The sequence below is a fragment of the Arctopsyche grandis genome, chromosome 3, assembly GCF_051622035.1.
Source record: "Arctopsyche grandis isolate Sample6627 chromosome 3, ASM5162203v2, whole genome shotgun sequence".
Taxonomy (NCBI): Eukaryota; Metazoa; Arthropoda; class Insecta; order Trichoptera; family Hydropsychidae; genus Arctopsyche; species Arctopsyche grandis.
The window spans coordinates 13,643,713-13,874,159 of NC_135357.1; the positions used below are offsets into that span (position 1 = coordinate 13,643,713).

Genomic DNA, 230,447 nt, shown 5'->3' on the forward strand with positions numbered 1-230,447 from the left:
TCTTTTGAAACATTTTTAAACTTCATCACGCAATTTAATTCGAAAACACTGTATGTAATTTGAAGGGGTGCGCCCTTGTGAACTATCTTTATAGTATTACATATTAAATAATTAAATATTTGTTTATAATTGATTATTTCTAATCGTGTTGAAATACTCATTCAACTTCTAAATTTATTGAACCTGCCATTATTTTTTACTATATGTATCTACATATGTACGTAGTAACAATAGATGAAGTTTTGTGATCATGCGAAAATTCGAACTCGAGATTTTGACTGATTTGAACTCAGAATCGATCACTGATCACGTTTTATTGATCTAGAAAAAATGTATAATATGTGTATCTAATGTCTGTGTATTTTGGGTTTTTTTTTAACACCGTTAGTCCTATCGAGCTGAAACTTAGTATCGGTTACTGAAATTCTTATCAACACGACGTAATTTTTTTTCAAAATTTTAAGTTGACCGGAAATGGTACCTCCCCTTTATTTTTAAATTTTTGTATTCAATTATCTCCCAAACGGCTAATTAAAGCGGACTGAATTTTTTCTACATGCAATTTTTTCTACAATAGAAATTATAAAATTTATAACCTAATATTTTTATCTGAACCGAAACTGTACTTTTATTCCAGATAATCAAGGTTTTTCTCAGAAACCTTTTGGTTTATAGAACTGAAATCCATATCTAAGAGTATAAGATTAATACCGAGTTATGTAAAAATTTTGGTAAGCATCCGTCAACTGGAAGTGGCAGTTTACTCTTGTTCAATTTTTCTTGCACTATATTTTTGAAGCCATTAAAATTAAATTTTTCGTAAAATACGCACTAATTTTTTTTACTACATGTTTAAATGTTTAATTGCCAGTTTTTAAAAATCCCAATTATTTGAAATTTTATCAAATTTATATGAAATTATTTTCAAAACTACTTACTTTTACATTTTTAACGAATAAAATAAAAATTAAAATGTAATATTCAATTGTTTTATTTTCTCGACTGCCGGTTTCTTTTATTCTTTTTTTTAAGTTTTCTATTTATTCTATTGATTTCCCGTTTTGCCTTTTGGAATGACAATAATCGAATTGAAATAGTGATTTTGGTGATTAAATAAGATTTTCTGGCAATTTCAATATTTGAAACCATCTCAGTAATTAAGGCAGATATAATCAGCAAACCCTGACAGGAGACAATTGATTCGGGTTATACGTCATCGCGATCTTTCCAGAAGCTAAAGATATCCATTCTACATCCTAAGCATTTTTAAAATCAATTTATACTTCCTTTATCTTTGTACGTAGTAACAATAGATGAATTTGAATAAAGAATAGAATTATTTATGGTGAATCTTTTTAATTTTGATATTACATATCTACATTCGCTTTTACAACAATTATCTATTATATTTCTAGACAATTTGTGTAATTTGAAACTACATACACAGTTCGATGGCGTGATACAGGTCTATTATTTTCAACTACATAACACTTCCCTCGTCTTATTAAATTGATTATCTTAATTTTTCTAGCTTCTTTTCTTATCGATACGTTTATCTAGTCCACTTTCGGGCTTTCTTCGGTCGTAAATTCGTTAGAACGTATTCAAACGATATCAGACTTATACATAAGTGGATAAAATGTAGAATAATTTTGTATAGAAGTTTATTTTATATATAAATACAATGAATAATTTATTAATCGTGATTGACAACTATATTGACCCATTGATTATAGAAACGTTCACCGATTTTTTTTTATAGAAAGAATTCTACAAAATATTACTTCGGAAAAATTTACATGTCAAAGTAGTGGAATTATCTCTTTCGGAAAGCAATTTATTTCAGATTATTTAAAATTCCGATCAAGCAATAAATTTTGAAGTCACCCACTTTTGTTTGACAGACAACGATAATTTTCTTTTGATTTATTGAAATGATAAAATAATGGACCCATAAAATTTGTTTGCATGCTTTTGAAAGTTTGATCAATATTGCATGCATCGTGTCATTTCAATAAACATACCTGGTTTTATTGCAAGTTTTATAGTTTTATTTACATACTTTGAATTGGAAACGTATTGATTTTTATAAGAAATAATAAAAATATTTACTCGTTTTTTTTTAAATTATAGTATTATGGTGTGAATTAAAAAGATTAACGACCCAAGAACGCACACATGTAAAGAGGGATAGATCGTTTTACGATACTTGGCAATATAATAAAGTCTCAAAAAAAAGATCATAAGCAAAGATTGCAATTCACGAAAATACTGACGGGGTTTTTGAAAATAAAAAACACGACCGGGGTTAATAAATCACCGCAATTTTTGCCCTCCAACCCCTGTCGACTGTTCAACGCATTTCATTAACCGTACACAATTTATTAATATAGCAATTAAATTATTATATAATACTTAAATCGACAATTGAGAGAGAAAAGTTGATTATTTGCCATGAAAAATTTTACTGCGTATTGAATTTATTTATTTTTTATTTGCATATTTAAATTGAAAGAATATGTGTGCGAGTGATTTGAATAATATATGTATGTATAGTGATATATATGTATGTATAGTAATATATACGACATTGCACACACGTATTTTTATAATATGTAGATATTCTTCGAATGCCTTTCAGATAATAGTATATATGTACATATGGTTTATTATATTTTGTTCAAAATTAGAACTGACCAATTAGGACAGAGTTAAATATAGCAATGCGAAAATCACCATACACAATATAAAAATACGAAATTCTCACACAAAGCTAAATTGTAGTTGGAAATTTGTTCTAAATTGGTTACAAGGAACAAAAATGCCGACCGATCTCAAAACACTGCAAAATTTGATATCGATTTCGAATAAGTATAATTTTATACGTATTCAAATTTTCCCAGTTATTGTTCGAAAATTACGCCATTTCATATTCAACAGTTTTATATTACAGAATGGTCATTTTCTAAGTTGTATATATTTTTTGCTTTATTTACATATGCATATGTATACATACATATATACATAGGTACATATAAACGTATGGATGCTCACTATTATTACGTAGGGACTGAGAATATACACATGTATGTACATAATATAATGTTGTGACACACTTAAAATTCATGAATTTATTTTATCTCTGATACACCTGCTGTTAGATACTAAGCTATTATATGTTCATATATGTACATACATATGAATTGTCGTATTAAAAAAATATTACATTATTATAAAAACTTATCGTATTATTCTTTCTTTGATATTAATATTTAATAATTGACCGTAATATTCTTTCTATAAATATGAAACTTGGACATTTACCCAATGGCCTGTATTTAAATGGTCAGTTACTAATTTCCCTTTTGGGTCAGTAAATTAAACAAGCTGTCAATAATATGTATGTACATATGTACCTATGTATATATTAAAATGGCCAGTTAGTATTATAAATGGTCTGTATATTTATTGGAAAGGGTTAGTATTTAAATTGAATAGTCAGTAATTTAAAAGACGAATACTCATATGGAGAGTTCGATGATGTATCTCTAAGATAATCAGAAAACATGAAAACAGAAATCAAATCACTGTACGAATTGAACATTCCTATAAAAATATATTGTTAGAAAGGGGCTTGAAGTTAAAACAATTGGATTCAAATATCTAATTATTTAACAGCTTTAACCCTCCCTCACCGAAGTGGGAGTGCCCCAATTTTTACGTTTTTCGTAATAACTATGTGGTTTTCAAAGCTATACACCCTATATTTCTTGTATTTAGAAAAGGGGTACATCGTAAAAAATACATTAATACATTTCTAAGTACATAAGTATGATTTAAAGGCGGTAGCGATAAGTCATGTTTTTTACTGTTCGCTTGCATGATGTTGCTCTTGTTGATCGATGAATCAATACGAGAGAAAGAGACAGCTATATTTTTTCGTCGCTAAGCTATTGTTTTCGTCGCTTTTGGCGCGTGGCTATTGAGTCGTGCAGTCGCCTGTTGGCCTTACCTACGTGCGTTTGCATTTCTTTATTTTTTAATATAAAAATATTCAAAAACATGCTATAGGACGAAAAAAAATGTATGTTGATGTATAAAATGATTAATAAGATATATATTGAACCCATTTGTATTGAGAAAAGCTGTATTTTGATTTTAAAATACGGGGGTCTTACTCGACCCCGGTTCGGGACAATCGTTTGATCTCGACGCTCCGTCCTTCAAAGGTTAAAAAAACATGTACGGAAATACCAAAATTAGTCTTGATCAAGTAAAGCGGTGGTGTTTGGACAATACCGAGATAACAGAATCAGAGAATTCAGCATATGTCAATTCAGAGAATTCAGCATATGGTGTCTCACAATGTAAAATATTGTTTTTAATTGCTGCATAATTTTTGTTACTGACCACTTTTACAGATTTAGAAAAAAATTAGTTACTGACCCTTTTTTATTTAGTAACCGACCAAAAAATATGTCTTAACGAATAATACATACATATAACATTTAGTTCATATATTTTATAATTATTACAAATACATTTAAAAAAAATAATAACAAATTAATGACCACTGTGACCCGACAGGTAACCCCAATGCGTCACATCAGTCTTACAAAAAAAAAAAACAACAACAAATAATAAATAAATCTCATTCAAATAGACTCGTGTTGAATCTCATGAAACTGAACGGTTTATCATCATGACAAATAAACATATCCATATGCTCCACTATCGCGTTGAAACGATGTAATTTGGACGTTACTCGTAACTGAAAATTTAAGCTTCAATAAAATCGAAGGGTTGTCAGTACCTACCATTATATTCCAAAGAAGTATTTGGAAATGGCAACAATCCTTCTCGAAGAAAGCGAGTTGAAACCTAAGATACCCTGTAAATAAAGTGAAAAGCTGTGGGAAATATGTATATATATATATTTTATGTATGTATGTATGTACACACAGTTTTTTTAAATAAAATAACACGTCATTGTATTAATCCAAAAAAACAAAGTGGAAGTTGATGCGTCAATTGAATTGATACGGTGCGTTTTTGGAATTGATTTTTATATTTTTTGGTAAAAACGTAACGTTCTTGATAAAAATGAACTATAGAAAAACGAGGAAAAGAAGACAAAATCGAATGAATACACTTGGGTGGGATTATGACTATATACATATATATATATATATATATATATATATATATATATATATATATATATATATATATATATATATATATATATATATATATATATAAAGCAGTGAATGCGACAGAACGAGTGAAGTCTTCGAATGGGGTCAAAAATGATGCAACGAAGGTAATAAGTTGTTGATACATGAAAAAAGGTAAAAGTGTGAATGAAGACAATTCAAGAAACGATTTTTAAAGAAATTTCATTCATCAGTGGATGATGAGATGTTGAAAATGGTGATAATAACTACTCATATCGATATACTATACAAAGAATATTCAACCCACATGAGTATATTATAGCTTTATATGAACACTTTAAATTGATCAATTTTTTGTCGCATGACAAATAAAATATTGTATTTTATGCGGAGGTATGTACACAATGTGAAAATTGTATATCCATCTATGTATATACTATACTATAAGCATTTTTTTTAAATAAAAGAAAAAAATTAAACACACGCATACGTAAACGCCGCGTATATTCATAATTGAGTCTCGACGAATTTTCACGTAAGAAAAGTTCAAGAAAATCGTATGTAAAAATTAGCATTTGTTGCCGTCATCAAATTGTAAAAATGGATCAATAATTTTCCTTACAACCTCATTTGTTCCAACAATTTCCCTAAAAGCATGCTTGTGATTTTTCGGGGATCGACAACTGTTTTGTTTTTATTTTTATATTTTTTTTTATAAATTGAACACACCGAAGTAGATATTTTTAGGTGTTTGTTCGTCCATTGCTGTACGAAATTTTGAAATTCATGTACTCCAACTTAGAACGAAGACGGTTTTTAGATGGTTTATCGCTTAAAAGGATTGACGCAACAAATAACGTCAATTACAAACTTATTTATAGTTTAGAAGCTTTATCTATCTTTAAGGAGCACACTTTTTCTAGCTTCTGTCTTCCGCGAAATTCGTTTGTTAGTACCTAATGATTTGAAATCACAGATGTAAAGGATGGTTTTTTAAAGATATTTTTTTTGAATTGGCAACACTTTTTTTAACGACAGCCAATTTGAAAGTGGACAGCTGATTTGTGCTTAATTTTTTTTTGCAATTTTTCCATGAACAGACTTCGGAATAGACGCTAGAATAACGCTTGCGAATTCTGCAAATTTATTTCGAAAATCGTGATTCGGTTCGCAACTTACCATGCATCTCGTTCATTTTACGGTCATGAATTGGCCTCCAAGGTCTGATTGAACACCTTTGGATTATTTTCTGTCGGGATATGTGAAGTCGCTATTTTACGCCGATAAACCAGAGACGATGGACGATTTGGAAGCCTTCGCCGCGTTATTGCCGATATATGGCCCCAGCTGCTCGAAAAGTGGTCGAAAATTGGAATTTCAGATGTTTTATTCACCAAAGCCTCCATATGCTCAATATCATATTTAAACACTAATGACAAGTGTGATATTTTTTTTACATAAAGTCAATGTAATTGCTTTTATGTAAAAAGTTTCGTTGCTTAATTACTAGACGGTACAAACTACATATTTGTAAAAAACGAATTCATTAATCAAAATGATGTTTTTTACTTTATTTTGCTTTTACATTATAGGGTGTGTTTTATTAAATCTTACAGAAATCTAGACATGGATGCGGACCGAAAATTTAAAGCAACAGGAATGCTTTTGTTTTGTTTTGAAAATTTGTAGCCAAACTCTCAAAACAAGAACTCCAATATGGAAGTATTTTTTGCGTGAAGCATCGGTTTGCAAAGTTTGCAAAATGCAATTGAACGCTTTTGAAATATGAAAATATGCAATTGAACTGTTTTTTTACTTTATCTATGTACGTAGTAACAATAGATGAATAGCACCGCAATCCCGGTGCTAAAGTAACCTTCCGGGATTGGAAGTACTATTCAGTACCATGGCCATTACCCTGATTTTTATGTGTTTTATTTCATTTTAAAGTTCTATACCTCTACAAAAAGAAGCCTTTGTAATGTTAAGCGAAAAATTTCAGTAAGTAAAACTCTGTTCATGTATTAATAAAAAATCATTACTAATTGTAATGCAGATTTTTTTTCAACTGATAGCTTGAAACAGTGTAAAATATTTGGTCCTCCAGTTCGATGGTTAAGCGCGTGTCTCGAGGTCAATTTTTGGAAACCCATGCCCCCTACGCTACTACACTAGGCAATCAATCACGGCCAGGGGTGGTTATTTTGAGTAACAAAAGGGTAGAAACTGACCAGTGACGTCACGAGACCCCTGACCCTTAGCACGTGAGCCGAAGCGCGCCACCAATTAATAAAATCAGCCTCACACCAGCCACTTTCGAGCTCAAGAACACGTTCAAGTACTTCGCATTTTAAGCGTATGATATGAATATATATCTAGGCAGGATAATATGGTTCATCAATCTAATATTAAATGTCGGAATTATGTATTTCAAACTTGTTAACGTCAATCAAGAGCATTTCATTGTGAAGACAAAACGGTTCGATTTAGTTGTCATGTAAACGGGCTATCGTGCGTCAAATAATGCTTATGACACGTCGAAATACACAGATTGTTGAAATGTGTTCAGATTAGTTTTAATCGTAACCACTATTGTTTGGAGTTGTTCAAATGACGAATTTTCGTTGATTGTTTATACCACCATATGGCACAATGAGCGATATCTAAAATACGGAACAGCTGCAAGCATTCATATGAATGATTAAAAGTAATCTAGATATAATTTGGCATATTCTCAAAATTGATGTGTATTAATTATTTTTAGAAACACATATGTATACCTTAATGTTTATATGTAAATATATCGAAAAAAATAGTAATACCATAAAAATATCATTAAAGCTATTTTATATTTATACACATACATACATACATATACGTACATATATATGTTTGTATTTTTGTATTTGTACATACTAATATGCTACATACTCCTGACAAATTGCGTGTTTTTTATTCCTTTTTTTGTTATATGAAGTTGATTAAAGTTGATCATTTTTTTTCAGAAAGGCTCATATATAATATGCAATATTAAAAAAAATAATACAAAAAAAAATTAAAAAGTTTATTTTTTAGGTCACCTAAGACGATTGCGTGATTCACCCTGACAGGTGAAGCTTACAATTATGAGATCTTTCAAATGATATAAAATTTTTGTTAAAAAATTTCCTACTGCACGTGTTCAATCGATGAATATCAATCTTTTCGTATCACTGTCTTATTAAATCTTTGTCATTCATTAAAATGTTTGGTTATCTCCTTTATCTAACAATATATACTCGTCATAGATCAATCATTCTTTTATCATTTTTATTGTAGTCAGTGATTTAGTGTCGGTTCAACAGCATTATAGAGCGCTTGTGAGATAATAATAATCAATAAAAATACCATCTTTCGCTTAAGCATGGATAAAATAACTAATTCGTTAGTGTTATTAGTGTTGATTGCTGCGGAAATCTCTGCAACAATTTCAGGCAAGACTTTGTACATTTTTTTTAAATTTTTTGTTTATTTGTAATATAAAAAAAATGGGTTACATAGTACATAATATTTTACAGGATATAATGTTTATTCCATAGTTGCACATGTATTCCTTATCAGATAAGAGTAGCACTTGTGCCTGATAAGGGAGCTACGATTCTATTATAAATTATTAAAATCTATTATAATATTTTTTTGTATAAAAATTACACTAAAATTTTTCAGTGTAAGTTTTTTTTGAAAAATTGTTTAATTTTTTTTACTTGTTCTGTTTGGTTAACAATACAGCGCAATTCAGAGGGGAGATCATTATAGTTATTTATGGCTTGGAAAATATAATGGTTTTGCATTTGTGTTGTTTTAAAATTTGGTGTGATAAATTGGTTTCCATTTCTCATCAGTTTATAAAATTCTTGATATTCTCTGTTATTTTTTTCTTTACACATTTTTATAATGGAAGCTTGCTTAAATATATCATTGATATTTGGTACTGGAAATAGTTTAAAAAGCGATTTTGTCGAGAAAGTAGAGTTTTTTTAAGTATTACTTTTATAATATTTTTTTGCGAAACGTTTACTGAACATATATGTAATATTCATACGTATATTTTATTCACAAATCGTTGGGGCTGGTAACCAATTAATCATCATTAGATAACAAAGCAATTTAAAATATCAAAAGTTAAATACATTTAATATGATGGAAATGTTACAATATATTGTAACATATGTTCATATACATATACATAGATGTAGCTTTACTTAATAACGCTGATCAACAAAAAAAATAAGTTTTATCCACACTACGAATACGAATATGGTTCACTTTTGTTTATAAGATAAATCATTTATAGATTAAAAATACTGAGATTGAAAATCAATCCTCATAAAGGCGGTGAAATTAAAAATTTCTAAATAACGCATAATAGCACGGAAAAAGTGTAAATAACCTATGTATTATTGAAGTAAAAATATATATGAGAGATAATGAGAACCCATAATGCAAATTTTGGAATTTGAATGAACCCATAATGTAATTTTTTATAGATAAAATTATCTATAAAAAATGTATCAATACTTTTTTTCCTGAGCCACTGCTTCTGAGATATAAAGATTCAAGAAGTTGTAATTGTCATAATATGTACACGTACAACTTTTTGAATCGTTGTACCTCAGAAACGGTGGCTCTTAGGAAAAAAAGTATTGATACATTTTTTATAGCTAATTTTATGACCTACAATTTTTGTTTTAAGTAATTTTATGATAAAACTTACCGTTTTGCTGAAAATCGTGAAAAATCCATATTTTTGACCTTTGACTTCAAGTAAATTTTTTTCCAAGTATCAGAACGATGAGAAGTTTTAAAATGTCATTTATAATTATGTTCTGAACAATTTTACTCAATTTCAGCTTGTTATAAATGTATGTATCTTCATTTTTGGGCCTAATTTGACCGGACTATTATATTAGGTCTTTTTATTCAACAAAAAGGAAATTCATAAATAATAATGGTGTTTTTTTGCTTCTGTTTATCATTAAAATACTGATTGTTTTAAATTTAAATTTAAATCTTCGCTTAATAGCATTTTTTCAAAAAAAAAAAAACTCAGTTGTTTTGGTAGTTGAAATTTTAATTTATATATTTATTACAGGTTCATTAGAAAGTAATTCACATAAACAAGGTATTGATGCTACTTCTTGTATAGATGGACATTGCTCTTGTCCTAGTGGACAACAACTATATCATGACATTTGCATGGATGGTATGTAGATATTATGCATTATTTACAAAAATATACATATATATTTTCAAAGTTTTCAATAAACAAATATTAAATTTGCGAAGTTTGAGACGAGCTATGTTTAGTATGCGTTTGTGCATTACACGTGAAATAATAAAAAATGGGCAACACTAATGAATGGTCATGCCAAAACCTTTTTTCTTTACAAAAATCCATTAATATTCCAGTGCTTATTATTTGTTCACCTCGGAGTTTTGTAATTGTATGTAGTTTAGCCCTTTCGTGTTGCCCGTCTTTCAGTATGTGTGCGAGACGTCACGCAATTTTATTTAAGATATCTAAACATGAAAAATATTCGTTATAAATATACCTACAGTGCAAAATAAAAATGAGGCATTTAAAAATGGTATAAAATAATTTGACTAATTATATAAATATATCATTATTATTCAAACAAGCCTTTGAAATTATTTATTACGATGAACTACTTTGAAATTTGAGTTTCTTTGTTTAATTCTATGTATGTACATACACATACATATTTATGTATGAATGTACACATTTACATTCAATGCGTTTTCTACTTTTTATATTTGAAATGCTTTTAAATATAATAGAAACGACATTTAGACGTGTGGTTTATTCCAAAAATATTCAATACCCATTAGCATTATTAATTAATGTCGTAACTTATAATTCGATATCTTATCTGGGAATTTTAAATATACATATTAGACGACTATTTATTGAATCGAATTATTTCAATCGTTGAACAAAATGCACTTGATGGAAAAAGCGTTTTCCAAATATCATACTATTAAATAGTATTTTTCAAAATTTATGCACATTATTACAATTGTGTCAATAATTTTTATTTTTATTTCAGCATCACCGTATTTATTTTCTCCGTGTGAAATCGACATTCAATGTGAACGGCTATCGGGGTATCATTTTTGTGACAATGTGACAAGTAAATCGACAGTTTAATTTTAATTTTTTAAACATAATGCTTCATAATACTGATTATAGTATAGTATTCATAATGAGGAAGTCATTCTACTACATATGTATAGATAATTTCGTTTGTTAAAGAAACGTGCAAGTGTAAAGAAGGATATCGGTATTTGAATGGACGATGTTGGCCAAAGGCTGAATATGGCGAGCCTTGTATCACCAAGGAACAATGCTTTCATCCTCTGCAAACATTTTCAATGGATTGCATCGATGGCACCTGTCAATGTGCGAAAGACCACTACACTAGACAGAAAGGAGAGTGTCGAAAAATAGCAAGCAGTAAGTAACTTATTTACATACATACATATCTTTTAGTCAAAGCCGTCATTGGACTAGTCCCCTAAAATTTTAAAATATCAACAATTCAATTACAATAAATTCAAATCGTTGTCCATATTGATATTGTACACTCGGATTAGCGAAGTTCATAAATCGGATTCGGCCTAAACCTGAGGTAGTGGATTGTTACGGTATGGTCCACCGCGTCGTTCGCTTGCACGGACTTGCCGTCTTAATTCTGTTCCCTTCGTGGTGCTGGCGCAAATCATTACGTATGGGCGTGCCGTCAAAGACAAAACAATTTTTAATTTACTCGTCTCTTCAAGCATTTATGGAAGTTTCACTAAGAATATCCTGATTTGTGTCTATCATTAAATTATTCTAAACTATTTCGTGTGCTAAAATACGTACACACATTTACACAGAACTTTTTGAGTACAAATACGGCAAGGGACTCGGCTTGCGAAACGATTCCCTCAGAACAAATCAGTGCGGAAACAAATCAAATCATTTATACGATTAAGTTTTAAAGACAAACAAGATGTTTATCAATAAAAGTAGGCTACTTAGGATATTTCTGTTAGCACAAAAATCAAATATTATATTCATTATTTCAAGACAGACTATTATAATTCAAAAATTAAAATATTTTTTTCCCATACCTTTTCCCCTGTTTTAAAAGTCACGATACGCCACTGATTGCAGTGGAACAATTTATTTGCATAGATTAAAAGTGTATGTATGGCCATCAGCTATTTGAATATTAAAATGTTATTGATTTTATTATTTTTTTTCCAGAAAAAGACGACACTTGTGTGTTAAACAGCGACTGTAAAATCGAGGGTGCACCCAATGCTATATGCAACAATGTTACGATGTTGTGTACAGTAGACTCAAGAGTAACATTTGACCCTAAAATGTCAGAAATCAACAATTCGAATGTCAAATCTGACAAAAATGTGAAAAAAGTGTTTTTGGGTGCTTCGTGTACAAATAATGACGACTGTGCGAAAGAACATGGTGCAGCAGAATGTTCCCTTCAAAAACATTGCATATGTAAAATTGGATACTATCCTAATAAAGACAACACCTTGTGCTCTGCAGGTATTATATTAATTTTGAAAATATGTAAATTTATAATATAAATTTCCGATAAGTCGTCATTGGAAACCATAATGACTTTCATTGGATAATGAACATTTAATTCTGATTATGTACTGATTCATTTTTCTGCTTGAAGGTAATCTTTATTATATAACACTCCTGCTTCATTCCATACGTATTTAGTTGAATTGTGTAGCATTTCATATTATTTTTACTTTATCTATGTACGTGGTAACAGTATTCGAACTCGAGATTTTTGCTGATTCGAACTCCAAATGACTGATTACGTTTTCATGATCTAGAAAAAATGTGTGAGTGTGCCTGTGTGTCTGTGTGTCAGTGTATTTTGGGGATTTTATGAACACCGTTAGTCCTATCGAACTGAAACTTAGTATCAGTCACTAAAATTCTTATCGATACGACGTAATTTTTTTTTTTAATTTTTAAGTTGACCGGAAATGGTACCTCCCCTTATAGGTGTCCTCTTTTTTTTAAGTTATTGAATTTAATTATCTCCCACACCGCTAACCAAATCAGACTGAAATCTTTTTACATTAAATAGAAATAATAAATTTCATACCCTAATATTTTACCTCAGCCGGAAGTAGTACTTTTACTCTAAATAATCAAGGTTTTTGATGTTTTCCCAGGAATCTTTTGGTTTATTGAGCTGAAATTTCATATCTAGAAGTTTAAGCTTAATACCAAGTTAAATAAAAAATTTGGTGAGCACCCGTCAACCGGAAGTGGCAGTTTACTCGTGTTCGATTTTTCTTCCACTAATTTTATTAGGCCCCTTATAAACGAGTGCTCTTCAAAAAAAAGTATAATCCTTGCATTAATGCAATGAAAATTAAAAAAAAAACATAAAATTTTATAATGGATTTCTTCCTCTTAGAAAAATCAAAAATGTTGTGACCACACGATCTCTTCCATACCCCTGAACGTGTCAACTTGAAAATTTATATTTGTATCCTTTATGCACTAATTTAGAGTTCATAAGGTTTTGGCTAGAATGCGTAAACCAGAAGTAGTAATTTTTTTTAAAACAACATTCCATTATTTTATTTTGACCTTTTAAATTATTTTTATCTTCTTTATATTTGATGTGTATAATGTTTATAGTTATTCTAAGTAATAAAAACCGGAAGCAGAACTTTTTTCTTGTACAAGTTTCCATATATTTGTGCTCAATTGTATCGAAAATGCTATCATAGCTATTAGTATTTCATAATATGTGAATGTGTCTGTACGGTTCAATATCGAATTTTGTTTTGTAACCTTCTTATATTGTAGTGACCTTCGTTTGTGACCTTCTTATATAACTGGAAGTAGAACTTTTGTCTTGTGTAAGATTTCTTACATTTGCGCTCAATTTTTATCGAAAATGATCTAATAGCCTGTATGTGTGAACGTATTTGTATGTTTCGTTATCGAATTTTGTTTTTTATCCTACTTATATTCCTCAAATATAATACACAAATAAAGTCGTGGATTGGTCACTTCCGAATTATTTAATATGGGTTTGATATCATATATAATATATAAACAAACTTTATGTTTCAGAGCTTGGCCAAATTGTTCCATCTGATGGAAAAACTGTATGTGAGGGCAGATTGGCAATTATAGTCGACGGTGTCTGCGATTGTCCCAATGGATTCTTTTACGAAACCGATGCTAATAGGAATTGCAAGAAGCGTAAGTGCACATATCAGATAATTGAGTTATGATGGTGTTGACTGGTCCTATTGCAGTAAAAGAATATCATTTCCATCGTATTTTGATGGCTAGTTGAATTATATTTTATTTTTCAGCCGCTCGAAACTTCAAAGATGGCTGTGCTGACGATGACACCTGCTATACATTTGGTAAAGCAGGTCGTTGCACGCAAGCTGAAGGCTCTATTTTCAAGAATTGCGACTGCGACATCACTATTTCGCGCAAGGATGAACAAAATCAAATGTGTGCCCTGTTTGAAAAGCGTGCGAACCGTTCATTTACTAAAAAAAAAAATCCTCTCAAAATACTGGTCAATGATATGCGAATATTTTTTTAGTTATTGGAGATCAGTGCGTTCCCGAGGACGTTTGTCCAACTGAATCTAAATGCGTCAACAAGGTCTGCGAGTGCAATAAAGGTACCATTGCAGCACTGGAAAATTCTATTTGTTTGCAAACTGAGCTGGGTAAGAATAAGGTCCAAAATTCATCAATTCTTTCCTTAATTTATATTCTCTTCATACAATTGTAAATCAGCCAGAAGTATAGCTCGGTGGTTGCGTTTATGCTAACCACCGGTTTCGAGCCCTGGTTCAATCTCGGTTAAAAATAATTTATTCCGATTATTCAGATTTGGATATTTGTGACTCCAAGTTGATCGCTTCCTATCAGAGTTTGTCAATTTATCTGATTTCATTGATTAAACGGTTCCTCACCAAATTGGAAACCAAACCACCTATTATTTCTCACCACTGTTTGAATATGATTTCAAATTTATAATCTATAAATTTATGTATGTAAAAGTTTAAAAATCATATATGTATGTCGTTTGAGACAACCTGTAATGGCACCACTGCAGAAATATATGTATTCGCTGCCTGCGTTTTTCCGACAAATGGGAACAGGAACGGGGACGGGGACAGCAACAGAAACGGGAACGGTAACGGGAATGGGAACGGGAATTTCATGCGTTATTGTGGCATTGCAACGCCGGGTTCAGCTAGTTTATTAATAAAAAAATCACATTTTGAATTAAATGAATCCTTATTGCGTGAATTAATGTCTAATATGTGTTTCTCCAACTTTTATGATTAGAATTGAACATGGCGTGCTTGATAGACGATCAGTGTTCAACCAAAAATTCTAAATGCATACAAGAAAAGTGCTCCTGCCAAGAAAATTATTACCAAGACGGAAAAGAATGTAAAGAATCCATAGGATCTTCTTGCGGTTCAAATAATGATTGCAAGATATTAAATAGCGAATGTCAACTTGATAGTCATGACAGCAAAAAAGGCGGCACTTGTCAATGCATCAATGGATTTTTGAACGACGAAGATAAATTTTGTTTGCAACGTAAGTGAAATTTGGCTCTTTTATCATCTATAATACCAAAGTTAAAGCACTTTTTTAAAATATATATTTTTTTCATGTAAAATAATAGCGTCTTTACTCGGCGAAAGCTGTGATAAATCTGTACAATGTGGGAAACCTGTGGATGGAGAAATTACTACTGATTGTGTCAACGGTACATGCACTTGTGTTGATAAATATCACGAAGAAAATGAAGCTTGTTGGAAAAATACAGGTAGAAAAATACAAATAATCAAAAGTTTAATTTAGATTTTATTACTGAATAATATTAATCGACATACACAAAACATCGCCGCCATTTTGAATTTTCTGAACCGGCTACGAAAACATGGATTCTAATTCACGCAGCACGGAGTTTTAATAATAGAATATTAAAATATGCGATAATTTTAAGTCCTTAAGAAATTATTTAGATCGCATGGTGTTAAATTAAACTCAAAGTCCGAACGCGACGATCGGAATTTTTATTTGTTTATATTTCGGCTTGTATATATGTATATTATTACTACATATTATACTTAAATATAAAATATAATATCGCAATATGCAAAACAAATCTGGCCGATTCATAACGATAAAAAATCACGCAATTCTTTGTTTTTCGCAACGTTGACTAATTAATCATGTTGCGTTTATAAATAATAAAATGATATGAACGCATGGGACACATTTTTGAAAGTAACACAATTTGAGTTCGTGTCAATGCGTTTTGTTATATTATTTAAACAATAAAAAATTCAACCACTTATTAAAACGATCCATTAGACGCAATTGACGCTTTTTTGAATTGGACATTGGCACGATACGAGTAGATTTATTGCGATCGTGAAAATTTTATTTGTCAATTATAAATATGTATATTTCAAAGAGGGATTTATTTATGTATGTCTAAAAACATTGCCGTTTTGCCATAACTCAATAGGGGCTGTTAAGTAGTTCGAATTAAACTTTAGTACAGAAATGAAAAATGGTGCGCTGTATAAACTATCCCTGAAGGTGTTTTAATATAAAAAAGTTAGCCGTGACGAAAAGTAATAAGTGGAAAAAGTAAGTATTGAAAGATTGCATAAGTTCGTTATGTATGTACATGATGGGAAATGATTTTAACACTTCCATTACTGTGGTAAAAAAATCCGCTAGCCACTGTACTGGACTGCAAGCTTCCAGTTAAAAATGTGTGTTTTAGTTAAAATAATACCAAATCTACGGGTTTAATTATTGTAATTAGATATAAAAATTCTATCGTGTATTAAACGTCGAATAATATAAAATAAGAGCAATAAATGAAAATAAGAAGAGGTTATAAAAAATCAGCAGAGCCGTCATTCCAAGGCGGATATCATTCTTAAACTGACCGTTGAGCGCGGCGTGTACTGCATTCCCCCTCTCTATCTCTACACAAGAGTCTTCCCGCGAAAATTATTTCTGTTGATATTGATCAATGTTTTTATTTCGTAATGGCATAATTCGAATCATAGAAGATTTGAAGAGTAAATTATGAAGTAAATTCAATCAGTATATTTGGAAAAATTAAATTAAAAAAAGTCCTGGTCACTCGCTATCCATCACAGTGCGGCAAGTGTTAAGGCGAAATTCTAAAGTAACTCTGATGAGATTGTTTATATCATGTAGAATTAGCCAGATGAGACATTTATAAAAAAATATCTACAGCGTATTTTTATTTTAATATCATTAACAGTAAATGGGCATGAACTTACGCAATCATCTAATATCATATAAATATTTTTGAATAAATATCACTATAAATATTTTTGAATAAATATCACTATAAATATTTTTGAAATATAAAAGAAGTAAATTTTAGTAAAATGATTAAGAAGATTTTAAGATAATAACAACAAATTTAGTTTTTCAAGCAAACAAGAAAATTTCAATATCATATGATCTTTCGTACGTGTTGTTCACGGAAAACGGTCGTTTTTGTAATAAATAGTACTCGGCATTCAATGAGAGAAGGAACCTGCGGTGCTAATTATCGTCATTTACTCGGCATGCCAATAATCATGAATATAATCAGAACTTCGAAGACGAGGCATCAACAAGGAAAGTGTATGGTTCCAGCAAGTGTATGCCCATACAGCCAGAGCTACACTATCTTCAGTTCCCTAATCGGCTAATTTCGTCTGCTCCTTAGCCTGACCTTTCCATGTGTTATTATTTTTATTTATGAAGCTGTGAAAACTGAATAGAACTGAAGACCACAATACAAAATCAAATTTAACAAATGGAAACACTGGGAAGAGTGGAGGCGAATTTCCCAAAACGTCTCCAAACGTGTGTTCGTGAAAACGGTCATCATTTTTAAGATATTATTTTTTGCACATAAACATTTCAAAATACCATACTTTTACCTTTATTTTTATGTCAATAAAAAATTGATGAAGTACTGTTTAATTTATAACCATCCGTTTTCTGTGGACCATTCTGTATAATAGATTTCGGATTTTCCGACTTAACTTGACTGTTTATTATATATTAAATTTTCACCCATTCACCAACTCATTTCTATTCACTCGCATAATTTCGTGGAAAATTAATTGCATTTTTTTAAGATTAAAAATTTGGATGCAGTATAAATGATTTGTGATTTCAGGGCTGAAGGGGGTGTGTTCTAGAAATTCACAATGCTACTTGCCGGATGGAATGTCCAGTAGAGTGGAATGCAGAAATTCAATGTGCCAATGCAAGTTCGATTACTCTCCCCAATATATTCCGGACATGTGCAACGGTGAGTGAAATTTTATTTGATAATGTTTCGCGTATGGTTTTCGCGATTCGGTAGTATGTCAATTATGTGGTTTCGTCACGCTCGTACCGAGCACATGTCAACCGAACAAGTAGTTCAACTTCTTAAATGGAATTTTCGCGTGATCGACCGTTCCACATCTGAAGCAATTTTCACCGTAACAATATTCCTGATGAATTTGTGTATAGTATATAGTGGTAGCTATTATGAAAAATTTTGGTAAACGACATATGTCGGTGACCGGCTATTGTTGGTTGTTACGCCAGAAGTAACCCCCTTAGAATCGTGTAATGTTCGCTTGAAAAATGTCTGGTACGCAGGTAATGACTTTACCAAATTTCACCATTAGAGTATAGAAATAAGTTACTTTCAATCACTTTTTCGGGCGACACTTTGAAAGGACAAAGAGGGATTGAAATGTCAAAAAGATTACACGTGTATGTACATGAAATCACGTAAACATATATGTATGTATGTATATGAACATTAAATCGCATAAAAGCTAATATGAATAAATTATAAATATGATTTTGAAGTCGTACGTATTTTAGTAGCGTTTTTATGCTGTTTTTAACCCGTTTTTTTACGGGATATCATATGAAAAGTACATTCAGTCTTAGCTCAACTGTCGTTTGAGACTTCACGACTTGACTTACGTGTCTACTTGATTTTCCACTACACATTTACAACCCTTTATTACGTTTTAGTATGGAGAATATGTATAACACTGATGTTGAGTATGGAACAGAGAGTGAATACGAAATCGACAGCGAATTGGAGTCTGATAGCGATAGCGATAACGACGAAAATGTCGCTCCTTCTAATATTTCTCAAACCGTAATGTCTTCTGTTGTACCTTCAACTTCTTCAAACGGGTCAACCAGCCAGCCTTAAACATCAAGAACATGGTCGAATACAGCTATGCAGAGTCAGGAGATTCCTTTTAGGGGGAGGCCAGGGATTAAAGTTGCTATTCAGGGAAACGAACCCATAGATTTTTTAAATTTATTATTAGATCAGGAATTTTATAACCTCGTGATTGAATAAAGCAATTTATATGCAGTAGAAATATTAACTAGATCGAATTGTGATCATAGCACGCTGGAAAGATATCAGTTGACGAATTTAAAATTTGGCTAGGACTTTTGCTGCACATGGGGACCATACGATTGACTCGTCAAAGTGATTAGTGAAAATTGGGCATACATCTATTTCAGACAATGTTATTAAATTCTTATTACATGTATAATACGCACAATACCAAAAAAATTTCCAGAAGTTTTTTTTTTACGAAAATAATGAATAAATATAGGTACTGTATAGCGTGCTTTATGCAAGACAGGTAGACTGGCCTTGGTCTAGGCCAAGAACTGCCTAGACCTGGTGGAGGTCTAGGCCGAGAACTGCCTAGACCTCTACACTGTCAAAACATTAATTGTGAGACAGAGCTATTTTATAAAATATCAGCATAGCACGGATTCTAGCTCAGCATTGAAAGTGTTAAAGAGCTTTTACTGCTATCTAATATATAATTTCGAAAGAGACTTTGTATATACATATGTATGTATGTATATATGTAACCTTCTTAGGGAGCTTTGTAAACAAGTCAAAGTTTCCATGAGTACTTGGGGACGGGGGACGGGCCTTCGCCCCCGGGGCGCGCTGGGGGCGAAGGCCCGTTCCATTCAAATAAATTACTATTCAAATAAAAACTAATCAAATAAATTGTTTACTATGAGATTGGCCATTTTTATGTGGTTTATATTACAAATACCGAGCAAAGCCGGGTAAAAATACATAGTAGGATATAAAGAAAATCATACTGAACTGTGTAAGTGCGTAGATATGTTTTTTCAGAATTTCGGTACATTTCAATTCAATTGAATTATTTAAGTACAATTTCTATTTAGCTTTTAATTTAATCAGCAGCGTAGACTAGTGGTTAGCATATTATGCTTTCGAGCGGAGTGGTCACGGTACGATTCCCACCAGTAGCTGTTGGCCAGACCATGGTTTGTGACTCCAGATTTTCATTGAAATGGTACCTGTAAATTGGCATTTCCTTTCCAATTTCTCATGCAAATCTCAAGTTATTCAGCGACTTGAGGTTCGCCAAAAAGTTTTCTCCATAGATGTCACTGTGGATGATGTTTATATGAAGGCAAGTGTACGTGTTCGAATGCGGTGCATCCGCTCTAAAATCGCCAGAAAAATTGAACGACAGATTAACGGATGGCTGCTTTAAATGCAATTCTCGTCTTCTCGAATGATAGATTGCACATCAGATGACGGGTAACCTTTCGATGTGCACAGATGCAATTATTAAAATGGTAATTATTAAAATTGAGTTGGATCTTTCAGGCGAGTTTAATAAGGCAAGATTCGATAAGTTCCGAATCTTGCCTTATGAAATTCGCCAGAAAGATCCAACTCAATTTTAATAATTACCATTTTAATGGGACTAAAGGGACAAGTGTTCCGGTTTCCGAAACCGCGACGGTATATTAAAAAAGCAAATTATAAAATTTGCATTACTAAAAACTACTTTTTACTGTATATGTTTCAGTCCCAGTGTTCACTCTGGTTCATCTATGAACATACTAGTTTGTTCATACACGAACTATTGGTTTTAGTTTAGGTTCTAACAGTCAAAAACTATCTTCAAATAAACTCACCAAGTGTCGCATGAAACTTTTGGCTGTCAAAACTTTTGAGCTGTCAAAACCTTTGTGATTTCAAAACGCCAAGTATTTAAAAGGGAAATCCTATGGAAACCACATTACAACGAACAAAATGTACACTTGGATTGTGACTGTATACAATATATCACAGTTCGATCATTAAAAATGTACCATTTATTCTGGAGCCTTATTTCGTTGGTACAATTTAAATCAAAATGCGTGCTTAAAAACAAATTAAGTTAATTGCATAATCGTAAAAACGAATCCAGTCCACAATATTCGATGATATTAGCATAATTTAACTGCATGGAGCAAATTGAGTTGAGCTATTATGCATTTAAAAAATCTTTTATATTACATTACAAAAGGAATTGGAACAATTTTAAATTTCAAATAACATCTAATGAACGGCAACGCACGTATATAATTTGCTTTAATGTGTAAGCGAAATATTATACAATGTTTAACCTTTTATCGGGAACACGTGAAAAAATTAGCCTTATAAGTGTGTTAGTGTGTGTTTATAATATAAAAACAAGTGGTGTGTCCGGGGGGGGGGGGGTAGAGCGATTGGCTATTTGTCGTGATTTATGTGTAACCCATGACCTTTCATGTTCCGGCAGCGGATTCCTGCAGTGCAGCACGCCACACCAGCAACACTCACCTATTACATGTATAATACATACTTTGGGTATATATGGATGTGCATATATCGTGTATAACGCATTATACATTCAGATTAAGGCTGCCACCGTACATCCGCACCCCACTGTCTTGGGACTTATCGCATTCGTTTAACCCCTACGACGATAGTGTCGGAAATCGTAAACTTACCTCGTGCACCTCGACGAGTACGTTTCTTGTCTTATGGTATGATTCGCCTCTCTGTGAGGCTAAAATTCTAGAAATGGTTGCTTACTTTGTATAATCTATATAGGTGTATATCAAATACAAGGTGATTTTGCGATTTTGATGAGCCAATGTGGATTTTTTACTTTATCTATGTACGTAGTAACAATAGATGAAGTTTTGTGATCATGCGAAAATTCGAACTCGAGATTTTGACTGATTCGAACTCAGAATCGATCACTGATCACGTTTTCATGATCTAGAAAAAATGTGTGTGTGTGTGTGTGTGTGTCTGTGTGTGTGTATGTGTGTGTGTCTGTGTGGGTGTGTATTTTGGGGATATTTTTTTGCTTGTGATTTCTAGTGGAAGTTTTGGGGGATGTCTGATTAAAAGAATTGCAAATGTGTACATAGGTATGTATTTTTTAGATTAAAAATATCATATTTACTTAATAATTTTAATATTTGCTTATGAAAAATCCATATTTTCCCAAAAAAATTTCTCGCCCGTTAAGCAAGTTCTTTCGAAATTTTCACATCTATTGATAACGTTTTTATTAAAAACTAGCTGAACTCGGCATGTGTTGCAATGCCACAATAACGTATGCAATTCCCGTTTCCGTTCCCGTTTATGGGCGATTTTTTCACAGAAACCATCACGGGCATACACACAATAACTCCTGTAAGTTTCATCGCAATCGTTTGAATGTATACCATTATGACAGACAAACGCATATATGACAGACAAACAGACAGACGAACAGTATGTAAGTGTCACAAACTCACTTTTACGTAGTCATAAGAATACATTTATTTAAATAAGTTTTTTTTTCTATTCCTAAATGAGAAAATTAACTTTTTTAAATTCAAAATTGCAACTAGGAAAAGCCATGTATCTTATCTACCTATATACATGATTATTTTATATATATACTAGCTGTATTACCCGGCTTCGCTCAGTGTTTATAATATAAACCGCTTAAACATGACTAAGCTAATTTAATTAAAAAAAAAAAAAAATTAAAAATTAAAAAAAAATAAAAAAAAAAAATTAAAAAAAAAAAAAAAAAAATCAAAAAAAAATTTAAAAAAATCAAAAAAAAAAATCAAATTTTTTTTTTTGCCTTCTAGGGCTTCGCCCTCGGCACCCCCCTGAGCCTTTGCCTTCTAGGGCTTCGCCCCTCCACGCCCCATGAGCAATTGCCGTTTAGGGCTTCGCCCCCATGATCAGTTGCCTTTTAGGGCTTCGCCCCTCCGCGCCCCCATGATTCAAAGCCGTCTAGGGCTTCGCCCCCCTTAGTTAATGCCTTTTAGGGCTTCGCCCCCCGCGCCCCCAAGATTAATTGCCGTTTCGGGCTTCGCCCCCCTTAGTTAATGCCTTTTAGGGCTTCGCCCCTCCGCACCCCCATGATTAAATGCCGTCTAAGGCTTCGCCCCCATGATCAGTTGCCTTTTAGGGCTTCGCCCCTCCGCGCCCCCATGATTAATTGCCGTCTAGGGCTTCGCCCCCCTTAGTTAATGCCTATTAGGGCTTGCGCCCCATGAGGCTGGGCCCCCCGGGCCCCCTTCGGGGCCCCACGGGGCTGCGCCCCTTGTGGCGCCCCCTTTTGAGCCCCATGGGGCTGCGCCCCATGAGGCTGGGCCCCACGGGCCCCCTTCGGGGCCCCACGGGGCTGCGCCCCATGTGGCGCCCCCTTTTGAGCCCCATGGGGCTGCGCCCCATGAGGCTGGGCCCCCCCGGGGCCCCACGGGGCTGCGCCCCCTTTTGAGCCCCATGGGGCGCTGTGCCCCATGAGGCTGGGTCCCCCGGGCCCCCTTCGGGGCCCCACGGGGCTGCGTCCCTTGTGGCGCCCCCTTTTGAGCCCCATGGGGCTGCGCCCCATGAGGCTGGGCCCCCCGGGCCCCCTTCGGGGCCCCACGGGGCTGCGCCCCTTGTGGCGCCCCCTTTTGAGCCCCATGAGGCTGGGCGCCCCCTTTTGAGCCCCATGGGGCTGCGCCCCATGAGGCTGGGCCCCACGGGCCCCCTTCGGGGCCCCACGGGGCTGCGCCCCATGTGGCGCCCCCTTTTGAGCCCCATGGGGCTGCGCCCCATGAGGCTGGGCCCCCCCGGGGCCCCACGGGGCTGCGCCCCCTTTTGAGCCCCATGGGGCGCTGCGCCCCATGAGGCTGGGTCCCCCGGGCCCCCTTCGGGGCCCCACGGGGCTGCGTCCCTTGTGGCGCCCCCTTTTGAGCCCCATGGGGCTGCGCCCCATGAGGCTGGGCCCCCCGGGCCCCCTTCGGGGCCCCACGGGGCCCCACGGGGCTGCGCCCCTTGTGGCGCCCCCTTTTGAGCCCCATGAGGCTGGGCGCCCCCTTTTGAGCCCCATGGGGCTGCGCCCCATGAGGCTGGGCCCCACGGGGCTGCGCCCCTTGTGGCGCCCCTGGCGGGGCCCCATGAAGCTACTCGCCTTGCGCCCCCGCGGGGGTGAATCCATTGAAACGAAAAAAACAAATCGGCGCCCATGGATCGAAAAAAAAAAAATCGAATCACGTGTTCGATGACGTCACCGATCTACGGACGACGACGACGACGACGAAAACGACGAAAACGACGACAAAGGATACATACAAAGTCTCTTTCCAAATTATAGATTAGAGACTAGCTGTATTACCCGGCTTCGCTCAGTGTTTATAATATAAACCGCTTAAACATGACTAAGCTAATTTAATTAAAAAAAAAAAAAAAATTAAAAAATTAAAAAAAAAAAAATAAAAAAAAAAATTAAAAAAAAATAAAAAAAAAAATCAAAAAAAAAATAAAGAAAAAATCAAAAAAAAAATTTAAAAAAATCAAAAAAAAAAATCTTTTTTTTTTTTGCCTTCTAGGGCTTCGCCCTCGGCACCCCCCTGAGCCTTTGCCTTCTAGGGCTTCGCCCCTCCACGCTCCATGAGCAATTGCCGTTTAGGGCTTCGCCCCCATGATCAGTTGCCTTTTAGGGCTTCGCCCCTCCGCGCCCCCATGATTCAAAGCCGTCTAGGGCTTCGCCCCCCTTAGTTAATGCCTTTTAGGGCTTCGCCCCCCGCGCCCCCAAGATTAATTGCCGTTTCGGGCTTCGCCCCCCTTAGTTAATGCCTTTTAGGGCTTCGCCCCTCCGCACCCCCATGATTAAATGCCGTCTAGGGCTTCGCCCCCCCTAGTTAATGCCTTTTAGGGCTTCGCCCCTCCGCACCCCCATGATTAAATGCCGTCTAAGGCTTCGCCCCCATGATCAGTTGCCTTTTAGGGCTTCGCCCCTCCGCGCCCCCATGATTAATTGCCGTTTAGGGCTTCGCCCCCCTTAGTTAATGCCTTTTAGGGCTTCGCCCCTCCGCGCCCCCATGATTAAATGCCGTCTAAGGCTTCGCCCCCATGATCAGTTGCCTTTTAGGGCTTCGCCCCTCCGCGCCCCCATGATTAATTGCCGTCTAGGGCTTCGCCCCCCTTAGTTAATGCCTATTAGGGCTTGCGCCTTATGAGGCTGGGCCCCCCGGGCCCCCTTCGGGGCCCCACGGGGCTGCGCCCCTTGTGGCGCCCCCTTTTGAGCCCCATGGGGCTGCGCCCCATGAGGCTGGGCCCCCCGGGCCCCCTTCGGGGCCCCACGGGGCTGCGCCCCATGTGGCGCCCCCTTTTGAGCCCCATGGGGTTGCGCCCCATGAGGCTGGGCCCCCCCGGGGCCCCACGGGGCTGCGCCCCTTGTGGCGCCCCCTTTTGAGCCCCATGGGGCTGCGCCCCATGAGGCTGGGCCCCCCCGGGGCCCCACGGGGCTGCGCCCCTCGTGGCGCCCCCTTTTGAGCCCCATGGGGCTGCGCCCCATGAGGCTGGGCCCCACGGGGCTGCGCCCCTCGTGGCGCCCCTGGCGGGGCCCCATGAAACTACTCGCTTTGCGCCCCCGCGGGGGTGAATCCATTGAATCGAAAAAAACAAATCGGCGCCCATGGATCGAAAAAAAAAAAAAATCGAATCACGTGTTCGATGACGTCACCGATCTACGGACGACGACGACGACGACGAAGACGACGAAGACGACGACGACGACGACCAAGGATATTTACATACAAAGTCTCTTTCCAAATTATAGATTAGATATATATATATATATATATATATATATATATATATATATATATATATATATATATATATATATAACTCAAACGATGTATGTATGTAATTATATATGTACATATGTATGTATCCTATAGGCTCCTATAAGACTATGAATCTTCACTGAATTTGGCACGAGTATTCTTTGAAATCCGAAGAATCTATCCGCGTAATCAACTGTTTATATATGATGATCTGACGCTATCTTAAGAAAAAAAAGATTACCAGTAAAAAGAGTTATTTATTAAAAAAAATAAATAAAACCAACTGCGTTTTTCCGACAAATTATCATCACTGTAATTTAATTTGATTATTAAGTTTGTATTTTTTGAAACATTGCAAAACGACTAGATTTTTTTTGGTTTACATTTGTCTGTCATAATGTATTTTCAGAAATAAAATTAACTAAAGAAACTACCAAGATACACACGACTATTTGAGTTGTTAATATTATTGTTTAAATCACCCCCTTACGACCAATACTTACTAATCTCCTAATACTAGGTACGTTTGTCTGAAGTTCAAGCGACTTCAGACAATCGTACCTATTTATTTTACGATTCTTAAATACTATACAACGTGTAATCACTAATCAGTCTACAATCGCTTAAAGTCCTAAAGAGTACGAGCAGCGTCGAGTAAAAGCCGCTAGTATGTATGTATATAAAACAAAAAACAAACTTTGTGAATTTTGAAAAAAACAAACTTTCTGATTGGCTGTCGTCAAAAAAATATTTTTTTTCGATTCAAATAAATTTAAATAAAAAAAAAACAAATTAATGTTTACTATTAAATTAGCCATGTTTAAGCGATTTATATTACAAATACCGAGTGAACCGCTAGTAATTTATAAATAATAACTAGAAAAAATCTATATATTTGAAAATAAAAACAAGTTTTCCCTTTTTAGAAGTTGTTATAATATAAGTGTTGACAAACGTCATACGACGTATCGTAATTGCTTAATATGAAGATTTGGGTGCTACTTTAGTATGCGGTCTACCTTCACGTTTTTACTTTAATATGCGGTCTCACTGTCTCAGTTCTCGCGTGTGACACAGACTCAATAATACCGACCCTAACAACCTAATCTTAAATGAATAGGGCCAACCTTAACTTAACCTAACCTATCCTGGCCCTTAAATAAATAGTTGTTAGCTGCTAAGATATATTTTTTTTAAGTTTTATTTCATCAACTATTTATATGCCAGCAGCATATCTCGGTCGTTAAGCTTCTGCTTAGCGTTGAGAGGCGGCGGGTTCGATCCCTGGGTCCGAGCCTCGAATGAAAATGGATTTTTCAGAGTATGCTGTTGGTTAGACCTGGATTTGTGACTTCGGGTTGTTCGTTTCCTATCAGAGTTTGCCAATTTTCTCTGATTTCATTGTTTAAACTAAAAATCCCTTCTATACGATATGTCACCTATAATTTGTTATTAATTAATGTACAATAAATAAGTTTGTGTACAAATTAATAGATGTCTCATTGATTTACGAGTTTTACAGTGTCTCGTAATTCAGTGATTTATATAAAAAAATGCTGAATTGTAATTTGTAAATTTGAAATTGGCCAGGAAGGCGCATTGGGGTTTACCTGTAGGGCTTCCTGCTATATATGAAAAATAAAATAAAATTTAAAGGTCAGGATAGGTTAGGTTAAGTTAAAGTTGGCCCTATTCATTTAAGATTTAGTTAAGAAATATGTATTTTCTGACGATATTTTGATAGAAATGCTTCGACAACATTATGGGATGGCAGGAAAAAATAAAAATTGTAATAAACATTTCGTTACTACGATACAAATAAAAAAAATAGTCGACTGCGGTTCAAAGGTACATCGCATGCTAAGGTAGACCTCATACTAAAGTAGCACCGATCTTCGTTGGTTGATTTATTTTTATTAAGAAACATATTAGTCTTATTATATATCGAACAGTCATGATGGATATCATAAACGTAATGAAATCTATAAAATTCCAATGAATATGTAAATACAGTACATACACAGCTACAGCTTCAAATAACCATGCATCGATCGATCTTTCGGGACATGGCCGACGTCGAACCCTTCTGGGACCTCATCGTGTGTGCAAAAAAAGCAAAGGTTAAATTGCACGAGCGTGTATATGTGAATATGTATGTACTGGCTGAGGGCATCACGCAATTCGGTCATTAAAGGGCCTCCTTGAGGTCTAACCTAGAAAAAATCAATATATAAACGGATATTGCAAAGGTTACGATTGTTTACGGGGTACGTAACGCAACGTAACTCCTAATGGCCGCCCGTCTCGTTTCGCCATCATGTTTTCATCTGTTGAATGGCGGCGGCGAAAAGTGGTCAATTTGCACGTCGTTATCGATTCGAATCGTTACTCGACCAAATTAACGTGGTGATTCACCAAAAGCCTAATCTATTTATACACACAATTCGAAATAGCCAATGAGTTTAACGCCTCGGTATTGCTCTAGCACAAGGACATGCTATTTTCGACCAAATCCTTTTACTCGATGGGCAAACGTCATCTTGAATTATCGGAAAATGTTGTTACCTAATGGATGCGAAAAACATTATATACATATATACCTACAGACGTAATACATACACACATATAATACATATACATATAGATATAGTCTTCTATGTTAAATGTGTTTCATCTATTTTATGATATACTAGTTGTTTTACCCAGCTTCGCTCAGTATTTTTAATATAAACAGCTTAAAAATGGCGAATGTAATAGTAAATATGCATTTGTTTTTTTTTCTTAAATTTATTTGAATCGAAAAAAATATATATCGAATCGAATCGTCGTCATAGAAACTTTGATTTGTTTTTGATATTACCAACCAACATTACATACATAAGTCTCTTTCGAAATTATATACTAGACTAGTAAATAGCCCGATGAAATATCATCGCATGGGTATAAAATTATTATATACCCGTATAAAACAAAAAAAAAATCCGGAACCGGAACCTTTATTTTCGTAGACTCTCATAGATAGTTTTCAATTCTTTATTTGTAATAATTTTCAATTCTTAAAGTTAACGTTAACAAAATGTAATATTTTCCGATTATACACAAACGGTCAATGACCTCGTAACGTTGAATATTATTAGTACACATAACAAATTACGTGCATATACATATGATGTGTATTTACAACACGTATTCTGGGCGAGGATATGGCGTGCGGCGCGGGCTCGTGAGGACATTGCGTTTGGATCGGAGGGTCCGAGGTTCGATTCCTGGCGCCCGCGGTGAATGAAATCAATTTTTTTCTCGAATATCGTCAAAATATAAATAATTTAAATTATAATTTTAATTTAATTGAAAATAAACATATAAAAAAAATGGTTAAAAACCTCGCTAAATGAAATTATTAAAATAACGTATTTTTATATGGCGAGAAGGAATATTTCAATTAATGTTTAAAAAAAAAGGCGAAATGAAGAATTGGATTTAGCGTGATGTCCGTGACCATTAGCTCAATTTAGACCTTTATTCAGGCTATTTGGGTGATCGGTTCGAGTCGCGACAAAGTCGTCTCGTCAAAAAATGAATTTATCGATTTTTATCGATTCATTCATTATGTTCGGCGAGAGTTAGGACACACACACACACACACACCCACACACACACACACACACATACACACAGATTACCGTCTTTATGTATATATATGATATTAGATTTTATTAGTAGGAAAGACTGAAAATGTGTTTCCTAGACGGAAATTTAGCTGTTACTTATTTTCATTTTCGATTTATATTACTAAATAAACTGAAATAAAGAATATTTAATTTATATATTTAATTTATATTATTATTAATTTATATTATTTAATTTATATGTATTAAAAAGTACTAATTCCTAGTTTGAAATAAAATCATCGCTTGTTAAACGGCTAGGATATTACTAAAAAGACGGTTTTTCCGAACAAGTCAGAAAATCGATATTCTCAGATGTATATCTTCTTCGTTGAATTTTTTTCTATTTTTAATGTGTTTGTTGTGGTGAAATTTTAGCATCCTAGATAAACCACATTTTCAATCAATATATTTTGTTTGCCAATTGTGTATGTATAATCCTACTCGGTGATTTTTTATTAAAGGGGCACGAAAAGCAGAAAATCAATGTTTGTCTTTTTGTCTGTTCGTCTGTCTGTTTGTCTGTCATGTATGTATATGTTCCTATACCATTCAACCGATTGCGATGAAACTTACAGAATTTGTTGTGTATACTTCCTCTATTGTTACTACGTATGTACATAGATAAAGTAAAAGCAATCGAATAGTTTAATTTGAAAAAAAAAAATGATTAAAATGAATATGTATAACGATTGTGTCGGTTCATTAGCAGCGTCCAACGGAGTTCTACGTGATGTGTTTTAACGAAATTTTGCGTTCGATTTTTATTTTTCATATAGGCACATATGTATGTAGGTACTTTCATATAGGTATTTCACTTTTGTTTTTGCGATGGTTTGCACGAAAAGCGACCGCTTGATGTATGTATGCGAAGGTATATATGTATGTGCGATCCGCCTCCCTAATGAAACACGATTTCCATAAGCTTTATATGTAAATGAAGGCGGCCCCCGGCACGAAGGCATTTCGCGGTTTAAAGGTCAAACAAAAAAGTTTCCGATTCGATACGACAGGCGTTCGCAATGTGAATAAAAGCGACCCACCGTTTCATTAGACTAATAACGTAATCGCGCCAGATTTATTGGAGCTCAGGGCTCCAGCTCGGCCCTGCGCACCTATCGCCTGACGGCATCTAAATTTCATGGCGGAATGGCATGATCGTGCTTAATTCGTGGTTAAAATTCCATAACACGGGGTGAACAATCGCCTGAAAAAAATATAACGATCGATAGCACTGCTCCTTCAGAATCCGTCATTACGTGTGTAGTTCGAAGATCTTCATGTCTGCCAACATACTGTTCAAACATACATAATTCGTATTTCTTTGAAAACAAAACGAGATTTTTGAACACATATATGAGCCGTTATATTTAAAAGTGACGGTAGTTCAATTTTCAGTTCTAAAAACACTTTCCGATTGGCTTAATTCACAAATTAGTTATCACTTATTTTAATTCGATATGTGCAGAATCTCTGAAATGCAGTATAAACGTATTGCAGGCCATCAGTATAATTGTTAATATTGTTAAATGCAAAACATTATATTTAATGTTTTGCGAGATATTTTTCAAAATGAAGAAAAGTAGACTTATGCTACTTTCAATTATAACGGCTCATATACGTATGTTGCTCAGTATATTTGTAAAAAAACTTTAGATTAAAATTGCCGATATATTTTTAAAATATAAGTTGCCAAAAATTCTTTCATTCTCAGAAATTAAAAATGTTGCTCATGTAAAACTGAAATACAATAGGCATGTCGTCATTAAAAAGTTATTATTGGGTGGAAAAATTCTTTAAGTTCCTTCTGTTTAAAACTACTACGGATTGGAATTTACTTTTAGTATATCTAATTACTTATTTGTGTGACTTTTTTTCTTTATAATCTAAAAATACATATAAACTATACTACGTGTACAAAGTAATGAAAAAATAGGTTCCCGGAAAGATGCACTAAATTGCACTGAAAAGTAGCGCAGTATCGAGAAGTCCTAATTTTCAAAGGCGCTCAAAAATACGTTACGCAATAGAATTCAATAAAAAAAGTAACATAAATTCCCTTGGATAACATCCAAATACCCCCTAATTCTATTGCGTTAGTTCTCCTAGAGCATCTTTGAAAGTTTAGATGTCTCGAAAGTGCAACCATCTCGAGTGCATTTTTATAGTATATTGTTATTTTATATGTAAATAAATAATGAAATGATATTCAATGACAATTTTGTAATTTTGTCTGTTTTATTTTCAGGTGCAAATATACTACGTGGATTTCAGTTGAGCTTAATTTACAGTTTACTGTTAATCGTTAGCGTGGTGCAAAATTGATTCGACCCAAAATTATATATATTAAATAATTAGCGAAAACGAATAGTATTAAATACATAAACATTGTAAATAATAAAATAAGAATATTTATTGATAATAATCATTATATATTTTTGGATGCGCTTTTATGTACGTATAATAAAATGTATTTATATTATAGTATATTTTGAGTAAATAAAATTATTAAACACTATTTATTATATTTTACTCGTGTGTGTTTTATCATAAATTACTTCCAAAATGCATCATCTTCATCAGAATCCTTAGGTACCGATATGTGAGAATTATTGCTGATTTCTATACTAGTCGATAAGATTAATTCATTAGATGTTGGGGAACCGATAGATGACTGATGCTCTCCAAATTCAATATTATTTTGATCATTTCCTTGATCTTCTTTAAGATAATCAATTTTATCATCTAACTCTTTTTTGTCATCAAAATCACTTTTTAATTTTGAAATAGGCTCTTGAGTATTATCGATTAACATTCCACTCGGATCTTCATTCCTTGATAATCGATCCTGTTTGTCTGAGACATCATCTGATGGTCTGTTTATATTTTCAACGTGATTATCATTTAATAAATTGTGGTCATCTCCAATCGTAATATCTTTAATTCCTTGTAAAATTATTTTAGAATTATCGTGACTCGATCCTTGTTCAGTTTCTGATTTTATATTTTTATTTAAATCATTTACAATTTCATGACTACTGCTAGATTGACTATCATTCACATTTTCCAAATAATTTATTTTCTCTATTACATTATCTTGGAAATCTTTCTTGTTAATTAAAGGATTTAACTGAATGGAAGATAAGGTTTCAACATTATTCGTATCGAATGTATCAGATATTTTATTAAATTCCTCACTGTCTAACTTCCTTACTTCATCAATATTTTTGAAAATAGTCTCAGAATTATTTATATTATTTTCATTTGATAACACGTGCAACGAATCATTATGTTTTGGTGAAACAACATTTTGAATATTACTACTATCATTTTTAATATGGATTATTTCATCAGTAGCCTTAACACAATCACCATTACTGGTTGCTATGAATACAGTTAAATTTTCATTCGAATGATTCTCATGATTTCCTTCCTGAGATGAATATTTATTATTATCAATTTTAATCACTTGTATATTATTGTCGGTCCCACTTTGTGTTAAATCATTCAAAATAGGCGAGGATCGCTTATTATCATGCTTAAAAATATCTTCAATATCATTATTACATTTGTTTTTATAGCTATTGACAGAAAAAGTTTTATTTTTAATTAATTCTATGTTTGAATCAGTTTTAGTTGAAGATGAATTAATGTTTTTCAAATTTAATTTAGCCCATTTCCGAACATTTGTCTTAATTTTTGAATTTGTATCTATTGATTCATGTGTGGGTCGTGACAGATTTTTTTTGTCGATTTTATCACTGAGCACTGTATGAGTTTGAGTGCACGAATCCAAAGGTTCATTACAAATAACAGGCACTAAATCTTCATCCGAAATTTTAAGGTCATCATCCATATTGTTGCCAAGTGCATTTGTCTTGTTTAAAGTTAATTGCTGTCGATTTTTAGAACTAGATAAACATTGTGGGGCTTGAAATTGATATTTTCTTTTATAAATTTCTTCTTTGGCAGATAAATGATCACCTAATAATTTTGAAGAAAGGTGTTTATGCGAATATCTAGTTCTAGGTGTATCTAATGGGGCAAAATTGTTGATATCGTTCAAAGAGCCTTTTTTATTAGTGATAAATCGCTGCTTTAATATATTCGCAAAAGCTCTTGGATTTTTAGAATTATACATGTTAATATCTTTCGAAATGGCAATGTAATTTTGAAGTATATCCCTGTCAAAACTCATTAGATGACCTTGGGCTCTTTCGGTGTTTAGATGAGTACTATTCACATAATCCATTGAATAATGTGAGTCGAAAGATTGTTCTATAAAAAATCAATTTGCTTTTCAGGATTAAAAATCAAAATAAAAATAAATTCATATGGAAAAAAATGTTTAAAATTTTCATTGTACTACCTCTTGTTTGATATTTCTCTCTCGATATTCTAATATCCTTCAAATGCTTCAACAGCAAAGAAGATGAAGATGCTGACAATGTGGTTTTTTCCAAGTTTTCATTTTTATTTGTAATATTGGAAATTTTCAGTTTAGAATCATCAATTTGTCGAAGTTTAAATGCCTTGTACGACTTGTCCAATTCTTCTCCCTCGCGCTCCAATCTGAAAATAGCATACTCATATACATAGATAATTTCATTATGGTATTTAATAAACATACAAAAATGGTATATTGAATGACGTATACTTACAATTTTAACGTTTCCTTAATTTTTTCCAATCCTTTATCAGTAAATTTGTAATCTGTTTTTTTGGGTTTTTCTTTTCTTTCATATTTATCCTCATTATTCAAAAAGCTTCTAAAAATACAGACAGGTTTTCATTATTGTATATTAATATTATTGTTAAACTAAATTAAAAAAAAATGATTTCTAATATAAAACCTGGATTTTTTCAATGTTAGTCCCTCCTGCTCAAATGGTGATTTACAATTTGCGTCAATCACTTTTTCCAATTGCAACAACTGATTGGACAATTCTTGAGCCTCGATACGAGCTTCGCTCACTTCTTTGCACATAGACGCGTGTTTCTTCAACAACTCCTTGATGTGATTTTGTTGCTAATCAAATATAAATAATCGCTTAATACATAATTGGTGATCACATTTTCATTCATCTTTAGCATCTTTTTGTACGTACCTGTTGACTATGGGATTTGAGTGAAACATTTTCACTCTGCAAATTTTTAAGTAGGTTTTGTAAAGAAGTAACAATTTGGATTCGATTTGAAGACGACTCTTTTTTATTGTATTCTGCAAATTTTGTTTGAATTTCAAAACTACCATATTTACTTGGTAATTCACTTTCACTTGGCAACATTTCACTTGAATTGGTTTTGTCATTTTCTCCAGATGTTTGATCTGAATTCATATGCATCGATGACTGATTCAATAACGATTGCGCTGTTGGTGATTTTTGAATGTTTTTTCTGCACAGTGAACAAACTTTATTTTGAAAATTGGGCGATTTCAATTCAGTTTGGCATTCAACTGAAGATGTTGTAATTTTTATATTTATTGATTTTTCTATTTCCATTATTTTTTTGTCATCTGTTGAGTATACTCCTTCCGATGAAGTAATTAAATTGTTATCAATTTGACATGCCACTGCATTTGTTTGTACCATAAGAGTTTGAGTAACTTTATTTGTAAACTTTTTAATCTGAGAACCAAATCTCTTATTTTCTGGGTCGATTGATTCATTTATTCCTGAGATTTGGGAAGAAAAATCATTTTTTTCTTTAAATACGTTTTGAGTATTTAAAGAAAATAGCTTATGATCCAACATGTTCTCCTGAAAATAAATGTGATATTTTGTGCGTTATGATGTCTTTGAAACGTGATCTTTGCTGTAAGTTTAAAATGTTGTAATAAAGAAAATATTCACAACCTTCTTCCGTAGTCGAGAAGATTGGTGTTGAACTGCTTTAATAGCTGCCTCCAGGGATGCTTGCTGCAATTCCATCAAAACTGATGAATTCATAGTTTTACTTTGAGCTACACTTCTGAAAAACAACAACACTTTTCAAATTGCAAATTATGTGAATATTTCTTAAATAGAAATAATTTCAAAAAACCTATATTCATCGAAAAGTTTTTTTCTCTCAATTTCAAGATCTTTCTGTAAATTCCTTTCAATTTCTATTTCTTTTAAGCGTTCTTTTTCCTGCACCCTCTGAAATTCAACCTCAAATTCTTTTAATAAATTATTTTGATAATCAATTTCCCGTTGTCTTAATTTCTCTCTTTCTTTTTTAAGTTTAAACGTCATTTCAGTTTCAATGCTTTTTAAATGATTTATGTATTTTTTTCGTTCATTCTTCTTAATAATTTCCAGCTCTTGATCAAATGCTATTTGCATTTTTTGATGTAACTACATATTGCAACAATAAAAAAATCGATTTGAAGACAATTTCCATAGATAAAAATTCAAAACACCACAAATAAAAATATATACATATATATACCTCATGTGCTGTTTGATTTGACATTGTATTTTCTTTAAAATCAGTATAAAGGAGATTGATTTCATCTGTTGTTTGAGTTATTTTGGTTTGGTAAGGTTGCTTTTGCACATCATTGACACCTAGAAGGATACCATATTCAGATCAACATGTTCAAAAATATTTATTTTTTTATATATGTATAATCATTGATTGGATTACGAATATTATTTACCTTTAAAATGTTTTTCTTTGCTCATCTCATTTGCTAATGTTGACATTGACCGAATCAAACATATTATTAACGTATCTTTTGACTTTGGGGCATTGTAATGTTCAAATATTTCTTGAACTTCACGAAAATCTTTCGAAAATCCTTAAAAATATTTTTAAAACCCTATGCATCACAGTTTACAAAATTATATCTAAAATGGTATTAATATATGTATAATTACCAAGAGTTTCTAAAATATCACAAACGTCTTCATCTAAAAATTTAAAAACGGCATCTTTGCGATCATCACATTCTGGTTTTGCAAAATTATGAGGTATTTGCTCAGGTAATATTGAAAGGGTGGGATCTTCCATACTAAATATCGACAATGCATATTGATATCCCTTGTAAAGTAAATATACATTTAGTCAATAATAATGAAAATTGAAAATAGTATTATATCAATTTTACATTGAATAACCATAAAAATAATCAACCTGTTGCAATAAATATTCGGCTATTAGTAAATTAATCGCTTTATACTTGGGCGAAAGACTGCGTTTAGACTTCTGATTGCTGGAAACTATTTGACCTGGGAAATGCAAAATTTATAAACACTGTTTAACAATAGAAACTCGAAATATTTCAGGTTAGGAATTTATTTACCAATTTCTGAGGCTTTCAAAACATCAATCATCTGACGGCGTAAATGTGTCTTCATCTCCGAAAATATTCCTTTTTCTTCTAACCAAGTCCATAATTTTCTTTGAAACTCTTCCGGAGTCATATTTTCAATACTTTCACTATTATTTTCGATCATATTCACGAAATTTGTCATTTTCCCATTCAACTAGGCTTTATTATCCTTTCTACTTCATAAAACGACATTCACAAAAAGTTTTCGTGGCTTTACTAAGTTTTGTTATGTGGTTACTTAGCAACGGTAGCATTTATCGACTGAACATAACCATACATTTCACCGACCATTACTCACTCATAAATCCTTTTTATCCATACTGTAGTAAAATAATAATTTACACCTAACCAAATATTTTTCCGGTCTCCCCCACGAGACCGAAAGTGAAACGCCCGAAAACGCAAATATCGGAAGGCAAAGATCGAAAATCGAAAGATCTCAAGTCGAAAAATCAAAAAAATAGGGTGCATGGTAAACGGTACTATGTATATATAATATATGTATATGAGTGGCATGCGGTGAAATTATCTCTTTTTGTCATACAGCCTTGTTTAATGTGCGCGCGCAGAATACGGGAGGAAAAGCCTGTTCCTCTTGTATCCTGCTTGCGCAAATCAAGTGAGTATGTACGACGGGGGGACACCCTTTTTTTATCTTTCAATTTTCGATCTTTGCGTTTTCGGGCGTTTCACTTTCGGTCCCGTGAGGTAGACCCATATTTTTCATATTTAAATCTTAGTTATTAACCTAAAATAATAAATTTTCAAGAATTTGGAATACATGTATTCGAATACTCAATACATATATATTGTAATTTTTAATTACTATACTTTAGTGGTTAGTGTTTCACTATTTAATTGAGTCAATGATAAGTCAGATTTTTTTTATTATTTTGTACAGATAAAAACCCATTTCAGTAAATCATATAATATAAATAATAATAATAAAAGAAAACAGTATCATCATATAATTAACCTTAAATAATACTCTTATACTTGAAATATAACAAACTCGGATTGGTTCATTTTAAATAAAATTCATTAAGGTTAAAACTTATTTATTTGCACAAATATACAAAATACATGAGAAAAAATAAGGATTATATATATAAATTATATATTTACATACATATGAATGTTCATATGATTGTGTGAAGTGGGAGTGCATGTGGAGGGTTCTTATAGAAATGGGTTTTCTGGCACACCTCGTAAATCTGTCTATATCAGGACAATTTTACATTAACAATCGTAAACAAGCTGTTAACGTCAAAACTTCAAATCCACAAGGGTGCATTTTGTCTCCAATGCTGTTCAATATATTTTTTCCCTTAATGCAACGGGAAGTACATAATGAGAAGGCCGCTTGATGATTGGGGAGGGAGGAGCAAAAATTGGGGGTAAAAGCATATCTAATCTTAGATACGCTGATAATACCACTCTCATAGCCAACTCTGAAGAGGAAATAGCGGATCTGCACTGTCGTCTGCAACGTGATAGCAGAATACTAAGACTCGAGATGAACAAAGCGAAAACTAAAATTATGATGGTGGATCAGAATGCTCTATCTAATCTGAAAGTCGTACACGGATTAATTTACATCGGATTAACGTTATTGAACGACGGAGGGCGCGAGACTGAAATAAAACACCGGATAGGCATGGCGAAAAGTTCAATGTCGAAACTGAGCAAAATTTCCAAAGACCAGAGCATCACCGTGTCTACAAAAATGCGTCTGGTCTTCCCCGTATTCCTATATGGAAGGTGCGAGCTTGAGAAAGGTAGAGAATAAACACTTGAAATAATTACAATAAGAAATATGCATCGGCAGTGAGATGCTGGTGCTGGAGACGGATGCTTAGGATCCCCTGAACAGCGATAATAATCAATGCCACCATTCTGCAAGAGCTGGGGGTCAGCGATAGATTATCGTACATCTGTTTGAGGCGTGACCAGGATAAACGGAAAAAATTGGTTGTTCTGGGAAGCGTTGAGTAAAAACGGGGGAAGAGGAAGATCCCTAACGGTATGGAGTAACCAGGTCAGGGCTGCTACTAGGAAAACTGCAGTTTAGTAACTGCGAACTGCGGGATGTCGAGAGGACTGGAAGACCACAATGAGCCGCATTGTGGAAGCCAGAAGACAGTAAAGTCACAACTCTCAAGCATAAGGAAAGCGACAACAAAGAGACAAAAATATATATTCAATTTGACAGCTTCGCACTGAGCTCAAAGGTTCCATACTTTACCTAAAAAAAAATATTAATAACTTACTATTTTTATAAATTACAATATCTTCTGAAGTCGAATATGTATGTATGTACATGTCTCAGTCAAAATTGAATGTACTAAAAAATGTTGGATTTGACATAATACTCTTTTATCAATGCATTACTAAATACAAACGTGGTATTTTGTATTAGATGTTTAGTATCATATTAGTCGCAAAATAAAACAGAATTTGTGTACTAAAAAGCGTAAAAAATATTCAATATTTGAGATCAGATAAAAATAATACCTATGTAAGTTCATTCATACCTGCACAATTATTATTCAAATGTTAAATTCGGTAGATGTCGACGCATCTTTCTTATTGTAATTATCAGTCGTTATAAAATCTCTGAAAAAAAATTACCATATTACAATTCATATACATATGTATGTAGTATATATAAATTTAAAAATATTATTACGATGTATCTACTCCTGCTTTGTTCGATGACTCAACATGCTTAGTTTTCTCTTCTAAGCAAGTTTGTTGGTGTAAGTCATCGTTTTCTCCTATACTTTCTATAAAAACATTCTCACTGCATATTTCTTCTCTGAATCTCACAATTCTTTCTATATTATTCATTTTTCTGCATTTTACCTTAAGATCATCAGCTGGAGGACCGGAAATTTTTCTTTTTAATTTTAATTCTCTGCGGTAACTCACCACTGTTTGGGTTTCTGAATCAACTTTTGTCATTTGATTACCAAATTCATTTTCAGAGTTGCAATTTTCGTTTTTAATAGTTGACAACATATTTTTATCTTTAGTATTATACTCCGTTAATATATCCAATACTACTATATTAGATGTATTTGAGTTTGAATTATTTACAGGCTTTCCAAAAGAAATAGGAAAAAAGTATTTGTTGATAGTATTGTAATTTTTTGGGTTGAATTTCTTTTTAATAACAGATTTTTTATTTTTTACACACTCTAGTTCAGTGTTGGAAATTTGGAGTCTCTTGTGTTTGTAAGGATCTAATTCAAAAAAATATTTGTCTATTGCATTATTCAACTTTCGAGAATGTTTGGCAATTTCAAAGAGACGTTTATTACATATAAAATTATTTTCGCTTTTTATTGTGACATCTTCAATAGAAGTAGCACAGCTTTTTTGCGTTGCTGTTCTACTTACTAAACACAACTTATCCGTATTTATTTCTGTATATTTTTTGGCACCATCTAGATTCGATAAGGATGTGGCAAAACAATCATTCGAGGTCTCTTCGTTGTTTTCTTTTTTAATACATATTTCAGTATTAACATTTTCAATTTTAATAATCGCATTACCATTAGACGATAAATGGGATTGTTTGCATAAATCTTTAGTATTATTATGAGCATTGTTTTCTGAATGTATGTGTCTACCATTGTTAATTGAACAATGCTCAAAAATTTCAGAAATATGTTTTTCATCACTGTTGTTCAACTGATTTACATCAACTAATTTTTTGTCTGACGTTGATAGCACAATAGATTTCTTTTTAGCATCGAAAATGAATTGTTCATCAGAATTCGAATCATCCTTCATTGAAAAAATATTTTCTGGAACTAAAATTTATAAATATTAAAACCAAAAGAAAGCAATTATTTATCAGCATAAATCAAGTAAAAATATATTACTTTTAGTAAAAATTGATGGATTTTCAATAAAAGTATCATCAATTTTATCCAGTTCTTCAATGTCGGAATCATCTAAAACTTTAAGAAATATTTAATATTTTCTTTAACAGGTTATTAAATTGAATTAAAATGGAAAATATTTTTACCATTCACATCATCAGACTCATCAGTTGTTATAGATTCTTTTGTTGAATTTTTATATTTCAATGATTTAATAATGTCAGTGCATAAATCACATTCATAAAAATTGTTAGTAGTACCAACACATTCCCAATGAGTGGCATTTGACCCACAGCAATTACAAATAGCTATTTCCCATCTATAGATCAAATTATAAAATATAACGCACACATTTATAATGTAATCCAAACGTCAAAACTACACACTATATTTCTTTCCGACCTTTTAGACCCATGGTAAGTTCTTCCTTCTGGACAGAGACAAATTGGTATACTACAAGTGGAAGGTCTTTCTAATAATTCAGCAAATGCTCCATTTTCTAGCTCCCAAGATGCATCCCTAAAAAAATTTTAACTTAACATTTTGTCTGAAAAAAAATTCTCAAGAAAATTAAAGTAAGCATTTACCGAGATGGGATATGTATACCGAATTTGTATAAGGCATCAATGAATACAGTACTATTATTGCATAATGGACACTTCAGGAAATATTCTCCCACAGACTGGGCAAGTTTCTGTAATATAATTTCATGAATAAAAATATGTAATATATATATATATATATATATATATGTATATATATATATATATATATATATATATATATATGTATGTATATATATATATATATATATATATATATATATATATATATATATATATATATATATATATATATATATATATATATATATATATATATATATATATATATATGTATATATATAATATAATATCAATAAGTCCAACCTTCAAACAGTTGCGATGAAACCATTGATTTCCTTTGCAACACGGTGGCCAAAATGTATTAACCAAAGGATATGGTTCTACACTTTCATAACAAATGCTACATGCTGTATCTGAATCTAATGAATAAATATAAAAAGTAAATTTAATATAAACTTTTAAATAATAAATAAAAATAATTTTTAAATCCATATTTGTTTTCCTACGTGTAATTATTTTAGTAGTATCGTTACGTTTTTCGTAATGTTTACTAGTTTTATTTTGAATATTGACTCTTTCCAGAACAACAGTTGGTATTTTTCTCTGAGCAAGTATATATTTTGGAATATCTTGATTTACTCGATGGTTTAAACAAAATGACCTGAAAAAAAATTATATTAAGCATCAATTAAGTAAAATGATGAAATTGTATCTAGAAAAAAAAATCTTTAATATAAACTCACTGAAATGTTTTATAGAACAAAAACAATGCACCATTCCGTACACCACATGTCATATGATAAACTTTTCTACATGACCTATGGCAGCAAAACACAGTTGCTTCGTGTAAATTGCAATAAACGCAACGCTTTAAAAAACAAGTTTAAATTTGCATTATAAAAAAATGACGAAAATCGTCATTATATAAAGTAATAGTAATAGTGATACCTTTCTTTGGGCCGCTTTCAGTTCTCTCATAATATCAGTATATAAAAATCCAAAAACGCCATCTCTATCTTTGCCATTTTGAATCAAAGTTGTTGAAAAAAGCTGAAGTATATTTGAAAATTATTTTAAAATAATAATAATAAATTAAATATAATTGCATTAAAAATACGTATATGTGTATATTACAAGGCAAAAATAATGGCAGGTGATTGAACTTATCGTATATATAGGGCCATATTCCAGCTCATTGTCAACTGTTGAATGACAGAAACGGCACGGTAAAGACGAGTTTCGGCGCAAATAACCTTTTGCAGGCTTTCCCATATTATTTGACAATCTAAATAAAGATAGATAGACATAAATTAGATTCAGCACAATTTTTTTAATAATAAAAGACAATTGAACAAATTAAAATTTAATAAAAGCATGATTGTAAATAAATAACTGGCTATAAATAATAATAAGATTGGTGAAAGTCAAATAATAAAATATTTAAGAGGGCTGTACACCCGAAACCTTAATTTTGTTGCCGTTCCTTTCTTCGATATATATATATTGAGTGAATGTATATGTTGAGTGAATGCGACAATATATATCAATATATGTACATATATATTGAGTGAATGCGACAGTTGCGCTTCGACCAGATAAAATGTATTTGAAATTGACAAAATCGATGTTTCGTATTGTCCTATTTTCTCCTCCGAAACTGGACCAATTTTTAAAAAAAATTCATCATCGGTATGAGAAAGATATTTTCTGTGCAACTATGCGCGTATTTTTTTTTAAATCGACCGTTAAATAAGTACGCTGGACTCTTTTCGTGGGTGTAAAAAAGAGGCGATTTTATTGATGTTTGACGGCTCCTAGCTCCTATAAAAAATAACTAATCAAAAAAATAAAACGATAGATGCATCCCAATGGTGGATATCCATAGCATATTAAAAAATAATTTATCTAGTGCCATAATTGAGGAAGGGAGAAGTCTAATACGTTTGTATGGACAATGCACTGGTGTCCAGCCTAAGTAAAAAAAAAAACGCTTCAAATTTTAAATGAGAATTTAATCGGTTAAAAGATTTTGGTATGATATTAAGTCAGAAACTCACCCTTGGATCTAAATAAATGATGTTATTTAACTACAGTCAAAGGAATGTATATATGAGCATGCATTAATCAACACCAAGCAACATACCGTTCGGTGTATTTTGCAATCATATACATATGTATATTTATGACAATAATTATCAGATAACTTTAAAAAGGTAAATGTAATACAAGCTAGACATTAATTGTGGCCTATTCAAATTCAACATCTAAGGAAATATGATAGTTTTGTAACCTGAATCGAAGAGGCGAGGAACCCGAGAAAGCTGAGTAGACTAACCAAGCGGAGATTTGGCGGGAAACTGGCGCTTCTGTCACTTGACCACACTTCTGTATACCAACGTATTATTATTGACCATAGCCACTCTTACCGATAAATCTAGAAGAGAAAGATAATCGGGATGATAACTGATTGCAGTGAAAGAAAGGCACTGGCAATGTTCCTGGTGTAGTATCGTATTTACGGATCCATTCCGTTTTTTTACATACCTCCTTTGCATTTCATTTCTTTACTACAACAAGTTTATTTATGTTCTCGATTGGTGCAAGTTTTTTTTTTAAATATGACGCGGGCCCAGAGAAGTGTTATACAATAAAGTGCCCTAAGGCATCAAAAGTGTCGACAGTTGCGGTGTGGCTGTGGCCACACTCCGTTCGTGAAAAAAAGTCTATTAATTAAAAGCTGGCGCGTAGGCACGATGTTCTGACTCTTTCTCGCGCGCGGACACGCTTACGAGCGTGACAGAGACAACTATTATTACTAATTATAGTACTGTGAACGCGTTTGACACAGGGTATTTGTTCAAAAAGGCACTTCTATTGTATAACACTTCTCTGCGCGGGCCCTGGTTATTAGCATCGGATGGCAGACCTCTCTTATGAGACTTAATTGTAACGATTGTATTGGGCTTCTTGATATTGGCTAAGTCACGTTATCTCGTGGTCATCCCGTGGGTATAAGCAAGCACGACAATTGCATTTCATTATAATAAAAAAAAATAAAAGTTCTCTGATCACTATTTTACAAATGCATATTTAAAAAAATCATATTAGTGGTTCATAGGATTTGAAATTATGAATTTAGTGGTCCGTGAGGTACGAAAGGCTGCCAATCTCTGGTCTAGGAACGTTACTGCATTTTTCTCTCACACCAAGGACGGGTCCAGAGGGGGGCGATGGGAGCAATCACCCCCCCCTAAATTTCATTGCTGTTCGAAAATTATATATTGATTTAAAATATTTTTGTCGCGGTGTAAAAAATAGTTGTCTTTTTTTGTTAGCTGGACAGTCAATGCGCCAAACAGTTGTTATTTGTCAAGTGTCAGGTGCAACCTGGGTGATTCCCAGATTCTAGGAAGTAAAGGTCTGACCGCACTATGCGTCTGTGACACGACACGGAGGTGCGCGGCCAAATATTGTTTGTATTGAGATTATATGAGATAGAACGCACTACGCGTCACGCGACAGTTTTCACAGACAGTCACACGCCTTTTGTGATTCGGTGATTATTGGTCACAAAGTCACTAAAATCTCTATAACGGAACATCTGGCAGCCGAAAAGTCCATCATACTAACTAGAACTTGAGTACCAAATATTGCGTATTCGCGATTGTAATGACAAATTATCTTTGTGACCACCGCAATGTGACTAATAATCCAATTACCGCCTTTTGTATCAACTTTGCCGTGTCGTGTCGTTCTGCAGCAGGTCGTGGTCGCATAGTGCAGTCTAGCCTTAAGAGCGACATGGATGGAGACAAATTCTCAATAGTATTAAAAAAGTGAATCGATACATTGTTTTAAATATTAATTTCAATACAATATTCATTGGATTTGTCCTTGTCTCATACATATTTACCTTTTTGCGCACGAAGTTTTTATAACGGGGTACGATTAACTTCAAGAGCAGACATTAGTCATTGTGATAAATCCAGTGATTAATAATTTATTTGTTTGATTATTAAAAACAAAAACGTACAGAATTACAATATTTTTTCAAAACATCGACACCAAAAAAGTTTCTACATATTTATTTATCCATTATATATAAACCCCAACCATACATAGGTGCCACTACAGTTTGCCTGAGGTGATACTTACGATTAAAATTTTATAACTACATAAGTACCAATACCATCATTATTATTCAATAAGTATGAGTTGAAAACACTATAAAACAACTCTCGCCACTCAACTTTTCCACTGCAAAAATCGCTATAGCAGCTCCGTCATATGTAGATGTTTCTCTTCCCAATTCATCGAGCAAAACTTAATAGTTGGTTGCAGTGCGCCTCAATTCAACTAGGAAGTGTCGACTGTCTCGACATTACACCGTCATCATAATCGTCTTGCAAAAATGTTGATATATGTAATTGATGTGAATCAACAATTGTGAAACACTGAAGATTTTATTCAATCTATTGAATAAACCTTTCACTTTCACTTATTTTAATACGATACTATTAAATTATTTAAAAATTAAAATCTTTCATAATAATAATAATCGGCTAATCTAATTAAATAATGTAATGAAACTAGTTTTTAGATTCATTTATTTTATTACAAAAACATTGGTAACTTAATATTCCATACAATGGAACATTTCAATATTATTTAATTTCCACTGATATAAAAAAAAACTATATGTACCTACATATAACGATTCAGAACTAACACTGGCGTGATCACAATTTAATGTCATCTCCACATGGAGACTGCTCTGTGTAGAAATATGTATACTAAAAATAATATCCTGATCAATGATACAAATTAGATTTTTCTGTTGGACGCCAAAGGTCCATAATGCGGTCCTATATTCCTCTCTGCTCCCTTTTTTAATTTTAATATTTTCAGTAGAAATATATTTAAAAAATCTTGTTACTAAACAAATATTTTTACTATCGTAAAGGAAAGTTCTCTCTAATATCATGAAAACATAAATGACTTCCTTTCCCAGAAATGCCTTGTGAATAATTGAGATTGCTAATAAAACCTAAATTTGTGTATTTTTTACACATTTCCGAGTTTAAAATACATAGGACCACAATTATGGTCTAAAGTTGTCGACTATTTGAATTTCAAAGATAAAATACAGATTTAGTGAACATAAGCACAATTAAAATCAAGCGAATTACCATAGTTTTTTCCTATTCGGTGACTAACAAATTCATATAAAAATAAACACAAAAATTTTAAAAACTACCAGGGAAAATAGTTGATTTGTTCTTATCTATCATTCTAGGATATTGCTAATTATCTCGTCGACTTATTTGATCCTAAACTTATTCTAATACGTTCATTAAAAAAGAAGTTGAACCGAATATCGATTCTGAATAAATGGCTGCCCCTTAAAAATATAGTTAAATATTCAATAGAATATTTAAAATACAGAATCATATTTGATTTCATTAAAAAATATCACATATAATAGTTAGATCATAATACAAAACGATACATGCATATGGTGTACAACTGCATGAAGATCAATTTGGTTTAATTTGTTTCTTGGTCTTTGGTTTGCGTTTTCTTTTTTTGCGCATAGCTTAATGCTTGCTTGTCAAATTCTAATGGCATAATACCAAGATCACCGCTGTAACGATTTTTGGCAACTTGAAGATATTTTTTACCTTTGATTGCCGTCAATCTCTTGTCTTGAATAATTAATACATTATCTGCTTCTTGAGATGCTTTGGCACTTCCAAAAATTGAATTGGTTGATAAATCATCAACATCTCTTTCCTAAAATAATGAAGCAGCTGTTTGATTTACAACAAAATTTGCAATTCTTTCTTTAAATAAAATTGTATTTCTCACTTTTCTAGGATGCATGACTAGTGTTACATGGCAGTTTGTTTTGGTAGCAAACGTTCTGAATGCTGCTATGACAGCATCTTGTCTCCAAAAACGTTCAGAATGCTTGGAAGGTTCATCACCAATGCCCAACATAAACTGCACGTTATCAATTACAACATGGGCTATATCATGAACATAAGTTGCATGTTGAACGGCCTAAAACAAAAAAATACGTTTATATGCTAAGAGATCACGACATAATAATTTTAAATAGAAACTCAACACTACATTAGAATCTACATATACATGCCTCCATTACATCTTTAATAGATTGCTGACCATGAAACATAAGAAAATAAAAAGGAAGATTTTGAAACCAATCTGCATACCTGAAAAATAATAATTAAATAGCTTTCAATCAACTATTTAACTTTAAAAATATAATTAAAAATAATATCATACTCATCAAATTTGTCCAAATTTTCTTCTAATGGAAATCCAGCAAGTTGTTGTAACATTGTCCTTGCTAATCTTGCATTTCTTATTTCAAAACTTCCCCACAAAGTGTTTACCTAAAAATATTATATAAAATATAATTTTAGCTTTTTTTACTACATACACATGTACAATAATAGTATTAATGGTCCTACTCCTTGCAAAGCTAAATCTAAAGAATATTCGCTACAAAATGTAGTTTTCCCACATCCTGTTGGACCAGTTAAAACAGTTAATTCTCCTCGTCTGTGTCCACGAAGCAACCTATTTAAAGTAGGGTATCTTTTCCATTTTAAACCTTGAACCTTAAATGAATAACAAGTAACTATGTACTTTCTAAAATAATTTTATATTAATTTAAATAGCCTTTCTTATACTTTATCAATATTCTGTAAGTCGGAAAGTACATCTTCACGTAAATTTTTAAAAGTTATAATTGATTTATGCCACAGAGGATGAGCTGAAGAAATGATACTTTTAAGATCCATTTGTTGCCTTAAAGCTTCTCTAGCGGATGGTTGTACATCGGTAGCTCTTAAAATGGTACAAAATATTAAAGTTAAATCCAAGCTGGGATATATGTACATATGTATATTTAATACAAAATTTAACATAAAAAAAAGAAAATTAACCTGACAATCAAGCACCGTGCTTCCCCCAATTTTCGAGTAAGATTTCTCACATGTTCAATAGTGTCAACACCAATCCACAGTGTGAGTTTGGGCCATTTCTCCAAAGCTGGTAATACTTGCTGTGGTAAATTTCCGACCCCATATGGTAAACATATAGCACCACCTTAAATGATATTATTAATTTAATTATAAAAAATAAAACAAATTTATAATATATGTATTTCAAGTAAAAATGCATTAACCAGGTAATTTTTGTGAAGCTATTGACAATGCATCATTTATACTTGGTACAATAGTAACCGGGTGCTCTTTAGAAAATGGTCGACTTCCTTTTAAATAAAAAAGACCACCACAGTCATTGTGAGGTACCGTTATCTCACTCATTGATCCATTTTCAATCTTTTTATAACCTACTACTTGTGCTGAAGCATTTTGAAGAGGGAAGTATATAGTGTTATTATCTAACGATATTCTTACATCGGCCAGTAATTTGGAAGCGTCAGGAAAAACCTATAACATTTTCAAAATTTACATAAATAATGTATTAACGAAATCAATATTCAAATTAAAAAAAAAAATTACAGGAAAGTCGAATAGATTCAATATCTCATCCAATCTGTTATTTTCTATGTTAGACAATGGAACAGTTTCTTGAGTAAGGTCATGCCAAACTTTTATAAAACTTTCATTTATTTTTACTATACTTTCAGCAATATTTGTATTTATCCAATCCTTTGGATGTTTCATAACATGTTCCAAAGAACTCCATTGTCCTGAATTATCGCACGTCGTACAAAGAAAGAAACCTAATACAAAATATTGAAAATATTTATCATGATTTCAAATATACGTGCAATCTCGTGCATTGAGAACTATTTATATATGTACAATATTACCAGTGACTTTATTTATATAAGCAGATCCAATAGAAGGCTTTCCTAAACTTTTACATATTGGGCATTTTGTTAAAAGACAAGTAAAACCATCATCAACAGAGAAACCGTGCAATCTTAAGGATCGACGCATGTCAGATACAGATACTGAAGGCAAATCAACATTAACTGCATTGTGTATTTGTCGATAATTGAGGGAACGTTCGAAAACTGATGGACTATAAATTTTTTTTTGTTTATCATAAGAGAATTTATATCTCAAATATGATAGAGATTTTTTAGTCATTGACATCTATAATTTTGTACAAAATCAGTTTTTCACAATTTATACAAATAATATCATCTGAAATACAAAAAAAAAATGACTAAAATAATATATTCCATAAAATAAGTTTAGATAATTTTAATATGATTTACTCTAAGTCCAGCACATTGGATGATACACATAACCCCAAACAAAGACCCGCTCAAAATACTGTCATTCGGAATATTGCCATCTATCAAAATTCAACGTAATACTGCCAGTACAAAAATTATTGGTTTTATATATGTTTCATTGGCTACGTCCACACTACCGATATCTACACCCGATACACCCGATATTTAGGAATTTTTCCATAACCAGTTCCTAAATAACAACCACAGGTTGCAATATTCGATTAGGTAATTGGATTAGTAATTGGATTATTAGTCACATTGCGATCGCCCAAAAGACAATTTTTGCCATGAAAATCGCGAATACGGAATATTTGGCAATAGAGTTCTCGTTAGTATGACAGTTATCGTTAGTATGATGGACTTTTTGGCTTCCAGATGTTCCGTCATAGAGATTTTAGTGACTTTTGGTTCCTTTTAGTGTTCCGTTATAGAGATTTAGAGCGCTTTGTGACCAATAATCACCGAACTGTTTCATTCCAAAGCTATTCTCTTGGTTATTTGGCGGAAGGGCGATGATACTTCCTCCAATAAGAAATCGGAACTTTTATACATAATTTGTATATTATTGAAAGCATTATTTTCCTAAAGGAGAACAAATTCGGCATGAATAATTTCACAATTGTAAAGGGATTATTTCGCACTACTACCCAGTTCTGTAATCTCGTCAAATTACGAGATTACAGAACTGTACGAGCTAACTGGAGAGGAGCTGAAGGAGACCAGGTCGAGATGCACTCTCGTCGACGCTGGGCTGTGGTGACTGGCGAGGTCCCTTCCTCTCTGAAGACAGTCAGCTCGTACAGCTGACTTCCAGTTGTTTTCCTAATGGGCTAAAATAGCAGGAGTTCTGCTCAACTCCCTTCCAGGAGAGACTTAATCTGTACTTGTACTTGGTAGACTCGCGCGACCGGAAACTGACTGGGTCCGGGTAGTGGGGGTCGGTCAGAGAAATGTAATAATAATAGAAGGGCCCTTACGAATAAATAACTGTTGTTAATATTACGCTGTACGTCTCTATAAATACGCTACGTCTCTATAAATAGCCTTTAATTTTACGTTGCAACATTTTTGATATATTTCATGACTTCGTAAGTTTATAATATTTTCAATTACTAATATTTTTAATTAAAAAAATGTAACTTTTATTTTAAGTTGAAAAATTACGATGATTTCATTCAAAACTATGGATTGTTACCACACATACATTATTATTGAATTAATCTGTTGTACATTTAGAATTGGTCTTATTATTTAGTTAATTACGTGGTACGAAAATGGTGAATATTAAATATTAAATAAAAAACTAAACAGTTTGTTTATGTAAAAAGACATATTATTACTAGAGTACGGACCCAAAGCTCATTGTTCAATTGTTGTAAATGGTTTGTAAAAAAAGGTTCGGCAAACCTTTAACTATGCATTTACAACATTTGAACAATTAACGGTACGCTGGTTATCCGGGCTTTAATTATTACTTTTTATATCGCATCCCCCACTTTTCAAATTCTGGTTGCATCTCGGTATCTATCTATCCATGTTGATTAAATAGTATTTTGATTAAAAAAGTGTTACATAAAATAAATATATGCTAAATAATAAAAAGATTTATTGATTTAAACATTTTTAGTACATTTTGAAATTATTTTGTTAATAGGAAGTTTTACAAAAATAGATTACGCGACAAATTTACAAGTTTTATGCATTATAATGCGAAATAAAGTCAATCTCAGTTTTATAAATATCATATAATACTATGTACTTACTAATTTAAAATAAAAATTATACATTCATTGGAGAAATTACAAAAAAAGTAAGCAATTCATTAATATTCTGACTAATTTTTCAAAAAAAGCAACTAAATATTTTTATTTTCATAAATGTAATATTTTTCAAATTAGCTAATATACCACAATTCAGTATGCTTTAATAAAATCAACACTTAAAATACATATGTAATTGGTGGCGAGTACAATTTTAATTCATTTAACTCTTATATTGAATAGTGATATTAAATGTTTTTTGTTAAAAATATTTTATACTATTTTATGCAAATTTCAAACAATGGTGGAGATTTATTATTTTATAGTAAGAAATAAAGGTAAAAAAATCTCAATCTCAAGACTATGCAACGATTCTTCAAATTTTTTGTCGTAAAATTTGTGAAAGAATACAAAATTCAAAATATATTGTTGAATCAGAATAGTAACCTAATGATATCTATGTATGTATATGCATGTTGAATATTTAACTATTATAATGCTTTTACAGTAGTAGTATTAAATTTAATTCAAAACATCCCAAATAATTAGTGGCACATTGTAACTTTCATGTTCATTTCTTCATTTATACATACATACATACTTATAATTATTTGTTGTTTTTTTGTTAGTTTAAAATCTTAAAAAAATTGAATTTCAAAACTTGAAAAAAGTTAGCACTGTCATATATAATATTAAATAATAATCATCATACATGCAAACATACATACACAATAAAAGTGTTTAAATTTGTAACTAGTGCAATGTATAAAACATACTTAATTGTACTGATATGGTTTTACATATAATATACTATAAACAATCTCTTTTGAAATTTTGTTGTAGTTCTCGTGCTATTTCTGTCTAATAATATTTAAAAAAAGTAAAAATTGAAACTATTAAGTATAAACCAAATTCTGCTGTTGTTTTCAAATAAATATAATTAAATTAAAGTAATAGGAAAAATTTTCTTTTGACTTATCCACTAATTTAATACATAAACGTAAAAAAATTTAATGACTTAATTAACGACTAAAGTAACTTAAAATATTAATATAATTTTTAATTTTGGCATGTTCTTTCTTCAATTTGGACAGAATTATTTATAATTTCCTATCTACATAAGTATATTATGGATCAATTAACATCTTAAAAATTCCAGTTCTTACTGTAAAATATATATTTTTTTTGAATAAGGTGCGTTGTGTTTGCTTTGCTATGGAATTTCTCAATTCAATAGATTTAATTACACCCTGGGTACAATAATCTTTCAATGTTCTAAACAGTATTTAGATACATTTTAAAGATTTCTTTTTAATAACACAGCCAATTCACAAATATTTGAATATTAATGTTTTATAATTTTATGAAGAAATTATTTTCAATCCTTGAACAGGCTTACGTTGATAAAAATTTGATACATTTAAAAATATTATCACAAACTAAATACATGTTATATATTGCATACCAATATAATCTGCTATTTTTGACAAAACTTTCCTGAACTTGGAAAAGCAATGTGTGAAAATGCAAGAACTTGCAATAGACTGATTTTTCAATCAAGTGTTTATATAATCTATAGTAAGTGTGTTTAAACGTTTTAATAAAATATAATACAATTAAATTTCATTTTATTTGAGCAAATCATAATTTCACACAACCATATTTCTTACTGATGAAGAAATTTCACTTCTCGCTTAACACATTTTAATAAATAAACGAAAAATTTAACGTAAACGAATTAAAAACAATAAAATCAACAAATGAAAGCGTAAATTGTACATAGGTCAAAATTAAACTTGACGCAATATAAAAAGTTATTTTATAAATATTATATTACTATTTTCTATTCAACCTAGACACAACTATAAATATCACAAACGTATGTCAATTAAAGGAATTTTAAATTATGGTAATAATGAATAATGATAAATATTGAATAATAAATATTTAAAATAATAAAAAATGTGTTATAAATGTATCATTGCTATTTTTGTCTATTAAATATATCAATCTCACTAATTCCTGAAAGATTGGTCTGTTTTTTTAAATAGCCAATAACAAATGTCAATTAAAATTAAATTTACGCCCTCTAATTTTATTGTAAGAATCGTGAATTGGTAAATTTAAAACAAAAATATCATTTTAGTATCAATATTTTTGATTACACATGTCTCCCATCAATACAGTATAATGTATTTTTGAAACCATACATTTTATATACACATTTTTATTTAATTTACAACTGATGTATTTAAGGTCACTTGTTCTGAACAGGAGAGATGAAAGATTAAGATTAAAGTTGTCAGTTTTTAAATTAGCTGAAACTACATATGTAAGAAACAAGCATGATTATTCAAACAATTATAAGATAATAAAAAAAAATACGTAAAATATTGAGATATGTAAAAATGACCCTATATAGCAAATTAAATAAGTAGTTTTTAAATTTGATGCATTACTTAAAATAATACCATTTCAATAGAATAATAAAAATATTAATAATAATCATGGAAGTTTAATGTATGTATGTATCTAAAGTTCCAACATGAGGTATAAATTATGGAAAATACTTATCATACGGCAGAATAAGAAGAATTCCATGGAGTCTTTATATCCTAATTTTAGTCTAGCAAAACATTTATAAACGTACCTAAATATCTACTTCAAGTAAGTTAATAATAAAAAAATACTTCTATAAATGTAATAAATTAAACGAAAATCTATAATATAATATTTATGAAATTTAAAAAAATCTCTAAACTTGTTGTACCTTTATTTAGAAGAGAATCTTTGAACCCGATTTTGAATAATATATTTTGAATACATATGTATATATTGAATAGGAAAATACAGTCTTCTCAGATTTTCAGTACTTTTGCGAGAGTTATTCATTGTGTGAACCCGCTTCCGACAAGTACTTTAAGAGATCTCTTTCATTTTTACCCACCCAGGCAACATTGAGAGCAATAGTTTCCAAAGAACGATTTAGTGCTGGTCCTACGTCAATATCAGCGTAAAATTCAGATACCTGAAAATAAAAAATAATTCATTTTTGAATATAAAAGTGACGGTCATTCTTCATTCGAGCCATATTCCAATGTATAAACACCTCTTTGAAATCATCTGCAGTGGCCATGTGCTCAGCAACAGCTTCAAGTAATTCTGGGGGTGGTGGAGCCGGTCTTGTCCTGAGATGTCTCCACGCCAGGAGCCGTCCAGGTTGTCTTCTAGCTGTTGCTGCTAGTACCGTTTTCACATCAGCTGCTGGCACTAATCGACTGTCTAGGGTTGCTTGAAGATATCTAAATTACAAATTACCATTCAAACATGTTATCTCAAAGTAAAATATATTTATTTATTTATTAACTAAAACTTTTTTTGGACCGCGCTCGTCACACATAAAGATTAAATCCATCTCATTCGTTGTTTTGTGAGAGATTAGACGTCCGCAAATAAAAATACGAGAAATAAAATCAGCTCGGATTGAACCGATTCAGTAAAATATTAATTTAAACCTTCCACGAAAACAAGAAATAAACACGAACTTTCAGAAAAATATAAGTTACACATCTGTTTCTTAGATAAAATAAAGTAAGGCGGACCTTTTTAACAATTCGCTCCATGGGTCAAAAAAATTCCAAGAATTTTACCCAAGGCATACCATTCAAAAAACAAAATACATATACTTACTTCGAAATCATAAAACCTTTTTTTTCAAAGTAGCTTATTGCAGTGATTATTTTATTGGCCACTAAGCTACCCTTAACATAAGAAATAAACGTAGCATTCATAGATCCATAGTATTTCATTTATCATTAAATTCATTATATTTTCTAAATTCGGGGGGCGAGTGCCCCCCCATGCCCCCCCCAAATGACATCCCTGCTGGCTAGCAGAAACCAGTGGGATTGGAACCCGTGACCACTCTTCAAATCATTATATGCTAACCAATAGTCTATTAAATTGAATATGCACCAAACTATACCTATTGAGTAACCAATGATCTGGGGTTGTCGCCATAGCAGCCAATAGGGCTGCACGTTCTTCCGGATCTGCACTTCTTTTATATGCTTTCCAACATTTCATCCACGCGTCTTCAGCACCGTGCCGAACTCCAGCGCTGTATACAGCCTACATCGAACGAATCAAGTTATCATATCATGCTTATAAATTCATAATCAAATTAAAAATAATTTCTAGCCTGTCTTAAATCAGCAGCTATGGTGATGTTATTATCTACCCAATCGTCAAACATTTTTTTTGCTGCTTCAACAGCATCTGGTAGTTCAAACTCTACGGCAGCTTCAACTAACTCCCCTCCGACGGTACTATAAAACAAAATGAAGCTTTTGTTAAATCAACCAACGTGTTTTGTAAAATATTTAATTTAATACTCACCCTTGTTTTCCTTCGAGTGCCATTCTAGCAGCAGGTGCTACAAGCCTAGTAGCGAGATGACGCTTGAGAGGTGCTCCAGCAGCAGCACCTGCCAAAAGTGCAGTCCAACGCTGCAAATGTGCCAAAGCAGCACGCCATGGTGCCCGAGCTGGTTCCGCACTAGGACTTGATCCCAAATACTCACACAAACCCAAAACCATTGAGGCATTCAGCAAACCCGCCCTAGTAAATTTAATGTAAGAAACCGTTATTTTCAATACCTCTAGTGATTGTAATGAAACATACCTATATTTCGATTTTTTCAAACACTTACCGACTGAGTGTAAATGCATCATCCAATAAAGATGCTCTGTCTCCTGGAGATGTCAATCCCCCACTTGATAAAGCTTTTTTCAAAGCAATCCATCCAGTTTCAGGATAATTGGCTCTGTAAAGGCCACGTCCTCCAGCATTCAGCTTTAACCACTGTACGCCAGCCGGCACACGAAATTTCACTATAAACAAATACAAAATAATGTATCTATGTTTGTAAAAGTATACCTACACTTATTATTAAATATATCAACCTTCAGTCATGTTCATCCATATCAAGTGAGTTCCGTTTCCATATGGTGGATTACTTCCAGTCCCGTTCTTGTTCTTTCCACCTTTTTGAAGTTCAGCGGGTCTTTGAGTAGAATTTTGACTGATAGGACTTTGTTTTAAATTCTTTAAATCACTTTTCTTGCTATTCCCTCCATTTTTGATTGACTGAATAGTTGTGCTAATAATTGAATCTTCGCTCGAAGGAGATTCAGTAGTAGCGTTAGCATCTGTCACATTATCGACTGGTCCCAAAATGTAAGTTAGCGGAACATACCATCGATACTTGTATTTTGATTTTTCTTTCTTATGTGTATGTATGTGTTCTTTTGGTGGAGGACTAGGGGTGGTAGTAACCTTTTCATTTTCTGGTTTTTCTGACACTAAAAATTCAAAATAAATAACAAAATATTATAATTTAAAAATCTATAAAACTGGAAAAAAATCACTAACGTACCACTGTTTATATCACCAATAATTCCTCGAAGCTCGGTAGTATTTGAAAACACGTCTGTATCATTCGATTGATCAATCAAGCCTACCAATGATAACTCTAAAGCCAATAGAGATGTCTGTATACTTATATTAGTTTGTGGAAGATCGGCAATCAATAGGAACCTAAAATAAAATAAAATATTAGTAGAAATATAGATCAATACGCTATGTAAGCATTTATAAAAGCACACACCTCTCTTGTTTCACGGTGACAATATCTCCTTCTCTAGACATCGTTAATAATGGATACCCCGCTTGTTCAGTCCAACTTTCCATTACAACCTTTTAATGGCACAAATTCATTAGTAACTTATATGTGATATATGTAATTTGAGAGACACAGATTAATATTAACCTGAAGATCTGCTCTGGCTCTTCGTCCCAGCAATCTCCATAAATCTCTAGGATCAGCAGCAGATCGCGCATGCTGAGATAAAAAATCTCTCAATGCAATTCTAGCTCCACTACCAGCTGCTGCCCAAGCCATTCCAACTAGAGCAGCTCCCTATAATTAAATTATTTTATATTATAAAAATTAAACAATTTAACAACAAAAACTCCCAAGGAATAAGAAAAACCATATACTTTATGATATGACAGATCATCCTGGACAGCTTCGATATCTTCTGGATCTTGAACAATCATTGATACAGGATGTGCTGTTGGAAGCGCATCCAATCTAAAACGATGGCAAAAAATATTATATATTCTTTCTTAAATACGTAAAAGTTACTGCTCAAAAATGTACCTGAGAGCTGGTACAGTATGTTCTAATAAGAGAGCGTCGTCTTCGGACATCGAAGACGATTCTCTAGGTGCGTATTGAAGAAGTGCTACAAGACCTTCAGTAAGCCAACGTGAACCCCACCACTTCGGTGTGACCAAACCTCCAAGCCACTGATGAGCTAACAGTTTTTCAAGGTGTTTTTTATCTGGCAATAAACTTGAACCGATTCCGAGAAGACCCCAACCTTCTGCCGTATCTTCCAAATTGTCCATAATGACCATATCTGAGGTATAATTAATTTAATATTAATCGTAAAAACCTTTAATCACAAACTATTTTTCATGTTAATTCAATAAAATACGCACCCAACTTCGGCAATGGAAAAGTGAAATTTAAGAAATTCTCATAGCGATTTATGATATCAACGGCATTTTCCAAAATCGATCTAGAAATGTTATAATTAATATGACACATATTAATTAATTATAATTAAGACAATCAATTCAAAATAGTAAAGATAAAATAATATTACCTTGCTGAATCAGTGTGTCTTTTATCTGCGTAAACACTAACACTTGTACCTCTCGGTGCTAAAGCAGCCGATCTTGAAAATTCACACACAACCAATCCAACTAAATACGTGCTCATTTCTGGAGACTCTTGAAAATCATCTTGCAACTAAAATATACATCGCATTTTTTAATGCACACATGCAAGCAATTAAATGAAATAAAAATAATTTCAAAATAAAACCTACAAGTCGATGACCCAAGTAAAATCCAGCTTCTTCAGTAGCTGCGATGGGCATATTGGTCAAAGAAACGTGAAACCTTAAATATAAATACATCGATATTACTGATTGATTTCATTCATTCGACATTTTATAACTGAAATTATTCCTACCGATCTCTAACGATAGTTATTTTGAATTTTGCTTTCAACTGCGGCTCATCAAAACAAGGAAACGCTGATCTAGCATGAGTGAGTCCGAAGTTAGTTGCTGCAAGTTGTCTATAAATTTCGATTATTTATATAAATAAATTATTAAAACCAAATTTATATAACTACCAAATTTATAAAATGAACTAACTTTTTCTCTCCATCTGAATTCATATAATCGGCAATGAAAAATCCTTTTGATTTCTTAGCCAGTTTAGTGTTATAGCGCAGACTCAATGTGTAGTTCCCTCTTCTTCTGAACTTATCCTTTAAAAATATTATCAATCAAAAGAAGCTGAATTTATATCAAACATTAATAAGAAACAGTCAATGTTACCTTAATTTCGAAATATATTTGATCGGCTGGTTTGAATTCCAGAAACTTCACTATCTTCATAGCATGTCCTTTCGAACTGGTTACCATTTTATCAGTTATATTTAATTCTCGAGCATTCAAAACAATGAAATTCGTTTCTTTTTCTATGTGAAATTCTATTATAACTTCTCCTAAAATAATTTAAAGAGTCAGGATAAAACCCACACTAAGAATTGGGTAAGTTCTTCAAAAATCAATAAAACCCCTACCTTTCACTTCTTGTGTAGTAAGATTTGGATGCAGCCAAAGAGTGTATCGAATGGGTTCAGCAAATGTCGGCAACCTGGCGCCACCCCATGGATAATGCGTTCCACCTACTGCCAATCTTGGGGTAGGCGCAGGGGTAGTACGACTGACCCCTCTCTTCGTTCCTACTGGTGGCTCTCCAGCACACCCACACTCTGAAAATGGTAATGATACATTACACTAAAAAAACTCATGCGTTAATATTTATAATTAATCTTTATGTTTGGTACCTGCTTGAGGACCCGCATATGCTAATACTAAAGCAGCAGTCAGAAGCACCACAAGCACAGAACACGCTAGTAATAGAGCTCTCCTTTGAGAGCAGACAGCAACAGCTCTTCCGGTTCCTCCTCCAGTAGATCCACCGTAAGTGACTCGTTCACGTGCTAATCTAGAAGACTGTGAGTCTGGCCCTAAAATAGAAACGATTTTTAAGTATAATATTATGCATTACTTTTTATTTGAAACGGACCAACCCCTCTGTTTTCACTCTCGGATTAACGAAAATATGGGGGAGTGTTGATTTTTATCTTTAAATTTATGTTTGGAATTTGTTTTTAAAAGATTTTACAGAATCTGAAAGAAGATAATAAAAACCTGTCAGGAAGGCCACATCGTCAACATCTTGCTCGGACATGTTTCCAGTGTGCGACCTCCTCCAAGAGTTACCGTCCTTTACTCCACCACCTAATCATTAAAATAGGTATATTCATTTTTAAACATCACTTTTGTAATTAAAATATAAAATGTAACAAATCATTTCCGGTCAGCAGAAGATTATACTAAATAAAAAAAACATTAAAGCAGCTTGTATTAAATTAATAATTATAAAAAAAAATATTGACTTAATAAATTAAAATTAAAATCACATTCAATATGATTCGCTTCATGTATGAGCTTTCTATAACATGTATGTACATAATCATTTTAGGAAGTACGAGAATGTAGCTGGTGTAATTGTATAAAATTATATACAAATTTCAGAATTGACCAAATAGAGAAAATAAAATACTTCTCATTTTTTTTTTAAAACATTACATATTTCCTGTCAATTTTTTACCGGTATTAAAAACCCTCGTTTAAATCGTATTGGTAATATTACTAATTGATTCTGCAGCAGCCGGAAAAGCTTCACCATCTACATATGTATGTATGTATGTATGTATATTTTCCTAAATTGAACATTTTTTTGAATATAATACGTAACGATTCAAGCAACCACATACAACCCAACATAGAAAATCCTACTCACCCATTGGTTCTGGTTCTCTGAATATTTTATAATTCTTTTCATAATAATCCAGGATTGCTTATTTGCTTACAACGCCTAATTACAACACTAAGTTAATGAAAAACCTTATCGTACCGGCACACACGATCAATAATACGACCGGCCGATGATAAATTCAACACGGAACAGGGAAAACAGTACGAGTTTCATTCAAGATATCACAGAAAACGCTATCCGGACGAGCGGGGGTGGGGAGGGGAGCACTACTGCATCAAAACCCCTTTCAGCTGCGTCCGGCAGTTCCGACTTGCCAAACTTGGCATGGATCCTAGTATTGAGCAGTGATCCAAATATTGTCGGTGAACGTTTCGAGGAGGACGGACACGACTATTGTTGTTGTTGTCGGCGACTAGGAAGTGGGACACGCGAATGCCGCTCAGCCATGTTGGAGGGTGCGCGCGCATCCCATTTCCGGTTTCTCTACCCCCTCGATTCAGTGGGTGGGGGGAGGTAGGAGGATGGTGGAATCCTACCCTACGTGGGGTGCCGTAATACGATCTCGACGAGATGAATGCCGGACAACAACTCCGATATTACTGCTAATGTATAGCAAACACTCGAACGCGACATCCTTTTACCTCGAAAGAGTAGGGGCGGCAATATGAAATACCCATCTTCTTTCATAGGTATATGAATTTTCATATTTTTCTATCGCTTCTTTTATGTAGATTTATTCGCCATATTTTTGTGTAAGAATATAAAGCTGGACTTTATTCTTTAGATACATTTTTATAATAAAATAAAAATTAACCTGACACTTACTACTCCTCAAGAATAAGTCCAGAATTTGATTAGATTAGGTTAGGTTATACTGTACTAAATATTTCATTAAAAATTTTTTTGTAAAGGAATTGTGATATATGTATATATTACAGTCTAAGTGTTCACCCCGGTTCGTTCATGAACATACTAATTACTCTATCTACATATGTACGTAATAACAAAAGTTTTGTAATCATGCGAAAATTCGAACTTGAGATGTTGACTGATTCGAACTCTGAATCGATCACTGATCATTTTTTTAACACATGAACCATAGGTTTTAGTTTAAAAGTCAAAAGCTATCTTCAAATAGATTCCCACCAGGTGTCGCATTAAAATTTTAATGTCAAAAGTTTTGAGCTGACAGAACATCCAAGCATTTATATTAAAAATCCTTCGGATTTTGCATTACAACATTGGTGTAATTCCCATTTCCGCTAATTTTGAAAACATTTCAACCCAGGGTACGCATACACCGAAAGCAGAATGGAAGATGGAGCAAATCTTTGAGAATACTTATGAACTTATGCATATTAGTTTGTGCAAGGAAAAACTAGTTCATTTGTCAATTCGTTCTTTTGTGTACAGTATAATTAGCCAGATTGGTTATAAAATAGTATGTTCACGAACGAACTACATATATGTAAGTACACTTGGACTTAAACAGGTACATTTTTATAGCCAAAAAAAAATATTTAACCTGTCACTTCTCCCTCTCTCCAGATTAAATCCTAGGCTAGATTAGAGGTTACGTTAAGTTGTACTTTACCATACATTTCAATGGATGATTTTTTTGTAAAGGAGTTGCGAAATATACAACAAATTCTGAACCTAATGTGCCCACTAGAGAATGCAGAAAATGGTCAAGGGGGGCATTCAAATTAAAAAAAAATCAATACATAAAAAAATCTTCTTGAAACATCTTGATACATTGTAAGGATTTATAATATAAATAATCGTTCAATTATGTAAAATTAAAATAGAATGAACTAAAATATATTTATACAAATCAAAATCTGTTGTGAATAATGTATTTAAATGTGAAAAATCAAAGAAAAAGTGTGTGTGTATGAAATTAAATTCGTCCAAGGAGGAGGGGGGGCACAGCACCCATGGAATTATGAATGTGCCAAATAAAAAGAAAAATTAAAAAAGGGGATACCTTTAAAATGAAGTATCACTTCCCGTCGAAAAACTTTAATGATGTCAGTGCAAATATTTATTGAATCTTTTTTAGTTCAATATTATCCGAATTACAAACCAAAAACTTTTTTGAAAGAAATTGTTATCCATTCAATAATGAATGGATAACAAATTCATGACCAAACGATATACCAGGCATGGTATGCAATTTGTTCAAAAATTTTAACGAAAATAATACGTCATTTATCAGAAATCCATTCCTAAATCCAACGCCAACCAACAAAAAAAATGTCATTTCCGGCTGTCGGAAACTAAATAGAAAACCAACATCAATGATAGAAAGCTTTTATCAAAATTGTGCGTAAATACTGAATTTCTATGCAAACAAAAAATAATATAATAATACGTAATGCGTAATACCAATGGTAATGAAAAGTAAATTCAATGCTTAGAAAATAAATAAAGATAAAAATGTAGAATTTACTTTTACGAACAATAACCGATATAAACGTACGTTTCAATGATTGAATGGATATACCTAATCGATTCCATTTAATGTATTAAACTTGTGTACAGTAATCGATTTTTTTACTGTGGAGAGCACGCAAGCAAAACTATTACAATTCTACATACATATGTAAATAGTATTTGTTATGGGTATATGTATATATATCTGACCTTTTGCATTTCCATTATGATTGTTTTTAAACTTCCCCAGTGGCTCCATTTGGATGATTTCCAATAACTCCACACCAGGCGAACCTTTTGCTGCTATCTGTGGCATCTTCACCACTAGTCTACACACTTATATACAAATCACTGTTTTGGTTTGTGAAAGTGTTTGTGTGACATTCTGAAAAATCCTGCACTTTTCACTCATTCACAACTGACAACATTGTAAAAGTAACATATTATGCACAGATATATTTTATATTTTTTATTGAAAATCGAAAAATTCTACATACGTATGACTAAATTACATATACGTAGCATGTAGTATGTGGGTGTTTCAATGCTATTCATTAAATATCTGATAATATATGATGCCGAAAAAAATCTAAATCCGATGTAATAAGCAATAAATCTTCCTATCTCATACGTGTTTTCTCGACTCTCTAAATTTCGAAATTTCTCGTCTGCTTGAACAGGAGTTTATGCATTTATATTCAAAAATGTTTTATTTTGTACAGGTACGTAATATACAGGTACATAATATACAACTACGTAATATCCAGGGCTGTGGAGTCGAGTCGAACTAGTGGAGTCGGACATTTCAAGCGGAATCGGAGTCGTAAAAAAATCATCCGACTCCGTCTCCTTTTATCTTCAATTAATAGTATTACGTGTCAACTAGATTCTAGACTTCAATTTTAATTAAGTAAATCCACTAAAAATTTTAAATTTTATAGTTGCTTTATAAAAATCATGATGTAAATAAAATCGTTGAAGTGCATGTATTTTGATGTTTTGTGACCAAAACCGATTGTTTCCTCCGTCTCATACTATTTTTTTATTCTCATTTTTCCCATTGATTTATCTGTATATAAAATTCATACACATACACTGTGAATGTACTTACTATTTATTTATACCAATTTTATTACCAATAATTCAATAAATTGGGTTACGTGTCGATTTTTAGTGATTTTTTTAATTGCTTTAATTTTTTTTATATTTTGAAAATCTATTTTTTGTATAAACAATTTTATACGTTGGCAAGAAAAGTCGATCTTACTAAAATCGTTAAAGTTGGAGTCGGAGTTTGGAGTCGCAGTCGAATCATAAAATAAAGTCGAAGTCGGAGTCGGTAACTTTTGATTCGACTCCACAACCCTGGTAATATCTTTAATATACGAAAAATATTGTGATCATTTACAAATTTTTAAGCTTTAAAATATTAAACAAAACGTTTAAATGCCCATTCTTACTACATTTTTTAAAATAATTAATGCTTATCTCGTAAAATAATTAATCCTAATACCAATTTAGAAATTCTGAGAATCGTGAAAATGCAAACCGGTCGCACCGAAATAATCTCATATTTTTCTCGAAAAACTTTAAACTATTACAATTTTACAATTTTTGGTTGCAGTATTCATAAGTCGTAAATAACATTTAAGAAACTTTATAAAAATGCAATCTCTTATTCGAAAATTAGATGAAAAAAATCGTAATTAATTGAAAGAAGAATTGAAATTTATTTGAAATCAAATTTGGAAAACTTAAGCGAAAACTATTCATCAAACACCGAAAGTCCCCTTCAATAATTTCAAATACGACGTGTTATTCACAATTTTTGCCAAAATTAATTGAGCTTATTAAATCAAAATAACGTTTTTTTCGGTGTACATGCAATATATGTATGTATGTAAATACCCAAAACAATACTAAAACTAATTAAACATAAATAAGATGTTATTATTGACTGTCAATTACACATCCAAACACAGATCGATTGAATTCGTCACTCTCAGTGACTTATATGTATGTAGGTATATATCCAAATATATGTATATATCACTAGTTATTCCACACAATTATAAAAATATTATCACAATTTTAATTATGTTATGCATATAGATTTATCTACAGGTGTCTGCGTGAGCGAAACCACCTGCTACTATTTCATGCACGTGTCGTCGTGACTTGGCGAATATTACACGGAAATCCTCGTTCAATCCGATAAAAGTCAGACATGGAATAAATTGCGTTAGATTCGCGTGCAGAATATGTATAAACAATGTGTTGTATTATTAACGAGCGAGACGTACGAAACGAGACGCGGCAATGTTTTGGGTGCCGGCGTGAAGACTGTTGCTCCTGGATGCTCCTGCTCTCGGGGAGGGGTATAACACCCTAAAGCCGGGGGAGGGACGACGTGGCAAGGGTGACTAACGCATCGTCCAAATACAATTCAACTTTTATCGTTGCAAGAAAAAAACTAATTGAATTAGATACATGTAGTACAAATTCGATTGTTTGATTTTACTGTTTCCTAATGAATCGTCGTTTTTTTCCCGACAGATTGTATTTGTTCGTTTCAATTTGCAAACTGAGATTTATTCTTTTTATACGATTCTCGAAAAAATTTGGTATAGTTTCGGCATCGTAAATGCCATATATTTATATGAAATTAGATGTCATCGTGAAATTTTGAGAAACATTGTTCAGTGAAAGCGATCGATCGCGACTACTGTAGGGTGGAAACGGTGTGAGAATATGTGACAGTTGTTTGTAAGCCAAGGGTCGCTGTCTTTAATTGAGTAAAATACGCTTATAATTTTTTTAAGAATATAATTTATTCAAGATTTTATAATTGATTTTTACGCAGTAGATTCATACACAGTATATTTTAGCGTTGAAATACATAAGTTTACATATATGCAGGGCTTTTTTCCCATGTTACGCGGTGGAACGGCGTTCCGGCACCTTTTTTGGGCATTTTTTTTATGTTTCAAACGAATATTTTAAATAAGATATAGAATATTCAAGATATAAAATTATATATAAGATATAGTACAATTTTATTATAATTTTTTTTTAATAAAAAACTTGACAAGAAATGAGTTCCGGCACCTTTTTTTTCAAAAAAAGTCCTGCACATATGCAGGGCCGCCCAGAGGGTGGTGGAAGCTGGGGTTAAAGTTCCGGGGCCCGAACTACTTGGGGGGCCCCGAGTTGGGACGTTCGACTGATCGATATTGATATTTTATATTATTCTACATAAAAAATACATATATTTCTTTAATGCCAAATGTTTATTATTTTTCGATCCTTGCATTATTTTGTGTCCATGTGGAATCGCATTTAACATATATGTAGCTATTTTTTTTCTAATAGTTCTGATAGATTTATTAATAGATTAGTTTCGCATATTAAAAATATATCTATAAGATTTTATTTGTTAGTCATAGGTAAGCTTCAGCGCAACCCTGCGCACCATTGTTCATTTTTATGATGAACCTTTTTTTTTGCTATCTAGCTTTGTAGTTTGCCCTCTTTCCTGGAAAATAGCTTCAAAACTCCGATTTTTTGTTCCAAAAGCACGCTCCACCGCCGAAGACTAGTCATAGGGTATGGAACTATTTTTCCAGGGCTCGAGATTCTTCTCGGCGGCCCTGCATATATGTATGTACGTACATACATGGTGACCGGAAAAATGCACTCGAGATAGTTGCACTCTCGAGACATCCAAACTTTCAAAGACGCTAAACGACAACTAACGCAATAGAAATCTACAAAAAAGCGTCAAGGGGGTATTTATATGTTATCCGAGGGTACCTATTGGGTAAGTTGTTTTTGAGAGCCTTTGAAAATTAGGACTTCTCAAAACTGCGCTACTATTCAGTGCAATTTGGTGCATCTTTCCGGGAACCGTACATACATATGTGAGGATAGATACCTATTGGTAACACATAAAATCGTCACCTTATGAGAAATAATCCGAGATTATTTCTCGCAAAACCCAATATCGTTGAATAGAGAAATAATGACCTTATTTTCAAAGGCGCTTAAAAGAACTTACGCAATATATAGAACTCCACAAAAAATGGTTAGCACCCTATGGATAACAAACAAATACCTCTTAACGCTTTTTGTGGAATTCTATTGCGTTAGTTCTCCTTGAGCATCTTTTTCCTCGATCCTCGAGCAAGTTTGGATTTCTCGAGAGTGCAACTATGTATCTCTAGTGCATTTTTCCGGTCACCGTGATAATGATCAAATAAATGAACCTCTGTAAGTAAGCAAATCCAAAACGAAATAATAAACTAAGGTTAGTATTTCTATATAAACACAGTCGGTGAATCAACTTCAGTCCCCTAATTTTTATTGTAATCATCAACCATGCTTTTCAAAATAGTCCATTTAGGTACATAGATTCTTATTAGAATTGCGATACCTACGTATTTCACTACATGTGATTGAAATTGAAATGACCTGGCATCAGACGCCTTCTCTCCCCCATCCCACTGAGGGCCATGAGGTTTTATGAGGTGGTTTCGACGAGTGGGGTTGTGGGTGCGGTGGGCCAATCCCCTCGGTATAAATATGGTCGGTTGTTATGGCAACGATAGCAGAGACGAGCGGGGTGACTACAGAGAGGCAATGCAATTATTTTATATCGTTATCTGCGTATTTTCGTCTAGCACTCTTCAGTTGAAATGTAAATTTTGATTTTCTTCCCCGTAGTATTACATCGAAATATGAATAAGTCATCGTCACAATCATATACAATGTTATGTATTATTTTGGGATTGCAAAGCACGATTTGAAATTCAAAACGTAAATAAAAATTTGCATTACTACATGCAGTATAATTCGTATTATCGGGGTATTTTTCGGAAGATTTATTACAATTAAAAATAGTTATAGCTACCAATAGAATAATTCGTGAAAGTAGACGTGATTTTTTTTTATTTAGTTATATGAAAAATCATAAAATATTTTCGTTTAAGTAAATATTTAATATAAAAATTTTTAGAATTTTTGTTTATTAGTACAAAGTAGTGGGATATTAAATTAGTAGGTTATTACTTGTACATATATAATATATATATACATATATGTATGTATATATTGCAATCCGTCAAAGATATTTCGAATTTTTTGACTTAATTGAATTGAATTAAATTATATTTAATGATTTTAAAGTTTTAAAAGATTTAAATGATTATAACTAAAACTGTTCCGAGAGTATAAAATGAGTCGTCTATAAATTTCAGCTCTTTTTTATTAGCTTCTTTCTGTTAAGTCCAGTGACAATCCCGTCCCGTCAAAAAATTGTGATCTGATTTTGAATCAATTCCACTCAATGGCTACGTCCACACTACCGATATCTACACCCGATATTTACGAATTTTTCCATAACCAGTTCCTAAATAGCAACCACAGGCTGCAATATGGGAACTGGATATGGAAAATTCGAAAATATCGGGTGTAGATATCGGTAGTGTAAACGTAGCCAATGATGCACAGTCGATACGAATCGTGATTCTAGTATCGTCGATTTCAAAACAGCTAGGATAAACTACTGATTATATTGACACTTACCTATTACACTGTCAATACGGATCTTGATACGTGTGAAACTGTTAATAATGGTCACTTCAGGTTGCTTTGATATATCTTATTTTATCGTTCCTTCTTTCGTTGTTTCATTATATCGGTTCGGTGATTACTAGTAAAATGTGAACCGGTCACAGGACAACCGGTCGCTCTAGATCGATCACCCGTCACACTAAAACTGGTCACACCCTAAAATCGGTCACGAGAAAACTGGTTGACCGATTTTAGGGTGTGACCAGTTTTAGGGTGTGACCAGTTTTTGTGTGACCAGTTTTTGTGTGACGGGTGATTACGTGTGACCGATCTAGAGCGACCGGTTGTCCTGTGACTGGTTTACATATGACTAGTAGTCCGTTTACCCATTATATCATATACTTTTTATTATTCTTGTCTAAATTATGTCACATTTTAAATAACTCTCCCCCCCCCCCTTCTTGTGATCAATATCAGTTTGATATACTATTGTTGCGTAGGGGTGGGTGGAGGATCCAAGTAAAAGGCCAACAGTCGTTTCACAGCATTTATTGATGATTCAGGAGGTACACGTATTGCCAGTGTTCAGTCCAGAATGACCTGATATCGCCTACGTACCGCCTTATAAAGGGTAGATCTCTCAGGACGCCTAATCTGTTTACCTGTTGTATAGTCACGTATTCGGATATGTATTTCCACGACAATGGGTCGCCCCGTACCGATTCTGAGAAATAACTAATAAGGGTCATTGTTTAGCCTAAATGCACTTAGAGTCCAGATATAATCCTTGGAAGTAAGTGCCTGCATTTAGTTAATCCGATAACAGATATCCGTTGGTCTAAGTGCAATTCGCTCAATCCGCGGCGTACGTTACACTATTTTCAAAAAAAAAAATGTTGATTTTTAGTGGCATATTTATTAAAACCTGTTTTGTTTTGTTACTTTATTCGTTTATAATCATCGCATTATATATTCGATTTTCCTTCTTCCCCAAATTTTTTAGTGTTATTTAAAAAAAATTCCAATTGGATTTTGTGGATAGGTTTCTAGTTGGAAATCGACAATCTTATTTATGATGTGTGAAGTATCATGTGTGATGTATTTCATCTGATTAACGTAGATTGTGAACAGCTGAAATGAAAAGTAAAAGTAATAATAAAGAATTGTCTTGCGACAAAAGATTGTGGTTATATTATAATAATGTAAAAAGTATATGAAATGGCACGGAAACGAAATGGTTGGCAGTAGTGTGATCTGTAGCGGAAGATCGGTGTGTTGGTGTGTCGGTGTGTCGGTGTGTCGGTGTGCGTGGAGTGCGATTGTGTGCGATCGCCGATCGTCGATTGCCGATCGCCGATCGTCGATCGACGAGTTTGGTCGGCGGCGGTTCATCGCTCGTCTTCGCTATCGCCATCGTCATCTTCGGTTACATAAAGAGTGGTGTCGGTGTGGTGTGTTGTGAAGTCGAGTGGAGTGGAGTGGAGTGGAGTGGAGTGGAGGGGAGGGGAGGGGAGGGGAGGGGCGGGGTGGGGGAGCGAGGAGTCTGACGTCAGATGTGGCAGTGGTGTCGGTGTGGCTGAGGCCGAGGCCGAGGCTGACCGTAGTCGGGAGATGTGGGTGTGGGAGTCGCGGGTGTCGGAGTCGGAGTCGGAGCCGGAGTCGGAGTCGGAGTCGGAGTCGGAGTCGGCGTCGGAAGGTGTGTGAGTCGGAGTGAGGGGGTCGCCGCTCCCCGCTCCGCCGAAATGCGCGCCCCTTCCGCCATCCGACACCACCCCGCTGCCGCCGCCGCCGCCGCCCGCAACAACCCTCGCACCGTGACCTTCCGCGACGAGGCGACGCTCGTCACTGGATACTTGGAGCCTGACAACCCCTGGACGCACGGTGAGACTCTTCACTCACACCAACACACCAACACACCACACCAACACCAATGCTACCACCCGTCTGTCACCTACCACCACTTCTTTATCCTCGACACGACATAGGTCATGGTCGACAAACGTCAATTTTCAAACACAAATTAATCGATCACTCACTACACAGAACAATGACAAATTATTTTTCAAATTAAAACAAAAACACGTTTTAATTTTGCTTGAAATGTTTCTTTTGTTTTTTTTTCATAGATCAATTATGCTCGAAAATCTAGGCACACAAAAAAATATTGATATTGCTCAATAATGATATGATTCAAACCACCGAAACGTTCATATTTGAATTTTTCCCAATAGAAATGTATACAATGATGATATAAACAAATTGTTTAAAAAAATAAACATATCACATACAAAGTCATTCAAATGAATATCTAAGACGATATTCAATAACTATCTATGAGATATTGTCGCGCTCGAGTTACCCGTGTCCTATTAGATCGCAAAGATTGGCCGTAGAGTTTGACCCCAATTTACATTAACGGTATAGAAACGTGTGAGGAACAAAAATCTCATTGTCTCAACATCGAGTTGTTTATGAAACCTTTCAACCCGTATTTTCATTTCGCGTTCGGTCCATCTTTTGAAAGTCATCGTGGATAATTTAGCTAGCGCTCCATTGTTCTCGATAGTGCAATAATTTCCCATTCGACATTCGCTCACAAGAATATTCAAATCGGTATCGGCGCATTGAAATGCGGTAAACATTGTAGAAATTATACGCCTTTATTCTCGATCGTATGAGTCATGTGATAAATTTAAATTGTGATAATTGATACTCGAAACTCTCAAAGACCTATTGAATAAAGTGGGTCCTATTGAATATTACAACAAAATGAAAAATTATGAGTGTATATCTGAATTCTATATTTCTCTGAAAATTTGAGTTTTAAATCTTTTTTCATTGTGAATGAGAAATGAAACTTTAAGCAAATAAACTGAACATGGCGATTATTGACATTTCATGTTAACATACGTTTTCTTTTAAATTGTAATATCTTTTGACCTCCACGATAAATGTAGCTCAATTTATCTTCGATCATACAGAATGATTGCATCTCTGTTGTATTTATATTGTTAAAATACATTCTTTTGATTGTTCAATTTTACATGTGTAATTGTTTATTTTATAATTATTCTAACACGTGTAATTGCTTTGACCTTTAAATTATAATTATATAAGAATAAAAAGATGAAATCTATTTTGTTTTCAAGGTGCCTATATTATGTGTATTTATTTTTTACTTAAATATACATATTTTATGTATATATAACGAGGGCTGCCGAGAGGAATCCCGGGCCCTGGAAAAATGATTTTGAGCCCTATGATAAATAAAATATAAGATCTTAGAGATATATTTTTAATATGCGAAAAATCTATCAGAACTACTAGTATATGTTGATTGTTAATTTTTTTAAATAATTGGATAAGAAAGTATGATATAACAGGTACGATTTCACATGGACATAAAGAATACGCGGATTGAAAAATAATACACATTTAGTATTAAATAAATATATGTATGTAGAATAATATAAAATATCAATATCGGTCAGTCGATTGTCCTGATAAGGTGCCCCTCGAGTAGTCCAGGCCCTAGAACTTTACCCCAGCTTCCCCCCCCCCTCTCGTTGACCCTGTATATACATAGCTAGTATGAAAATATTTAATCATAGATTTTTACATACGTCGTAACATAATAAATTCTTAACAAAAAAAACTGAAAAGTATTCGGAGATTGATAACTTATACATACACACATATATATTTATATGCCTATATTATCTGTTGTGTCACTTCAGAATAAGCATTACCGAATGATAGGATTGCTCCCATTTGATTTTTCTCACGAAAGACGCCCAGCCGTCTGGCACGAATGTTTAATGACACATTTCTCACTTTGGCACTATGCAATTGAACGCGGGCCAAAATTTATGTTTACTTTACAATTGTGTGAAAATTCGACTATAGAACTACACGTATATTATCCATACGCCTATGAACATTGTGAATTACCAGTATTATGAATTTTTTCAGTGGAGGAGACTTCTGGTGAAGAATTAGTCCTTGGATATATACAATCATGCCGAAAACACAACACCGCTGCTATAGAGAGTGTCATGGACCAACTAAAAGTACGTGCATTATACACTAATGTTGAAACATCATTTGAACGAATCGTTCGAAGCGTCCTTACTGACATATTATGTTATTTTAATAACCAGGAAATGAAAGTTGTGAGCGCGTCATGCCGACAGGGAACCTTAACACTGGCCGGGTGTGCTTTGACACCAGTCGCTTGTGAAGCTTTGGAATCCATTCTCAAAAAAGTTCGCTTTCAAAGGATTGATCTACACGACTGCCAATTAAATGATGATGCCGCCGTTTGTTGCTTCTCTCATCCTTGACACATTATACGTACATTTAAAATGATAAAATTAATAAAAAATATATTTCAGGTGGCTCTTTTTGATATGGTTGAATATTATGAAAGCGCAACCGAATTGGATATTTCAGGAAATAAGGGTTTGGGCATACCAGCCTGGCAAGCATGCTCCAAAATGCTTCACAAGGTGAAAATATAATTTTGATATGAAAACATAATATGTATATGAATTGTAATTAAATCGTTGAATTTATGTTGATTGTTTAGTGTCAATGGCTAGAACAATTGGAAATAAGAGATACGTCACTAAGTGAGAGTTCGGTGCCGGTGCTAGGACGTGGATTGCGTCCTGCCTGCTCGCTACGTAGCTTACATCTTCAGAGGTCACGTCTTGCCGGTGCTCCCTTATTGTGTCTCGGTAATTATCAAGATTTTAATTGATTGATAGAAATTTATAGTTTGTGACTAATTTATGACTTTATTACTTAGCTGGTTTCTTGAAGCAAAACAAGTCAGTTCGTGAACTGCATATTGGAGACAACCATTTGGTAGCTTCTGACGCTAAACATCTTGGATCAATGCTAAAATCAAATTCCTCATTACAATTGCTCGATATTAGTAACAATGATATACAGGTAATAATTACATATATATTTAAAACATGTATGTATGTATATTGAAATTTATATACTATTACTGAGTATGTATGTAATATGTTTTTAGGATTCTGGCATAGAAGCCATTGCAGAAGCCTTAGCGGAACAGTCGTCTGCTCAATCTTCATCCAGCAGCTCAAGCAGTGACTCTCCCATGTCTTCACCTCAATCGAGCAGTTCTGGTTATTATTGAAATGAGTTTTCCTACTTATAATTGTGTGAATATGTAATGATGTCCATACTATTATTCCATGTAGGATCTGTTCTAGATCGAGGGCTAGCAGTATTAATTGTATGGAATAACAATCTCACAAGAAATAGTGGAAATCACTTCTGCAAAGCTTTGGTAAGTTGTGCAGTAAGTATGATATGTCTGTTCATAGGTGTTTAGCAGTTTTCATACAACGTTTATTTGTTATAGTCCCGGTGCCGATCGTTAGAAGTGCTTAATATTGGTCAAAATCCCTTATGCGGCGAAACTGTTAATAGATTTAGAAGTGCCCTTCAACAAAATCGCTCACTGCTCAGTCTCGGCATGCAGAGTACTAAATTAGGAGCTGAAGCCGCTATAGCTATAGCTGAAGTCATAGAAGATAACCCTGTGATACAAGTATATATATATATATATTTTATTATGTTCCTTTGTTTGAATTAATCTTTAATAGTATACTGTAATAACGGTTTGTATTCTTCAGAGAATTGATCTCAGAGACAACAAGTTGCAGATGGCAGGATTGCTAGCGTTAGCTACTGCACTTAAAAAGAACCATTCTGTTACAAGAATAGATCTTGATGATGCTCCTCCCTCACAGGTTTTATCTTATTCACCTTTAAATACATATAGTTTCAATTTGATACTCACTTTTGTCATACTTTTTTTATTTAGCCTAATAAAGAGCAACCTTTAGAAGAAACTCGTCTTGTATCAGAAATTAGATCATTGTGTAAGAGAAATGAATCCCAGTTAAATCCCTCTACATTGACTGCTGACGATGATGATTCTACTTCAATGCAGAGAAGACGCGCTGCTTCTTTTACGACTCGAAAAATAAGTTTGACATGTCAAACATTACAAACATTACCAGAACCAGTATTGTCACCACCAAAAACTTCAACTGGTCGCTTACGATCTCCATCGCCGAGCCCTATACCATCTCCAGCTAGCAGTCCTATACCTAGTCCTTCACATCGAAGTCGATTTCAAGTATCTCGAGTTAGTGATTCTTCACCTGGAAATTCACAAAGTCCAAGCCCGTCCACACCTCCAGGCCAGAGGTCGTTTTTCCCTGGAAATTCGCGCTTTCGAGTCGTAACAGTCCAAGAACCACCTTCAATATCAGTTCATGGTCCAGAAGAAAATGTGACTAAAGAAACGACACCTATGATTGATGAATCGAGTCAAACTGATAATGGAAAAATTGTAAAATGTCCAAATAGCAGATTTAGCATTGTAAGGAATGTTGAAATAGCACAACACAGAAATAAAAATGTCATAATAAACTACTCTTTAGGTTCTGAAAAACAACCAAAGACACAGTCCCAAGCTGTATCTACTGATTTAATTAAAAATGAAGACAGTTTGAAAATTTCGGATCAATGTGCAAATAAAATTGATACAGATTTTCAAGATTTGGATTCAATGAAAGACTTAGATGACGATAGGCACCAACAGAAAATTGATGTATTTTCTACCAGTGAAATACCATCTTTGAATAATAGCAATTCGAAGAAAACATTCAATGTCATAAAGAAAAATAAAAGTGAATCTAGTTTGGACAGTCCTGATTTGGAAGTCTCAAGACTTATGCAACCTCAAGGAAAAAATAATGCTTATGATAGTAGTTCCAGCTTGGATATATCAGGCAGCTCAATGGAATCTCTTAACACCTTAGAACTCAATATAGATACTGAAATTAGTATTGTTGATAAGCAACCGGCTTCAAAACAAGCCTTTTCTACAGAGTTTTCTTTAGATTCCGAAGAAAATGACGTTTTTGGTGAAGATAAAGCAATTCAAAAACGCGGTAACTTATCATCATCAAATGAAAGCAGTTTAGATTTAAGTGCACCAGTTGAAGTTTCCTCAGGAAACATATTCCATTTTTCAAACCAATCTTTCTTAAATTCTTCCGTCTCCTCAAACGAAAGTGTGTCTCCAAATATATTTGGAAAACATATGAAATTGCATGGATCTGTCACTAGTTTAGAAGCTAGTGTAAGCTCCCTAGATTCTTGTAAATCTATTGGAAATACCTTATTAAGTCCAGGTGCAAATGATGGTACTAAGAAATTTTTTTCAACTCAAGAAAACTGCCTCATCGATTCTGCAGATTCTGGTATATTTCAATCGGATAATTCACCAAAAACAACTAATGATTCGACGTCATCTAATGAAGGCACTCTTACAGACAACTCCAATTTATCCAAAATGATGCGATCGATCGGATCATCCTTAGAGATACAAGGAATAACTAGTTTCTCTGATAAATCTTGTAAAACTCCCAAAAGAACAGCAAGTCTATTGGATGTTCCGTCTTCAAGCTCAAAACAACGAACTAGAAAAATTTCGATTTGTTCACAGAAAAAGGAAAATGAAGAATTGCCACAGCAAAAAGCTCAATCGAGTCTTGAAAAGCTATTAAATATTTTTCAAAATCCAAGTAGTATATTTTCTAGAACTGTTGACAACAGTGAAAAGAAGATGGACACTCAAAGTACTCAAAGACGAGATTCACAAACTTCTTCCAATTTATCTGGTTCGTTTTGGCCATGGAACCTAGGCAGTACCAGCTCTTTGACTATCAAAAGCCAGGGTGCTGAAAAACCAAAGAACACTGAAAATATAGATAGTGAATATGAAAAAAATATTGGCAGAGTGACATCTTCCATTTCCGCAGAGTATACCGTCAAACTTATAGAGAAAAAGCAGCTACAAGATGATTCTTTGACTTCGGCAACAGCTATGGTTTCTAATATTCCAAAAAATAGTAATAATAATTTAACTTCAACTTCAGTTGACGATGAGAGCATTTGTAGATTAAGAAAGTATGAAGTATTACCCTGTGATAACTTAGATGAAATTGAATCAAAAGATGTGTCTGTTGAACATCCAAAAATTATATATGGCGATATTTGCAATACTGCTGATGTGAGGGCTAAAGAGTTGCAGTCTGGACTCAAAAATGACATGGATGCAGATATCTCAAAATGTGATAATAAAATGGTACAATCAAATATGGATGAAAAAATGAATGTGTTTACACAGAATGTTACCACATTTTCTTTCATTGATGAGGATAATATTACTAAGAATGCAGTACAAAATAATTTATTAGTATTAAGTGCTTACGATGTTGGTCTCAATCCTGACGGAGAAAACCTCAAGTCTCAGAGCGTTGATAGATGTGATATAATACTAGATGATGAATCAATCAAAAAGGAAACTACCGATTTCTTCTTTATCAAGTCGTCTAAAATAGACGACGCAATTTTACCCAGTAATGAAAATATTCAAGTTGAAGACTTGGAGATGGAGACAGAAACCATTACATTAAAATTTGATGGAGGTAGTGCACTGTTGCATGATATGAATCCAATTGTAAATATTGAAGATGCGGAGAATATATATCCAGACTGTAAAGATTCAACGCTAGTGGCCAATCTTCCTGCAGATCTGATTGCAGCTGAGTTTAAATTAATTAACATGGATCCGTTTGAATCAAAAATAATTGACAAAGAAACGAATAATCCCAATGAAGGAAATGGGGCGCAAAAATTCCAGGTATCTGAAATATCTATTGCTGTACCAAAATCCGCTACCGCTGACATCGAAGATGCAACCCCCGGTAGAATAAACATTGATGATGGTCCTTCATTGAAAAACCCTAGTTTAAAAATTGATGATAATATTTTGAATACGATAGTGTTAAGTACGAAGTCCGTTGAATCTTTAAACGAAGCTAACATCCTGTCAAAAGATTTTGATTTATTGCTCGCTTCTGATAAAGACATGCAAAGCACTGTAATCTCCACTGAAGATATTGAAAACATTAAAAATGACTTTTCGTCATCTGATAATTGCTTCAAACTAAATAAAAAATCGTTGGATTTTAGCGACAATCCTTCAGCTAGAATCGCACCGTCTATACTGAAGCAATCTATTGGTTTGGAAAATAAAACTTCGCCTAATGATAAACAATTGAGTCCCGAATCGGGACCGTCGATAGATAACCTGCCGAGTAGAATAATTAAACGAATTAAAGAAAATATTAGTCCTGAAAACACACTCACGTCCAGTATGAGCAACACGCAAGCTTTAGTCCAAGAGCTGGCTGAAAGACGGAAAAATGATGATTTATTTTGCAGAATTTCAGAAAAGCAATACAATAACGAATCTAACGTAGACCAGACTGAATCTTTGAAATCTGAATCAATCATCATATGTAGCGATAGTGATATCAAGGTGGAGCTAGATATAAGCGATGTCTCTAATGCAAATTTGTTTGATAACAACCAGTACTTTGTCGATAGTATGTCGAGCGAAAAATTAAACGTTTTAAATATTGGTATTGATGATACAAACATTGAAGTCGGAATCGATTTGATTAACAAAGATCATGAAATGAATGATACCAACACCGATTTTTCTAACAATAAAAATTTAGAAAATGAAAATCAATGTATGGTAGTTGAGTGTGAGTCTGCTTTTACAATTCCTGATAATTTTGAAGAGTTGCGTGATATTGATTATAAATTAATTCCTGAAATTTCCTGTGATATTGTTGATGACGTGAACCGAGTTTCATTTGAAAATATTGAAGACAATTATTCTGTACATTTAAATTCAGAAGATGAAAAGAAATACGAAGACAACCTTCAAGATAAAATAGACAATTTTGATATAACCGATCATCCCATAGAAGAAGGTAAAGATGTTCTCGACGTAATAAATTTATCAGAAATAAACACAAACGATACCATCAATGTTCCAGCAGAAGGTGATAATACAACTGAAATTTTAAAATCCGATGTTACTTTCGAAGTTAGTGCCTTAAAACAAAACAGTGGTTCTTGTGATGTACAAGATAATTTGGGAGATGAAATACTAGAGTCGTCAGAAATTAAAGTGATAAAAATGGAAGAGAAAGGATTTAAAGATAACAAAAGCGGTTTCAAACCAATTTCTATTTTGAAGAAGTCCAATGAAAGAAAACATTGTTCCTTACCTAGAGATATACCTGAACATAAAAAAATCGGTGACAGCGAATCGTGCCGTTCCGTTGAAAAGCATGCGCCGATTCGATGCGGCAGTCTTCCCGAGAGTATATCCGGATATAGTCCCAAAAGCATGTCCGACAACCTGGCCAACCGTGGCAAAATTGGTAAATCGAGGTCGCCCATCAACACCCTGGGAAAAATGGCACGCGACTCTTTATACGCGCTGAACATGAACGATGACGAGATAGCAGATCTGGCACACTCCAAACGTCAATCGCTAGAGAGTGTGCGGTCGCTAGGATCGGTATCCGAAGACGCCGGAGACACGTTCCCCCTCAGGAAGGTGTTCTCGTCGAGCGAGTCCAGAAGCCTAGGCCCTTGCACCTCGCAAGAGAGCCTCGCATCTCTGGCATCCATCTCGGAGATTGCGGCCGAGGCTGCAGACGCGTCCAAGCACGAAGACAAAGTTTAACAGACGAACTGTAAACATTTTCAATTTCTGTACTGATGTGATATTTACATAATATTTACGCCATTCTCTGTTTTAAGTCTTAAATATATTGTATATTATACATGTGTTAAATCTATATTTTGTCTGTCCGTGGAGGACGGGTGACAATAGTAAGACATACTTAAATTATAAATTTAAAGAGGATCGTGTGATAAATCGCTGATCAAATAATTTATTACAAATCGTCGTCTCCGCTAACGGGGCGGCACACAATTTATTTTTTGATATTTGAATTATATCTTCTTTCTATAGGTTAATATAATATACATAATATATACATATACGTATATATTTATAAATATATATGTATATGTATATATTAAATATATATATATAATATGATATGATATGAATAATATAAATGTGCATATTATGAAGGCGTGAAAGTGGGAGTGTATCTGTACTTACATTAGCTGCGTTTGCTTGTGCATGTGCATCTGCATCTGCATGTACATACGTTTACATGTATCCGTGTGTGTGAAAGGAATTATTAACATAGTTGTATTTATTATATATAGGCTTTGTTTATATTGTCTGAGGTTCGTATTGAATCTTATTAAACTTCGTAAGTTCGTATTAAAAACATACAAAAAATTATAAATTATATGTAAATAAAAATTTTCTCCAGATCGAACTTTTAATTTGGTTTTCATTTTTTGTTTTTTAATATGAAATGTATTTCAATACCTTTGCAGTTCGCAGACTATTGCTATTCTATGTGGAATCAATAAAGAAAAGACAATTAGGTAAACCTTTGTATTTTTATTTAAAAAAATGATACAAATTTACAGCAAAGTAAAAAGTTATTCAATAAATATTTCGATTGAATTCTATTTCTCGAATACGACTGTATGTTGTTTGTTATAATTCATCTGAGACGTTAAATGATTGTATAAAAGAAATTCTGCATCCTTGCGTGCAGGGCGATGAATGTCGCAATCGACTATGGTTAGGTAATGTAAAAATACAGATAAGATCAGCTATGTTATTGCAGATAAAATGTTTGGTTTAAAATTCGTTAGACGGCATACAAACATATGTACGTATTTCATTAACAACTAATTTTAAATAGCTGCAGACACCATGTTAAAAATAAAATATCGTTTAGTTGCTATTCTTATAAAATATACTATACAATATGATCAGGTAAACTTATGCTACACATTTCTTAAATTCTAGTTATATATATATAAGTAAAGATAATATAATACAAATATTTTTTAATAATAAAATTGCACATGATTACGGACCAAAGTGTCCTCAAATATGTTTTGTGAATCGAACAAAACTATTCTATATTAATGAGTTTTTACATACAACGAAACAACCGTATGCTAGAGAGCAGTCTGAACGGGTTGGTGGATTTATAGAACCGACGTAGGATATTTGGTGTGATGCTAGGTCGAGGTTTCAAACCACGTTTGCTCGAAGATGACCTGGAGATGTGAGGATGTTTCGATTGTATGTATGTATGTAATTATTATTCAACGAATTTTTTTTGCGTGTTTGAGAACGTTTGTACCGATTAAATTAAATATCTAACTCGAAGCGAAAGTTCGTTTGTACAAAAACTCTAATTTGAATTATCTTTTGAATATTGCTATAATTTTGTTAAATCGTTTTATAATATTTAAAAATCTTGTGCAGATTGCAACATTTCATATTAATTTGATATAAAAATAACAATTTACACATTTTTCTTCAATATAGAATTTTAAAATAACATCTAGACATTCTTAAATATCTAATAGTGGTTTTCAAAGAGATATTACCTAACCTATATTGCATTATAAAAAAATTATATTATGTACAAATATATACAAAAAAAGCAATATATTTATAAATGTATATAAGCTTTTCACAAATAGAAATATTATTTTCCACATGGTAAAAGCAATAGGAAATAATATTACATTAAAACAAATACTACTAAAGTATACATACGTACATATATACTCGTTATGATTTTTTTTTTAATATTTCATTTCATTTAGGAATAAAACTTTTTATTAGATCAATAATATATTAATTTGTTAAATTAAGTGTTATCGTTTTACACAGTAAAAAAAATTGATAACACATTGTAACGTGTCTTCACTAAAAACATAATTATGTAAAATATTGTTTGAAAAATTACATAAAAATATTATCCAGGCTTACATTTGCATTTTACATCTATTTTTACAAATACACAAATGAGTAGTACTGAATTTTCAACACACGCAGAATTTTAATGCGGAAAGAAGATATAAAACTAATACATATTAGAAAATAAAGATTCACTATGTATTAAAAAAGTTTTTATATTTAAATTTTGTTCTTTCGTGATTGTAGACTATTAGTAATTTTTATTTAAAAGAAAATCATAAATTTTCAGCGTATTAGCAGCTTTGCACTTAGTTTCTCTAAGAATTTTTAAAATGCATTTTATTGATGCAAGAATAAAAATGAGAAATAAATGCATTTAACAAAAAAATCATTGTTATAGAAAATAGAAATTAAAGCACATTGGTATGACTAGAAAAATTAAGTATCAGTGTCGTTCGTATGAATTAAATGGAAGTAGAGATTTGACGAGATGTCAATTTTGAACTGTATATAAAAATAAAGCTTTGTTTTTTTCATACAAATATTAATTCCAACGAAATTTCATACCAAGTATTCCAATTCATATTCACAAAACAAAACCAACTGAAACCGTAAATTGAGCGACCATGGTAAATTATTGTAATTGTCTCACTCTTCAAAAACAAAAATATTCTCCGTTGAATCACTTGATGCGTTGAAAAATAGAAACTCAAGTAGGTACCGAAGTTACACACGAATATACATACATTTAGCAATAGCGAAATAGTTATTGTAAAGCATATGTCCATTTTTATACAACAATCTTTATTGTTAGTAGTCTGTGTGCCATTCAACAAATTGTGGAGATGGAGTCAGGGCATCGACATCTCTCTGTCAGCAAGACACATAACACGAGAAGGCGCATTCCGCGGATCATTGATCGAAACTTTTACGTTGTTTAATCTTGATTCTGTCGAGATCATCATCTGATGTGCCATTACTGCTCAAGTGTCGCTCTACTATAAAAATACAACACAAAGTTATTTACTTTCCAATCGAAATACAAATACGGTATTTCAAATCGGTGATTAATTAGTACCAGAACGAGGACTTCTAGAATCTGGTAACAAAGATGCCGAAGCTCGAGGTACCAAAACTACAGCCCCATCGGCTGCCTGTTGCAAGGAATACTGCTGAGAAGACAGTGGATTGCCGTCTGCATCTCGCAAATGCTAAAACATAAGAAATAACGTGAAAATATTATCAAAATATCATATATGTATATATAATATCGCTATTCTGTGTGTCTGTGTATCTGTCTGAGATAACGCTCGCCGTACTATAATAGTCGTTTCGATTCGACATACATATCTACGTCACAGCTAAAACACATCCAATAAAACGTATATACGAATACAATAACAAAAGAAAAAAACTTCTATATATACTGATCGCTACTAATGTTTCCGCTTGGCAGAGAATTAACCGTCATCTATTGAAAATTTATTGAATTAATTAAGTTTATATGTAGGTAGGTAGGTAGTTTTTACCATTTTTTTTTTTCATATTAAACAATTAAAAATATATATTAAATTAAAGATATTTGAAAAAAAACGACCGCGTGGGGATCGAGCACATGACCAACGACACATTTCTTTTAATTTTTTTTTATTTAATAACTTAATATGCCAACACCCATGCGATGATATGTCATCGGGTACAACACTAGTGTACATATAATATTAGAAAAATCAATTCACCTGAAAAACGTGTCTGTAAAGAGCTGCAAAGTGTTCTTTAGCACGCTGTCGCTGTGCTAAAAGCATATGACGATCGCGTTGTAACCGTTGTTTACGGCAACGCACATCCCTAACTTCATCAGCCAAACAAGTAATCTGGTCCAGTTTGCGTTTGCGACAATTTTGAGCGGCAACCTTTACAAAACACCAAATATGAATATGACATTTAAGATAAATTTGTAAAAATGCATCTTCGAGTTGTATTTACCTTATTTTTACCACGCCGTCTAATGTCTCTAATCAACGAAAGCTGAGTTTCGCTCAAATCGTGCTTCGACAACCTTTCGTTGAATTCATCCATAGGCAAGTTGATGATATCGTGTACACTCAAGGGAATACCTAAAATTAAAAACAAACGCAAACGATGTTTATATTACAATTCGAACGGTGATAATAAACAAAAATCAAATATAAAAGTCCAGATCAACGTCATTACAAAATCACAAAACTATAAAAACCATAAGGTGTAATGTTGTAATAATGTTGAAGTTTTCCTTGAAATTGGAGAAAATTACCGAGAGCACGAGCCCTTTTATCATCTCTGGACATAGGGGCTTGAGTTCCGCAAGCTGCTAAGCCGGGAGTTTCCGAACCTTTTCTACCTTCAAAGCAAAATTTAACAAAAGATTTAATTATTTTTCAATGCAAAAAAAAATCAATTTTTAAGTGATTCGATCCACATAAGCCCCTATTATAAATTTAAACTAATTGCATTTTGGATAGTACCTCTTTTGTCTCGGGCCAACGGCCTGTGAGGGGGCTGCGGCGGAGCTGGTGGTAAGCTGTATGTGTGGTTGTGACGCAGACTCCCCGTCGCAGATCCGACTCCGATGCCTACACCACCTGCATTGAACTCCATTGTGCACGAGTATTTCATTTCTGTACCACAATTAGGAATTATTACAAACTGTTAGCAGCGTCACATAAACATTTGAAGAATAAACGCTTTTCAATTAACAAAAATTTAAACAAATTAATATTATTATCAAGTAAATAATATCACACGAAGCAACGAGAGTCTATCAGTTTATAATATGAATTCCTTTCTGAGAATAAAACAAGCTTATACCTGGCACCATGTGTCCAACGTCTGGAATATAAGCGGAGGCAGGCACTGACGGCTGTTCATATTCGAACTTAACATCTGTCATTTGATGATCATCGTGCCCACTGCCACGAAGACGACCCAGCGTAGTTTGCTCCTGAAATAATTTCAAGTATATAATAGTTAAAGTCTGCATGCTCATAATTCAATTATAAATATAATGATACATCAAATATGTTTACATACTTGGAAACAACGCTTTCCAAACATGTGATGCTTCTTTTGGGCAACGAGTGGCGGTTGACGGGATTCATTATCACAAGGTCTCAGTTTACTGAAATGAAATAATGATTTATTAAGTATTTTTATCAATATAATACTATTACATTGATACGTCGGTTGTTTTATATTAGGTCCACTGGAAAGTTCTGTCCGATAATGTCATCTCAAGGAACGCATTGTAACTAAAAACTTTTTTTTTACCATTGCATTTCTAGATATGTACATACATATGTATGAGCTCTCCTAAATTTACTTAAACAATGGTTTTATATTAAGTGAGATTCATTAGTATTAATAGTAGCGTCGCTAGGCCCTTGCGGGGAGTGTGGTCTGCACCAGGTGACACCAAATTTTGTATAAATGCAGCTATTTCTTTATATATACAGCTTTCTGTATTTATACAGCTACCGCAAAATCCGTCTGGTGCAGCTATATATAGCATCAAATGTGAGCATAATTGGCTTTTGTTCGAATTCCTGAGAAATCAGTGTATGTACTTAAAGGTAAGAAGGTTTACTGATTCAGTCAGACAGGGACGCAATCCAGAAACAACGTTTGAACTTAGCTTCTCTTTTGGCGTTTCTCTCTCCGAAGTCATAACAATTAACAAATATTAATAATTAATAAAAAATATTTTTTAGGTGACATCACCGCTAGCGACGCCACTGGCGTTAATATGTCTGTTGATAAAGTTCATTTGCAGCATTGCCTTCTGTATAGAAATTTGGTAAAAACACAATTTACGACAGAACATGCAAGAAATGGTTCGAAAAATTTGAACCAGGCAATTTCAACCTTATGACAATCCACGCTTTGATAGACTATTTTTTATTATTATTACGATGGACCTAATTTGTTGTATTAAACTTGTACATGTATAAATAAATCATATTCAAATAGTAGGTACGATGGTTTTACCAATTTGTTGAGGAACCGTCTCAACAATGAAATCAGATAAATTAGCAAACTTTGGTATGAAACGATCGACTTGGAGTCGCAAATATTCAAGTCTGACCAGCAGCAATACAGAAATATTCGGAACAAATTATTTTCAATCGAGGTCAACCCACGGGATCGAACCCAGCAACCTCTCGGTGGTTAGCATTACCGCAACCACGGCTGGCTAAATCTTTGATTGATGAAGACATTGAAGATCCTTTTTCGACAACACCGGAGTTTGCGGCAAAGCTCAACTCAACACAACTACACAACCATTTCAAAATATTAATACATACATTGAAAATGTATCATTTTCTTTAAATTCAAAAATAGACAGAACTTCCCAGTAGACAGAAAAACTACCACAAGTACATATTTTACGAATGTTAAGTCTTGTAAACCTGTGATAATCTTGCGCAGAATCACTTCCAGCGTCACACCATTCACTATCAGATAGTGAGGGCACACGTTCAGATCCCATCGACGAAACTGCACTGTCTGAGGATGCATCTATTCGTTCTGAAATAAAATAATACAATCATTATGTGTGACATTGCTATTGTCCTTTGTTTACTCCGTTGAATTTAACAAGAAGACTTACCAGCCCCCATAGATATGTGATGGCTGGTCATGGTGTGTGGTGGAGGAGGAGGGGGTTGAGGAATATGGGGCGGCAGAGGGCCTCCCCCGCTGGCTCCTCCACCCCCAGATTCCAGCATACGCATCGTGTACATGCCTTAAAATAAATGAACAGAATATTAATTACACTCTGATAATCGGAAATTACTAGTTATATCAATTATGTAATGATACTACATATAGTAAATTCAATTCGATTAATTTTTAACAGTTAATTACATATAACAATGAATGTTTCGGATTTGAAATAATACGATTGACTGATTTATTAATTCAGCGATAAAATTTCACGTCCCTGAACTACATAGTTTCATGTTTTAAGATATTCTAAATAACTTTTCCGTGCAAATACATATACAGCTACATATACTCCGATAAACTTGAAGATGTAGATATATGTATTAAATTGTTATCTAGAAAAAAAAATCATCACGCAAAGAAAATTATTATAAACGATCGAAAACGTTCGATCATTACGTCATCGATTTGATTTTTTATTGATTGATTTCGAATCGTTTTTATCAAAGTACTAAATATTACAAAGTTCAAGTATGTATATATGTATGTATTATACAGTACATACATATGTACATAGGGAAAATAATGTATAGAATGTTTTAAAATTTTCAACTTATTTTGAATCATCGTCATCATCATTACTACATACAGTTGCTCACGATCTACTGCTGGATGAAGGCCTCTCCAACACGCTTCCACTCGTCTCTGTTTTGCGCAACTCTCATCCATCTCACCTCACAGATTTTCCCAATTTCGTCTATCCATCTTCCATGCGGTCTTCCTTTTACCTTTTTGCATTCTCTCGGGTACCATTCAAGCATTTCTTTTGTCCACCTTTCGTCCATTCTTCTAGCCACGTGGCCCGCCCATTGCCATTTCAATCTCTTAACTCTATCCACTATATCCAATACCCTTGTCATACTTCTCACCCACGTGTTCCGCTTCCTGTCTTTCTTCGTTATGCGGAGCAGACAGCGTTCCATACTTCGATGAGTGCATTGGATTTTGTGGAGCATCTTGGCGTTCTATATCCAAGTTTCACATCCATACGTCATCACTGGCAAAACGCATTGATCGAAGATGTTTTTCTTCAGGCAGTGGCATTTTTTTTATTTAAAAACAACATTCATTCATACAAATGCACTCCATCTTAATTTCATACGTCTCTCTATTTCTTCTTCACTACCGGAAATGTCAATTATTTGACCAAAATATAAATAATTATTTACTACTTCTACTGGTTTACCATCTAATGAAATATATAATATAACACGTATTATATTGGGTATAAAAAAAATTAATATTACTTTTCGTACGGAAAAATGCGTACATTTTACATATTCGTATGGAAGATAGTAGAAAGCAGGCACGTAATAGCAGTCGTAAGGGCTGTCGGTAGTTAGATATTCGCTGTTTTGAAAGTGTATCATATTGTTATATCAATCAGTTCACGACTTTATTATGATATTGCTCGTCTTGAAAATTTGCGTATTCATTTATGTGAGTCGTTATCGTGCGAAAAAAATTCTGCTGTATCTTATCAAGTCGTACGTTATTATTATCCCCTACGAGAGCGAAACACACTGTTGATAACTCTCACCTCGTTGAAATGACTCGACACTTAAGGTCGATTCAGATGAAACGTGAAAACGACGATCATCGTGACGGGTGATTTCTTATTTATAGGCATATAAAAAAAATTTACGCGTAAACACAAAATGCAGACTCGTAGAAAAAAAATTCAATGTCACTGGTTCGAAAAGTCTATCGAGTCAAATCGGAGCTCTCTTCATGAGCGGTATTTGAAGCTTCCATATGCTGAATAGTGCTGAAGCGAGAACGTTCTGTTCTTCTTGACATTTCCTATTTTGACCATCATCGTGATGAGACACTGTGCCGGTGTCGCCGGTCGTATTCGGAAATATTTTGAACCCGTCGATGATACGAAACGCGAAAATAACACTTCCCAGATTCAAAAAACTATCTCGTTCGCTAATACGTTTGATTATTTTAAAGTGAATGTTCAATGAGCGTGTAAAAAAAGCACGGCGGCGTGAATGATCCAAACAATATGACCGGTAGGTATCTGTATCAAAATCAACTGGTATGAAAAGGCGAACAGTTCATTATGCTGTACTCTGAGATAAGACTTGGCGCATAAAGAAGTGTGTTCCAAATATAATATATGTAATTCATTTTAAAATATAAAATTTAAATTGATCTGCTTATATTATCCAGCAACAGCTCGGTCAACACAGCACGGAAAATACTAGTTATGTTCATACTATACAGCACCGCTCATTTTCGGCACGTGCATGCTTGTTTTGGACGATTGCAAGGCAAAATCGGCTTACATATACATACATACATTATGAAGTGCGACGATACGGCGCAATATTGCTTGCGTCGTATATTCGAGTCAATATTGTCACAATATTACGTTTCCAAAAATATTCATATGCAAATAGTCACACTTTCATTAGTACGAGTGCACGCGCCACTATGACGTCACTTGGTGCGTAAATATTTCCACAATGGCCGAAGAAAACCGGTTCTGCTTGATACGCTTCGGTGAAATGTACTGCTGAATATATTGTGTCGATTGCTGCTGTTTTGGTTCGTCACATACACATTACGGAACATATGAATGTGTCCATATATAATATACTAAGGAATAATTTTGGTACTGATGTTTATGTGCAGTTTCCGAACCTTAATTGTATTTATTCATACTAGCACAGCACGTACTAAATATTATTTGGTACATTTTGTATGGACACATTCATGTCTAACGTGGCGTAGACGTAACAGAAATAGCCGACAAATTCTACTCATACTATACATCAGTACATGTCACTGTAACGTATCAAACAAAATCTGGTTTTTTGACCACTGTGGAAATATTCACGCACGATGTGACGTCAGTGGCGAGTGCACGCGTACACATACATACATACATGCACGTATGAATATTTTCGGAAATTTCATATTGTGACGATACGACGCAAGCAATATTCCATCGTATTGTCTTGCTCTGTAATGTATGTATGTATGTATATGTAAGCCGATTTTGCCTCGAACTCGGTCGAAACTTATCTGAACGTGCCGGAAACGTGAGGTGCTGGATAGTATGAATAGAAACTATCGTTTACGTGAGCTGCTGTGCTGTGCTGTAGCCTTAAACTGCTGATTAGTATGAATATACCTAAATGTGTACGATTAGTGCACTTAACCTTTTATTATATGTACATACACTCAATTTTATAGAAAAACATTTATAAAATTATAATTGTACTATGCAGGTTAGATTCCCTTTGCAAAAAAAATGTATCGAATGAAACACTCCGTATATTCGGCGAAATTGTTATCTCATTAAGCGTTTCCACTGTATGTAGATAACAATTAAGAGGATAAAGCATTCAAAACTGTAGCGATACAAATTTAAAGTAAACAATGAGATCAAGTGACCTAGTTTAACGACAGAATGTGAATTTTACAAAACGGAAAAGTTACAATTCAAATAGTACCTTCATTCATAGCCATGTCCATCAATTGAAGATCCTCATCGTTGAGTATTTGCGAGAGAAAGCCATCAGACGTACCGTTTAATTCATTAGTAGTATTCTAAAATAAAATGGAATAATAATAATCATATTTATTATAAATGCGCGAATATCAAGTGTGGAATTGATCTGAAATAATACCTGATAATACATATGATCAGGTTGGTGCTCTTGTGGTGGATGTTCAGCTTTGTAGAAAGGCGGGGGACCACCACCAGAAGCGGTACATCCTGAAGTAGTGTGACTCACATTCATGGAGGCTGCAACAGCGGTGCTGATATTGGGAGTACCTAAAGTATAATTTGGTAATTAAAATCAAATAATGAACATTGCATATTGATTGATCACTCGAATTCTTATAAATGTTAACTGTGTATTCTTAGACCCGCAATATATAAGAAATGTCTTGAATACTTTTGATATTATATTAGATATAGTAATGTAAACAATTTATAGTGAATTTGTTTAAAATACCGTAAATATCAGGTGTTGCCGCAATTGTAGGCTTCTCTGCCGGTAGTGGCGCATAAGGAGGCCCCATATAAGCAGGTGAACCTTGAGAACAGTGTCTGAAAATATGATAAGAAAAATCAGATAACAATGTTTATTTACTTTTTATACATAAGTTTTAAGCTCTCATAATATTTTCAACGTATTATATTTGATATAATATAATTTTATAGCACTAAACTCAATTTCTATACACAACTAGTCAAATTTATATTTTTTAATGCATACTGAAAAATATTGGAAAAGGTTTTTTTTTTATCTCTAATGGTTTGCCGCTTGCCTTCTGGAGTGAAAATAATAGAAAGTGGAATGCATTACAATTTTTCTGGTGCCGATTTTGTACGGAATCGTCTTAAACTATTGTCAGATAAGAAACAAGGCTGTGGAGTCACTTCAAAATTTACCGACTCCAACTCCGACTTCGTCTTATGATTCGACTCCGACTCTTTAACGATTTTAGTAATATTGACTTTTCGTGCCAACGCATAAAATTGTTAGTAGATAATGAAAATAATAGCGATTTTCAAAATATAAAAATTAAAGCAATTAAAAAAATCATTAAAAATTGACATGTAACTAAATTTATAGAATTATTGGTAATGAAATAGGTATAATTAAAAATTTAATAAACAAAATGAGAATAAAATAAGCATGAGACGGAGGAGACAATCAGCTTTAGCCACGACACATCAAAATACATACGTGCGATTCAAAGATTTTATTTATAATGTAATGAAAGAAATGATTAAATTTCAATGAATTGTTTGATTTACTTCAATAAAATTGGAGACTCTAGTTGAGGCATAACGTAATATGCACTATTTATTAAATAAAATAATAAAAAGGAGTCAAGTCGATTGTTATTTTTACGAAATAATCCGACTCTGACTCCACAGCCCTGGATAATACCAACAAACTCCGACAAGAGACAATTTAAATGGATTTTATAACTATCCCGATCTTGCCAACAAAAGGAGACACTCATAATCATAAAGAAAATCGAATAAACTTGAACTTTTGATCCTTCAACTAGTAAACATTGCTTAATCAATGAGCTACATTGTGGTATACTAATTACATTTATGTGTACATTGAATGCTTAGAGATTAGGCTTCATAGGTGTTAAAATTAGTTTATTGAATTATTATTGAGATGAGATTCAACTAACCGGAACGTGGCAGAATAATAAATATAAAAAAGATGCGTCATCCGGAATAATCGCATCTGCTGTACATAGATATATAAAATTTTTCTTAGCGTTTATTTTGTAGGTGCATAATCAACGCCAATCACGTCGTTTCTAATAATTCCGAGTTGGATACTGACCCAAGTGTCGAATTGACATGATGCTGCGGATACAGGTGATGATGATGAGGGTCTGTAGGGCCGGTCAGGGGTGTAGCTCCGGGGGCCGCTGGGGCCGGGAGGGCCAGCAGGGTCGCCAGGTCTTGCCAACGCTGCTCCATCGACATGCTGCGCACCAAGTTCTGGGAAAACGAAACGGAAAATTACACATCGTGTCTCGAACATGTCAAGCGGTAGGTGATCGGGCACATGCGTGCTAATCATAATGAGCCTGTGATTACATAGTATTAGGCGATCGTATGCATATCCACGACCTTCTCCTCACTGTTATAAGCTACTGTTTAATATCTTCGCGTTCAATTGTGACCTTGGCCGCTGCGAAATCGTTAATAGATAAATACTGTCGCGCAGATACTTATTCTAGAAAATAGTATTCGTAGTGAACATGTGTACATATTATATTTCAGATTCAAAAAACTGACTTGAATATTTTTGAATAATACGGTAACGGTACCATTTCCAGTTGAGACCCAATCCCAAGCAGTTCTGTTACAATAACATACGAATGAAAGTATTAGTGAAAAATGATTTTCACAATATTAAATGCCAAATACTTCCAATTTACTGAAATGCAGCTAGTTTAGAGATGAAGCCCAGAAGAAGCTAAAGCGTAGATAGATTGAGTTCCGAACAGAGAATGATAGGTAACACTATCATTATGCAATTTAACAACAAGTAGAAACAAAATACTGTTGTTGATAATAATTGTTGTTCAAAAATTATTCATATTGGTTAATTGTTTCTTAAACCGAAAAAGTTCACTTAGAGTCTTGCGGCGAACTTAAATTACTTTCATTGTATCTTTTTTTATTGATATCTTGAAAAATCAATCACTCACCTGGTATTCATCAAAATCGAAAGGCACACATATGCCGCGTTGATCCAAGAACGTCATCGTGAATGATATCAATATACATCATTAAATGCGCCTATTCGATGTCGTCGATTTCATTTTGTCCAATTTAAACACTACTTGTACAAGATTGAAAAAAAAAATAGCAGTTACAGATATGGGTTTCGCGCTTACCCGCCCGTTCACGTCGCGCGTGACACCAAACTCAACACAAGGTTTGATATTAATAAAAAATCAAAAATTTGCCTTTCAATTCATATTAATATCCTTTAATATATACTAAAATATATTCAACAACAGTTATGGAGCTTTGAAGAGTCTCAGATGTGGGTCGTGTTAACAGCTGACGAAACTTTCTTCGTTATTATTGTTGATGTTTAGCTTTTACCGTACGTGCGCGAAATATCGGTATATGAGTACTCGGTAATTGGTCTATGCGATTTCCCCTAATGAATTGGGTATTATGAAAAAAAACTATATATATCTATGTATAAATACATATGTACATATACATATGTATATATAGATATGTGTGACTTGTTGACCCTAAAACGTTCACTGCGCACCGCCGCTGACCATCTGCTCTAATGACGACCCGAGAACGGTACGATATCTAACCCTATAAGGCACATCTACAGCATTACACCGAAATCTTCATGCATTCATGATTGCATTTATTAACGAAAATTATCCTTAAAATGGAGAGAGCATTATATAGTACACAATTAAACAAATTTAATATCTTATCGGCCTAGGAATGAGTAGAGGGAATGGTAATAAGACTGCTGTTTTGACGTAGAACTATTATTTGGTCTGGTGACTTACCCAGTATAGCGTCGAAGTTATACAAAAAATGTATGAAATTTTACATGCAGTCTCGCAAAATAAACGAAACTATTATCAATTAAAATGATTTTCAAAAAGCAAATGTATAAAACAACGACGAATAAACGAATCTTTATAAAACGCCAACTCTTGTATAATATTTTAATTTCAAAGTCCTAAAATAGTTCATACGCAGTTGTACATTAAAGCACAGTAAGCGAGTCAATTTCGGATTGGATTTTCATATTTACGCGGTCGTGTAAGTGTTGAGAGACGGCATTAGTGCGCGGAAGTGATTTACGCGAGTTCCGCACATGTAATAAGTTTTGCTTCCACAGGCCGACGGATAGATCGTTAAGAAGAGAGGCAGCACAGAAGTACAACACCTGTCATAGAAATCGGTGTGAAATCTAATTTCACCGAATTAATACGAAACCGCTACTAATGATCTTAATACAAATCGAATTGTGCGCGGAACACGCACGCTGCAACACTTTCATTTGCATCCACATACATACATATGCACGTACATACATACATATGTACGTGTACCCGATAGATATTACGCTAGTATTCGTGCAAAATGTTCCAAATAACCATAGGTAGACTTGATGAATAAAAGTTGCAATAAATTGTATTTAACTTTAATACTGTTGAAAGCTTTACTTTTACTCTACATTATCATATGACCGAGCGCACACCTATTAAACTAAATTGCACGATTAACGAGCGCTTCATTTACTAAATTAAAATGCGCCGTTGATCGTAAGGCGCTAACAGCTAACAAATTTTACAACGGTTACTGTATAAATACATTCAAATAATTAATAATGATTCTAAAACAACAATATACAACTAAAATCAATCAAATATTAAACTCATCAATTATTTTAATACCCAAGTACGAAAATCGATTCAATTGTTTTCTAATTAAATGTCCTGTCAGAACTTTTTATTTTGCTTGTCGTAAACTAATTACATGATTCCATATAAAATTTCTATTATATATTATTTCTACCCATTAATTATTATAATTCAACTTCTCACATGTAGGTAAATTTTCAGCTAATGCAAACTAACTAACTAACTGTGTAATATCTTTATGACATACATTCATATGTACATAAGTATATATGCATTTACTTTTATGTTTTATTAACATCTATTTATAGTCGACATAAACTTTCATTTCTGTAATCGCGATGGGACTTAACAAAACTTTCAAATGTGAGACTATCGAAGATATAATTAAACGATATATAATAAAAAAAATCAACTAACTCAACTTAATACAATGAAAGCTGTTGTTTTTTTTTAAATATATATATAATAATAAATTAGGAAATAGATTAGTCATCATCATCATATACAGCCATTTGTCGTCCACTGCTGGATGAAGGCTTCTCCAACACACTTCCATCCGTCTGTTTTTGGCAACTCTCATCCATCTCATCCTACATATTTTTTTCTAATTTCATCCACCTATGTATGTATCTCCCTTTTGGCTTTTCTCGGATTCCATTTTAGCACTTCTTTCGTCCGTTCTCACCATGCATTCCGTTTTCTATCTCTAAATAGATATGTATAAACTAATAAATAGATTTTCAGATTTAATTGAAAAATAATGATGTTATGTTTTGAATTCACTTAATTTTTCATAATAATCTTAAGTCCATTTTCAACGTGGTTTACAAAAGATTCTTAACTTTATAAAGACTCAACATATAATAAGATCAATAAAAATGATCAGTCGTACTCTTATGTACTTTCAAGTGACAAATATCAATTTGTAATACAACTTTGCAATTTCTGTCTCAACACACTGTATCTAACTATGTAAATACATACCGTGTATCAAAAATTGTACATAAATATGGTAAATACGTCAATTTGAGATAACTGTAACATATGAATATATTCCACAAATTCAATAAAACCTTAGTTACATTTAAAACCTATCATAAAAACTTTTATATATCATACGTATAAGACTAAAAACTGAACCACTTAAGCACTGAAAACTGAATCACTTAAAACAAATACGACAACAATAAACGAACGGATTTGAGATAATTTTTATAATACTAAAAAATGTCTATGGTCCCCGCAGTAGCGGGGCCCGCACAATACTGGCAACGAGGCCCCCAACACTTGCCAATCAGGTGTCGGAGATGAGCGGAGGGGGCCCGCTGAAGAAGCACAAACATTCGCCAATTGCTCAATTGACACTGGATAGATATACCTAACCTGTCCAATATCTCAAATTACACGACCCCCAACATTATACTAACAGCATAAAATCCCTTCAGAAACAGACATGTACATAATATGCCCATCCATCGATGCCACATATTATATGCACATAGTTAATGGTGAATCACGGTGACTGGTGAGTTCAAGTTTCCTTGCCCGAAATTTAATATATAATATGATATGATACGACGCTACCGGGTATCAAAAAACGCCTACGCACAGTTGCGAGGTCATCTCTGTTTTGATGCCGAAATTCGACAAACACTATCGACCACGTGGTCAATTATATATTATACTTATATATGTACGATACTTGTATAGATATATTTAATACGTATGGTTGTGTTGGAACGCGTCGCGGCACCGCAAAGGTTAACATTCTGATGAGCATCGACAAGACGATGCCGAGTGAAATCGTGCGTCAAATTGTCACTATTGTGGCTTAAACGGTTGATATTGTGAATTTATGAACGGCAAGGTCGTAAGTTCAAAATGCTATTTGCAAAAGACGTGTTAAGCTAATTACAATATTAATCATCGTTTGACGGCTATTGTATCAAATGCTATTGATCATCTGTCGATATTTATATGCCATATATTTACTTATAATAATTTAGTTCAAATGATTTCAAATTCGAATACCTAAATCTATTCTATGTGTGCATATGTGTGTTTCTGAAAGTTATCAATTTTTATTCAAGGGGTTGGTCAATTTGGTTGCTGGAGGACACAAAGGGCAAATGTATGAATAAAAGGAAAACCTTCTCCGTTTATTTATAAGAAAAATTCTACTCGATGATCGTATGTATGTATATATACTGAGTATCGTCGGATTTAGAGAATCTATAATTTAAATATTATGTATAAAATGTATTTTGAAGATTTATAAAATTTGTAAATATGCTTTTCAGCTTTTTCACTCCTATTATAATGTACATTAAAATAAAATAATACTAACAAAAAAAAATTCTAAAATAGAAAATGATCTGTAGATCAGTGCCTAACTATTAGATACATATAAGATGTATTTATTTATATTGGACGCTTGATGAATCTACGCCAAGCTTAGAGTATTAATTTTTGAACACATGAAATAGAAATTCTTATTACATTACGATTATGTAAATTTAAATGAATTAGCGATTTTAACCCCAACTATTATTTAGAAACGGTTTTATCAACATTTCCTAGGTACATATTTACTTAATTACATATATACTTGGTATATATTTACCTAAGAGCATAAGATTGAAAAAAAAAGATTTAATCTATGAAATCTAAAAATATGTCAAAAAACATTTTGAATTGAATCCGAACTTCGTATGAAAAATAATCTTCACTTCCCATTACCATTAATTTAAAAGGCCTTTACACTAGATATGTACAGATAACACCTCCGTTTCAACCTACCTGTCGGTCAAGCATTGTTGTAACAGAAGCCCTTCGTCAGACCAATTGTCCCTTCAACGTGCATTAACACTTCTTTCAACTTCAAAAAAAAATTTCGCATAAAATAAACAAGAGAAACAATAATGGATTTCGCAAACGATTTAACGCTCCAAATGGGTTTTGGGATTTCGATTTTAGTCAGATGAATATTCTCACGATAACGCAAAAAAAAAACCAACATATTATTAGAACGCGAAGTAATTGATAAATTTCGTTTAGAAATGATACAAATACTTAATTAATTGATTTCAACATACGTTTGGTGAAAGCTTGAAAGCAATTTGAAAATTGCACAACGGTCAAAATCGACTACAGAATACGTCAGCGTAAGAAGAATTTACCACCGGCAAATGTAATGTTCGATTCGACTTTGAATCAACGATACAATAAAGAGCCATTTAAAGAAATAGCAAGGTGGTTTCTCACAGGTACAAACATACATACCATTCGGTTGCACGGAGGCCCAACACTTAACAACCGTTCAATTCCCATGCGACATTGTTTCTCTTGTAACCTGTCAGAACAGAGATCATTTTTAATCGTCGCATTGTCCGTTCAACCTACCGACGAACAAAAAAAACTTCGAAAATACCAACAAAAAAACCGCCCTTTTGACTAATGGACGACAAATTATTAACGATGTGTGGATGGATGTGCGGGAAAGGACACAAAAGCTAGACCTGACCACCAGACGCCAAACCGCAAAGGGTTGACTACCGACGCTCGTAAACATCCACAGAATAAGAATTAACCTCAAAAGCGCCGCCTTGTCGTTGAGCAGAGCAGACGTGGTCATCTGAGATTTAAACGCATTTAAACGTTACGATTACTCTAATCCCGGAACCGGAAAAACTTGCCACTTTATTCCTGCATCAGACGCGCGTCGTGTTATTCAACATAAATTATAAAATCTGCGTGAGTGTGCGATTTCTGCCGACCGGTGAAATTGCTCAATTTGGATATTCCGATATTGGAAAACTTAGATTTTCATAAGAATGACTGGTTGATTTGTTTGATTTAATTGGTGGACGTGACGTTTTAAATTTCACTGATCTGCAGTGAAATGTACACAGGAAGAGACACAAGCATGGAACGTATCGAAGAAATCGTACCACTGTCAGTTTATGTAACGCACGTACTCGAAAGTGGATTTTTGATATTATGGATTTAAATTAAATAAAAAATTCGCATGGCTAATGTAAATTGGTGTATTGAAGTTTGCAATCCCTGGCTTCATGTCCTACTGTCGCCTCACCTGTGAGCCCTACGTCAATAGTAATTAATTGTTCGTAGCCCACGTTCCGCACGTACAATAGACTTTGATTAATGGTTTTAAAATGTCCATTCTATTTTTTTTTAATTTCTCCTTTTATATATTGTACCAAAGAAAACCAAAAATAAATGTTAAATGAAAAATAATCATCAACTTAAATCACATAAATCACAACGACAAATTAAAAAAAACACTAATTCTATTTAGTGTAGATAGTTGGATACAGATTGATTAAATAAAAATCGAATTAAAATGAACTAGCTTTCAGTAAAACTAATTAATTATTCGCAGCATAATATACATATAAAATATAAAATATATATGTAGGTATGAAATAAGTAAGAAATTTTTAATAAAATTCGTCGATTTTACATTTACTTATAAAATTAAGATAAGTGAAAGAGTATTTTTTTATTTCTCATTTTTTCAAAAAACAAAATATAGATCTATAAGTAATATATAATAGATTGCAATACTATTTATGAGTAAATAGCTACAATTATATAATTTTAGTTGAGCTATATTTTGGCGAGACGTACGAGCTGTATGCTACGTGATCAGTCAGTCACCCATGTTATGTACATAATACTATGTACATATACAGTCCGTCAAAAATAAAATTTGAAATTGCCGTGAACGAACTTTATTAGAGAAATCGTCATCACTATTTACATCGCGTCAATCCAAATGTCAATTGAATCTCAGCGGAACACACAGCGTGATGATACTCGCCCATAATGTATTTTTTATCATCAGTTTATAACGACGATCGATCATCGAGCGGCTCTTGTGATGTTGTCGCCGAGACAAGCAGACAGACATTGTTCGTAAAGATCAAAACATTAGATGAAAACGTGTGAGTTATGATTGCGGGTCACAAGGTGAGCGATCATTGACCAAAACGCACAAAAACAGACACGCGAAAAAGTCAAATTTTCACCGTTTCCACGACGCTGGTATCGCAGTGGGTTATATTGTGTTCAAATTGATCGGAATTAATCCAACCCGAGTGTCATTCTTGGCCATATTTGTCCTAAGTCAACACTTATCGATGTCAACGGGGGTAACCCCTCAAAAGAGATTGACAAGCGATGAAAAAAATACGTGATGCTATCTCTGGCGACGACAATGCTAACGAATTAACTACGAAAAAAAAAATTAATCCAATATTTGCTACGTTGGTGAATAATTTATGTGTGTGTGTGTGTGCGTGTGAAGTGTTACTGTGTCTGTTTGGTTTCAAGTGTGGATCTACCCCTCTTGAAAGAGACGGTAACGACCACTTGACATACCTGTTCTTCGGGAATTCAGTGAAATCTTGGATAAATATTGACAGTGTTTAGTGTTACCATGCGCTCGATCGGTATAATTCGGGACAAAATTTGAAATTTCGCGACATTACAGAAACTTTTTGATCAATTTTGATGAATGGAACATTAAATTTTTATTATTTCAGCGTATTATTGCTAATAAGTAACATTTGTATCAAGTATTTTCAAAGGAAAACTTCTTTAAGAGAACTATAGCAAATTGATGAACGCGTCACAAATCTTTGTAGTGCTGAAATATTGAACAAAACTATTGTAAAACGAAGGAAAATACGCCCGTGAATAACCCATTTCCTGAGAATTATGTATGTACCTACCTCAAAAACCTAACTTAATATATGATTTCTAAAGTTTCTAATTTATAGTAGGTATGTGGTGTCGATACAAGGTCGATTTATTTCAAAAGTTAAATAGATTAAAAAATAATTCTTAATAATTTGTAATTAAAATTAAATAATCCTAAAAATAATTTGACTAAATAATAAGTACATATACAAATAAAAAAAATGTTAATTTAAGTATAAAATATTTCTAAAACAAATTAGAACTATTTATAATATAAAATTAATAACATAAATCAATATCATATCGATAACACTATGGCAAAAAGTCAAACAAAAAAATGGACCGCAAAAAAAATAATTTAAATAACATACGAATTTAATTGCGTATTAAGTATTCTAATATTCAATTTAAATAATATTAAGGTCTCATTGAATCAAACCTAACATACTAGTATGTAAACATCACTACCACCTGGCCACTTGATATCGGACACTATTCATATTCTAACTCGGGGTTGTGTTACCCAGATCATATATGTACATAAATATTGATTATGATAAAATAGTTACACACCTGATGATGATACGCTGCTGCAAAATGATGATGAGCTGCATGCGCAGCGTGATGTTGCTGCTGCTGTTGAGGAGGGGGTGGTGGTGCCAACGCGTGGTGCTCCGGGGGGCCACCATGATGATGATGGGGGTGGTGGTGGTGGTGGTGGTGGTGAGGGTGAGGATGAGGGTGGTACCTTGGCGCCAACATCTCGCCCTCTGGCTGGCTCTCTTCCTTCTTCTTGGACGAAGCCTCTTCGCTCTTCACCTCACCCTGCGAAAATACATAGATTATTGAACTCTCACTGGAAAATTTATATGCATTGCAATACAAAAAGTAGTTATATACATAGGTATAAAATACCAAAGATTCGACCCCTGTGAGTAATATTCAAACAAACTAAACTTCAGAATCGGTTTAGTATAATATAAGGTACGTAAAAGCAAACTTATGAAAATAAAATACTAGTGTTATTGTTTTAAAAAGATTTGTTTATTTCACCGTTGTCAACACTGTTTTGGATTATTTGCTGTTAAATATTTGATTTAACAACAGTTTCAATTACCATAGACATTTTTGATATTTCATACTTTTTCCATTACTTTGACGCAATACTGTAAAACATTATGACTAAAGGGCGGCAGTCAGATTTCCGCCATAAAATAACAATAGACCTCTCCATTGTCCGACAAAGCAGAAGAGCAAAATAAAAAAGGTTGACAATGGTGAACCATTTTTTTAGCCGTCGAGCATCTTGTCCGGCGTTCTCTAATCATGACGATTATTTATTATTTTTATAAAGAGTATGCAGTATGCGAGAGTTTTTCATACCATAGTTGCCATTAATATGTATGAACATACTCTTACAGTCATTAAATTATAGCACAGATGTCAATTTTGGGGAAGGTTTGTGGAAGGTATGTATATGGTACAGTCCAAGAGTACATTTCGTTCATTCCTGAACATACTAGTGAGCCTATAACTTTCTTTAACTTTATGCAACTATTTTCTCAATCTTAATTATTTACAACCATCTAAAATCTTTGATTTTGGCGGCACTAACTATATATTCCGTTTATAGTTCAGCGTTTTTGATACCTTTAAAAATTATCGTCAATTATTTTCATTGCAATCGGAAACTTCCACAAAACAAATATTATTTTATAATTTAGTGATATGTCCTCAATTAAGCTCTTGCAAAATCTCTTTTTTTATATACAATATAATGTACATATAGGAATTTACTTCTGTCCTACGCGGCTATGTCAACGCGACATTGTCGTTGGCGACTTCGTCGGGGTGATGAACATACTAGTTAGTTCATACTCGAACGAATCTGGTCAATTATAGTGTACACAAAATAACAAATTGACAAATGAACTACCTATATATTGTTCATGCACAAACTATTAGGCATAATTTTGATTATTCTCAACCGTTTGGCCCATCCTCTATGTACATACGTATTCTTATCCAGGGTTGCAATATTAAAAAAAAATAGCGGAAACTGCAATTATACCAACGTTGTAATGTGGTTCCATAAGATTTCTCTTTTAAATACTTGACGTTATGACATCTCAAAGATTTGGACAGATAAACGTTTCATGCAACACCTAGTGAGTCTATTTGAAGATATGTAGCTTTGATTGTTAGCACTTAAACCAATATTTCGTGTATGAACAAACTAGTATGTTCATGAGCGAACCGGAGGTAACACTTGGACACATATACATATATGTTTAAAATGCATCCGAGCATGAAAAGGTAATAATCAACAATGATATAAATTTATAATGTACCTGCAGATCTGGAGAAGCATCGTCCAAGTCGATGAGTCTGAGAGTCTCCTCAAGATAATAATCGAACCCTTCTCCCTCGGGAAGCTCTCCAGATAGAACGTATTCACCTGAAAGGAAAACGAAAAAAAATCTTAATAAAACATATTGAAGTCGAGCATTGGCGGCGCGAAAAAACAATAATAAACAATCATAAATGAAAACAAGTTCGTGACGGATCGATAAAAACGAGTCTTATTACAACCGTGTCCACACGCAGCCAGCGATTTTTGTCAGCGTATTAGTGATATCACTTGCCGCGAGGAAATCTCGTTGTTCGGCCGTGTGTGGACAAGGCGTTACGGACGAAACAGTCTCACGGTTTAAATAACGCAAAAACAGCACTGTATAATAGAACACAAAAAACAATATCGATACTACAGTGAGATCCACCGAAAAAGATCCAGTTCATAAAAACACCATTTAGTTCATACAATAAAGAAAACGAGTTGTCTGATCGACGATCAAAACGGCGAAAAAATAAATAAATATACTCGTACATTATTCAGTAACTCGCGCCGTGCAAAGGTCCGACTGCGATCAAAAGTTGCATGAAGGTTCTGCTTAATTTACAATGGATTCGATATAAATAATATAAAAAAAGGCTTGGCATATCGAACGTCAAAGAAACGAAAGGCTCAAGGACTTCGAGTGTGACACCATTCTTCGCCCGTAATTGTTAACTGCAACATTGCGACGACAATAGTTTCGGACCGAATCCGTTCACTGATACCGAGCCATGTTTGAAATGCGTAAATATTCAATGTCGAATACCTGTAGGTATGCCCGATCAAGGTGCAAACGGTAAAAAGTCGAGATTGGAAATATTGAAAAAATTTAATAGAAATCCGTATACAAAAAGGGGTAGCCGTAGCGAAGCTCTTTCAACCATGTAATGCAACTTTCACACATAAGGAACAAGTCTAATAATAAATGAAAAATGATTCTTTTTATATGAAAAAATCATATTGACAACTTTGAAATACACATTATCAATTTCAATTGCAAACATTATGTTATTTATCAAAGTAAGCTTATACTTTTAAACAAAGACCTTCGTCTTACGTAGAAACAAGCAAATTCAACTTTTCTAAATACAGAAACACTTTTGATTATTTATATAATTATAACCATTCATTCATGATAGTGATTAAGAAAGTGCCACAAGGATGTTTTGTATTTGCGGCTAGTATGTCGGTTTACCGGTATACCAGCAATTGCAATACCGATATACCGGTAAATCGGTAAAATTTCGCTATCAGTAAATACCGGTAACTCAAAAAATTTACCGGTGTTTACCGTTAGCTATTTTTATCGCGAATTACATATACAGGCATATTATTGCATAAGATTACATTAAAAATCGATTGTGGATTAGGTTGTCTGCAATTTGTTTATTTTCTGTATTAAATGTGGCAATTTCAAATTGATAAGATCAATGGCAACACAGACTAACTAAATTGTAATAAATGCGATCAGACGCTTGTTTTCATTATGATCGAAACTTTCAAATGGGCCAAACTTTAAATAAATAAATATGATTGATTAAAAATTAAATAAAATAAAATTTATTTATTATTACGAATTTACTTGAATTCATTTATATGAAATTATTCACCTGCGATTTATTTTTAATTATTTACGATTCAATCTAGGTTAAAGTTTTTAGGAAAAGTAACCACATACAGTTATGTATCTAATCCACGAAAGTATTTTTTTTTTTCATTTACCAATAAATATCTACCGGTAATAGGAAAAATAATTTAACCCTTACCGGTTTATGAAATTCCCTACTTTTTTTTTATTATTTGATATTTTTACTTTTTCTGCATTTAATAAAATTCTATTTTTTTTACGATTATGTAGGTATAAATATATTTTTGTCGGTGTAATTTTTTTTTCTCATTTCTCTGTATATTTTCGACCATTGTGACGCATTAGAGACTCCTGTAATGCCACAATGGTCGAAATTTAAACTTAAATAAATAGTTTCAATAAAATTGGAATAAAAGCATTTGTTTCCAATTTTTATTTCAAATTATTATAAATATAAAAGTTTTATTTTTTTGAATTGATTTCTAAACCAGCTACAAACATTGCCAAAAGTGTTGGGTAGTGAAATAATCGGCATCTGTATTTTAAAAAATCAATTTTAATTATTAAAAATCTTAAAATCTTTTCACACAGATTTATTAATCAACCACCAAAAAAGCGTTGTAAGGTGGGAGGACAAGTAACGGATGTAATTTTTTAAACACACATCGAAGATATTCTAATCTGGAATCTTTTATGAATATATAAATCACATGTGGATCATTTTGATATTTTTGTACCTAACGTATTTCCAAATTTGAATTATTAATTTAAATAAAAAGCACACATATAACACTTAAGTGTGTAGTTTTTGATATTGATTTGTTTTTCTAGTCTACATGGCCTGCCGAAATATTGCAGAATAAATTTGCATCTGAGACGATAGGAATCCAAAATTTCGTAGCAACGATTATAAACCGACATTATCGACTTGAGAGCGATCGATACGTTACATTTACGACAACGTATTGTTAATTAGGGATATATTGTCGGATTGTGTCAGTGTTGACGCGACGCAGTGGTGTGTCGGCCATTGTTTCAGGTGTCGGCAACCGAGATGGGTGGGAGAGGAGGGGCGGCTTAATTGCATGGCGGCGGCCATCGCTGTTCAGCCTTGGACACGACCGCCGACCTCTGGTTCTCAACACTACGTACAAATATGCATCATATTATATGTATATAGGTATGTACGTATGCCTAACCAACGACGCAAACAGGATTTTGACACACAACGCACAACGGGACACCGCAGCCTTTCCATCCCGAGCGTATCAATGTCGACGCGAAACGTGGTTACAATCATCACAGGTGGTCATTGTCGATGATAAAAATCGAAAACATGCGTGCGATACATCGTACATGTGTGTATGTATCTATGTGCACGGAGGTGCAATCGAAAAAGACGGTGAAATTACATATTAAATACAAACGATATTACTACGTATGTATGTATCAGTAGCGTGTGTTGGAAATCTCCCTGTTTTTGACACACAAGCTTAGTTGTGTGTGCGCGACCAAGATGAAAGGGGAGTCGGTATGACGTCACCTAGTATCCTTGTATCCTGCTCGCGCACACGTAAGTAAGGCTGTGTGACAAAACAGGGAGATTTTTACAACTCACCACTTGTATGTATGTATGTGGGTATAGAATTGACGAATGAAGCATTTGATTTAAATAACTGGCTAGTCTATATTCCATTTAATTATTGTTTGCAGTAGGGACAAAAACGCGCAATTCATATAGCTTTTCAACCAATAGGAATTAAAGAAACTGCTGAAATGAAATATAGTTCACCCGCTTGATATTTTTTCTGCTGTATGTACATATATATATATATTTTATTTATTTCAAAGATGTTGTCGACTATACTATACATATATATATATATATATATATATATATATATATATATATATATATATATATATATATATATATATATATATATATATATATATATATATATATATATATATATATATATATATATATATATATATATATATATATATATATATATATATATATATATATATAATATTTGAAAAAAAAATTTTTTAGATACCTTTATTTGAAAAGAAAAACCTTGTTTTCCACCAATACTCACAAATATTCACTTCCAGTATTTTTTAACTACACACTTAAGCTTACTAAAATGTAAAAAATTGTAAAAAAAAAATACGTTTTGTTCATAAAGAACAAATAATTTAGTTTAAATTAAGGAAAATTGGCTATAAAATTACTTACGAACATATATATAAGTACATACAATATATGAAAAATTTAGTTTATTGAAATACCGTTTTTAAATAAGAGTTTTTAAACAAATTTATACTATAAATTTAACAGTTGGTATTACATACATATGTATATTTTAAATAAACAATTTTGAAAAAAAAACAATGCCAATAAACTGTAAGCAAATTTGTAAATCTAATCACAGATCTTATACAATTAAGGAAATATAATACATAAATTGAAATTTGAGTATCTTTATTAAATACCTGTATAAGTGTTTAAAATAAAAAGTGTCTAAAATAAATGTACCTGGTGCAAATTTCTACTAAAAAAGTGTTTTTTTCAATCACCAAAGTTCTCAAACATTTAATTTTGCTTCAAAAACCAAAGTCAATATCTTCTAATATATAATTTCGAAAGAGACGTTGTAAGGTTTGGTTGGGAGCTTCAAAAAAAAAAATCAAAGTTTCTATGACGATGGTTGAATACTATTTTTTTTCGATTCAAATAAATTTAATAAAAAAACAAATGAATGTTTACTATTAGATTAACCATGTTTAAGCGTTTTATATTACAAAATATATTACAAATACCGAGCGAAGCCGGGTAAAACCACTAGTAGGCTATATATAAAGACAACTTTAAAAAGGAATGTATTTATTTGTTTAGTAACTTAGTTTGATTTGGTCAATAAATAGATAAACAGTAAGTTAAATTATCGTTCACTGACAGCTCGACTATTGTCTGTTTGTCAAAAAATACTTAAAACAATAAGTGGTTAAATGAACGTTGATTTATCTATATAGTAAGTACACTATTATCACTAAATTTTCGAAAAAGATACTGACGATTTATTAAAAACATAGATAAAGTAAAAAACTGACCATTTAAATGGTTGCCTTTTAATAATTGTACTTTTAAAAAGAATATGACATCCATTCAATCGAAAATATTTTACTGAATGAAAATGAGGTATCTACATATTTTTATTTTAAAAAAATCTATGAACTCACTCATACCTAAATAAGCTCGCACGAACTTCTAGCAAATCAATAATTAAAAAAACAAATTAACCGTAGATAATTCAAAACACAACTACTGACAGATATGACTAAAAAATAAATAACCTTTTTATTACATTCGTCACATTTTTTATCAAACCAACGTGCGAGTGCCTGATAATGTACATATGTATGTAAGCTATCCGCATATTTTCTCTATAAGGGCAGTGCGGAAAGCGAATCGTCAGCGAAAAACGTGTAACAGCGGTAAGTTGTATAAAAGAACAAGTTAGGCGATATCAATCTAATATTTTATTCAAGAATGCAAAACATCCACTATCTATCCGGTGGGTACGTCAATCGTACGCGAACAAATATTATACATGCATATGTACATATGTATGTATATGTATGTACATATATGCAGTAGAAACAAAATGAAAATTCATCGGTCGGGAAAAAAATATGGATTCGGTGTTTTCGGGGTTCGATCACACAAAAAAGAGAAAAGGTATCATTATTAAAACCGGACCTATGCGAACGAATGAGCCGCTTTACCGCTCAAAAAAAAAATGAAAAAATAAAAAAAGAAACACCCATTATATAACACCGAAGCACAAAATGGCATCCCACAATCCAATATGGCGTGCCAGCGCGTACATATGTATGTATTTCTAAATATAAATACACGTGCAATAAAATTTTCTACACATACTACGTTTACAGGTGGTATTGTTTGTCACACGTGCGGGTTGTTTGTCAAAATCGTAAACGTTAGATCTTTAACGCACGTGATTAAATCTAACGTTGCATAAATTTAATATGAAATATAATTACTTTCATTTTCCGTTGCAAATTGTATAGAATAAAAAGATATAGATATGTATAGTAAATATGAACATACATATATATGTATACGCACATACAGATATTTATTTGATCATTTTTTTTCAAATATCGTGGTCTTTAAAACGTAGTTTAACATACACAATGTATATTTTTCTCTCAGATATTGGTCCATAACATGTTTATAATAATTTAAGCAAATATTTCACACTCCAACAAGTACCCAAACAAAAAATTTTAGATGTATTTTCGATACATATATGAGCCGTTATATTTGAAGTGTCGGAAGTCCAATTTTCAATTCCAAAAACAGTATTTATGTTTGACGAAATTCACAAATTACTATCACTTACATATGTCCGATATGTCGATAGATATGTCCAGAATCTTGGAAAAGTAGAATTAACGTATTACGTTACACCAGTATTTTTAAATATTGTTAAACACAAAACATTATATTTAATGTTTTGCGATATGGAAAAAAGTGGACTGATGCCACTTTCAAATATCACGGCGCATATCATTATATATTAAATAAATAAAATGAAAAATTGAAAAAGAACAGTATAGTTACGAAAATGCCCAACATGCTATTGTACACATGAGTAGGAAATAATTGTCTGAAGTTTGCATCCTTAAAAGGTGTGGACTCGAATTTAAGTACCTCAAAATAAGTACATACACACCTATTAATAGATATTAGAAGTATTTAATACGATCAGAGGCAAATTAATATATTATAATATTTTATTGAATATTAAGGATGTAAATTTTTCTTCCTTAATATTCAATAAAATATTATAATTGTCCTTCCTTAATATTCAATAAAAATATTATATAGATTTTAAATCGAGTTTCTCGATTTAAAATCGAGGAACTCTAATTCATTACATATAAAATAGAGTTCAACGACTTTTTTTCTCGAGTTAGATAGAAAAATGGAAAAAGGTTAAGTATAGGCAAAAAATTCGCCATGTTTATTTCTGTAAAATTTGGTGGATTTATTTTTAAAACAACAAAATCATCTCAGCATAAAAAATAATATCGCAAAATGAAAATTAATTGTGTGACATCGAAACGAAGAATCCATCTACATATAAAGACGTTTTAAAGCTACTCTGTGTCTCCAATTGACACATGATAACCAAACTCAATCTATTATATACATATTTATTTATTTCGTACGAATGGTATCCCATATATACATAGATTTAAAAAGTTCGAACAAAAAGCATTCATGTAGGTACCTAAATATATTTTTATTTGAAATGAACACTCTGTAGTTCAACTCTCTCACCTGCCACTATGAAGCATCACACGTTTCACAGAAAAGGTATTTATTTCCACCTACCTGTTGGGTATATACTTATATTTAAGTTTTTTTTTACCAATACAAATTTATACGAAGAGTTCTCTGAAATTGGGTGTTTTAGGCCGCTCGTTTTATGACCCACCCACTATAGACCAGTCCTCTTAATTGGACGAACCGTATAATTTGCAGGCGTCCCAAAACGCAATTGGTCCAAAAGCTCACCAAGAGGATTTACGATTTCAATGATTTATTTAATTTACAGCGTAAACCAGAGTTTTCCAAAACACACCTACATCAAATATTACAAATATGAGACAAATAAGATTGTCCTTTTTATATTAAACTTGTTCTTCATACATTCACGTTAGCTAATACCTGTAATTCACAGTATTCGTAAGATCTAAGATAAGTTCGAAAGTTCGATCTCGGCGAGCTGTCACCGACTCGTTCATCGTTTTTATTGTACTTTTTTTTTGTTGCCGGTCCTCGTCACCATTGTGTCCGCGAGGCACTCGTAAGGGACCACTTTTAATGAAACATCTCAGAGTGGAGTGTTCCCGGAATCTTGTGGTTTTGTTGTTTTTACACGGCCGCGCGATGACAGACAGGACCTCCTCTCCTCCTCTACGGTCAGATCTGTCTCGATAATAATTTACACTGGGCGCCGTCCCACGTTACACTATCGACGATCGGCTTTGAGTCGATCGTCAATTAAACGCGATACAGCCGCTAAAGGGTTATAATTGTTTTCCGTCAATCGTATTTTGGATATCTCTACGTTCCACATAGGTGAGTGTAGTTTTGTGCCGCTCGCAGGCCGCAGGTTAAACATTCTACCTGGCGCACGTCTCTGTATGTGTGTGTATGCTCACACAAAGGGGCCGCATCTATGATTAATGAATTTCTTATTTACATCTTGGAATCTGACGTTTATGCTCTCGGTTAGACATTTCAGACCGGCCTTACAACTAATACTCCAATGTATGTATGTACGTACATATGTATGTAAAGGTCTAAACCTAAACCTAAATATGCAAATGCATAGGTACGTGTATTTATGCTAGTTCATTTAAATTTACTCTCTATGTGTGGGTATACTTTTCAATAGTAATATGTCATTTGAATTAGTGAAACAAAAATACCAACTGTAACGACTAAAGCCCGGACACAGAGGGTGTCGAGTATTGTTCAATTATTGTAAATGCATTGTTAAAGGTTCGCCGAACATTTTGTTTTTTGGACACTAGCTTTGTAAATAGAGCTAAACCACCCCGAATCCTGGAAAAAGCACGGTGTCTATCCGCAGTCTAATAATGACACATACGGGTCGTACAGCAATATGGCTCGGTGGTTGCGTTTATGTTTAGCACCGAGAGGTTACCGGGTTCGATCCCGTGCTAACTTTTAATGGTGCTGGCCAGACTTGGATATATGTGACTCCAAGTCGATCGTTTCCTATCAGAGTTTGGCAATTCATCTGATTTCATTGTTGAAACGGTTCCTCCATCAAATTGGCAAAAACCTTCCAACCCGCTGTCACAAATATCTGAATTTGATTTATGTACAACATTTAAAAATGTATGAACAAGTACTAAATCCATAGATGTCTCTATGGATTTAGTTAATTGTTAATTCATTAACTAAATACTCTTAATTAATTGTTAATTTCGTGTTCTTCAGCCATTTATGTAATCAAAAAATGCTTCAATGTGTGTTATTAATTATCTAGAAAGGCGCATTGGGGTTTACCTGTTAGGCCTTCCTGGTATATATATGTAAAATAAAAAAAAAATGTATATACATACTTATGTACTTATTTTTAGAGTTGTAGATAGATATATGATATATTAGTGGAATAGATATCTATATACATACAATAGTCACTGTAAAACCCCAAAATTTCAATTAATCCTAGGTTTTGTCGATAAATCCTGGCATTTATTATATACTATATGTAGTGAGGATTATTTTTGTAAACAGATAAGATAACTCAAATTATGAATTATTATAATGTCATCAGAAATTTATATGCATTCAAAATTTCAAGAAAATTAGCTCGGTATTAAGTAGATCGAAATTAATTTCAATAATCCAACTCCACTAACAGAAAAAATGTCAAATAAAAAGTGTAAAAAAAAATATTTACACACCTCAATATGTCCATATTTACAATATGAATATAAATAAACTTGTAAGAAAATATCTACATCTCAATTTTTGAAAAAATGTTTGTATTAAAAAAGTATTGTATTAAAAGTACAAAATAGTATTATAAACAGCTATGGAACATTCTGAAGTAAGCAATCCCAATGATAAATATGCAACATAACAGTGACTCGACTAAGTTTAGTAACTAAGTTTATCGGCAACATCTTAATTACAGTGTAATTGCGAATCATAGACGTGAAACTATCAAAATATCCATCAATATGTATAATAAAAGCATAGTAACTTCAACACGGTACAGTAAAATGATGTTGCTTGTATAAGCATATATTATATTTCATATAGATACCAAGTATTCTAAGGCAAATTTCGTAATAGCGATTACGCTGATATTATATGCAAATTGAATATGTGATAAATCATGGAAACGATGCGCCACTGGAAAAAAACTTTCAAAAAATCAGATTGACAAACAAATGATATATGACGGTGCGCGAAAACTTTCGCGAAGTCTATCGCGAATAGATGAAGCGCGAATATTCGGCGAGTAATAAATCAAAGCGAAACTTTTTTCATATAATATTGTCGCGTGGCTATTGAAAAGGGAAAGATCGATTGTCGATTGTACTGAAAACCGAATAAAAAACTTTATAAGCCATTTTCTTGAGAATATTATCGCGGGAAGAAATTGGAAAAGTTTGACGACCGGGTAATGATTCTGCCGCTTATTATAATATAATAATTCAAAAATTTATTCAATATCACACAAAGCTACATAAAATATAGATACCTATATTTTATGTATCTATATATATAGTTTTTATATATCTAATAATGTAATAAGTAGAGGTAGGACCGGAAGCGTGCCGTTTATTATTCAATTGTTGTAAATGCTTTGTAAAAAAGGTTCGGCAAACCTTTAACAATGCATTTACAACATTTGAACAATAAACGGCCCCCTCAGGGTCCGGGCTTAAGTAATAAGGTATAGTGTAAGACAAATAATGCAAAATATATTTCCAATTCATGAATGTTATTTTGGGAGTAGTCAAGAAAAACAATAACCTACTCGTACTAAATTTTCAAATAAGAAGGTAGATGTAAATAAATAATATGTACAGATATATATACATATATGTATGTCCTTAAGCCTAAGGTATCAAAATACATATGAATTATTACATGTGATATACCTACATTTAAAAACCTATTTCAAAAGAAAAACCTAAGTTATATATGATATATGTAGAAAAATTAATGAAAAAAATATATAAAAGGAAACTCAAAATATTGATTTTATAGCATTGTTACTGTTTTGAGAAAAAAAAATCGATCGATCAACTGCCACAGAGGAATCAATCGTATCGAATTAAAACCCAGAAAACATATGGACAGATACCGATATTTTCACACGATCTCTCATGGGAGTAATTCGTCAATAAGTAAACCGTACCAAACCGTAGCGTTTAAGTACTTTGGTAAATATTTTGACAAAGTTCCTAAACATACATTTCATTCTACAGAAAAAAATCTGCCTCATAATATTGCTAAATTTTAGAATACGTATACGACGAAAAATGTATATCAACTACGAAATAATATCCATCCAAATCATTTGAATTGAAACTTTAAACTTAAAAATTAAATTTAATATTCCTATAAGTATCTATCAATAATTTTTATTCGAAACTTAACCCCAAGACACGTACATTCTTTTAATTCCTTCATACGAAATCAAATATAACTGGATTCAATTTTAATGAAATCCGCCAAATTATTAGTTAATAAAATTAAAAGCGAATATAAAAAACAATCAAAACGTCCATTCGATTCCGTTAAAACCACGAAGATAAAATCAGTTAATTATTTTAAGCGAACACAATTCTTGGGCAAATATGTACATATGAATTAGTTATATCCGCACCGTCATGGAACAATTGCGAATTACTTAATTACGGGTTTACGTGAATGTTTTAGATGTAAAAATTAAACGATAAATTTGTACGGGGCCGGAAAATGTTTAACAATAGATATAAAAAATATTTACTAAAGCGCAATGCAGGTATATAATCATAAACGAATACACATATAATAATTAATTAGTGAAAAGTTGAATTAGTGAAAAATATGTATATATTTAAATAATAATCGAGGGCAAGATTTACTTCATTAGAAAAGTTCTGTATGAAATAAACAAATATTTGTGTAGTATTTTATTGTTAATGAAAAATACGCCAGTTTATTTAATCAATGTTGCATTATAAACTGTTTTAAGTGCATTTTTTTATGTATCGATACAAACATCAAAGTAAGTAAACAACACTTCAACTAATCTAATATAGAATTTCGAAAGAGACTTTGTATGTATGTTTGTTTATTTGTTTAGTTCGTTAAATCCGTGGCGTTCAATTTAATAAAAAACAAATGAATATTCAAATAAATTTAATAAAATGTTTACTATTAGATTGGCCATGTTTAAGCGGTTTATATATAGTACAAATACCGAGCGAAGTAAAAACGCTAGTATAAATATAAAATAGAATATTGAACTTTTGAATTAAAAATATCTGTCTTTGTTATATACACTACTTATTCATGTAGATATATGTACATAAATCACTTCCAAATCGAATATCAGTATCGAGTACAGTGCTAAAACCATATTCACACGGAAAAGCAAATTCATATGAATGAAAAATATCCTTACCGACGACCTTTCACGAACCAACAGAAATTGTTCTCCACAATGCGTGATTGATCAAGTATGATCAGGTGGTATACGATTGTACACTGCGGTATCACTCCGAGCACTGGTTAAAATTTGCACAAAACGACAAAAACGAACAACAAAACACAAACGCACACTGAAGCACTGCGAATCGAATATATAACGAACGATCGAACTTGATCAGGCTCGGAGGCTGAAAACGCGCGCGTTTCACTGAACTTGTATCTATAGCGCGTTCGGCGTGCGTGTAGCGTGTAGCGTGTCGCATGTGCGCGCGCGGCAGAGGACGCTCAAAATATATAAAATGGTGGCGTAGCAATGGCGCACAGAGGCGGGGCGAATGCCGACGCCATGACAGTGGGCGGGGTGCACGTCACCGAGAGAGGGGTCTACGACCAATGGCAGGCCGCTACACGACTCGCCAGGACGAGGTGCGACTATAAAATAATATATGGTTTATTTATATTACGAATATTTTTCGTTCGACAATATCAGACTGATAGTCAAAATATAATACAACGATTACATTTTATAAACACTAGTTTCATTGTTATTTGAACTCTACGCTGATTGCTTTTTACAAAGCTCTTGATTATAATGATTATAAGCTAGAGTATAATGCGATTGTGTGGAATCCGCATGAAGCAAATTACTCTCTGATGATTGAGAAAGTGCAAAAAGCATTTCTTCGTTTCCTATATAGGAAAGAATATGGGTATTACCCATATCTCTACCCTACTCCTTTCCTTTTGGGCATGCTTGGGTATAATTCCCTTGAACTTCGGAGAAACTTCTCATTAATTCGTTTCGTTCTCCTGCTCTTACGTGGTAATACGTCATGCCCGTTGTTGCTGGAGCAGTTGGGACTTTATGTCCCTAATCACTATGTGCGTGGTAGACATCATCATTTGATGGCTGTACCTCCTGCCCGCACAGTTCTTTTTCGAATGGCTCCTATCCAAGAGCTATTCGACTTCTTAATGAAATCGTTGCTGCCGAGACTGAATGTGATATTTTCCACCTTAGTGAGCGTAAATTGTCGGAAATTACTCTAACCCATTTATCTGGTAGTCTGCGCTCATTGTTTTCATGATTGATTGTGATTTATGAGTGAAATTTTTATTAACTCTCTTCCATTTGGGCCTTACAGGGATGTTTTGTATTTGTAGTTGTTTCTTACATATTTATTGGAACTGGCTGTAGGTGCAAGGCATTCCTTATGCTATATTTTTTATTTTGATATTTTTACTTTATCTGTTATTATTAAATGCTATTTTTTATGTGTATGTATGGATGTATTTATGTTTATGTTCAAATGTATTTTTTTATGTATAATTGATTAGTATATTATTTTCGTTATGTATTAATTTATGTTTAATTGTTATTTTGTTTTTTGACCATTGTGGCGCTTTAGGAATTCCTGTTATGCCATAATGGTCTGTTTAGAATAAATAAATAAATTATATTTCATTACTCGGTTTTGAGAAATTGGACGTTATTATTCGCCAATAGTCATAAAGGTTTTAGAATTGGAAATTTAATTTCCTATTGTGCTAAAACGTAGATATGCGTACTCCCTAGATTAGGATTTCTTATGCAAATGAATATACCAGAGTGGCTGTTTTTCATAAGGTTCATCGTTATTACCAATGGTGCAGTGCTAAATAAAAAAGGGTAAAAGTCGGGTTTATAGACGAGGCGGACGAGACTAGGCCCGCTCCTTGCTGTGATTGACTGATTTGTCGAGTATTGCCGTGCCGTGAATAAACTCGACTTTTACCAGATGAAATATTCCGAAAAATACTGCCTGGTTCGCATATAATTTCGGACGGTTGGGCAGAGTACGGAAATATTCCATATATTGCGAATGGAATATACACGCATTCGTTTGTATACCTGCTTTCTATTAGATTTCTAAATAATTCTAGTTGGAATTGTTGGCAAAATTTTCAGCGTGGCGGGCTTTCAAAAGAAAAGACGTCAGCACTCAAAGGGCTAATTGGAATTAAGCATGGTAAAAGTCGGAATTCTCAACAGAGCGGACCCTCTAGGCTCGGAAGCGATGCTCGGTCGACCCGCTCCTTCCTGTCATTGGTTGCTCTTTGCGAGTACTCTAATATTGCCGTGCCCTGAATTAGCTCGACTTTTACCAGATGAAATACTCCGACATATACTACCTGGTTCGCATATAATTTCGGACGGTTGGGCAGCGTACGGAAATATTCCACATATTGCGAATGGAATATGCACGCATTCGTTTGTGGTTCAATACAAATTCATCTAAATATTAATCGTATGCTCATAATATTTGGTATACAAAATTTTATATGAAATATAGATAAGCAAAAATATTTTTGAATTGTACTCGAAAAACAATTTTTATATCCAAGTACCAAGGCGGCGACCTGGCCCGACTACACCACTGGTTTTTACCACTGTTAACCCTTTGAATGCTGACTAACGCCGATCGTGTAATCCGTGTCATTCATTTGTCAACGTTTATGAAGACTGGTTTACACAGGAATTTCTGAATTTACAACCATAGCAGAATTTCCCGATGAAAATCCCTAACTGCTGAGTATTTTAGATTGTGTCTTGGCATTTAGATTGTGAGCATTACAATGAAGAAGATATAACTAGTTTTGGAAAAATACATTCATTAAATAGACTTCTTTTGTTTATTTTATATTGTCGCAAGATGTATTAGAGAGTCTAAGCACACCTTTACAAAACTCGAAATCCTCGACGGTAGTTATCTAGGGTTTTATTGGATTAGCTACAATTTTTATACCTGCTTTCTATTGGAGATTTCTAAATAATTCTAGTTGAAAATGTTGGCGACATTTTTAGCGTGGCGGGCTTTCAAAAGAAAATACGTCAGCACTCAAAGGGCTAATTGGAATTAAGCATAATTGGAATTAAAAATATTATAATTTGTAATATATAATTTACTAATATAATATAATTTAATAATATAATATAATTAATAATACCATACGGACTTCATGATAATAGTCGAAATTCTCTCTCATATAGATGTATTTTAAAATAATACAAAATTAATGAAATGCTGCATTTGCATCTTTATCTACATATGTAGATACATATGTATGTAGGTACCTATATCTACATATACATACATATTCAAGAATGGTATTATTAAATTGTAACAAACCATACAAGATGATTGTAGCAATTCCGTTACGATTCCAACTGTCGGAAAATTTGTTAATAGAAATATCTAATTCTTATTGGAGAATTTTCTGATTTTCCGAAAAATCGGATATACATAAACTAAAATACTCGTGTAATTACCTACATTTGTATAAATCGAATTTAATTTGATCGGATTAACTATTAACCATTTTTCCTTTCAAAACGAGCAATTTGTGGAGATCCTTTGGTCATGTCAGTGGGCGTGTCAAAGCAAGCCCTCGACCTGCCGTGAACAATGCCAGACGAGGGATATTGGCCGCACTCACTCAAACAAAGGATTCCGATTAAGGCTATACTCAGTTATATTATGAAAACTCATATTTTTTACAAAATAAAAAAATCCTAGAAAATAAATAACCTTTATAAACGAATTACATCCATTCATTATAAATCATGTCCAAAAATATATAAATCCAACCCAATTTATGTACATATGTACGTACATTTTCCAAACTGTCGTACATAGGTTATAGGTACCTATAGGTAAAAGAAAATGCAAAAAGAAGCAACCCAAACGAGACTTTTCAAAAACGATTCGTATGCATTCTAAAAATCTATCTATAATAAATAATAATAGCAAATAATTGTTACAAAACGTAAACACCCAAAAAAATAATATAAAAATTAAAATATCAAACACTTTTTGTTTCAGTCTAAGTTTTTCATAACGAGAAAATCCCATTTTCAATATAACCTTGAATAAATGTTTACAAGTAGGTAATAAAAATAATTAAAAAAAAAAAACACTTAATAACAATACCTACCTAAAACACAATGCTTTTCAAACTTTTAACGGTCTAAATTGCAGATTTTAGTTTTTGATTACAGTGAAAAATTGTATGCGTTACACACTGAATCCGGTGTTGATTAAAATTTAAATTAGTTTATTTTGCATTGCGACGAACGCTAATCGCAAAATTGGAGATTTTAATTTCAATAATAATCAGCGATGAATATGAAAAAACAATTATTTATCAACAAAATAATACGCCAAGGTGAGAACGGCTAAAATATTAACATTCTACTGCAGAAAGCAATTAAAACCAGGGATAGGACGTCTCTTTTGCGCAAGCGTGAGATGAACGGGAGTAGACAAGGGACGGATAGAGACGCTTCTTTCAGAGACCGCCAGATTGGCAGAAGAATAACGAAGTCATTAGGTACGAATTTAAAATAAAAAGTTTTTCAATGATTAATTAATTTTAATTAAACATTTTTGTAAAGAATCATATCGTAATAATATATATATAAATAAAAAATATACCTAATCATTTCCAATTATAATATGTATTTCATCGAATCAATCGGTGAAAAATGTATATATTCCATCTACCACAATACTTTCCCCACTAAATAATTTGAAAATATTATATCTAAGTTTGACATTTCGTGAGGTATGCGAGAGATATGTATGTATGTATATAGGTACTCTCTTCTCCTCTCATTGTGTGAATTGTAAGCGATTCGCTGCGGTAATATTGCCGTCGGACGGATAGTGAGAGACAGCCATTTTGAATTCATCGCAGCATAATGTCAAAATTGATATTGAAAATCAGTGACAGAATAAATAGATACCAACGTGTATGATTGTACATTACATTTGAAAGAAATGGACACACGTGGGGATAATGACTGCAATTCAATTCTACATACAATATTTTTTTTGAAACCCATTAATATACATACTAATAGTAATCTGAATTTATTTAAAATTGAAAACTATATACCAAATTTAAAGTTGAAATCATTTTCATTGTAATAAATGACAAATTCAAATAAAAAATTGTGATCGACAAAATAATTACTATTATACTATCTACCAAATACAAACTGATGTAGATGCATGTGTATAGAAATATACATGTATTTAAAAAAGGAAAATAAAAAATTTAAGCACTGTTTCTAAGCCTTATAAAAAATCTTGCAATAAACAGTGGAGATTACAGATGACTTTCAAGAGTTTTCGAATTTTTGAAAAATCATCAAATTTTTATCAATTACAAAAAAAAGCTAATAAAAACAATTGGTCTACATATCATATCTACTTACATTAGTTTTATTACATTTTCAATAATAAAAGTACTCATAGTTAGAAAAACCATACCTGTACGATGTATTTGAATTAAACCATCGTCCAAATAATCAATTTCAACTAATCAAAACCATTTTTTTTCTTCAAATAAACTACGACAACGTGTAATTAACAATATTGGCAACTTAAAAAAAATAAACAAACAGCGACAATCAAAATATACAACAACGAAAAAAAAACAACATTTTTTTGCATAGGCTTATCATCTCGTCACAAGTTCGTTCAATTGTTATTAATTCAACCTTTAGAGCGCGCGTGTCCAAGTCGAGTCGTCTCGCCCACACGAATTCCACCTAATTAATTCGATCGGAGACCAAACTATCATCTCCAATGTACAATGCTATAAATGGGTAATTCTATTATAAGTACACACACATACTTGTATCATAAGCGGGTAGATAGGTACATACATAGTAGATGCGCATGGGTAGCATGCTGGTAGCACGCGGCTAGTAGACCAATTAAAACAATCATATTTCAATGTCAAGATAAACAAAATGGGTCCCCGTTTGGTATAATACGCGAGCTACGTGTGTATGGGTGGGTATACGTCTACGTTTCACCATTTGTTCGTTCCCCTCGCTGGATACGCAATCTAATCTAACACACAACAATGAACCAGGGCGGTACCGACACCCCACACGATACACCCTACGTAGACACGTTTAGGTATAAATACCTATATTACCCTTATATATAAATATTATATATACGTAGTGTCGGTGTGTGTGTGAATTCATATATCCAATTCAAAGTGAACGAATATAAAAGGCAAAGAAAAACTATATAAAAATGTATATTCAATAGATATTTGTTATAAGGTGATATCGAATTTTCGAGGTAACCTTACTTTTTACAAAAACATGGTAGACAAATTTAAATGAAAATTAAATATACATAGATATCATAGTCATGTGTACATATGTAGATGGTTAAGTAAAATGTGTATAAGTTAAGACACAAAGATATCTTGATATTTTGGCTAGATATCTATGATCCGTATGATATTGTATTCAGTAATATAATAATGAAGGAGAAAAAATAGAGTTGGAGTTCCAAATATTCGAATATATTCTAATATCGAATATGGAAAAGGTAGTATGTAGCTTTAAATTATTTATTTACAGTTTTAAGAAGGTCAATATATTATCAAAATTTTTAGAGAATCATAATCCGAAACATCAAATAGAACTAAATGTGCTGTAGATTGAAAATAAAAAAATATTTTGGTATAAAAAGTATTCGAATATTTGGATTTGGAACCCCTAGTATAGAGAGATAGATAGACACACGTATTTTTTATGTAGATTTCCAAAATTTTATTTTTATTATTTTATTATTTTACAAATCAAAATATATGTTTACCATGGTGTCATTACGGGTTTTACCCCAAGGCTGTCACCTATGGCCAAATTTGTACATACATATGTACTTTATATAAACTTATAACATTATTATTATAAATTTGAAATTATATTCAAATAATAGTGACAAATTGGGATAGGTTACCTATTTGTTTGGAACCGTTTCAACAATGAAATTGAAACATTGGAAAACTCTGATAGGAAACGATCGACCTGGAGTCGACATACGTACACCTATGCAAGGTCTGGCCAGCAACACTGGGCCAGGTATTGAACCCATGCCCTCTCAATTGGTAGCATTATACGCTAACCACTAAGCTAGGTTACTGGACTTATATTTTCAATTTGTGTTCATTTAAAAGTAAGATGATTAAAAGAAAGATGATAAAAGTAAGATACTAGTGGTTTTACCCGGCTTCGCTTGGTATTAATAATATAAACAGCTTAAACATGGCAAAACAATCTAATAGTATACATATATGTATAATAGTATTTATATAACATTCATTTGTTTTTTATTAAATTTATTTGAATCGAAAAAAAAATAATATTCAACGATATCGATATCGTCGTCTTAGAAACTTAGATTTGTTTTCGATGCTCCCAACCAAAACTTTACACCTTACGTGCATACAAAGTCTCTTTCGAAATTATATATGAGATATCAGCTACAGTGCGACATTGCGTCAAAATAATTCAAGATCAAGGATTGAATTCCAAAGGTTTTAAGCCAATTAAATACTTATTAAATAACAAGTCTTCTAACAAGACTTATCTAATGTGCAAGCGCGAAATTTTCTGACAATTTTCGAAGGCTATGACGAATACAATTATGTATGTATATATGTATGTACGCCATAAATCACTTTCATCAATAAAAAACCATATCAAATATGCATGTACTTTCATTTTAGTATATCTAGAATAAATACAAAATCTATTCAAATTGTTCCACATGCACATCGCGAGTGCAGCGTTCAGCCAGATGCGCTTGCGCATGCTGCACGCACGTACCTATGTACATATGTACATATACATACAGTCGTACATGCACAATGAAGACAGCAAATATGACAAATGCTCTTGTGGTGACGATGCACTTCGCCTGCACAATTGCATTCATTTGAGTCGGATTATACGACAAAAGTATACTTAAAACGCAGCGACACTCTCGATACATTTAATTCAATATTTAAATTCGCAACGCAACTCAACGTACACCTATATATCGGCCATATGTAATTTACGAGTCGAGGTCACGCTATATGGATATAACGTATATTTATAAGTTAATTTCGATAGAAAATTACGAAAAATTATAGATCCTTCAACGGATTTCGTGCGTCGGATGAAAATAATTGGAGGCCGATACGCAATCGGAAAATTCAAAGTCATTTCGATTAAAAAGGCACTGTAATTTTTTATTTTAATACACTACTCAGAGCATTTATATAACGCTCGTGAAATATTTCAAAGGCTTAAAAACGGATGATTAATATGATTTTTTCATGGAGCAAGAGGGAAGAGTGGAAGTGAAGGGGGGCAGTAAAAACCCCCCGTCAAAAATGACTATTTATTATATTTATACGTTGCATTATGCGTCGTACAGTTCGTTAGGATAACGTCAGTATGCGCTTTTCACTATACGAATGGTACAATAGCCAGCTACAAAAGGTTTAAGGTTCGAATCCCGGCGTATTGAGATGTCTCTCCCGTGGGGATTGAAATGTCATTTTCAAAAGAAGGAAAAAAACACGTTTACCAGTATCGAACTACTACACTTACGTGGATACTACCAATTAAAAACACAGAATTTAGTGCTGCATCACGATTTGCAAGGAATAAGATACAAAGGGAGAAGGTAATCAGCCTTCTGAAACGACTTTAAAATTCGATAATGCGAATAATACAAATAAAAGAAATAGGAGTTTTCAGTCGCGTCGCGTCGCTCGGAAAAAAGTGCAAGTTCACTGCATGCAACCGACCGTATTCAGAGATTTCGAAATATCGATTTTGCGAACTTGGTTCGCGTAGTCCAAGGGTTTATACTCAACGGCTCGAGGCAAAGGCTGAAAATTATCCCACGTGGCAAATAAATAAAATGTAAATTCGTTTGATATAAAAAAGAGCTTTTGAGTGCTTTTACAAAAAGTCTAACTTTTGGAATTCTAAATTTTCGGAGAAATTAATATAAAGAAATAAACGTAGGTACATTATTGATACCTACAAAAAAATATATAAAGTACATGCTTTTACAAAAAAGGACAACACAAAAAAATTCAAACAAAGAAGAAAGAACTCACCAGATTCTACATATTTGCCTCTCCGTTAATGATTTTCTTCATACTTTTATTATTATTTATAACCAAATAAATGGAAAAAGGGAACAAATTCACTCAATTCAGAGTGGTTGAAATCCTCATTCATCTATGAGTTAAATATTATTATTTTTACCATATTTGGGATTTGGTATATATGTAAATAAATAAATAAATTTTAATCAACCGCTCTCTTACCTAATATGTTCACAAAACAAATATTTTTTGACAATTTTCGCGTTGATGCATATTATCAACAACCAATCATACGACTTGTGAGGTTGGTTGGTAAATTTAGCAGGTAAAATTAACTTTTTGACGTTCGAAAAACACACAGTTCGTTCCAATTTCAAAGCTCAATAAATTGTTATTTATAAACATGGAAGGTGATTACTTTATGAATTAACCATTTCTTGATAAAAATATTATGTGAAATTGAGAAACTATTTTTACCTTGTTTCTGTGCATATCCCACACCTAAATTTATTATTTTCATACCAAAAAAAAATTGCGCACCGTAGGTTTAAGTAATAAAAAATATTGTGTATTTTTTGTATACATAGATATTAACTTTTCCACGTGAAGTGTAGGTAATAAGAGGGTGGCGGAACTATGCTCTACGGTCGGGTAAATTTTACGGAAAATTGGCGCTATAATCGTTCCTTTTAGTGGTTCCTTTTTTTATTTTTGAAGCATATGTAGAACGGGCGTCAAGGTCATCCGCGATCGGTCGAATCATCGGTGTACAGTAGAGTTCGGACAACCGCGCGTGAATAGAATCCGTCTACAAAGGATGATGCGGTGCTTTTTACCTTTTGCCAAGTAGTCGTGATAATGTCGAATTTTTCTGGTGTCACCGTGATATCTGAAACGTACGATTTGCGGTGACGATCCGGAGCCCGGCATGTTGAGTGTTAAAAGTACTCCAATTAGAAAATAATTTAAAAAAAAAACAGTACTATATCGAAATCGAATCGTCCGTTGCAGACGTCGTTATGCCATTTACATTTTTTTCGTATTATTTTTCGACTCCCCTGTCTTACGAGCATTATTTTTTGTTCGTTCGATAATATTATTTATTATTTTTTGTTCGTTGCGTGGTGCGCGTGTGTCTGTGTTTCTTGTATATTAGTTGTATTCGAGAAAAAGTGTAGTCCCAAAATCGATTCTCGGACCCCCCTTAGTGCGAAATGTGCTTCGTAACGCAAAGACCATTTCTCAGACGAGAACGCCTAAAGAATACATAAATGCGAGCGTACATATTATTATATACATACATAGGTACGAATATACATATAAGTATACACATTGCTCTTGATTAAAATTGTCTAATTATCGATACTCGCCGAACTGGCATTGATACTTGCAAACCCAAAAGATATTGCAGCACTCGAGAGGAAAAGCGTCAAAGATAATTTTATTAGAATAAAAGTATTTCTTAGTAATGTGTAGCCTTAACTCGATTAATCACTCTACCTAACCAAATTGGAAGCAATTACATATATGACTTTATTTAAGATAATACATAAAAATAAATAAATTAGCGTACCCATAAAAATTGCACTATTGATTAATTAATTGAGTGATTAAAAAGTCACTGACAATCAACTACAGCCTCTCTATACCCCTCTAGTATCGAAATTGATTTAATAGAAATTATACATATATGTATGTATGTACATATATGAAATTCTAGCCATGATTTTACGTACAATTACAATGAAAAATAAAACGAATCATAACTTTTTAATTGCTGCTGCTAAAAAGTAGTCGATTCGGTACCTGCTTTTCCATGAAAGGCAAATATTCTATTCGAGCAACTTTAAAGTTGCTTAGTAAATGTCTCAGCCTAAAAATTTAAATTGAAAGCGAGATCATTTTATTACGCAAACTTTTGAATTATTAGTATTTATTTTTGTGATTTTATTAATAAAATCATGATCTAAATATCGTTTATACAGCCAAAATTTAAAATCAAATATTGAACATTTCATTGAATAAAAAATACATAAAACGTTACCTGGGACTAAAAGTCAAACCAGGTGAAAAATATCATTAAAAACAGTACCATTTTAGTACACAATTGAACATCAAAGGTTTATAATAATATAGTATGATATGTAGGTACGTAGGTATGTGTGCGTGAACAAGACCATTACGAATCAAATATCCGCTGTCATCGAGCAAGCTGTTCTGCTGGTCGATTTTGCCATCGGGTTATAGCAGGTGTCACTCGGAAAAAACTCATAAACGGCCGGCGATGAGGAAAAACGGAAAATGCACAAAGTACCCAACGGCGACCGACCGAGGAAAATTCGCGTGAAATTAGCAAAAGTCAATCACGATCAACCATGAGTATCCTCGTACAAATATATATGTATATTAAAAGGAATACGATACGTGGATATGCGTATATATGTATTTGTGAATGTTGTTAAAAAAGTAAAAGTCACGGAGGGGCGGGCACGGTCGGTTGGGTAGCCGACAAAGGGCGGCCGAAACAATGTAAGGGAATCGTTCCGAGTACTAAAGGTCCTCAGCTCTGACTCAGCACTATCTTTAATACATATTTATACATATGTATGCTTATATACAGGCACATACATACATATATAAGTATATTAAAGCAATGGGATACGAGAAAAGTCATGTACGTATTCGCAGGGAAAACCTTGTGACGCGTCTCAAGCCGTTGCTGATTCAATTGAATAAGTATTATACAAAATATAGTTAATATGTTTTATATACCTTATTATAAACTTTATTTTATGAAGTAGTATATTAAACACTTTATTTGTGTAAATTTGCTGTTAAACAATTCCTATATTTAAAAATTTATAAGTTTTTCAGTGAAATATGAATGGAATTCCATACACTACACAGTGTTCACTCTAATTCGTTCATGAACATACTAGTTTTTTCATACACAAAATATCGGTTGTAAGTGTTAAAAGTCAAAAGCCAACCTGGTCTCGCAATCAACTTTTAGCTGTCAGAACACAAAGTATTTAAAATGGGAAATCCTGTGGAAACTGCAATACAATGTTGCTATAGTTCCCATTTCCGCTGATTTTTAAAACCCAGGTTACGCATACATAAAAGACAGAGAATTGAAGATGCAACATGCGATTAAGAACACACTTGTGCCTAATAGTTTGTGCCTGAACAAACTACATATGTAGTTCGTTTGTCAATTTGTTCTTTTTTGTACGGTATAACTGACCAGTTTGGTTCGTGTATAGACAAACTTGTACATTCATAAACGAACGAAATGTACACTTGTACTGAACATGTATGTACACTATGAAGCAATTTTCCTTATTTCACTTTCATATAAAAAGGGGATTCCACTTATTTTGTTAACCAATAAATCATAAACATGATGTTTATATAAGTGGAAGAACGTTTAAAACATCCTTACACTTCTAACAAAGAAAATATGCTACTATTATGTTTAAAAATGTTTAGTTTGAGTCAACGTTGATAAGGCTTTTGGCGATTCCTACATGAAATTGAAAATAGCAGATAATTTCTTAAATTTATTTTTATTAGTTATATCTATTGACGACGTATTATTTTTGTTAGTTATAAAAATAAACGATATTTGACGAAATAGATCGAATATATATGTACATATAAGCCAAAATGTAATGATAAAATGCTATAATATGAATACCAATAGGTTTTAAACGTTAATATTGATGCGTCTGAATAAAGTTGTGAGAAAAAAAATAATTGTAATGACTACGTCTAAAAAGAAACTCTCAATAAAATAGCTATACTATTATATATCATCATCATCATCGTCATTCGCCATCCACCGCTGGATGAAGACCTCTCCAACACGCTTCCATTCGACTTTGTTCTGCGTAACTCTCATCTTACCCTACACATTTTTTTTCTAATTATGTCTACCCATCTTCTTTGCGGCCTTCTTTTCACCCTTTTACATTCTCTCGGATATCATTCCAGCACTTCTTTTGTCCACTTTTCATCCATTCTTCTAAATACACAACCCGCCCATTGCCATTTCAATCTCTTCACTATCTCCACTATATCCACTACCCGCATAATACTTATCATTCACGTATTTCGTTTTCCATATCTCCTCGTTATGCCAAGCATACAGAATTTGATGCACTGGACTGTTTGCAACATCTTAGCGAATCAATGTCGAAATTTCCTATCCATACTTCATCAATGGCAAAACACATTGATCGCAGATCTTTTTCTTCAGAAAGAGTGGTATTTTTTTTAATTCAAAAACGGAGTTTATTCGCCCAAATGCACTCCAATATAAGATAAAATAATCAAAACTCAAAATTGGGGTCGATGAAATACAGACTTTTCGATTGCCTCTAAGCATACTTGTGAATTTCTGCAAATTCTAATAAATTAATAAGTAAAAAATTGAACTTCAGCACCACCCTGTAAACGCGGACACGCATTCGCAGGACGATCCATCGACGAAAAGGTTTCGTCCGAAGTGTTTTCAATTAACGGTCGCAGTTTTATCCTTTGTTCCCTTTTTCACGTAGCACCCCGCACACACACACACACACGCACGGCTGAAACGCATCACAAGGCTAATTTAATGCATAACGGCCTACTTATAAAATAAGTATATTGTAATATCGAGCCGCGTTTAGCAGAATTTTCCTCGTCGAGTGCAAAAATCGACACGGGCACTGGTGGGATGATTTCGCAAAACGGCGATGTAAATTCGCGACCGAATGCATTAATTTCAATATTGTGAAGTGCATTCGATGCGAGCCCGCCCGCATGCGCTATCCATAATTCATCATGGTAATTAATACGAGTATAAAGAATGACAAAACGAGAAAAACCCTTATAACAATGGTGACTTACCGGTTTCGGTGTCGATGGTGTAGGAAAATCCGGCCCACGGATCGTCCTCGATGGATTCCTGAGAAGAGAACGGTATAACGACATGAAAATACGAGGCAGTTTACATCTACATACATACATATGTATATGTATGTAGTATATTGTGATCGAAAATCACAATTCAAATAGTAAAATTTTCATTGAAATCAAATATGTAACTGAATCAACTAAGTTTAAAATTATATCTACTACTAATGAATAGGTAATTTTACTTATTCATTAGCTATTTATTTTTCCAGACTGTTCCCAAATTTTATCATTAGAAATTGCATAAAAATGAACCATGAAGTTTTGAAAAAAATCTAAATATTTCATACACTAATTCATGTTTTCAAATCTATTAAAACTATTGTGCAATCTTTCGATTATATGTACTTATCGCTACGCAAATTCCAAATTGCTACAAATTAAATAAAAAACAAAAGAATTTAATTCAACGATTACTCATTGATTAGATAAATAATTCCTAAAATATTACATATCGTCACTAATGGACCTTAGCATTATATATCATACTATAAAAAACGGAAAATTAAAGTACTTACCGATTTAGTTTCCGTCGAACCTTTGACACCTTTATCGCCCTTATCCTCGCATACATCTTTGAGAACTTTCTTGAAATTTTCAATCTCATCTTCTTCGTCGATATTCGAGCTGAAGAAACTTTGATCTGGACTGTATGCATTATCACCCGATGAACGCTTTGTGTCGCTCTGTATTTAAAAATCCAGACATTATTACATGAAACAAATTATAGCATAATAAAAAAATTATACAAAAAAAAAATTACCGAATTGGGAGTATTGTTCAAAGAGTAGCCCATATCCACATCTTGCTTCCACAAAACTTCAATGAGATCCATATCCTACGAACAAGTAAAAAAAAAATAATAAATAAAAATTACAACACAATAGACATCGTTTATGAAAAGCACGCCGTTTGCACGTGTATACATACATTACATATTAAATACCTTTTCACAATAAACGATCATTAAAAAGTATCGATTTGTTATGATCGATTTTAATCTAAACACATATCGCTTTCACATCTCAACGATGATCGCAAACAAAAAAAAAAAAAACCGATGACTGTGAATATTTCAATGAGCGTATGTATACATACACATGATGAGATTTTCAAAAGAAAATAAACACATACGTCGACACGATTCACAAGACTTCAAATACGTGCTATAGCCGTTGGGAATTCTCTTTTATTTAAAAAATAAATAAAACACAAAATTAATTAGTATAACATTACAACATTACGAGTGTGTACTAATAAGTAATTTTCCCAGTAGGGCCTTCGGCATAAAAGCAAAAATGTGTACAAAAACTGAATGTGAATTCGTTGAAGACGGCCGGAACATTCTGAGTGACAGTATCGTCGAAATCACCATCATGAAAGATATACGTAAATGAAAAATCATATAAATATATGTATACGTCGCTTTAATGCTAAAATTTTAATTGTAAAGTACGTGTATGGTTTTAATTTAAGATTAATCTAGTTTAATAATGGCCAATATAAAGAAAACGAAATACGGCCATATATACATACATACATATATTGTATTATGGTCGTGTGTGGTGCGCGAGATGGCCGCGCCCGATAAAATAAGCCGTGTATAACGCGTGCCCGTGCATAATTAATTATTTGGGTTGTATATTGTATGTATGTGTGTGTGTGTATGTGCGTGACGGCCGGAGTCCGAGTCGCGGGGGCTCCTCCCCCGGCGAGGCCCCCTACCGCTTGATTAATGGCCGCCCGCGCCCCTCGACGCCATCTTATTTTTAATTCAACGCAAGTAACACCTTCGCTGCTGTTGGCTTGCTTGTTATTTTAAAATCAAAAATCTATTGTAATTATTTTACAATAAAAGCAATCATTTTTGATGTAGAAATATGGTATGTAAAATTTGTCGTCTTTCAAATTTATATAAATCTCTTTATTGAATTGGGGAAATTTTGGAGCAATAATAATGAGTTAAATAAGTGACATACAGTTAAAAGTATATGAATACACAGAGAAATGTAATAATAATAGAAGGGCCCTTACGAATAAATAATTGTTGTCAATATTACGCGGTACGTCTCTATAAATACGCTACAACGCATTAACATTTCTCTGCGTATACATAAATGGGCGTAATAAATTAAACAATTATTAATTTCAACCAGCAGCATACATATATCAATGGTTAAAATGTAATGCTTTCAATTGTATGGTCACGGGTTCTATCCTGTTTGCTGCTGGACTGACATTGATAATGTGACTGCAAAGTCGGGCGTTTCCTATCAAAGTTTACCAATTTATCTGATTTCATTGCAACGGTTCCAACAAATTGGCAACCCTGATCCTTTCGCAAAAATTCGTGTCATTCAGCGTCTCGATTTTCGCTGATTATTAAAATATGCATAAATGTCTTTTTGACTGTTAATCATTTGACCATAGATGTCGTGTTTAAAAAATGGGGGTACACCAGTTAAAATACTTACAGCACACTCGTCGCGTTGAAGAGTGTGCATGAATGACTGAATAAAATAAATAAACTTCACAAAGACAAATGTATAATCGATGATTGTATACCATCATTTAAAGCCATTTACCATCCACTGCTGGATGAAGGCCTCTCCAAAACGCTTCCATTTATCTCTGTTTTTTGCGCATCTCTCATCCATCTCACCCCACACATTTTTTAAAGCGTTTCGTCCACACATCTTCCATGCGGCCTTACTTTCGCCCTATTACATGATCTCATTGATTTTATTAAGATCTTTTTGATATAACATAATACTTCAACAACTTGATATTTATTTTCATTTTTGCAAAAAGTTCTAAGCGGACAAATCCACTTTTAATTTTTTAATGATGAAATACTAAAGCAATAATTTGTAATGGACACATTTTTATAGTTATTTAAAAAAGATAAATATATTGATTTGCGTACAATTATCAGAATTTCCTAATATCCATGTATATTCATTATAAAGAGTTCGTTGTAATTAAAAAAACTTAACTTTTTAATTTTTTATTGATGAAATAACTAAAGGAATAATTTGTAATGGACACATTTTTATAGTTATTTAAAAAAGAGAAATATATTTATTTGCATACAATTATCAGAATTTCCTAATATCTATATTTATCATAAAGAGTTCGTTGTAATTAAAAAAAAATTAATAGTTAATATTATTTTAATACGAATATACATATGTACATATGTATCAATGTGCAATAGTTTTATAAACTGCATTGATGTACATATGTATACTATCGCACTAGTACAGATTTACCGGTAAAAGTTATAATGAAAAGATTTACCGATAAAAGATAAATAGTCAAAAAAACAACCAGTACTGCCAACTAATACTTCTAAAATTATTTATATAAAAGAGTATATGTAAGTTTATACTTACATATATACATAGACATGGCTATGTGATATTTATAAATTTGCCATAGTAAAATATATTAAACTTTCTATTCAATAAATTTTCCAGTTTTCACAATCATAATTATATATCATTATATGTACACTCAATTTAAAAAGTCATTTCACCATAACTCAAAAACTCTATGAGCACACGTGTTTGTGTATATGTACTAATGCATGTATTATATGTACATATCTACATATGTGCATAAAATGCATTGATAATTTTCAAAAAGATTCGGATTACCCCAGAAAATCGTTTTACGTTGTACCTACATTATACACATGCCATATTTTTTCAGTGGTTGATAACAAAGGTTCTATCTCGCGGTAGTCAACATTCCCAAATTAAGAAAATTCTAATCTTGAATAGGTACCTATGTAATATGATACTTGGTGAGACTTTCAAAAGAAAATAAACACATGCGTAGACGCGATTCACAAGATTTCAATTCGTGGTAAATCCGTTGGGAATTGTATTTTATTTAAATAATAGTCAAATATTAATTAGCATAACATTACTAAGTACATTGCACGTGTACTAATAAGTCATTTTCCCATAAGGGCTTTAAGCATGAAAAAACAGAAACTGAATATAAATTCGTGGAACATTCACAGTCAATATACGGTTTTTATTTATATTGAAATCAAAAATGTAGAGCTCAATTATTGAACATAATTTAAGCGTAGTATAGATCATCAGATGAATAAATTTATTAATATTAAACATACATATGTATATATTAAAAAAAAATAATATAACGTAAATGGAACCTCTACATTGAAATGCACTAGCAATATTAAACAAAAGCGTTCACTCACCCTGATTCGAATAGACAACAAATTAAATAGCCAATATTGTAAACAATTTCAGTAAGTATGTATATAAATCAGTTTTAGGCCAGTATTTAACCAACAAAACGGTCAGTATTATATCAGTAGAAATAATAAATGGACAGTATAAAATAAATTGGATATCTGACGTACATTCGCCAGAAAAAATAGCAATGCCTGTTGGATGGAATTGTCTATCAAAATCATAGCAAACTTGTGTTGATACTAATCAAAAAGTAATACTGACCATTCGTCAAAATAAAACTTACCATTTAACATTAATACTGACCTTTTATTTTATACTGTATACTGGCTTTAATGTACACTTGTATACTGGCCGTTTAATATGAATACTGACAAAAATATACAAAAATACAAGCCATTCAAATAAACATACACATGTACTCACGCAATTATATAGAAATCTTGAAACTTTTGACTGATGTATAAAACATTTTCGGGTGTATTTATTATGAAATCATTAAAAATATCACAAATTTTCAATTAAATTAAAATTTTATATATAAAAAAACCTATATCTACCCCTAAAGCAAAAGTAAATATATGTTCATGTGTACATAGGTAGAAGAAAATAGCGGAAAAATCTCACAGAAAATTACCATATCACGTCCATTTTTCCACAACAAATTTATTCAAAACACAACGTTATAAAAACAGGCATAAATCACGTTTGTCGGCTGTCGCAGACTGTACAAAATTTTCATGCAATCACGATATTTTTTGATCAAAAACTAAATGTCAAGAATTTGTAACTTTCATAAATAAATATCCATAAATTACAAAACAACGATACAATCTAGCGTAAAATTTTCAGGAAAAAACAACATCGATTCGATACAAAGCCGATATGAAAGGCACACCTGCTATTAAAAATACATTGTTTAGATTTTGCATACAAAGATTTCATACCATTTTTTTACATCACAAAATCATACTAGAAAACGAATCGGAATCACCGAACAGTGGCCATGGTTTACAGATGAATCGTACGCCGATTTGACTCGATAGAAAAAGATTTTTACCAACATCGCGCCGAATTACATACACAAGTTGAATTCTGGGTACACACTCCCATCAATCGATGGGGTGTCGGCGATGGGGAGGGCAGGGCGAGGGGGATCTGGGGGGTGGTAGGGGATGGGATCGATTTTGTTCGGTCGCGAAGTGGCGGGTCGGTACGCGGCGTTTGCCGCGCCTCGCCCCGACCACCGACTTCCGGTCGCGCTCTCCACAATGCTACCAACGTGACAGATATTAATGACGCCGATCCCCCAGAGAACCGCCATCTTGTAAATTATTTACATTTTTTTGCCCAGCTCCGCTCCGTTTCGGCCGTCGTTGTTCCTTTTTATATTATTATACATCTACAGATACATACATATTCATTTACAGTAAACAATATATCCATAACATGTATGTATATTTTATTACGATATGTACATCTAATATTTATTTATTTATATTTTTTACATATATACCAGGAAAACCTTACAGATAACCCCAATGCGTCTTCCTGGCCAATTACAAACATTGCAGCATTTTACGAGTTGCTGAATTACGAGACACTGAAAAACTCGCAAATTAACGAGAAATCTATGAATTGTACATAAATTTTTATTGTACGTTAATCATACTCAAATAGTGGTGACATAGTAGATAGGAAGGATTTTTAGCCAATTTTTAAACGGGAACCGTTTCAACAATGAAACCAGAGAAAATTAGCAAACTCTGATAGGAAACGATCGACCTGGAGTCACAGATATCCCGGTCTGACCAGCAGCACTACAGATATACTCATGGGATCAAACCCGGCGCCTCTCGACGCTAAGCAGAAGCTTAACGAACGAGCTATGCTGCTGACTAAATATCTATATGTATAATTTCGAAAGAGACTTTTTATGTATGTGTGTAAGGTTTGGGTTGTAGAATCCGTGACGTTAAATTTAATAAAAAAAACAAATGAATTTAATAAAATGTTTACTATTAGATTAGCCATGTTTAAGCGGTTTATATTACAAATACCGAGCGAAGCCGGGTAAAACCACTAGTATATAATAGGTGCGTATTGTTTGCGTGATATTCCTGACTATTAATTAAAATGGGCGCCATCAAGATTGCGTACGAAATTATAATTCGCTCGATTCAGTAATTTATTTAATAATAATGCGTAGATACTAGAATGTTTGATATCAATTTTAGATTGATACCTAATTGTTCAGTTAAGATAATACATACAAATATAATAGTATAATATAACCGACTTGAAATTTGTCGACAATCGTTTATTCGGATTTTTTTGGTGTATTTCGTCTTCAAATTTTAATATGTACAAGAATGTTTTACATAGTGAAATACTTATTTTATGTACTATATATTGTACGATGTACTGGTAAAAAAATAGTGTTTTTAATAATAAAAAAAACTTTTTTTATATTTTAAAGGTGTGTTCATAGCTTAAAAATCGATGAATAATCACAATATGTCTCCTATATTAAAGATTCAAAAAACAAAAACATGTTTTATAAAATACATATACAAACTCCTGTTCAAGTAGACGAAAAAGTGAAAAAACGAGTATCGAGAACTTTCAAATCAGTGGATCAGAGCGCATTGCACGTAGATATACTAACACAATGTAAATAAATGAGGTAAAAACATATATAAAATATCTTCACCTAACAATATAGATATAATAAATATCTTCACAAATGAAATAGGAAGTCGATATAACCACAAAAATTATCTATGAAATTTTTACCAAAACAAATGTATGGTTCAGAATCAATACGTTATTTTTGAAAAGTATTATAATTTTGATATTAAATAGTTCATAGTATTTTAATTTGAAATATATACTCTAAAAATTAACTGATTAATAAAAAAACAAAACCATTTGTACCTAATATAACTACGAAAAACAAAAATAATGTTGAATAAAAATTACACCAAACAAATTTCAGTTTTGTTATGCATCGTTGATATCCAATCAGACCCATTTTATATAATGCGATTTGTGAACAATACGAAAATCTATTGGAAAATATGAAGTTTTCCGTACAAAAATGTAAGAACGTAATTATTTTTCGGTTAGAAAAGATACGAGAAAACAACCCTTATAATCCGCTCGAATTATTGTACTAAACAAGACTGTGAAGTCCTTAAGAAAACGCGACTCCGCCTCGGACTTCAAGCTCGACCCCGATTTTTAAAAAATTTAAATGTTAAATAGACTATTTTTCCCATTTTTGTCCCTATGTACATATGTAATGGTCTTATACATATAAGACCATACTTAAATGATTAATTTTCGAACATTTCTGGCGTACCAATTGATACATACAAGGTGACCACATATAAAGTGAACTGATTATTAACTTTTATTTTAAAAAAAATCTGTCATTATTTGACCTTTTAATTTATGAAACATGAAATAATATGATAATAAAATGTTGGGCCTCTCATTAATTTAACACAAACATGAGAAAAAAACAAAGATAGAAACACTGCTTCGCATCTGCATACCTACTCTATGTATTGGTAAGTCACTCTCACATACTAAGTAATACATAGTAACATATTAAGTAAAAGTTTTATAAATTAATGCGACTTAAACGCAAAATCGGAGTCTTAATCGCTCGATGTTGCTCGACGAATCCAACTCCCGACTCCACAGCCCTGGTGTTAAGACCAATCGGAAAATCATTGGCTATCTCCCCTCGCTGACTTCCTTTCGGCCAAGCCATGAAACGAATGGTTTTTTTTTAGCAATAAATGATTGGATCGACGATCCGAAAGGTAATATGGGATAGCGAGGTCGTCTGTAGCGACAGGCGGGTTCTCTTGACGTTAAATGATAGGTCGTGCTGGCGGCAGTCGGCTTGCTATATATACCACACAATGGTTTAATGTCAGCGGGCGTCGGCTCCGACCGAGATCAGGACGAGATAACTCGATCGACGGGTGAGACCGCCGCTATGCAGCATTCGTATGAATTAATCTAGAGATAAATACGCGACGGGGAAATTCTCTCATCGACCCGACAATAACAATAGTCATTTTGATAGTATTTCATCGACGTTTCTAATAAACAGTCGATAAATTATCCAAAGAAACGCGATAGCTTTTGATTCGTTATTACATTTTGACGCATCGTGGGAACAATGAATAAAATCAAACAAAACCATTTGATAGCCATTCTTAACTATTTCTTCATACACATACATACATATGTATAATATCAGAAGTAAACGTGATCAAGGAATAATATAACTTTTTATATGTATGATAGATACGTAAAAATAAATTTTCTTTGAAACCTGTGTATTACATTAAAGTTTTTTAATTCATATCTGACGATGGCTCAATCATGATTTAACTAATAATATAATGAAAATTTAATTTTCTTATTCAACACCACATTATACTATTAATTAAGTATAGTATATTAATGTATAATATTACACAATATACTACATAAAAATAATTAATTTCGAATAGTGCTTGGATTCTTTTGAATTACCTACAGGAAAAAACATTTTATTATTAAAGATAAATTAATTTTAATATATTTTAAATAAAATAAATCTATTAAAATTGCGTACACGGAATATAGTGAATTACTGCCACCTATGTTTCAATATCAAAAATAATTTTAACCAAAGACACAAACCACAAAAATTAAATAAGCTCATTTACGTTATTCAAGAGTTTTAAATGTAAAAACACAGATGGCAGTAACAACAAAAATAATAAGAAAATAATAATAACATTTCTAGAAACATCCAAAACATCAAAAATTTTCGCCGACAATTAATTTTACAAAAACAATTATATAACAAAAAAAAATACAATACGAGTTTATTTACAAACGAAAATTCCTTGTGATTTTTCAATAAAAACAACCTTGTTTATGAATACACGTACATTTTCAGAAGAAAACATGTGGAATAACAATACATTTATACTACAACACCTAGACGAATCATTATTCTGTGTATAATTTGTAAAATTGAGTTTTAAACAATTTAATTTTCGAACTTTGAAACGCAATCACATGACGAGAGCATAACGCAATGCATATAAACAAGTCAGTGACTAACATAAGAAAATCATGCAATGGAACTCGAGAAAAATTTAACTTTTCAAACAAAACATTCTGGAACCCAAACATACGAACACCAATATTGAGTCATTTTTACATTACAATTACGTGTCCAACCGCATACCATAAATACAGATAAGTCGTACGATTACAAATACACCACAGTTCGATAGGCCTGGGAAACAGGATAAAGCCGTATCTCGCCGCTCATCGAACCCATCCCGTTAGCTTCGAGGCGACCTTTCCCCGGGTCGAGAGAAGGGGGGTGGGGGGAAGAGGGGTCAGGTTCTCGACTCGGAAAATTGAAGGAAAAGTAAAGGGCAGTGCGGAGGAGGGTCGTCTGTGGGGTCCAAAATGGTTGAGTTCGGGTAAAGGACACGGTGTCAACGGCACGCGTCGAGAAAAACGCACTCGACCACCAGGTGATTGTAGTGGGGAGTCTGAGGCAGGCGAGCGGCCAAATCCGCACACCGGCCCACCTAGTTCAAGGTCACGCGGACGACGATCCCAGCGCTGACTCCGACTCCAACACCTGACCATACTCCGCAATCCAACATTAACTACCTCATTTTCCTCATGCGATACCAATTACACGAACGATTTCGAAGCAAGTAAGTACAGGTTTTTATTTACACTCGAAATCTGAATTAAGCGTAAATATGTACCTACTTATATATGCATACAATGTCCGCACGGGCGAATGAGACCGCCGGAAAATTCAGATTTTTCTAGTGAATCGACATCGGAAACTAGCTAATGGTTTTTATTATTATTTTCATATTAGAGTAGTGCTGCCATACGTCCTGGTATCCCTAAAAATAATTTATAATACACCCATAGATACTAACTTGAAAAAACTGCAAGCTATAAATAATATTCCGTTTGTTACAGACATTACTAACAAACTAACCAGTAGATTCTATGAAAGAATCACTAATAACCATACTAACACACTTGTGAAGAGTCTCGGTGATTACAACAAAATTTCTTTACCCTTCAGGTATATAAACACAGATTACCTAAACACAATCTGCTTTAGGTCATCGACTTTAGAGAGTCTTTAATTAATAGTATGTATTAGATGTATTATGAGCTTTTATAAGAATTGTAAATAGGTTTTTGAGGTATTTTTCCTATTATGCTGTACATTAACATTAGAATAATATAATACTAAGATAACTAACAAAATTAAATTAAAATTGTAAAATAGAAAATGATGAGTAGATCAGTAGCTATTAAAATAGATATAAGATGTATTGTGAACATAATTTAGTAATAATAAAAAGCATTTAAAAATCAAACACGTCCCGGTACACCGGGACATGTCCCGGTTTTGAGGTCTATGTCCCAGTGTCCAAGAGTCATTTGTCCCGGTCGATTTAAAATTTAAAAATATTAAAAAAATATTTTCCGATAATATTGTACATAATGTTTAATATTGATACGCACATGCACATTGGCAACGCCGACATTCGAAAGCGGATGCCCACCATCCCATCCCGATCTCGCACCCGTCACTAAAATCTCGATCACGAAACATCTGGAATCCAAAAACTCCATCAATCGAAAGCTACACACGCGAAATATCGTACTAACGAGAACTCGAGTGCCAGATAATCCGTATTCGCGATTTTTGTGGCAACGATTATCGTGCACACGATCGTAATTTGCGCAATAATCCGTTTACAATTTTTAATATATGAAAAATCTATCAGAACTATCAGAAAAATACCTGTATGTTGGTTTTTATTTTTTTAAATAATTGAATAATAACATGTACGATTTCCGACACGAGGTCCCTCGAGTAGTCCGTGCCCTGGAACTTAACGTCGGCCCTGCTTACCACCGTGTATTCTTACAATTTGATTCGTTTTCTTTTCTTTTCAACTGTTTCGTTTTCGACCTTTAATTTATTGATACCACCTTTAATTTATTTATAGGACTTGATTTGGCCAGCTTGACTTGATCTATTGATAGAACTTGATTTAGGACGGCGATTGCGTCAATGCTAACCACCGAGAGGTTCTCGGGTTCAAGCTCTGGGTTGACGTCGATTGAAAAGAATTTATTCGGAAGTATTTCTACAGTGCTGCTGGTCAGACTTGTAAATTTGTGACTCCAAGTCGATTGTTTCCTATCAGAGGTGGCCAATTCATCTAATTGCATTGTTGAAACGGTTCTGCATCAAATTGGCAAAACCCTCTTACCCACTATTTGAATACGATTCCAAGTTTATAATCTATAATTTTATTACTTTCGGTTGAATGTAATAAACGCGTAATCAAAAATGCTCGACGAAAACAATTTTTATTCACTTAATATTTACCATTAAAGTTTTACGATACCAAAGTTTATCTATCATATTTAAAATCGATTTGGCATATATTATATAATATAATATTATACATTCACTAATATCGAATATGCACAATAACATACATACATATGTATGTACATCGATAAAGAAAGATATACTCAGCCATAATGATGTCATTGCGAATTTTGACAGATTACAGAGTCCAGTTTTTTATGAGAATGAACACGACAGACAATGGTACAAACAATCAAAGGAAATAAATAAAAAAGTACTAAACCAATCATTAAAAATGTCCCAAATTATGCATATAAATTTTAATCTTTTTTTTAATTTTTAGGTTAGTCTTATTTTTCTTTGTTTTCTTTTTGTCGAAGTTGAAAAAGTTGAAGCGCATTTGTTTTATCTGTATGACGAAATTAATAAATTTGTACTTCAATAAATTCGTGACGCGTAAGATTTTAAACCAGTAAAAAACCATCTTTTGTTAAACGCAATCCTATCCAATACATTTCCATATATGTATTTATGTATCTCTACTTCGGGCTACATATTTATCTTGATTCATAAAATTTTCGAACCCCGTCATATTCAACACGTACTGTGTTTATTGAAATGCCTTCTTCATTCTTGAAGTTGTTTGTGTATATATATGTTTTGTTTTTGTTATGTCTAATTTATTATTTTGTTTCTTGTCTTTTCTGTTATATTTTTGACCATTGTGGCGCATTAGGAATTCCTGTAATGCTACAACGGTCCAAACTTTAAATAAATAAATAAATAAATTATAAATTCTCTTGGGCACTATTTTAAAATATGTATTCGCCGTTCATCTTCTATTCAATAATTCAACGACTGAACGAATAGGATCATGTGGAGCATTCTAGCAACCAACACCTAAAAAATACGAAACACAAAGTTCCTTAAGTCTTTAAATGCTAAACAACGATTGTTATTGACGTCATAATGGTCGTATTTAAATACTTACTTGTGAGCCATTGCATCATGCTCATGAAACATTTTATATGCATATATATATTTCTATTAATCTATTGTTATTATATGTATAAACGTATTTACATCAAAGCAAACTTGTTCTTTGCGCCCGGGTAGTTTTCTAATTTCACTATTTTGTATCTATAATATGTAATATAGAATGTAGAATAATAAGAAAAATAAATAGAAAATCGTTTTCTATTATAGAGGTCACGAGCCCCCATGCAATTAAATGCAACTAAAATGCACACCAAATGTTTACGGTACCAAATTCATAAACTATCACCCCTAGTGCATCTCACTCGCACGCTCGCATTTACAACCAAAGTTACCAAACACCCGCTTCAAATGCATTGTTTCAAATACAATGTACATACAGTAAAGTATGGCACGCTCGGCCAATGAAGTGTGTATACTTTCATAACATTTGTCACTATAATTTTGAAAAACATCATAGCCGCCAAAGGTTTAAACTACAAAGAGCCTTGTAAAAAGGCATTGATGTTCAATTATATGCATATACTTTTGAAAAAATTAAAAAATATTAATTTTAAGAAAAAAACCCACAAAAAATTTCTTCTGGAAACTACATAGGTTGATAACGAACAAAGTTCATTCACGCAACAGTTAAATTCAACGCAGTGTTAATTTTTGAGTTCAACGTACATACATATGTATGTACATACTTTGTATTAAAAATATTTACCGTTAATATTCCGACAAAAACAAATTTAAACTTAAATTTAAATGCTGATTTCATGCGAGTTTGTATTCAACGCTATTATGATGCGTCAAAAACAGGTTTTCACGATTTTCCAATACTTGAAGAAAAACATCGACATTGTACATAGAATATTATGGACTGTAAGTTGTGTAATTATGGTATTGATTCGCATGGACAATGGAGCGACAGTGCGTTTTTAAAACAAATCAATTATGCAAATGTATCTATCGACATACGTGAAAACAATACCAGTTTAGATGTCTTTTTATAATTTGGAGCGCAAAACTAGGCTACGACCCGAATACATTAATCGATTGAACTTCGATTATCGCACGTGTTCTCTGACAAACACACACCTAATAAAATAAAGTGAACGTTGGTTGGCAATGAGTGAAAGTGCGTGTACGTAGAAGAGAAATGTTTATCCGAGCCTCCGATTAACGATAGCGCTAAAGAAAAACCGAGAAAAGCGACGTGCATATTCAATTTCATTTCGAGGCGAAAAACTGCCGTTAGAAACAGCATAGTATCGCAAAAACATTTGCAATTACAAAAATTGTTTTAACTATTCGAGCTTCCATTTGTTAATGCAACCGGAGAGCACGACCGTGAACTTCGTAATTTATTTGTTGAAACACACTTAATTATCCACTTCCATTGAGAATTGTTTCACACAATCTTGAAATGACAGTAAAATTTTAATATCAGTATCGATGTTCATCAATTGTAATTTGATGTTAATTCAGACACGATTTGACTGAGCTTAGTAAGGCGACATACTGAGTGAAACAACACTCTTTCATCAGGATAAAAATTTGATTCCATTTCCAACTACATATGAGCCGTTATATTTGAAATTGACCGAAGTCCAATTTTCAGTTTCAAAACACTATTGCTGTTTGACTTCATTCAAAATTTATTCGATGTCCAGAATCTCGGAAAAGCAGAATAAACGTATTACAGGTAACCAGTATTTTTAGATATTGTTAAACACAAAACATATTTCCCGAAATGAAGAAAAGTGGACTTATGCCACTTTCAAATATACGACTCATTTGTAGGTATTTTTAAAAACCAAATTTTACAAACTTCTTATATAACTAAATATTTACATGCAGTGCCGTCAATCCAACAGTAGCGTTTCTTTGAATTCCCACTAGTTAATTTATTACTTTACTTTAAAAATTGTTTTATAATCATTTATATACAGCGCTAATGGCTAGAATTTAAATAAGTTATATTTTTTTGTTTGAAACCATTGTCACAGAAATTAGATGACACCACTACATAACACTGGCGTGCCGTTGAAATCTCCCTATTTTTGTCTCACAGCCATACTTACATATGTATGTAGGTATGTATGTACATGTGCGCGAGAAGTCGAATTCGTCGAAATAAAAATCTTCGAATCTGAAATGCTTCTTATACGATATTTTATCTCTATCGTAATAGCGGCGGCTCCATTTACTTATATTAATGACCAAAATGAGCAATATGGCAAGTATGAAAACGATCGGATAAGAGGCAAACTTTTTCCTGAATTGTAATCGTAAGTGAAACGTAAAGGAGGTATGTAAAAAATAGCCAAAAACAGTCAAATATAACGCACAATAATTTATTTTTAATCACTCTTTTTTTTGGTCAGTAAATTAAATTTTCCCCAGTGCTTATATTTTCTCTCGGCGCAAATGCATATACATACATACATATGCATATTCATATGTATGTACAAATTCAATTAATTTTAATTGATTACGAAAAAGCACAAAAAACCATATAAAGGCAACGAGTTTAACTCCAAATCAAATGAGGTTTCTTATTTATACAATATATTTACATAATACGCATGTATGTGTGTATCAGTGGCGTTTAAAACAGGGGACTAGGTATGGAAAAAAAAGTACATATATAAAAATAATCTGGCTTGAAGTGATGAGGTTTCAATTTTTTGCTAACAGAAATATACTAAATAGCCTACTTTTCTTAATAACATATTGTTTGTCTTCAAAACTTAATCTTCTGAATTATTTGTCGATCAATCGATCGACAATGCAAGGCCTCCATAGTTGTTTCTGCGCGCTTTTTTGTGTAAATATCTATTATTTTAATACAAAAAAATCAGAATGATAATTGATCGATAAAATTCAGAATATTCTAACTGAAAATTTTAATAAATGCTCGAAGACGTGTGTAAATTAAAAGATGTTTTGTCTTTAACGGAGCGCCTATACATAACGATTCGCCAGTAACGCGAGGGAAACAGAATTGAGACAGCTAGTCCGTGCAAGCGAACGACATGGTGGACCATACCGTAACAATCCACTAAACGACTAAACCACTACCATAGGTAGAGCCGATTCCGGTTTCTGAACTTCGCTAATCCGAGTGAACAATATCAATATGGACAACGATTTGGTAAAATATTTTAGGGGAATAGCCTAGCCCCTCTAGTCCAATGACGGCACGCCACTGATAGGTATACATGAAACTTGCAATAACAGGAAGATGCGGTGGTATTGACACATAAAAAAAACGCGTTTCCCATTTGTGATAATTATAGAGGTAGGATAGTCACAGTGCTATCCATTGTTCGGTAAACCTTTAACAATGCATTTACAACCTTTGAACAATAGACGGCCCCCTCAGGCTCCGGTGACTAGTGATAAACGTCTCTTAGTATTATACTTATTAGAACCGTATTTTAAACCTTGTATGCGCATATGACAAAACTTTTTCAACATAATCATTCTGAACAAAAATACTGCACTGCACTGCAAGTAAAACAAAATAAAAATATTCAATTCAACAGAAATGACCGCGACATGAATGAAAGTAATGACGAAGAGCACGGAACGGTACGACACGATATGTTCTCCCATCCCTTCGGTCACATTCGCAATGGTTTTTTTGGTGATTCAACACGCACATTGACGCACATTTTTTGCGCAAGTAGACACAAATTATAAAAAGAGGGGTAGGTCAGTCCGCCATTCGGGTCGGACTAAGGTCGAATCCGCAAATACATCCATTGAGGACGCTGCACCCGTTGAATACACAGATAGCTATTTGTAATACGAAAAAAACGCGTATAATTTCAGAATATGCGCTTTAACTCATTTGAGTCTCGTGTGCGCCAACATATCTAAATTTATCGCGTCAATATGCTTGGGCGAAAGCGCGGATACCCATAAGTGTGGAGTGTTGGTTTTGAGTCTAATGATAAAGGAACTACGATAAGAATTCTTGAAACTGATATACACACGTTTATATATGATTTCTAGACTTAACTAGTATTTTTTCAAGTGGTGAGCCGCTAAATTCAAATATCAAACACTTTCCTTTAAGCGGGTCCATTGCGTTAATGCAAATATAAAAAAAAAATATTGTATACATTTTTATCGAGCTTCAGTGACATGAAATGTTTCTGCAATGGTCACATATGGTCAGCCTGCAGCATAGCTCGGTGGTTGCAATTTGATTCGTTTTCTTTTCTTTACAACTGTTTATTTCGTTTTCTGACGGTGTAAGATACGACCTTTAATTTATTGATAGGACTTGATTTAGCCAGCAGTATAGGTCGGTGATTGCGTTAATGCCAACCACCGAGAGGTTCTCGGGTTCAAGCTCTGGGTTGACTTCGATTAAAAAGAATTTATTCGGAAGCAGTGGCGTAGCTACCGCGCCCGCAGACCCCGCATTGCGGGGGGGCGCCGAGACCTGGGGGGCGCCGAGACCTGGGGGGCGCCACGAAGCGCGCCTTTTCACTGATTTTTTAATTTGTTCCGTAATTTTATTTTTCCTTATTTTTCAACCTATTTGTACTATATGTGTATGTTCTATATGTATGTACATACATTATTATACATATTTTGAATTCATCCTCATTGTGTAATTGATCTATGCCAATAGAGCTAGAAGACTTTTACCATCTTTTGAACGTCAGTGCCACTTTTCAACCTATTTGCTGAGAATTCTCTCTTATTCTTGTATATATTTTTTCAATGTGTAAACAATAAAACAAAATTATATGATAAAAACCAATAAAATTTATAAATTTTTCGCTGTCACCATTAACAGGTGGGAAATTTTTAAGGAAAATTCACCATCAGTTACTTAAAACAGATTGTGCATTGCTTGTTGGTCATCCAGATTAAACTATTAATGCACTTCGAAATATAGGTACATATACCGATACGTAAAAGAGGTATAAATTATTAATTTGGAAAGTTATTTTACTGTAAGTAAATAATATGAATATATGGGGGGGGGGGCTTAAAATATTTTGCGAGGGGGCACCAGGAATTTACGCTACGCCACTGTTCGGAAGAATTTCTACAGTGCTGCTGGTCAGACTTGAATATTTGTGACTACAAGTCGATCGTTTACAATTATCCTTATTATCGTTATTGTCGATCGTTACTAATTAGAGTTTGTCCATTTATCTGATTTCAATGTTGAAACGGTTCCTCTTCAAATCGGCAAAACCGTCCTACCCACTACGTCACCACTATTTGAATATGATTTCAAATTTATAATCCATATTTTCAATGTTATTAATCCACAAGAATAGTCGAAATATGATTTTTCTAAGTGGTATTTTATTTAATTCTCATATAAAGACAATATAATATATAATCCCTATTAATTCAATTCAGATTCGTGTAAATATGAGTATATACTAGTACGAGCTTTTAGCTCGCAATTTTACCGATTTAAAATTCAGCAGACTTCCAATTAACCCTAACAAAAAATAGTGTGGCCAGAACACTATCCCAATAAACATGTTTCAATAGAAAATACTAAAATAGTATTAACAGTGGGAAAAAATCCAAAATGAAAACTGATTTGAACATGACTTTTGATTTGAACTGGACGACTACCCAAGTAGACAGGTTTTGAGACATCGACCGAACACCAAGATATAGAAAAATCGCACGATTTAAAAAAAATATATATCTACGAATCTCGAGCCAATCAACATTTTTTATTACCAGATTTGTGTTCACTGGGCATAGAGATCTATAAGAAAATTCATATCTTGTCTCTGAACCAAAAAAAAAGTTGTCATTTGTCGAACAGTGTTATCAGTAGGGGTAGGATAGTCACAGTGCTATCCATTGTTCGGTAAACCTTTAACAATGCATTTACAACCTTTGAACAATACACGGCCCCCTCAGGCTCCGGTGACTAGTTATCAGAGCGTTTACTGAAAAAGCAGTAGCAGTTTAACAGGTGGAAATTCCTATAATAGTTAGTCTTATTTTTATTCAAATTTTATAAGCATTTTACCGATTGGTTTACATTTTATTAGAATATTTTTGACCCTTAGAAATGGATAAAAAACTTTTTTATGAAATTTCATATTCACAAAAAAGATTCTGATTCGATATGGATATACTTCTTGACATCAGTGAATGGATCTACAGCGAAGTGTATAAAGTACAATGCAGTGTTTAAAACTGGTGCAATTAATAAATAAAAATTGATTAATTTAAGAAAAAAGTGCAATGTAGTGACTAAAACAAATCTAGACTAAATGACGAAATACACGATTCTTCTTCAAAATAATATTTAAATTCGTAAGTGTTTTATTTTATCTATTTTTGTATTGTTTTGTATCTTTTCTTAAATAAATAAGCAAAATTCTTTCACTTTCACATTATTATTTACTCTGTCAGACCTTGCATTTCAAACATTATACACACATCATATTAAAAGTAAATGCTGTACCTACATATGGACTAAATTTTATTAGTCATTTCTGACCAAATTTATCAATGTAAATTTTTAAACTATTGAAAATAATCATAATCCCGGGATCTCGGGATCGTCTAATTGTAATCCCGAAATCCCGGGTTTAAAATTTTTGGCTCGGAATTGGATTCTCTACTCAGGAGTAACTCGTAATGACATTGTGGGAAAATATAAATTTATTTAAAATAGAGTATGTACCTACATCAAACTCAACGGAGATTCGTTGAATTCGTATCGGAGAACTATTTTATTTGCACATACATACATATATACAATAGTAACTTTATATTTTTATTCCTATATTTTAGTTACATAGTTTCATATATTTTAAATGTATGTTATATGTACAACACATTTCAAAATTATAATAATAACCCAAATTTATTTACTCGAGTGATAAATGAGTGCATTTGCTGGTACATTTGCAAATTGAGGATGCCGTACGTGGGGAATGTTTTCTCATTTCTCAAAATACTCGATGAATCAAGTGAACACTCGAGCGTGACGATACCCGACGACTTTTAAAGCGGCCAAATACTCGAACAGACAAGATCGTCTCTCGCTAGTTTGGCCGTAAAAATGAGTAACGATGCGAAATTGAATAAAAAGATTCGTCGGGCGAAAGTTGACCGTCAATAAACAAAAGGACGGGGTTCGACGCACCGCTACGTAAGAATAGTAAATAACCACCCACGTTATCCAACAACTCGCCAATTCGTATAAATAAGCAAATTCTAATGGGTTCTACGAGTGCCTCTCATCCTTAAATAGTACCCTAGGGACGATCACCCTTTTGCCCGCGCTCGAGAACAAAGCAAACCATTTTATCTGACATGAAACATACGATAAGGTGCGTATCAACTAAACTTCTACAAATCACAGCACTCGGGAACGTGTTTTATGTATTATTATATTATAAATCCAGTCTGCTTTAAAAGGAATCGAAAAGGGGGACAAGGCGATGTAGTACTGAAAAGGTAAATCCACAAACGACCTCTCAGTATAACCGTAACGCAAATCTAATTTGATCCAATCTCAAACCAATAAGATCTGCGGCGAACATTAATACTAAGCAAAAAAAAAGCAATTCTCATACTTAATAGAATTTAGAGGGAATACATGAAAATCGCATTCGAATAATGTCTGAAAATAAAATGAATCAATAACAACTACATATGTACATAAGTACAGTATGCAGCGACTTCATGTGACCCAATTTTCAACGAACAAAAGCTTCAAGCAAATGAATATTGAAAGAACCATTAAACAAGTTGATCAAATAACCAAATAATATTTCACTAGAATTCAAAATTTAAAAAAAAAGTTCACACTTGTCTTACAATAAAGCTAAAAATACTTAATAAAAAAAAAACGAGATAGACACGAATTCCGTTCGTGCTAGAAACTTGCATAATCAAATGAACACATGGACGAGATCAGAATATGGCCATAAAAGTTCATCGTAGGTAACTTTTATTAGAACGGCCAATTATGGACAAAAGTAACATATCGGACATCTGCCAATTGAAAACAAAAATAAATACTGAAGACAAAAAAAACGAGTCGATTTCGGTGAGTCACGAATGATAACGCTATCTCGCGTACTAGAGCGACCATGTGCTTCCAATCTACAGATAAAGGAACAATCTTGAGGCCGGATACTAACAATGCAAGGCATCCTCGCTAGATCTGAGCCATGAGTGAGGCACACCCTCGCTGATGCATCAGTATAAACCAAGCAACTGACTGATGACTCCATATGGTTCGAATGCTCGCATTGAGCCCTCTTTGGGCATTCCCTAAATACATACATGCAGCCAGGGCCGCGCCTACTAAATGTACAATTGTGTGCAACGCACACAGACGGCCGAAATATAAAGGCAGCCGAAAGAAATGAGTCGAAAAAATACGAAACAAGACATTGTACTTTTTAAAATCCATTTAGGTTGTCTTGGTATACTTGGGGATTGCTGTTGCAGGTTACAACTTGTAACACACGCGAACTATAAATCGGAGAAATAAAGGGATAGCAGGTATAGCTTCGTGCCTGCTAAGAGCTAGGTCTTTTATGTTCTATTATCTTTGCGACTGCCACATGTATTTCTTTAAGGATGTTGAGTACTAGTTGGCCACCGAAAGAACAATGTTCTAGATGTGGGATTGGGGGATAAAAACACTATATTTTCATGAACAAACTAGTATTTGTTGTCGTCTGGTCCTGTTCAGAACTTAACATTTTGGTTTTCTGTCTGTTTCTTGAGAAAATTAAAAAATAAAAGCGAAAAAACAATTATTGACAAAAACAAATACAATAATAACGAATATTATACACCGGTGGCTACCGAATGATAGACAATTTTAGATTTCAAAAGAAATTTTTACTACGAATTAATATGATTTATACAAATGCTGATAAAATTAAAGAGCGGCCGGTTTAAGTTTGCACACAGGCGGTCGAACTCCTAGGCGCGACCCTGCATACAGCCCCAGTGCAATGCACTAGTAGAGCTATTTCACACCAGTAGATAGGTCGTGGGTTCACATCCCAGCCAAATATACTGCTGGCGAAGTCTTGTAGTTATTAAAACATACAGATCGACCGACTCCTGATTTATTTTTAGCTTAATTGTTTTGACGGATCCAATAAATCGACATCCTCCCCTTGAGTTTCTTACAAATTCGAATTCAAAAATTCAAAATTTTAACTTATAAATACTACCTACATAATGTATTTCTCAGAAATTTACTGTGTATGAAAAATGTTTTGATTGTCAATAGATGTCTCCATTTGTATCGTATTCTATGTATGTTTTTTGAAAACTTATGTAAAAAATCAATCTAACCATATGTGTCGCCCTGGGACGATTCCTGTCATGTCACGTATGATATATTTATGTAAAAATAAATACATGTAATTGTTAGGTTGCTATACTCGGATCGAGTGTATGATTGGGTTGGCTAGCCTTATGTTGCTAGGCCAACCAGCAGTTCATCAATTTAAACAAATACGAGTCCTTTTCACCACCTCTACCACGTGTCCCGTCCGATTTGGATATTTCATACACATGCGTATTTCATATGTACACTGATTGTGTACCCAAAATCTGTAAGTATAATGTTTTTATCTCATGAATGTGTATTTCACTGATTCTATTGGGCAAGTTTTAAATGTAAAGGAAGCAAAAGCGTACACATTGAAACATGTTTTTGATCAATAATTGTAAATGCATATTGAAGACTTTTTTTCACAAAGAAAATACGTCTCTGTTAGTCGTGAGATAAAAACACTGCCTAGGTTTATTATTTATTTTTGTCTAACCTGCAGGTTGTTTTAATATTTTTTGTTATGAAAATTTGACAAGTTTATTTTAAAATTAAACGATACAAAGAAAAAAAAATGAATGTGTGTTTGACTACCCTAAGTATGAATCGAAATAAAGACCGTTATACATAAATATACTCTTATTGTTTTTAGCAACGGGGTGGTATAAATAAATCGAATATATATGTCGAGTAAATATACATAAACGTGTAAAAAAACATGAGACTGAATAAATAAATAAGGGTCATTATTGCCACTATTAGCAAATTCTGGGTCAAACGCTTTTCGCGATACACGCCAACTTCACACAGAATACAATAACAAACGGCCGGAGATGGTCTTCGAATGAAAGTAAAATAAAAATGGGGCGTACCAAATTTATTTCCAACACCCCTTTAACCCAAATATCTGCAGCAGATGCACTCGTTGCAGATTTGTGCAAGGCCACATTTTGTAAGGTTCCAAGTAAAAACGAATCAAGCGCGAACAATTTTATGCTTTCCATCACTATAAATCACAACGATGGAAAATCACCTTCACATATTTACATACATACACTTGTCGCATTTGTATGCACATTATTACATATGTGCATATATAATTGTAGTTAGCATACATTTAATTCCTTGAATTGAAGTGACAGAATCTAGTAGCAAATTAACTACAATATGACTTTACAATTAAAGGTCTATTCATAGTATCCAGCACTGCAAGGCGTAGCCCAGCACTACAGTGCACGGAAAAGATTTATTATATTCATACTATACAGCAGCGCACGTTCAGACAAGTTTTGACCGAGTGCAACGCAAAGTCCGCTTACATATATATATATATATATATATATACATTAGACAGCGCGACAATACGGCCCAATATTGCTTGCGTCGTATCGTCGAGTTAATACTGTCATAATAAGACATTTCCGAAAATATTCATATGCGCATACACACTTTCGTTATTACGCGTGCACTTGCTACTATGACGTCACACAGTGCGTGAATATTTTCACAGCAGCCAAAGAAAACCAGTTTTGCTTGATACGTTTCGGTAACATGTATTGCTACATATATATATGTACTTATAATACGTGCGCAAACTTTTGGCCGAATGGACACTTGGCCTAACGGACATTAGGCCGACGGACGTTTGGCCGAGCAGACATTTGACCGATTGTGAATCGAAATTACTCAAAATTCACTAAAAACAGATACATTATTCAGAAACCACCTCATTAAAATTTGATATTTTTGATAAATTTAAACAATTTCATTCGGCCCAATTTCCGTCAGCCTAATGTAATAATAGCCAACCGTATAATATGAATAGATTGTCAGCTACTGCTGTTACGTCTACGCCACGTACATATTACGGATCATATGAATGTGTCCATATATAATATACCAAAGAATACTTTTCGTACCGATGTTTACGTGCAGTTTGCGGTCTGTGCTGTGCCAGTATGAATATACCTTTACACGTAAGATCTGTAACTAATATACATACAAACATATATATGGAATTTATCCCTAGCGGAGCTGCGTACTTTCGCTAGTATGATGCTATGATCTATTATAAAAATAAACTAAATTTAAATTAAAAAAATAACTTTTCGGTTATCATTATTTTCGTATATATAGTATAACAAAAAAAGTAGATAACAAAAAAATACAAAATATGATGTAATATTTCTATAGAACTAAACCCACTATTATACAAACGGATGTGATGTTTCTACAAATGTATATTCTCGTAGAACGAAATTATCTAGGCCGCTGTACAACTTTATATGTATATTTATATAATATACGTAAATGCTTCTGTGAAAAATGCCGTAATTACAGATTCAATGTCGCAGTCGCGCTGTTTCTCCAACGGTGAGTTATGCAACGCGAATTTTGAAAAAACTTGATGACAAACAAAACCGTATCTGAACCGCGAGAGAGGAAAACAAAATCGGTGATTTTGTTTTTATCTCGGAGTCCTCAAATGTGGAAAACATCGACATTATCGCCAAAAATTCGTCGTCGCCAAACACATTTGACACACTTTTGCCAAAGCATCCGATATAATATGACGCATATTATCGACCGTTCACCGCAGATATAACGAGTGGGGTTAACGACATAAAGTCCACAATTCGATGTATTTACCGTGGACACTTTTGAAATTTGTGAAAATATTCATATATCCGTCTATGTGAATGCTTACACGAATGTACACACACATATGTAAATATGTGAGATTCGAGGGAACTGAAGACCCACGCCTAGCGTATCGCTAGCAACAATCTGTAACCTATGATCGTTGGAAGCAATGTCGATTGTTCCATTTTCAGAACACGAAAAAAAAATGACAATATGCCGTGTACTAGTACGTTCAATTTATGACATTTTAATCTCGAGTATGCATTGAGTAAACGACAAACAATATTAAAAGGTTTTCTTCACATGCAGGTCATGAAAAAAGAGTATTGCATGCGAGCATAAAATTTTATACATGAGTTTTCACTATACGCTAAGTACATACATATGTATATACACACGTATTATAAATAAATAATCGTTATAGTTCATTTCAAATAAGTTGCCTTGAGCTATGTGTATAAAATGTGCTTGATATCGCTCTTGGTTAATACCAAATACCAAAATGAAGCAAACAATGAGAGCACTATTCAAACTTCACGCGTCTGAATTTGCCCTTGGCAAACAGCTAATTTTGGATGAAATGTAAGATAATAAATAATGAAAAAATACCTCTTGTGTCAAATTAGCAGCGCTTCTTGCGTCGTCGTCCTTTTCGATCTTGAAATCTGAACTTCTGCCGCTGGATTCGTCGCAACTGGACGAGCCGGAAGTGCATGGGTCCTCGCTGAAGCCGCTAGAGCTGGCGACGGATGTGAAGCTGGTGCTGGCCCTCTCCCTCTTCACGCAATGCATCTGATCTAGATCTTGATCCAAATCAGTATTCTTCAAGAGGTACTTCTCCAGATTCTCCTGTTGTTGCTTGACATCGAAACACTCGATCTGACGCTTGAACTCCTCCAAAGTTTCCGCCGTTTCGTCGAAATCCATGAGATCGGCCAAATTTTGATCTCTGATCGAGTCCCCGTCTCCGTCTTGCAGATAGAAGGGCATAAAATCGTCGATGGCATTGTCATCCGTGTAGAATGACTTTTTGGGCAAATCAAGATCGACTTTCTTCAAAACGGTGTTTATCGGTGTAGGTGGATCGGCGAAGAATTGAGTGACGTCGAAAGAAGCAGACGTGGCCGAATCTTCTTCGAGAAGCGGCCCGTCAAAAGTGGACAGGTTCCTGATGATCGGAGGGTCGGATATAGAGACGAGACGTGTTTGGTAGAAAGCATCCGTTTGGAAATCGTCTTCGAAATCAGAATCCTCCGATTTGACGACAACTTCTTGCTCGTACGACTGTGGAGTTGCACAAGCGCCGTCCTCGTACGAATCATCTTCAGAGGTGTCCTCTTCTGTCTTGACAGTGACGCATTGTTCCACTTGATCATCGTCCAGCTGAACGACGGGCAAATGGGAGTAAAGATCTTGACTGGCAGTATTCTGGATGACAGATGCCGTGACCTGCTGCCCACTGACAGTTTCCACGCCGCTCAATAAATAAGTTTGGACTTCTTCGCGCGTCCTCCTACTTCCACTACTCCACCGGCCCAGAGACATCATCTCCTCGAAAACATCCCTCTCGTAGTCAATCATTAACGAGTCTATGGACTTGGGATGAAGCGTTCGCGAGCGGTGGTAGTGGCTGGATATTTCTGGAGACCAGTCCGTCCCGTTGACCAGTCCACCCGCGATCAATCTGGCATCATCCAACCTGAGATAATGCTCTGGATCCACTCGAAGCAGCGAGAGCATAAGCGCCAATCTCAGCAACTCCTCCCCGTACAATTTCTTTAAGGCTATCATTTTTTTCTAATTTTTCTTTCTCTCTATGTTTAAAAAGTATATTTATTTTTAAAAAGGCACAACCTTTTGAAACGCAGTCTTAATTGGCTATGAGATCAGATTTCTTCTGGAATACTTTTAAATATCTGTTTGTTTTTATCTTTTAGTCAGTTTATCAGTCTTGTTAGCTGTTGAACCACAGCAAAAGTAAAAATCGAGAGTGTATCGGAATATATACCGCTTTTTTTTTATAAGTTTTCAGTCTTGCGTGAGTGAGTAACTTTTGACACGGTAGTGGCGTCAAATCGATTTGTAATTTAAAATAGCGATAATGTAGCACCGGATTGAAATTCAAATGAGGTAGAGGGCAAACAGACAAAGGTCAAACCAAGTCTAAGCTACGTGGCAAATCCTAAGTCCACACAATCGTTACAAAACTCGATTTATTTTATTATTTCGATGCACTGGCAACTATCTTTTTTTATATTTATCAGTTCAGCACACGGTGGACGTCCGTTCTTATAATTCACTATGGTAATTACTGAGAGCAACGGTTCCACGACACCATGCTGTCGGTGTAGTTCAACGGTTGAGAGAGTTCCACACACGAATGTTCACGTCCGTGCCCATTTTCAACAGGGGAATATTGAAATTTTCAGTTTTTTCGTTGCGCATTGTGAACAACCAAACTTTAAAATTTCAACGATCGAACAAGCCATGTTCACTGTTCTCAAACTTACACTTTGAATATTACAGTATTTATACAGAGTTCAACTATCAAGTTTATAAGCATAAAAAATAGCACACTGTCAAAAAAAAAACACAACGATTAAATAAGATACATACTACATTACACCACAGCGGTCACATCGGAAACTTTATGCATTTATAAGGAGGTACACGTGGATTTATGTGCGCACTTGTCCGAAAACTGACCTCGTCCAATTGAATTATACCAGTCCCGTGCACATGTGCACACTTGGCAGTGCTCCCAAAGTGTGGGGCGCAAACAACGAGATCGAAAGTCGTCGGACATTGGGTCACGACATCGGAGGGTATGTATGCGAAAAGAAGAACAAGAAAACAAAACGACGTTGACTAGCGTGCAATTTCATAAAAACGAACGTTACACGCGAACTGACTAGAACCAGTTCAGTTGCGAATTACGACTGCTATAAAAATGCTAATCAGTCTGAGAGGCAACAGGTGGAGAAGAGCGATGAAAGCCCAACAGCACGTCGTACAGTTATAAAAGCAGAAAGATGTGTCATGTCTTAGGCTATCACGTATCAAATAGGTCTCCAAAGAATGTGAGCACCGTTACAAAAAGTCGTCCCAATGATTTCTAATAAGCAGGGGTAGATAATATAACATTAATAACAGCATAATTCAGCAGATATACTGACTATGAAAACATCATTTTGAGAATTCCTCTTTGATACTTCAGCAGTAAATCACCAAAAATGATATTACTGTAATTGAAAACTACTTATGTCAGTTTTCTAAATGTTCCCTATGTGTACATATGTAGATAGGGTGGTAGGTTTGAGTCAGAAGTTCAGATACTAATAAATATCAAATTTTCGAAACCATATGTTCAAAACAGAAGAGAAAAGCGAAAAATTGATTAAAAATGAAGATTCTACTGGGTGTTGTAGATTCTGCTGGGTATGTGTGTCACGTGAAAATCGTCGTTATCACACCGTGCCATATTCTCATTTTGGAACTTTACTTTCACTCATATACATTTTTGCGAGCATTCCAAAGCTTTCTCGTAAGTCAACCAAATTAAAACCGGAAATTTACGACCTACTGAATAGTAAAAAAAAACGGCTGAAACGAACAAACGATAGGAGTAATCGCGTTATATCATATTAGCCCAAGTCAACAAATTAAATATATTACTCATCCGGATATTTTTGACCTTAAAGTGGGGTCATTTTAAGCGACCGAAACTTTTGAGAAGCTAGGAATTCTAGGAGATAAGACTCATATACTAAAATTAATTGCGTCGTCTTTGAAGAACAAAGGATGGCAGAAAATCTCCCGCGGTAACAAGTGTCATTTAGCGCGAAAACGACAACATTGGAATATCGCCAGGGTCGAAATCGGAGCATTTTTCGCACTAAATTTCGGACAGATTGCGATAAAATATTGTTGCGACACAATTTCAAACCAATTCATTTGAAACAATGATAGAGAAATATTAACAAAGCTGCATAAGAAGTTGAAGGTTGTATAGCTTTTTTATGCAACAAGGCGAGGAGCCAAAGCAAACGCAAATTTAGTGGAAAAAAAATAATGACTAGTTTTCACTGATATTTTAAGTCGTACAAAACTTAATAAGCGTTCAATAGTGAGAAAAAGGTGGGAACGAAAACACGTGACGACAAAGTTCACGAGTCTCAACAAAAACGACAAAAAAAAGGTTGGCAGTCTATGTTTTTGAAAATTGAATTGTGCGATGCACCGCGAGACATTAACGTCAATGCAACCGCCCCCGCTTTTCCGACACAAAGGAAAACCTTTCGTCCTCTCGTCAGTGCAAAACAACTTTAAAAATAATGGATGCGTGTGTGTTTGTGCAAGTGCACTAATTTGGACAGCAGCCGGCGCGACCTCGCGCAGGTGATTAACGCGAACTTGACCAGTCGCAAAATTTGGCTACATTTATGTAAACGGCTGAAAAAAAATTCGAGCGTGTGTACAAATACACATATTATATTGTATATCGTCGCATACACCTTTATCCCCCCGGTGTGACCTCATCCTCCGAAAATAAACGAGGTTAATCGCGTACGCAAAAACGCATCATCGGCCAAATAATGCAACTTGTGCGAAGATAACAAGTCTTTGTTGCGAAATTGCACACAAAACGGCCAGATCGTAAAATACGATTAAGAAAACTTGTTCTAAACGCAATATAAACACATATTCAAAATTTGAGTGGGTAATCCATAATATTGAAAACAATATTATTTGATAAGAAAATGTATTCAATCACGAGAGACCATTAGGCAGAAAATCAATGAATGTTTGTTTTCAAACAGTATTGAAGTTGAACGGTGAAAATCCTGGAAAATTATTTTTAAGCCAATACATGAGAATGCCCATACATGTGTACTAGGCAGGCGCGAAAAACGCGAACTTTTGAGTTTCATCGATGGATTTAGTGAAAAACTTTCGTCGTATCAAGGGAACGTTAATTCACTATTGATGAACATTCAATTTCCCTCCGCCTTAACGTGTACTAATCAAAGGAATTTAGTCCAAGTGAATACATATGTATGTTCAGTATTTTTCATACAGTTTGGAGTGAAAAGTTCACACTTCATATATGAACCATTATGAACCATTCTGAATGCAATCGACTACTATGAAAAAATGTGAGTTACATATAGGAGTGTTCGTATAATGAGGAATATTTTGTAAGGTCTTTCAGTGTGAAGGCCAGTTATTTTGTGTAAATTGTAACAATTTATTGAGAATACAAAGAGTGAATGGATATGGAAATCTTGAACATTGTAATAATTAAACGCCGTAATAATAAATACGTACAGTCGTACGTCGCAATACACGAGCGTACTCACCAGCTATATTTATATCGATTCAGATCAAACATTGAACGACGATCGACCAAATTCTAAGAAAAGCGTAAGAAAATTCATACGAAAAACAGAAGATTGGTAAACATGCGACGCATTCTCGGGAGAGAAATTCAAACTCTGATTACATATACAACAAAAACAAGACGCAGAATAAAGTTTGCAAATTGTTTCTTTTCGACGACAACATTGCGGGGGGAGGGGATAAACACTCCCACTCGTCCCGTCTAGGCGACTAGATCGAAAGCTAATCGATTCGCTTAGACAACAATGGCACACGTCACGTGCACAAATCCACGTGGCCGATGCAAAAGAAATGGCAATACGCACACAACAATTGTGCAATTGCAATGACAACAAAAAAAAACACATCTGAAAACGAGAGTCCAAGTCGATATAAAATAATAAAAACATCGAAACAAAACAAACGACGAAAAAAAAACAATTGAACATTTGAATTGTTTTTCAATTAAAATTCCTCAGACAGAGTAGGTACGGAGCGCGAACGCACTCGACAAATTCTAGATAATTCTAAAGACGACGGGCAGGTGAAAAAAAAAAAAGTTTTGCACAAATTTCCAACGTTACCGCAGCGAACAAAGGAGCGGGGGAGGGCGGATGCACGTGCGGTTTCGTATCGTTTCAGAATGGAACGGAGCTGAACGAAGCATGCTCGTTTCGGTGAGCCCTTCTGAGGCGGAAAACAGCCGGCTGTCACCCTGCACTCGCATAACCTCAAAGAGTACGCAAACGCCAGCCCTTCGAGAGGGGCGGTGCGGCGAATGCGGCGACTTCGCCCCGAAACCCCCGCACTCTGCACTCCGCACTCTTCCCCTCGCTACCGAACACCGAACACCGAACACCGAACACCGAACACCGAACACCGATCCGAGTTCGCTCAGTTCGAGTGTAAATGGCCAGTCGACAGTAGACAGACCGCTCGAGTCGAACGGCGCGCACCGGCCGACGCTCCGACACCAACTGACACTTGTCACGCGGCTGACGTCACTTGACGCGCGATACGAGTGCACACACACACACACACACACACACACACACACACACGCACACGCACCGTACGCACACATGTACTCACTACGCCTCGCATGCAGGCCGAGCCGCTCGTAATACTAATTAATACTAGTAGCTAATGAGAAGTAAGCGTGCGAGTGAACGTCACCGCAAGAACGCGGCGCCAACTCGAATGCATTCGAACGGCCGCGGAATCTATTCTTCCGACGATGCCGATGATGCTAATGATGCCGGCGAATCGATCGCACGAGAGACGAACTCGCATCAACACCGAAACTCTCGTGACAGCCGACAGCGAACAGCTGTACGCCGGATCCGAAACTTTCCGTCGAAACGCCGCCATTTACGGCCATACGCGAGTGCACTCGCAGCGCCGTTGCACAACTTTGACTCGTCCTCCAAATTATCGTCGGCTGAAAACTCCGAGCCGGTTGTTGTATCTACATACATTATCCAAAATTAGAAACTTTCGGTGACCTTTTTACCTTTGCGCCTTTTGTTCGGCTTAGTTTGGTGTGTGGTTTCGAAAGTGGTGGAAAATTGCCCTCGAATAGGGATAAAAGAAAATCTTACGTTCGATGCGAATACAAGATGGTACAATAGACGACGTATATTAAGGTGACCAGACGTCTCGTATTGGGCGGAACAGTCCCGAATTTGAGTAGTGTATCCCATATTTCAAAGATAAGATACGTAACCATTTTTGAACATAAGATACATATTTTTTTAATTTGGATTTTTGTGCGAAATAGTGCGTATTGCATTTTCGCTAAGCGAAGATACTTTTAAGACAGTATTGCAAGTCAGGTGGAATTTTTAATTAATATTTCATGTCATAAAAGTTTATTAAAATAAATCCACTCTAAGACAAAATACAGATATAAATCTCTTTTTAATTGGGTGAGTGAAATAATATTTTTTTATTATTAATTATTATAATTTTCACTAATAGTAATAATGGGCAGTATAAATAGTAATATGTATTTTTTATTTTCTTTCAAATTTGTTTTTATTTTAAAGAAAATATTTTTATTTATAAATTGCTATTTTTAATTACTTCAATGAATATATTAAAGAATTTATTTCGATAAGCATTTTTTTTCAGGCGTCCCACATTGCTACGGAAAAATATTTGGTCTCCTTATCTTACATCAATATTAAAAACGGATAAAGCTTTTTTTAAAAAACACTAGTCGTTGACTATACGATAATCTTTGATTACTTAAATTCAATTAATATTGTATTTACACCAATTGGTATATTTCTATACTAATATCAGTTTATAACAAGTATGAACACCACCGAGGGCGCAAGTACTATTTTTTTAATTTAAAATTTAAATAGACGACCTTAACACAGCTATCTTCACACTCGTCTAGCTAATTTCAGAACCAAGGTAAACTACACCTAAATAGGTAAAAAATCTTAGGGTAATGCAAAGCTCAATAAACATAAACATCATTTCATAAAAACCCATGTTAATATAATTTAATACGTATAATAATAATTTAATAAAAAAATTAATCACTCCTAATACACGATATAAAATCGTTGTGTGACCGAATACTTATGTTTTAGATTAGTACCTAATAAAATTCTGAGATTCAGTAAAAGATCCCTTATTTCCATTGAATTGCTCATTTTAATTGTCTCCGCGTGTATCATAAATTGTATCGAAAAATCTGAATTTAAATACGTATATCGATACATAATCTATGTATATACTTTTTCAAAGTACTATGTATACAAACACTGAAAATATTACATAACATAAGACTATCATTAGAACCCAAAATCTGAAATTGTTTTGGTAAATCAAATAGAGTATTTTGTGAATAATTATATGCATATAATTAAACAGAGTATTCGATTATATTTAAACTCGTTTCAAAATCCACTGCATTTGATAAAATTTTACAAAAAATCCTATATAGGTATGTTGCTACCAATCTATTACTATGTACTTCATATAGAAATAGATGAACATGTATGTACATGTATGTATAAGTACGAAACGTCTATCTGAAATTGACATAATATTGCGATTGCGCTATGAATCGACCTTCAAATTTTGACCGATTTCAATTCATATCAAGTGTATTCAGTATATTTTCGATCTGTATTGGCTCGAAGGAAACATAATATATTATTTAAAGTATGTCAAATTATAAGGTGTGATAAAAATATTTCGTGCCCTATGAAATTATAAATAAAATCTTAGGATTATATCTCCCTTCGTTTCGTTCTATTAAAAAAAATGCAACAGTTCCAATATAGCACAGTTTTCGGAAACACTATTTTATTGGCAAAAACAGAAAATTATGTGAGTAACTGATTTTATTTACAGACTATCGCGAAATAACGCTTCAATTGCGTGTTTTTTTTTCTAAGTAAAATATTTTTTCATATGCATATTAAAAGCTGATGAAATAGACCATTTTTAACAGTAAAAATCTTTTAAAAAAATAGCAAAACGCCAAGTGGAGTTGTAAAAATATTTTCCTTTATATTGTAAATCGTAATAGTATACTTATTATTTGACATAAATTCCAATTTTATAATAATAATAAACTTCAAGAAATAAAAACTTGTTTTCTTAAGGATTTTCCTTATTAAATGATGTTTTCTTAGAATAACATTGTATATGTATGTATGTAAATACATACATCGGAAATCGTGAGCAGTGACATCTATTTAACGTTCTTAAAACTATATATATATTTACGAAAATGGATAAATTTATACAATAATTGGTGATATCGTAATCTATACACTAGATGTACTTTGATTTTCATTAAGACCTTACATAGTACTTCAAAAAAATCATAAAAATAATGCTTTTAAAAAAAATTGTTTATATAGACAATTATTACTGCTATTTAACGAGATGTTATATAAGAAGTAAAATGATGCAACATCATATTTAAATACAGCTAGATGCGTTTAATCGTCTTTATACAAAAAAATAAAAAACAAACAAATATACACATTAATTCTTACCTGTAAAATTTTTCGTTCTCCACATACAGGTTCTGGACTGAGACGAAGCATGTTCGGAAGAACCTCTTCTTCCATTTATGCCACAATCTATTTTATAGCTAATCTGAAACACAAAATGTATTAATTGTTTAATCAGCGTTTTTATATTAATTCTTCTTGATAAAAAAATATTGTTTCATCTTTATGGCGTTGCGTTATTTTAACTCAGGATTTACCACAACATTATGACTAACATCCCAAACTCAACTTTGAACTATTGCGCAATTTTTATGCATGGAAAAAAACATTCATACGAGTGCATTCTTGTTAACCTACACTCGAGTACAATTAATAGATTTTTCTATTCTAAAACAACCCGATTGATAATGAATAGGCTTTGAAGTAAATTATAAAGACAATTGAGAAAAGTGCTATTTTTGAAAGCTTTTTATTATTCTTATTTTTATTTTCAATAACATTGATATATATTATATACAGTGATGTCACCCTAATGGTTTCCATGGGTTTCCGGAAACCCGTTATTTAATCTAAAAAATCATATAATTTTGTCAAAAATTATACAAATATTGAAAATTTAATGAACTTTCGTGTAAAAGTGCCTTGGATGAAAAAAAGGATGTACATATTTTCAAAATATTTTTTTTGAAAAAAAAAATTGGAAACCCGTTGTTCCAAAATTGGGGTAACAACACTGATTATATACCATATGTATGACAATAGATTTAAATTCCAATATATGAGTGAATATAATTGGCGTCTGTCTATTATTATCCTAAAGATTGTATTTACATATGTTCTTACTAGGATTATCACATTAACATGAAATTTGTCTTATATATGTATGTACATATGTACATATACAATTAAAATGCGACTATGAAGGCATCGATATGTAATTACACGAATTGAGGGAAATGTATTTTATGTAAGCATAACTACAATAACCTGCTCGATTTTATATTTTTAGATTGATTTCGTCAAAGACATTTTCTACTCAACAAAATATCCTCGCAATGCACGCTTATATTTGTTTGTGAATGACCGATTATACAACTAATCTTCACAAATTATCTTATCTTGAAATTGCTATTCAAATATAGTAGATGCAAGACAGAAAACTCTGTAATATATGAACCAAAATAAATTATTAAATCATAACTTTTAGCTTCCTTCATCTGTTAAGATCAACCACACAATTAGTCGGTGCTCTCAATGTCATTTATTAAGAAATATTTTGAACGAAACATAAAAAAATGTCGATATTATCTCATTGGCCGAACTGCTTATCACTTGCATACATACACCAAGATAAAAATCATCGGTGCAGTAAATTAATAGAGATGTTACAGCAGTCTTACATTATCTCAGTGGGTACTCTTCCACTCTATCCAATTGAAATGAGACTGAGAACGGAATATACATACAATTCTTAATGAATTGACCCACCAGTTAATTCGTCACAGCCGATTTATATTTTTAAAATATAATAGCAATGTTAACGTTATCGCCACTGATGTGAGTATTTTATAAGATTAGACCTGAATTAAAAAGGTCAGTTGTGAAAAGGTGAAAAACAAATAAATCTTTTTTTTTTTTGTATTTGAAATTAATTAAACAATAAATTACACGTGCTTACAAAATGTAACTAGAGTAACATTAAAAATCACAAATATATATTTGCACATTGTATATATGAATAAAATAGAAATAAAGTTTTTATTGGTTGCTGACTGACTAGTCGTTTGTCAAAAATTAATTTACACTTTTAACTTATGCGAAATCTCAAGGTGGTCAACTCAAAATTCAATTGAAAATAATAGCTTCTTGATAACAGTAATTCAATTAATCTGAATATATCGCGAAGACGTTTATTTTAGGCTCAGCTTGACTTGGCTTCTTATTATGCACTTGACTGATTTTTCAAGCAACGTGGAAAATATCGAATGTCTTCGATTAGAATAAAAAAGTTCTTCGTGAACATACATATATTTAGGCACACGCAAGGTGAATCGAAGAGCGCAATGTAAAAGTGCATTCATACATAATTTAAATTAACTTGCAATAACGTCGCATATACGAACGATTGTTAAGTTTAAATAATACATTACAAATGGCACACCTGCCTTACCACATATGACTGTACAGGGCAGCCACACGTCAACATATTACGTCACAATCGCATAACCTCAACAACAATAACAATAATTAGCGTTATTTTGGCTACGTTCGGAACAAAACAATTTGCTCGAAACGAATCCTTACAAGGCGAGTGAAAGTACACATTTGTAGACACACAAAAAGTTTAACAAATCAATAAGTAAAGTTGCTGATTTACGTAGGTACTTACTCACTTAAAAGAGGAGTGGGATGTTTTATTGCTAAGGATGCGATCTGTTGGTAGCAGTGGTTCGCAATAGTGGCGGCAAGTTCTGGAGCCGGGAAAGGGAATATCCGGGAAACTAGTGGCGCCAACTCGCGGCCAAATTTGATAACGGTTCGACGGCGGCCGCTCGTGCCGTTGTTTTTCCGATACTATCTGAGTATTTGTGTACTGACTGCCAGTGCTGAGTACCCGACTATCCACTACCGACTTGTTATTGATATTGATATGAACGCTGTGGTGGGGAGTGGGGAGTGGGGACTCAAGACGACGCGACAGACACGGACACTTGTCGTTATCTACTATGCTCGTGTGTTCCGTGTCATACTGACCTTTTTGATGATCATATGTATATATATATATATATATATATATATATATATATATATATATATATATATATATATATATATATATATATATATATATATATTTATTTTTTAATTGAACTACGTTCAATTTCAAACTACGTCTGAAAACGACCAACCTATCTATAACACGGCAGAATAGTCAAGTAAGAAATATAAAACAAAAAAAAACAAAAGAAAATGAAACATTTTTGAATATTTTCTTACGATACCAAATTATTTTTACGGACCCCTAATAGAATTGGTAAACCTACACTTACTTTTCATTGCATTAGGCGAACTCTAAATTTCGATTCTTCAATCACTTCATTACTATTTCCCGATGCTATAGAATCACATGGAGATCCACAAGCGATCGAACCGACCTCATTGTTTGCTGTGATACATTTTAAAAGCGATCCCGAATATTTTTATTTTCTTCAAATTTAGCTTTGTTTATTAATTTATATTGTGCGCCCATTCATTTATGTTGAGACATATTTAATTTTAATGTTAAAAAATACGAATTCGTTGATATTGTAAAAACGCTGAGTTATAATTTTATAAAATTCTTTAAGCGATCTTTCGACAACTCTCGAGGAAAGCCTGAAGAGAACTGACGTAATAAAATTTCGTAGCTTTTGAGTCGAAAGAGTGATACTTTTCGCAGGGGTCTACGTGACGAGCCAGAATGTTAACAGGCATTTCCTCCCGTATTCAGCGCGCGCACATTAATACGGGAGGAAAAGCCTATTCCTCTTGTTCCTGTTGTATCCTGCTCGCGCAAATTAAGTGAGTATGTACCGTTTACCATGTACCCTTTTTTTTTGATCTTTCGACTTAAGATCTTTCGATTTTCGATCTTTGCCTTCCGATATTTCCGTTTTCTGTAATTTAACATTCCGGCTCGTCACGGAGACCGTTTTCGCAGACATTGGTGAGTAATAAACTTCGTTGATATTATATTTGTATGGCAGGGGTGCATTTGAAACAAAATTAAACATATTTGATCGTGATGTTCATATTTAGTATCCAAACAGCTTAAAATATTTTCCAAATAAAAAAAAATCATTAAAATTGTATCTAGATCGAGACGTTACGTCGTTCAATACTCTCAATTTAGAGATTTTTGGGTGGCTGAACTTGGATAATATAGAAATGCAACATTGGTTTCTAATCCAGTTCTATCAGTAAAAAAAATTTCTTCGATTTAAAAATGACAGAAATAATTGAAAATGATCGGTTATCGAATGTAATTAAAAAAAATTTCAGAAGAAGAAATACCAAAAACTTGGAATAGCATTCCAGAAACTTTTTAACTTGTTTGAAAAACTAGCGAAACCAACACTAACAATATTCTCTTCTACGCATGCTTGTGAGTCATTATTTTTCAAAAATAACTTAAAAAGTCCAGTTTCAGAAATCAGAAAAAAATTCTAGTTGAACATGGACATATGTATATTGTTGAAAGTTAATTAAAAAATTAAGAGTAAAAAACATTGGCTCCAAATAAACAGCAACAAATATCTCATTAATAAATAATTGTTTTCTATTTTTATGTTCCAATTTGTATTTTTTAATTTGTGTTATTGTTATTTTTTAACTTTTTTCTTAAAATTCTTTTTTATATTACATATTCAAGTGTACCATTATATTTTTATTTCACGAATCTTTATAAATTTGTTTAAATTTTTTCAATAAAAAGTCATTTTTAAGTCATTTTTTTCATTAAAAATTTCTTGGCATGTCTGACATTTATTAAATAAATATTTAGAAATTTTGACACGCGACCGTGAAAAGGTTCGCTACCCCTGGTCTATATGGATCATTAAAAACATTTTGCGCTAATTTAATATTTAATTAAACTCTCAAATGTAAATATACAAATACAGTAATTCTACCATTAACTTTCCCATCACTATGCAGATTTTTCTTCATGCAATGTGTCTACTTTTCACTTCGATGTAGCTAATGTACTCAGTCATATCAGCTCTCTCGATGTTAATCTGGATGCGGGCTGTGATGGTTTGCCTTCTTTTTTAATGTACTGTCCCATTATCCCTTCCTATAACAATCCTTTTCAATATTTCAATGTCTAACGGTAAATTTCCTTGATTATTGGAAATTATTATTTTAGACATTTAACGTTTTTGGCGCAAGATAATTTTTTTAAGAAATGATCGCATTAAATAAGTAAATCGAGTCGAAAAGATCCCATACAGAAGATTTTATATATCAATATTTAGTAGGCCATTGAAGTGAGAAGAGTTCATCTTTATATATATTTGTATTTATATAAAATTGTCACCTTGACAGTGAATACTAACCAGGGGACATTGGAAATCGATGAATCTGTAAACGCTTCATTATTATGCAATATTAAGGATCAATTGAAAAAAAACAGCTGGGTTATGTAAAAGATCAGTTAATGGAATATATAGATTTTATTTCGCTTTATATATAGTATTATATATATATGTATGTATATATATAATAGTAGTAATAAATAAAACGATGATTATGAGAATACAACTACCAATAACTTGTATATACAAATGCATCATTCGGATTATATATTTCCAGTTTGAACATTACGCTTATTTACACAATTTTTATTATATTTCCTTCAACAATTTATTACATACGAAAATCAATTAATTAAATAATAAATCACCTATTATATTTTTAACAACGAAACAGAAAGGCAATTAATTACGAGTATATCACATAAATAGTCATAAACAACAAAATAAATCTGACTTAAAAAATACATATAAATACATACATACATAAACTTTTCATAGTATCACTTATTCAACACGTTTTACAATTATAATTTAATTGCAAATTATAACAAAAGAAAATATATTCGATTTTTCTGAAAGATTTCATAACATAAAAATAAATTAAACATTAAGTGGATTAAACTTGACACAAGTAACTATATTACCACATAAATTCATTTTCATAGTACTATTAGTGAGTATTCAATAAAATCATAATGCAATATACAGAAAAATGCGGCTAATCTGTGTACAAATAATAAGCAAACTTGAAATTCTTAATCGCTAAGCAGTATATACATTAAATACAGATCAACTTCTATTTTTTGACCTCCGTGATCTGTTAAGTTTTCAGAAAATTCCAATGTTTATCATATTCATTGGACACTTTCAACACAACATTTGGTCACTTTTTTTAAGCTCTGAACAAAAAAAAAGTAATAGCGTCAGGTTTGAGATGACGCAGTGTGAAAATACATAATTCACAAAGATTATATTTATTATTATCATCAAACATTTTTAAAATGTTTCCGTATATTTATAATATAATAAATTTTTGGGAAAGCCATTTTAAATAATGAAAAATAATCTTTAAAAAAGCAACAAATAATAATTGCAACTAGTATTCGACTTCTAAACATAATCTCATAGATAATACCTGAAATAAAACAATTATCGATTTACATGAGATTCAAAAGTTTAATTATTAATATATCATAATGATCACCATTTAATTACAATCTCAAATTCTATCATATACGGGTACATACATATAACGAGATTTACAAGAACCCACCTGTAAACAAATTCAGATAAAATAAAATGCACGAAAATTTTAGTGTTCGAAATTCGGTCATTTATAATGGTTAATTTTTAAGTTTCCAAAATTCCAAATTTAAAATAAAAATATTTATATAATCCATCATGTTTAAGATTATTATGAACAATTTAAGTGCTAAACAGAAATAATATCTAAATGCACTTAATTTTCATTTTTCTTTAACCAACCTACTATAGTAATTGAAAGACATAAGAAAATTTGGAATTTCAAAAACTCAATACATTTTTATGTATATTCATATCCATTTTTCCCACAAAATTTTAATCCTTAAATATTATACACATATATACATACAAAGTTTCAATATGCATGTGTATGCGCAATTATGTATTCAATTAACAACGATGATTTATACACTTTTCTTAGGCTCTTCTTTAACAAAGAAATGTATGTACACAATATGCACCTATACGCAGATGCATGTTATTCACATATCCAATATTACTCAAAGAGTCAAGTCAAAGTGTTTAAAATTAGAGAGCCGTTTTCACAAAAACCTAGGTGGTCCATTACCCGACATGTGATATTGTGAAGTGCTTAACCGTAAGGTTTGAGACTTGGCGCTCTCTCTAGTATTTGGTGGACAAAATCCAGGACCTGAAAAGTGTTCCACTTTTCCACTATTTCCTGAGGATCCTGCACCAGATGAAGATGTTCTGACGCACGATTGACCCTTCATACTAGACTGATTAAAATTCATTGCTGATGATGATGACGATGATGGTGAATTTGATAAGGTGCGTGAACCTTGGTGAACTTTAAGATTTCCTACATGATTAAAAGTGCTTGAAGGATAACTTCCCGTAGGTGAACCAGCCAAATTTCGCGATTTGGAAATGTTGGAATTAAAATTTCCTGATGATGGAGAATTTGAAATAGTTCTTGCACTTTGCTGTTGCATTTTGAGTCCCGATGGTGATCCAGATAAATTTCTAGATTGATGAGATACTCGGCAACCAGGACTAGAAGATCTTTGTATATTTCCTTGATAATAATTATCATTTTGTATTCTAGCAGCAAAATCCATACGATGATTGGATGAATAGGGACTATTTCCTCTAGAAAATTGATTAGTTGTATTGTCCAAAGTTCGGAAAGGACTATTACCACGAGAAGAACTTACTCCTGCATATAAAGGACTTTCTCCCCGTGAAGCATTATTGTATGAATTGACATTTATCACATCAGTGAGTCCACAAGAACCGGGTCTTCCACTTTGTGGTAAGCAATTGAAGGGACTATCTAGCCTAACTGAATATGCAGTATTTTCATTTTGGAATGGACTATTAGAAGATAGTGTTCTAAAACTACCTTCTCTTTGTACAGAATAGTTTTGACCACTGCCATAAAAATTTTCCCTTGAATTACGGAGGAAAAGTTGATTGCGTTCATCATTTGACATATACTGTGTTCCAGGTGGTATCCAGTTGGGTACAGAATCTGTGTTATACTGATTACGATGCGCAGTACTTTCAATCAAATTAGCACCCAATTGATAACTTGCATTCCTGGAAGTGGAATTTTCTGCATACAAGTTCGTTTGATCTGGCAAAGCAGAAATTGATCTAAAATGTCTTGGAGATGATTCTCGGTGATGCACTTGACTATGATTTGCTGACGAATGTGATGCCACCATTTGACTAGATTGATCAGTTGAAATAGTTGGATTCCCAAAAGAGGGTTGATGGTTAAATCCTAAAACAAACATTATTAAGGATAATAGTCTGTGATGACATATTATAAAATAATACAATTAACACAACTAACCTGAAACGTTTTGCACACCCATTTTATTTTCACGCCTATCCAAATCAAGACCCAAACTAGCAACGGAGCCTGCACTCTGCGATCTATGCATATCTCTTTCAGTACATGGTAAAACATTGTTCGAACATGGAGTAGACGATCCGGGACAAGGTGTAGAAGATCCAGGGCAAGGAGAAGATGAAACAGGGCAATGACTAGAAGATCCAATGCACAATTGATTTACACCAACAGAATTATTAGGACAAAGTGGCCGAGGTCTTTGCAAAGTTGAATTTGCATGAACACTTCTAGGAGAACGACTTCGACTGTGATGTTGGAGTGTTGAAAATCCCTATAAAAATAATGGCAATTTAATAAAACATGTGTGCATACTAGTAAATAAAATGTTTGTATATTATTTAAAAATAAATTTAATACTTACTGATGTAGGGAATGGTCCACTTGATATTCTAAATGGAGAAGTTGGGGCTGGAACTGAAACAGGAACTGGTACTGTAGTAGGAACGGGCGTTATGTAAGAAGTGACATTTTCTTTGTCATCCATAGATGCTGGTCTTTGATGTTGAAGTTTTACACCAGGCTGAAAAGTCGAAGTTTGAGATACACCCTGCGATGATGAAAGATAACGAGAATAATTAGCCCGATTCGATGGTGATGGACAAGGTTGGTGCTGAAAAAATAGATATTTTTTATGATTGTATGAAACTGTAAATATAAGAGTATATTCACAGATAAAATAATTGACTACATTGATATAGTATGTACCTGCACTTGTGAATAATCAGTGGAAACCGTTGCAGATAATCCACGAAGTCTTTCATTTTGTCTAGCTTCTGCTTGCCGACTCCATGGCGACTGAGAGCCTACAAACATGTATGTAAATAAATCAAACTTCACAACTAAATAATGAGTAGTTAAAATTAATGCTAATTCTACCACTTACCAGAAGATTGTCTACTAGGACTAGAATGTTGGTTACCATCACCCAGATCCAATTGTAAAGGTATACTTTCACCCTCAACACATTGAAATTGTGGAGCTTCTAAACAAACACAAAAATAAAAATAAACATTTGAAAATTAAAATCCAGACATGGAACGGTAATTATAAATATTTATTTTATAACCTTGATTTCCAGATTTTCCACTACAACCACTCGCTTGTAAATGAGAAGCATTTGAATGATGTTGTTTTTGTACTTTTCGGGTCCCATCGCGTCCTTTATAACTAAAACCACCGAAACCACAACCTTCTTGAAGAAGATGTTGATTAGGGTTCATAAATGATACAGGAGTGTGTGCAGTTGATCCATCTCTTGACAATGAATGATTGCTATCACTCTGAGCCTTGGTCTCTCTATTCAAAGAATAAAAGCAATTGCTGCTGGGATCAAATTCAGGTTCTACTTGGTTGGAATTACGATTGCCATGATTAAATGTTAAATTCTGATGTTGTTGCTGGTTATAAGTGGTTATTCTCAAACGACCCAAGGATGATGTTGCCATTGCTACATCAGGCATAGCTTCCGAAAGCCCACGACCAGACTGTGTGGGTCTACTAAATCGTTGTTGTTTGGCAGTTGCATCACTGGAATGTAATCTACAAAATATAAAATAGTTTTAAAATCATATCAAATCAAAAATAACTCATAAAAAAATTGAAAACTTACCTATTTTGGTCTCCATCTGTTACTAGTCCTGCTAAGGAATGCTTATTTGTATGTGATGATTCATTACACCACGTATCTAAACAAAAATAAAACCAATCAACACTCATCTACAAGTGGCAGTTTGAATAGAAAATAAGAAAATTGTTACCTTCTTTAGAAGTCTGTAAACATTGTCCATTTGTTTCATCTAAATCTAAATCAATTTCATCAATGTCCAAACCAGATCTAAAATACAAATATATATCAACATATGTTACGATATTTGTTACAAAATTAATTTTAATAAATTGAGGAAAAAAATACCTCGATCCTTCCACACTAGCGTGACATGAACCAGAATCACCTCCGCAATGATCTCTAATACGACCTGAGCCAATATCAGCACACGGTGATGACCTACGTTGTCCACAAGCACTACCGTCCATAACCAATGCTGCACCTTCCAATGTATCAGCAACAGTATCAGGAAAATTAAACTCACGAACTACTCTCAATCGAATCTGTAATCCATACATAATGATTATCATATGTGTGTATATATATATATATATATATATATACGTATTATATTTAAAATATTATAACTAACTTGTCGGTTGATTTCGGCTGTATGTGACAATGGCAGTGATGTCGCTCTCACACAAGCTGGTGACCTACGTAATTCACGTTCTCTAGCAAGCATAGCTCGCATTGTAGCAGGAGCTGGCGGAACAGCAGCGCCATTAGCTTCTCCATTACCACCAGCCCCACTGCCACCTGGGCCATTATGACCACCTGAACCTGATGAGCCGTCTCCTTCACCTGGGCCACCACCACCATGTGGACTTTCAGCCGGTACTCCACTAGCAGATGATCTAGCTCGTGGCTCGGCAGAAACCTAATTTAAAATTCATAAAATGAAAATATGCACAAATTGAATATTCAAAATTACAACATTAAAACCTTACAAATATGTATGTATACACTTTTCATAACAAAAGAGAATTTACCATATACAAGGTATCCGGAATATCAGGAATGTATCTTGCTCTTCTCATTCTCATTAATTCTGTTTCTTGAACCATCTGATCTTCAAGCAAGGCCTGTAATGAAAATAAGACTTGTTGCAAAATATATGACAAATATAACTTGAATATGTACATATGTATGTATATATTTTAAACATACCTTCACTTCTTCATAGTAAGGCATATAGAGTCGAGGTCGTACATATAAACCACCATGTCCTTTACCTCTGATCCACACATCAGCTCTGGAACCGCTTCCACCTTCATCACCTAGCATGTAAGAAGGAGGACTACTAACCAAACCCCTCCTTATAGCCTAAAATATGCAAATAATTTGATACAAATGATTGTTGAGTAATTGAAATACATGAAAATAAAATTTATTTTAACCCTTATTGTATCCTGAATTTTGATTAGATATATCAGCATTAGGATACTTAAAGGGTTAAGTTAAGTAAAAATCAGTTTAACATTAAATATAAAAATACCTGATTGAGAAGTTCACTATTTGGAGGAAGTATGTGATCAATGCGCACAAGCGGTAATAAATCAGATAATAATTCACGCAATTCTGCATCACTTAAATCCCTCTTTTTTACACCTTTTCGAGCAACTGAATGAGCAGTGTGTGAAAGTAAATTTGGTTCTGTTGAAAAATAAACATTGATATTGTATAAACTGCATATTTCTGATTGGAAATAAAAAATTATATACATTAAACACACCTCTATCTTCCATTCGTTTGACAAGACGGTGTTCTCCCCAACGCAATGCAGCTCTAAGGGCATCTAATTCAGAAGCTTGTAAAAACGGACATCGTAAAGCATGTGCTAAATGAGATGCTTCTAATTGTGGCAGTGCAGGTCCAGCTGCTACACTTAAAAACTCTTCGCGTAAAAACCGGAGTGCTTGCCTATACAAATGGAATATTCATGAATTTAGTAAACACAATTTTTTTGTTAATTTAATGGTATGCATCCACTATACCTGTGAACCCATTTGGATCCATGAGGTTGTGCAGACCATTTCAATACAGTGGCTAAGCTATTAGCGCTCAATCTTTCAGCGATTATATCTTCACAACCTTGGCTCAATATATCGAGTTCCAAAAATCTAAAAAAAAAGTATTCATACATACTTATCACATTTAAGTACACATGTAATTGCACTGTTTTAAAATTTATATTCACCTTCCGATTTCATACAGTTCCATAGCTTCTTCTAACGGTGATGGGGGATGAGGTGCAGCAGTTGCATTACTATTTTGCTGATTGTTTGTTAAAGCTTGAACCTATGATATGCATCAAAATTTAGTTTTTATAATTTATTATCACTTTGTCACAAAAATAAAAAAGGTTATTACTTCTCCAAGACTAGAACCATGATTTCCGAGTAAAGAATATCCAAATATAGATCCTCCTCCTCGCATTATGAGATTCAAATCCACCTATAATTTTACATATATAATGATAATAATAATAAATAAATATAGTGTATTACTAAACTCATACACATTATACTATTAATACCTGATCAGTATAAACAGCGTGCAACAAAACTCTAGCATACTTATGGGGAATAACTCTCTCATCCAACACAATTTTAACAGAGTTGAAAGGTTCATTTGCATTTCCTTGTAATCTGCATCGTCGTTGAATAACATTTCTGTAATGTTTTATAAAATTCAGGCATGAAAATAATATTTTTAATTACTATATTTTTATAAAAATTAAAAAAAAATTAAAAACTACCTAAAAAATGGAGATCGAGCACTTAATATTGCACGGTGACATGGCAGTTCAAGTCGCGGTCTAAAACCATATTCAGATGAAGAAGGTGGAGAACCAGCACGAGGAAGTTGACCAGCTCTCAATGTCCCCGATGTAGTTGTTGGAACAATAGCTCCTTCTGAGGCTTGAGTACTGGTAGTAGACCCTGCTTGAGGAGGTTCTGACGTGAACACAAGCGATGCATCAGCAAACTCAGCTGCAAAAATGATGTTTGATTAACATTTAATTTACAATGTTGATGACAAAAATTGTATCAATATCTTGTGTCAAATTGAAAAGGCAATAAATTTATTACCCGTATCAAGCAAGTGTCTCATATCTCGATGTAGTACGGCAGGAGTAGCACCAAGATCGGATGCAAGTCTTCTTAACAAAGCAGGATCTGGTCTTCTATGACAGACACCACCGCCGCCTACTATATCCAAAGTCAACCTCCCTCCACCAGAAGCTATTTAGAAGGGAATATTATAATATAAAACATAATATTAACTAAAATCCTAAAAAAATATATACATATATAAAACTTACTTTGTTGAGAATGCTTTGATTCAGACTGAGCTGGACAACAATCAGGAACATTTGTCGCACGGTTCCTAGAGCTAGTATTACAAGTCTCACCATCTAAAAAATTTATTTTATAAAAATGATTAAAATAAAATCTACACTATTTCATTTCAATAAAACAAAACAAATCGAACCGCAAGCTGGACAAGGTGGTGGTGCAGGTTCTCCAGCATATAAATAGCGTAAGAGTCCGTCTACAGTAGCTGGATCCACTTGAGTTGGTAGAGGAGCCTCTAAGCATACTCGGGCACCCAAACTACAATTGAACATTAAATTAAAATTAAAAATATTGCTCAATGGAATAATAACAAAAGAGTAAACAATAATATTATTTTTTAATACCTCGGATAGCCATTTAATAAATCCCTGAAATATGGACATCGAGCTGAAAGAATTGCTCTGTGAACCGGAAAGCATGTTCCTTTGAAAATTAATTCAGCATCTGGGCATATCCTGCAATGAAAGATAAACATGATAAAACCAACATAAAATGTACACATACATACGTATACATACTTTAAATCAATATTAAAAAGGTACCTTTGGTCATAGAGAGTTGCAAGATCACCTCGCAGAGCAGCTGCAGGTGGTCTTGCTAATTCTGCTTGAACACATAAATCACGTAATGCTGCCAGTGCCTCATATTCTTCCAACAATGCTCCGACCTAATGCAATATTCATAGTAAATTACCAAGAAATACAAAACTTTATCCCTTTTATTTATAACATAGAACAAAATTCACCTCAAGGGGAGACCATTCTTTGAGTAGATCGCGTAATGGAGCAGCACGATCTCCAGAACGCGATGAGCGACTTCCACGAGTCCCTCGTCTTCCACCCGGTAGTAACCTACGTCTCAATGTTGCCAAGCCACCATTCATCTTCCTCTTTCGCTCCCTAAATGAAAAATATCAGTAAAAAATTATATGAAACATGTATGTATGACAAAAAATATTTTTGAATATTTGCATAATCAAAAACTTACCTAACAACTTCAGCCATGGTGGCGGGCTGCGAGGCATGCTGGACTGCCAACACACCGCCATCCTTAAAAATTTTTTATTATTATTTTTCTGTAACACCAGTCTAACTTAACCATTGCACAATAAATAATACCTGTGTCTGCGAAAGGCCGGCGCCCATGGGGCCCCGCCAACACAGCAGAGCCAACGCCGGGCAACACCAAACTGACCCTGTTAACAGATATACATCGGATAGTAATTAAATTTGATTCTAACACTTGTGGCATTATAAGGTAAATGAGTAACTCCCCAATATATAACAACAGTAATCTCAAGTGTAAGGAATTCCTTACTTCATTGTCATATAAGAATGAGAAATATTTATGAAGATTTCATTTAAACAATGTATAGTATTTTCATGTGTTCAGTTTTGTGAATTTTATTAATTTAAGTCAGTAATTACCGTTTGGGTTAGGGGGGCTCATACGCGGGCCGGTCTCTCCCGGCTTCGCACCCCTCTTCTATTTAAATTGCTTTGCATTCAATTGTTACTGAAAAAACAAAAAAAATATTCTCATTAAAAATAATCAATAAAATGAAATCACAAGAAAACAATAATTTAAAACATTGTAAAGAGACTACACACATCGTTGGTGTACTTTCCCATTATCGGAAGCATTTTAAAGAACTCTACCATCTACCGAAGAAGATGCCATGACATTCTTACATAAAAGTGGAATCTTAGCAGCAACGATGCCGTGTGCAGGAAAACATCAAATGAAACTCCAATTTGTCTTGTCGTAAGAAAGTCAACATCTGATATAGAAATAGGTTCTGCGAGTCGTCTACCATTTATGACAACCGTTCGTTTCTTATATTGTTAAACCAAAAAATTGAAGTCGATCAAATTGTGCAAGGAGGAATTAGGCATAAGCAAGGACACAATTGGAATAACCACATGAGAAATACAATCTTAACAAACGACCAAAATATAAGGTGGGTGGCAAAAGATCAATCATCGAAAGCTTGTTTACAAAGAAATAATAATGTCTGTAGAGTACTTTCTCAACGGTGGGTTTTGAAGGACTGAGACTCACAAATGCTTCTCAATCAAAGTGGCTGACCACAGTTGAAGAACTGGAAAACACTGGATTTGAACATTGCAAAGTCAATCGGTTAATCTGCACCCTGGCGTCTATACTCACAGCGTCGAGCAAATGTGGTTAATAAACGACACTGAAGAACAATCCACCACCATTTGAAGTAAAATTTATTTGGAGATAGCTCATCAGCTAACGACAACTTATTCGAGTCATTTTTGGACAACTAAAAATTTTTGGCCTCCGGAATCTGAATTTTTATTGCATTTAAAATTTGCTTACTCAATTTACAATATGTTATTATAGAAATAATAGGTTAGGTTTTGTTTTTAATAAAAAATACATATGCCTAGGATAATGGGAAAGTACCAAATATATTTTTAATAATGATTATTTTGTTCTTCTTCTAATGCCAAATCCGTATTCGGATGTAGGCGAGTACCGTGGGCAGACATTGTTTATGGCCCGTTCGAATTCCTCCCTAACATGGGCAAGCTGAAACAATTTTTCGAGTCTGAGTCCCATCCATGACCTGATGTTCCGGAGCCAAGAGAGCTTCTTTCTCCCAAGCCACCGTTTGCCTTATATTTTCCCCTCTATGATTGTTTGTAGAAGGCGATATTTGGGGCCACGAATAATGTGGCCAAAATATTCCTTACGGCGCTTTACCTTGTATATAAGTTCTCTCTTTTTATGAAGAAGCTGGAGGATCGTTTTGTTCCTCACATGTTCCTTCCATGAGATCTTTAACATCCTCCAGTAACACCACATTTCAAAGGACTCTATCCTGTTCAGGCTTGCCACCAACAGCGTCCACGTTTCGCATCCGTACAGCAACAACGACCATACATAGAAGCGCAGGATTCTTAAGCGCAATTTCATAAACAACCTTCGACAACACAAAACATTTTTCATGCTGCCGAAGGCATTTTTTTGCTATTTCGATCCTTCTTCTTATCTTCATTTCGGAACTAAGTCCGTATTGATCATTGCTCTTAGGTATTTGTAGTGTTCGGCCTATTTAATTATTTATCCGCGCACACTCAGGTTTAATGAATACGTCTTTTCTTTGCATATGATCATTGAGTTTGTCTTTTTAATATTAATGGACAGACCCCATTTTTTTTTGACATAACATTAGTCGGTTGCGATCAATAACGATTTCAGGTCTTCAGCACTCTCAAGTCAATATTGCCATATCATCAGCGAAATGGATATTAATAATTTCGCAGCCTATTCCCACTATTTTTATTTTGTTAATTAGTAAAATACACTTTTCAACATACAAATTGAATGAAAAATAGATTCTGCCAAAATGTATTTAATGACACTTGTATGTACTTAAATTTTGAAAATTACATATGTACCTATGTTGGTTAATGGTTTTTTTTTACTTTATTTGTATTTTTGACAATATGCTCTGTAAAAACAATTATATTTCAATTCAAATGTAAAACTATAATACAAATATTTTTTTGCTATAAAATAACAATACAGTTTTTTACAGGCCGTTAATAATAGACGTGTGCGTAAAAAATTAAACTCTCATAACAAACGACAAAAAACGTAAACATTCAATCAAATATTGGAATGCGGTTACGATAAAATCTATTTCCATATTTTCAAACTGAAAAACACATTTGACCCAATTATGCGTGTATCTGACAGACGATAAATAAAATTGCACGGGGATTGCCATAAAACGCCTAGTCTTTAGACTACAGAGCTGTCGATCAAAAGCATTCATATGTAAAGCCGTACATTATACGAGATTGTTTACAATAAAATGTCAAAACATCGAATCCTATAATGATATTTTTATTCACAAATCGTCACAACGCAGAATTTATTTATTAGAAACAAAAGAACACGCTGAAAAAAAAACATACGAAATGAAAACAAACGAGTGCGATATATCGAGGAAAACAAATGAATAGTGTGCATTGTCATTTTTGAACGATGAAGAAAAAAAATCGAATACACATATTGTTATTGTAAATATCAAATCGGAATAAAAACAAAACGAACGAGGAGCGGTCTGTCCTAAAATCGAATACGTACGACGAGGCATGCGCGTATTCGCAAAACGGAACAGACGGGCGTTCGCTCGTTGGTCCAGTTTTGACACATGTCACAGGCGGGGAGGGGCGGGGGGCGGCACGGGGAGGGCGGAAGGCTGCTACGGCTCCGAAGGGTCAGCGGGGAAGTGAGGGTGGGGTGGGGTGGGGTGGGGTGGGGTGGGGTGGGGCGGGGGTGTGTTGTTACCATCAGTGAGGAGGGCCGTCGCGCTCGGCGGCCATCGTCCTCGAACGGGGGGCGGGCGGGTGCTGGCGGGGCGGGGGCGGGGGCGGAGGGCTATGGGGCGACTCCGAGCTGGGGATTCGAAACCCTCACCGACCCGACCCGACACTGTTCAAGCGACACCGCACACCCGCACACCCGCACACCCGCGCACGCCCGACGCCCGACACTCCACTCCGCACACCGCAACACAACACGCACACGCACGACGCACACACCCTCACCGACCTCAATGCACACACACACACCTTCGCATTCGTCCAACACAGAATCATAGTATACACTTGTATGCAGATATACTATGTATGTAAGTTGTCTGCCACCGCCACCGCCACCACCACCACTGCCACACCAGTGCTTTTGCTTATGTATGCTGCGCGTTCCCGTTTGCGTTTGCGTTTATCGCAACACGTCGTTATTCAACTCGCTACGTTCACTTCATCTGTTTGACGCTTTACGCTGCACACTCTAAACAAAACGACATCAACCACTGACGTCCCAAAACAATTGCACGAAACTTTTTCGAAACCGACCGACGAACCGTCTTCTACAATTGCCACTAATCGGTACGATGACTTCAATGTTTATGTTTATACGACGCTTTTTCAGTTCAATTCATAGCGAGAAACATTGGATCTATGGGTGTGAAGATCGTATAAATCGATAAGAAATGCAAAGGTCAGTCGAGGGTCTGATCAAAAACGAGAGCAAACCGAATTTTAATTGATGATTTTCATTTGAATGAAACATGTAAGTTTAGTACAAATTATCTATGTCCAATACAATCATACGTTAGATAGTACTACGCCGGTAAGCTTTGCTATATTGCGCGCTAAATTTGAATACACGCAAGTACAATAGAGATCATTGAAAATGTTTCTGTGTGGACTGCAGCTACCCCCGTCAATAATTTATTTATATATAAACTGTTTTGGTGTTTTGCACAATGTATTTTTATTGTAATTGTTAATAATTATTTGTGAGCTTAGACCGCACTAGGCGGCACTGTTTCTGCAGCGAAAATCTGAAAAATTTGTTTGTAATCAAATTGTATAAGATAGAACGCACTACAAGCGCGATACTACGCGTCAAAGTTGCCTTTTGTGCCAACTCTGATATGCTGCGCTGCGTTGCTGCGGCGCACTGCCGCCTAGTGCATTCAGGGATTAAAAGACAACATTGTTTATTATCAGCGGTCCAATAGGTTCAGACCGTGCTTAGAATCATCCGATATATTTTTAATTTTTGTATAAAGAAAATAAATATTGAAAAAAAATTATAATAGTTTTCATCATTTTTAGAATGTGCATCTATGTATATAAAAGTATAAATTGTTTTATTGCAGTCCAATACTTTATCTACTAGTTTATGACGGTGGTAGGAGTGAAACGACTATGTTGTTGTAAACACGCAGTTTATTATGATAAGCGGAAAGAAAGCGGGATCCACTAAATACTCGAATCGGGTTCGGTGAATATTTCGCAAAAAACGATCTCGCGTACGTCACTAAAATCTCGATCATGAAACATCTGGCACCCAAAAACTCCATCAATCGAAAACTACTAAGTCAAGTGGACTAACGAAATCGAAAACTACTAAGTCAATACTAAGTCAAGTGGACTAACGAGAACTCGAGTGCCAGATATTTCATATTCGCGATTTCTGTGGCAACGATTGTCTTGCGCGCGATTTCAATTTGCGCAATAATCCATTTATCCTCAAATCGGTGCCAATTCGCAGCACAGGCTTGCTTTTATGTTTTACTTCGTTACAATTTTACAATAAAACATATATGGAATAGTCCTCGTGCTATTATTTAAGCTAATCCCACAGTTCGGGCTAGTTGGGATCGCCATTAGAAAAATATCCCGCATGCGCGGCAGCACCTTTTGAAGTTTATTCGAAATCAGATTACGTCGTATCGATTCGAATTTTACCTCGATAATACGAATTCGTTGTTTTCGTTTTCTAGTCGAATTGTAAATCCAAAAAACTTAAACGATGATTCAATTCGATCATTTGAAAATGCATTTTCTGTCCGAGTCAAATGAGCGGGGAGTCGAAGTCGGTTTGCGACAAACGGTGTTGAATTCGACCATTCCAAAAAGTGAGCGTGAAATTGGGCGAGCGGGTAGAATTTCGAGGGGAAGAAAGCGCCTGCGAGAGGATGAGCGTTCGATAAAAGGCAATAATGTGACAAAGATTAGTAGCGGACATTCGGCGCGTGCAGTGGCGTGCGGGCATTCAGTATTAGTATTAGTAGGCGGTGCGGTGCGTGGTGGGTAGTGTGTAGTGTCGGCGATATGTTGCGGCAGTTGGCCGTGTTGTATGCGCCGGCGACTCAACACTCGACACTCGACCTGGCCTCACTCGGCTCACTCGACTCGCTCGCCGGAGTGGGGAGAGCGAGGCGAGCGGACTCGTCGGAGCGGCCGCCGCCCCCCCTCTGCGCGCGCCCCCCTCGCCCCCCTCTTCACCAGCATTCGCCCCCCGAGACTCGCCCTCGCCCTCGCACTCGCACTCGCAATCGCCAGGTGAGCCCCCGCCGGCGCCGCTAATGCGTATCGCAGCCGCACCCGCACCCGTGCCCCACCTCACCCACCCCACCCCACCCCACCCACCCCACTCCACTCCACTCCACCCCGCCCCACCTCACCCCACCCACCCCGCCCCACAACTGTCAGAGCGTGCGTCATTCCCCTCACTCACCCTCCCCTCCCCGATCACCATTGTCACATCTATCGAGTGCATACATTCTGTGCACTTTGAGTCCCATTTCATATTTCTATTTTTATTTTATAGTACAGTACACATACACATGTAAAAATCCTGTCATTGATTATTCTTCGATACTGATGCATTTATATAATTTTCCATTGTTTGTGTACACTCTGTACCTGTTTGATTTTTTTTCTTTTGTCTCGCCCGTTTGTACAAATGTGAACTGTCAAAATCTCAAGCTGACGGTCTATTTATTTCTCATGACTATGACTGAACATGTTGATCGGTTACGTTGAGACTTTCAACGAGAATACACTCTTCGTGCCGGTGCGTATTGTGATATAAAATACTCTTATCATATGCCTACAGCGAATGCGAGCTAATGTATTATTTTATTTCAATACTTCATTGCCCAATTGAAGCATTTCGTAAACTATTTTGACATATACGATCTTGTTTGTATTTATAGTATTCAATGTTTTTCTTTCTCTGCAAGCCGAATATAGATATTATTTCTCACATATATATATATAGCCAGCAGTTTGGCTGCGTATATATTTAGCACCACTGAGATCGATGGTTCGACTTGTCAAACTGCTGGTTAGATTTGGGGATTTTGGTACTCTAAATCGATCGTTTCTCTATCAAAGTTTGCCAATTTTAGCTGATCATTGTTGAAACGGTTTCTGAAATTTGGTAATAGATTATTTCCTGTTGTCACAAAAATCTGTGTGTATAATTTGTAGAAATTATGCACAGAAATCTGAAATGTATAGATGTCTATAATTTCGTGTTTATTATGTGTATAAAAATTGTGCACAAAATCTGAAAATAATCCATATATGTCTCTATGATTATTATTTCTGTATTGTATTGTATTGTATTCGATGTTTATTGAACATACTGTATACGTTGTCTGACCATTCTCGTACACTCGTCACATTGGAGCGATCTGTAATGACGAGTGTACATTGATTGTAATAGAAATAAAATAAAATATGTTAGTGATTAAATGATATCAATCTACAAATCGGTTAGTGTGTTTAAAAGCAATAAACGACTAACAAATCGACACAATTTTTACTATGTTTACTGGTATTTTAAAAGTTGAACGATAAAATTTTACATCAGTATCTCTTTTTTCCTTTAAAATATAAAAAGAAATTCGCCAAAATTTTACATATTATATTTCAAAAGTGACATTTTTTTATTTTATTTATTGAAAAATCAACAGACAACAGGATATACATAGATATGTATAAAAAACAAATAGTAAATATGTAATATATGTAACATCTGAGTCCAATAACAGATTTTTACAAAGATTATAAAAAAATTGAAAAAGATAAATATAAGGAAAACAAATAAAAAAGAAAAGAATAAAGGCTATAACATGACAAAATATGTAGAACATTGCATAATTAAACTATAGTATTAAAATATTGGAAAAAGGTTATAAAATAGAATATAAGAAGAAATTGAAATTTACAAATATAAAACAAATGTTATAAAATAGAATTGGAGAAGAAATGAATCAATCAATGTAGGGAATTGATGTAGGGAAATACCAAATAGATCAACCTCATTCAGCTCTCCGTTAAACATACGATAAACGCGCTGCAGATAAGAATATTTTTGGGAATTAGTATTGAAAGGATCAAGTGAAAAGAGTGCAACGTGTCTAGAGTACCGAACTGGGATTCTGAAATTAACCTTATTCAGTAAATCAGAACAATCAAGGAAACCATTTATGAGCTTAAAGAAGAATATAGCATCAGTATATTATTTTTTATTCAACTTCAGTCATTTTCCTATGGTGCTAAAATGGTCATATATACAACTTTAAATCATATTCAATTAGTAGTGATATAATGGGTAGGACGGTTTTGCCAATTTTGATGAGGAACCGTTTCAACAATGGAATCAGATAAATCAGACAAACTGTTAAGAGTTGCAAATATCCAAGTCTGACCAGCAGGACACACAGATAATACTCGAAATAAATTCTATAAAACTAATGTTTATATGTATAGCACCAAAAATTAATGAATTTTTTTGTAAATGACAATTTATCATCGATACATTTACTCACTGTGGCCAAATTTGATAAGATTCGTAGAGTTGCAGCTGTCAAAATTATTATCAAAACCAATATTCATTACATTTTTATCAAAGTAAATACCCTCTATGAAAAACCATGTCTGTATTCCTGCCATATCAAAAATTAGAATTTATTTCATTTAAACTCGACATTTTGTATGTTCCACTTGAGACATGCGTGCAGCATTTTTACCATCCCTGACAAAATACCTTATGTATTAACAGTATCCAAAGTTTTGAACTGCACCATTTAATTTTTCATAAATACTTTACAGAAAGCAGTTGGCTTTGATCGCAATTGAGCCCTTTTAATCATTGAATAAAATGGCAGAAGTTCAAATACCGACTTCTCAAGGTAAATATTATCTACCTGTAAATAGCGTAGAGATGCAAAGTTAATAGTTTTATCATATTATTTTATTTTTATTTATTTAATAATAGACGAGGTCGAACTACAAATGATTACTGACGTTGACGGTGATGGTATTTTGATTGAAATGGGATCTGAAGTCGAAGTAGTAGCGACGCCGAAACGAGGACGTGGAAGACCTCGAGCCGGTAAAACTTCTTCAAAATCACCAGGTTTGTGTATCATTTTGACTACCTCAAAGAATAAGAATTAAAATTTAAGATTGCGTATATAATGTATGAATTTTTCGTAGAAGGAACGTCTCGACCGAAAAGACCCTCCCGTAAAAGACCTTCAAAATCTTCTAGTATGTATAATCTTCATGGCCCCTTTTGACGTTGGCCTAGTCATGATGAGAGATCTTGATCCAAAACGTGTAGGCAGTACACATCCTGATCTCACACATGCATCTTTTTGTTACACAAAACTTTGATCGTAAAGTGGGACCAACATCAAGAGCGGGCATTATATATTTATCACTATTAAGTTTTGTATGCTTATTTTTAAATTTACTAATTTCTATTGTTTAGGTGATCACACCTCCAAAACAAGACGGAAAACATACATAAAACGGAACAAGAATGTATATAGAATCTCTTTTCATGAACTATTCAATGAAAATCCATTTAAATAACTTCCTTTTTATTTATGTCTGTAGGATGATAGAAATATAGATAGTGAAAAACTAGGCGTTGAAGAAAAAGGTAGACGAGCTAGACGAAAGAAAGAATCTAATGAGAGAAAATCGAGACCACCTAGAGATAAAAGTCAACGCAGAAAATCTAATGTTAAAAGTAAGAAAAAATCATCCTAAAACTTTTCGTGGTGAATTTTTTATCAAAATTGCTAAAAAGTATGTTTTCTTTTGTAGGTCAATTGCCAGTCCCTCAAGTTGATGTTTCCAAAAATTGCGCTTCGTCAGGAGAAGATTCGGTAGTTTTCATGGATGATATTCCTCCCCCGGTGACAATTCCATCGACACCTCCCGATCTCTCGCCCTATAATTCTAATCGATACGAGCCAGACAAACCTCGACGTCTTGAAGATTCATCTTCAAATGGAAGTAGTTCTAGTTCTTCTAGTTCTGACAGTGATTCCGACTATTCCGTATCTAGTATCGGTTCGAGACTTACTGATAAATCTGATCGTTCTGTCGAACGAGTTCCATCACCACCAGTAAATAATGGATATGATCATCGAAAGTACTAAATCTCCCTCTTTCGTTACACTTTTTTCATTAAATGTTGTTTGCGATGTTGCATGTATGTTTATTTTGTTATTGCAGTCCTTCTCCATTAGGCTGGTCACAATGTACCAGCTCTGGAACTGAAGATGAAAATGTGGAAAAGACCAATAATGGATCTGGACCTACTCCCAGTACTCCCCCACGCTCACCTAGTTCTGCTTCTTCAGAAAATGCAGATAAGAGTTTTCAGTGCCACACTTGTCGAAAATGGTTCAGTTCCACCGTCACCCTTAGGTATATTATGTAAATTTTTATTTTTCTAATAATTTAAATAATATTTATTTTTGTTCAATTTGAGAAATTATTTAATACATTCGTATATAAAGTAATATTACTATATGTCTCTAAGACCTGCTTATATTCATATTAAAGAAACATTTCATTTAATTTAAGATATTATATTATCACAATTACTAATTACATTATTTTTACATTTTATAAAAAGTTCCAATATCATTAAAAATATATTTTTCAATTAAATTTTGATTTAAATTTAAGCTATTTTATGCTTTAAGGATCCATAAGAGGAGTCATGTGATGAGACCTGGAGGTAGTACCAGCAGTGGAGGAAGAAGTTCGCGTCGATATGAATGCGATTGTTGCGATGCCACATTTACTAGACGTGAACGATTAGAGCAACATAGGCATGTTTTATTCATTTAGTTTTATATAAAAAGTAAAAAAAAAAAACGATATAGTTGTTAATATTCAATTTTATTATAGATCGGAAACTCATCGTGGATCTCTAACAGTTCAGTGTGAAGTCTGCGGTAGGGGTTTTGAAGATGAGGAACAACAAAAGAAACACGCAGCTACACACACGGCGGATGAAAGAGCTGGTATGTGCCACAACTTGGATGAATTTCCCATTTTGTTCATCATAATAAGCTGTTGATTTTATCTTTTTTACACTTGTTTACAGGTAGGTGCACCGTGTGTGGCGAAATAGTTGGAGGATGGGAGCAATTGCGCAGACATAGAGCGATGCATACAACCCCTCCTACTCATGCTTGTCCTCTCTGCCGTAAAGCCTTCACTTACGTTCAATCACTTTCCAGGTTAGTTGTTTAGTTCTTTATTGATATTTGTACATATGTGGATTTGCTCGATCAACTTTTCGAAGTTTACAAATCTAATATTATTTTCAGACATCTACTGAACCACTCCAAAGCTGTTTACAAATGTGTAGTGTGCAAGACTTCGTTTGATGATGCAAATGCGCTAGCATCACATCTAAACAGTCATCTGGATCGGTACAAACAACTTAAGACGTAACACTCATGGACAAATTGTTCGCCTGCTCGTGTCTTGTGTGTGTGAGTCGGGGGATGTGCAGTACATATATTATTCTAGAACATTGATTGAAACACTTATCATTATATCTATTATTTACTGAGGATAATTTTTTTTTTTTGGCCATCGAATTTATGTCCGTATTTGTATATTATTTTTCTTCAGTGAATGTTAAATAGAGCGATTTATTTTGTTTTTAAGTTACACATTGTAAACATGAAAAAGTACAATTTGATATACTGCAGATTATTTTTATTAAAGGTTTTATATTAGTTTTTTCGTTTCGTAGAAATTAATCAATTACACTTTCACATGAAATTTATATTTAATATTTTTAGATTGAAATTCCTTTGATGCCTGACAAACAAACAAATGTTACTAAAACATATTGTTTAAATTACAACACAGGTGACTATTTCGGTTTCTTTATATTCGGCATAGTATATGTATATGTATTATATTAATAGCTGTATTGAAGTCTTGTATACTAATAGATTTATCTTTTTCTTTCATTGTATATATACATATTATATATATAATAAAGGAACAATTTAGACGAAAATATTTGCGTGCACACATAATTCTTCATGTTTAGTGTTGTCTTAATATTACAAAATCTATTTTCAAGGTTTTAATGGGAGAGTGCCTCGAAACAATAGTAAAATGAAATGGATGAATTTTTAATTATTAAGGCTTGTGTGTATGTATATTTGTGTTTTATGTTTTAATATCCCTATGTATATTTTTTGTATTAAATATAGCAACACAAAGAAACACATTATTGTAATACATACATATTTATTTTTTCGACGGTCTTAAGATTCGTAAATATGAGCACCTATTTGACGCACAGCCCAATTTTTTTTTATATTTTCCAAGTGAATGATCGATTTTGTCAAAATCATTTACATTGTATTTTTATATTATATTTAAGATTTTCATGCCTTTTTTCCAAAATATTGGGTTTTGTATTATTGATTGTGCTGTATTTTGCAAAAATGGTACAAATAAATAAAATTCTCTAGATATTTTTGAGAACAAAATAATATCAAAGTGCATTACCGAATATTTTAAATACTATAATTTTCTTAAGTTTAAATTATTTACACTATTCTTTGAGTTTTATGTATTTATAAAGTACTTTTTTAATGCTTATAATTTCCAGTCATTTTTTTATACATGGTTTACATATTTGTGCTCATGGTGTATGTGACCTTCAAATTTCACATCATCTCGGCTCTTTTGTTTATAATTTTTAAATATTTATATTCTTTCATCTTTTTGTAACAATTTTTTTTTATTTACTTACTATATACACATACATAGTGCAATATTTACTTCTATCATAAAATTATAATCAATTGGTGCATACGAAATTATGTATTTTTATTTAGTTTTTGTTATAATTTATGGAAAATAGCAAAATCTATTATGTTTTTTAAATTATATCGAAATACAAACATACAACAAGTTAATTGTGTTTCCCGATTTATACCCTTGTACATATTAGAAATTAAATAAAATTTTATTTCTACCGTGCATGTATGTGTGTATAGATGTATGTATTTATTAAATATTTATGGATATGTATATGATTTTTGGCATATTTTGTTGATAAGTCATAATAAAAATTGTATATGTATGTCGCATTGTTTTATTTCTATTCCTTTATTTACACTAAAATTATTTTGTTCTTTAGCTTTTTATTAAAATTAAAAGAAAACTAATATATTGTAATAATAAAATTCGAAAATAAATTTATTCCCATTATTATCTTGAACTGTTTGTAATTATTAAATATTTTATTTAAAATAAAATGTTTTTATATAAATTATTTGCAAGTGTATTAAATTCCAATTGTATTAATTCTAAAACCAAATCAATTTCTCCAATTTAACAGTTTATTTTTGCCACCAAATATAATGACACACACTGTTGCGTTAATTTCCTTGAAATCTAAAAAAGTGCATTGTAATATGAACTTCGATATTTTATTACGCTTGCGCAGCGCAATGTTGTCTCTGTTCTAATTTGTAAATTTGCTGATTGAGGCTTTTCACAAAATGCGAGTTGCTATGAATATGTTGACCAATTTATAAAGAAACAACTGGCTCTATAAAATTATCGAACCGTAAATTCGGAGCCGCTATTTTGATGTACCGTAAATTGCGGTAACCAAGCTACAGTGGGACAACACTATATGTACATATATACATACATACATCCAATGCCTTCTAAACAATTTATCAAAGATGCTTAAAATCGTATTTATTTAACTATAAATACACAAATATCCTTTCACATAGTGAATTTAATTGTTTTAGTAAATCTTACATAAGTGATTTATAATTCTGATGGCATGCTAAGACTCTTACATATTACACATCAACAAATACAAGCAAATTCAATATTATAAATTTATTAACATATAAATAATATCGAAACGATCGCTGATTGAATTAAAAAAAAATTACACGAACCATTTTTTTCAAATCAATGGTGTTGTACTAAAAAATACCGCATATTACCATTATTAACGCGCTCATATTACCATTATTAACCTATGCTGCAACCTACATATATGGAATAACGCCTCCAATACTAACCTCTCCAAGCTCCAAATAATACAAAATAAATCCCTAAAAATAATTTATAACACACCCGTTAAAAAACATGCATGCCAAAAATAATATTCCGTAAGTCACAGACATTACTAACAAACTAAAGAGTAGATTCTATGACATAATCATACAACACACTTGTGAAGAGTCTCGGTGATTACAACAAAATGTCTATACCCTTCAGGTATAAACACAGATTACCTAAACACAATCTGCTTTAGGTCATCGACTTTAGAGAGTCTTTAATTAATATTATGTATTAGATGTATTATGAGCATTTATAAGAATTGTAAATAAGTTTTTGAGATGTTTTTTCTATTATACTGTACATCAGTGGCGGCTCGTCCATATGGGATGCGGGGCTGCAGCCTTCCAGTACAGTACAAATACATGCTATTTTTGTCGTCCACATGGGCTGCGGGGCTGCAGACCTCCCAGTATAGTACATATTCAAGCTATTTTTGTTTTCATTCGATCACCGATTTGATCAACGAGCTACTACAGCCTGAATTATCTCTGCAGCCCCCCCCCCCACTATGAAATCTCACGAGCCGCTACTGCTGTACATTAACATTAGAATAGTATAATACTATAATTACTAACAAAAATATAATAAAATTGTAAAATAGAAAATGATCAGTATATCAGTAGCTATTAAAATAGATATAAGATGCATTGTGAACATAATTTAGTAATAATAAAAAGCATTTAAAAATCAAAACCTGTTCGAGCTTCTTTCAAACAATGGTCACCGTCAGTTTTGGTCCAGTGGTTAAAACAGATTTTGATGTTCAGTTACTACTGTTGATTTCGACACGTATATATAGGTACATACATACATACGTGGGCTTTAGGTAATTCTTATAAATTTTAAATTTGTATTATTAGTTATTTACTTACAATATTTCTGTGATAATTACTTTCTAACTTAGGATGTTATTAATTCTATTCGAAATCTAATAAGTGCCGAGTATTCAATTGATGTCAAATTGGAATAAAAGAAAATATAATATATATTATTAATAACGCAAACCAGAAATAATTTATGTTCTCTCATTTTATTCATCTTGGTAAAATTTGTGCAAGCTAGTACTATTTTACTGATTTTATTTGTAGTCTGAAATAATATTTTATTTCCGCAGTTTATGTACTTAAATATATTATTAAAAAACAATATGAAATGGTAGTATTTGTAGTAATTTAGACTAAATTGTATTCGGGGGGGGGGGGGGCGGCGCCGCAGATGGCGCGACTCCAATGACATATTCTTAATTCAAACTCGTATCAACGGATCACGATTGTATAATTTTGAAATTTGCATAAATTTACTATCATTATGTAACATTGAGGAAAATTAGATAATTTATTTATCACACACGCCGATTTCACGTTTGTATTAATATTTTTGGAATAAAATCTCTGTACTATATTTGTACTCTGTACTATGTACTATATTTGTCTCTCGATTGATATTCAATGTACGTTTATTTTCAGAGATTGCGATCGAAGATTTTTATTCGAAGAAGTGATTCCATCTGATTCACATAACCTAAAAACATGTCACAAATATCTGACCTAGTGGCAATTCTCAGAGGGTTACAAAAAGTGTTGGAAGCAGGGGCTAAAGTTCACTCCGAGCAAGTTATAAGCAAATGGAATAATTCTACGTTCAAAAATGCCTCCGGTGAACTATGTAAGACTGGACAGAAAATATTCACAACGAAGCAAAATCAGCCCAACATCAATATAAAAGAGAGTCTTGAAAGCTTTAACGCCGTTGCATTTGGTATTCGTTCATATTTATTACCATCGGAAACGCCTGTCGCTATTACAAATCTTCCCAAAGCTGATTTAGATGAGTTAAATAATAAATTTGAAAGCATTTTTGATATATCTAATTTTGAAAAATTTATGAATGACAATGCTAGAAGAGAAGATGAAAAAAAAGATAGTTCATATTCTTATTACAAAAGTGTCAACGACTTGAACAACGCGTCCCCAAGTTCGATAGATATCAACTTGCAAGATACACAAATCCAAATCGACACATCAAAAGGTGAAACCGTTTCTAATGAACTGGATATGCATGAAATAAAACAAACTGATATTAGTAAAACTAACGAAAACTTTCAGGAATCTTGTCCAAGACCAGATCTGGAGAAACTGGAAAATAATGTCGTTAAGGCTAAAACATCCAAAGCGAAACCAAAACTGAGCGAAAATGCTAGACAAAGAGCTGTGCCGTCTTCCCGTATTGGACGTATGTTTGCTTTTGGGTCACTTGCCGCGGGACTGGGCGTCGGCACTGTAACTGAATATGCCAAATCAGCTATTAGAGGCCCTTCGAAAACGGGCGAAACCGAAACATTGGGAGATATGTTCTTATCAGCTGCAAATGCTGAAAGAATTGTCGATACATTGTGCAAAGTGCGCGGTGCGGCATTAAAAATAGGGCAATTGCTCAGTATTCAAGATGAGTCGACTATGTCACCCGAATTGCAAAAAATTTTCGAAAGAGTTCGTCAATCAGCAGATTTCATGCCAAAGCGTCAAGTAGAAAAGATGATGTCTAATGAATTGGGACCGAATTGGAGGGAAAAATTTGCAACATTTGATGATAAACCATTTGCCGCTGCTTCAATCGGCCAAGTTCATCTGGCATCATTGCCAGATGGAACTGATTTAGCTGTGAAAATTCAGTATCCTGGTGTAGCAATGGGAATCAACAGCGACATTGATAATTTGGTATCTGTTTTGAATGTTTGGAATGTATTCCCCAAAGGATTATTTATAGATAATATCGTTGAAGTTGCAAAACGTGAACTTGCATGGGAAGTTAATTATGTAAGGGAGGCTGAATGCACTCGAAAATTTAAAAAACTTCTCGAACCTTACGAGGAATATTACGTTCCTACTGTAGTCGACGATTTAAGTTCTCAACAAGTTTTAACCACTGAACTGATTGAGGGACTTCCTCTTGATAAGTGTTTTGATATGGATATTAAGACTAGAGAAACTATCGCATATAGAGTAATGCGACTTTGTTTGTACGAAATGTTCGTTTTTAAATGTATGCAAACTGATCCCAATTGGTCGAATTTCTTTTACAATCCATCAAACGATAAACTTATCTTACTAGATTTTGGAGCAACCCGTGAATATTCGAAATCCTTCATGGACAGTTATATTAGGATTATAAAAGCAGCATCTGAAGGTGATTCCAATGAAGTATTATCAATGTCAAGAAAGATGAAGTTCTTAACTGGTTACGAATCTAAAGTCATGGAACAGGCACATGTTGACACGGTTATGATAATGGCTGAAGTATTCACACCTAAAGCTAGTAGAAAATTTGATTTCAGCTCTCAAAGTACAACTCGTAGAATACAAAAAGTCGTCCCCACAATTTTGTCCCACCGACTGTGTCCACCACCAGAAGAAATATATTCTTTGCACAGAAAATTATCAGGAGTGTTTTTATTATGCTCCAAACTTAAAGTTCAAATGGACTGCAGAGACATGTTTCAAGAGATTTATAATAATTACCAGTTTGATTAAATGGCTAATAATTTAATTTTTAAACATTTCTAATATTTATTTTTTACACAGGTATAATACTTAACTAATGTATGAAAGAATAAAAGCAATTTGTATACTATTGATTGTCAAATTATTTTTGACATACATATGTATTGGTATTTGGTTAAATTGTAAATTAAACTTGAAAAATATTTTCTCAAACATTCAATGGTTCAATTCAGTATAGCATAGATGATATATTTTATAGTAGTAGGAAGATATATAATAACGTATTGTTTGTATGTAGTTAATCTTGTTATGTACATACATATGTATATAGTAAGTTACCCTTTAACGTGGGTGAAGATTGTTATATACATTAGAATTTATATTATATTTTATTTCTTAATGTTATACAAATTTATTCTAACATTTTGTCTTTTCTTATGTACTTTGCTATTACAGTATTCGGCTAATTGGCTAACTTTGTTAAAACTTTGTTTTTTTGTTTTGGGTTTGAATAAAATATACTTTATAACATTTTAAGTTTTTTTTTTGTTTGATGTAATGTTTCTGTTGTATTAAATAAAAATCTACTATCAAGCAAAATTAGATTTGCTAAACGTTGAACTAGCAAAATATGAAACCCGATCAACAAAAGGTAATTGATGATTAAGCATTCTTGTTTTTTCGCAAATTCTAACAATGGACACACATATGTACACACATAATTTCATTTATTTGATCAAAAATCTACTATCAAGCAAAATTAGATTTGCTAAACGTTGAACTAGCATAATATGAAACCCGATCAACAAAAGGTAATTGATGATTAAGCATTCTTGTTTTTTCGCAAATTCTAACAATGGACACATACATATGTACACACATAATTTCATTTATTTGACCAAAAATCTACTATCAAGCAAAATTAGATTTGCTAAACGTTGAACTAGCAAAATATGAAACCCGATCAACAAAAGGTAATTGATGATTAAGCATTCTTGTTTTTTCGCAAATTCTAACAATGGACACACATATGTACACACATAATTTCATTTATTTTGACCATTGTGGCGCTTTAGGAATTCCTGTTATGCCACAATGGGCTGTTTAGAATAAATAAATAAATAAATTTATAAAATAACTTGTACATAAATATGGATTTCAATGTCGAGATTTCTTTAATTAATATTTTTGCTCGTGTTTTAAAAAGGTCAAGGAGACCATTGCCCTAGCTTGTACAAATAAGTCGCAGACACGATAATTTTATCTCCACGTTCGAAAGCTCTGTCGATATATATTTATGAAAATGTTTCATTCATTGTTTGCAACAATGTATGCATGAATCATTCATCAAACCCAATGGTTTCAACGTCAATGTACTCGAGCATTTCAAAGGTGGGAAAACAAACAAAATTGCGATTGTTGCACATTGTGAGCGAAAATTTGTCGTATGTCGAAAATGTATCAAGTTAAAAAGCAACGCATGCAGTATTTTCGCAGCGCTTCCAAAAGTTTTCATTTAAAAACCATTGTTTTTACTTCTTTAGAAGAATAAATCCACATTTCCATACGAAATACATACATATTACATTAAGAATTGTAAATAGGTTTTTGAGCTCTTTTTCATATTATGCTGTACATTAAGAGGGCTGTACATCCGAAACCTTAATTTTGTTGCCGTTCCTTTCTTCGATATATATATTGAGTGAATACGACAATATATATCAATATATATATATATATCGAGTGAATGCGACAGTTGCGCTTCGACCAGATAAAACGTATTTTAAATTGACAAAATCGAGGTTTCGTATTCTCCTATTTTCTCCTCCGAAACTGGACCAATTTTTAAAAAAAATTCATCATCGGTATGAGAAAAATATTTTCTGTTCAACTATGCTCATATTTTTTTTTAAATCAACCGTTAAATAAGCACGCTGGACTCTTTTCGTGGGTGTAAAAAGGAGGCGATTTTATTGATGTTTGGCGGCTCCTAGCTCCTATAAAAAATAACTAATCAAAAAAATAAAACGATAGATGCAATCCAATGGTGGATATCCATAGCATATTAAAATAATTTCTCTACTGCCATAATTGAGGAAGGGAGAAGTATAATACGTTTGTATGGACAAGGCGCTGGTGTCCAGCCCTCTTAACATTAGAATAATATAATACTATGATTACTAACAAAATTAAATTAAAATTGTAAAATAGAAAATGATCAGTAGATCAGTAGCTATTAAAATAGATATAAGATGTACTGTGAACATAATTTCGTAATAATAAAAAGCATTTAAAAATCAAAAAATACATATTATATATATTTGTTTCAATACATTTGAATTATTTATTTATCGTAGATTAAAAAAAGTTCAATTATTTAAAATTTATGAAAATATTACATAACGTTTGTATTTAAATTTTGAATAAGGATTATTTAAATAACATTTGTTGTAGTGTTTATTTTTAAAAGATCTAAACTTGTGTATGTATTACGCACTGATACAAATGTGTGTTGAAAATATCTTACAGTTTGCGAATCACTGGTTCAGCGGGTTCTTATCAACCAACGAAGTATTGAACAAAAGATCTACCGCAGCCTGTGAAGCGGAGATTATCGGCGAATACGATATTGCATCGAAACAAAAGTTGAACGCAAACATATTAAAGAATGCTACATATAATAAGTAAATATTCCAAGTTTAAATAGCACTGAAGAAATGCGATGACTTTGACGCGTTGGTCGGAAAGAGCGGACGTGCAGTTAGATTCAGATTTCGCGTTAAATCGATCGGTCGTATATAATATGTTCATAGAAAAAGCTGGTAATAAAAGATTCTGAAGAAATGGACGATTCACTAAACCACCTAACAATTCGAGAGTGCCGAGCGTGTGGGGGTGCCTATGATCAGGATAATATGGTGCATTTGGAAAACAACGAGAGACTGACCTTCCTCGTATGTGCTGCAATAAAGGTAATTTATATTACATTATAAATAATACATTTTTTGTTTTTTGGAGTTTTATATCTATCTAGCGGTGCTACCTGGCTTCGTTCGGTGACGATGACTTGACGATCTTTTCCGTTTCAGCACGGATATAATAAAAGTAACTTGAAATGCAGTGGCTTAACGTAAATTCCACATATACACATATTATTTCCTTACATAATAAATACCTTTTTTACGTGGAAAAATCTGTTCTGCATTTTGTATTTTCGCGCTCAAACAAGTCACAGAACATGCTTTATGTTTCGCTATCAAGATTCCAAAAGTGGATCATAAGTTGCAGAAGTTTAATAAAAAATTTCCAGGATTGTTAGAAGATACCAAACTTTCTTGATGTCTTTCTCGATCATCGACTGTAATTAATTAAGATAATTTTTATTAATAATTTATGATTATAAATCATTCATTATTGCATGTCCGCCATTACTGTTTTTTTTGCGTACCATCAACCATGGGCGCCCGCAGGGGGGGCAAGGGGGGGCATTGCAAACGGTACATACTCACTTAATTTGCGCGAGCAGGATACAATAGGAACAAGAGGAACAGGCTTTTCCTACCGAATTAATGTGCGCGCGAGTATGTACCGTTTACCATGCACCATTTTTTTATCTTTCGACTTAAGATCATTCGATTTTCGATCTTTGCCTTCCGATATTTGTGTTTTCGGGCGTTTCACATTCAGGCCCGTGAGGTAAACCCATATTATACATATCTTAAAGTAATATACATATTAACTGATGTAACTCAATTAAGACTTAAATTATTGACAATTTAATTTTACTTTCAATCAAACTGTTGTCTGATATTAGTAATTTAACGTGTATATATTTCAATGCGCATTACATTTCTGCTTTTTTTTCCACACTTTGAACACGACACGTAGACTTTGGCGACGTTGCAAATTTATTAATTTTTTGTGTAACGGAAGCTCTCGATACATTTTTTATATTTTTTTTTCGGCGAGCTTGGCGCCCTTTGGGACTTTTGCGCCCGGGTGTTCTGCACCCTCAAATCACCTCTTAGACGCCTGCAACCCAAGAAGAATTGTAATATTGTTTATTGTCAGTAAAAAGCCAACACGGTTCACAATACGCTCTATTCAGTTTTACTGAATAACCTAGTCACGTTCTATGTATTTCAATCCCAGACTAGTTGGTCCACTAAAATATTTTTGGAAAAGTATCTTTTTCCCACGAGGTCTCAAGGAAAAGATACAAGATCAGGTAGGCAAGTATCGTGATTCAATATGAATTTCCTCAGATTGGTGTTATTTTCTGTCAGCTTATTTGTAATGTCCTCGGTCAGTCGGATATTTTTCTAGAAATAGGAACCTCGTAAATGAATCGACCACTTCACCAGAAAAGACTGAGGAAGAAGGGCTAGTCGATTTTGATTTTTAAATGCTTTTTATTATTACGAAATTATGTTCACAATACATCTTATATCTATTTTATTAGCTACTGATCTGCTGATCATTTTCTATTTTACAATTTAATTTAATGTGCTTGGTAATCATAGTATTATATTATTCTAATGTTAATCTACAGCATAATAGGAAAAAGAGCTCAAAAACCTATTTACAATCCTTATAAAATGTTCATAATACATCTAATACATAATATTAATTAAAGACTCTCTAAAGTCGATGACCTAAAGTAGATTGTGTTAAGGTAGTCTGTGTTTATACCTGAAGGGTATAGACATTTTGTTGTAATCACCGAGACTCTTCACAAGTGTGTTAGTATGGTTATTAGTGATTTTGTCATAGAATCTACTGGTTAGTTTGTTAGTAATGTCTGTAACAAACGGAATATTATATATGGCATGCAGTTTTTTCAAGTTAGTACATATATATGGGTGTATTATAAATTATTTTTAGGGATTTATTTTGTATTACTTGGAGCTTGGAAAGATTAGTATTCGAGGCGTTACTCCATACAGGTGAAGCATAGGTTAATAATTGTAATATGAGCGCGCGATATGATTTTATTTTATTTTGAGTTGATAAAGAACTATGGCGATTAAATATTGGATATATTGAGGATATACCCCGCATCGCTTTGCATTTCGCTGTCTCAATGTGGGGTGCCCATCTCATTCTTTTATCGAACGTTACTCCTAAATATTTTATTGCTGACTGCCATTTCAGACTTTCTCCAGAGGGGATTTTCAGATCTGAACTAGGCTTATGCATTCCAACACTAAAGAATATGACGTCTGTTTTGGTTTGATTAATTTGAATTTTCCACTTAGTAAAGTGTTCAGTCATTGTTTTAATTGCAAATTCAAGATTTTTAAGAATGGTAGTGTCTGGTTTTTCGGTCTCCGTGACGGGCCGCAGGGACGTCATTTCAGATTTTTCTAAGGTGTGGCAGACCAAAATTGGTTAAACTGAAATTTTTTTCAAACAAAATGTTTTTATGCCGAAATAAAAGTGGAAAATATACTTTTTATATACCTTATTGAGTTATAAAATATGACAAAAAAAGATGCTTATTAATAGAAAAAAAAATTTATTCCAAAGAGAAATCGGAAAAAGCACAATTAAAAAAAAATACATTATTTATAATAATCGGAAAACAGTCTGAAACATATTATACACACAAATTTTTATAATATGTACATTGAACAGGAAATTAACATTGATGTAAATAGCAAACCATATTGATGTAAACATATAATACAAATAAAAAGCAAAAATAGAAATTCAAAAACAAAATATATATGTATTGTAGGTGGAAAAATATTTTTTTAATTTTAGTTTTTTTGCTAAAATCTATTATAAACACAATAAAAAACATTTTTAAAATTCATTATAATAATAAACAAATACAAGTTCATTAAATTCTTATTAATCACCACAATAATAAACAAATATTCAACAATATACAAAACTAAATAAAATACGACTATTTAACTAAAGGATAACGTCTTTGTTTTATACTAGCGAACTTATCAATTACTTTCTCAATATCGATATTTTTGGTATCCTCTTGTTGACACCCAATAACCAGTAAATCGCTCAGACGCTCATCACCACACCTACATATTTCTTAGGTATGTTTTCACCCTCTTCATGCAACTAAAAAATCGTTCATTTTCTACTGAAGTCACAGGAAATGTCAAAACGAGATCAATTATTCAGATCCCACTAAAACCATGAGGTAGGCAGCTTATGTATGCCCTTAGGTCATTAATTGAAGTAAATTTTTATTTTTGATGTTTCATCAGCGATTTCAGGGTGGACAATTGCATGGGTATAATTATGGAATCAATGCCACTCATAGGATATAATTTTAAAAGTTTATGAACTGCATCCAAGCATAAAAATTAGTTTTCAATAATGTTTTTTTACATAACAATGACGATCATTATTTTTTAGTTAAAATAAAGTTTACTCACCGTAAATAAAATTAGCTGTGATTTTATGGTGAACAAATTGATGAGTACAATTTGCTCGAGCGTCTTCTCTTCAGGTCTGTATCCTTCACGCCACAAAACGAACTGATACGAATACTGTTCACGAACTTGCAAAATTGAAAGAAATTTTAGAAAAAAAATGCACGTGCAGATTAAGAGTGGAAATACCATCGTTGACTTTCACAACAAGTAAATCTTCTCGATAATTGTACGAAGGGAAGCAATAAACAAACGACCATTTCAGTTGTAAATAAAAAAATGAGGTGGACCCTTCTAACAATTCTCTCCACAGAGCGAAAAATTTCTAAGAATTTTACCCAAGGAATACTATTTAACAAAACAATTTATAACCTTTTTTTACATAGCTTTATTGCAGCGATTATATTTCTGGCTTAGTTTATGCTACTCAAAAGTAACATAACATAACAATCATATTATTTCATTAATCTTTTAATTCTTATTGTTTTCTAAATTCATACTATTCCAAAACTAAGGCATGGCAGCTGCCATGGCATGCCCCCCCCAAATGACGTCACTGACGGGCCGGAATGTGAAATGCCAGAAAACGCAAATATCGGAAGGCAAAGATCGAAAATCGAAAGATCTTAAGTCGAAAGATCAAAAAAAAAAGGGTGCATGGTAAACGGTACATACTCACTTAATTTGCGCGAGCAGGATACAACAAGAACAAGAGGAACAGGCTTTTCCTCCCGTATTCTGCGGGCGCACATTAATACGGGAGGAAAAGCCTGTTCCTCTTGTATCCTGCTCGCTGAATTTCCGCAACAGTTTGCATCAAGTTCGCAGTATTATGCGTAACTGCAGATTCGATTACATTAGCATTGCTCGAAGAAGAGCTAGGTTGTTTTTCTGATAAAACTGCCGAAGGACTTAATTCTACTATGTCACTAGAGCAGTGCTACTCAAACTATGGTCCGCGGCCCAGTACTGGTCCATAAAACGTACAAAGAAGTAAATAAAAAAATAAAAAAATAGCGTATTATAACGTATATATTAATTAATTTCGAAGATAAACTAATTGATCTGACTACAAATGAAGAATTAAAAAACTGTTTTGAAACCACAACTTCACTTACGTCCTTTTAGATCAAATTGAAAGCAGAATTCTTCCCAGATATTTAAGAATATGCACTGAAACTCTTTTACCTTTACAAGACTGGTTTCTCAACCATTAGTTTAATAAAGATAAAATATCGTAATAGTGTAAATATTCATGATCCATTACATGTGGAATTAATTGTCCTCGATTAAAACACGGCTAGATAAGTTATCTAATAATAAACAAGCTCATTTCTTATTAGTTTTTTTTTTCATTTTCATTTTTCATCTTTGTCTAAGTACATATATGATATATAGATATTGTACTTCTTTGAATTCAACAAAATAAATTTTACTACTTATATTTAATATTATTTTTATTTGTTATATGAACAAATTTTCACTCATATTCACATATAACTTTTTTATTTAAAAATATGATGCTGGTCCGTGAGAATTACTGAAAAATATATGCTGGTCCGCCAACTGAAAAAGTTTGAGTAGCACTGCACTAGAGGCTTTGAAAAATTTGTCAATTTTAGTCAACTTCGATGTACTTGCGATTTGATTATTTTTTCGCTTTCGGGATTCTGCTCCACTGAACTTCTTCTTAAAACTACTCATATTAAAAATATATATATATTTCGAAAGATTTCTCAACTACGGAGATAATAAAATAGTTCACTTCACGTCACTTTACCTTTAGCAATGAGCTAATTTTTATATAAAACAATCAAACACGTTTCGGGAGTTAGTTTAATTATAATCAATCGCGATCGGATTCCAGAGCGTGTTCAAAATCAATTGACGAAAAATCTAAACGAACACACTGATTTTGTGAGTAATGCTGTAAAATTGACATATTTTGATCGCGCTCTATGATTTATTAATGGAAAGACGTTGAACTTATATTTAATAAAAGGTCGACTTGTGACCCATTATGAAATAATTTTGGTCGGAGATTTCAATGTTATTCAAGAAAATAGTACTTTGGAACAAACATTGCATTAAAAACGTAATCAGTGATCGATTCTGAGTTCGAATCAGTCAAAGCCCCGAGTTCGAATTTTCGCATAATCTCAAAACTTCATCTGCATATTTATTGTTACTACGTACATATGTACATATGTAGATAAAGTAACAAAAGAGTGGATCAAGTAACAAAATAATGAAAAAAAAAATTCTGTAAGGAAATAATATGAATATAAGAATTTTTATTTTATTTTTTACGGATTCTTCTATTTTAATAGCTACCGATCTACTAATCACTTTCAATTTTACAATTTTATTTTTTTTTGTTAATCTTATATTATTATAATGTTAATGTACAGCATAATAGGAAAAAGAGCTCAAAAACCTATTTACAATTCTTATAAATGCTCATAATTAAAGGGCGGATAGGAAGCGTGCTTTTTCCAGGAGTCAGGGCGTTTTGGGTTTATTTATTCTAGAGTGCAAAAAAAAGGTTCGGCGAACCTTTAACAAAGCACCATGAACAATTAACAATGAACGGCACGCTTCGGGTCTGTTCATAATACATCTTATACATAATATTAATTGAAGACTCTCAAAAGTCGACGATCTAATTAAATCGTATGATTTTTGTCCCCGGTTGGGAAAATAATGCTGTAAATACTTTTATAAATGCATGCCACATTTACATTTTAAGGATATTTTTTTTTGTTTATTCTAACTACATTTATATGTATATGTATAGTTTTATTTAAATATCTAAATTCCAAACTTAACCAGTTGATACGCTTTACTTTTTACAACAGTTGAATGATGATGAGGAAGCTTGGTTATGCACATATTGCGCAGCTGGGCTTCAATTTTGCATCATGTATAAAGAATACTGCAACGAAACTAATGACATCATGAAATCAAAAACTTTTTGGAATTCCGATTCAGTAAGTTAACTTATTAAATATAATATTATAAAAAATTATAATAAAATTATTGAAAATTTTTCAGACAAATAGTAAATATTACATACACCAATTACCAATAAATTCCTCCGTTATATTTGGGAAAAATATAGATGACGTCAATGTTTGCGTTACCACCAGTATAAGGCATATGGTAAAAGAACTAGTACATCAATTAGTGAGCCAAAAAATTTCGCAATCAAGTATTTATGAACAAAAATATATTACAGTATATATGTACGTACATAGTTTATAGAAAATAAAAAAATGATCTTGTTTTCAGATAAAAGATTTGTATTTCAAGAGGAAGAAATTCCATCTCCAATATGTGAACCAATTCACCAAAATCAATTCTGGAAAGCTCAAGAATGTGAACCAAATCTCCAAAATGAAAATCACAATAAAGTCTCCAAAATCGAATCCCCAGTATATGAAACTGTTTTTATAAAAGCTGATGAAAAACCCGATAAAGAGATTATCTGTAAATTAGAAAATGGTCAACTAAAATTAATGTTCGTTTAATCTTTTACGATAAAATATCAAATATTTTAATTTTACTTTCCTTTTACAGATGTTATATTAAATGAAGCAAAGGAATCCATTGACAACGGTGTTTCAAATAACAACGATGTTGCTTTTACTGAGAGCATAGCATCAAATCATAAACTAAATACAAATATAGAACGGTGTTCATCACCAATCCTTAAATGCAAAAAGTTTAAAAAACCTAAAAACATCAAGAAAAGCGCATGTATGAACATTCATATAAATTGTGACGAGTGTGACGTAAAATATGAGATTTTAATACACGATTATTTTATGTATATTTCAGATATTTCCAGACTAAGGTCATCCAATAAATTAAACGATAAAATAGAAATTTCGAATATAACAAAAGCTCCAATGCCCTATTATATAAATAAAAGTAAATCTATAGAGAAAAATCACGTAAAAAAAAGAGGTAGCATGCAATTTAATAAGATATTGTATATTTCAGGTATTTCTAAATTAAGTTTATTCGAAAATGTAAACAATGGAAAAGATATTCCGAAGATTAGCAAACCCGTGAAGACCTATTCAAGACGGAAAAGTATATGTATGTATTGAGAAAAATCATGTGATAGGTACCCTAGTGTTACAGTAATATTATAATACACCACGGGGGTGCTATAAGGGCGCCTCCCCCCCCTTAAATTTAAAAACCATATATTAAATTATGACAATTGACTTGAATGAATTTTTAAATAGAGAATTAAGATTAAACCTTCTCTTAAGTATTATATTGGTGATATCTTATTTTTGCTTAAAAATGCTTTGTGAAAATCATAAAAAAATACTTAAAATAATTGCCTCAAATGACAAAATGTCTAGCCCTGGCTCTTGATATGTACATACATACATATATGTAATGATATTAAAAAAATCAAAAGGATATTATTTTGAAAATTGTCGAACGCTCCCATTCGTGAAAATTTATATTTCAAACCTAGACATTTTTACGTTGTTTTTACGATTTTCTTCGAATTTTAAATGCAGTGCTACGATTTGTGAATAAATGAGGAAATCATTTAATATTTATGCATATAATAAGTGTAAAATAAGCTTAGCAATAAAATATTAATAGACTAACATTTTTTGAAAATTTCGATTAGTCAAATTCCTGTACCGCGATAATAAAATAAAAGTTAAAATTAAATTAAAACTCTTTTGCTAAAATTATTAAATGCTGTTTAACCTTCGTATTCTTCTATTTTAGATAAAATTAGTCCTGAACCACAAAACAGGGATATAAACCAATGCGATGAATTTAATTTCAACAATTCCAATATAAGCAACACTGACTACAACAATAAAGACATCGACAACATCGATCATAATAAAATAAACGACATTGACCACGACACCGACATCGAAGCACCGGGTAAGTATTTATTAAAGCTCATTTTTGGGCAAATAGTAATTTAAGGGGGTATTCTAGTCTAGAGAGACAAATTTTGGGCGTTTTTTAAAATTTGATATGCATTTTTTTATTATATGTTTATTAATATTTCAATAATACGTGACAAAAATGAAAAAAAAAAACACATTAAAAATTGAAAAAATTACATGCAGGTAAAGTGGGGGATGTAAAAAAAAGGGTGCCTCCATCTTTACACGATTCCAACCCTTCTAGTCATCCAAAAAAAAAAAAAAAAAAGTTTCTTAATTAATAAGAGTGTCGCTATGGTCCGTACCACGGAAAAAAATAAAAATAAAAATTTTTCGCGAAATGGCAACTGTTTGAAAAAAAAGTCATTTTTTGGCCTTTTTTTTCAAAGTTTTGAATTTTTTTAAAATATTAAACAATAAAATTTTGACATAAATCTGGTACGGACCATAGAGGGACATATAAAAAGAACCACACCAAATTTTAAGTTAATTGGTACATTAGAACTTGAGATATCATGTCAAACTCGTTGGAAAAAGTAGTTTCGAGAAAAACGCGTTTAAAGTTTCGGGTAACGCTACGCGCCGGTTGAATGCCACGTCACTAAAACAGCTATATCTCCGAAAATAATTTGAATTTAGAAACATTCTCTTAAGGACATATTCTTAAAGGTTTAAACTTTGAAAATATGAAACAAAAAAAATCGATTTTTTCAAATTTCTAGACTAGAATACGCCCTTAACAATTTGATTTTAACCGAAGTATAAATATTAATAATAAATAACTATTTTACAGTGAAATCAATAGGTAAACTTCATTTGAAAAGGGTATCGTTAACTATGTGGATGACGAAAGAGGGTTAGTATTTTATAAATAACTAGCTTTATTACGCGGCTTCGCTCGTTATTTGTAATATAAACCGCTTAAACATGACTAATATGAATAGTAAACATTATATTCAATTTATTCTTTTGTAAACATTTTATTAAACTCTTTTGTTTTTTTTTTATTAAATTGACTGTCACGAACAAACAAACATATGTATATAGTAAGTCTCTTACAAAAAATTATATGTACACCCCGGGGGCTTCACTACGCAAAGGTCTACGTTTCGACACCGGTGTGATTGTGTTAGTGCGCGGTACGGCAAGCGTAGTGACCCCCACTCGTCCCCAACGTTCCCCTCTCGTACCTCGTATGATGGGCCGAGAGGGGGGAGGGGAACGTTGGGTAATAATGTTGGGGGGAGGGGTAATAATAAAGAACGTTGGGGGGAGGGGAACGTTGGGTTATCTACGTACATAGACATAGTAATAACTCCGAAAAGATACTGAATTTATACAAACATGTGTATTTAAATGAATCGTAAACATTGGTATTGCATGTAAAAGGTGTCTAGGTGGACGAATTCCTCCAACGAAATAGACCCGAAGCGAAGTTGAAAGTCGGGTTAAATTGCTAAGCATGAGCAGTTGCGTATCTGACAGGAGTGCATGCATGTATCGAAATAATACGTCGTGGCGACCCGCGAGGTGCGAGCTGCAATGTTCACGTTCCAATGCGAATGCGCGACGAGCGACGAGTGGCGTTCCTCGCTCCCCCCTCTCCCCTCTCGGCCCATCATACGAGATACGAGAGGGGAACGTTGGGGACGGGTGAGGTAACGACCAGCGGGCTAAGGAGTGGGGGTCACTACGCTTGCCGTACCGCGCACTAACACAATCACACCGGTGTCGAAACGTAGCCCTTTGCGATGCAATGCACCCCGGGGTCTGCGCCCCCTAGGGCTCCACCCTCGGCGTCTGCGCCCCCTAGGGGACGAAGCCCTAGGGCTTCACCCTCGACACCTACGCCCCCGGGAACTTCGAATCCTTTGAATCGGAAAAAAGCGAATTATTTGTTCGATGACGTCAGAACAATAGACTGACGACTATTAATTAAATTGACGAAAAATACAAACATACATACAAACTTAAGTGTTTTATATTGAAGATATATATTAGATTGTACTTATTGGCTATATGGCCGCAACCGAGCATTCAGTATACACACACTAACTTGTACAAATACACGGCAGTTAGGTGAATTTGGTGTTTGCCAAGAATCGGATAATTTTCTGTAATATGTGAAATTGCTTAATTTTCTGCCCGACAGCTCTAAATATATTTAAAATAAATAAAAATGTCTAGTCAAAATTTATTCATCTAAAAGATTAGTGACCACTGCGTTATAGTTTTTAGACTGCAATGAAATCTAAAAATTGCAATCGTTATGAAAACCAACCCTGGTTTTCCCAAATACGTAACTCAATGTAATTGAGTTATACCACCCGTTGAAATCAACGGGCACAACACTAGTTCAGTATATTGTTCGAAGTATAATAACATCAATCACTGGTGGCATACTGCCACTTTACTAAAACTGTTTGCGACACCTAGAGGCCATTCATTTAACTGCCATTCATTTAACTGTGTATTTTCGGTGTTATTGAAAGTGTGTATACTTGATGCTTGGTTGCGCCCATATTACCAATAATTAACTGAAAAATTAAATAGTCATCAATACAATACATTTTTAATGAGAAATTTTCAAGATAGAAAATACATATAAATATTTAAACTTACCAATTAAATATTTATACTGAATAGAACATAGTTTATTTAATTAATCATTATTACCTTCTCAGCATTGAAATTATTATTTACTAGAAATTCTTTCCAACAGCTATCGATTTATATCTATCTTGATTGAATTAATCATTAATAAGTGGAAACAATTCTAAAATTATATTATAATATATTTTAATTATTGCATGCAATTTCTTAAAAGTGGATACTACGAACTGAAAGATCACATAATTTACCAAAAAATCCAAATAAGTACATCAAGTTACTTCTCAATTTAATAATCATTTAAATTGATAATAAATTATTAAATTTATAATTTGCTTTTTTTAGAATTGAATTACTTACAAGAATGGAAAAATAATGTATTTATTTTATCACCAAAAATAATATTTATTTCAGATGCTGACGCAAGGAAAAAGTCTACGGAAACGATACAAAATTGTTTTACTGATGAAGGTAATATATTAACTACTACTATAATAAATATAATAATATCAACATGTAGATGGTAGGGGGTCACATTTAACGACCATTTGATTCTTCAATAGCTCAGTACATTTTCGATAAACTTTGTTTTTCGTTTTCACTTATCAATTTTCTAACTACTTAGTTTCCAAACAAAACATAATTTGAAGAATAATAATATCAAAAAAATTAATTAAAAACAAAACATGAATTTGGGACATGAACTATTTCTAATTAACAAGTTTGAGTGTTACATATACATATTTTTTTTTTTTTATTGTTACAAATCAATATACACTCGGCATTACAGATTTGCTCCAATGCGACGGGTGTACGTTAACGAAATACGGAATACATAAACAATCAGAAATCAGAAATACAGTAATACATACATATACAATCAGAATATATAGCATATAACAATTAATCAGAAATAATAATTATTATTTTTAGATTTTTTTTTGTATACAATTTTTATACATATAATAAATACGAAATTATAGAGATGTCTATAGAGATATCTATAGATTTCAGATTACTGTTTATAATTATTACAAATTATACACAGGCAGATTTTGTGACAACAGGATTAGATCTAATACCAATTTTCAGGAACCGTTTCAGCAATGATCAGATAAAATTGGCAAACTCTGATAAAGAAACGATTAATTTGGAGTCACAAATATACATACATACATAGATTTGTGATTGTTTCAGTAATTAATTGAGATTCATCTAATGTAGGGGAGAGTGGTTTACCTATGGACGAATGTACCTGTGGACAATGACTTTATTTCGGTCGGGGAAAATATTTTTGCTACACAATGTTCTAAGGAATTATGAACATCGAATATTAGCAACATTCAATCCACCTTTTGGTGCCACGCGCTGCTAGATTCGAGTTTTTTCGATAATTTCGTTATTTGGGACCCAAAAGTAAATATTTACCAACGAACTGTTTGTTTTTTCATATTTATTAAAATAACTTTTCATACAAGATATGCATTTAGTTTTGTATAGTGGCTATTTAACTATTTGGTAACGACGATATCTGTTTTAAAACGTAACCACAAAGAAGTGTATTTTAATATTAGTTGAATATTTCGTTTTGTTGTAAATTTGTACATTTATTTGGTTATACCTCTGGACGCGTCCAGAGGTTAAGGTTAGAGGTTCTTGTGAAATTAACAACCAAAAAGACTTAAAAAAGTATTATGTTGCTGAAGTTATGAATAATCCAATCGAAAATGATATTGAAATTAAGTATTACAAGAAAATATCGACAAACAGATTTCTTGTGGTCGATGACAAAATTTATAAAATTTGTCAAGAAGAAATTTCTGGGAAATTGCCTCCTCCTCGAGTGGTAGCCCAGTCTGGGAGACTCAAATCACAGTTGGAATTTAATGTAGACCTTGAGAATTTCAACATAAGATGAATTAGTTTACTTTATATAAATTATCATATCTGTCCAAAGGTACAACATACACTGTCCATAGGTTCAACATAGTGTTGAACCTTTGGACAATTTTTTTGTCTCTATTATTTTTGCAAAAAATAAAAAAATGTTATGCTATCATTAATTTTTCTTTTTTAATTTTAATCTTGAATATTCAACCTATCTAATGACATTAAAAAGTTTGCATAAATCAATAAAGTTGCTGAACTATGAGTGAAAAAGCGAAAATTGTCCACAGGTACACCACTCTCCCCTAAATGAGATTTATTAGCCTTTTTTACGTTTTTAATACTAAAAAGTACTTATACAACACTAAAAAACTGTTCCATCTAGTTTTACAGCCTAGAAGTATGTAGTAATTTTAAAGTATTTAAAGTTTTATGGATTTGCCTACTTACCGATAAATCCACGTACTGATTTACTAGCAAATTCACCAGTCCATTTACCGGTACATATGTTTATCGGTTGATCGTCAATTTCCGATAAAATATTGGTAATAGACTCCTTAATAGGTCATATACGTATATATATTCAAATTTTTTTTTTAATATTTTGTTTAGCGTGTAGTGACGGTACTACGGAAGCCTCCGGAAGCCATGAAATTTGGAAGAAGCCTAAGACATATAAACAAGGTGAATAAAGTTATATCATAAATAGATTTATATGTGAAAAATAATTATAAAAAGCTAAATAATATTAAAATTAATTATTAATCATTTTACAGTAAATACGTGGAAATGGGCAGGAAGAATACCACGAAAAAAAACAAGAGAGGGTAAAATAAATAAAATTTGATAATATTTGTTTGACAAATCTACATAAGCATGTATAGTAAAATGTGAATACATTTTATTGTATAAATAAACTTAGTAAAAATTGATTATTTATTTTTAGATGACAGCGGAAGTGACGTAACGTGGAAGCGCCAAGTAAAAAAGATGAGATTCAAATCTTTCGATTTTGGTATATTGTTTTCCATAATTTTTTTTCCATAAATTTATATGTAAAAATTAAATTACATTTATTGTACAGAAAACCCGAGAAGATGCATAAGAAGAGTTGCAAGCATTGCTGCACGAAGGAAAACAATAAATGGTAAATTAAAATTAAATTAAATAAGATGACACGAAGTCAAGTTTAAAAAATAAAAATATACAATGTAATAATATAATATGTAATGTATAAAATAAATTCGTTTGTAAAATTTGATATATGCCGTTTAATATTAATTAATATTAAAATATTAATAAAATACTTACACATATTTTAATGAAATATTTTAGCACTCGACGAATTTGACCAAGGATCCGTTCGATCAAGCATAGCTTCATATACTGACTATCAATTTTCGACACCAAATACAATGCCTAAAGCTTACGGTAAATCACGTATAAATTATGTTTTTCATCCTATCAATGATTAAAAAATAATTAAAAATTTATTTTAGGTGAAATTCGCGCCGCACCTCCACCAAAACGTAAAATCGTTCTTCACATAAAAGACACATGTGTGGAGAAGCTTCAGTGTTTTTCATGTGGCCAAGAATTTTCGGTACCAATTTTTTATTAAATACTATCTGAACCCGGCATGCGTTGCAATGCCACAATAACTCATGCAACTCCCGTTCCCATTTCCGTTCCAGTTCTCGTTCCCGTTTCCGTTCCCATTTATCGGAAAAACCCAGACAGCAAACATATTTGAAATTATTCAATTGTTTGTTTATTTTACCCTAACAACCCAGGTGGCGACGCGAAAAAATTTGAAATTATTGCGTTGCAATGCCACTCATTTCCGTTTTTCCCGTTTCCGTTCCCGTTTTTCGGCGATTTTTTTTACAGAAACCATCGTGGATATATGCATGTACATACGATAACTCCTGTAAATTTCAGACAATAAAGTGACAGACAAACATTGACATTGTTAGCATTCGCTTATCGGATACTCATTCAATTCGACAAACAAATTCAACAACAAAATTAGCCAATATGTACTTATTAAATGATAATTATTAACTATTAACGATAACTATTAATATTAGCCATGGAGATGTAATAAAACCCGAAATATGATAAAAAGCAAACATAGTCTTAAAAACGATCGGTTAAAAACCCAAACTTTGTCTCACGACCAAATCGTTTGCAAGCTAAGAAGAGGTATGTAATATGTAAAAATTGCATCCATTGGCGCCGTCCACACACACGATATCTATTACCGATATTTCCATATCCAGTTCCCATATTGCAACCTGTGGTTGCTATTTAGGAACTGGATATGGAAATATCGGTAGTAGATATCTTGTGTGTGGACGGCGCCATTAGGTACAACATAACATGTCGATAAGTAAATGATAAGTGAGGACTGATAATTTTTATTATAAAAGACTAGTGTTTTTACCCGGCTTCGCTCGGTATTTGTAATATAAACCGCTTTAACATGGCCAATCAATAGTGAACATTTTATTAAATTTATTGGAATAGTTTGATTTTATTTGAATATTCATTTGTACGATGACGTTACGGATTTACGAACCAACAATAATTACATACATAGTTACAAAGTCTCTTTCGAAATTATATATTAAGATGAATAGCATAAATGTAATATTTCTATAACTATTTATTTCAGAAATTAGTGATATTGAAGAGACATTCAGCAACTTGCGCTAAAGCGTTTCGTTATCACTGTGAAATCTGCAATAAAGCTTTTCCCACAAAAAGAGGTTTAAGCAGACATAAAAACAAGATGCATTCCTTAAAAAATATATAATCCGGAACTTTTGCAATTTATTTTTAAGTCGATAAAAAATTGTGATTTGATCATTATGTGATAACAGTGTTTAATAATTACTATTTATAACCAACCAATGATGTGTTATTGTTTATATAATACTATATAATATATGCAGTACATGATAAAAGAAAAATAAAATAATTGTATTGTCAATTTAAAAATATACATACTTTGATAATTTAATTACAATAGTTTTTAAGTGTCAGTGTATGTAAATTTAATATTTAGGATAGTTTAAAAACATATTGTGAGTTTTATAATCACAATACTCCAACATTTTTGTGTCATTAATTACATGAACTCTTTTAATTAATCTAATTATTATATAACACATATTTCATGTGGTCTTAAATATACATATATTTCATAATTTAAAATCAATCCAGTTATAGCAACTCGGTAGGATATTTTCGATTTTAAATTCAAAAATTACATTTATTTAATTTTTTAAATTTATGTACATATATTTATTATAAATTTGAAAATAAAAAAATATTAAAATAAATAAAGTAAAAAAAACTGTGTTTGTTGAAAGTGTTTTTCATGGAAGTGTAAAAGCATACCTCTGTGCTAGGTAGGCTTCAAGTATGAAAAGTGTATATATATAGATATGTATAGTTAATTGCATTGTATTATAAATTATCATTAATTACACTGTTCGACAAATGATGACTTTTTTTTGGTTCAGAGACGAGATATGACTTTTCTTATAGATCTATGCCTAGTGAACACGAATCTGGTAATAAAAATTGTTGATTAGCTCGAGATTCGGAGATATGTGTTTTTTAAATCGCGCGATTTTTCTATATCTTGGTGTTGTTCGGTCGATGTTTCAAAATCTGTCAATTTCCTGTTCAAAATGAATATTGGAATCTATAGTCGGGTATTTTATCTTTCATTTGTAGTACTTTTCAGCTTTCAAATCTCTCTAAGTAGTCGTCCAGTTCAAGTCATATCTCGTCTCTGAACCATTTTTCGTGTCGAACAGTGTTATCATTCAATTGTATTATAGCTATCATTAAAAAAACAAACAAATAATATTAAATTTGCATATTATGCATTGGTATTATTATATGGTCTCTCTTGAATATGAGTATACTTAAAAAAATTAAAAGTATGTTAAGATAAATTGGAATAGTTTGATATAAGAAATAATCTTAAATTAAGCACTGTAATAATTGTTTATAAATTAAATAGTAATCTCTTACCTAGTTATCTAAATAATTATATTGTAAGAAATAGAGATATACATCTTATATAGAACTAAATATAGGAATTAATTAACTATATATAGTTAAAGAAATAAAAATAAGAATAAATTAACAAAAGGTAGGGTGAGGAAGGCAAGAACTATGGGTGTTTTCCACAGGGGTGTACAAATTACCATCTTGAGGATATTAGGGGTGCAAAAATCATTAGTGCCTTCTTGAAGTACGTTAATATGTAGATACTTTTGTGGGAGATATAATTAAATTAAGATTAACCGTTAAGTACGTAGGTTATATTATAGTTATTAATTGCAGTTGTATTAGTTTTAGGTTTCTTTGTATTTCATAATTAGCAATTTGATAAAATAAATAAATAAAATAAAAAGTAAGAAGCAGTACAATTACTTACCCAATCCTTAGTAATCGAGATATCTTAAAATTTCAGGAACTGTGTATGTACATACATAGTAAATTTGTGTAGTTTCATTAAAATTGAGCAATAAAAAAATAGTGCAAAAATTGAATATTTATTATCACAGTAAATTGATATTACAGTTCTTCCCTTTTTAACATGAAAAAATACATGCAAAATTTTAAGTGTACAAAAGACATACACAATCATATAAAGTCAAACTTTATTATAATGAGAGCATGGATCGAGGAAAGCACATACTGAGTATGCAACCTAAATAAATATAATATATTTTAAGAAAAAAATCATGAAAGTAAATGATTCAGAAATTTCTTTGGCATGTGATAATGCCCTTTATCACATGCCAATTTTCTATATTGGTTAATTTTACTACCACAAAAATCAAAATAGTCCTTTACACTACATACATATGTGTCTAACCAATGATACTCATTCATAATTTATATACATATACAGAATACGGCAACGGCAATAATAGATGAGTTTCTTGCAGAAATATTTCAAGTGCAAAGTGAGAAGATTACTGGACGGATGGAAAGATGCCATAACAATAGGCAGCAGAAAGATTTCCAATGAAAATTCGCAGACGGCATGACGTTAGTGGCCAGCAATGAGGAGGAAATAGCAGAACTACTTAGTAGAATAGAAATAGAGAGTAAGCACCTGGGTTTAGAGATAAACAATCCTCTTCGTTAATAGATTCGAGTCTCTCATAAAGTCCAATGTTTTAAAATATTAGGACGAAATGGACGAGTTTATTTACCTAAGGTGCCTTGATCTTAAGAGAAGGAGGATGCCAATCAGAAATCTGCAGACGAATATGAATGGCAAAAGCGGCGATCATCAACCTGACAAAGGTATGGAAAAACCGTTCTATGAGGAAAAACGAAGTCCGTTAAGGTTGATTTCTGGTGTTTTTCATTGCATTATATGGAGTCGAGACATGGTCGCTAAAAAGGAAAAAGGGACATGTTAGATGCCTTTGAAACGTGGTGCTGGTGGTGGACCGCAAGATGAACGAACATCCTCATCCTCAAAGAGCTGGCAGATTCAGAGAAACTCCACAAAATGTAGAAAAACGATTCTCCCATACTTTGGCCATATTCCAGGAAGAATGTGGAGTTTAGAGAAGCTGGTAATCACCGGAACACTAGAGGGAAGGCGAGCGAAAGCACAATCTCCCACAAGATGGTCAGATCAAATCAAAGAACTGACAGAATGCAAACTTGGCACAGGACCGGGAGGAGTGGTGGTGGATAGTCCACCAGATCCTAGAAGACAGGAAATGACGACGATTTTCAGCATTGATCAAGACGTGTAAGAAGAATGTATGACTAATATTTTCAGAAAAATTTTTTAGGCATTATTTTGCCTAAAAAATACGAATAAATTACTGATTCTTCCCTTTGAGGACATATCATGGATTTGACTAAATGGGAGAAAATGCTATTTTTTTTGACACAAGAGTGGGAACATATTTAATTCCCTGCCTGGATACGTAAGTCCTAAGATCACTGAGGCATTCTTGCAGAGTGTAAAAAGTAAGTAGGTTGCATACTCTATTAAATTTTATTTTTCTGTTCCAATACAACCTGATATTTTGAAACTGCAGCAATCCACATAATTTTTTTATGTATATAATTGTTGTATTGAGCATATAAGTGTTTTAGCATTGAATTACTTGAAAAACATGATAATTTTTTATGTAACCATTGACAGGTACAAGAGTCTCTCATTATAATCATGTCTGCTCATATGTATACATATTATACAAACACAAATTATACAGAACTTTTTATTCAATTTTGACGTTAATTATATTAAAAAATAAATAAATAAGATAATGTTTGTTATATTTCATTTTTGTTTGACAAGGTTTTTTAGCATTTGTGTGAAAATTTTTAACTATTCAAATATATATACATACATATGTACATAAATTAAAATAAAATAAAACACTTTTTGAACATTATAAAAGTTCTGTATACATACATATATAATATATACTTTCACATATAATTTTTGATTACAAAAATACCCACAAATCTCTTTACATATTAAAATATATTGGTATGTACCAATTTATCATATAAAATTACAAATTCACTATCACAAGAATTTGATACATATATTTTCAATTGCCAATATTTACAATTTTCCTTTTCATTTACTGTTTTCATTTTAACGAATAAAATCACTGGGATGATAATGTAATGCACTTTTTTGCATACAAATACAAAATACACAAAACTATCTAAAAAAAATGGATAGTAAATAATTCTAAATTTATTATTGCTTATTTGAAGGTTAAATGGTATATTATACTATTTCATAAAATGCACTATAAAAAAATTAATAAATTAGCAATTTAAAAATTCATATTGATTGCAGTTTTAATAACATCATTTTATACACCAAATCATATTCTCTCACAGTATATATATATCTATCGGTCTCCGTGATTTGACAGAATGTTAAATTACAGAAAACGCAAATATCGGAATGCAAAGATCGAAAGATCTTAAGTCGAAAGATCAAAAAAAAATGGTGCATGGTAAATGGTACATACTCACTTAATTTGCGCGAGCAGGATACAACAGGAACAAGAGGAACATGCTTTTCCTCCCGTGTTAATGTGCGCGCGCAGAATACGGGAGGAAAAGCATGTTCCTCTTGTTCCTGTTGTATCCTGCTCGCGCAAATTAAGTGAGTATGTACGTGAGTATGTACCAATTACCATTTACTATGAGTATGTGAGTATGTGAGTATGTATGTGAGTATGTACAATTACCATGCACCAATTTTTTTTTGATCTTTCGACTTAAGATCTTTCGATTTTCGATCTTTGCATTCTGATATTTGCGTTTTCTGTAATTTAACATTCTGTCAAGTCACGTAGACCCATATCTATATATTCGATTAGCTAATTCATCGACACACTGAGAATTCAATCTTGATTTTACTTTATCAATTATTCACTTTTTACTGTCTTTATAAATTATTATTTTTATATGAGTAGTTAAAAACATTCATATTATGAGACTACATATATACGTACAATTAAGAATAAATCAAATTTCCTTTTTTTTAAACAGTATGTACTTAAAAAGAACTATCCATTTATCAAAATAAAGTAATTGTAAACTCATTTATTTGTTATATCGTTATTTTTTTAAAAACAACTCTCGACTACATAAAATCCAGTTTCTATAAGGGATTCACTAAAATAGCCGATTTGTATACATTTAAAATATGTACAAATTGGTTAAATTAAACTAAATATTACTTGATCTGTTTCTTTTATGTTTGTATGAGAGATACAAAAGAACATTCTTATGACAAAGATTCGTCACAGAACAGACTAATAAGCACATAAATAAGCGTCATCCAATACAGTTAATTCAGCAAATAAATTCTAACCAACGAAGGCTCACAGAAGTCATACAAAAATTTCATGTTGGGAAACACAAATGTCACGAAAGTATGTATATGTCGAGGCAACCTTTTTTATTATATATTATGCGAGAATTCATGCAAATGACTAACATTCGTATATGCTTCATACTCATACACAATGTTAAAAGAATCATTAATCGTATAGTGATGATTTTCTGGTATGTTAATTACATGTTTGTTAATCTCATTATAATCTAATATGATATATAAAATTGCACTTCCGTGATATTGAATAAATCTTAATCATTATTATTTTAAACTTAACAATATAGTGACTGTAACTCAATAAGGAGTATTGAAAATAAAATTTTATTAAGTTAAATAATTGTAGATAAATAAATAAGTATATTTTTTATATAAAATTAGTATTTCAAAAATTTAGATGAATGGAAATTTTTTTAAGTGTGAATGTAATAAAAAGTACACGTAATATATGCATCACTGTACAATATAGTCTTTATGACTTCTAATACTTCGCAAAGAGGCTTTCAACAAAGCAACGAATTCCGTAGGCTGAACAAGAATAGACACATCTCTTCCGATGGCATTCAAACGGTCCCGTACTTGTGTGTCACCCTTGATAAAAACAGATGAATTTATTTATAAATATATACTTTTCAATACAATTAAACGAATTACGAAAATCATAATAAAGATATATCTTACTTTTTTCATTAATAAATTTAACGGTCTTCCATTAACTTCAGTTATAGTTCCGATAGGCATAACACCAGCCTGAGCTGCAGGACTTCCAGGTGCAATTCCTACAACCTCTGCCGACTCCATTATGAGGCCTACAGTACATTTGAACACATGTCAAATTGAATTTTAAAAAAAGTTAAAACATTCAAGAACAAAACTTACCAAGATCTTGAGTGTCGGAATCTTTTTTTAGTGTATAAACACGACCATGTGGTAATCTTTTAATAACAAGTTCAACCTAAAAGAAAAATTATTGATAAGTCGTACATTATATTAATAATTTTAAAATTCATCAGTCTAATGTGCATACATAGTATAAGCCTGAAGAAGTATCTTTAAGAGCATGTTTAGCTTGTTTGACACTAGTTATAGGAACACCTCCAACTGTTGCTATTCGGTCTCCAATATGTAAAGCATTATACAAAAGAGGGTGTGTTCGCTGTTTCCATCCACATACCCTACATTCAGAAATAGTCGACAGTAATTATTATTGCAGTTATCAAAAATAAAAATATGAATTGAAGTACTAAACACTTCACATACCAGACAGTGCCGTAGGCATCGGCCAATGCCATAGCTTCTCCGGGACAATCCCCAGTTCGTAAACGAAGACGAACTCCCCCGAGGTGTGCCATTTCTCCACGCAAGCGTGCAACCTGTTGTTCTCTTAAGCTCTTAGGTCTTAATAACATGAGAGCATTACCTAAAATATATGAAGTAATGCATTAAAAAACATTAAAAGTAATATTGGTTTCCATTACCAAACAAAATTATTACCATTAGTATTGTTATTTGAAGAATTATTAGCAGCTTCAACCAGATTACAAGAACCATCATCTTAAATTAAAAATACACACATGTATTAACCTTTATTTGAATAAAGAATACTGTTATTTAAATATATACTGTGAAAAAAACAAAAACCTGATGTTGTATGACTTTCACTGAGTGAACTACTTCGACGTCTAGTCTGTCTTTCTTCACCCGTTGAACTATCACTCAAAACATTTTGCGAATTAGAACTATTATTGAGACCTGGACGAGATCGATGAGCCTACAAAACCATCGAAATGTAAATAAAACACAATACTGAATCATCATAAACTATTTACACGTTACTTTTTCACACCTTTAGTTCTGCTGCAGTTTTCACTATGGGTAAAATTGTTCTATCATTATGCTCCGACCAATTTCTTCGTAGTGATGACTCCACTCGCATTACTTGTTTTAATTCGAGTGGTTTACCGTGCATAGCATCTTTGCCATTGTTGGCCTTATCATCAGTGGCTTTGCTAAAGAGATTGTTGAACTTTGTAGTGAAAGCACCATTCTTTCTTTCTAGACTAGGTTTCGCCTCTGACGACGAAGTACCAGGTGGAGGATCTAATTCAACATATGAATAAAATTGACTATTTTTTAAGAGAGGCATCCTCGAAGAATGGGCCTGACTCATATTTCGAAATTTAGAAACAATATTCAGTTCAGTGAGACCACGAGTAAATAGTCCATGTTTACCAATTTTCGTAGATTGGAGTGCCTTCTCTTGGGAGAAATCTTCATTTTTCTTAGAAACAACTTGTGGTCTATATTCTGATAAATTGATTTCTTGGATTGCTATAGGTCCTCTTGAACTTTGATTAATATTAGTATCATTAATTCCACCCGGTATTTCCCGATTATGTACACTATCGGCAATAATTTGCGTTTTAGAAGAACTTCCTGCTTCGTTTACATTGGAACTTTCAATCGCTTCATTTTTCCAAGAGAGAAATTCATAATTATGCGGATTCGATTCATTTCTTGATGTTTTATTTGATTTTGCAGACTTTTCTAAGGCTGTTACTCTCAGCTGATCCTCACTACTACATCTTTGTTCCAAATTATTTTCTGATACAACTTTAGCACCCTTGGAGACCATAAAAGGAGTGAACACACTTTCATAAAACTGATCACTTTTCGCAACCACAGGTGTTGAATTGACTATGTCAATCGTTGAAGTATTATTTTCAAATTGTCTTGGAGTATTTGGAAGAGAAGACACATTTTTAAGTTTCACAGAATTCATAGAGTGCACAAAATTCTGATCAAATGAGAACTTATGATTATTTGACGCGCCATGTTCAATCTCAAGTACAGTAGTGTTTGTTAATTTTTGCATGCTGTTGGCAAGGTCTTTTGGGGACACAGATGGCGATGGGGTAATCACACTTCTTTCATCACAAATATTTGCCTGAAAGCTGTTTAGAGGAGAAAGTCTGCTTGAAGAAGTGGATTGATTCTTAATAGATTTATCATTTACAACACATAATTTACTGGTATTCGAAATTTTGTTGTTTTCGTTTTTAACTCCAACGGCTATACTATGTTTAATATGACCATATTCAGATCCAATAGATAATAAATAATCCGAAGTATCATTGTTTTCATTGCTATTCTTAATCTGCACTTTTTCATCGGTGGCATTGCGCAATTTACTGCGAGATTTCAAATCTATGTCGTCTTTTAGCACTGGTAATTTGTTAAAAGAATTACATTGAGAATTTGTAGAGACATTCACATAACTACTGTCCGATTGGTTTTTGCTTTTTTCTAAACTGTGGTTCGTTTTTGGATCAATTTTTATTAATCCCTCGTTAATAATGACATGATTTAAAACAGATCCATCGTTTTCTCTCAAATCGTTAGATACGGCAATTATAGTTACATTAGAAGTGCAAGGAATAGATTTTTGTTCTTTAAAATCCTTTTGTTCAGATATATTCAGATTAGTTTGATATTCCGGAATTGGTATTATGTTTTGAACAACCCTATTCCTAAAATAATTAATCACGTAAATAAAATATTTTAATTTTAGAATATAAATATGAATTTGTATTGGGCGCAGTGATAGTTTAACACAAATGCAGAAAGCGCATTTGGAAACAAGGTCATACAGAATCGTGTTGCATAGTGCTCTGACACATGCAAGTAAAACTGTGCGATTAATACAAAAATAGAAAATTTCAACAGACCACGCCTAAATATAGTTTCATAAATTACCTCTCTACTAATCGAGTTGCTTCGTGAATTTTTGTAGATTTGGAGAGATCTGATGCAGATTCTTCAATATAAGTATCGTTTTTAATGGTTTGATTTTCGTTTGGAAGGTTCAGTTGAGTTGCATCGGTCAGCATACCTATAAATAACATTTTTTTTATTTAAAGAAATAAAACGTCAATATTTAGAATATGTTATATGTATAATAAATGTACCATTATCACAACTTTTGAAAATGATCGTCCTTGGACTAACTGCAGGTTTCAATTTACTGGGAACTCCTATGGATGAATGATTTAAACTTTTTTGAGCACTAATATTTTTTACTTTTTCTAGAGCGTTTGATGGTAATGGTTCTATAAGGCTTTGTTTAAATTTTTCAAATTTAGCATGTTTAGCTTTTAAATCAACCTAAAATTACATGAATATTTCTTTTAAAAAAATCAAATAAAAAAATCGGTTTTATGTCATTTATTCATATATATATATATTTACCTGTGAATATTTAACTTTAGGATCCTTGCTATCGGTGATAATAACATTACTATAATTGGTCGAAGTAGAAGGAACCGTAGTACTATCTTCTACATCAAATTCAGTAAAGAATTCTTTATCAGATTCAGATTTCATTCTGTGTTCCAGGACGGAATCGATTAAACATATATTCATTCCAGATACATTAGCTACACTGGATGTAAATTCGGAACTTTTGTGATTTAATAATTCGTCCCACGTGATGTTGGCATCGTCATTGTTAAATTGAATACTACTGCTAGCTGCCTCACAATTTTTTAGATTACTTTTACTATTCGAAAATTCATTATTAAATGCTAATCCAGAAAAGTCCATTTCAACTTTGGATATTGAATCATCAACTAATTTCTGAGAACTGACTATATTAATAATTTTATTAGAATCAATACCAGACGTAGAAGGACCGTTTTCTATTTCTGACATTTCTGCACGATCAGTCAATCTTGTAGAATATTTCATATCACTTTGATGTGAAGTACTCGGTCCTGTTTTTGACAATACATGTAAGCAATCGGTCTTACTTGAAGAACTTTGGAATTCAATTTTTTGATTTTTAGATTTCGAAGTTGGCTTATCATTTTTATTGACAAAATTATTGACGGAATTTACATAAGCATCTTCCATATTCTGATTATGTGTAAGTAGTTTGGGAGATGAGGGCACAATTCTATTTGCAAGTGAATTTTCCGCAGCATCTGAACTGGAACTTTCAACCGAATGAAGTGGTCCTTCATTTGATTCTGGCGTTGAAGATATGTTATCAGTTACAATGCACAAATCATCAATTTGACCTAAATTAGATAAAGCGCCATTTGATCTCGACGATGGAGATTCATTTAAAGTTCCATTATTACTGTTCGATTCATCACAAATAGTGACTGATTCATTGGACGGTCCTGGTAAAGGTCGGATTGAAGGTTCAGTACCCGGAACACGTATTATAGGTCCAGGTGGAGGTGCTGGTAATGGTGATGTAGGATCTCGAGTGGGTGCTCTCGGTCTTACTTGTTCGGGCGCTTTTGAATAAACATTTTCTTTAGGAGAAAGAATTTTCATCTCGCGTAATTTATTTCTCAAAGTATCTACCCAATCTTGCATCGAATCCCTGAAAAATTGCAAGTATACCAATTAACGAACAAAAATAAAGTAAAAAGCCATATAAAATAAAAATCATACCATGATGGTGCAATTAGTCTTATAGCACCATCTTGCAATGCTACAACAAATTCATATTCAGCATGAGGTCTAGCAGGACCTACACTACCAGAAACATGAATAGCACGAGATAATGGAGCTCTCCATCTCGGCATATGTGATGCGGCTACTCCACCAGCTTCCGAATATCCCTCCAAAAATGGCTCAACATCGCCATGCACACAAAATACTGTCCACCATCTCTCGATAGTCACCTTCTGACATCACATTATAAATTGATTTAGCAATTTTTCCTAATTTGAAATAAAATAAAAGGAAAACAAAATAAATACCTTTTGACCGAGAAGTTTATTATTACTATTAGGGGGTATTCTTTTAAGCCACGCATTTTTATGTATCTCCCTGAAGGAGGCAATTTGGCCTCCTTCGGCTTGCATCATGTGAATATTGTTTTTAAATTTATTTGTTTTCTACAAAAAATCATCAGTCTAATAATGTCACCTGAAACAGAAAAAGAAAAAATAAATAAATGCGATCAAAAAATCAAAACAAATTATCAGTTTGTTCAATTCGGGGAATACAAATCAATCGTACCAGAATGCTTTCTGTTTAAAACATCAATGACTACCCATCATAAGAAAAGCATCCAAAATATGTACACCGTGTTTGTTCAGTTGTATCAATGAAATATCCAAGTCAAATTACATCATTGTCGCAAATGATACATTCGTTTACTTTAAACAGTGTATTAAAATCTACGCAAGCTATTATAATTATAATATAAATTGTTAACTTCTAGAGAACATTTAATGTATTTCTTTGTTACATATATAAGAATGAAAGTTTAAATAAAAAGCAAACAATTCAAAATAAACAAATTTCGACGAACACGGTTTTTAAATGAAACTTTAAACAGAAATTATATTTTGTATGATTTCCCATTCCCCCAGATAGATTTAACTGATTGGTAGAAAATTAAAACATTAACAACAAATATTTTATATATATATATATATATATATATATATATATATATATATATATATATATATATATATATATATATATTTTTTTTTTTAATTTGCATTGTCAATACGACCAAATTCTTGGAAACATGAATTTGAAAATCATTACTAGAATTTCATATGTATGTATACATAACTTTTAATTATTTGATTTACATCACTTCACAATGAAAATTAGTTATATATATATGTATAACCATAGATGAGGTATAGTTTATATAATTTTTTTTTAATATCCATACTGCATGCCATATATAATATTCCGTTTGTTACAGACATTACTAACAAACTAACCAGTATATTCTATGACAGAATCACTAATAACCATACTAACACACTTGTGAAGAGTCTCGGTGATTACAACAAAATGTCTATACCCTTCAGGTATATAAACACAGATTACCTAAACACAATCTGCTTTAGGTCATCGACTTTAGTGAGTCTTTAATTAATATTATGTATTAGATGTATTATGAGCATTTATAAGGATTGTAAATAGGTTTTTGAGCTATTTTTCCTATTATGTTGTAGATTAACATTAGAATAATATAATACTATGATTACTAACCAAATTAAATTAAACTGTAAAATAGAAAATGATCAGTAGATGAGCAGCTATTAAAATATATATAAGATGTATTGTGAACATAATTTCGTAATAATAAAAAGAATTTAAAAATCAAAAAAAATATATAAAAATTTCTAGCCCCAGATTTTACAAAGCCCATATGGGGATTTTAGCGTATCATACATGGCAACTTTTATTACGTGGGAGAAGTATACCAGCATTGCTGAGTATTCTTTTAATTGACATAAATAAACATAAAAGAAAAATGTACAAATTTGGCCGTTGCACAAATATGTAGTGAAGCAATTTGGTCGGGAACAACGAAATACATCAAAAAGGAAAAGCTAAAGAATAGAATTGAACACCTAGTCCTAGTGAAAAAGTACAGATGGTACGAACCTTGGCAGGTGAAAGGTGGGTGGTGGAACCTTCGAAGTGGTGGGAAGCAAAAGGGGCTCACGGGGCGGAGGCGGAGGCGGAGGCGGAGGCGGGGGCGGAGGCGGGGGGCGAAGTGGGGCGGCGGAGGGCGGAGGCGCGCCGCGGGGGCGAAGCGGGCCGAGGGCGGGGGCGGGGGGCGGGGGCGGGGGCGGTGGGCGGCCCCCGTCGCCGCGCTAGACAGCTCGCCCCTTGGCCACAACACACACAACACATGCGACCACACACCAAACTGTCACTCTCTTCTCACTTGTCACTTCTCACTTCTCAGTTTCTCACTCATCACTAATTCCACGTTTTTTGATAATCACACGTTTGAATATAAATCAATAAAATACACACATGCAAATGCGATTAATATACTTGAAACATATTACGGTTTTCAGGAAATAAGATATACTACATAGTTTGACAAACTAGTGATTCTGTCACCTTTTGAAAACTCTGTAACAATAAACTTCATACGATTATGGCTGTGGAATCCAACTTTGTTGAAAAGAGGAAGTAGAGACTTTAGGCTTCATAGCGAAATTAGCCAGCAGTTTGGCTTAGTGATAGCGTATATATTTAGCATCACTAAGGTCATAGGTTCGAGTCCTCGCCACTGCTGGTTAGATTTGGGGGTTTTGTGACTCCAAATCGATCGTTTCTCTATCAGAGTTTGCCAATTTTATCTGATCATTGCTGAAACGGTTCCTGAAAATTGGTATTAAAATTATACACAGTAATCTGAAATCTATAGATATCTCTATCGACATCTCTATAATTTCGTATTTATTGTATGTATAAAAATTGTATACAAAAAAAAAAAAATCTAAAAATAATCCATAGATGTCACTATGATTATTATTTCTGATTAATTGTTATATTCTATATATTCTGATTGTATATGTATGTATTACTGTATTTCTGATTTCTGATTGTTTATGTATTTCATTAACGTACACCCGTCGCATTGGAGCAAATCTGTAATGGCGAGTGTGTATTGATTTGTGATAATAAAAATAAAATAAAATAAAATATGGTTGTCAAGTGACGATTGTCCACAGACAATCCTAAATAATTCTCTGAACAATAAAGCATCAAGGTCTGTTCATACCTAGTCAGCACGTACCGACTTCAGCAGGTATCCGGCTGTACGAAAAGTATTCTTTGGTACATTTTGTATGGGTATATTCATACCAACCGTCACGTTTACGCCACGGCAGGCTTCCAGCAGCATCCGACATTTCCTGTTCATAACTTACAGCAACATCCGTCAACGTATCGTATCCGTTTTTTTGGCCATCGTGGAATTATACACGCGAATTACGTGCCATGAGTCTGCCGCTTTGCTATTTTGGACCAATTATCGATAGTGACAGTTGACAGCTGTTCAATCTTTCGACCTGGTTTTGGCGCAAATATTAAATTTTTTACGGAAATATTTAAAAAATTTTGTCCATCATCCACAAGCTCCTTATACAGTGTCCAAAACTCTCCTTCGGTTTTTCTATTTTTTAACATGGGATGCACATCAAAACGCCTCCGTGCTTTTCCTCCCGTATTCTGCGCGCGCACATTAACACGGGAGGAAAAGCATGTTCCTCTTGTTCCTGTTGTATCCTGTTTTTTTTGATCTTTCGACTTAAGATCTTTCGATTTTCGATCTTTGCATTCTGATATTTGCGTTTTCTGTAATTTATCATTCTGTCAAATCACGGAGACCGAGTATATTGATATTGATCCTATTGTATTCCGTGCGTTGTAGCGTATTTATAGAGACATACCGCGTAATATTGACAATTATTTATTCGTAAGGGCCCTTCTATTATTATTACATTTCTCTGAGGAAGTGACAATCGTTTTTACAAGGCATATGAATTGAAATATGTGATACATTAACGCTGATTGATTTTAAATATATTGGCATCTGCTGGTAATTAACAGGAGTACCATTTAAGGCACAAAATGTACTCAGTAATGTCACAGATTTCTTATTTCTTAATTTTAAAACCCAAGTTTCCAACGACTTTGGTACAGATAACTATTGTAGTGTTTCCTTATAAATTACATCGAATTAAATTTTTGAGAAAAGAAACTAATTTTAAATTCCACCAAATAGTATATATCGAATAGTATATATATATCAAAGACCAGACAATGGTATATATCGAATTTATGTGCATGGAGAATACATCTATAAATATGAATAGTATATGTCATATAAAGTTAGCTTGAGAATTCTTAGTAATAATAGAAATAAATGGAGTTTGTACATAAAATTATATTGGCCCCTCATGACGTTGGGCAAACACTTTTTCATTATTCTGCATCTGCACAAGGTTAATTGTTAAGACATTCTACTAAGCCAAGCCAATACTGGTCTCGTGTATTGTATCGGGACGCCTATTTACACGAGGACAATATTGGCTTGGCTTAGTGGAATGTCTTAAAATTAAACTCGTGTAAATGCAGTATTACCCTTTCGTGACGTTAGACGAGTTGTGATAAAAAATCGTATCTTGCTCTCATGCCACTGGCGGATTCAGAGGGGGCATGGACCTAATGGCACCTACCCATCCATTTCTTTTGTCACCAAGTTGCTCCAACGTCAAGAGGGGGCATAATGAAGGAAGTTTCTTGGTATTACAATCGAACATTTTTTGGCGCTTTGGCTGAATTAAAATGACACTGACGTATCAAACCAATACCAAATTAATAATATGTACTCCATTGCTACATTTTTTTAAAATAAATTATAAATATTTATATAATTAAATGATATAACTGTTAAAATTTTATTTAATGGAAAGTTTCGAAAGTGAAAGTGTAGGCAATCTTATTTAAAATACTTGCAAGCTCCTTTGGGGCTACGGTTTGAAGGAGATAATATTGTTTTATCATTATCATAGAGCAAGGAATAAACTCATTTTTAATAAACTTTTTAAATTTGATGTTTTTTGCATAACTACATACGTCGCGTATTAAAGATACACAAACAGGTTTGATCAGAATTCATGTTGACCCACGTTTTTGGAATAATTATTACTACATATGTATGTATACCAGTGGCGGACGGTGGGTGTTAATACCGGGTGTGCTGTGTATGCCGTAGGGCGTAGGGTATAAAATTAGCAATTAAAAAAAAATACTCGTTTTGCATTACAAAAATGTTTAATTTATTAGTTATTTATACATAAGTTCAATGCGACGTTTCTGAGACATAAACTTTTCAATCACGTCTGCATAGAATGTGTCTTTCTGTTTTAATTCCACCAATAACTTTTTTTCTATTGAAATTAAGCTAAGGCCACATAATCTATCTTGACCTTGCGTACCTCTATAGCAAGTTTTTATTCTTTTCAGCGCCGAAAAAGAACGTTCTGCTGAAGCTGTACTGCTTGGTATCGTTAATATTAATTCTCCCAGCTTAAACACCTCTTTAAAACCAGATTCGAGGTTATTTTTTGTCATGAATTGTATTAATTCATGAACAGGTTTCTCTGAAAATTCAGAGCTGGAATATAGCACAATGAGTTCGTTTTTCAATCGAATATAATCAAACAGTGATCCATAAAAATCTTTTAATTTATTAATTAAAACATTTGGAAAATTTTCTTTATATTCGTCATATTTATCATTACAAAGAAGGTGGAAATATTCTAATTTGGAAAGTGAAGAATATCTACATTCGACTTGTGCGATTATGCTATCAACTATTTTGAAATATAATTGACGAAATGAAGTTTTATCTTCTACTTCTGAATAATTTTTTAATCTTTGTGGCCTACGATCATGATCATCATTTTTTTCATTTAAATAATTATTCCATAACATTTCAAAATTATTATCCCTTTCGTATTTCAGTTGCTGCAAAACATCATTAATTTTTTTACAACAATATAAAACGTCCGAAGATTTAGATTGAAGAATGTTATACAAAACATCAGTTATTCCAAACAGTTTTGAAAAAATTTGAAGAAGTTTAATTGTTTGAAAATCCTCTAAAAAGCCTAAAAACCCTCGTGCTTTTATAACAGTATCTGTGTCCCATAATTCACAATTTTCTATAACATGTCGAAAAAAATCTGTAAATTGACTTCTGTATTGTTGTACTGTGCTACTTAAACGAGATGTAAAATTCCACCTTGTGGGTGCTACAGAGGGAAGTCTTTTTGTCACAAATTCCTGTAAAGCGAATACTCTTTTGGAAGATTTTGAAAAGTATGTAGACAATCCATTTAAAGTTTGAAAAAATGATTTACTTTCTTTAATATCAGAAAGACCTTGCTGCAATACTAAATTCAATACATGAGCATAACAGTGTGTAAAAAGAGCAAAAGGATAAGCATTGAGGACTTTGGATTGCAAACCATTTACGTGTCCACTCATTACACTTGCTCCATCATAAGTCTGTCCAACCAATTTGTCTTGAATTTTAAATTCTTCAACTATGTTCACCACGTGACGGAATAGACCATTAGATGTTTTATCAGCACTAACGTCTGTAAAACTAATAAACCGTTCATGTACATTGCCTTTACATACAAAACGTAAAACTGTTGAAAGCTGTGATTTTGTCATTATATCTGAAGTTTCATCGAGAATAATAGCAACAAAACTTGCTGACTCTACTTCATTTTTTATATGAACTTTAATAACATGAGCGATTGCTTCGATTATGTCATTTTGTATACTTGGAGAAGTACCACGAAAGGTAGTAGCAGTATTTAAATGAGTATCTAAAACAGAATCATATTCTCGAAGAGCATTTAGATATTCAATGTAATTGCCTTTGTTTACGGAATTACATGACTCGTCGTGACCTCGCAGGGACAGTTCTTGTTTTCCTAGATAGATTATTGCGTTAATAATTCGTTTTAAAACATCTCTATTTTTATTTACTTGTTCATTATGTCGACTTATTTCGGCTTTACGTTGACTGTCAATTAATACGTCGATTCGTTGTTTGCCAAACATTTGTATGGAAAGAAATGATTGAACGTGTGCCTGCGATCCTTCGTGTTTCTTCAGTGCTGCTGTCAAATGGTTGAGATCAGCAAATCCTTCTTTGTTCCACACATTAATATCTTTGGAGAACAATAAACATGGCCAGCAGAAAAGTTTGGATCGAATTTCACAGCCTGTAATCCATTCGAATTTTTTATAATTTGAAACGCAAAAATGTCTAGTGTAAACTTTTGTTTTTTCTTTATGCAAACTGGATAAATTTGGAAGAGACGGACACGGTTTCCCATCTTTAATTATTTTTAATTTTATCTCAAAACTTCTATTTGAAAACGGAATAGTTAAAATGTCTTGAACACTGTTAGCCATTATTAGTTATTAGAGGTATGACTGAGATACGAATGACCATAAAAATACGAATGTGCGAAAAAGTACGAGACCACGTGTCGCATCGCATTGGTCAATTGCCGACTGTTGCGCGGTGCTCTGAAGTCGTAGCACACCGTACGTCTTAATATCGCGAACAAACCTATACAAGCGAATATCCGCCTGC

At 33.1% G+C, this 230,447-nt stretch overlaps 12 protein-coding genes across 18 annotated transcripts; 5 read left to right on the plus strand and 7 right to left on the minus strand.

Annotated features, from left to right (window-relative positions):
* Nucleotides 1-8,488: 8,488 nt before the first annotated feature.
* Nucleotides 8,489-32,476, plus strand: LOC143923116 (prion-like-(Q/N-rich) domain-bearing protein 25). The gene is made up of 12 exons (XM_077446636.1): nt 8,489-8,650; nt 10,309-10,419; nt 11,285-11,368; nt 11,491-11,691; nt 12,490-12,795; nt 14,362-14,493; nt 14,610-14,777; nt 14,852-14,980; nt 15,609-15,869; nt 15,958-16,101; nt 18,502-18,636; nt 32,208-32,476. The coding sequence occupies exons 1-12, from the start codon at nt 8,581-8,583 to the stop codon at nt 32,282-32,284; spliced, it is 1,818 nt and encodes a 605-aa protein (XP_077302762.1). The 5' UTR covers nt 8,489-8,580; the 3' UTR covers nt 32,285-32,476.
* Nucleotides 32,477-32,513: 37 nt separating this feature from the next.
* On the minus strand, nt 32,514-37,604 carry LOC143909122 (uncharacterized). Its single transcript, XM_077427023.1, has 13 exons — nt 37,251-37,604; nt 37,082-37,176; nt 36,826-36,988; nt 36,606-36,746; nt 36,395-36,513; nt 36,005-36,300; nt 35,818-35,932; nt 35,068-35,721; nt 34,813-34,988; nt 34,621-34,728; nt 34,329-34,531; nt 33,281-34,237; nt 32,514-33,172 (listed from the first exon to the last, which is right to left on the minus strand). The coding sequence occupies exons 1-13, from the start codon at nt 37,420-37,422 to the stop codon at nt 32,514-32,516; spliced, it is 3,858 nt and encodes a 1,285-aa protein (XP_077283149.1). The 5' UTR covers nt 37,423-37,604.
* A 1,042-nt stretch (nt 37,605-38,646) lies between these two features.
* On the plus strand, nt 38,647-39,069 carry LOC143909123 (uncharacterized). Its single transcript, XM_077427024.1, has one exon. The coding sequence runs from the start codon at nt 38,647-38,649 to the stop codon at nt 39,067-39,069; it is 423 nt and encodes a 140-aa protein (XP_077283150.1).
* A 738-nt stretch (nt 39,070-39,807) lies between these two features.
* LOC143908954 (uncharacterized) lies at nt 39,808-44,204 on the minus strand. Its single transcript, XM_077426815.1, has 12 exons — nt 44,087-44,204; nt 42,931-43,081; nt 42,745-42,846; nt 42,540-42,664; nt 42,303-42,457; nt 42,100-42,215; nt 41,758-41,864; nt 41,573-41,689; nt 41,317-41,489; nt 41,171-41,248; nt 39,970-41,098; nt 39,808-39,896 (listed from the first exon to the last, which is right to left on the minus strand). Exons 2-12 carry the CDS (start codon nt 43,066-43,068, stop codon nt 39,830-39,832), a joined length of 2,307 nt encoding a protein of 768 aa, XP_077282941.1. The 5' UTR covers nt 43,069-43,081; nt 44,087-44,204; the 3' UTR covers nt 39,808-39,829.
* Nucleotides 44,205-46,393: 2,189 nt separating this feature from the next.
* mtDNA-helicase (mitochondrial DNA helicase) lies at nt 46,394-50,162 on the minus strand. Its single transcript, XM_077446567.1, has 11 exons — nt 50,081-50,162; nt 49,667-50,006; nt 49,353-49,576; nt 49,013-49,280; nt 48,771-48,933; nt 48,516-48,672; nt 48,294-48,443; nt 48,106-48,215; nt 47,954-48,032; nt 47,665-47,859; nt 46,394-47,589 (listed from the first exon to the last, which is right to left on the minus strand). The coding sequence occupies exons 2-11, from the start codon at nt 49,953-49,955 to the stop codon at nt 47,344-47,346; spliced, it is 1,881 nt and encodes a 626-aa protein (XP_077302693.1). The 5' UTR covers nt 49,956-50,006; nt 50,081-50,162; the 3' UTR covers nt 46,394-47,343.
* A 4,583-nt stretch (nt 50,163-54,745) lies between these two features.
* Nucleotides 54,746-65,277, minus strand: LOC143909125 (leucyl-cystinyl aminopeptidase). Its single transcript, XM_077427025.1, has 22 exons — nt 63,499-65,277; nt 60,222-60,311; nt 59,855-60,037; nt 59,588-59,779; nt 59,340-59,509; nt 59,154-59,269; nt 58,967-59,074; nt 58,821-58,893; nt 58,596-58,741; nt 58,429-58,508; nt 58,085-58,346; nt 57,922-58,015; nt 57,692-57,841; nt 57,530-57,618; nt 57,299-57,459; nt 56,826-57,224; nt 56,573-56,753; nt 56,260-56,481; nt 56,063-56,189; nt 55,847-55,992; nt 54,971-55,163; nt 54,746-54,889 (listed from the first exon to the last, which is right to left on the minus strand). The coding sequence occupies exons 1-22, from the start codon at nt 63,602-63,604 to the stop codon at nt 54,746-54,748; spliced, it is 3,432 nt and encodes a 1,143-aa protein (XP_077283151.1). The 5' UTR covers nt 63,605-65,277.
* Nucleotides 65,278-69,398: 4,121 nt separating this feature from the next.
* Nucleotides 69,399-79,641, plus strand: LOC143923117 (uncharacterized). 2 transcript variants are annotated; one of them, XM_077446637.1, is made up of 11 exons: nt 69,399-70,740; nt 72,832-72,929; nt 73,020-73,178; nt 73,254-73,367; nt 73,448-73,598; nt 73,670-73,815; nt 73,904-74,018; nt 74,094-74,182; nt 74,258-74,446; nt 74,532-74,648; nt 74,723-79,641. In XM_077446637.1, the coding sequence occupies exons 1-11, from the start codon at nt 70,602-70,604 to the stop codon at nt 79,523-79,525; spliced, it is 6,120 nt and encodes a 2,039-aa protein (XP_077302763.1). In that variant the 5' UTR covers nt 69,399-70,601; the 3' UTR covers nt 79,526-79,641. The 2 variants fall into 2 exon arrangements, with proteins under 2 accessions (XP_077302763.1, XP_077302764.1); XM_077446638.1 differs by having other exon boundaries at nt 74,106-74,182.
* A 671-nt stretch (nt 79,642-80,312) lies between these two features.
* On the minus strand, nt 80,313-164,964 carry cnc (NFE2 like bZIP transcription factor cap-n-collar). Of its 5 annotated transcripts, none has more exons than XM_077446729.1 (21): nt 164,631-164,964; nt 162,284-162,386; nt 129,018-129,092; nt 128,773-128,940; nt 128,189-128,246; nt 102,409-102,515; nt 100,631-100,882; nt 91,753-91,913; nt 90,391-90,485; nt 90,058-90,206; nt 89,881-89,977; nt 86,298-86,432; nt 86,098-86,215; nt 84,722-84,809; nt 84,500-84,632; nt 84,157-84,273; nt 83,946-84,032; nt 83,639-83,769; nt 83,392-83,565; nt 82,731-82,863; nt 80,313-82,650 (listed from the first exon to the last, which is right to left on the minus strand). In XM_077446729.1, exons 2-21 carry the CDS (start codon nt 162,356-162,358, stop codon nt 82,565-82,567), a joined length of 2,439 nt encoding a protein of 812 aa, XP_077302855.1. In that variant the 5' UTR covers nt 162,359-162,386; nt 164,631-164,964; the 3' UTR covers nt 80,313-82,564. The 5 variants fall into 5 exon arrangements, with proteins under 5 accessions (XP_077302855.1, XP_077302856.1, XP_077302853.1 ...); XM_077446730.1 differs by having other exon boundaries at nt 164,635-164,888; XM_077446727.1 differs by having other exon boundaries at nt 81,065-82,650; nt 84,157-84,309.
* A 2,675-nt stretch (nt 164,965-167,639) lies between these two features.
* Nucleotides 167,640-180,139, minus strand: LOC143910075 (uncharacterized). The gene is made up of 29 exons (XM_077428432.1): nt 179,759-180,139; nt 176,857-176,944; nt 176,548-176,624; nt 176,417-176,478; nt 176,175-176,328; nt 175,972-176,096; nt 175,774-175,884; nt 175,566-175,687; nt 175,396-175,488; nt 175,163-175,315; nt 174,829-175,063; nt 174,607-174,742; nt 174,441-174,524; nt 174,268-174,368; nt 174,065-174,190; nt 173,803-173,990; nt 173,566-173,723; nt 173,238-173,393; nt 173,060-173,152; nt 172,660-172,947; nt 172,374-172,570; nt 172,219-172,295; nt 172,071-172,146; nt 171,528-172,000; nt 171,345-171,443; nt 171,167-171,264; nt 170,823-171,071; nt 170,402-170,732; nt 167,640-170,329 (listed from the first exon to the last, which is right to left on the minus strand). The coding sequence occupies exons 2-29, from the start codon at nt 176,876-176,878 to the stop codon at nt 169,122-169,124; spliced, it is 5,292 nt and encodes a 1,763-aa protein (XP_077284558.1). The 5' UTR covers nt 176,879-176,944; nt 179,759-180,139; the 3' UTR covers nt 167,640-169,121.
* Nucleotides 180,140-182,085: 1,946 nt separating this feature from the next.
* LOC143923118 (uncharacterized) lies at nt 182,086-189,204 on the plus strand. Its single transcript, XM_077446639.1, has 12 exons — nt 182,086-182,328; nt 184,891-184,970; nt 185,057-185,197; nt 185,278-185,331; nt 185,555-185,607; nt 185,683-185,818; nt 185,896-186,226; nt 186,310-186,504; nt 186,786-186,914; nt 186,994-187,109; nt 187,193-187,328; nt 187,419-189,204. The coding sequence occupies exons 2-12, from the start codon at nt 184,940-184,942 to the stop codon at nt 187,543-187,545; spliced, it is 1,449 nt and encodes a 482-aa protein (XP_077302765.1). The 5' UTR covers nt 182,086-182,328; nt 184,891-184,939; the 3' UTR covers nt 187,546-189,204.
* A 2,182-nt stretch (nt 189,205-191,386) lies between these two features.
* Nucleotides 191,387-194,247, plus strand: Coq8 (ubiquinone biosynthesis protein COQ8, mitochondrial). The gene is made up of 2 exons (XM_077446897.1): nt 191,387-191,573; nt 191,679-194,247. Exon 2 carries the CDS (start codon nt 191,742-191,744, stop codon nt 193,740-193,742), a length of 2,001 nt encoding a protein of 666 aa, XP_077303023.1. The 5' UTR covers nt 191,387-191,573; nt 191,679-191,741; the 3' UTR covers nt 193,743-194,247.
* Nucleotides 194,248-217,779: 23,532 nt separating this feature from the next.
* On the minus strand, nt 217,780-225,178 carry LOC143910056 (uncharacterized). Of its 2 annotated transcripts, XM_077428410.1 has the most exons (15): nt 223,511-223,603; nt 223,249-223,417; nt 222,938-223,173; nt 221,723-222,866; nt 221,443-221,638; nt 221,231-221,366; nt 219,707-221,004; nt 219,321-219,574; nt 219,116-219,245; nt 218,969-219,028; nt 218,735-218,894; nt 218,502-218,649; nt 218,354-218,429; nt 218,156-218,283; nt 217,890-218,065 (listed from the first exon to the last, which is right to left on the minus strand). In XM_077428410.1, the coding sequence occupies exons 2-15, from the start codon at nt 223,354-223,356 to the stop codon at nt 217,928-217,930; spliced, it is 4,212 nt and encodes a 1,403-aa protein (XP_077284536.1). In that variant the 5' UTR covers nt 223,357-223,417; nt 223,511-223,603; the 3' UTR covers nt 217,890-217,927. The 2 variants fall into 2 exon arrangements, with proteins under 2 accessions (XP_077284535.1, XP_077284536.1); XM_077428409.1 differs by lacking the exon at nt 223,511-223,603 and adding an exon at nt 224,909-225,178 and having other exon boundaries at nt 217,780-218,065; nt 219,321-221,004.
* Between the last annotated feature and the right edge of the window lie 5,269 nt (nt 225,179-230,447).

Excerpts from the sequence above, each read along its gene's own strand:
- LOC143923116 (XM_077446636.1), top strand. The coding sequence starts at position 8,581 with ATGGATAAAATAACTAATTCGTTAGTGTTATTAGTGTTGATTGCTGCG. Across the intron at positions 11,692-12,489 it reads GTGTCGAAAAATAGCAAGCA|AAAAAGACGACACTTGTGTG; the intron begins GTAAGTAACTTA and ends TTTTTTTTCCAG. Across the intron at positions 15,870-15,957 it reads AGATAAATTTTGTTTGCAAC|CGTCTTTACTCGGCGAAAGC; the intron begins GTAAGTGAAATT and ends GTAAAATAATAG.
- LOC143909122 (XM_077427023.1), bottom strand. The coding sequence starts at position 37,422 with ATGACAAATTTCGTGAATATGATCGAAAATAATAGTGAAAGTATTGAA. Across the intron at positions 36,301-36,394 it reads CAAATCAAACAGCACATGAG|TTACATCAAAAAATGCAAAT; the intron begins GTATATATATGT and ends TGCAATATGTAG. Across the intron at positions 35,933-36,004 it reads AAACTTTTCGATGAATATAG|AAGTGTAGCTCAAAGTAAAA; the intron begins GTTTTTTGAAAT and ends GTTGTTTTTCAG.
- LOC143909123 (XM_077427024.1), top strand. The coding sequence starts at position 38,647 with ATGATTGGGGAGGGAGGAGCAAAAATTGGGGGTAAAAGCATATCTAAT.
- LOC143908954 (XM_077426815.1), bottom strand. The coding sequence starts at position 43,068 with ATGGGAAAGCCTGCAAAAGGTTATTTGCGCCGAAACTCGTCTTTACCG. Across the intron at positions 41,490-41,572 it reads ACTTACCATGGGTCTAAAAG|ATGGGAAATAGCTATTTGTA; the intron begins GTCGGAAAGAAA and ends TTTGATCTATAG. Across the intron at positions 41,099-41,170 it reads TCCATCAATTTTTACTAAAA|TTCCAGAAAATATTTTTTCA; the intron begins GTAATATATTTT and ends TATAAATTTTAG.
- mtDNA-helicase (XM_077446567.1), bottom strand. The coding sequence starts at position 49,955 with ATGTCAATGACTAAAAAATCTCTATCATATTTGAGATATAAATTCTCT. Across the intron at positions 48,934-49,012 it reads AGCTTCACAAAAATTACCTG|GTGGTGCTATATGTTTACCA; the intron begins GTTAATGCATTT and ends ATATCATTTAAG. Across the intron at positions 48,444-48,515 it reads ACTTACAGAATATTGATAAA|GTTCAAGGTTTAAAATGGAA; the intron begins GTATAAGAAAGG and ends TATTCATTTAAG.
- LOC143909125 (XM_077427025.1), bottom strand. The coding sequence starts at position 63,604 with ATGCCACAGATAGCAGCAAAAGGTTCGCCTGGTGTGGAGTTATTGGAA. Across the intron at positions 57,460-57,529 it reads GTCACCGTGAAACAAGAGAG|GTTCCTATTGATTGCCGATC; the intron begins GTGTGTGCTTTT and ends ATTTTATTTTAG. Across the intron at positions 56,754-56,825 it reads ATGGATGAACATGACTGAAG|TGAAATTTCGTGTGCCGGCT; the intron begins GTTGATATATTT and ends ATTTGTTTATAG.
- LOC143923117 (XM_077446637.1), top strand. The coding sequence starts at position 70,602 with ATGCGCGCCCCTTCCGCCATCCGACACCACCCCGCTGCCGCCGCCGCC. Across the intron at positions 70,741-72,831 it reads TGACAACCCCTGGACGCACG|TGGAGGAGACTTCTGGTGAA; the intron begins GTGAGACTCTTC and ends GAATTTTTTCAG. Across the intron at positions 73,179-73,253 it reads AATTAAATGATGATGCCGCC|GTGGCTCTTTTTGATATGGT; the intron begins GTTTGTTGCTTC and ends AATATATTTCAG.
- cnc (XM_077446726.1), bottom strand. The coding sequence starts at position 154,667 with ATGATAGCCTTAAAGAAATTGTACGGGGAGGAGTTGCTGAGATTGGCG. Across the intron at positions 86,216-86,297 it reads TCACATATCTATGGGGGCTG|AACGAATAGATGCATCCTCA; the intron begins GTAAGTCTTCTT and ends ATTTTATTTCAG. Across the intron at positions 84,810-86,097 it reads TCTGCGCAAGATTATCACAG|TAAACTGAGACCTTGTGATA; the intron begins GTTTACAAGACT and ends ATTTCATTTCAG.
- LOC143910075 (XM_077428432.1), bottom strand. The coding sequence starts at position 176,878 with ATGAGCCCCCCTAACCCAAACG. Across the intron at positions 176,479-176,547 it reads CCGGCCTTTCGCAGACACAG|GATGGCGGTGTGTTGGCAGT; the intron begins GTATTATTTATT and ends AAAATTTTTAAG. Across the intron at positions 173,153-173,237 it reads CTTACTATGAAGAAGTGAAG|GCCTTGCTTGAAGATCAGAT; the intron begins GTATGTTTAAAA and ends TTTTCATTACAG.
- LOC143923118 (XM_077446639.1), top strand. The coding sequence starts at position 184,940 with ATGGCAGAAGTTCAAATACCGACTTCTCAAG. Across the intron at positions 185,819-185,895 it reads CAGAAAATCTAATGTTAAAA|GTCAATTGCCAGTCCCTCAA; the intron begins GTAAGAAAAAAT and ends TTTCTTTTGTAG. Across the intron at positions 186,227-186,309 it reads AATGGATATGATCATCGAAA|TCCTTCTCCATTAGGCTGGT; the intron begins GTACTAAATCTC and ends TTGTTATTGCAG.
- Coq8 (XM_077446897.1), top strand. The coding sequence starts at position 191,742 with ATGTCACAAATATCTGACCTAGTGGCAATTCTCAGAGGGTTACAAAAA.
- LOC143910056 (XM_077428409.1), bottom strand. The coding sequence starts at position 223,356 with ATGATGCAAGCCGAAGGAGGCCAAATTGCCTCCTTCAGGGAGATACAT. Across the intron at positions 221,367-221,442 it reads TTTCAAAAGTTGTGATAATG|GTATGCTGACCGATGCAACT; the intron begins GTACATTTATTA and ends TGTTATTTATAG. Across the intron at positions 218,895-218,968 it reads TTCAAATAACAATACTAATG|GTAATGCTCTCATGTTATTA; the intron begins GTAATAATTTTG and ends CATATATTTTAG.